Source organism: Pararge aegeria, chromosome 27 (genome assembly GCF_905163445.1).
Source record: "Pararge aegeria chromosome 27, ilParAegt1.1, whole genome shotgun sequence".
Lineage (NCBI taxonomy): Eukaryota > Metazoa > Arthropoda > Insecta > Lepidoptera > Nymphalidae > Pararge > Pararge aegeria.
Genome location: NC_053206.1, coordinates 4,290,293 through 4,505,571, shown reverse-complemented (window position 1 = coordinate 4,505,571; position 215,279 = coordinate 4,290,293). Strand labels below are relative to the sequence as shown.

Here is a 215,279-nt window from a genome sequence, read left to right as displayed (position 1 = left end):
GATTCCTAGCGGTAAAAAAGATCAATTCTTGTACATTTTCTAGGGCCAGAAAAGGCTTTTTAAAACATACTGACACTGAAACATACTACGCCAACACACTGCGCCAATCGCCAATTAACTTGTCCACATGCCAAAGCATGGCAACAGGGAATTGGAGAAGTTTACCCCCGTTTATTATTCATCTTATCAACCCATTACCCGTCCACTACAGGGCACGGGCCTCCTTCTACAATGAGAAGGGGTTAAGGCCGTAGTCCACCACGCTGGCTCAATGCGGATTGGTGGAATCAACACACCTTCGAGAACGTTTTGAGAACTCTTTAACTCGCAAGTTTCCTCACGATGTTTTCCTCCACCGTTGAAGCAAGTGGTATTTTTATTACTTAAAACGCACATAACTTAGAATAGTTAGAGGTGTCGGGGTGCGTGGGGCTCGAAATTGAAGTCGAGCTACTGAGATAGCACCGTTTCTTACTACACTTATATTATTTGGATAGTAATTCCAATGCTCGGCGAGTAGATAAAGCTGTGGAAATAGTAGCAGAGGTTTTTGTGACAGCTCGTCCGGGGAAGCACTACAGCCATGTTTATTTCTTCCGCAAACCAGCATTTTTGCAATGCTGTGTTGCAGTCTGAAGAGCGCGGTTACCTATGTTATTATAGGCGCATGTGGCTTAACACCTACTAAGGTTTTGTGGACCCAGGGTGGCATTTTTAAGGACGTGTATTACCGTTATAGGCGATAGTTGTTCCAGCTTGACTAGCACAGGTAGGAGATAAAAATTATATCCGCCAATTATATCTAAGGGGAGCTAATTAACGTGCCCACCCCCGTTTATTATTACACATACATTATTTTGAGATATTATTTCCACTTGTGCGCCAATGCTCTGAAAGAAGATAATTTTGAATCCTTTCCTGGGGATAAAGAATTATTTTCTTTCAGAGGATATGATTGTCTCCTGCCCATGTTAGCCGTGCAGCAGGGCTAGCTCGGACAGGAGACAAAAATTATATCCCCCGATCATTTCCCCTGACAAGAGATATAATAAACGTGCCCGCATTCTAAAGCACAGTAATATGGAATTCAGGAGAAGTTTACCCCCGTTTATTAAAACAAATATATATTATTATTTGGATATTATTTCCACTTGTGGGATGCTCTGGGAGTTAATAAAGCTGTGGGAGAAGATAAATTCTTACCCTTTCCCCGGGGATATAACTGTCCCCCTGTCGGAGGCGGCGCAGTCAGAACTGTGCAGCCTCCAACAGGGTATGTGAACTCGCTGGCCGATGAAGCATCAGCCAGAATACCCACTAAAACCCAGTGGAGCCGCCTGCGCCCAAGTTGGGGTGTCAAAGGATCGCAGTCGCATGCAACTTTGACGCTCCGGAGCACTCGCCGAAGGAACGCAATGGTGTCTAAATGCGTCTGCGGCTCCTGCCACCCGTTCTTCTTCTTCGGAGGGGAAGATCATCAGCAGCCTGCTCTCTCTCTCTCTCTCCCTATCCGAGGCCTTCTTCAAAGGCATTATGGCTTTGCACAAATGCCCGCTACTGGGGACTCAAGGTCTTGTCTCCATCTTTGGACCAGAAGCTCCCTCCCGAGGGTACGGAGTCTCCCAATCTCCTCAATTTCTGGTCTTTCCCCTTGAGTCCTCATGCTTGATTGGTAGCGATGCACCTGTGCGAGCAGCCTGCAGGTCCCACGGCGGGTCACCAGCGAGGAGTATGGATGCAGTCTAAGACACCGTACGGTAGGCCCGGATCGCACACACTGCGATTACGCGTTGTGGTCTCCGCAGAAGTGTAATAATCTGCGGAGAAAATGCGTGCACCCATATTGGAGCCCCGTACAGCACCATACTCCTGACTATACTGTCCCTATGTTTTGTGTACCTACCAACAATGTAATACCAATCTGCAAATAAACGATTTGATTTGATTTGATTTGATTTGATTTTATACCCGCATATAGACGTCTGCAGGCTAAGTCCGGCCCCCCACGTTGAGCAAGAGCCTTCCCAGAGCGGCTGCGGCTCCGACGAGTCTGGGCGCAAGCAGCTCAAAGTACCTTCTAAAATTCCACCGGCCGTCCAAGGCCCAGGTACTTCATCTCGGCCTTTATTTCCATCTGAACACCCTGGACGGTGATCTATGCACTTCGTGGAGGACCTCTGCGTGGGCCATGGAAAAGGAGGGCCTCAGATTTGGGAACCAAAACCCTTAGTCCCAACGCCTGGATTCTCCTTACGACGAGCACACCGTGGCTAGACGGGACGCCTCCGAGAAGGAGCCCCCGCGGGCTGTGACCAGGGTGTCATCTGCATAGCATAACACCCTATTCCCAGGCGGCACAGGGGCCCGCAGGCGCCAGTCGAAGCTAATGTTCCACTACACCGGCCCCAGAACCGAACCCTGCGGGACCCCGTTGAGCACCTTCCGTCGATCTCGTAGCCCATCACCTATCCTGGAGGTACGACTCAAACAGCCTCCTGAGGCCTCCAGCCTCCATACCTGCTACCTAGATGGTACCGGAGGGCGTAAAGAAGAGTCACAAAGGAGAGATTGTTGAAGGCGTTCGTGACATCCAAGAAGACGCATCCTGCAGCAACTACCTCATCCGTTGTAACGGTTCTAGTTAGTGTATATTAAAAGATGGAACACGTAATCACAAATTTATTTAGGGTAACAAGGTCAGCGGTCGTGGGTGAAAGGGCCCGTCAATTAGTTCGCTTCCAAATTCTGCAGTGGGCGAGTACTGCCCTTGTAGCCGTTGATTGCGTGGCCCAGAAGGAACAGGCGAAGGCGAGGTGGTCTTCAGCTGCACCAGGAGACGGCACGTTGACGGTGACGTCGACAACCACAGGGAGTCGAACCCGAAGCGAGGCAGGCGAAGACGAGTTGGTCTTCAGCTGCACCCGGAGATCGGCGTCGGAGGTGACGTCGACTACAACAGGGAGTCGAACCCGGAACTTGAAACTTGAAACTTGAAACTTGAGACTTGAGACTTGAGGCGAGGCAGGCGAAGACGAGGTGGTCTTCAGCTGCACCCGGAGATCGGCGTCGGAGGTGACGTCGACAACAGTAGAGAGTCGAACCCGGAACTTGGGTTTGAACTCGAACTTGAAGCGAGGAACTCGAAACTCGAACCCTGGAATTTTCGTCCAGCGTGTGAAAAATAATTCCGCTTCAACTCGTCTGATTGCAAACACGTGGCTCAGCTAAGCGGCAAGCACTGCGCAAGATGGCGGATGCGTTGTTCACAATCAGACGGAGTTTACATTATGAGAGCGTGAGAAGCATTAAAATAAAACAAAAGACATTAAGACTAATATTAATTAAAAGATAGCAAATAGCAAAAGGTACGTGAGGTTATTAGCAAAATACAGAGAACTACTATAGTATGAGAATCTGGGAATTTATCGAAATAGGGACTTAATTATAAAAAAAATAGGAATTAAAACATTTAGATGAAATTTTAACAAAGAATATGCAAGGATTAAGCCAAATATGATCGATTGCATGGGTCAATGTGCGAGAACAAAGAACAAAGACAACGAGCGTAATGGCCGACCCGCATGCGTGTAATTTACCTAATTAAAAGATATTCTAACGTCTAAACTTTAAGGAATCGTTCAACACTTACCCGATACACGGGGTTAAGATAGCTCGAGGGTAAGTATCCTTAAGGTCTAAGGCAAAAGCAGCAATCAGGTGAGAGTCGTAAAAAAAAAAATGCGGCGGCGGCCGCACGGCGTCCAGCCTCTAGCAGAGACCTGGGCGACTGACGAGCCGTGCGAAGTTAGAAAGCCGCGAGCGCGGTTGGTCCCCGCGCACCGCTCCCCTCGCGCCGGGATACCAGTTTCGCGACATTTCGGAAGATTGCCCGCGCGCAAATTCCAACAATATTATTTTATAAAATTTATGTAACGTAATTAAATAGACATTTATTACGTTACACCGTAAGGGCCTTCAACGACTCCAGGGCGTCAATGGTGGAGCGTCCCGCCCTGAAGCCGTAATGCTCCACCGAGAGCCCTGGACCGACAGTTTCCAGGCGCCCAACGAGCCGGTCAGCGAGGATTTTCTCGAAGACCTTCCCGACCTCGCTGAGCAAAACTATGGGTACGCCGTCAGAGCGTCCAGCGTCCAGACTTCCCTCGAGGAAATCCCGGGTCACATATATGACCCGAACCGGGATGCCGTCTGATCCAGGTGCCGTCCGTGGACCGGAGGCGGCTCAGGGCCACGTCCATATCCCCCCCTGTAACCAGCGGGACAGAACCGCTATCGACTTGTGGGGCGGAATCCCTTTCGACCTCAGGCATCGCTGGGAGGACGTGTCCCTGGGAGTCCGGGATGAGTCCCTCAACGATGCGCCGCAAGAACTCCGGCTGTAGGGTCTGCGTTGCCGGAGGCCCCTGGTTACGGAGCTTCCTTCTCGCAACGCAAAAAGGGCGTCCCTAGGAGTCTCTACTCAGGCCCTCCAGCAGTTCCTCCCGGACCCGCTCCTTGGCACCGCTTATCGGCAGCTGAAGTACCACCTTGGCCTGGTGACAAGCCTCCCGCAGCTGCTCCTCCAGACCTGTGTCCAGACCATCCCTGCGGGCTCTGTGACAGGAGTTGCGGAGGACCGCGATTTCCACCAGTACACCCGTTTGCGACGGCGCCATCCTCGAGCCCTCGGCATTGTGGAGTCGCAGACCTCTGGGAGGTCCTTACGTAACCGCTTCGCCTGTTCTTCAACACTGGTGTCTGTTTCAGTTCTGGTAGAGGCCCACCGCTGAACAATTGAGGCCTCTCTGACCAACTCCCGGTCCATTTGTCCATTTGACCCTGGGGAGGCACCATCGCGATGACCGAGGAAGTCGAGACCTGAAATCAGACATACTTATAATCCGACAGGGTCTCGACCCCATCCTCCACCCTCCAGTTGGCAACTCCATCGGCAAGCGACGGGGAGGCAAAAGACAGTTGTCGGCGACTAGCTTTTATCCTAGAGTAAATAATTAATAAAAATAGTTGCATAATTATTATAAGATATTAGCATTTAAGATATTTAGGTAAGATAGATATTATTTAAATGTTATATAGACAATTATTTAGTAATAAGATTAGATTGTTTAGTAGTAAGAATTATTATTAAATAAAAAGACCCCGAAAGGTTTTATTGGCGGTCGGACACATTGATGCTCGATAGCTCACGATGAGTTCTCGACCAAGAAACGGATACAAATAGGCCACTCTGGCCGACCGCCAATCAGTCGTCCCGGAGCATTGAAACAAGAAACATCTCGTCTTTTATTGCGAAGAATACCCTGCAACCTCAAAAACGGTGTCGCTACCCCCACCCCGGGCTACGACTACCTGAACACGGTGGAACTCACGACCGGAGTGCGCAGCAGACGGGCGCCGACCAGCGCACGAGACAGAGCTCCAACTCTGTCTCAGAACATAAGGCAGGGTTCTTATACCTGCCTTATTTCGCGCCTCGTCACCCAGTGGGACACGTTCCCTTGGCGTTTGGTTCGGCATAAAACGCCGACGCGCCGCAACAACAGTTCTACGATAGAACCTCCTTGCGCGCGGACACAGGTGTGGAGTGTCCCTCTATTGAGAAGGGAGAGTCCTAAGTGCATAGCTCACACCTACATGGCCCTGCCACTACAGTCCGAGGTGGGACTCCCCCATGCCTGGTTCTTGGCATTGAAGTCTCCAAGAACCAGGGTGCACCCTGAGTTGTGTCGGCGAACGGCTTCGCTGACTGAATTGAGAAAGTCCTCTAATTCTGCCAGCGTGTGGTTAGGAGAGAAATACACGCCGACGATGGTGTACGGTGTGTGTAGAGGGGGGGTTCCGGGATTGTGGTTGCGGGACCTCCTCTCGAGGGTAGGAAGGTGCGAGCCGGCGCTGCTCGTCGAGACAACTACTACCGAGCCACGCATGTCTCCAACCCAGCCTGCGGCGGATTACAGTAGCAGGTCTTGAGCAGTGGTTCAAATTCGCCTGGAGTACACTGATATAAAGAAAAATTTTTCCCTGCCCATACTAGCCGTGCGGGGAGATTGCCAGGGGAAAACATTTCTATGGAGAATTCCACCTGTATTATGCTCTTAATAAACACGCAAGTAAGTCCTTCGACCACGTCAATACAGGTAAACAAGTATTCAGTAGACGCAATAAAAGTGTTAATAAAAATTAAACAATGGCATTATTTGAACAGATGAAATAACATATATTATTGCCTTTATTAGTTGAATTTATTTAAGTGATATTTATTATATTTGCACTTAGTTTTGATGGTATAAAAGTGCTGGGATCGGTTTACCTTCATAGTTGATTCATTGGCCTAAACGGATATTTATCCTCAGGTCTTAAAGATGAATCTTTACCTGTTTTTTTTGGTGTCCGTACTCGGTGTAAGTGTTTTTCTCTATTATTATTATCTATCATTTATTTATATTTTTTTCCAGGGAAAAATAAAAAACACTATTAAAAATTTATAAAAAAAAACCACACCTCCGCTTGCGGGGCTTTTGAGTACCCAAGCAACCGGCGGTTGTGGGAATCGAACCCACGGCCTTAGATTCAGAGAGCAGGGTCGTTGCCCACTGCGCCGTCAAAAATTATTAATAAATATAATAAATAGAAGAACAAACGGTTCCCACTGGATTGGTGATAAACGCGGACGAAGAAGTTTATTTATTTATACATTAAAAGTAAAAAAAAAAAGAAGAATAAAAAAAATCATAGACAGAAGCAATATACGAAAGGCAGCTTTATCGCTTAGTAGCGATCTAACGAATAGTTGAACTAGATGACACAAATAAAATATATAATAATATTATCTTTATATATATATATATTTCTTGTGTGCGTGAGTATGTCACGGAACTCCTCCTAGACAGCAGGACCGATTTGAATGAATTTTTTGGTGTGCGTTTGGGTGGCACTCTGGATGGATAAGATCCACAAATTAGCCCGACAGTTGGCCCTGGGGTCCGCTAGTAAGTATTTAATTAGCAAATTTGGATATTGCACTATCCCGTTTTATGTAATATGTTTCTTAAACCAAAGGTTGTCTGGAGGAGATCGTTTCAAGCGATAAGGCCGCCTTTGTGCAAATGTTTTGTTTTATCGTTTATTTTGTTGACCTGGCTTTATGCTATTTGTAAGTGCAATGAAGACTTCTTCTTCTTCTAAAATAATGCATAATATAATAAATATTAAATAAAAAAAAAACGAATATAGAATTTAACAACTCATAAATACATAAATAACAGTAAATACTATTACGTCGTCTTTAATGTAATATCAAGCGATTTAGAGATTTAAGTTTGTTTTGTTGGTTATACTGTTAAAAACAGCTAATAAATTTATCTTTCATTGCAAAAGTGGTAAAATCAGCTATTATCAGTTTTGTAGTGGATTTTGTATTAATTCTAAAAATATCCTTGATATCTGATGTTTGTACCGGTATTAGTACTACCAATGTTCAAGGTAATTTCAGTTAAAGCCACCTGAGATTCCATCGGTTTCTGAGGAATATTTCTTATTTCCTCACTTGTAATGCGGGTGTTCCGTTCAAGAGCCTCTATTTTATTTTCCAAGCTACTTATATTTTTTCTATTAACTTTTCTTTCCGCTGTTAAAAATGAAAGTCTTTAAGCGATATAAATTCGACTGACTGTTTAATTTGTAAGTTTTGTTCCATGAGTTCATGTAAAGACTCTAGTAATGCCGAGAATTTTGTGTCTTGTTAGACTTGCCACCTTGTGATGAGAGCTTTAAACCGAATACTGAGTTCTAACCTTTCAGAGTTATGAGCGATTTAAGCAATAAGATATCACTTACTTTACCGGTGAGGGAAAAGATCTCTTTTTTTGACGTGACAACGTCTTATAATTCGATGGAGCCGGCCACACGCACGAAAAAACATGACGTATGCGGCGTTACCTCGCTCTGAGGCGTTCCATTCAAGGCTTGAAGTGCAAGCGAGAGCGCGGAACGAGCGACAAAGAGGCCCAGTCGGCCTCCGCGTTCGACATCTGTATCTCTCCTACTTGAGTGAGCGATGCGTCCGCGTGGACAGCTTCTATACAATAATACATTTACATGTTTTCGGCAAGGATGAACTGCAGTGAAAAGTGAATGTGGTGTCAATTGCAGCAACGATAATATCTATCAAAGAAATAAAATTAAAATGTTGCTTTTGAAAAATGCAACCATTCCATCAGTATTTTCGTACGACGTTGTCACGTTCAACTATCGTCAGTAAGCCGACTTTACAGACAACCAATTTTTTTGTGCTCCTACAAATGAGCCCTTGACTGCACCCTCACACACCCTTACACCACCAGGGAAAGTTATGATGCAGTCTAAGATGGTTACGGGCTAACCTGTTAGGATTATGGCATACCTCTAATAGGTTTCTATGCGACATCGTACCAAAACGCTAATCCGCTTTGCACGTCTTTATCGGAGAGCTGGTAACTAGCCATGGCAGAAGCCCACCAGGCAAAAACCAAAAAACAAAAACCTTTGTTTATTATGTCTCGAAAGTCTCTTAGAATGTGAAGGTTTTTTTTTAATTTTTTTTTTTTGTTATTTTTCAGGTACTGAGTACGCACGCAGTTCCACGCGAAGGTAAGTCGAAGTCCTGGATAGAAGCAGGCGTTACTTTTCGGAAATTCATAATACATTATGAAAATTAAGCTTAATAATCTGTATGGTGTTATTTTTAATTTCTTCAATCCATATACTCTGTGTCTGGTTGTGTATATGTATTTTATAAGTATTTTTGTATGTTATTCATATAAATATTCATCAGTCATCTTAGTACTCATAACACAAGCTACGCTTACTTTGGGGCTGGATGGCGATGTGTGCATTGTCGTAGTATATTTATTTATTTATCTCCTGAAGATGATCCGGTTTCGGAGCGAAACGTGCGTAGAGGGTACATTGCCGAAGATCTGTCTGGTGTGGAGTATAAGGATTGAAGAAATTATAAATAACACATAAGTTCTGATACATTTGCTCTACATAAGTTCTGATAACTTTTATGCGTGCGAGATTGGCAATAATTTTGGTCGTTTTATTATTAGATGATTAATTTATTTTTAAACTTTTATACCTGTCAGATATTCATGCTTTGGTTTTTTATTGGTCGAAGTTACATACCTCCTTAGCGGGCCTTCGCTGTCGGACTGGGACTGTATATACGAGGTTCGATAGAAGTTCTTGAACTTCGTGATCGGATCGGAGGTCGAACTTTCGCTGGATGTAAACGAGATCTCGTTATTCATATCGTCCCTTGGGCGATTGTCAGTGAGTTGGATGCGTTTTGTTTCTATATGTTTTACCGTCGCCATTTTTATTGGTACTGTAACAAAACATAAATTGCATTCCATTTCGAAATTCTCCTCTAATGTGAAACATATTTTAATTACATTTTAGTTTATAGTATGTTTGATATTTAAAAAAAAAAACATAAAACAAACAAAAGTGGTTTTCTTTATGTAAGTTTTTTATTATTTACATTCTTAATAATTTGAAAATTAACCCTATTCTAAAACGCAACAAAGAACTGGATGCTGGAAGGATTGAAGAAATTATAAAGTACTACTAAAGCTACTATCGCCAAAGGTTGTCTGGGAGAGATCGCTTTAGCGATAAGACCGCCTTTGCACACCTAAACTAGTTTTTTATTATTTTTTATTTGTAAATGTGTTTCTTTGTATTTTGTTTTTGTGTGTGCAATAAAGAATTTAATAATAATAATAAATAACACCGTACAGATTCTCCTGCTATTCGCGGAGTATAGCAAATTAAGCTTAATTTTGCATACGTTGAAGTCCTACCCGCCAGGCTATCACCGTTTCTTTATTATGAACTAGCTACTAAGTGTAAAGCAGTGGCGTGCACTTGGTTTCTTACCAGGGTATGCATACAGCAGGTAAAATGAACAAAATGGCAAAAAGCTTCCTCTAAAGTGGCAAAATGTTAGGATAGGCAGTGCTTTAGTGCATTTATGAAGTGCACGCCACTGGTGTAAAGTGTGTGATTACGAAAATATCCTGTGGGATGACGAAACAAATTTTAACATTCAAATACATTTTAACTGAGCACCCACAGAATTAGGTAAATACAGACACCGTGTACACGACTAATATTGAAGCATCAAAAACCACTCCACTTTAGAATGGCTGCTCGAAGAGGCGGTTAGACACTTCATACCATTTAGCAGTTGACAGTAATTATTTTACCTCTAATGTACTAAACTTTCTGTAAGACGGGGAAAATGGAAAAATTTTGTGAGCCAGCAACATTCCGCGCGTGTGCAGTGAGACGCGCGCGGGGCGTTTTCACTATTTTTTGGACACAATACACTGCATGCAATAATGGCTGAATGAGGGTTCTGTATGTTCTGAACTCTGCGCGAGCAATTTCATTAATGGGTGCCCTGGTTTTACAAATGGGTGCAAAGGCGCCCTTATCACTAAACGTGACCTTTTTAAATATAATTGTAAAAATAAAATTAAATATGTATTTATTTTACAGCCACACTTGGTCTCCTCCAAAATGTAGTAGGTAAGTTAACAAGTACTATAAATCATCATAACCTCCGAATCCCACAATGAGAAGGGGTTAAGGCTGTAGTCCACCACGCTGGCTCAGTACGGGTTGGTGGGCTCCACACACCTTTGAGAACATTATGTAGAACTCTCAGTTTCCTCGCGATGTCTTCCTTCTACGTTAATCATCATCATAGTCATCAATATTCCCAATTAATTGCCCATTCCCAGTTTAATTGGTGTGCACATTTCGCGCCGAGAATCGAACCCGGGTCGTGTTTTTGAGAATTCATAATTTCTGAATTTTCTCTGGTCTGGTCTGGTGGTAGGCTTTGGTCGTGGCTAGTTACCACCCTACCGATAAAGACGTGCCGCTAAGCGATTTAGTGTTCTGGAATCCGGTGCGATGTCGCGTAGAAACCGATTAGGGGTACGACTACCATACTCCCTAACAATCCACACGAGTAATTTATACATCGTTTTGAATAACAGACACAGTAACAGTTTTATAAATCTCAATAATAAGACACTAGAAACGCCCTTTACCACTTACAAGTATAGAATACACATAAGTGTGTGTGTATGTCTATAGCATCGTATTTCCCGAACAGGGGAACTGATTTTGATTTTCTCGTTTGAAAGGTGAATTAGCTAGGAGTAGCTATGTTTCATGAAAATCGGTCCAAGATGGCGGATCACATATGTTTTACAACTCCCTCAATATGTGTATCAAATGAAAGGGCTAGAGGCTAGAATACTATACACTCTGACAAATTACAAATCCAAGATGGCCGCCACCACAGCATGGCGAATTAATTAATGCGTGTAATTCTTATGTACGCATCAAAAGTGCTACCTATACCTACTTGAATAAAGATATTTTTGACTTTGACTTTTGACTTTACAATAACAATTGGTGTGCTCGGAGTCACGTTCGCGGCGACAAATTGACGCGTAGGTAGGTACACATTATTTCAAGTATGCGCCCGAGCTCAACTTTTTATTAGTAATACACAATATGTAATGCAATTATTTTATTGTTTTCAGGCAAAAAAGGTCTCCTCAATAATGTAGTAGGTAAGTTGAATTTTTTTCCAATTATTAATTTATTGATAGATCGATTTATCACCCCCGAAATCTCGTGCATACTAAATATCATGATTATATACATCGTGTAAATGAAAACCGAAATAATACTTCACTTTACTTCACTGTAAATGCTTTAGAGGTACATTATTTACTGACTCTGAGACTTGTCTGTGAAATCGAATACCTAATAGTTTTTGAGTAAACCACTGCCATGGTTTTTCTGAAATCAATCAGATACAGCCCGAACATCACATGCAAAATTAAAACCATGTGCCTCCTGTCACTTTAATAGTCACTCGCTCCAGTACTCGCTCAAGTTACTGGACAAGTCAGTTACTCGCTCCAGTACTCGCTCAAGTTACGCGCTCCAGTACTCGCTCAAGTTACTGGCATAAGTTACTCGCTCCAGTTACTTACCTAGTTACTCGCTCCAGTACTCGCTCAAGTTACAAGCTCCAGTACTCGCTCAAGTTACTAGCGCCAGTACTCGCTCCAGTTAATCGCTTAAGCTACTCGCTCAAGTTACTAGCGCCAGTTACTCGCTCCAGTTACTCGCTTAAGTTACTTGCACAGTTACTCGCTTAAGTTACTCGCTCCAGTACTCGCTTAAGTTACTCGCTTCAGTTACTTGCAGTTACTCGCTCAAGTTACTCGCACCAGTTACTCGCTCCAGTACTCACGCCACTGGAGTGAGTCCAGTCACTTGCACCAGTAACTCGCTCAAGTTACTCGCTCCAGTGACTCGCTCCAGTTACTCACTCAAGTTACTGGCATAAGTGACTCTCTCCAGTTACTTGCCCAGTTACTCGCGCCAGTACTCGTTCTAGTCACTCGCTCCAGTTACTTGCACAGTTACTCGCTCAAGTTACTCACTCCAGTCACTTGCACCAGTAACTCACTCCAGCAACTCGCTCCAGTACTCGCGCCAGTTACTCGCTCCAGTTACTCGCTTCAGTAACTCGCGCCAGTAACTCGCTCCAGTTCCCGCTCCAGTGTCTCGCTCTAGTTACTCGCTCCAGATACTCGCTCAAGTTACTGGCATAAGTTACTCACTCCAGTTACTTGCCCAGTTACTCGCTTCAGTTACTCGCTCAAGTTACTGGCATAAGTTATTCGCTCCAGTTACTTGCCCAGTTACTCGCTCAAGTTACTCGCTTCTTACTTGCTCAAGTCACTCGCTCCAGTACTTGCTAGTTACTTGCTTAGTGACACTAAGCAAGTAACTAGCAAGTACTGGAGCGAGCTAGTAACTCGAGCGAGTAACTTGTGCCAGCAGCTAGCTCTAGTAGCTCATGCAAGTAACTTACTAAGTAACTTGCTCGAGTTACTTGCTCATGTTACTTGCTCGAGTTACTTGCTCGAGTTACTAGCTCAAGTTACTTTCTCGAGTTACTAGCTCAAGTTACTTGCTTAGTTAGTTAGATACTTGCTTATTTTAGTAATTTGAGCAAGTAACTCACGCCAGTGACTTGAACAAGTAACTTGAGCAAGTATTTCGAGCGAGTTACTGAGCAAATAACTTGAGCTAGTAACTCACGAGCGAGTAACTTGAGCCAGTAGCTCTCGCTCAAGTCACTTGCCCTTGTCAAGGCGGAAACTCGAGCGAGTAACTCGAGCAAGTAACTTGAGCAAGTAACTAAGGCCAGTGACTCGGACAAGCAACTGGAGCGAGTAACTGGAGCGAGTAACTTGAGCCAAGTCAAGTGACTTGGCTCAAGTTACTCGCTCGACTTTTCTTCCCTTTTTCCGCCCTAGTCACAGGCGCAAGCTACTAGTGAGTAGTTATTCGGGCAAGTAACTCGAGCAAGTAACTTGAGCAAGTAACACAAGCGAGTAACTTGAGCAAGTGACTCAGGCAAGTAGTTAATGCAAGTAACCTGCACCAGTGAATCGTGCAATTATCTAGGCCCAGTAGCTTGCACCAGTTAATTCAGCAAGTTACTTGCATGACCTACTTTTGGGACCCCAACATCCGTCCTTTCTCCGAGCTTTGTGACTGCCCATTGCCACTTCAGCATCGCGACTCGTTGAGTTGTCTCGTTTAAGTTTTATTATTATAATTATAATTCAAGATTTACTCTCACGCCCGTGTACAAAATAAATACATAAAATGAGCCAAAACAACATTAATATACTTACTTAGATATATACAGGTTAATAAACTTAAATATACATTACGCAAATACATATTTGCACCGGGCGGAGGATTACACCCCGGCAGGGGATCAGACCAGACGGCCGGGGGTCAGGGCGACAGGCTTAGGAATCGGCAGACTATCGTAGCCGAGACCAGCAACACCTCTTTCTGCATCTTAGCTGCCAGTGAATTGCCTCGGAACCCCAGTCGCCTAATTATTATTATTATTAAATTATTTATTGCACACACAAAAACAAAATACAAAGAGAAGCACATTTACAAATAAAAAACTAGTTTAGGTGTGCAAAGGCGGTCTTATCGCTAAAGCGATCTCGCCCAGACAACCTTTGGCAAAAGTAGTTCTTATAAGGAACTGGTTGGTGCGGCAATAAAAATTTCTACCTGCATCGAAATATTGCAAACTAAACTACATGATATTCTAATACTACACATATAGTTATTATATATAATACTAGTTGTACGCTGCCCATAAAAGACATCCTAATGAATCTGTAGAACTCTGTTTGATTATATTCTAATAAATTTTTTGTTGGTGTTGCATATTCTTTTTCTAATGAAAAGAATGGTTAGAACGCGGCTGGTTATGACATAAATTACCAGGCATCATAAAAAATAAAGAGAGCAGAACTCACAGAAACACTTGGAGTTCTATGATTACTTTTTTAATTTTGGCAAACAGCGCATTGAAACTACTTGATCCAACCGATCATCAATCGAAATTTCCAATCATAATTCGCGTGCTGACCTTAATCGTACTTAGTGTTTTTCAAAGATTTGTTGATATTGTTTGTCATTAAGCATAACAAAAATAGTGACTTAGAGATCATGAAGAGTTATATTTGTCCTATAGGTAACTGGGCTTGCTCAAATTCAAAACCCTAGGAACGCCACTGGTTGTACCCAGCCATGCTTTGCTGTGGCACATTTTTATGGAATGTTTGAGAAATGAGAAACAAAACAAAGAATAATAATTCTAATAATTTAAAATGACATTGTGAGATGGTGATAACAAAAAAAAACACCCGGCTTAGTTTGTTGTGGGCTTCTTCTTAGACCAGGACGCGTTTGGAACCCTCGTAGCTTTAGTTTTAAGTTTACGAATGTGGTTATCGCCATCATCTCACTACCGTGTAATTCTTATGTACGCATCAAAAGCACCACCTATGGGCCTAATTGAATAAAGATATTATTGACTTTGACTTTACATATGTCAGCGAGTGTTTTTCTCGCTTTCGGCAGATGGCGCGGTCACTGGTACATCGATCGTTAAAAAAACTGTATTATAACTGTTCGCAGTCGCGGATTTGCACTGATGCAAAAAATAGATAAAAACAAAATTCTTGATGCGGATTATATGTACATCATGCGTAAATTTCAGCTCGGTCGGTGCAGAACTTTTTGAGTTTTTGAAGCGAACACAAACCAACATAACATTTATATATATATAGATATATTGTTCATACATAAAATGATAATAAAATACATACTATAACGCTACATACATAAAAAAAATAGTTTTTCAAACGACTTTTAAAAAGAGGCAAGGATTTTGCCTGACGTATGTCATCAGGTAGGGAATTCCAGAGTCTGACACAATTAACTGTAAAAGAATTATTAATGTATTAAAATAAAATATTTTGTTCCCAGGCAAGCAGGGTCTCGTCAACGATGTAGTGGGTAAGACAACTTTTACTACTGACTTATAATAACCGAAAATTATAGCTTAACTTGTCAATCAATCAAGTCAATATCCGACTCGAATCGAAGCGACGGCAAGCATAGCCAGGATATAAAAAAATATTTCCCCCGATCCCTTGTCAGGGGACAGAATTAACGTGCCCACGAGGGAATAAGAGAAGTTTAACCCAGTTTTTATTTTCTATAATTTAAAATATTTTTTTAAATTCTTAACAATGTTGAATAAAATTTTAATAAAAACAAGACTATTGAAAATTAAAAAAAAAAAAAAAACATTGAAATGCCTAAGCAACCGGCGGTCAGGGCTCCAGGGTGAGGAACCTCCTCACAATACGCGCCGTTTCAAGGACTACTGCCTTCTCTATCCGACCCTTGATCCAACAAGTAACGAAGGAGGTCGAACCTGTATAACCAAGTTGTGGAATTTTCATTGGTTTATGTGATACAAAAATACGGCATTAATTTTATGTGTAATAATACTGTTTGTTTTCCTTGAAAATCTAATAAATAAATAAATAAATAAAACCTTTTCGCGAGATGACCTTTGACTGAAACGACTATCGGAACAACAACGGTCGACTAAACATTCCACATGGCGGTAATCTCGGCAAGCTCCCAAGTATACTTTTTCCTTTTTAGCTCTCAAAATTCAAAATTCATTTATTTCATGTAGGCCTAGTTTATAAGCACTTTTGACACGTCAAGTTAGTCCTTTTGTAGTAACTCTACTCTAACTTCTGTGAGAGATGAGAGCGAAGTGGCCTGCTTACAAGCAGCCCTCTCGTTAAGGAATTCATCAATCGGGTTAAAATGTATATTATATAAACAATATCCAAATAATATAAAATTTATATAATACTAGCGGACCCTCGCGACTTCGTCCACGTATGAGTTAGTCGAAAAGCAACATATCTGATGCTAACATCATAATATACTTACTATTATTTTACGTGGTATACTGAGTTAGTAAATTGTCATTATTTTTGTTGATACATACATACATCCATCCTCACAAACTTTCGCATTTATAATATTAGTAGGATGGTACGCATGCATTCGATCGTTGTCCCATATGCCTTGCGACTGGCTTGTATTTGTAAAGAGTTATGTCCTTTATCTCCGTAAATATTTATCTGATCCTTATTAAAATAAGACAATACATGCTTGGTAGTCTTCTTAGTCGTGCACTCTTGGCAGAGTGGTCGTGGCTGCTGAGATGAATTTCATGGCGCTAGGCGTCATTGAATTGCACGGCTTCCCGCGCGAGTCTTCTCCTCTTTTGGCGGTTGGCAGCGTGTCGAAAGCATTCCACCACAGTTGTCTGGGTCAGCGATTTCACCGTATCTGTCCAACTGAAAAAAATTGTCATCCCATTTCCCGGAGGAAACTTATTGCTTATAGGGATAAAAAGTATCCTATATGTTGACTCGGAATATCAGCTACCAATATACCAAGTTTCATTTAAATCCGCCGAAAGACAGACAAAAATTAAATAAAACTCTGTTTTAGACTCAGTATCGATTATAAAGCACACCCCAGTAAAAAATTTCAAAATATATGAGATGTTCCAGTTACAGTTTTATTATAATTTATATATTATTTCTACTCGTACTACGTACCCAGGTCCTCGTGATCGGTATGTCCAGCTAACCACTAAACAACGAGGCGGTTAATTTAAATTAAAATATAATATTATGTTCCCAGGAAAGCAGGGTGTCCTCAACGATGTAGTTGGTAAGTCAAATTTCGAAAAAAAATAAAAAAAAATAGCAAATACTCGTAAAAGGGAAAAATATCATATGGACTTGAACCGGGGTCTTCTCGTTTCTTGAAAAAAGAATGGGGGGGCAAACAATTCAAAAAAAAATCCAAATTCAAAATTCATTTATTTCAAGTAGGCCTAATATAAGCACTTTTGAAACGTCAAGTCTGTCTGTGTGTAGTGACTCTACTACCGGTTCGAAAGGCAGATTCTACCGAGAAGCCAGCAAGAAACTCAGCAGTTGCTCTTTTCCAACATTAACAATTTACATTTTACAATTCAAAATTCATTTATCTATCTTGTGAGAGATGAAAGCGGTCTTACAAATACTATATTGTTATAAATATATTGTGAGGCTACCGTAAGGATACTTATTTCTTTAAATTTTTCACGGAGGGATTCACGTTATTTAAGTTTATATATTGACCGTACAGCTCTTTTCTGCAATATGCATATAGTTTCAATATCAGCAGCTTTGCCCCATAATAAGATCCCGTAAGACATCACACTATGAAAGTACGCAAAGTAAACAAGTCTTGCTGTTTCTACGTCAGTAATCTGTCTAATTTTCCTGACGGCGTAGGCAGCCGAGCTTAGTTTACCTGCTAGTTTATCTATATGGGTACCCCACTGAAGCTTGCAATCTAAGGTCATGCCCAAGAAAACTGTGGAATCTTCCATTTTTAGTGATTCTTCATTTATCATTAATTAAATAATAAATAAAATAAATAAATGTACTACGACAATACACACATCGCCATCTAGCCCCAAAGTAAGCGTAGCTTGTGTACTAAGATGCGTGATTAATATTTTTATGAATTATATACATACATACATAGAATATACATATAAACACCCAGACACTGAAAAACATTCATGCTCATCACACAAACATTTTCCAGTAGTGGGAATCGAACCCACGGCCTTGGGCTCGGAAAGCAGGGTCGCTGCAAACTGCGCCAATCGGCCGTCAAACCTCAACCCCGGGGGGTTTTTGTCATTGTCATTTTTTCTTGTGCAAGAAAGTTTACAAAACAAAAACAAATATAAACTACAAAATAAAATGTATCTATCTATATAAGTATATAATAGAGAAAGTGTGGGAATGAAACTTTCAGCGAATCTCCGGATTGATCTTGCGAGTAATCCTGTAAAGTTTGGTGACGGATCGGAGCACTCCTATTTTTGAACTGTCAAACTGTCAAATACAGCTTTTATTTACTATGATGATATTCTATTGTTGGGTGTACATGGGGTCTGGATAATGATCTTTACCCGCTCGAGAAGAGAATTAATACGGAGAGAAATAAATGATTTAATATATTATGAGTCTTAAATAAAAAATTTAATGATGTAAGTTTATTGTTTAAAAAAAATAAAATAAAAAAATCTAGCCCGGCGAAGCGGGCTGGGTACGCTAGTACCTAATTAAATTAACAAGTTCATTCAAATAGGCAAATTATTTGGTCGCGCTCCCTGGCGCAGCGGTTAGCTATGCGGTTTTAAGTTGGAGGTGCAGGGTTCGATTCCCGGCACGGGAGATTTGGGAATTTATTATTTCCGAATTTCCTAAAAACCGTTTAAATAGAGCTGCCATACGCCTTAAAAGGTTAGCCCGCTACCATCTTAGACTGCATCATCACTTACCACCAGGTGAGATTGCAGTCGAGAGTAAACTGGTAGTGTAATAAAACAAAAACAAATGTTTTGTTCTCAGGCACGCAGGTTGTCCTCAACAATGTAGTAGGTGAGTCAACTATCAGAGCTTTTTAGTCATAATTATCCCACTGAAAACCTTCCTGGCGCAGAGAGCGCTGCGGTTTTATGCCGAAGGTCCCGGGTTCCTTCTCCGGCAGGGGCAATTTGGGAGTTAAAAACATCAAAAATTTCTCAGGTCTGATCTGGTGGGAGGCTGCGACCGTTGCTTGTTACCATACCGCAAAGACGTGCCACTAAGCGATAAAGCGTTCCGGTACGATGTTGCGTAGAAACCTATCGGGGGTTTGGGTTTAAAATAACTAACACACCATAACAAGTCAGCCCGCTACCATCTTAGAATCAGGACATCACAGTATGAAATAATGCAAAATTAAAAAGCGTAGCTGTTTCGCTAGTGGTCGGTCAAAATTTAACGACAGCACAGTCAGCCGAGCACAGAATTAAGAAAATGCAGAAACCGTGTAGACGTAGCCGTAGTAGTATCAATGGCCGCTCTTCATTCTTCAGCCACTTCATTCTATTTCATCATCATCATCATCAACAGGCCTCAAGCGTCCACTGCTGAACATAGCGCCTTTCCAAGGGCGCGCCACCACACACGGACCTCCGCCTTTCTCATCCAGTCGCTTCCAGACACCTTTTTAAGGTCATCTGTCCTGCGGGCTGGATGTCGTACCACACTGCACTTACCGATTCGCAGTCTCCACTCCAGAACACGTCTGCCCCAACGGCCATCTGTCCTACGACGGACATGACCCGCCCACCACCACTTCAACTTGCTTATCCTTTGAGCTATGTCGGTGACCTTTGTTCCTCTAAGGATTTTCGTCGCTTTTCACGAATCCTATCCCGAAGAGAGACTCCCAACATAGCTCGCTCCATTGCGCGTTGCGCGACTTTAAATTTGTGGATCAGGTCGACTGTCAACTAAAAAGACATTCGTCATCGAAGACTTGACGCAGTTTACCTTACTTCCAACTGTTTACTTTAAAATGGGGAAAATGACAAAAAATTTTTGGGCTAAAAAATTCCACGTGTGTGAAATGAGACGCGCGGGACGTTTTCACTGTTTTTGGACACAATGCACTGCATGCAATATTGGCTAAATGAGGGTTCGGTATGTTCCTTACTCTGTACAGCCGCGCTTAGTAGACCCTCTAGTGTATCTTAATGGTCACCAAGATACTAACTTAGTGGGGTGCCCATTGAGATTATCTAAAGTCATGCCAAAAAAATCTCTATGATCTCTTTACCTAGACTAACCTGTTTCCTAACTCAAATGTAAGGAAGATGACCGGACCAGACCTTAAATTTTAATTTTAATAACTCTAAATGCTTACTCTTATTAGGTGCTACCAAAAAACCATGCGCTAAGTCGCAAGGTGCACAACCACATCCAGTACCTTCGATCCAGCCATGTGATAAATCAAAAGGTGGATGCAAAAGCAAACCACAAAAACAACAACAAAAAAAAGAGGATGAACCAAAAAATAAGCAAGTTGAAATACCAAATAATCCAAAACCGTGCGCCAAATCGGGTGGGAAAGTTACCAAACTTGATGGTCAATCACCCAAAGTACATCCAGCACCAGCAATAAAGCCGAAACCATGCGAAAAGTCCAAAAGAGGATGTCCGAATCCACCACAAAATAAACAACCAAAGAAAGACGAAGGACCTAAGAAAGAGAGGAAACCAAAAAGTAAGTCACCAGTGGAAAAACCTTTTTCTAAATCTAGTGATAAATCGCCCAAGGTTGGTGGTCAACAACCTAAAGTAGCAACATCAAATAAACCAAAAATCTGTAACAAATCAAAAGGAGAATGTCCAAATAAACAACCGAAACAATCACCAAAGAAAGACGATGGCCCTAAGAAAGAAATTCAACCAAAAGCTACAAAAACAGGTGAAAAATTAAAGAATCCTAAAGAATGGTCCAACGCTAATGAAAAAGTCCCCAAAATTGGTGGTCAAAAACTTAAACCACATCCAATACCATCCAAAAAAGCAAAAGCATGCGATAAATTAAAAGGAGGATGCCCAAATAAACCTAATAAACAACGACCAAATAGAGACGATGGACCTAAGGGAGACAATGAACCAAATACCACACAACAAGGTGAAAAACGAAAGAATTCAAAACCTGGGCCAAAATTTGGAGAAAAAAAACCCAAGCTTGATGGTCAATCACAAATGGCAAAGAAGCAAAAATTATGCGACAAAACAAAAGGTGGGTGTCCGAATAAACCACAACCAACGAAAGACGAGAAACTAAAAAATAAGCTACCAGCCAAACATTCTGACAAACAGCCAACGTCAAGTGGAAAAAAACTCAAACTTGGTGGTCAACCACCCAAAGTGCAACCAACACCAGCAAAGAAACAAAAACTATGCGACAAATCAAAAGGCTTATTTCCGAATAAACCTCAAAATGAGCAACCAAAGAAAGATGAGGAACAAAAAAATAAGCTATCAGCCAAAGATTCTAAGAATACAAAACCTTGGCCAACGTCAGGTGGAAAAAAACCCAAACGTGATGGTCAACCACGCAAAGTGCATCAAACATCAGCAAAGAAGCAAAAACTATGCGAAAAATCAAAAGGAGGATGTTCAAGTAAATCAGGCAAACAACCACCTAGTAAAAAAGACGTAACTAACAAAGACAAGGAACCAAAAAATAGGCCACAAGTTGATAAAACAAAGAATTTAATACCTAACTCCCAATCAGTTAGAAGAGTACCCGAAAACAATGGTAGACAGACACCCAAGGATGCCTCACAAGGAAAATTGTCACGTAAGGGCAGTGAAGTGAAAGAAACACCAAGCACTACAGCAAAAGAAAATCTAAGTGATACCAAAGAGAGCTCATCGGACTCTCCCTCAATTAACAAAGGCCAACAAGAAAGTGCTGAAACTAACCAACAGCGTAGAAAAAAATCTTCTTCCTCCAAAACTGGCCGCAAAGAAGATACTACCGAAAGTAATAAGAAGATCACTGGCACAATATCCCAGGGTCGAAACACCTACGACGAGACAAATCAGAGCTCATCAGATTCTAGCTCAAGCACCTCAATGAACGAAAGCCAACAAGAAAGTGCTGAAACTAACCAACAGCGTAGAAAAAAATCTTCTTCCTCCAAAACTGGCCGCAAAGAAGATACTACCGAAAGTAATAAGAAGATCACTGGCACAATATCCCAGGGTCGAAAAACCTACGACGAGACAAATCAGAGCTCATCAGAATCTAGCTCAAGCACCTCAATGAACGAAAGCCAACAAGAAAGTGGCAAAGCTATCCAACAGAATACAAACGAATCTACCTCCTCCGAAACTGGCCGTAAAGAGGACACTACTGAGACAAATGAGAGCTCATCAGATTCTAGCTCAAGCACCTCAATGAACGAAAGCCAACAAGAAAGTGCTGAAACTAACCAACAGCGTACAGAAAAATCTTCTTCTTCCAAAACTGGCCGCAAAGAAGATACTACCGAAAGTAATAAGAAGATCACTGGCACAATATCCCAGGGTCGAAAAACCTACGACGAGACAAATCAGAGCTCATCAGATTCTAGCTCAAGCACCTCAATGAACGAAAGCCAACAAGAAAGTGGCAAAGCTATCCAACAGAATACAAACGAATCTACCTCCTCCGAAACTGGCCGTAAAGAGGACACTACTGAGACAAATGAGAGCTCATCAGATTCTAGCTCAAGCACCTCAATGAACGAAAGCCAACAAGAAAGTGCTGAAACTAACCAACAGCGTACAGAAAAATCTTCTTCTTCCAAAACTGGCCGCAAAGAAGATACTACCGAAAGTAATAAGAAGATCACTGGCACAATATCCCAGGGTCGAAACACCTACGACGAGACAAATGAGAGCTCATCAGATTCTAGCTCAAGCACCTCAATGAACGAAAGCCAACAAGAAAGTGCTGAAACTAACCAACAGCGTAGAAAAAAATCTTCTTCCTCCAAAACTGGCCGCAAAGAAGATACTACCGAAAGTATTAAGAAGATCACTGGCACAATATCCCAGGGTCGAAACACCTACGACGAGACAAATCAGAGCTCATCAGATTCTAGCTCAAGCACCTCAATGAACGAAAGCCAACAAGAAAGTGCTGAAACTAACCAACAGCGTAGAAAAAAATCTTCTTCCTCCAAAACTGGCCGCAAAGAAGATACTACCGAAAGTAATAAGAAGATCACTGGCACAATATCCCAGGGTCGAAAAACCTACGACGAGACAAATCAGAGCTCATCAGATTCTAGCTCAAGCACCTCAATGAACGAAAGCCAACAAGAAAGTGGCAAAGCTATCCAACAGAATACAAACGAATCTACCTCCTCCGAAACTGGCCGTAAAGAGGACACTACTGAGACAAATGAGAGCTCATCAGATTCTAGCTCAAGCACCTCAATGAACGAAAGCCAACAAGAAAGTGCTGAAACTAACCAACAGCGTACAGAAAAATCTTCTTCTTCCAAAACTGGCCGCAAAGAAGATACTACCGAAAGTAATAAGAAGATCACTGGCACAATATCCCAGGGTCGAAAAACCTACGACGAGACAAATCAGAGCTCATCAGATTCTAGCTCAAGCACCTCAATGAACGAAAGCCAACAAGAAAGTGGCAAAGCTATCCAACAGAATACAAACGAATCTACCTCCTCCGAAACTGGCCGTAAAGAGGACACTACTGAGACAAATGAGAGCTCATCAGATTCTAGCTCAAGCACCTCAATGAACGAAAGCCAACAAGAAAGTGCTGAAACTAACCAACAGCGTACAGAAAAATCTTCTTCTTCCAAAACTGGCCGCAAAGAAGATACTACCGAAAGTAATAAGAAGATCACTGGCACAATATCCCAGGGTCGAAACACCTACGACGAGACAAATGAGAGCTCATCAGATTCTAGCTCAAGCACCTCAATGAACGAAAGCCAACAAGAAAGTGCTGAAACTAACCAACAGCGTAGAAAAAAATCTTCTTCCTCCAAAACTGGCCGCAAAGAAGATACTACCGAAAGTATTAAGAAGATCACTGGCACAATATCCCAGGGTCGAAACACCTACGACGAGACAAATCAGAGCTCATCAGATTCTAGCTCAAGCACCTCAATGAACGAAAGCCAACAAGAAAGTGGCAAAGCTATCCAACAGAATACAAACGAATCTACCTCCTCCGAAACTGGCCGTAAAGAGGACACTACTGAGAGTAATAAAAAGGTCAGGGGCACAGTGTCCCAGGGTCAAACCACCGAAAATGCTGAACACAGCTCATCAGCAAGCTCAAGCAAGTCAATAAACGAAAGCCCGCAACCTTACGAAAGAAGAGTCAATAGAAAACGAAGCCCAAAAGGCAGACCTGTTTCTACTGACAGGCTTCCATTTTCAGGTATAAAACGATTCCAACCTAACTTCTATAGCAACGCGCCGGATAAAAGCAGAATTTGTATCTGTTTCCCGAGTTACGAAGACATGCCGAAAGAACTACAAAAACAGTTCAAACAACATTAAAAAAAAAAACAAATTCTGTTTAGTATCGTCAGAATATATTTTTATTATATGGTAAATTAAAGATTTTAACTAATATTTTCGTGGTTAATAAACATTTCTTAAATATAGTTCAACGGGTACAAACCACGACAATATTTTTGCTCCCGGATCTCGGTCCCGTCGTACCTATACAAGCAACTGGGTTTAAATATCGACAATCTATGAAAATCACGTTGAACTATAATTAAGAAATATTATATGGTCTGCAGTTTTTTTATTAAATTCTAGAATATTATTTTTGTTATTAATATATTATTATTAAATGAAATTAGCCCTCAGTCGCCCAGCGTTATATGACCGCTGGATTTATGTACGATATACGTTAAAATATACGAATTTGATGAAGATAATCCAATATATCTGCTTATTTCATGAGTAAACATTATTATTTAGTACTTCAACTTTTTTATTTCACACAGATCCTACATATATTGTGTTTAAAAATATTGATTAAAACTTTTAATATAAAATATGTTTTAGGCACTGAAATATTCCATCACTTTTATTACTCCTCCAGACTTAGACGTTTAATACTGTGGCGAGGAGAGAATACAAGTAATCTTATATAATATTAGACACAAGGTAATTTCTAACGATTTAATAAATATTTTTGTAACTAGTATGTAAAACGAGCATTAAAAAAACCTCAATTTTAATTAATTGAACAAAAAAATAAACGATTTCGTAATGAAAAATAAATGGTTTTATTGAATGAATGAATGAATGAATGAATGAATGAATGAATGAATGAATGAATGAATGAATAAAACTTTTATTGTACACCACATAAACATATAGAAAAATTTAACAAGTATACAGTTAGGCGGCCTTATCGCTACATAGCGATCTCTTCCAGGCAACCAAAGGCGTTAGTTAAACACAGCTCAAGGGAGGTAGGTGGTGCATATAAATAATCATATATAAATGCACATATACATATATAATATATACATATAATATATAGATACTGAAATAGTATATTGTGCAACTAGTGCGACAAGTTGTCGATTGCCCACGAAATCGAAGTTAAACGCACGAGAGAAGCGAGTGCGGTCACTCGCTTGAGTGGGTAATCGATGTCGCACTTGTTGCACATACTATTTTGTATTACTCATGCGGGGAAAGTAGTACGCTCGCTGTTGTGGTTGAAAAAGAACCGCTTGCCCATTTTAAAATTTAATTTGAGTGCGACAAGTAAACTTGTCGCACTCAAATTATTCTTGTTGCACTCAAATTTTAAAATAAGCAAACGGTTCTTTTTCAACCGCAACAGCGAGCGTCAAGATACTACTTTCCCCGCATGAGTGATACAAATTAATATATACCTATAGAATTACATTAAATGTAGACGTTCCTACATTTCCTACAGTTGCCAGGGAGGACGCCTGGCGCAGTGGTGAGCGTTGCGATCTTATAAGTGAAGGGCCCGGGTTCGATTCCCAGCAGAATAGGGAACTTTTAGTTTCTTAATTATTTCTAGAGTTGCTAGTCACCACCCTACCAAAAAAGGCGTCCCGCCAAACGATGTAACGTTCCGTTACAATGCTGCGTAGTATGCACGGATATATATTTAATCGTATGTTATGTTTGGGCAGCAGTGTCCCCTGTCCTACTACCATCTACTGCGATACTGGCAACATCCGTATGCCAAGAGTAGTGATTATAGACCTTACGTATAGGTCATTGATGATAGTATGTTCTGGTAATAGCATTCCGTACATGTGATAATACTCTTAGCGAAATAGTATTAAAACACAAGCTAAAGAAATTCTACTTTAGCTTACAAATTGAAGCTTGAGCTAGATTTATCTATTCCAGATGAGTTCTATTTGAAATAAATGGATAAATAATAAGTCATTTAATCAGATATATATACTTACTAGCTGTTGCCCGCGACTTCGTCTGCGTTTGATTTTGTTTTTTGATGTGGCATTCAATTTAGTTATAGTTCTTAAAAAAAATTAAAATATTCAGTATCGCTAAGCCTTAAATGCTTCAATGTTTGCTGCTGTCTGCTGAGGAGTTCTGTCCTCTATCTCCAACCACATTCATCAGATCTACACAATGTTTGGGCAAAATTAAATAGATACAAATTATAACCTCTATAGTACAAAAATAATTACATATTTAAATCGGTTATAATTTTTCGGAGTTATGGTGTACAATCGTCAACCATTTTCATCACCTCTCCGAAAGGAACCTAGCTTAATGTCGGGATAAAAAGTATCCTATATTACTTCTAACACTTCCAAGAATATGTGTACAAAGTTTCATGAGGATCGGTTAAGTTGTTTTTGCGTGAAAGCGTAACAAACAAACTTACATTGACATTTATAATATTAAGTAAGTAGGGATATGTTTTGTTTATTTTTAAACTTTGTTTTTCGTTTTATTTTTTCTACAATTTCACTTGTTTGCTTTATACTGTAAATATGTACCTACTGTTTGTGTTAGTTTTATTTGTTTTTATTTTTACAATTTATATCAATTCTTTTTATTTCCATTTTTTATTAAAAAATAACTCTTGTTATAGTAATTACGCAAAGGGCGACGCGGTTTTTGCTCACTCTGATACTGGAGCAGACTGAAAATCAGCGCTAAGCATTGTTGCTAAAGCAAAGCATAAGGCTGACTTTGCGGCCATTCATCCAAAACTTGTATTAACAATAGTGTATGGCAATAAAGGATTATTATTATTAAATAAGGGATTCAAGACAGTGGCGCAGCAATAAATGAATAAATATGTACCACGACAATACACACATCGCCATCTAGCCCCAAAGTAAGCAGAGCTTGTGTTATGGGTACTAAGATTACTGATGAATATCTCTATGAACAATATACACAAATACTCATAATAAGTTAAGGTGACATTGTTTAGAACATTCTGTTTATGTTTCTATACATAAAGGTCCACCGCGCGCCCAGACGCGCTGTCAGAAAACAGCTTGTTAAATTCAGAAAATCTCCAGTATGAGCTATAAATATTTAAGGGTAGGCTTTTTGTAACTCTTACAATGCCTATCCTTCAGTTTTTTATAGCTTGTTCTGGAGATTTTCTTCATTTTATATCATCTGCATACCCTCTGTGCACGCCACTGGCTGTCAACTATATCAGGGTGCAATACAATTATGCTTATCGTATCTTGATGAAGTTGCCAAGGTAGTACAGCGCGTCTGACATGTTCGCTAGGGCCAGAGTACCGCAGAGAGATTACGTATCTCGCGACAGGCGTAAATCTTGCAATCACTGCTGTCATACGTCACTTTTCCATTCAATAAATAGACAAAAGTGACGTTTGACAGCAGTGATTGCAAGATTTTCGCCTGTCGCATTGCTGTCGCGAGATACGTAATCATCACCCTGCCGGATTTCTTTGCGATCATGAGATCGCGAATCGCAACATTTTGGAGTCGTTTGCGAGCCCCCGATGATGAAATCCTAAGCACATTGGCAGAGGGTCTGGACTGCTCGATTTTCAAGCACTGGCTTTCTGTGCACCATGAGGCGAATAGAAAATAAACTGTAGCGATTTTGTAAAGGTTAGGTATAAGATAACCCATAAACTATGACGCTTGCTATTAGAAAGAGTAATTATTATTACGGACGTGCGTTTACAATATTTTTATTGTTACTTATTAATATTTAATTTATCTTTTTATATTTTAATAACTGGGTTTATACCTTTCAATATTCAAAAAATTCAAAATTCATTTATTTCAAGTAGGCCTAATATAAGCACTTTTGAAACGTCAAGTCTGTCTGTGTGTAGTGACTCTACCACTGGTTCGGAAGGCAGATTCTACCGAGAAGAAGCCGGCAAGAAACTCAGCAGTTGCTCTTTTCCAATATCAACATTTTACATTTTTGAAATTCATTTTTCTATCTTGTGAGAGATGAAAGCGGAGCCGGATGCTTCCAAGCAACCTTGTAAGAAATTCATCAATTGTATAATAACCTCGCTGTAATAAATGTATTTTAACACATTCTTTAAACTTATGCATTGGTAGGTCAGATTATAAAAGCGTATACTTAATCCCACAAATGACTTCTGTACCTTTCGCAGACGATATGCAGATGACTAATTTATGACCATTTCTTGTAAGTCGACTGTTTATATCTATTTTTTGTATATAAAGACTAATATGTTGTCTTGAAAATACTATATTGTTATCAATATTATCGTGAGGCTACCGTAAGTATACCTATTTCTTAAAATTTTTCACGAAGGGATTCACGTGATTTAAGTTTATATAATGACCGTACAGCTCTTTTCTGCAATATAAATATAGTTTCAATATCAGCAGCTTTGCCCCATAATAAGATCCCGTAAGACATCACACTATGAAAGTACGCAAAGTAAACAGTCTTGCTGTTTCTACGTCAATAATCTAATGAAAATAAATATTATTATTATTATAACAAACAGTTAAACACCCAAACACTGAAAAACATTCAGTTCATCACACATTCTTCAGTTGTGGGAATCGAACCCCTGGCCATGGACTCCGCAGGGGTCGCTGCCCACTGCGCCAGTCAGCCGTCAAATATACTGCTTAGCTGCGAAAATAAAAATGGCGGTAACTCTTACTCGGATAAGCTCTGTCACAGAAAACTCTGCTGCTACCTACAGAACAAAAAAGGTTATATGCTCGGCCGTGGCCTAAACTGCAGAGACTATTGGTAGCCTGAGAAAAACGATATCCGAATTACAAGGCGGTAGAGGTAACGAAAATAGTAAGCAAATTTTTTTTTATTCTCAAAAGATTCACAAGATTCGGGGTGGTTGGGCTATAAAAAAAAAATATCATTCATATTAAACATTAGTCACTGACTTTGTGGTTTTAAAAAAGGTTTTAATAAAAGTAAATAAATGGCAGGTACATACAAAGTACTACCTGTCTTTAGTTATAAAAAGTTTTCATTAATAACTAGCCTACCCAGCCCGCTTCGCCGGGCTAGATTTTGCTTTATTTTATTTAAACAATAAACTTACATCATTAAATTTTTAATTTAAGTCTCATAATATATTAAATCATTTATTTCTCTCCGTATTCATTCACTTCTATTCTCTTCTCGAGCCGGTGAAGATCATTATCTACACCCATGTACACCCAACAATAGAATATCATCATAGTAAATAAAAGCTGTATTTGACAGTTTGACAGTTCAAAAATTGGAGTGCTCCGATCGTCACCAAACTTTACAGGATTATTCGCCAGGTGAATCCGGAGATTCCCTGAAAGTTCCATTGAAATCAGTCATGCAGTTTCGGAGCCTATACGGAACATAACCACACACTTTCTCTTTTATATATACAGATAGTTAAGCGTTAAATGAAGAAACAATGGAGTTATTTTCATTACATCTATGTAGCTTGTATTGTACCTAGATCTTATGTGTACCTATTTATAAATAGAATAAGCAAATAAGCCCATATTGGATCGAGAGTCACCCGAGATAATTGTTGATCGCAACATTTATTTCAATTTGTAGATCTAACACTTTAAGCCTTGGGTAGGTTGGGGCAAGCTCGGTCAATACCTATGATTATACAAAAAAATCACGTTTTTTATCGTCGACGGAAAGTAGATGATGTCGCAGGCAACAGCTAGTGAAATATAATTATCTTTACTCTTAACGTACGGGGCAACTCACGCACGGCTATTGATTTTTCATAGGTTTAAAAAGGCATTAAGAAAGATAAAATAAGAAGTAGATGGGAGATAGCTAAAAAAAAATGTACATTTTGAAATATAAAGTTAAGTTTTCAACGTTAAAATTAAAAAATAAAATAAAATAAAATATCGTTTATATGGCCAACATAAAAAACTAAAACTAAGCGATAAGATTTTGAATACTGCTTCTGTCTTTGTTTCTTTTTAATTCTTCTTCTGTATTTTTTTTTTGTGTGCAAGCCAAGAGCATAAATAAATAAAATACTTTAAAACTTGCTATCCGATCTACAGTAACTCTAAGCAATATTAAAATAATTGATTTCTGAACACTACTAAAATATAAACATTAATTTCTGCATTTACAAATTTGGAAGCAGTTGATCCAATTAAGTACCTATTCGCATATATTTTTTTAACTCTGCATGAAACGACCTCAATTTATTGAATGGATACCATGCCATACCGCGTTGCTAACACTCTACATAGGATGTTTCTTGTAAACCAAACTATACATTTCGTTGAATTATTGATGTTATAGTTCTTTTTTAGTTCATTTGCAAAGTAACTATTCATATCGTAATTAATAAGTCAATCTATCATGCAGCGCTACAACCCTTTTTGACGTGACAACGTCTTATAATTCGATGGAGCCGGCTGCACGCACGAAAAAACATGACGTATGCGGCGTTACCTCGCTCTGAGGCGTTCCATTCAAGGCTTGAAGTGCAAGCGAGAGCGCGGAACGAGCGACAAAGAGGCACAGTCGGCCTAGGCGTCCGACATCTGTCTCTCTCCTAATTGAGTGAACGATGCGTCCGCGTGGACAGCTTCTATGAAATACATTTACATGTTTTCGGCAAGGATGAAGTGCAGTGAAAAGTGAATGTGGTGTGAATTGTTTATAGCATCGATAATATCTATCAAACATACAATAATAAAATTTAAATTTTCTTTTGAAAAATGCAACCATTCCATCAGTATTTTCTTGCGACGTTGTCACGTTCAACTATCGCCAGTAAGCCGACTTTACAGACAACCAATTTTTTGGTCCGGACCTCAGTTTTTTTTGTTCCATTTATTACGAGTTCTCCAAACGGTTTTTTTACTCATCTTCCATACACACATTCCACTTATGTCTTTTTGGCCCGCCTTTAAGTAATGCTAACCCATATTGACTGTAATTTATGCAGCCCTTGTAGTTTGCATTCCTTGCAGGTGATCCACCCATCTTAGTAGCTGTGACTTGCATTATCTGGCAATGATTCTCGACCACGGAAATCTTAATAACACGATACTAAAAAGACATGTAGTAATTTAAGTATAGAAAACACTTGTCGATGGATCCCAGCGCGTAAGAGGCAATGTAGTTTAATAATTAAATGTTTTTAAAGTATCAAATAACAATGGTGGTGCTCTGAGACAAGATCATGTTGACAAATTGTCGCGTATACAACATTTCTTGTTTATTAAAATTTCTATGTTATTTACCAATCAGGGCATCGTCTAGCATCATATATATATATATATATATTTTTTTTATAAATATACTACGACAATACACACATCGCCATCTAGCCCCAAAGTAAGCGTAGCTTGTGTTATGGTTACTAATATAGTACTATAGCTGATGTTTTTTTTTTTTATAAATATAATACACATAAATACTTATAATATACAGATAAACACCCAGACACTGAAAAACATTCATGTTCATCACACAAACATTTTCCAGTTGTGGGAATCGAACCCACGGCCTTGGACTCAGAAAGCAGGGTCGCTGCCCACTGCGCCACTCGTCGTATTATAAGGTAGTCGTATAAAAATACTTACACCTACACATATTTGTCCAGCTTATCCATCTCACCCCGGCCTCCTCTTTCTATTACCATAGATTTCCAATCACAGCACCTATAAAAACATCCCCTAAGCTTTTCCAACATCAGTGCACGACGGAACTTCACGTGGAAATCTTGGGAAATCAATGAAATTACAACTCAGTCGATATTAATGCAAAATGTATAATTTTCATCAATTAATTGCGGTTATTTTCTTCGCTGTCTTCATCAATGTTTTAGCTGCGACAGATATAGTCAAGGTAAGTAAAAATATTAATTTTATATTTATTTTTTATTTAGTAATAAGTACTTAATATCGAAGTGGTGATAGCGCATTGGGTAGGAGCTCGACTTAACTTTCGGAGGCCCCAGTTCGAATCCCAGCACCTCCAACTTTTCTAAGTTATGTGCATTTTAGGTAATTAAAATATCACTTGCTTCAACTGCGAAGGAAAACATCGTGAGGAAACCTGCATGCCTGAGAGTTCAACATAACGTTCTCAAAGGTGTGTGGAGTCCACCAATCCGCACTGGGCCAGCGTGGTGGACTACGTCCCTAACCCCTCCTCATTGTGGGAGGAGACCAGTGCTCCGTAGTGGGCCGGTAATGGGTCGATATGATGACGATGATGACTTAATATCTTGAAGTATTGATAAATGTTTGAGCTGTCTTTTTATTTATCTTATAATTAAAATAAATAAATAAATATACTACGACAATACACATATCGCCACCTAGCCCCAAAGTAAGCGTAGCTTGTGTTATGGGTACTAAGATGACTGATGAATATTTTTATGAATAATATACATAAATACTTTAAAATATATATATAAACACCCAGACACTGAAAAACATTCATGCTCATCACACAAACATTTTCCAGTTGTGGGAATCGAACCCACGGCCTTGGACTCAGAAAGCAGGGTCGCTGCAAACTGCGCCAATCGGCCGTCGGAATTATTTCTTAATATCAGATCCTGACATATGAAATTTGCGTTTTTTAAGGGAGAAACATAAAGTCGTTTCTTTTTTTAAATATAATATTCAAAGTCAAAGTCAAATGTTTCCTTATTCAAATAGGCGCATAGCAATGTTGATGCGTTGATTACATACAAAATGTGGGAAGCAAAAACGCAATGTGGTTCCTTTTGCGACAACGCCGCCATACAAATTATGTCATACAGCACTGGTGCCATGATGGAACTCCTACTCGTAAATAGCGCGATATATCAAGTCTTCCATTTTGTAACTGAGTGACGCAAAGAAAAAAACCAAAGGACGAAAAACAAAAGAATTCGGGTTTTCAAAACACAAAAGCGTGAGTAAGCAGCTGTACAAATTTGAAATTGGAATTCTTTACCAAAGAGGAGATATCTGAGATCAAAGTGGCTGAAACGCCAATTTCATATTATTAATGGCCATTTGGTGCTTAAAGCTAAAAATGCTTTTAAAAAAAAATTGGAAAATCATTCAACCGCACGTCACGCCGTAGAAATAAATCCCACCCTCATCATCTGGATGCCTGGTATTCTTTCGAAATACCAGATCATTTCTACCGCGCACTTGCAAATTATGGAACAATCTCCCATCTGATGTGTTTCCTCAAAAATACAATCTAGGGTTATTCAAGGGGCGGATAAACAAATTCCTTAAAAGCCGGCAACGCATGGGCGGCGGTGATCACTTACAATCAGGTGACCCACTTGCTGGTTTGCCCGCTATTAATATTAAAAAAAATGTCTTAATTTTCTCTAGTCTGGTCTGGCTTTGGCTGTGGCTAGTTACCATCCTACCGACAAAGACGTGCCGCTAAGCGATTTAGTGTTCCGGTGCGATGTCGCGTAGAAACCGATTAGGGGTATGCCTACCAGTGGCGTGCACTTCATACATGCGCAAAAGGTCTGCCTACCCTAAAATTTTAATATAACTCATAAATACGAAGTATTTTTCCATTTTATGGTATCTTCCGTATGTTTAAAACATAATATAAAACCATACCTAAAAAATAATGCGATGTTTTAGAATTAAAATAACGGTTAGATAAATTCTTTAAAATAATTGTTTTGCAAATACATATAACCTAAAATAAACTATTAAAAATTTATTTTTTATTTTTTGGTTATTCAAGAGGCGGATAAACAAATTCCTTAACAGCCGGCAACGCATCGTTGGCCCCTCTGGTGCTGCAGATGCTTATGGGCGGCGGTGATCACCTATCATCAGGTGACCCAATCGCTCGTTTGCCCGCCATTAATATTTAAAAAAAAAAAAAAAAAGTCAATCAATAGTAATATAATGACTAAGTTGATACGTAATCTAATAAAAAATATATAATAAAGATCATAATATATTCATCATCATCATCTTCATCGTCATATCAGCCCATCACCCGCCCACTACAGGGCACGGGTCGCCTCCCTCCCCCGAAGGCCATAAGGCCCAGTGCGGATTGGTGGACTCCACACCACCATTGAGAACATTATGTGGAACTCGCAGGCATGCAGGTTTCCTCACGACGTTTTCCTTCACTGTTGAAGCAAGTGATATTTTATTTGTTTAAAACACGCACGTAACTTAGATCAGTGCCGGATTAACCTCGTAGCAAGAGTAGTTATTGATACGGGCCCCGCGCGAAAGTAGGCCCCGAATATTTAATACCGCTCATCTCTGCCCGACTCACAGAAGACACGGACACAGACTATCGTCTATAGTAATTTACTACACTATTAATTTACCCACAAAATTGTAACCTATAGATAGCTTTAAATAACGTAAATAATACAATTATTATTATTATTTGTACAACAATATACTTCATAATCCCTACTAATATTATAAATGTGAAAGTAAGTTTGTTTGTTACACTTTCACGCAAAAACTACTTAACCGATCCTCATGAAACTTTGTACACATATTCTTGGAAGTGTTAGAAGTAATATAGGATACTTTTCATCCTGACATTAAGCTCGGTTCCTTTGGGAGAGGCGCTGAGTGTTTCCACGATTTTACACCACAACTCCGACTAATTATAACCGATTTAAGTAATTATTTTTGTACTATAGAGGTTATAATATGTGTTTAATTTTGCCCAAACTGTGGTTGGAGATAGAGGACTCCTCAGTGGACAGCAGCAAACCCCTCATTGAAGGCTTAGCGATAATGAATACTTTAATTTTTTTTAGATATAAAACTAAATTTAACGCCACATCTAAAAACAAAATCAAACGCAGACGAAGTCGCGGGCAACAGCTAGTAGATAATAAATAAATAAATATACTACAACAATACACACATCACCATCTAGCCCCAAAGTAAGCGAAGCTTGTGTTATGGGTACTAAGATGACTGATGACTACGTTTATCCATAATATACATAAATACTTAGAATATATATATAGACACCCAGACACTGAAAAACATTCATGCTCATCACAAAAACAATTTCCAGCAGTGGGAATCGAACCCACGGCCTTGGACTCAGAAAGCAGGGTCGCTGCAAACTGCGATAATCGGCCGTCAAATAAATATACTACGTCAATACCCGCATCACCATCTAGCCCCAAAGTAAGCGAAGCTTGTGTTATGGGTACTAAGATGACTGATGAATAAGTTTATGCATAATATACATAAATACTTATAATATACAGATAAACACGGAGACACTGAAAAACAAACACACACATGTTACAGTTGTGGGAATCGAACCCACGGCCATGGACTCAGAAAGCAGGGTCGCTGCCCACTGCGCCAGTCGGCCGTCAAAGCGTAAAAGCGTCAAAGTTAATAACGTTTATACATACTTATTTAAGATGCGTATTGAGTATTGAATCGTATTTTTACCACATTATACTTAAAAACCCCTAGCAGATCAAGGGCTCTTTTAAAGAATTTGCTACGGGCCCCGCGCTTGGCCCTGTAACTTATCTTAATCAGGCACTGACTAAGATAAGTTACAGGTGCGTGCGTGCTGGGAGTCGAACTCTGCCCCATCAAAGTGAAGTCGAAGTCCTACCCACTCTCATTTTAATAAATATAATAAAAAATAAGTATACTACGCAAATACGCACATCGCCATCTAGCCCCAAAGTATGCTAAGCTTGTGTTATGGGTACTAAGGTAGCTGTTGAATATTTTTATGAATATAATACACATAAATACTTTTAATATAAATACTTATGAAATATGTATTTTATGGGTATATGTATATATGCACCACCTAACAATTTCTGTAACTTTGGTTTGGTTGCCTGGAAGAAGCTTTCTCCAATTAAGCTACGGCTCTCCTACCGTCGGTGCCGAAATTAGTATATGCCTTTCACATCAGTCTTATAGCGACTGTAGCGTCATCTAGTAGGAAACGTTGCAGTTTTCGATCTAATTTTTCAAAGGTCCATATTACAATGAGACATGTTTGAAACAAGGGATTTTTACCTACACTTGGAGGAATTATCAAATTTATAAATTTAAAATGCATATAAAAAATTTCGGAACCGACAGGATTTGAACCTGCGACTCTTGGGCAATCGCGGCCTGAGCGCTTTCACCAATTAAGCTACGGCTCTCCTACCGTTTTTATTTGCATTTTATATTTATAAAATTGTTATTTCCTCCAAGTGAAGGTAAAAACACTAATAAAAATTATAAAAATATAAAAAAGCGATGTGTCATCTCTTGTTTCAAAAGTGTCTCATTGTAATATGAACCTTTGAAAAAGTAGATCGAAAACTGCAACGTTTCCTACTAGATGACGCTACAGTCGCTATAAGACTCATGTGAAACTTGAAAGGCATATACAAATTTCGGCACCGACGCGACGGTAGGAGAGCCGTAGCTTAATTGTTGAAAGCGCTCAGGCTGCGATTGCCCGAGAGTCGCAGGATCAAACCCTGTCGGTTCCGAAAATTTTTATATGCATTTTTAATTTATAATATTGATAATTCTTCCAAGTGTAGGTAAAACACTAATAAAAATTATGAAAAACGTTAAGTTCATCACGTGACTACTTCAATATTTTATTGTTCCACGAAGAAAGGAAAAAAAATGGTTGAACTTAGCAAGAAGAAATAGCGAAGGAATGTCTGCAATTTATACGATTTACTTTTGTAAGATTTACTTTTTGTTTCAAACATTCAGTATAAATACATTTTAGATTTTTTTTTTAATACTCTCTGGTCTGTCCGATTGCCTATTGGTGTACTCTGAGTCACGTACGCGGCGACAAGGTGACGCCTACACAACGTTTCTCAGAGTACACCAATAATTGTTAATGAGTGTGACCGTTTAAAAAATTGTTTCGTGCTCTGCGTACAGGAAGATAACCTGGATAGAGGTGCGCACAGCGATCGCGGGGGACTGTGGTTCGGTCCACGACTGGGCAAGAGGTCTCTACACTACTTGAATGAAGATAAAAGGTAAGTAGATACCAAGTAGTAAGTAAGATACACGCAATCACGAAACCCATTGCAAATTTCAATTGTATCATCATATAAACCCATTGCCAGCCCACAGTGGCGTGCATAGAGGGTATGCAAAGGGTATGCAGATAGGGTTGCCAGATGGTCGGGAATTGGCGGGATTCTCCCGAATTTTTGTATGTCACACAAAAAAAAATTACAAATACTTATGGCAAGAACAAAAACAATACGCATGTGTATTGTTTTTGGTTTGCATTCGGTTCTTATCTTATGTGTCACAAATACCTACAATGTTTTATTTTTCATATATCTACAGTGCTATGCAAAAATATGTTTGTTTACTTAATATATTATGTATAATTAATATTATTAACTATTTTTTTAATTCTCCTGACCAAAGCCCTAAAATCCCGAAAAACCCTATATGCAGATGATATAAACTGAAGAAAATCTTCAGTGCGAGTTATAAATACTTAAGAGTAGGCTTTCTATACTCTCACAATGCATATCCTTAAGTTTTTTATAACTCGTGCCGGAGATCTTCTTCATTTTATATCATCTGCATACCCTGTGAGGCTGTGCATACCCTGTATGCACGCCACTGCCGGCCCACTACAGATCACGGGTCTCCTCCTACAAAGAGAAGGGTTCAGACCGTAGTCAACCACGCTAAGTGCGGAGTGGCGGACTCATCACATCTTTGACATCGTTATGGAGAATTCTTAGGCATGCAGTTATCCCCACGCTGTTTTCCTTCACACCGTTGAAGCAAGTGATATTTTAATTGCTTAAAACGCACATAACTCAGAAAATTTAGAGTTGTGTGCTGGCATTCGCAACTTTGTTTACAACAAGGCTCCCTCTGTGATACCAAATAAATCTTAATATATATAAATCTCCTGTCACGATGTTTGTCCGCGATGGACTCCTAAACTACTTAACCGATTTTAAATTAAATTGGCACACCGTCAGCAGTCTGGTCCGACTTAGGAGATAGGATAGCTTAGATCTTTAATTATAGTCGCAATTTTATTTAATTGCAAATTATTTGTCTTTAATTAATTGACAGTCACATGTTATATGTATATATATATCTATATACTACTATACGATAGGCTTAGCGATACTATACGAACGGCTTAGCGATACTGAATACTTTAAAAAAAACGCAGACGAAGTCGCGGGCAAAATATAAATAACGTCTGCCCAGTGCCCAGGGTGGTGATTATTTATTTATTTATTTTTCAATTCGCTATGAAATCGCTATGTAGCGATAAGGCCACCAAATTGTACTCTCTTGATATGTATTTATATCTCTGTAACTACTTCTTTTCTTTGGTGTACAATAAAAGTGTATTCATTCATTCATTCATTCAATTAATGACTAGAATTTTCCTAATGCACTAGTGTAGATTCTGATGTACCTATCAACAAACTAACATTGATATTTATTTACAGACATTATAATATTAGTAGGGACTAATATTATAAATGTAATTAATTGTATTATCCCTATCCCTACTAATATTATAAATGTCAATGTAAGTTTGTTTGTTACGCTTTCACGCAAAAACTACTTAACCGATCCACATGAAACTGTGTACACATATTCTTGGAAGTGTTAGAAGTAATATAGGATACTTTTTATCCCGACATTAAGCTCGGTTCCTTTAGGAGAGGGGATGAAAGTGTTTGGCGATTTTAAAACATAACTCCGGCAAATTATAACCGATTTAAATATTTATTTTTGTACTATAGAGGTTATAATATGTGTTTAATTTTGCCCAAACTTTGTGTTGATCTGACGAATGTGGTTGGAGATAGAGGACAGAACTCCTCAGCGGACAACAGCAAACCCCTCATTTAAGGCCGAGCGATACCGAATTGAATGCCACATAAAAAAAACAAAATCAAACGCAGACGAAGTCACGGGCAACAGCTAGTACATTATAACTATATTTTACTAACCTACATACTAAACTTTATCAATGTAACAAATGTACCACAGAGCAACCTTTGTTTGTTAAGTCTGAGTTCAACAAAACAGATTATGTGCGAACTCTCCAGATGGAAGAGGTCCTTGGTCCAACAGTGGGATGTTATATGTGATTGATGAATATAGGTAATTATATTGTATCACTGATTACGTTTACTTTCAGCCAAGCCTTCTTGAGACTACTTGAAGCGGCAGACGCAATGAAATTCTACTACAACCAAATGCCCTATGAAATGCAGGCGGACGCACCACAAACTAAAAGTGAGTAGAAAATGAAAGTCTTACTATCCTCTGTGACAGATTGTCCTAGCACCACAGACCAGTAAATAAATACCTAGCACAGAGTGTGGGGAACCATATTATTAGTTCTTTTTTTTATGACTTATTATTGTATGTAATAATAACGAAAAGTGGACATAAACCATCGAATTACAAGAAATGTTCATAAATTAGTGTTATTTGCATATTGTCTGCGAAGGTACATAAGTCATTTGTGGGATTGAGTATACGCTTTTATAATATGATTCCTAAGGTGATTTTGGACCTACCAATGCATAAGAAAGAATATGTTAAAACACATTTATAACAGCGAGGTTACTATACAATTGATGAAATTCTTAATGACAAGGTTGCTTGGAAGCAGCCGGCTCCGCTTTCATCTCTCACAAGATGAGGAAAATGAATGTTAAAATGTAAAATGTAAATTCTTGATGATGGAAAAGAGCAACTGCTGAGTTTCTTGCCGGCTCCTTCTCGGTAGAATCTACCTTCCGGTGGTAGAGTTACTACAAATAGACAGACTTGACGTTGCAAAAGGGCTTATATTAGACCTACTTGAAATAAATGAATTTTGAATTTGAATATTTGTAACGGATTAAAGTTCTAACACTGAAAGTAAGAATGCACGTATGCAACTCACCGGTCGATGCAGGATTCTCCAATCCGGGGTACACCGCTCCTGGCTCCATAGGTCTAATCAGCGGTTTCAAGTAAGTCCCAAACTAACAAGGACGTGCGCGCCGTGCCGCGTTGTACATTAGCGAGAATCGTCTGAAAACGAATAACGTTGCTACTTGATAGGTAGGTGGCGCTAGCGAACGTTCGGAATAGTGACATTTACATTCCTTTTCAGTGTTAGATAGTAAGATAGAAAATAAGAAATAAAAATAAATTAAAATAAAAACAAAGTATTGCTTACACTTTAGAATCATTATATTATGGAGGGTAGAGGTAAGGAGAGTCATCTGTGTATATGAAAAAGTGTCGTCAAAATGTATTAAATTAGGATGGCGCCACATTTGCATCAGGGTAACTCTTAAAAGAAGCGCCAAATATAAATATTGTTAGAGTAGGCTTGAAAAACAAACAAGGAAGTATGGAGATACAAGGAAGTAAGGTTATATTTACCACAATATTTTGTACAACGTAAGTTGTTGAAATTCTCAATAATTAACTACTTTAGTCGATAATGACATTAAATTTTTTTACTCGGCATACTTCAATTCATCTACGATTGCTACATTCATACCATACCCTGTGCATCCACCAGCGCCATTGTGGAGGATTTTTGAACTGTTATTTAGCGCATACACTGGACACTTTTTCAACTTTTCTCCCATATAAGATGACTCTCCTTACCTCTACTCTCCATACACTATATACGGAACAACACTTTTTTTTTCTTTATTCTTTCCCATAGGAAAAGGCAAATCACCATACAGCCAGAATAAATTATTTTGTCACTACAGCTTTTGGTTTCCAAGTAAAGTAAAAATGAATAAAATAAAATATGAAAATTGTGTATTTTGCAGTATCAAAGAAAGTTATATTCACGCCCAAGCTCGGCAGAGCAACCGATAATCAGGAGAAGAGGTATGACAACGTGGAATTCACCCCACGGCTGGGCAGGAAACTCCCGGAGAGGATTCTTTCTACACCCGCAGATGAAGAAACGTAAGCCCTACTTAATCCTTAAAAAGTACTTACCGTTGCCCGCGGCTTTGTCTTCGTTTATTTGGTTTTCCATAAATCCCACGAAAGGCGTATATTTTTCCAGGCTAAGAATTAGCCTATGTGTCTATCCAGGGTAAAATCTATTTTCATTTCCTATTTCAGTCAAATAGCTTTAGCAATATTTGCTTGCATGAGTAAAAAACATCCACCCACCTATACAAAAATCCATCCACCAACACAAACATCCATCCACCATACAAACATCCGTCCACCCATACAAACCTTGGAATTTATAATGTTAGTAGGAATACTTACTTTCTGTGCCCTGCGGTGCTACCATCTGTGAAAGTATCTGAACAACAAATAATAAAATATTCAAAAATTCAAATTAAATTTCTTCGTCTTTTTCTTTTGATTTATGGCTTTTTAAAACAGCACAATGTACTTTGCCAGTGTCAAGTAGCTTGGAAAAAGCACGAACTAGAGTGGTCAGTAAAAAAAAAAAATGTCTATTTCATAACTTCGTCCTGCAATAGTTGTAAGTATGAATTTAACAATCATTTGAAAATTAAATAAAATTAAAAATTGAATTCCAAAATATAAAAATCATACTTTAAATATTTTTTTTTTATTCTTTCTCTATTTTGACATAATATTTGACATAGAAGACAAAAAGAATAGAAAGACAAAAAGCGATTCCATCGATTAATCCTTTAACACTGACTTTAAAGGAGATTTATTTGTTTTCGAGAAATACTAGAAAGAGTTCATCTTACTCAATAACAATTTCAATATTTAAAATTACTTATATACGTGAACGAGAATAATTCTAGGTGAAAATACTATTTTCTGTTTTAGAAAACTTCCTCAACATTGGAATACCACATACTTACCTATTATTTATAGTTAATTTTAGTTATCAGTTTTATTGAACCATCATATTAATATATGTAATGCCTAAAAAATATATCTTTACTACGAAATCCAACCCAGCCATTCTGATCCTTGCCCCACACAAACTTAAATGATTATGCTTACTTTGGGGTAACATTCAAATTTCAGTTTCAGGCCCGACCCAATGATGGTAAATCCGAGGACCAACTATTTTTCGCCCCGACTTGGCAGAACATACAACTTTCAACCTAGACTTGGCAGAGAGCTTGTTTATGGTAAGAACTTTATTTTCGTATACATCGATGTAAAATCGAATATAAAATAGGTAGATCTGTGGGTATGGAGACAGTAAATAGATTGAATCTTAGGCAATTCAATCTATTTACTGTAAAAAAGTAGTACATTTACAAAACTACTTTTTTACGCTAAGCTATGCTAAGATTTGTGATAGAAAATGAACGTCAAGAAATTAATAACAATTCTGTTTTCCAGATTACTACCAGGAACCCCAATTAAGAGTCGCCAGAAGCGTTAAGAAGGTCGAAGAAGCATAATCACAAAGCATTAAAATTAACTTACCGCTGTAAAAATGTTTTGGACAAAGTTGTTTATTTATAAGGACTTATTGTTAAGGTGCTAAGTAAATATATTAAAAAGATCTCATCAAATGTGGAATTTATTGTATACACCTATTAAATATTTTACATAAGATAGAAATTAGAACAAGTTTTAAAAATAACACGAACGTCGGTGTTTAGATAATATATTTTTATTACATAAATAAATAAAAAAATATACTACGACAATACACACATCGCCATCTAGTCCCAAAGTAAGCGTAGCTTGTGTTAAGAGTACTAAGATAACTGATTGTATGGAATATTTGTAACGTTTTAAGTTCTAACACTGAAAGTATGCACGTATGCCACTTACCGGTCGATGCAGGATTCTCCTATTTGGGGTACCCCGCTCCTGGCTCCATAGGTCTCATCGGCGGTTTCAAGTATATATGCTGGCAGCGATAGTCGAAGATAGTGGATGATAAGAAACTGAAGTCCCGAATTAACAAGGACGTGCGCAGCGCCGCGTTGTACGTTAGCGAGAATAGTCCGAAAGCGAATGACATTTGAATGTCGATAGGTAGGTGGCGCTAGCGCACGTTTGGAATCGTGACATTTACATTGTTCAGTGTTAGATAATAAGATAGAAGAAGAATAAATTAATATAAATAAAATAAAAATAAAGTATTTATGCTGCACTTTTGAAACGTTTGATATACGGAACATGCCGCCGACCTTAAAATAACCAGCTTATTTTGAAAGGAAAGAAACATTACACTAAACACTATCCTAATTTGAAAGAAAGTAAGAGATAAGAAATTGATTGTTAATCTATGGGCAAGGGACAGACCTTGACCACAGCTCGTTTGGTATAAGTGTTACCTATGCGGACAATGACGACGCGGGTAACCCCATCAGCGCCTGAGTGCAGTTGATGCACGCGTGCCAGACGCCACTGAAGCGGCGGTAGTGTGTTGTCTATCAACTCTACTACAGAACCCTCGCAGAGGGATGTGTTACTGTTATCGTGAAGCCATTTACCTCGAGGCTGCAAATGGTGCAGGTACTTGGACAGCTTGTTGGATAACTTGCCATCGAACAAGGCGAATTGGATTATCATCAGTAAAATCTTATTCTGGTAAGGCAGTTAATGGTTCCCCGATGAGGAAGTGTCCAGGTGTGAGTGGTAATGGATCTGCAGGATCATTACTTAATGTACAGAGCGGCCTTGAATTAAGAACCGCCTCTATTTGACATAGAAGTTTGTTGAATTCATCGTGTGATAAAGTAAGTTGACCTATAACACGATGGAGACGAGATTTCATACTTTTCACCGCTGCATCGAATATACCTCCGAAATGAGAAGCATATGGAGGGTTAAAATGCCAATTGAAAGATCAGTTTATTTACGCTTAATAACATTGTATTCTGCCGCCGACCCTGACAAGTCCAGCGGTATCAAGAAATGGTTTTAATTTTTGCAAACGACTAGAACACTTTTCATTATTTTTTAAGTGTAATATATCTTCTGAAAACTCATCATTTTGTACAAGAGAAATAAGTCGGTGAAGAGCAAATTTAGTTTCGTGGACTGTAATTTGATTAGATGAATAAGATTTCGTTTTACGACATTTACTCCACTCATGCTGTGGAAGTTTTAACCATGACGGGCCTGTGAACCTTTGTTCTTAATTCAACTGTGAAGGCAGAATGCCCCGAGATGCTACATCTGCAGGATCACAGTCTTCAGAGCGGACATGACGCCATTGAGAAGCTGGTATGCGACTTGTGATTTCTGTAACACGATTGGCTACGTACGTACCGTTAGTGGGAAGGAGATCGAAGCCATGCAAGAGTAATAGAAGAATCACTCCAGGCAAAAACATTTTCAAAAGGCGAAATTTTGTCGTAAGTTAGAAGTACCTTTTCAATAAGTTTTGAAACTAGTACTGCACCACATAATTCCAAACGTGGAAGAGAAATTCGTTTTAGAGAAGATACTTTAGTTTTAGCTATGACAAGAAAGGTATGAATATTATCTGATTGGTCAGTAACACGCAAATAAACACAACCAGCATATGCCTTTTCTGATGAATCGGAAAAGCCATAAATTTGGATTTCTCTGTACGACGGAAGAACGTGTCGAGGTAAAGAAATATTTTCAAAAAGAGAAAATTCTGAAAGAATATTAGCCCATAACTCGCAAATGGGTTTAGGAGGTTGTTCATCCCATCCTACTCCAGAAATCCAAAGTATTTGGATCAAATGTTTTACGAGCAATGTTATTGGGCTAAGAAATCCCAAAGGGTCATAAATTTTAGAAATTTCGGAAAGCATAATGCGCTTGGTGCATCTAAGAGAAGGCACGGTTACATGGTAAGAAAAAGTATCTGTTTTAGGATTCCATTGGAGATCTTAACTGAGTGAGACTAACTTATCATCATCAAGACCAGATAGAATAAGCATGATCATGATTATTATTTGATATCCATTTCCGTAGTTCAAATGTTCCTGCTTTACAAAGAGCAATAAGCTCACGCTGCAGTTTCAGAGCATCTTCCAATGTATCTGCTCCGGTAACAATATCATCTACGAAGACGTCATCAAGTAACACTTGCGATACAAGAGGAAACGAAGACGCTTCATCAAGTGCTAATTGGCGTAGTGTTCTCAATGCTAGAAAAGGTGCTGATGCGACACCGAATGTGACTGTGCATAAGCGATATTCTTGAATAGGATCATCAGTGGACTTTCGCCAAAGAATACGTTGGAAATCTCGATCTTCGTCACGAATTTTGACATAACGATACATCATTTTGATGTCTGCTGTGAATGCAATATTATGAAGGCGGTATTTCAATTGAACTTGGATAATATCTGGTTGGAGTTTCTGCCCAATTAACAGATTATCGTTCAAAGAACGACCGGAAGTAGATTTACAAGAGGCATCAAACACAATTCTGACTTTGGTTATAGCAGAAGATTTCTTCACTATCGCGAAATGCAGAATATAGTAAGACTTGGTACTTGTAGGATACTGAACAAGTTCCATGTGTCCTTTTTTTTTTTTTTTTTTTTTGTCGCTGGGAAATGCGTTTAGGCATCCCTCCTGGAGGCTGCGCAGCCAGAACTGTGCAGCCTCCATCAGGGTATGTGGGACTCGCTGGCCGATGATGTATCAGCCAGAATACCCACTAAAACCCAGCGGAGCCGCCCGCGCCCAAGTTGGAGCGTCAAAGGATCGCGGTCGCATACAACTTTGACGCCCCGGCGCACTCGCCGGAGGCACGCAATGGTGTCTACGGAGGTGGCATAAGGTGCGCATATCTGCGCCTCCTGCCACCATTTCTCCTTCTTCGGAGGGGAAGAGCATCAGCCGCCTGCTCTCTCTCCCTCTCCGAGGCCTCCTTCAAGCCCATTACGGCTTCGCAGAAGGAGGCGACAGTAGACCATCCCTCCTCGCTGCCGAGCATCAGATTGATAACACTCGGCAGCGAGAGGTCACCGTCCAGAAGTGACACCATTGCGTGTCTTTGCGGCGCCCATGACGCGCATAATGCCAAGGTGTGGAGCGCCGTGTCTTCAGGCGCGCCACACTCATGGCAGATCGGCGAGGCCTCCCTCCTCGCGATCCCGTGCAAGTATTTACCGAAGCAGCCGTGTCCGGTAAGCACCTGCACGAGGCGATATGTCAGCGCGCCATGGCGCCGCTTCAGCCACCGCTCTAGGTGGGGCCGGATGCCCTCCACCGTCCAGATGCCCGCCACCGGGGACTCGAGGTCTTCTCTCCATCTCTGGACCAGGACCTCCCTTCCGAGGGTACGGAGTCTCCCAATCTCCTCGAGTCCTGGTCTTTCCCCTCGAGTCCTCACACTTGACCGGTAGCGGTGCACCTGTGCAAGCACCTCAGCCTGCAGGTCCCACGGCGGGTCGCCAGCGAGGAGTGTGGATGCCGTCCAAGACACCGTACGGTAGCCCCGTATTGCACGCACCGCGATTACGCGTTGTGGTCGCCGCAGAAGCGTAATGTTCTGCGGAGACAGTGCGTGCACCCATATTGGAGCCCCGTACAGCGCCATACTCCTGACGATACCCGCATACAGGCGTCTGCAGGCCGAGTCCGGCCCCCCGATGTTGGGCAAAAGCCTTCCCAGAGCGGCTGCCGCTCCGACGAGTCTGGGCGCAAGCAGCTCGAAGTGCCCTTTAAAATTCCACCGTCCGTCCAGGGTGAGACCCAGATACTTCATCTGGGCCTTTATTTCCACCTGAACACCCTGGACGGTGATGTGGGCACCTCGAGGTGGACCTCTGCGTGGGCCATGGAAGAGGAGGGCCTCGGTCTTAGGGACCGAAACCCTCAGACCCAAGGCCTGGACCCTCCTTACCACGAGGGACGTGCTGACCGTGGCCAGGCGGGACGCCTCCGCGAAGGTGCTCCCGCGTGCCGTGACCAGGGTGTCATCCGCATAACATATCACCCTAGTCCCAGGCAGCATGGGGGCCCGCAGTAGCCAATCGAAGCCGATGTTCCACAGCACCGGCCCGAGAACCGATCCCTGCGGGACCCCGTTGAGCACCCTCCGCCGGTCTCGATGCCCGTCACTCCCCGTCCAGGATACCCACCTATCCTGGAGGTATGACTCCAACAGCCTCCTGAGATACGGAGGCACTTTTTGGTACCGAAGTGCCTCTAGAAGAGTCTCAAATGGGAGGCTGTTGAAGGCATTCGTGACGTCCAAGGAGACGGCGAGAATGACGTCCCCTCCGGCAACTGCCTCATCCGTCAGGGCCTTCAACGACTCTAGGGCGTCAATGGTCGAGCGACCCGCCCTAAAGCCGTACTGCCCCTCCGAGAGCCCTGGACCGACAGTTTCCAGATGCCCAACGAGTCGGTCTGCAAGGATCTTCTCAAAGACCTTCCCGACCTCGTTGAGCAAGACTATCGGTCTGTACGCCGACGGAGCGTCCAGCGGTCGCCCTGCTTTGCGGATGAGGCACAGCAGTCCCTCCTTCCAAGACTTGGGGAACTGTCCAGCCAGTAGACACTGGTTGAACAGCTCCCGGAGTCTTGCCTCAAAATACTCCCTGGTCATAAAAATGACCCGACCCGGGATACCGTCCGGTCCAGGTGCCGTCTTCTTGGACCGGAGGCGACCAAGGGCTACGTCCAACTCCTCCCCGGTGATCAGCGGAACAGAACTGCTATCAGCCAGAGGGGTGGAGCCCCTTCCAGCCTGGGATACCGGGGAGGACATCGTTGGAGGGACATGTCCCTGGGAGTCCGGGAAGAGTCCCTCGACGACGCTCCCTCCGCAAGAGCTCCGGCTGGAGGGTCTGGGTTACTGGGGGTCCCTGATTACGGAGCTTCTTTCTCGCCACGCGATAAGGGCGTCCCCAGGGGTCCCTACTCAGGCCCTCCAGCAGTCCCTCCCGGGCACGCTCCTTGGCACTACTTATGGCCAGCTGAAGAGCCCTCTTGGCCTGGCCGTAAACCTCCCGCAGTTGCTCCTCCAGAACTACGTCCAGTCCGTTCCGCCTACGACACCGGACATAGTCCCTGCGGGCTCGGTGACTGGCGATCTCGTCCGACCACCAGTACACCCGTTTACGGCGGCGCCATCCACGCGCCCTCGGCATTGCAGAGTCGCAGACCTCAGTGAGGTCCACGCGCATTTGCTCCGCCCGTTCCCCCACACTGGTGTCCCTCTCCTCTCTGTAGGAGGCCCACCGTCCAATAATGGAGGCCTCTTTGACCAGCTTCCGGTCCATTTGGGTGAGACACCAACGTGGAAGGCGATTTGGACCCTGGGGAGGTGCCATCGCGACCACCGGGGATGTGGAGACCTCAAATCGGACATAGTTGTGGTCCGATAGAGTCTCCACCCCGTCCTCTACCCTCCAGTTGGCGACTCTGTCGGCAACCGAGGGGGAGGCAAACGACAGGTCCACGATGGAACCACCCTGTGCGCGGACGCAGGTGTTGACTGTCCCCCTGTTGAGTAGGGAGAGCCCGAGGTGCACAGCCCACACCAGCACAGCCCTGCCTCTGCCGTCCGAGGTGGGACTCCCCCACGCCTGGCTCTTGGCATTGAAGTCTCCAAGAACCAGGGTACGCCCTCCGTTGTGCCGGCGGACGGCTTCGCTGACAGAGTCGAGGAAATCCTCAAATTCTGCCAGCGTGCGGTTAGGGGAAAAGTACAGGCCGACAATGGTGTACTGTCCCCATCCCGCAACCACAAACCCGGGACCCCTCTCGAGAGGTGAGAGGGGAGGGCCCGCGCCGCCCGCCGATACAACGACTACCGAGTCACACATGTCCCCAACCCAGCGTTCCTGGGTGGGGACATGATATGGCTCGCAAGCCACAACTATGTCGATAGACCACTCTGCGGCGGACTGCAGTAGGAGGTCCTGAGCCCCCGCAGAGTGGTTTAAGTTCGCCTGGAGTACACTGATATGCCGTCTATTCATTTGCCGGCATATCAGTGTCTTCGGTCTGCGCTGGGCCACTTCGGTCGCTCTGAGAGGGGACAACTCGGGCTTTCCCTTGAGGGGGGTGGCAGCTCTTCCCGCCCATGATGTGCCCTGACGGCTGAGATGCATCCGCGCAGACGGCACAGCGCAGGGGCCTCTCGCATCCTACGTGCCTGTGGCCCTCCTCTCCACACCGGTAGCACATCTTGCTCCGGTCGGTTTTGGAGGGGCACAAAGACGTCGTGTGTCCCATACCCATGCACCTGAAGCAGCGGAGAGGGCGGTGCTGCAGCGGAGAGGGCGGTGCTCCAGCGCCTGGACTCCTGCTGAGCTCCAGCCCACCAGCAGGCGTCCGGCGTCGCAGACCTTTTTGGCCGCGTTCACTGGGCAGTAGACAGTGGACCAGCCAGTTCCCAAGGAGCCCGTCTGCACCTGAGTTGCCTTAACCGTGGTGAGCGAGCAGCCCCCTGCCCGAGCCACCGCCTCCGCAACCTTAACGGCCGTGGCAGAATCGTCCAACCCGGTAACACGGAGTGTCACCGTTTTCGTAGGGCGGACGACCTCCGCCACTCCCTCCAATGCTATTCGGAGACGTTCCGCGAGCACCTCAGCCTGGTCCTGAGTTTGTTCTTTAGGCAACTCCAGTAGCCTGCCCCCGGTGGCAGAGCGGCGAATCCGCATCCCCGCGCCAATGCCAAGCTCCTCCAGATTTACCCTTCTCTCCGCCTGCTCCAAGACCTGAGCGTAGGTCACGCCTTTCCTGGCCGCCTCTGGAGCCAGGGTAATTACTACGGCTGCAGTCTTGGGCGGGGCCAGGTTGGGCTTTGGCTTGGGCTTAGCGGCCGCCGCGGAAGGGTTCTTCGGTGTTGCCGTCGGGAGATTGCTGGTGGGAGTCTTTTTGGCCCTGTTTTTTCGGGTCACCACCTCCGACCAGGTTTCTTCCTGCGGCGCTGCTCGGCTGGGGCCCGCCGTCGCCGGGGGTGCCCCAGGCGACGCTGAGGCCGGGCTCGCTCCGAGGCCGCCCGAGAGGCCCCGACCTGCCTGTGGAGCTCCAGCCGTACGGGGAGGAGCCGGGCCCCTTATGTCTGAGGACAACGGTGGGCGGACGACCCTTTCAGGAAGAAGGCGCTCCTCAATCCCTGCAAAACGGGCGTCCAACATCCTCCCAACTGCGGCCACTATGGAGGCTTTTAACTCCTCCAGGACATCCGCCTGCAAGGCCGAAGCAGGTGGCGCACCCGTTGCCGCTTTCTTCGCCGAAGCTCCCTCAGCTGCCATCTTCGAGGCCTCCCTCGCTGCCTCCTTGGCCATCGCGGTCTTCATTTCAGTGAAGTCCCGCCGATACGCCTTCTGCTCCGCCCTGATTATCTCCAATTCAGAGCGGAGGCGGTTGTTATCCGCCTGCAGACGGCGGGTTTCCTCGGCCTCGTTCCGCGTGGTGAGGGCTTCCACTATGGCCTGGAGTTCCGAGGCCGCCTCCTTGAACTTCTTCACGTACGTCCCTTTTAGATGGCTGGACTTGGTAGCCAACTGTATGATGGACGCCGTGCTCCTTCCCGCCCAAGCCCGCAGCTCCTGTGTGCCGAGCTTGGTGGGGTCCTCTCGGCAAGACTCCTCACTCGCCATCCCCTCCTCTGGGTCAAAGACCGTAGTATGGGCCGCCCGCCCCACCACGCGGTCCCGGAGGAACCGACTCAATCCGCTCTCCCTCGTCTCCTCCTCTGCCGCCCTAAGCTCAGCCGTCGCGCTCCCTAACCCATAGTTCCCCCTAGGAATCGGGGTCGTACTCCTTGAGACAGATGAGTTGCGAGAGCTTGGCGAGGCCGAATCCTCACGGCGCGAGTACCTCGCCACAATAGGGGTACGGGCAGAAGACCGCCCTGCGACGCGGGCGCGTTTCAGGACCAGGGGCACCATCCATTCCGGATGAGCCCAAGTCATCCGTCATCTCCAATGGTCCACCCGTCTGGAAAGCCAGGCGGGCCAACGATCAGGGACCGCACAGTAAAGTGCCAGCCGACAACCTCTGTTAACACTTAAAAATAGGTAACAATAACAAATGAAAAACAACGCAAAGAAAGGAAAAAACAACGAGAAACGAAAAACCAACAATTAGCAAGTGGCCCTTAAAAGGGCCCTTAGACGATCCCCCCCAAGGGGTGGAACCCAGCACGGCACCGGCAACGAACCAGAGCCGTTTGGATGCACGACCGTTTAAAAACAAGCAATAACAACCATAAATAACAATAACACCAACAACAACAACAATAACAACAACGAAAATAACAACAACCACTACTACTACTACTAGCCCTGAGAAGGGCTTTTGGAAAAAACAACGAAAACAACAACAAATCACCAAATCAAACCTCCAAGTTCCATGTGTCCTAGGTCAAGGTACTCTTGGAGACATTGAACATATTCTGATTGTAAAGCAGGATTACCTGAGAGTTTCGACTCATGTCTGTGAAGACGTGAAAGAGCGATTCCACGGGAATCACCAAGTGGAGAAGTATTCTCTTTGAATGGAAGGGCCACGGTGTATTTGCCGTTTGAATCTCTGGAATGAGTTTTAATGAAAATGGATTCACAAAGAACTTCCTCTTTAGTAAGAGGCTTAGTTTCAGGTGCTGATTCAAGCTCCCAAAACCTTTGAATTTGCATATCAAGTTGATAAGTGTTAACATTTACACAAATTTTCGAAGGCAACGAACGAGGATTTTACCGTTGAGAAAATATCCAAAAATACTATCTATGGCCACAGGCGTGCCTGATGGTCCTTTAATAATATTATGAAGAAGGATTCGGTCGGTGTAGTCCGACCCTAATAAATAATTCAACAGGTCGAGAAGAACGTAAATCTGGATCTGCTAGAGGCAGATTTTGTAAATGAGAAATATTTTCGAATGAACTAGGAATCGTAGGGACATAACTAGTTATTCTTGGTAGAACAAGCGCTTCGATAAAAAGTTTAGGTTCCGATTTATTGTACGGAGTTATCTCGCACATAACATAACCACGGGGTTGATTATCTTTATCACCTATGCCCGTAACAGTTGCACTTGGAGAAGTACGGAATCGTTGAAGACCAAGTCGCTGAACACAAGACTCTGTAATAAGGGTCCCCTGAGATCCTTGGTCAACTAAAGCGCGTATGATGTTAGAATGAAAGCTTGAATTTATTGGTTTCAGTGGCGCAGTAGTAAGAAGAACAGTTGAAAAATTTAAATTATTTTCCATATATTGAGGCACTTCAGCAACTAAATTATGCGTTGGTTTTTCACTAGGTTCATGAAATGAAGTATGGTGGCGCTGTGAGCAAATGCGGCAGCTGTAACGCGAGACGCAAGATGCAGTGTCATGGCCCTTGAATAAACAATTTTCACAAACCTTATTTTGTTTAATACGCTACGAGTAACAGAAGTAGGCTGGCGCGAGGTACCGTACATGGTTTCTTGACGTGCACTGTACTTTGCAGCGGACATCCCCTCTAAGGCTGCTAACTCCTTCCCAAGTCCAAAAACTCACTAACAAGCGGAATCTCACTTGAAGATTATAAAGATAATTCGAAACGTCTGCGAATACTAGGAGTTATTTTACGAAGTAAAATATTTAAAAGTGGAAAACTCCACTGTTGAACTGGTAAATCTAGCCATTTTAAAGCAGTTAAATTCTCGTGGCATATTTTGATCATGTCTCTTAGACTATGTTCTAAATTTTTATCGTTAACTGGACTGGCATCGAATATTCTATCGAAGTGTTTCGTTGCAATAATCCTCTTATTGTCGTAACAATTTATTAACATTTGTAAGGCATTTTGATAATTCTTTTTTTTTTTTTTGTATTTGACAATACACACATCGCCATCTAGCCCCAAAGTAAGAGTAGCTTGTGTTATGGGTACTGAGAAAGCTGATGAATATTTTTTTATAAATATATTACACATAAATACTTATAATATACAGATAAACACCCAGACACTGAAAAACATTCATGTTCATCACACAAACACTTTCCAGTTGTGGGAATCGAACCCACGGCCTTGGACTCAGAAAGCAGGGTCGCTGCCCACTGCGCCACTCGGCCGTCCGGTTTCGAATTCGAATCGGTTACGGGCAAAAGATTTTATAAGTTTTAACGGTTCATCACGTAATGACAACAACAAATAACGAAAACGTTGCACATCGGATAATTCTTCATAATCGTGAACTAAAGACTTGAACAAGTCGTAGAATGCATTCCATTCAGTAACATTGCCGCTAAAAGTAGGCAGTGAAAAAGTAGGTAGGTTCGTTGGATGACGATGAAATAAAGGAGGTACATGAACCGAACTATTTTTTCTGATATTAATTTTTAAATTGTCTAATGCAATTTGAACAACATAATATAAGTTATCAAATATATCGCGAATGGCTAATTGGTCTTCATGGTTAATAAATGTTTCTCTATTTTACTTTGAACTGCTTCATTGTTAATGCAATCAGCCATGCGTTGAATACTATTAAGAGAAAGATCTCTTTCGAAGATTAATTGAATTAACTCCATATTAAATAACTAGCTGTTGCCCGCGAGTTCGTCTGCGTTAGATTTTGTTTTTAAAGTATTCAGTATCGCTAAGCCTTAAATGAGTCTAGTAGTATATATATATAACATGTGACTGTCAATTAATTATAGACAAATAATTTGCAATAAAATAAAATTGCGACTATAATTAAAGATCTAAGCTATCCTATCTCTTAAGTTGGACCAGACTGCTCATGGTGTGCCAATTTAATTTCAAATCGGTTAAGTAGTTTAGCCCATCGCGGACAAACATCGTGACAGGAGATTTATATATATTAAGATATATGTAACTCGCTAATACAGCTATAATTCTATTTATTATATCAGTATTGTATATTTAGCACGAAGGTGCTTAAATGTTATAAATATTTGTACGAAAACAAAAATATAATTTTATGATAGGTATGAAAAGTATGAAATCGGCATGTAGTGCTTGGGTATGATAGTAGTATTGTGAATGTGAAAAAAAGGTAAATTATGTGTACAGTACAAAGATACTGCTTGCTTTGTTCGAAGAAACAAAAACAAAACGTAAGTAATGGTGTAGTATGGAAATGTAATGAAATTTATTGTCCTGTTCGAAAAAACAAAGACAAAGTAGGGTCATTTCGCCTGTTTGCGTCCACTTAGTGGAGTTGTTAGGTTTGAACGTGAAAAAAAAAATGTCCACGCAGTAGTTTTTAATCAAATATGGTTGTAATGTAGTCCCTATATAGTCTTGTCAAGTTTAATGCACAGTTTTGGACAACGCATCTGATGTTTTATTCTACACAGGTACAAATAGCTGAAACAGGCGACTTTCCCATTTTGCGTCCACAAAATCCAGATTGCGTCCGCCTGTGGACCAATTGGCGTCCACATGTTTAGAAATAATTAGGAAGGGAAATAGGAAATAAAAAGGGAAGCTTGTGATTTTAATCAAAACATTTATTTAATACCTAATTGCTGATATCATAAAAGTTCACATAAATTGCACTTCAGGATATTTTTTTTTCTCCTCCAACTAACTCCATTAATAGATTCACTATTATTTCGAATATCATGTCGATGGTTTTATACGATTCTATTTTACCATTTCGGTACAAAGCCTTTAAAATTGGCCAAGTGCGAATCGGACTCGCGCGTTCCGTGTTTTATTTTAGCAATAGAAATACATCATCCATGAAAATTTCAACTGTCTTACTATCACGATTAATCAGCTACAGCCTGGTGACAGACGAACAGCGAAGTCTTAGTACTGGGTTCCTGTTTTTACCCTTTGGGTAAGGAACCCTAAAAATGGAACAAAATTCAAATATTGGCAAATACATAAAATAATTTTCGTATAATAATTGTATATTTTTAGGTTAGGTAGGTTATAAAGAGTATATTTAAATAAAATTATATAAATTTTACTCTATTATTTTCGTGTGATAAAAAGATGGACGCAAAATGTTATAGGGTTTCTTATGTAGGAAAACTGTGCGTCTGATTTTTGACATTCATTATCTTTTTTTATATTTCTAATAATATGGACGCAAATCGGCCATCATATTATGCATGTTAATGTTGTTAAAATTGATAGGAAGTTTATATTGTTTTTCCCATGTTATCGTATTTAATTAAACATCTTACTGAGAAATAGAAATAGTAATCTGCGTCCACAGCGGACGCAAAGTGGTTTTTTTATAAATTTTATGTACCAGTTCGCGTCCACCTTATATAAAACTGTCAGTAGAAAAATATAAGCACAAACATCGGTATTCCTATAGTGTGGTTCACAATTAAGGTCTAGGGATAACAAAGTATTCTAAATTTCACATAAACACCTTAAATACTTACCGTGAAAAGTACAGCTGCTCACTATTTTTTTTACAACAGATTCGCGCGTCAGCACTTGTTGGTTGCACACGCAAGATTAGTTTATTTTTCATTAAATTTGGGTTGCACGCACAGATCTTTTGTTTGTGTGTGAGTACCTGTCATAGGTCCGAACATCAATAGAAGCGCTCTTGTTTAGATTGGTGTGTCGGTATTGTTATTTTTCACTGTTGTAAAACAGTGTACCGTCGTTTGGACGCGAATTGGGCGTCGGACGCGAAAAGGCGAAAAGACCCTATGGAATACGGGTTATAGCACGAAAATGCTACTTGTCTTGTTCGAAAAAACAAAGACAATCCGTAAATGTGTAAAAATTGATTGTTATTTGAATTATGTTTGCTAGGTCTATGTGAATGTACCTTTATAATGGCCGTGGCGGAAGGAACGCGTTGCGTTCAACCTGTTAAAAAAATAATGAAAATTGCAAAATACGTAATAATATGTTGAAATATCAATTGGATTAGTTAGATTATGATAAAATAACACGCATAAGTATTATCGAAAAATAATACGTAGTTTTTGAGAAATAACGATGTAATGCGGTCGGTATGTGGGTAGTTTTGTTACTTGTGAACAAAGGAATATTACAAAATAAAATAAATAGTGCCAGCACAAATACTTAAAAGCCTTGGTAATAAAAGATTCGGCTCGTAGGAAAAGTATGTATGGAATATTTGTAAAGTTCTAAGTTCTAACACTGAAAGTATAAGTAACGTAAGTACGTATGCCACTTACCGGTCGATGCAGGATTCTCCTATTTGGGGTACCCCGCTCCTGGCTCCATAGGTCTCATCGGCGGTTTCGAGTATATATGCTGGCAGCGAAAGTCGAAGATAGTGGATGATAAGGAAGTGTTGAAGTCCCGAATTAACAAGGACGTGCGCGCTGCGCCGCGTTGTACGTTAGCGAGAAAGTCCGAAAGCGAATGACATTTGAAAGTTGATAGGTAGGTGGCGCTAGCGAACGTTTCGAATCGTGACATTTACATTCCTTTTCAGTGTTAGATAATAAGATAGAAAATAATAAATTAATATAAATAAAATAAAAATAAAGTATTTATGCTGCACTTTGGAAACGTTTGATATACGGAACACTGACAAATATTATAATATGTAATATATATGTAAATGGATAATATATATAAATACTTATAGAATACATAGAAACACCCAAAAACTGAAAAACATGTATGTTAATCACCAACATTTTCCAGTTGTGAGAATCGAACCCACGGCCTTTGTATTAAAAACCAGGGTCACTGCCCACTGCGCTAGTCGGCCGTCATGATCTAACGTTTTAACTATATACTAGGGAAATAAATACATGTCAACCAACGGGCATTGAGGTTACGAGTTAAAATTTAGATTTTTTTCACGCAGACTCTAGAAGCCAAAGAAGATATAAATATTAAAATGCGGATAGTTAGAATGCTGTACTAGCCGTGAAACACTGATCTCTATACTACAAGATCTGAGATAGGGTAATTCTAAGGTGTTTAGCAATGACGATACAATGGTTTTTTAATTTATACCATGTACTCATTAACTTGTTTGAATTGTACCGGTTTTGTAAATCGAGAATGTGCGTTCCGCAACAATATATTTTGTTCTAGCAACATATAATTAGTAAGGTTTGTATACATATACTCTGTGGATGAATAATGAATTCTGTCATCGTAATCTGTGGCGGTTGATTGAATTTTCAAACAATAACGGACGACTTATTTATTTCAAGATTTTTGACCGAAAGTAAAGGTTTTATAATAGGTAATTTTGTTTTTGATAGCTAATGAACTTACGTGTTACAGTTTACATAATTAATATTAATTGTGATATCCGGATAAAAAATCCAATATTGGAGCTGCTAAGGTGTAAGTATATGACAGACATATAAAGCTCCCGCAATCCAAGTTAAAATGTTGGGAATGTCATACGGATATAAACAACGAGATTATTGAAAATACATTGTCAAACTAGCTGTTGCCTGCAACTTCTTGTTCTAGTTAGTTTAATGCGGGATTTCCATCATGGTTTTTATTTGGGGATATCTACGATTTTTATAAGAACTATAATATAGTATCGCTAGTTCTTTTACTTATTCATTCACAAACATTGCATAAGCTATAATATGCGTTTGCTTAATATAAAAAAAGGACGTCTCCAAATAAACAATTTCAAACGCACGATATAAATCCCACCCGAAATATTATCCTATGTTTATTTCCAGATTCCAAGCTCTTACAGGTCTTATGAACTTCTCAACTTGAGCAGGTGCCAAATATGAACGCGAATTTTTGTTTTTAACAACAATGCATTAATATCACCGAGCCTTGTAATATACATATGAAAAGTTGATACCAAGTCATAGTTTAAAAATTGCTGAAGACTCGAAAACAAGTCTACAAAATGCTGTCGACATCCATAAGCAGTAAGTAACCAGTTTATAAATCTACTGATACGAAAAATTTGAGGCTGGCCTAACTAGCTGCCACTTATGCTGACACTGGTAATCTCAAGAACCATCCAACCATAGCCCTATGTTCTCTTAGCCAAAAGTTATAAACTTCAGTAATTTTATTTCATCCTATAATAACTTCCTTATTTTATTGAGCCATAATTGCTTAATTTTATGACCATCATCATCATATCAACAGTAGATGTCCACTGCGGGACATAGGCCTTTTGTAGGGAGTTCCAAATTCCACGGTTCTGTGCTGCTTGGATCCAGCGGCACAGAACCGTGGAATTTGGCAAATCTACTATCAGACATAATTTTTTTTTATTATACTTCTTAAGATTCTAACAACAGTTTGCTTGTATTACTGGCATACGTTAGTAAAAGATAAAGCTAGCATATTATTGTTTGTATAATAATGTTGTCTAGTTTTTATCAGTAGGTATCATTATAGTCTTGTACGAGACTGAAGTGTATCAAAATACACTTGTATTTAGCTGTCAATAAAATATCATCGTATCAAACCATTAGCAGCCCATTACAAGGCACAGTTCCCCTTCCAAAATGAGAAGCGGTCAAGACCAAAGTCTTCCATTAGACCGTACACCAACTAGTCCAGTGCGGGTTGGTGGACTCCACACACCTCTGAGAGCATTATCGAGAACTCTCAGGCATGTTTCCCTCTCAATGTCTTCCTTTCACTGTTAAAGCGAGTTATATTTTTGTTGCTTCTTCTTCTGTTCCTGGGCCTTTTCCGCACTTGGTTGGTCTGGGGCCGTGTTGCTTTAAACATGTATAACTTAGAAAAGTTAGTCATGCATGCTAGGATTTAAACTCGCTCCCCCCTGTGAAGTCAAACTTCTACCTACTGGGCTATTTATCATCATCAGAAGACTCAAATAAAACCATTACCGCCCGCCCACTGCAGAGCACGGGTCTCCTCCCACAATGAGAAGGGGTTGCTGAAGTCCACCACGCTGGCCCAGCGCGGATTGGTGGACACCTTTGAGAACATTATGGAGAACTCTCAGGCATGCAGGTTTCCTCACAATGTTTTCCTTCACCATTGTAGCAAGCAATATTCAATCATTGGACTATTACAGCATAAAAACAAATATAATATGAAATATTTATTGTAAAATGTTCATTAATTACAATAAGTAAGAACTATTAGCATATATAGAAATATTAGAACTATTAATGTGTTTGACGGCCGACTGGCGCAGTGGCCAGCAACCCTGCTTTCTGAGTCCAAGGCTATGGGTTCGATTCCCATAACTGGTAAATATATATGTGATGAACATTAATATTTTTCAGTGTCTGGGTGTTTATCTGTATATTATAAGTATTTATGTATATTATTCATAGAAATATACATCTGTCATCTTAGTAACCATAGCAAAAGCTTCGCTTACTTTGGGGCTAGATGGCGATGTTTGTATTGTCGTAGTATATTTATTTATTTATTATTTACTAGCTGTTGCCCGCGACTTCGTCTGCGTTTGATTTTATTTTTAAAAGTATTCAGTATCGCTAAGCCTTAAATGAGTATAGTAGTATATATATATATATATATAACTTGTGACTGTCAATTAATTAAAGACAAATAATTTGCAATATTTATTATTTTTATTATTTTAATTTGCAATAAAATAAAATTGCGACTATAATTAAAGATCTAAGCTATCCTATCTCTTAAGTTGGACTAGACTGCTCACGGTGTGCCAATTTAATTTAAAATCGATTCAGTAGTTTAGGAGTCCATCGCGGACAAACATCGTGACAGGAGATTTATATATATTAAGATAGTGTACTATAGTAATACTCAGCGATTAATGAAGTAAAAGTCATATAATTATTTTTATATGTTTGTTACTCACATTTAGCTGTAAATTTTTGTTAAGTACTTATTATTTATCGCCACTTGTCATACGTTAACAATCATTAATTAGTTTAGTTTAGCACAAATGTTATTTTAGAATTAAGTGTTAAGCGAGTTATTCACGACCAATGATTGTCGAGAGCGCAGGGTGTTACGGTGAAAACTCTTGAGAGCTTATGTTTTACACCTTTTAAATGTAAATTTTGTTTTTTTTTTCGTATTTTTCGATTAAATAATTAAAATAAATAAAAAATGAAGTTAGTAAAGATTATACTCTTAATTTTCAGAAGTCCATTTGAGAGAGCTACAAATGCTAATAAGTAAGATGCCCCTCCAAGACTGCTGTATGCTAATTACGTCGGAGTTCGGTTTGTGTTGGAGTGACATATCACGTGCGGTACGAAACGCCAGACTGCCGATGACCCCAGCAAGCGTCGCTTGTGTATTGAAGAAGTATACTGTGAAGTCGCTCACTGGGGATGAAATAGCTGATATTGTTACACGGCTAAGACTGAAATGTATGTAGTTTTGTAACTTTTTTATTTTTTTAACCCTATTTAGGTTCCAGGTAGCTCTGGCTGTCAAATATAATTGTAGCACTGTAGTTATATACGTGAATTTTAATAAAACAAAAAATATATATACTAAGACAATACAAACATCGCCATCTAGCCCCTAAGTAAGCGTAGCTCGTGTTATGGGTACTAAGGTGACTGATGAATATTTTTATGAATAGTATACATAAATACTTATAATATACATATAAACACCCAGACACTGAAAAACATTCATGATCATCACACAAACATTTTCCAGCTGTGGGAATCGAACCCACGGCCTTGGACCCAGAAAGCAGGGTCGCTGCCGACTGCGCCAATCGGCCGTCAACAAGATGGTAACAGGCTAACCAGTTAGGTATAAGACCAGTTAAGTATAAGGAAGATATAAGAGTTATATTAAACGATTGCTACGCGATATCTTAACGAAACGCTAAATCGCTTCGCAGCGGTAGAAACAGGCGTTACTTTGCGGATATCCGTGATATTTTATGAAAATTAAGCTTAATCTGCTATAGTCCGCGAACAGCAGGAGAATCTGTATGGTGTAATTTATAATTTCTTCAATCCTTATACTCCACACCGAACAGATCATCGGCAATGTACCCTCTACGCACGTTTCGCTCCGAAACTGGAGTAACCCAACCGTCTCATAGTTGCGGCTTCTTTTTACTGACCCAACCTTAGCGCCACTCTAAATTTCAAATTCAAATTTTCTTTATTCATGTATGCCTATCACAGGCACTTATGAAGCGTTCATACATAAATGTTTACATAATTGTAAGGGGATAGTGATAACTTCGTTCGCCAACTTAAACCTACCTAACGAGGGTTCCAAACGCGCCCTGGTCTAAGAAGAGCCCACAACAAACTGATTGCAAATTTTTTTTTTTTGTTATCACCATCTCACAGTAAATTTATATTCACTTATGAAGCTAGAGCAATTCACACCCAAGCTTTTTTATCGTTTAAGTTATCATTAATATTATAATAGGATTTTTCTGTGAGCTTACGTTTTATATAAACTTTGAACTTATTGAGAGACATCTCAAATTCAAATCTTTATTTGCGTGATTGCAGCTTTACAAATTTGGTCTTATAATAAAAAATAACAAGTTACGTGCTAAAATCTGCCATTCTATGGCATGCAAATTATAATAACACCTTAATTATAAAATTATTTTTCCAATTTATACAAAATGTCATAAAATTAAGGTATCAAAAATTGGGAAATTAAATTACAATGTCAACTTGAAATTAAATAATGTAACGTAAAAAAAAATATAAACCTAGAGATACAATATTTAAAATATTGTATCTCTAGGTTTATATTTCGATTTTAGATATCGTCTACTGAATAAAATTTATGAAGCATGAGCCATTCAATAATTTTAATCTTAAATCTTAAATATCAAAGGATCATCTCTAAACAAGAGGATGCCTAAACATATCCTTCACGACCCTGACGATCAGATTACTACTGACAATGCTCCCTATAATAACTGCAAAGCTTCTTCGCCGGCGACGACGAGGTCCCCGACTTCCGACGTCATCCGGACGTGGGCTCGCACCACGTTCTCGGAAGCGTGCGGACTAATCACCGTCCGTAACCCTTTCACTCCAATCGTCGCCCGAGCCGAGGATCGGCCTCACATGATGCGCCAGAGGCGACGATCCCTTCGCTTCTTCGAGCCCTAGGGTTCAAACTCTTCCTGGCGGAGCGCCATTCCGAGGCTCGCCAACAAGCCCGCGTTACGCTGTTAAAATCATCAGGGTAAATCAGCTACACACAATCCGAAAAACAGCACTAAGGACTGACAAACAAACCAAAACATTTTATTTATTTGTTAAGGACACTAACAATATACATATTTACCATATACAGTAATAAACTTGTACAATATTTTACATATTCCCTTATATGTACATCGATAACCAGTGACCATGACATTCACAATAATTATTAACGAGTGGACCCCCGCGCGACTTCGTCAGCGAATGAGTAGAGTTAAAAAAATAGTCGTATGTCCAATATAGATAGAAATTAGATCGATTTATCGCCCCGGAAACTCCCTGTCTACTAAATTTCATGAAAATCGTTGGAGCCGATTCCGAGATTACAAGATAATAAGATTGACATGTAAACAGCAAAAATAATCATAAAGCTAAGAAGAAATAGGTGTTCTGTATGTAATATCTATCTTAAGGGAGGGATCACCGATAGGTAAGCGATTTTCAGGACTACTGTCCCTATAGTGTGTTAAAAAAAATAGATTTATAGTATCTCATTTATTTATCTATTAATTTATCTATTTATTTATTTATTCATAAGACACATTGCCATCACTTCTACCGATTGACGTCCACTGCTGGACATAGGTCTTTTGTAGAGAGTTCCACAATCCACGTTCCTGGGCCGCTTGTTTCCAGCGGCTCCCAGCGACTCGCTTGATGTCGTCTGTCCACCTTGTTGGGGGCCGACCAACACTGCACTTACCTGTGCGGGGTCGCCATTCCAACACCTTGGAACCCAACGTCCATCGGTTCTCCGAGCTATGTGCCACGCCCATTTCCACTTCAGCTTTGCAACTCGCTGGGCTATGTCGGTAACTCTGGTTCTTCTACGGATCTCCTCATTTCTCATTTCTGATTTGATCACGTAGAGATACTCCCAACATTGCTCTTTCCATCGCCCGCTGAGTGATTCTGAGCCTTCTTATGAGGCCCATAGTAAGTGACCACGTTTCGGATCCGTAAGTCATCACTGGCAACACGCACTGTTCGAAGACTTTGGTCTTCAGGCACTGAGGGATTTTGGACGAAAAGATGTCTCGAAGTTTCCCGAACGCTGCCCATCCGAGTTGTATTCGGCGGTTTACCTCTTTCTCAAAATAGACACACCAGCAATTAATTGTAACTACATTCATAAAATAAAAAAGTTATGTCTTAGAATTACAAATTCTGTCCAGTGCCATGTAATCAATTATAGGTGTATACCGTCATTATCGGTCACAATTTAAAAAAAATTAAAAACTTAAATAAGTATTTAACATCACATGTTTGCGTTACGTTTCAGCTATAGCGATCCGTCCGAGAACTTGGCACGTGATAAAATTGACTGAGCAAATAAAAGATGAACCGATCAATACCTTTATAAGACTACTGCCTTCGCGAATTGTGGAAGCCTTGAAGAATAGCCAAAGTGCTGTCAATGGAAATAAGAGGCCTCAGGTATGTGTATTACTTGTCTAAGGCAGTCAAGGGCAGGTGGTAAGGAAAAATATATCACCATCATAAATAATGTATCATCATGATATAAACCGTTAGAAGTCCACTGTTGGACCTAGGTCTTTTATGAAAATTAAGCTTAATTTGCTATACTCCGCGAACAGCAGGACAATATGTATGGTGTAATTTATAATTTCTTCAATCTGTATACTCCACACCAAACATATCTTCGGCAATGTACCCTCTACGCAAGTTTCGCTCCAAAACCGGAGCATCCTCAGGAGACGTTGACTTTACAATGAATAATTGTTAAGTACAACTTAAAAATGAATAATTGTTAAGTACAACTTAAAAATGAATAATTGTTAAGTACAACTTAAAAATGAATAATTGTTAAGTACAACTTAAAAATGAATAATTGTTAAGTACAACTTAAAAATGAATAATTGTTAGTGGAGTATACGGATTGAAGAAATTATAAATTACACCATACAGATTCTCCTGCTGTTCGCGGAGTATAGCAAATTAAGCTTAATTTTCATAATATATTATGGATTTCCGCAAAGTAACGCCTGCTTCTATCCAATAAGTAGGTCTTTTGTAGGGAGTTCCAAATTCCACGGTTTTATGTCCAACGGCTCCCCGCGACGCGCTTGCTATAATCTGTCCACATCATTGGGGGTCGACCAACGCTGAGCTTACCAGTGCGGGACTGCCATTTGAGCTTGGGACCCCAACGTCCATCCTTTCTCCGAACTATGTCTGGCCATTGCCACTTCAGCTTTGTGACTTCTTGAGCTAAGTCGGTAACTCTGGTTCTTCTACGGATCTCCTCATTTCTGATTTGATCGAGCAGAGATACTCCGAGCATGGCTCTCTCCATCGCCCGCTGAGTGACTCTCAGCCTTCTTATGATTGATTATTTATTGGTAACATTGGCGGCTCCTTCTATACAATTAGAACTAGAATTAGACGGCCGAGTGGCGCAGTGGGCAGCGACCCTGCTTTCTGAGTCCAAGGTGGTGGGTTCGATTCCCACAACTGGAAAATGTTTGTGTGATGAACTTAATTGTTTTTCAAAGTCTGGGTGTTTATCTGTATATTATAAGTGTTTATGTGTATTATATTCATTAAAAAAAAATATTTATCAGCTATCTTAGTACCCATAACACAAGCTACGCTTACTTTGGGGCTAGATGGCGATGTATGTAAAAAAAGAAAACAAAAAAAAATTTATGGTTGCTCGAAAGAGTTTTCCCTTACCAAATGCGGCCACGTTGGTATATATCCAGAGACATTTCCCAACTATGCAATTTATATTACAAGCGCAGATACAGTTCTCATATTATGCAGAGACAGCTGAATCATACGCAGATAGACACTCTATTTCTTTAAAAAAAAAATTAAAAGAATGGCCGTAGGATCCTCTCATCCCATATTATAACCCAAAATAAACTTGACACATTCAGTAGTAAAAAATAAATAAAGAAAACTTTTTAAATTCCAGGTGCAAACTATAAAACTGGGTGATCTCATCTTCATAAGTATCCAAATGGTGTCGAACTTGAAGCAAGGTGGTGTTCTCTACGTGGCGAGCCCCCCGGGACAGGCTGTAGCGTTGGTCAGCACGTTGCATTCCAATTTATTGAGGGCCTGCGTTCAAGGTATGATATCAGTGGCGTGCACTTCATACGTACACAAAAGCACTCATCGTCATCATCATATAAACCGATAGACGTCCACTGCTGGACATAGGTCTTTTGTAGGGAGTTCCAAATTCCACGGTTCTGTGCCGCTTGAATCCAGCGGCTACCTGCGAAGCGCCTAATGTCCTAATGTCGGTTGTCCAACTCGTCGGGGGTCGACCAACGTTGCGTTTACAAAAGCACTGCCTACCTCTAAATTGATATATAATGCTTATTATATATATACTAGCGGACCCCAGCGCCATCTGTCGGGCTGATTTGTGAATCTAAACTATCCAGGATGCCACCCAAACGCATGCAAAAAAATTCATTCAAATCGGTCCGTTTAGGAGGAGTTCAGTGACATACACACGCACAGAAGAATTATATATATAAAGATTATATACAATATATATATATTGCTGTTTATGCAATAAGCCTGCTGACTGAAACCCTGGTAAGGAACCCGGTGCATGCCTGTCTCTGTATGATTTGTATACTAATTAAGAGCTTTAGAGTATGTTTGTATGTTGGAACAAAAGTGAAGTGATGTAGTTTCGGAGATGCCTATTCACGATTGATTTGAAGGAACCCATATTATAAATATAAAAATAAAAAAGAAAAAACTACGTCAATACACATATCGCCATCTAGCCCCAAAGTAAGCATAGCTTGTGTTATGGGTACTTAGATGACTGGTGCATATTTTTATGAATAATATACATAAACATTTATAATATACAGATAAACACCCAGGCACAACATTCATGTTCATTTTCCAGTTGTGGGAATCGAACTAACAGCCTTGGACTCAGAAAGCAGGGTCGCTGCCCACGCCAATCGGCCGGCGTATACGAATTTTAAATTATCCTTTTTTTTAGGTCTTGGATACAAAAAGTTCGAAGACGCATGCCTGAATGGTAAAGACATACCATCCTTGTTGCGTATATTTGATAATGGTAACAACACCGCAACAGTCACCGACATGCCGGAGTTTGTCGCAACACCCTGTATAGCCCGCGGCGGCATCGACTTCACCAATTCTCAAGCAACAAAGAATTATTTGTCACAAATGTTTGGACCAGCGCCGCCAATATTGGACACGTTGACTGTCAAATCTGAGACAGATTTTTTTGACTCTGCGATGTACGTATTTTGAAACACCCTGTATACTACTCTTCTTATTAAGTCTTTCCTCTTAACCTGTTGTTCAGTGGTAAGCATGTTCCACATCCGATTGCGGGGATCTAGGTTTGATTCCAGGACGGGGCTAATGCGGCAACGCTAAGAATAACCAAAATCTTTGTTGCGTATATGCAGTGGCGTGCATTGCATATATGCAAATAAGCAGTGCATACCCTACCCTCAGGGTCTTAAAGAACCTTCAGATAGGACCATTAAAGTTTTGTAATTAAAAAAACACTAAGTAAAAAATATATGAAAGCGCCATCTAGTAATGAGCGGCCAAACTTCTAGGTCAATTGTCGCTAGACAGGCGACAGCGCAACCAGAGCGCGCGAGGCGTAGGTATAGCTTATAAAATAAAATTTTCTACTTCGTATTTTAATTTTTAACCGTAAATGCTAAACATTTACCTTTTAAAACACGTAGAAATACCTATATTATCATTTAAATCTCATGTTATCGATTGCAGGGTAAATCAATTATTATGAATCACTCGACATATGACGCCATCTACTGTTGCATAGAAATATCAAATAAAATAAGCACGCCCAAAGAATTAATCGTTCTGCTAGATGTGTGCGTGCAAGTTAGTAGTGTGTGTCGTGTAATGTTATAATCGTGCGCTTGTACTTACAAGATTAGCATCGGTCTTGTGTGAACAGTTTCATTCATAAATTCTCTATGTATGGGTGTCTATAAAGCACTGCTTACGGAAGTGGATAATCAATTACGTGTTTGATTTTTTTATGAAAAGTATTCCAGGAATTATTGGAAAGTGAGAAAGTTAACAATAAATATTGTTTCTATTTATTGTTGACATATCAAAATAAAATAGCGTTCGTACCCATACTTACAAAAAATTAAAGACATATTTTGACTAATTTCGATTGCAATATTATCATTAGCATATTCAATCGCCATTATTGTTTACCTTCGAACAATGCTCTATGGCGTTGGTGATAAATAAACGGTTAAAGTGCATAAATTCAGCAACTTATAAAAGTTTGAGTAGTGATAGTTTAATGTGTTAACGTTATTTTATAGTTTATTCATTTATTTTATAATGAAAGCATATTCGTGCGGTCTTTGTTTGGTTTCAGTGTGCCTGGAAAAAGTACTTAGAGACAACTTTAATTTCTATCCCTTTATCGTAAAATTAGAAATCATTCGCAAAGGAAGGTGTGTACCAATGTTACAAATATCCACAAAAAAAGGTGATAAAGTAAAACGTATGTTTAATAATAAATATTACGAAAACTATTCTTGACTAAGCGGCTTTGTACACACCAATCGATTATTTTGCTTTCCTTTTGTTTTATTGTCCAATATACGTAAAGTGTGGAATGATAAAGGATATTGTGATATTAATAATTTTCATCAAGACGCTAAAAACATGTTGGAAAAAAACATTATCATCTTCAGTGTGCTTAGAAAATGCTGCCGAATGGTGTGTCATAATTTTGTGACGTAAATCAAAGTATGTACTTTTATTCAATTAGCAGTAGATAGACGATAGTGTTAAATCAATCAAAAATATAACTTTCGTAAAGTAATTTGATTATAAACCGACATATCTAAAATATAAATTTTACTTTATGTTTGTGCTGAACACCTTGTGCATACCCTGGGTCCAAGGGCTATGCACGCCACTGCGTATATGTGATAATGGTAACAACACAGCCACAGTCACCGACATGCCGGAGTTTGTCGCAACACCCTGTATAGCCCGTGGCGGCATCGACTTCACCAATTCTCAAGCAACAAAGAATAATGCTGCGTTCCGGTAAAATTGAAACTTGTTTTTTTAATTTAGTTTTGTCTTTTTCAGATTGAACAAGAGAATGAAGGTGATACTACAAATCAAAAGCGAGAACACGTTTAGTACACTGCAGAAATGGGCAGAAATTGCTGCCATATCGCCTACTTCCGAACTGTTTCAAGTTTTCCATACGATAAAATCCAACCAAATACAAATTTCCAACGACGAGGATGACGAATAAGGGAATTTTAAATCCAGTCGAAGTCAAATTATAAAAATATAAATTATAAAAATATTTGCGAGATGAGAAAAAGGCTGGATAGAAGTAGGCGTTTCATTGCGGAATTCCAGAATATGTTATGGAAACTAAGCTTAATTTCTCCGCGAAAAGCAGGAGAATCTGTAGGGTGTGATTTCTTTTCTTTTTCTTCTTTGGATGGAAACTTGCCGATAACCACCTGAGGGGTTGCTACGGCGTCACCGAGGGAGTGGGGCGAGCGCGAGAGCTCGCCATGAGAAGAGCCCCAGGGCTCGACGACGGGAGGAAGGTGGGAGACATCGACCCGAGGGTGCCTCCTGCGAGGTCTCTGACCTCGGCTCGGTTCGACGTTAATCGGTTTTATAATTTCTTCAATTTTTATACGCACGTTCCGCTCCGAAACCGGAGCATCCTCAGATGTTGACTTTACAATGAATAATTGTTAACGTTGTGTTACACCTAATTAACAAATTACACCATACAGATTCTCCTGCTTTTAGCGGAAAAAAAACGTTATTGTTGAGTATTTATAAAAGATATAAAATATAATTTTGGATATATTTTAAGACAGGTAAGAAACTATGATTAAAATTTTCCAATCTTAATATGATACGAAAACGGCTAAACCGGCGGTGGTTTAGCCGTTTTTGTTTTCGTCAGTAAGGTTAGGTAAGGTAAGGTCTTCCTCGAGTAGGGATGTGGAAGGTAGGCAGTAACTAGGAGAGCACGTGAAGCAGTCCCGGTTATCACGACCAACATGTGATGATAATCGTTAGAGCCCGCCATCCCGCTCCAGAGCAGCCTGGTGTGCCAAAGCTCATATCTTGTCCCGAATGAGATTTAGTGTATATATATAATGTTAGAAGTTGAAACATAAACTAGGGTTTAAGAAAGTGTTAAATATAACAAATAATTCCTACTTATTTTTAAATTATGGCTGACAAATAAATTATAACCGAATTGCATTCAGCATTAACATAATAAAGGACTTATTTGATAAATTTAATTATACCAACGGACTGTTTTAATTATGTAAATACTTTGCTAATTTTATTTGTGTGATTATATTTAAAACCTTTGTGTACCTCAAACAAATTGTACGTTTTAACATATAATAAATATTGATTTTATCATTGATTTATTGCTTTATTAAGTTTCGTATGGTTTATAATTTTTACCACCTGTAATTAAATTAAAATAAAATAATGACGTTAAAGAATGAGCACGCAAAAGTGGTAAACGGCGCTTATGTATTCCGTAAAACTGATGGTCGTTGGAACGAATGTGTTCAGAAAAATTCGTACCTAGCACAATACGAGTTTTTCAGCCTACGTTAACTTATTCGATTTCGTGATAGCTGACTACGATTTATTTATTTATTTTTACTCTTTATTTGCACGCTACATGAAAAAAAAAGCATAAGCAGTATACAAAAGGCCGCCTTATCGCTTAGTAGCTATCTTAGGGGCTTTATTTTATTTGGGTAATTAGTCAGAAAGCGAGACGAATACAAACGCACCCTTAACTGTCATAGTGAGGAGTCGATAACAGATATTTCAATAAATACTTTTATTAGAAAAAAAAAAAAGAGTGTATATTCAATCTTTTTTAAATTGTGTTAGCTGGCAAAGACAAAAAATAATGGGTTTATGTTAAACGAACTTTTTTATTAATGCTCGCTGGCGGATTCCCTAAATATTTCAGAGTTTCACGTTCACGGTCCGCTTCGGGTATCGGTTCGTTAAAATTGTACTTTTCTACCACCACTGGTAGGTTTGCAACAAAATTTGGAGTTGCCTTATAAGTGTGCCTCGCAGGAAATCTTGTTCCAAATTTTGGTTTTTCCAAGGCGCCTGATAAAATAATGGTATCCACATTTGATTTATCTTCGTTGTCATACCAAAGGTTTTCTGTTTTGGCTTTTATTTCATCTGATTCTTTAACTTTTTCTGCATATTCGTATTTATTTGGTGGTTTTATTGATTTTTCTAATTGCGTATCTCCATGAATGTTAGGGTTTTTATTATTGTAACTTTTATTTATTATCTTATATCTATTATGGATCGGGCTATTTTCTTCTACATTATATCGTTGTTTAACTTCTGAACTTGCGTAAACATTAACTTCTCTTGCCGGCGTAACATAATCTTCATAGCTCTCTTTTTGTGTCATATCCAATTTCTTGTACAGACTATAGTTATCAGTAGTCGATTTAATTTTCCTTACCTTTCTATTTATTGGTTTTAAATTTTTATCACCGTTTGTACATAGTTCCTTTAATGCGTCTTCAGAATCAAACCATTCTACTTCTGTTTGAATTTCTTGTTTCGCAGCAGGCTTATTAAAAATATCTTCTTTATAAAGTGGTTCGTCAGCGAATGGTGACATTTCTTCAATATTATACTGCTTTGTTACAATTTTTTTATTTTGATTAGCGACATTTCGCTCTTCGTTGATAGCTTTGTCAAGAAAAGTTGAACTTTTTTCATTATTAAATTTGTTGTTAGTATTTTTAGTAGGTTTCTCCACAATTTGTTCTTCATAAGACGCTTCGTCGGCAGAAGGTGGCATTTCTTGAATATTATATTGGTCTTCAGTATTTTTTGCGTTCTGTTTTTGCGCAGAGACCTTTTCTTTTTTATTAGTCGATTCGTCATCTAAAGCTGACATTTCTGCTTTATCAAATTTCGCCTTCACATTTTTTTTATTTAGCTTTGTAATCCGTGAAGCAACTTTTTTAATAAACTTGTTATAATCATGGATTTTTAATTTATTAACGCTTTTTTGTTTGTTTTTATCATTTCTACTTGGAATAACTTCCTTATGTATATTGTCTGGATATATCTGCTTTAGATCTAAAAATAATCTTTTTTTCACTCTTTCCACTAATTCATCGAAATCTACTTTCGTGCCTTGATTGAGATGGAATATTTCTTTTGTTTTACCGTTTTCTTTGCCTGTTGAAGTATATTAAAATGTGCGTAATGAAAAAAAAAGAATTTTATCTTTAACAGTGGCGATCTTTTAACAGTGGAGTGTCTAAAATAGACTTTATGCTCGATACTGTTTTATCAGTCAGTCAGTAACATCTGAATTTGAATTTGGCGTATACAGATGTGGATAAATCCGTTATTGGTCATTATCATCACATCCAACCAATCACAAATCCAATCCACTACAGGGCAAGGTTCTCCACCTATAATGAGGTTTTAAGGCCGTAATCCACCACACTGGCTCAGTGCGGATTGGATAGAAGGCTTGTTAGAAAGCCGATTGGTTATGGAAATACTTGAACGCCGGAGTAAAATATTCTTAGTAAAGATCTTATTTGCATTGTCATAAAGCACAAATTTGCCCACAACTCCTTAGCTCGCTTTTGACAGAACATTTTACTTTAACTATACAGAGGTTAGTGCTCGAAAACGACTGCTTCGTTGCGAGCTAAAGCACTAACTACTTTAGTAGGTCGGTAATAGGGTAATAATGATCAGTGGCGTGCACTTCATACATGCACAAAAGCACTGCATACCCTAAAAATTGATATATAACTCGGATAGGATGAGGATTTTTTCCCATTTGATGCAGTCTTCCTGCTGTACGCATACCCTGGTAAATAAATCAGTGCACGCCACTGATAATGATGAGTACCTTTTAAGGGAGATTCATTCCTTACACCTTTTATAGGTGGTAAACTGACATCCTCAGTTGATTCTTCACTTTTGTCGAGATCGGTGCTTTCTTCGCTATCTCTTATCGACGGCTTTGAGGCTATCTGAGTTAGGCGATCGGCCATAGTGTTTGAAACTAACTTCTTTGCTATGGTGTGAAAGTCGTCCAAATTCGCAGCGAATAGCAAGTAACCGTTATTCAGTCTTATTAACACTGAGAAATAGCCTGAAAATTTTATCGAACGATTGTATGGAAGTTACCAGGCTCGGCGTATTGTTACAAACAATTAACTTAGTATCAAAAACCATACTAAAAGGTTGTATTTTAGTTTATTTATAAAAGCGTGATATTTAGTTTTTCTTAATACTATTTTCATTAAGTATAGCCAAAATTATTTACCATCAAATTTGTTAATATTAGAGAAATCGGCTAAAGATAATGGTTGGAAATTAAAATAAACATAATTCCTGCCTTATCGTCTAAAAATGAAAATTATATAAATTAACAAAAATTTTATTTTGCAAATTGAAAAATGGAATAATCTTATCAAATTAACGTATTGTTATCAGTTCTCAATATATCTACAGAGTTTGAACGAACACAGACTGTTTGAAGAGGGTCAAAATCAAGTCCAAAAGAGTCTGTAACAAACATACATACATATGAAGCTATTATAAAGCGTGTAAAAATAAATACGTTTGGTAACCGCCTAGCTTTAGTTGTAAGTTTACGAATTAAGTCCCCACAATGGTAACCTTTTTTCGAACGCTGCATAGGTGCGTTTGATATGAACAAATATTTTTTTAAATATGAATACCGCAATACTTACATACTACATGTATTGTGTGCGATAAATAATACATTTTGGTAGAAATGAAACTATTTATATTGCTTTTTTTTATGTGCAATAATATACAGCCATTCAGTGATATTTTATTACCTCCAGAAAGTATACAACCTGTATCTACTTTCTCAGACAATTGGGCACTACTGCGCGCAGTACTGACGAGTGAGCGCTGTGAATTTGAGTAGGAGGTCCCGAGTTCGATTCCCGGCAGGGCCAATTTGGGAATTTATTATTTCTGAATTTCCTCTGGTCTAATCTGGTGGGAGGTTTTGCCGGGGCTAGTTACCACCCTACATACAGAAAGTGAAGCGATTTAGCGTTCCGGTGCGATTTCGTGTTGAAATCGATTAGGGGTATGACTACCATACTCAATAACAGCTAATCCCGCTTCCATCTTAGACTGCAACATCACTTACCACCAGGTGAGATTGCAGTCAAGGGCTAACCTGTAATGGAATAAGAAAAAAAAACGTGTATGTACTTATGTACACGAGTTAGAACTTATACTTCTTTGGCGTAACAAGATTAAAATCTTTTCAAAAATTTTATCTTTCGCTAATAGAGAAAAGGTATTGTTTGAATAATTGAAAGTCAAATGTCAAACCTTTTTTAGAAAAACTAAAATGTTGACTATAGCTAACTTCATGGTGTCAGTTTTTTGTGACGGCGTGCGCGCGCATCGTAAAAATTTACTCTCATCATTTACCCTAACGCGCCAAAAGAAGTATAACTTCAATAACTAAATTTTAGTTACGTGAGTACGTGTTTGACACGTTTTTTTAGGACGATTTAAAATGACATAAAGAGCTAGTACAAAAATTAAAGTTGCTTCTGCAAGCGTTTAAAAGTGAGCAAATTCGAAAAACAGGAGTACTTTGACTTGCCCCGGTTCAATGACCTACATAGGTATTACTAAAATCGCTATAAATGAAATGAAATACAGACATACAAAGCGAAATCTTTATTTGATCACTAAAAATATATTACAAATACAAAAATTACGTTTACCAGTCGAATAATACATTTTTTTACAAACATTATTATTACTAATTGATTTTAATTACACGTTGACAAAAAAATTAATGGAAGATACATAATTTCATACAATTAATTCAACAATAATAACAACAACAAATTCAATTGAATAGAATAGCATTTTTTGACTGGAATATGTACCGTGTGTATATTTTGTACTCATATTCCAGAAAAAATATAAATATACTACGACAATACACACATCGCCATCTAGCCCCAAAGTAAGCGAAGCTTCTGTTATGGGTACTAAGACGACTGATGAATATTTTGATGACTAATATACATAAATACTTATAATATACAGATGAACACCCAGACACTGAAAGCATTCATGTTCATCACACAAAAAATTTCCAGTTGTGGGAATCGAACCCACATTAAGTTGTTGGTTGTCACCGCGTAAAACTTTATACAGTTTACAGACAATATATATATATATATATAAAGTTCACAGACAATATATGTACACAAAATAGAATTTTGTGTTTGAAAAAAATCTTTTATAATTAACAATTTTTTTTTAATCTTAATACTAACCTCATCTAAAACAAAGCAAAATAACAAACGCAAACTTACTTCCAAAGGTGAGAACTTTTATTCCATTCCTATTGTTTTTTTTTTAATTGAAAATGATCATAAATGTCTACGATCGCTATAAAGTTTCTAATGATCCTGTATGAAATAAAATTATTGTGAAAAGTATCACTCATTTAAATTATTGCCATAAATATATCCTAGTTTTACATCCCATCACTAATATTAGATAACAAGTTTTTACAACCTACCTACTCAGTGTTATTGTTTTTTATTTATCTGCGGTTCCTTTACCTCTCTGTATGATATCAAAAAAAAGTTGGCATAGACTCAATAGAGTTCTTCTCGCCATTATATATAAAGTTAAATAAAGAACATACAGAATCCTCATTCAGCCATTATTGTATGCAGGGCATTGTGCCCAAAATCAGTGACAACGCCCCGAGCAAGCCACACGTCCACCGGAATGTTGCTAGGTCACGAACTTTTTCTCACTTTTCCATTTTATGGTAAACATTAGAGGTAAAATAATTACTTTCATCTGTTAAATCGTATGTAATGACTAGCTGTTTGTTCGAGAAACGTTTTTTGACGCTTCAATATAAGTCGCGTACACGGTTTCTGTCAAGTACCCGGTGTCAAGCAATCTGCTGAGTTTCCTGGCTCTTCTCGGTAGAATCTGCCTTCCGAACCGGTGGTAGAGTCACTACAAACAGACTGACTTGACTTATCAAAAGTGCTTATAAACTGGGCCTCCTTGAAATAAATGAATTTTGTATGTTCTTGATTCTGTGAAAATTAGCTAAAATTTGTTGTTAAACTCGACGATTGCAATAAAATTGCTATTGAATAAATGAATAAATTGCGTTGCGTTAAATGTGAAGATTTTATTTCAATAATCGCCTAGTCTCATTGCTCACACACAAAAAAAAACTAAAATATTTCTATAACTTACATAACATTATAAATGATTTATTTAATTAATACATTTCAAATGAAATAATGACGATGGTGGGTGATCATATTACACTATTCCAGTATCACTGTGCACTGACATATTGTCTTATAATCTATATATATAAAAGAGAAAGTGTGTGGGTATGTTCCGTATAGGCTCCGAAACGGCTGGACCGATTTCAATGAAACTTTCAGGGAATCTCCGGATTGACCTGGCGAGTAATCCAGTATAAAGTTTGGTGACGATCGGAGCACTCCTATTTTTGAACTGTCAAACTGTCAAATAAAGCTTTTATTTACTATGATGATATTCTATTGTTGGGTGTACATGGGTGTAGATAATGATCTTCCCCCGCTCGAGAAGAGAATAGAAGAGAATGAATACGGAGAGAAATAAATGATTTAATATATTATGAGACTTCAATTAAAAATTTAATGATGTAAGTTTATTGTAAAATAAAGCAAAATCTAGCCCGGCGAAGCGGGCTGGGTACGCTAGTGTAAAAATAGTTTTCATTAATCTTTAGTATAAAGTATGTTATAAAAAAAAAAGTACGCGATAAATTATATAAAAACAAACACAATAGAATGAGATTTTCTTTACGTAGGTGTATTTCTAATTATTTTCTTAACATTTTTTTTATTTAAACTTTATTTTTGTCTGGGGGGAGGCTTCAGTCGGTCGTGGCTCCCGACAAAGACGTGCCGCTAAGCGATTTAGTGTTCCGGTACGATGACGCGTGGAAACCGATCAGGGGGGGTTATGACTACCATACTTCTTAACAGGTTAGCCCGCTAACGTCTTAGACTGCATCATCACTTACCACCGGGTGAGATTGCAGTCAAAGACTAACTTTTAGTTGAATAAAATTGCAAATATTCTTTACACTAAAAGTATCAAAATAATTAAATAATAAATAAATATAAATATACTACGACAATACATCACCATCACATACACATCGCCATCTAGCCCCAAAGTAAGCGTAGCTTATGTTATGGGTACTAAGATGACTGATGATTGTTTACATTAAAAGACAAGTAAAAAAATTTGACTTTAGTTTATCTATATATATTCAGAATTGGATTGGATACAGTTCTACTTCTATAATTAAAAGTTATATTGACATTAATCTGTAGAGAAGAAAGAAAATAATGAATAATAAAAACCAATTAAATATACACCTTCTTGCTTTACGTTTAGGTTTAAAATATAATAAGAGATTCATATTATATAGATTACCTAACATATATTCGCATCTGTGGTAGTATAATAAACAGTGTGCTGGACAAAGTGGGCAGTCCAGTCCAGTAACTGGAATGACAGTCAATTTTAAATCCTTTACGAATGGAATCTATAGTATTTTTTCTTATTACCTGTCTTAAAATATAACCAATAATTTTATATTTTATATAAAAACTAGGCTGTTGCCCGCGACTTCGTCTGCGTTTGATTTTGTTTTTTGATGTGGCATTAAATTTAGTAGTAGATCTAAAAAAAAAAGGTATTCAGTTTCAGTATCGCTAAGCCTTTATTGAGGGGTTTGCTGCTGTCCGCTGAGGAGTTCTGTCCTCTATGTCCAACCACAGTTTGGGCAAAATTAAACACATATTAATCTCTACAGTATATACATATAACCTCTATAGTACAAAAATAATTATTTAAATCAGTTATCATTTGTCTGAGTTATGGTGTAAAATCGTCAAACACTCATCCCCTCTCCCAAAGGAACCGAGCTTAATGTCGGGATAAAAAGTATTCTATATTACTTCTAACACTTCCAAGAATATGTGTACAAAGTTTCATGAGGATCGGTTAAGTAGTTTTTGCGTGAAAGCGTAACAAACAAACTTACATTGACATTTATAATATTAATAGGGATTGCTAATTCATTCAAGGAAAATTTTATACTATTTTATAACAAATTAGCGATTGTAATCTTTGAGATGTCTCTCAATAAGTTCAAAGTTTATGTAAAGCGTAAGCTAACACAAAAAACCTATTATAATATTATTAAGGATTACTTAAACGATTCAAAAGCTTGGTAATGAATTGATCTAACATCATCTGAATATCAATGGACTGTGAGATGGAGATAACAAAAAAAATCACCCGGCTAAGTTTGATGTAGGCTCTTCTTACACCAGGGCGCGTTTGGAACCCTCGTAGCTTTAGGTCTAAGTTGATGAACTTACCACCCTTTACAATTATATAAACATATATGTATGAACGCTTCAAAAGTGCCTGTGATAGGCCTACATGAACAAAGAATTTGAATACAATTATGTATATTATTATAACAAAATTGTTTTATTAGTATTTATAAAACAAATTGAACAAAAAAAAAAGAACTAAAGATACCCAATCCAAACTACAGTATATATTATAGTGTGTGCCAAATGCTTAATGTTACTGGAATAATGTGTACAAAGTCAAACATTCCAGTGAATCACTGAAAACAACTCACCACGATCAGCTGGAATAATGTAAATCGGTCATAATTTAACAAGTGAAGTATTTACAGATGGCCCATCAAAATACAAAATGCCCGTATGTGTTTACTTAAAACTTCAAAATCAATATATTACAGTCATCTGCTCGCTCTTTGACCTCATAATCAAAATCAACTTTAGGTTTATCAAAACTGGTTGTTGATGAGACACTATAGTTCCTGGTCACTGTTTTCGCTTTTGGTGTATAGACTTTTTTGATCTGCTTAGTTTTTGGCGTCTCATTATCTGAATCTGTTTGTTGTCTCTCTATTATCTGTATCTGAGTTTTGTTGTCTTTTTTATTAATAACTTTGGATGTGTTGTTTTTGTCTTCCAAATTTTTAGCCCGTCCGGCCACCAATTTAGGGCTATCTACCACTATTCCAGTGGTTTTGAGTATTAATTTAGAGGTATCATCCATTGTTTTTGCTGTTTCAGTAACTAATATATCTTCAACTGTTTTCTTAGGTACCAATTTCGGGCTATCTTGCACTATTTTAGCCATTCTAGGTCCCAATCCAACGTTTTCTTCTACCGCTTTAGACATTCTTTGTATCAATTTTGGTGTATTATCAACTATTTTAGTCAGTCTGGGTACTAATTTCGTTTTTTCCTCTACATTTCTTGTCGGAGTTGTAAGCAATTTAGGTGTATCATCCATTTTGGTTACATTCGGTTTGAATTGACCGATACGAGTTTTGACTACCGGCTTACTTCGAGTTCTAGATGCAACAGATTCCATAATGGGAAAGTTTTTAACGACAAAATCCTTGTAGGAATCGTTAAAAGAAGAAGGTACGTCTACGCCATTTGCTTTTGACTTATTTTCTTCTACAACTTCAATTTCTGATTCCTGGGTACTTTTTTCTGCTATAGTTCTTATAGGTCTGCTATTAATGTGTGTTTCAGCTAGCGAAAAGGAGTTCAGTATTTTCGGTGAGGATGATTCGGCGACTTCATTTGTATCAATTGTTATATGTCTTTCATTTGGTATACTAACAATATTTGTTGGAACTTCAATTTTTTTTCGTTTCGCTAAACTAGCATCCGTTGCATGACCGCTTTTAGTTGCTTCGGTCACTTTCCTTTTAGTGTTAGGTTCTTCTAATAACTTAGATATTTCGACGTCTGACATGCGTGGCTTTGGTTTCGAAGCTACCGTTGAGATGTCATCCAACTCTTCGTCATAGTTAGTTAATATCGCCGTAATTTCTAATGCTTTACCTAAAACAAGAATGTAAGATTTACAATCTAGTCTCTGGCTCTCGTGACTAGTTTAATGTAAAAAGTGCTAGTGTAAAACAAGCGTGGGGTGCATGATGTCAATAGTTATAAATATTTTATTGACAGATATGAGAAGAGTGATTATTATTTTGATATCTTAAAAAGCACCCCACGCTTTTTTTAAAATAAAATATTTATTTTTTTATTCACACTATTATTAATTTATATTTATTGAAATTTTCAACAATGTTCTTAATTTAAATTTATTAAAATTTATTTTCTATTTTTTTGTTCGGTTTTCTATAAATAGCGTGTTTTTTAGTTCTTTTTAAACTATTATTAATTTTCTACTTTTTAGTTTCTGAGTTTATTTTAAACTGTTTCTGATTTGATCTAATCTACTATCAATTCCGTGATTAACTGTAATAATTTTCCAAATTATTCATGTGTACGGTAAGAGCCCCATTACCCGCTCAGGAATCTATTTTAAGACGTAACTACCATAACAGTAACTACGCGGGTTAGCAGCACCCAGCTGAGTGCCCGATCAGAGTGTCTCTCTAAATGCAAGTTCTAATTATTATTTAAAACAGCCCATTAAAAAGTAACGCCCTCTACCATCTAGTAGCTTAATGTTTTCTGTGGAATTAGTTAGGTACGCGAACGCCATCTGTTGGTAACGCCATAGGTTTTTTTACATTTGGGTCTAGATGGCGCTGTAGTAATTGTAATTAATAGTTCGAAAAAACTAAAAAATCTTATTTTTTATATTGAAAATTGGAATAATCTTCTCAGATTAGTGTATTGTCATCGGTCCTCGATATGTTTACAAAGTTTGAAAGAAATGTGACCGTTCAAAGTGGGACAAAATCGAGCTCAAAGGGGTCGTTTACATACATACATACATATAGGTGAAGCTAATATAAAGAAAAAAGAACGTGTGTGTACTTATGTATACGCGAGCCACTTATTTGGCGTAACAAGATCAAAATCTTATCAAAATTTTCATCTTTCGCCTCATTCTACGTTTGTTGAAAAAACGATACTAACAATACAAAAAAGTATTGTTTGAATTATTGAGAACTGTCGAACCTTTTTTAGAAAAACCAAAATGTTGACTATAGCTAGCTACACGGTGTCGGTTTTTTGTAACGGTGCGCGCGGGCATCGTAAAAATTAGCCATCACCGTTTTTCCCTAACGCGCCAAATAAATAAAATAAATAAATAAATAAATATACTACGACAATACACACATCGCCATCTAGCCCCAAAGTAAGCGTAGCTTGTGTTATGGGTACTAAGATGACTGATGAATATTTCTATAAATACACGAATACTTATAATATACAGATAAACACCCAGACACTGAAAAACATTCATGTTCATCACATAAATATTTTCCAGTTGTGGGAAATATTAACGAACCCACGGCCTTGGAGTCAGAAAGCAGGGTCGCTGCCCACTGCGCCAGTCGGCCGTCGTTATCATATATCGATATGATATGATATCGACTGAGTGAATGCTTTGTACGTAACTGTTGCATAGTTCCGAGTGCTACCCTCGTTTAATTTACAAATATCTTTAACAGTTTAATGCATTTAATTTTTATATAAACGTACGTCTGTACTAAGTTCTACGTAAAACAAGTTATTATCATCTGTTATGTGGCTCAATAAGTTGTTAAAAATGTTTAGTTTATATGCTGTAAAGTTTTAAAAAGGTGTTGTAACCTGCTAAACTGTAAGTAGTATATTATTGATTTGTTCCACCTAGGCTAGTCACCAGGATATGAACTGTATTACAATTATTTAATTAATAAAGATATTTTAAAAACAAACAAACCAACTTATAATATACAGATAAACACCCAGACACTGAAAAACATAAATATTTTCCAGTTGTGGGAAATATTAACGAACCCACGGCCTTGGAGTCCGAAAGCAGGGTCGCTGCCCACTGCGCCAGTCGGCCGTCAAAAGGAGTATAACTTCAAAGCATACTCACCCACTAACACTTTGAGCGTTGCAATGTTAATTTTCGCAGCGTCGACAATTATGCCCTCCATTAACGCTTTGAATTGCATATACAAGTCTGCGTCGTCCTGTTTCAATTGCGCAAGGTTTTTGTAATCCGCTGCACGTTTCATGAATGACGAAATGGAGTATTTCTTGTATTTCTCTGACAGTTTGTAACCCGGTGTGGAATGGTTGTAGTGCTGATGATAAAAATGGACCTGAAAACCTGTAAATAAAGAATTCAAAATTCATTTATTTCAATTAGGCCTAATATAAGCACTTTTGAAACGGCAAGTCTGTTAACTACGATTTGTGTGGTTCTGAAATGGCGCCATCTAGTGACAGTACGGTTTCCCAGTAATGTCTCAAGATGTCGCTTCAAATTCAAATTCAAAATTCATTTATTTCAAGTAGACCTAATATAAGCATTTTTGAAACGGCAAGTCTGTATGTGTGTAGTGACGACTCTACCACCGGTTCGGTTAACTACGATTTGTATGGTACTGAAAGAGCGCCATCTAGTGACAGTACGGTTTCCCAGTAATGTCTCAAGATGTCGCTTCAAATTCAAATTCAAAATTCATTTATTTCAAGTAGACCTAATATAAGCATTTTTGAAACGGCAAGTCTGTATGTGTGTAGTGACGACTCTACCACCGGTTCGGTTAACTACGATTTGTATGGTACTGAAAGAGCGCCATCTAGTGACAGTACGGTTTCCCAGTAATGTCTCAAGATGTCGCGTCAAATTCAAATTTCATTTATTTCAAGTAGACCTAATATAAGCATCAAGTCTGTCTGTCTGTAGTGACTCTACCACCGGTTCGGAAGGCAGATTCTACCGAGAAGAAGCCGGCAAGAAACTCAGCAGTTGCTCTTTTCCAACATCAACAATTTACATTTATTTTCTACCTTGTGAGAGATGAAAGCTTCCAAGCAATCTTTTCATTAAAAAATTCATTGGTCGTATATTAACCTCGCTGTAATAAATGTGTTTTAACACATTCTTTAAACTTATGCATTGGTAGGTCCAAAATTACTTTAGGAATCATGTTATAAAAGCGTATACTCAATCCCACAAATGACTTTTGCACCTTTCGCAGACAATACGCAGATGTCTGAGATAGATAGATAGATAGATAAATTCTTTATTGCACACAATTAAGGCATAAAGATAATATGTATTGAAAACAGTAATACAAGGAAAATAAAAATGCGCAAAGGCGGTCTTATCGCTTTAAGCTATCTCCTCCAGACAGCCCTTAATGAAAGAAGAAAATGATTATGGAAACGGGATAGTGCAATTTTTAAAAATATGTCATAACATAAACTTCATAAATTGTATAGTAACCTGGCTGTAATAAATGTGTTTTAACATATTCTTGATTTCTTGATTCAATAATTGCTGGTGTGCCTTATGAATAAATAAATACCTTTGGTAAACTCCTGGACAACTATAGTAGACGGACAGGTGTACTGAGTGTCGACTTTGTCTCGAACATCGTTCAAAAAGTTGCAGTGGTAATACGACTTAGAATCATATTGCTCTATGGAGCTGTAGCCAATGTTCATTTGCTGTTCAACCTCCGCTTTCCATTTGGTGAACTCTGAAATCGTATAATAAAAAAGAAATAATCCCTAATGAATGTAAGTTTGTTTGTTACGCACGCGAAAACTACTAAACCGATCATCATGAAACTTTGTACACATATTCCTGAAGGTATTAGAAGTAATATAGGATGCTTTTTATCCCGAAATTAAGCTCAGTTCTCTTGGGAGAGGGAACGAAAGTGTATGACGATTTTACACCATAACGCCGTCAAATGATAACCGATTTAAATAATTACTTTTGTACTTTAGAGGTAGATCTGATGAAAGTGTTTGGAGATAGAGGACAAAACTCCTCAGCCGACGGCAGCCAACCCGTCATTTAAGGCTTAGCTATACTAAATACATAGAGTGCGTAGAACACCTATATCGAATGCCACGTCTTTCGAAAAACAAAAACAAACGCAGACGAAGTCGCGGGCAACAGCTTGTAATAAATAAATATACTACACCAATACACTATGGGTAATAAGATGACTGATTAATATTTTTCATGTATAATAAACATAAATACTTATAATATACAGGTATAAGGGTACATACAGGTATAATATACCCATGCACTGAAAAAGATTCATGTTCATTCACAGAAACATTTTTGACCTTGGACTCAGAAAGCAGGGTCGCTGCCCACTGCGCCACTCGGCCGTCAATATGTCTGTATATTCTTAGAGAATAACTTATAGAGCGCACCTCTATAAGTTATTCATATGTGAGCCAATTCCTCATAATGGTTGCCCGGAAGAAATCACTATAAGTGATAAGGCCTTTGTTACAGAAATTTAATTGACTTGTACCTCTTGTTCTCATTTATTAATTTTTTCTTGTGTGCAATAAAGTATTTTTGATTTGATTAGATTTGAAAATCTGCAGTCTTACTGACCAACCGATAAAAAGAAAAAAACAAAAAACTGTACTTACCTAAGTGAGTGGGAAAGAACATACTTTCAACATGGTCGCCATGACTACTCACAATATGACTATTCAAAGCCTTCATATTTGGAAACCACTCCTCACATGCAGCGCACACAAAAAGCTTCAGAGTGTCGGTCGTATTGTTTGGAGGAACTTTGCAAACGTGCTTGCACATCTGGTTAACTTTGCCCTTACATTTGAGGCACAATTCTACACGCGTCGGCTGAATAAGGTTTGCATGATGCGGTTGCCTGGAAAAGTGAACCTGTTATATAAAATCAATATTATAATGGTCAGTAGCTTCAATATAAATCTGTTAAGCCATTCTGGCTGATTAACGGTAAAAGTAAACACATCTGTTATTTGCATACAGGGACGGGAGTGGGGGCGTTGTTGGGGGGTAAGGTAGGGTAAGCCCCCACCTTTCTCCTTTGTTGGAAAAGTAGTTTTTGGGTAATGATTTTTTTTGAAATAGTAACCTCACTTACCATACATAGTCAAAAACAATTTTAGAGGTAATTACCATGAATTATTCTCGTACTGTATAATCATGCCAATACACGATAAAATTAAATATACCTTATTAATGGAGAACTTTTTCAAGAAAAATCTCCAAAAGCAGATTAAACTACCAATAATAACGCGCAGTATGTAAAACGCCCAACTCATTATTCCCCAAAGTAACAATCTGTACGGAAGGCAGACCCTGGATTGTCTAGTGCCGACTTTGCTGAACAGCTTGGCTTATAAACTAAAGCAGGAAATAAACGCTAAAAACATAAAGGAGAAACTTAAACATTTTTCTTTCAAACTAATAAATGTCATAATAAATAGCTGGAACATCCTGTGTAAAGTTTACTCAAACGATAAAGTGCGATATGTGGAAGTGGTTGAAACGCGATCATTATTTTTTATATTTTTTTTGGAACTACCCGTCATATTTTGTATGTAGCTTTAAAAAACTTTACCTACTTATAATTCCGAGCGCTTAACGATGAATACCGGTGTACGGATAAACACGACTGGGTTTTTGTTACGCCGTAACAGATATTGTTATGTTAACATAAAAAATGTATATTTTTCATTAAATAAATAATTTTTTTTTTTTTTTACTTGTTTTACAGGAATAGTAATTTAAAAAAAATATCATTTATTAAATACTTATTTAATAATTATCCTGTGTTAAGTATAAGTAGTATAAGTAGGGGATGCCTTGCTATGCTTCGCTTGGCTCACAATGGTTATATTATGTTCTAACATAGCTTCTTAAAATCGATTTTGACCTATAATGGCAGTTGATACATTCTGTGACACACTTTTTTCGTTAACTATAAGAAACACTTACCTAGTTGCATTTCATTGTACACAATTTTAAGTGATTTTTACCGTAATTAATTCAAAATGCATTTCCGAAATCCAAAAACTGTTAATAGCGTTCAAGTTTAACCCTTACAGCATAAGTAAAATCCAGTACCGGATGTCTATCCCTATCCCTGATTTAGTAACGAATGTGCATACTTCTGTGCAAACTTTCACATTTATAATCCCTACTACTCCTCAGCAGACAGCAGCAAACCCCTCATTTAAGGCTTAGCGATATTTTTCTTCTTCTGTTCCTGGGCCTTTTTTGCACTTGGTTGGCCTGGGACCGTCCGTTGTACGTATGGCCACTGATGCGGCCCCCGCTGAATCACTCCAGCCAGTTGCGCTCGCTCCAGAAGCTTAGCAGGCCGCCCAGACCGCCGAGTTAGAGCTAAGCTAGCTAGTTAGTAGTAGCAAGGCTTAGTGATACGGAATGCTTTAAATTTTTTTTGAACTACAACTAAATTTAATGCCACATCAAAAACAAAATCAACTGCAGACAAACTTGCGGGCAACAGCTAGTATTAATATAAATTAGTTTAAATGGACTTTATTAGGTTAATAGTCATCAAACCTCCTTAAGCTACATAATGTATGGTACTGAAAAGTCATTCAACAATGGACCAGATGTTTTATTATATAAGAGGAGTATGTTTGTTATTTATCTCACTGTAGTCATGAAAAAAAATTAAAGAAAAAAAAAATGAAATGTAAGCAAACATGATTGGCAAATCCAAATTCGGTTTCAAAAGTTTTGTTATCTGCTTGGTTTTCACTTATAACATGGGGTGGACCAATTATTATTTTTTTTATGTTTAGCTTTCGACTGATAGAGATACAGTATGAGATGGTAGCGGTCTTACTTAGACGTATCGTTATATTAAACCCATACACCTTCGGTTCGCTTCCGTTTTAAGACACCGTACAAGAATCGTACTGAAACTCGCTTGTCACTTTAGTTGATCCATGCGAATGATGAATACTCACACTGTAATATCTTTCCCGCTAACACAATGGTACTTCTGAATGTGTTTAAGAGTGGTAAAGTACGTCGGAAAGGCTTTAAAGCACTTGGGACATTCGAATTCCACTTTGGTCACAGATTCCTTCAAAGGCTCCGCATGTACCGACGGCGCTGCAGTTTCCTTTTCCATTACTTTTACTTGTGCTTTAGCTGGTGCAATAGGCTTAGAGGCATGTTGAGGCCTCCCTCGACGTTTTGTATTAACATTATGGGCTGTCCTTTGATGTGCCACTAAGGCATCTGGAGTCATAAGTTTGCGACCGCACAAATCGCATTTGAAAGCGATACCTCTTTTCCTCAATTTAATCGCGGATTTAGCGCCCATCTCTCCTTTGTTTTAAATACATTCATCAACGTTGTGGAATTCTTTTCTGGGCGTAAAAAAGGAAAATATACGAAACGAGAACAAAATATATGAACATCACAGAATGACGCGCAGTTGACGTTTAGTTTTGACTCATGTTTTTTTTAATTACTTTGGATGTGTATGCTCTGGGTGCTGGTTTTGTGGCATCTAGACTGTTTTCAAGTATTGTGTACCGTGTGATACTTTTCTTTGTTGACTTGTTTTCTCATTAATTCATCATAATATCAACCCATTACCAGGCAACTACAGGGCACGGGTCTCCACCTAGTCTACTCATCTAGTCCACCACGCTGGCCCAGTGCGGACTGGTGTATTCCAAACGCCTTCGAAGTATGAGAATATCATAAAGAACTCTCATGCTTGCAGGTTTACTCACGATGTTTTCCTTCACCACTGAAGCAAGTTTTAAAAATAGTACGCATTGATTTAGTATGACGTAATTATCGTAAGCTCACTGATTATACGTGTTTTAATATATGTATGTACCTAATTTTATAAAATTGTTTAAGGAATGGATTACATTTTGTATCCTCTTTGCTAGCAACGCAGAGTAATAATTGTGCAAATAGCAGTTGTTTTATGTATACGTCATGTTGGCATCAAATATGAATAAAACTGTCTAACTACTTTTTCGAAACAAATGAGTATTCGTAATTATCATTTTTGTTTGAACCAATTTTGAGAAACCAATAACTTCTCTCTAGATACCAAATAAGAATCTCTTTAGATACCAAGGCTCTTATAAAGTACCTAATGAATACATTTTCTTTGATATGTGAGACGGAAGTATGGAGGGTAGACGGAAGACAACCGAATTTAATGGAATATTAAATATTTAGTGAGGTAAAAGTAGGACACAGTTCTCTATTCTGGGAATCTCCTTAGAGTAACAACCAACATTGGTATTTACACCAACTGATACTGTGAACTGTGAACAGGTTCTTCATTAAAAAAAAAAGTATTTTTGTTTTTTATAAACAGCCTAGACTATTATTTAGAGTTAATAATATATTACCATCTCAACTGAGGACTCCATTGCTGGTTAAATTATCTGTTACCTTTGAAAAAAATTTAACATTGCTGAGTGTCTGCTATCAGAGGCTTCCAAAATTCCTTAACTGATTATTTATATAAAGTAAACCAGCTAGCAAGTTAGATACTATCAAGGGCTAACTTGTAAAGGAATAAAAAAAACAGCAAGTGTGTTGCAAGTTGTGCCCCACCCATAACACCTTCAGAATTACACCATGTTATGCTAATGTAGGTTGCCCCGGCTCTACTACAAAATTCTTTATTCTGATAACCCAATAACTGACTTTGAAGCAGGCCCACAATGATGCTCCAATTTTATCACGACTATGGATTTAAGGCAGTATGAAATAAATATTGTAAAAAAATTATTAAATTTATTTATTCTTCCATTTTGGGAGCACCCCAAAGTTTGACTTCGTCTTCACTGGCTGTTAACAGATAATTATCCGTTGGATGATGGCTTAAGGATACAATAGGCTTATTCTTATTATGGACTAATTTCTGTGTACAAGTACTTGAAACTAAGTCCCAATAAAACACTTCTCCTGATGCTGAACCAGATATTATATGACTATCCTTTTCATTCACTGCATTTTCTAACAAATAATCTTTACTTTCGTGACCAGTGAAAGTATTTAATAGCTCTCCAGAATCCTTATCAAACAATTTAATTGTACTATCGGCACAACTTAAAATATAACACTGTCCATCATGAGTTAGGCTTGCAAATGTAACTACATGTCCGATATAGTCAGAAAACATCTTCCCTACCCTCAAATCGTATAAACGTGTATGGCAGTCTACAGATGAAGTCAAAACTTCATGATCTGTTACCTGCAAAGAGGTTATAGTGTCTTTAGCATCTTTTAAAATCTGAACGGGCTCTTGCCTTCTGCTCATAACATCCCAGAAACAAACTGTGTTGTCTATGGATCCAGAAATAGCCATTGTGGACTCTTCATTGTATTTAATGCATGTTACAGAACTCGCATGACCTCGATATCTCCTCAGGGGCTGCCCTGTAGTCACATCCCATAATATAACAGATTTATCTGCGCTACCTGATATAATATGGCTACTGTCGCATGAACCGACCGCGTCTAATACCTCATTTGCATGTCCGCCATAGGTTTTCAGTAATAAATTGTTGTAAGGATTCCATAGTTTAATTTTTTTATCAGCACCACAAGTTAGGCAATAAGCTCCGTCGACGTTGAACCGAACAGCCCGCACAACTTGTTGTTTGCATGCCAAAGTTTCAACGGTTGACAATAGAAGTTTTTCATTCATAATTAATTTCGCGTTTTTTGTAAATATAATTGGAGTAAAGATATTATTGCTTTTTGTTTTAACTTTTTCTGTTTACTTTCGCCGGCGACAGAGTAGGGAAGTATTTTGGTTAGTATAGATATTAGACATAGTATAAAGTTGTACATTTATAATCTGTGGTATAGACAGAAACTGTTTATTATAGTAACGTAAATCAATGAGTATCATATCATGCTTCATAGTCTACACCTATTGTCATATAAATGAGATTTTTTCATAAACATTTTTTATCTTACATAATTTTTTTTTTTCAATGTAAAGTATACTATATTATTTCTAATACCTCCAAGAATATGTATAAAAAGTTTCATGAAGATCGGTTCAGTAGTTTTCGCGTGAAAGCGTAACAAACACACTTAGATTCACATTTACAATATTAGTAGGGATAGTTTAAACGACAGCTAATAGTATGTAAAATGTTCTATGTTCAACAGCTGAGCAAAGACTATCATCTGAAGAAAAGTATTTTAAAGCCTTATATATTATGGAGGACATTTACTAGTTTTTGCGAATTCAAATATTCTTTATTCATGTATGCCTACCAGAGGCACTTATGAAGCGTTCATACATAATTATGTGTTTAAACAATTGTGTAATGGTGATAACTTCGTCAGCTTTTTAATTCAAGAGACCAAAATTCAAGTGAGTATTATTACTATCTATGGATACACGTTTTCCGTTGCAAGTCACATCACTACTTCAGTGATCAGTCTTCAATGTCATATTAGTTTTTGTGTTACTCTGTAGTGTTTACTTTATCGTCATTTTAATCAAATTAAAACAATATTGTGTAGGAAATACAGTTTGAAAGTTGCTCTAAACTAAAAAGTGAAAAACGTCTCAAAATTCTTGTAATGCATCGCAGGATACTTTGAATACTTAGCAGCGGAATAAAGAAAATAGTATGGAACATTAATTCTTTATTCAAATTCTACACAGAACAAAGTTATTCCATGTAAGCGAACTGTCCTAGTAAGTACGTAATTAAGGTTCTTTTGATATGTAAATTAAATCTATTGTATCATTGTTTAGTAATGTCTAGTTGTTACAAAGAAAAAAACATTTTAAATTGTTTTGGGACAGAACTTTTGATGTGTCATGTTTTAGCAGAACCTACATCTTTCTTCTCATAGACCTTCGTTATTCTGTGTGTGACCAACATTATTCTTATTTGTCTGTCTACTTTTGGGTAGTAGAGCCACCCACCTACATTTCGAGAGCTAAGTGCCCTGCCTATGGTATTGTGTGCGAAGATCATTGATGTGTTAGTAAACTCTTTTTTACTTGAGTAGAGTACCAGGGTTACAGTAAACACAAAGAGTCATCAACCTCATTACCAAACAATTACTGGCCCACTGCAGGGCAACGGTCTCCTCCCAGAATAAGAATTATTTAGACTGTAGTTGCTCAAACATGTAGGACTCGTCACAATGTTTTCCTTCACAATTAAATTAACTATATTTGATTAAACAATAAGTTCAAGGTATGTGCTTGGGTTCAAACTTCAAACGTCCGCTGCTGGACATAGGTCTTTTTTAGCTCCAAATACCACAGTTTTGTGCCGCTTGTTCCCACAGGTTCTCTGTGACCCATTGTCTATCAAAGCTGTGTTGACTAGTGCAAGGTTGCCATTCCGGCATCTTGAGACTCCAAATTCCAACATCTATCGGTTCTCTGAGCAATGTGCCCCACCCATTGCCACTTCAGGTTTGCCACTCATTGAGCTATGTTGGTAACTCTGGTTGTATCTCCTCATAGAGATACTTCGAGGATAGAAGAAGAAGAAGAAAAAGTCTTTATTGCACATACAATTATAAAGCCAGGTTAACAAAAAAAAACGATAATATTCATATGCACAAAGGCGGCCTTATGAAGCGATCTCCAGACAACCTTTGGTTGAAGAAACATATTAGAGAAAATGGGATAGTTTAATACCCAAATTGTGCTAATTATAAACATTACATATACAATGCATACTAATACTACATATATATAGTTAAAACATATTATAGCTCACTACATCGCCCGCTGTGTGGTTCTGAGCCTACTATTCTTCCTTCTGAGCCATTTATCGAGGAAGCTACAGGCTATATATCATCATCTAGAGTCTAGAGCATAGCAATGAAGCAATGAAGAATGTTTCATAATCGTTTTTTTTCCTTTTGGGTGCTTCCGCTGTGTGCGCTGCGTACATGGTTAGAGTTTCGATAAAAACGTGTATGATAAAGTTATTCCCTTTTAAGAGTTCCAAAACAAAGTCCGCGACATCATATTCGGGAGGGACCGCTCGCTAGTGTTACAATAAACGCGGACGAAGGAAGCGGGCAAAAGTTAGTTGCTGTATTAAATAAACACATTGCTTAAAACTTTAATCTCATTTGTTATGTAAACTTTACATAACCTCAGTTAGTGCGGCTTAATTAAACAATTAGTAAACAGAGTTAGTAGTCACGACTTAAGAAATGACACGGTTCTTTAATTACCATTTATTTGTTACATTTTCACAATAGAAGATGGACACACCATATTTTAGCATATCTCTTTTGTATTTTGTTGAGTTTAAAATGTCTGGTTTCGCGTATTTTTTATTTTATTTACTCATCATCGTCATCATACATAAACCCATAACCGGCCAACTACAGAGCACGGGTCTCCTTCAATTAGAAGGGGTTAAGGCATTAGTAGTAGTAGTAGCGTGTCCACCACGCTGGCCCGGTACGGATTGGTGGACTCCACACACCTTTGAGAACATTATGTACAACTCTCAGGCATGCAGGTTTCCTCACAATGTTTTCCTTCACCGTTGCAACAAGTGATACATGAATTACTTATAACGCACATAACTTAGAAAAGTTAGAGTTGCGAGCTGGGATTCGAACTCAGCCTTCCGCGGACGAGCTCCTACCCAATGCGCTATCACCGATTCGCTTTATTTACTAGCCCGCGTTTATTATGGGTTTTTTTACAAATCCCATGGTAACAATTATATCCCCGGGGAAAGGTTTAAAAATTATCTTCTCCCACAGCGTTATCAACTCTCAGAGCACTGGCGCACAGGTGGAAATAATATCCAAATAATATTTGTGTAATAATAAACGGGGGTAAATCTCTTATTCCATGTTCCCGTACTTTAACAGGTGGACACGTTAATAATATCCCCCCGATACATTGAACTGAATACGTCCGCGTTACCCCTTCGAGTGTAAAGGCGCGATTGTATGTTGAGCGATTGTGTAAACAATGCTTTTATGCGATATCAAAAATTACAGCAAATCGCTGTAGATTTGCTGTAATTTTTTAAGAGTTCCGTTGTCTGTCTGTGAATTTTTTGATCAGCCCATTTCGGAGCGAACCCCAAAAAAAAGGAAAGAATTTTGCAAATAAAATATAAATTCGATTCGGTTATCGATTCGGTGGTTACCGAATTTATAACCTTCGCCTTTTCGAAGGAAGTCTTTTAAAAATAATAAAGCTAACTTTTTTTTATTTTTTTTTATTAAAGGGTTTTTAATAGGTTTACACTTTGTTGTATCTACAGTTACTTCTAACTACTCTCTACGCCGCAAAATCATTCTGTATAGCATTCTAGCTTCTCTTGAAAGCGGCGAGAATGCTATTAAAAATACCAACATTCATACGTTAGCCTTTGCGAAGGAAGTCTTTTAAAAAAAGATAAAGCAAAGTTGTAGAAACTTTATTGGTATATGTGATATAAAAATACGGCGTTACTCTATGTATAAAAGTACCTACTGTTTGTTTAACTTGAAAAGCTAATAAATAAATAAATAAAATCTATCCGTTGCTTCGTTGCTCCGTGAAATATGGATGACTCGACATGAACAATGTGAATGTCACATTTATAAAAATTAAGTAGGTACGTTTCCAAAACAAATTGCATTCTGATGCGGTTTAATATCAACTCATTAACCGAACTGGTTTTCGAAATGAACACGACATCCTAATGTCATATTAACATAAACGATTAAGATTTCTGTTTGACGGCCGATTGGCGCAGTGGGCAGAACCCTGCCTTCTGAGTCAAGGCCGTGGGTTTGATTCCCACAACTAAATTTTTTTTGTGTGATGAACATGAATGTTTTTCAGTGTCTGGATGTTTATGTTCACAAGCTACGGTTACTTTGGGGCTAGATGGCGATGTGTGTATTATTTATTTATTATTTATTCATAAGAAACACCAGCAATTAATTGTAAATACATTCATAAAAAAAAAATTATGTGTTAGAATTACAAATTCTGTCTAGTGCACCTACAATAATCAATTATAGGTGTATACAGCATTATCGTTTTAATCTCCGATAATGCTGTATTATCGTAGAATATATATTCATTTATTTATTTATTATTTATTTAGGTGTACGTACACCAGGACACACAAACCAGTTAGGTAGGTCCAATTTTGAGAAGAGGTGAACAACCGAATCCAACTCGGTTAGATCTCGGATGGACAGCGTTCGGGAAACTCCGTGACACCTCAAATTAACACAATGCCTATAGACCAAAGTCTTCGAACAGTTAGTTTTTTTAGTTAGACTTATGGCTCTGAAACGTAATCGCTAACTACGGGTCTCATAAGAATGTCAGGGCCACTCAGCGCCCGATGGAGAGAGCTATGCTTGGAGCATCTTTACGTGAACAAATCAGGAATGAGGTAATTCGTAGAAGCACCTGAGTTACCGAAATAGCGCAAAGAGTCGCGATGCTGAAGTGGCAGTTGGCCAAATTTCGGAAAAACTTTAAAAACGATTGACGTTGGGGTCCCAAGGTGCTGGAATGGCTACCTCAAATCAAGTGGCGAAAATTTGAATGGCGAGTCAAATTGCCAAAAATCCAAATCCAAGATGGCATCCACCACAAAATAGCGGTTACATATTTTGAGGACGGGATAGGGGATCCGACCAAAATGGCGAATAATATACACATATTATTAAAAGTGCTTTTTTTTTTTTTTCATTAGTACCTTCTGTCTGTTTTTGTCAATGACTCTGTTCACACAGTTCATGTACCTTAGTCTTATTTTTGTTACTTGTCTTATAATGTACTAAGCAATCTTTTTGTTGATTTTTAGAATAAAGTTAATTTTCAAATTGTTAAGAAAATAATTAAAACACTTACATAAAGAAAATCCCTTTTAATTTTGTTTGTTTTATGTTTTTTATTTTTAAATATTGAAACATATTAAAACTAATAAAAATATGTTTTTACATTATAAGACAATTTCGAAATGGAATGCAATTACAGACTAAAATATTATTAACGTCCGCATAGCATTTATGTTTTGTTACAGTATCAATAAAAATGGCGACGGTTAAACATATAGAAACAAAACGCATCCAACTCACTGATAATCGTCCAAGGGACGATATGAATAACGAGATCTCGTCTACATCCAGCGAAAGTTCGACCTCCGATCCGATCACGAAGTTCAACAACTTCTATCGATCCTCGTATATACAGTCCCAGTCCGACAGCGAAGGCCCGCCAAGGAGGTATGTAACTTCGACCAATAAAAAACCAAAGCATGAATATCTGACAGGTATAAAAAATTAAAAATAAAATCATCATCTAACAATAATCCGACCAAAATTATTACCAATCTCTTATGACTCGCACTGTCTAAAAGTTATCAGAACTGATGTAGAGCAAAGCTTCTAACTCTACGCCCTAATTCTATAAGGCCCGATTTCACAAACTTTACACCTTAGTCAAAATATAAGGCTTTGTCATTTCGCTGCATTCACATGGGCGTAAAATTACTTTGCGGAAATCCATAATATATTATGAAAATTAAGCTTAATTTGCTATACTCCGCGAACAGCAGGAGAATCTGTATGGTGTAATTTATAATTTCTACAATCCTTATACTCCACACCAAACAGATCTTTCGCACTGTACCCTCTACGCACGTTTCGCTCCGAAACCGGAGCATCTTCACGAGATGTTGACTTTATAATGAATAATTGTTAACAATTCATTAATTTTCATAATGAAAAATCCGCTGTTAATTACTTTATGGCGGCCAAGATACAGACAGACATTAGTTATTGCTTGACTAAAATAAGTATGGTTTCATTTCCATATAATATATACCCCCGTATGCCGTCACGGATAACGGCATGACGGTACTTATGCCGTCACGTCGCCTTGTGTCTTGTGTGTGCGTGTACACCAGAACTTTATTTTTTATCAGGTCCGTCCAGTTATCAAGAAACCACTATAAATCCATGGGCAACATAAACGATATGTACACAGAGGTGACGTCAGTACAAAATAGCATTTCCAACATAGATCTGAACTTGCACAGTACAGAAATAAAGAAATTCGAAGCCCTCCGCATACCCATAGTGGGTTACGAGGTTATGGAAGAACGCGCGCGGTTCACGATATACAAACTGAAAGTTGAGGACGATAAGAGAGACCAATCCTGGCTGGTGTTCCGGAGGTACACGGACTTCGTGCGTTTATACAACAGGGTCAAAAACCAACAGCCTAATCTAATGCTACCTTTGCCGGGAAAAAGGTGGTTCAGAGACAACTTCGAGCCCGCTTTTCTCGAAGAAAGGGTACGGGGCTTACAGATTTTCGTTAACGCGGTTCTGAGCAAGCTGCCCAACCATCCTGTGGTGAGAGAGTTCTTCTGCTTGGATGAGCCACCTCAGGTTTTCAGCTACCAGCCCGAAGTTCAAGCGGTGTACGGTGCGCTGGAAGATTCTATAAGTACGATGAAGGTGCAGCTTAAACAAAAGGACGCTACCATCATGCATTTACAAAAGCGCGTCGGCCAATTGGAAGATCAGGTTAAGAATTGTCCAACGTGTAGTACAAATAAGTCGGCGTGTATGTAGTCTTTATTTTACTTTTAAGGAAGGTGTGGGAAATGTTTGGACGTTCGGTCGTATCTATTTTGCTGGATAGGATAGGATGATGTGGGATCCTAGATCATCCGATCGTATCGAGTTTGTTGGATAAGACATTTGATCTAGTTCGTTTATCTAGTTTGTTGCATAGGATCCTAGGACAACCGCTTGTATTTCATTCGTTAGAAACAATCGGATGGTGTAGGATCCTTGATCATACGATCAAATCTAGTTTGTTGGTAGGATCCTAGATCATCCGATCTTATCGAGTTCGTTGGATACAATCGGATGGTGTAGGAGCTTAGATCATCTGATAGTATCTAGTTTGTTGGATAGTATCCTACGACATCCGATCATATTTGGTTCATTACATACGATCGGATGGTGTAGGATCCTACATCATCCTATCCTATCCAGCAAAATAGATACGACCGAAGGTCCAAATATTATCCGATCGTATCTTGTTTTTTTGATAGGGTCCTAGGACAACCGCTCGTATCTCGTTCGTTAGATACGATCGGATGGTGTAGGATCCTAGATCATCCAATCGTGTCTAGTTTATGGGACAGTTATCCTAATTGATAGTCCAATTTTTCGCTTACGATCGAAAGATGTAGCAAGTCTTAAAATTCCATCCTATCAAAGTTAGATAGTATAGAAAGTAGGGGGAACCCTGTGTGTTCGGACTAGTTTATTATACACGAATATTTTCTAAAAGCAATAGATTTAATGAAATGTGAAATGTACAATAAATATGAGGGTATAACTCCTAAAAGTATTAGCGTACCTGGTATATAGTACAGTACACGGTATCTGGAAAGGAATCCAGGTACCCAAAAGTTTAAGGGCCTCGAAAATAAACATAGGTTATGTCGTAATGTTTTGTCTAGCATTTGAAAGTTTTGACTGTTGCGACGTTATGCCACGTTAAATTGTAAGATACTTTGGGTGTTCTACCACCTTTCCATGTTATTGCATGCGAACGTACAAACTTAAAGTGATATTAAAATTGAAAGTATTATTTATTTGTTGATGTCAATAGAATAACTAATTCGAAGTCCCAACGGTTTCTGTATCGAGAGTTTTCGTGGGAATATGATATTAGGTATGCTGTAGGAGCTCCGTTTAATTATTTGTAGGAACCAATTTTAACTAACGCAAACGTATGTTGAAATAATTGCGTGGGAGATGTGAAAAGGCCGAAATACACGCTAAATACGGTTTTTTTTTTTGTGACAGCTCTGTATTTCTATGTTTATCACCATCGTCATATCAACGCATTACCGACCCACTACAAGGGTTTAGGCCGTAGTCCACCACGCGGTGGTGCGTGCTGGGATTCGAACTGGGCCCCCCGAAAGTGAAACTACCTAACCTAACCACTGGGCTATCAACTCTACTCTGCTGCGCTCTGTTTAAAGGCGATGTTTTTATATTTGGGCAGTCTGTACCGTCCAAAAATTATTACTGAAATTAAAAAAAAGTATTTATTTAAAAATTCCTCGATAAAGAAAAAGCTCGATTTTGCGCCCACTACGCGTCGCACCGCTCGCATCCGGTTGCTCAACTTCTCTTTCGGGGGGCCGAATTCGAATCCCAGGACGCACCTCTAACCTTTCTAAGTTATGTGCGTTTTAAGTATGTAATTAAAATATCACTTGCTTCAACGGTGAAGGAAGACATCGTGAGGAAACCTTCATGCCTCAGAGTTCTACAAAATGCACCAATTCGCCAGCGTGGTTGACTACGGCCTTAATATCTTCTCATTGTGGGAGAAGACCATGTGCTCTGTAGTGGATTACATTTTAATGCATTAAGTCGAGTCGGCGTTGAGTCATAATCGTGATGGTTATTATGTGAAAGCCATCTACTTCTAGTTAGTGAGCAGATTTATTTTATGAGCGTTGACTGGGTTCATTGACCGATCGTGTTCCGTCTCGCATTTAGCAGCGTGCCGGCGTGCTGGTGGAACGCTGGTGTACGCTTTTCTCTTTCGACCCCGGTTACAGAGTGGTTGGTTATATAGCATCCAAATCATTTTGGTAGCACGAAACCGGTTTAAGCTAAATAAATATCAGTTGTTTCTCAACTCGTCTCGTGCTTTGTTCAAAACAGGTTTAGTAATATGTTTAAAGGTGCCTTGAAATTTATACTGTAATGAAGTTAGAAGTCGTTGTACGTTGTATTAGATGATAAAGCAATAAGGTCCGTTTTAAATAAATTACGTGACTGCAGCACTGTGGTCTTATAACTGGGGCTTTCGGGGGTGAGTCGTTATAACCGTCATAAATTAAAATTTTGTACTCATATAATTTGTAAGAGATTATCAAAAATGAATTTGTTATACATTTAGTATACACACATTAATTATAAACGTGCCATAATGTCGGAATAGTATAGCTGTGTTTTGTTACACTTCAACTGATAGCGCCTATCCAATGTCAAAGCGAGAAAACACTGCATTATTATTTCGACTTTCTGCCACGTTTATTAATATTTCCCAAAATGTAACATTATTAAGTGTATTGTTAGAGAAAAAATCTCACTTTCTTAGGTATGCCCTTCGCTAAAGTTTAATATTAAGGTTAAATTTTTATAATAATTCATAACAGTTTACAAAGTTATCTATGGTACAAATACAAGTGATATGGTCTTTAAAATATATATCGAATATTATTGGAATATGAAATAATTGTGATGATTTGGGCATAATTTCGATGAAAACCATGGATTGGATTCTTAATAATTCTTTTAATATCAACGATTAAGTTAGAGAATCGTTCATCCGAAAATACATTCTAATATTATAAAAGCGATTGAGTCTCTTTCTTTGTTTATTACCTATTAAATTTGGCACATACATAGTTATCATCCTGTGGATATGATTTCATATCCCGTATAAGTACCGATAACATTCCGGCTGAATATTAAAATGGGCTTTGTCATTATAATATTAGTCGGTGCATTGGTAACACACTGATTAAACTTGGTTGGTTTGCTTTAACATGTGCCACTTGATCGTTGATTTGATCGTCCTTTCCAGTAACTGGATTTGCATGTTAAAGGAGATATTTTTCAAATGAAAATCTGATGTTTAGTTTTTATATGCCCAAGTCGACACCTTAAAATAGTATATTAAGTATTTTTAATACATTTTAATTATTGCTTATTTCTTATAATACTTATTAATGTTTATGAACTAAGTTAAGTTCAAATTGGCAGTTATTAGTGAATTAATACGTAGAATGTTAAATAGATTAAAGAAAGGACCATTTTTTTTTACTTTAATATAATAAATAAATGGTAAGGTGCTATCACTTTGTGAATACAAAATATAAGCATTTAATGTGATGATATATTAATTAATAAATTTTAATACATACATAATGTTAAAGAAAAATATTGGTTTTATTTAAAGCCTATCATTAAAATCTTGATTATGAAATCCAAAAAGAGTCAATAACGGATATATTTTATTAAAATTATCTTATCCACCGAAGAACACAATATTGGATAGTTTTCGTAGCGATTTTCTTTACTTGACGACCTCGCTGGCGCGGAACTGTGCAGTGGTCTTATACGTTGAGGGTGAGGATGATAACGTATCAAACTCAAATATTCCTTATTCAAATAGGCACATATATGGCATTTTGATGCGTACATTACATGTAAAATATGACATAGAAGTGAGTTGATGGCGATAACTAAATTAGTCAACTAAAACTAAAGCTACGAGGGTTCCAAACGCGCCGTGGTCTAAGAAGCCCGCAACAAACTTAGCAGGTTGTTATTTTTTTATTGTTATCACCATCTCACATTCTCATTAAAAACTATTAAAGAAGCAACCTGGTTAGAGCAATAATTTACACCCAAGCATTTTTATCGTTGACGTAGTCCTTAATACTACAATAGGACTTTTCTATAAGCGTACATTTAATACAAACTTTGAACTTTTTCAGAGACATCTCCAAGATATCAACTGGTAGTTTATTGTGAAATTTTATACAATTTCCTTTAAATCGATCGAGCGACTTATTGAAATTAGCCTCACCATCGAGCGTAAATTTGGAATAAGTCACGATCGAGCTACTCTTTGAAACTACATGATAGATAAACTTATTGTCGCACGTTCGAGCGACTTATTAAAATTATCTTAACTACACTATCCAGCGATTATTCGAAACAAGTCGCACAATCTAGCGCCTTTTGAATACTATAAGATCGAGAACGTATCCTTATTACTAACAAGATTGAGTGGAAAATTGAAATAAGACACACTCGAGTGACTTTTGCAAACTACAATCGGATGACCTAATGAAACTAGTCGCACGGTCGAGCTACTTTTGGAAACTATACGATCGGGCATCTTATTAAAACTAGTCACACGATCCAGCGATAAATAAATCATTCATTACAATAAAATTGAGATTATTTGTAAATTTGTAAAAGTATTTATTAAATAATAATGAAACTATATTTATCATACGGTGAAAATCAATAGACTTCTATTCCTCAAAAAACGGAAGCCAAAAAAAAATGCAGTTATGGGAATCGAACCCAAACCGGTCTTGGTTGCAAAAAGCAGGGTCGCTGCCCACTGTGCCAACCGGCTGTTAAAGTATAGTATGTACTGGTTGCGTTTGCTAGGTATATGAAAATAAAAAACTGGGTGCAGTAAAAACTTATCGTAATTTATTAGTTAAAATATAAATATATATTCATTAATATCTATAATAATAATAATTAATACTTTTTACAATGATTTATATATTTGTAGATATAATGCACCAAGCATAGTCGAAACGAAACATTTGTCTATAAGATTTTTTTTCACGTCAGCCTTGCGATCGCGCGACTTGTAAATTAGTCGCGCAAACACTTTAAAGAAACGTGTCGCTTCGCCGAGGTCAATAGCTTTTTTTTTTTTTTTTTTTAATATAAAAAAAAAAGAAACAAAAAAACAGCTCGCTTGTAAAATTGTTGACTTATTGATACTTTCTAGACTGTCGTAATAGCGCAATTTGAAATGTCGCGCGATTCGTAAATTATTTATTGGTACGATTCATGAGACATTTTGCTTAAAACAGTATATGTGTGATGTAGCAATTATTAAATCATACGATAACGCGACTTTTAAAAATTTGCTTCGTGTTCAACAGTTTTTTTTGTATATTTTTTTATATTAGTATCGCTACAACATTGTAATCTAGTCGCGCGATCAAGCGACTACAATTAGCAGACTCTAAAAATCGGCCTTTGTCTGCATGAAGTCTACAATAAGATAAGGAAGCTTTTTTAAGATATATCGAGCGACTTATTAAAATCGGTCGCGCGATCAAGCGACTACAGTTCGGCCCTGGTATCCATAAACTCGAAGATTTGATAAGGCAACCTTGATAAGACAGCCGCGCGATCAAGCGACTTATTGAAATCAGTCGCGCGATCAAGCGACTTCAACCAGCGGCGACTACTGTCGGCTTTAGTCTCCATTAATTCAAAGATGTGATAAGGCAACTTTAATAAGGTAGCCGCGCGATCGAGCGACTCATTAAAAGTCGCGCGATCACGGGACTTCAGCGCCGCGGCTACACGTCGGCCTTGGTCTCCATGAACTCAACGCTCCGTTTGGCGGGGAACACTTTGTGCACGCGCTTGCGGTGCGTGTACAAAGACGCTTTCTGCTTGAAGGTCTGCTGACAGATGTCACAGCACAATGGCCGCTCGCCAGAATGTATCACGCAGTGCTGTGTCAGAGCTTTCTTATCCTGAAATGAAAGTTTCCGTGAGTACAAGTCGCGGCTAGTATGTCTAGCGCTCAATGAAACGTGGAGGGGATAGCAGCGCATGGGTACTGTCGCGCAGGCAAAACAATCATTACTTTAATTAATAAAGGAATGATTATTATTTTATTAATTAATGGCTAAGTACTATTTATCCAATGAAAATGATATTATTTAATTGTAATGTGTGTGTTTGTGTGTAGTGTAAATGCATGTTTGAGTGAGATGATATGTGTTTGTAATTATTATAGTTTAGAGTTTCAAGTTCCAAAGATTTCTTGTTATCTAGGCTATAATTTTTAACAAGTATATGGGGAATAGAAAAATAAAAATATTCATGAAAACAACAACAAAAATTAACAGTAATAACAATACAATTCAGAACGCGACTGTACACTGGAAGTGCGCGGGGTGTTGTTTCGGTACGGGAGACGGAATACGACTGGAGAGCCAATAAGCGCCTGCGAACGATGCATACCCCCCTCATACCCTCCCCGCGACCCTCTTACTCCCCCATGCAGTGGCGTGCACTTCAGACATGCACAAAAGCACTGCATACCCTAAAATTTATATATAACTCGTATAGGAAGAGGAATGTTTTTTTTTGCAATTTTCCTACTGTATGCGTACCCTGGTAAGAAACCCACTGCACGCCACTGCCCCCATAATACCTTATTTTCGACTTCTGCGCAATAACGGTCACCGCTAGACTTTCGTGCCGCTACTTATACCGATGATACCAAAAATGATCCCCAATGAAATCTTTGAGATGTCTCTCAATAAGTTCAAAGTTTGTATAAAACGTAAGCTTACAGAAAAATCCTAAAATAATGTTAAGGCTTATATGGCTTAGTATTAATTAAGTGTGAGATGGTGATAACAAAAAAAAAATACCAAGCTAAGTTTGTTGTGGGCTTTTCTTAGACCAGGGCTCGTTTGGAACTCTCGTAGCTTCGCATTCTCTAAGTTTATTTTTATTTTTATTCCCCTACAAGTTAGCCCTTGACTGCAATCTCACATGGTGGTAAGTGATGATGCAGTCTAAGATGGTAGCGGGCTAACCTGTTAGGGAGTATGGTAGTCATACCCCTAATCGGTTGCTACGCGACATCGCACCGGAACACTAAATCGCTTAGCGGCACGTCTTTGTCGGTAGGATGGTAACTAGCCACGGCCAAAGCGTCTCACCAGCCAGAGAGTTTTTTTTTAGATTCATCGGTGATGAATGTTCTAAACGTTTACAATAAAAGGGGAAAATGAGAAAAGTACTGTGAGCTAGCAACATTCTGCGGGTGTAAACTGCGCGGGGCGTTTTCACTGCTTTCAGAAACACTGTACTGCATACAATAATGGCTGAGTGGGGATTCTATCTTCTTAATACTGTTTATATGACAACTTTACAGTCTCCGAGCTTGTAGTGGAATTGCAACAAGAAGCGGTGCTAGCTCAGTGGACCGGACTTCGACTTCACTTAATTATAAATTATTGCTCTTGTAATAATTTAAAATGACGTTGTGAGATGGTGATAACAAAAAAAAACACCCGGCTAAGTTTTTTGTGGGCTTCTTCTTAGACCAGGACGCGTTTGGAACCCTCGTAGCTTTAGTTTTAAGTTTACGAATGTGGTTATCGCCATCATCTCACTACCGTGTAATTCTTATGTACGCATCAAAAGTGCCACCTATGGGCCTACTAGAATAAAGATATTTTTGACTTCGACTTTGAAGAGTTCGAATCCCAGGCGAAGGGAATATCGTGCATGACTGAGTGTTCATAAATAAATAAATATACTACGACAATAAACACATCGCCATCTAGCCCCAAAGTAAGCGTAGCTTGTGTTATGGGTACTAAGATGGCTGATGAATATATTTTTTATTAATATAATACACACAAATACTTAAAATATACAGATAAACATCCAGACACTAAAAAAAATTTATTTTCATCACACAAACATTTTCTAGTTGTGGGAATCGAACCCACGAAAGCAGAAAGCAGGGTCGCTGCCCACTGCGCCACTCGGCCGACAGAAATATACATACTATTTTATCTGTTTTTTTTCCTATTTAAGTTACCAAAGAAACCGAATAATCTATATATATAAAAGAGAAAGTGTGTGGGTATGTTCCGTATAGGTTCCGAAACGGCTGGACCGATTTCAATGAAACTTTCAGGGAATCTCCGGATCGACCTGGCGACCAGGAGTAATCCTGTAAAGTTTGGTGACGATCGGAGCACTCCTATTTTTGAACTGTCAAACTGTCAAATACAGCTTTTATTTACTATGATGATATTCTATTGTTGGGTGTACATGGGTGTAGATAATGATCTTCACCCGCTCGAGAAGAGAATAGAAGAGAATGAATACGGAGAGAAATAAATGATTTAATATATTATGAGACTTAAATTAAAAATTGTATGATGCAAGTTTATTGTTTAAATAAAATAAAGCAAAATCTAGCCCGGCGAAGCGGGCTGAAGTACGCTAGTATCTAGATAAATTTATTTATTTGTCTCATTCTTTGCCGGAATCCTACACATTTTCGTACTCGTGTCTCTTACCTGTCGTCTTTTCCGTTGCATCCGGTTTGAAATCACAAAGACTCTAAAGAAGTATCACTTAAAACAAAAAAAAAAGTGTGTGTCAGTTCCGGCGCACGACTGGAGTTCACTCCTTAAGTACGATTGTCGAAACATACACAAAAAGAGTTTATTTAGCTGAATAAAGTTTAATACCATATGAAAGGGTAAATTAAAAATCCTGTGCAATTTATTCACACACGGCGGAAGTGTAACTTCTTGAAAGTAGCCTAGGGGAGATTGAAGTGGATATAGAGTATCAGAACTATTAGGATAAATGTAATGTTTATTATTTAGTTTCCATGGTAACAAGAATAGGAAAAAAACTGTACAACGTTTTCTATCTCACTCTGTCCCATATATTAATGTGTTCGTTTCCTTTACCTATAAAATATTCGGTTTCCTTGATAACTTAAATAGGACAAAAATAAGTTAATTAAACGTTGGTCGATTAACGAGGTCATCCATCAGTAGATTTTACTCCTCACATTTTTCTCGCCTTATATATGAAAATCGATTCTTAAAGAGTAAAGTCCAGAAAAAAAAAAATGGCGCAACTCACCGTGAAAGCCTTCCCGCACTGCTGGCACACGTGGTTCCTCGGTTTAGCCTTTTTCTCTCCGTGCACCCTCATCATGTGTTTCTCCACGTTGGCACGCGACGCGATTGGCTTGCTACATACGGGGCACTTGTGTGTCGTCTTACCCAAGTGCTGGTAGTTAAAATGGTCCTGCATGGCCTCTTTGGTAGGGTAGCCCTTATTGCACATTGGGCAGGGGAACCTGGAAATTAACAGTTCATCATATATAGGTATGGAAACGTGGGAAATAAATAAATAAATATACTACGGCAATACACACATCGCACCTAGCCCCAATTTGAGCGTAGCTTGTGTAACGGGCACTAAGATGACCGATGAATATTTTTTATGAATAATATACATAAATACTTAGAATATACATATAAACACCCAGACACTGAAAAACATTCATGCTCATAACACAAACATTTTCCAGTTGTGGGAGTCGAACCCACGGCCTTGGACTCAGAAAGCAGGGTCGCTGCAAACTGCGCCAATCGGCCGTCGGTTGGGAATGGTGACGTAGCACTGGTAAACGCAGCGTTGTGAGCCACATGTGAACCTTCATCTTGAATCAATCTATGTACTGCTGAAAACAGCATAAAAAACCGTTACACAGTTTAGAAGATCTAAGCGTACAAACGGTGGGAGAGACTTTGTTTTATACTATGTAAAGATTATCAAAATTAAGCTGAATTTGCTATACTCCGCGAAAAGCAGGAGAATCATCATCATCGTCATCATCTCCTGATGATGCTCCTGCTGGTTTCGGAGCGAAATGTGCGTAGAGGGTGTATTGCCGAGGATCTGTGTGGTGTGGAGTATAAGGATTGAAGAAATTATAAATTACACCACACAGATTCTCCTGCTTTTCGCGCTTAAATTCAAGCTTAATTTTGATAATATATCATGGATTTCCGCAAAGTAACGCCTGCTTCTATACAATACTATGTAAAGATAAATCCATAGTTTTGTTTGTTTGCTTAGCTTTATTCGGCTAAATCGTTGATTTCATCAAATACGGCACTCATGTTATCCCCCCCCCCACAAAGTTGAAGGATGACATCAAGTGAGTAGCGGCAAGAGATCCTGACCTACCTATATTCAGCCGTGCACGTCCATTCACGTGATGATGACAACAGTATATGACGTCATATCATGTTATACGAGAGACATAACTGTTCTCTTAATCGACTCAAAATATATAAATCTGGCGCTATTACGACACATTGTAAGACACCTGCCTCAATTGTAACTCATCTGGCCCTATCATGAAATATTGTCAAACACGTTTTGCCTCTAGTGTGACTGAACTGGCCCTTTCATAAAACATCGTTTAACACTCGCCTCTATTGTAACTTGTTGGGCCCTAACATGATAAATTGTCAAACACTTGCCTCTGTTGTGACACAACTGGCTCAATCGGGAACCATTGGCAGACACTGTCTCCAGTGTAACTGGTCTGACCCTCTTGTGACAATTGCCTCTGTTGTGACACAACTGGCTCCATCGGGAACCATTGGCAGACACTGTCTCCAGTGTAACTGGTCTGACCCTCTTGTGACAATTGCCTCTGTTGTGACACAACTGGCTCCATCGGGAACCATTGGCAGACACTGTCTCCAGTGTAACTGGTCTGACCCTCTTGTGACAATTATCTCTGTGGAAACTCATCTGGCCTTATAGTGAAATATTGTCAGACGATTGCCTCGGTTTAAACTAATCTGGCCCTATCGTGAAATATTGTCAGGATACTTGCTTCCCTATCGTGTGGTAAGTTGTGGAACACTGGCCTTTGTTGTAACTCATCTGGCCCTATCGTGGAATATTGTCAGGACACCTGCTTGTGACGTAATACATCTACCCCTTTCATGGTAAGTTGTCGAACACTTGCCCCTGTTGTAACTAATCTGGCCCTATCGTGAAATATTGTCAGGATACCTGCTTCCCTATCGTGGTAAGTTGTGGAACACTTGCCTCTGTTGTAACTCATCTGGCCCTATCATGAAATATTGTCAGACATTTGTCTCTGTTGTAACTCATCTGGCCCTATCAGGAAATATTGTCAGACAATTGTCTCTGTTGGCTGGCCCTATCGTTAAATATAGTCAGGATAGCTGCTTCTGATGAAATACATCTGGCCCTGTCGTGATAAGTTGTCGAACACTTGCCTCTGTTGTAACTCACCTGGCCCTATCATAAAATATTGTCAGACACTTGCCTCTGTTGTAACTCACCTGGCCCTATCGTTAAATATAGTCAGGATAGCTGCTTCTGATGAAATACATCTGGCTCTGTCGTGATAAGTTGTCGAACACTTGCCTCTGTTGTAGCTAAACTGGCCCTGTCGTGATACCTGTTATATTAACGTACTTGGTGCAGAATACTCACTTGAATACCTGATCGGAGGCGTGAGGGCGCGAATACTTGAGATGTGCTTGATAGGTCGCGAGGTGAGAGAACACCTTGTCGCACTCTTTACACTCATAGCGACTCGTATTCTCGTGGCGCTGTATGTGGTACTTTATCTGTATAGTCCGGACCATTTTGTGGCATATTGGGCACTCTTCTCTTGGTAGGGGGCCTTCGTGTAGCCTTGAAAAAAGAATCAAGAGTAAATAAAAATTAAGAGAGGCGGAGGGGAAGAGTCGTGACATTTAAACCAATCATATATACCACAACAGACTATAGCCGCATAGTTACCAAACACCCCCCCTCTCCCAAATTGCCCGGACCGCTATTTCTATATACATATAAATCCATTATTTATTTTAGTGGGTATATACAAGCGGTGATAGCCTATTGTTTGCCCCCCCTTATCACCCATATCTTAGCTACTTGGGGGGGGGGGGGGAGAGAATCCGAATTCCGAATTCGATCCCCGGCACGCACCACTAACTTTTCCGACTTAGATGCGTTTTTAGTTTAGGCAATTAAAAAATCACTTGCTTTAGAAGAACATCGTGAGAAAACCTGCATGCCTGAAAGTTCTCAAAGGCGTGTTAAGTCCACCAATCCGCATTTGGCCAGCGTGGTGGACTGCACCCTAAGCCCTCCTAATTTTGGGGGCGATCCGTGCTGCAGTGGGCCGGTAATGGGTAGACGATGACGATGTATAGACAGTTCGCAATTGGTTGCTGAAAGAAATCGCTATGTAGCGATAAGGCAGCCAAATTTTCAAAAAATTCAAAATTCATTTATATCAAGTAGGCCTATAACAATACTAATAAATTAACAACGACAATACACACATCGCTACCTAGCCCCAAAGTAAGCGTTAGCTTGTGTTATGGGTACCAAGATGACTGATGAATATTTTTATGAATTATATATATACATAAATACTTATAAAATACATATAAACACTTATGCTCATCACACAAACATTTTCCCGTTGTGGGAATCGAACCCACGGCCTTGGACTCAGAAAGCAGGGTCGCTGCGCCGTCAGCCGTCGCCTATATAAGCACTTTTGAAACGTCAAGTCTGTCTGTGTGTAGTGACTCTACCACCGTTTCGGAATGCAGATTCTACCGAGAAGAAGCCGGCAAGAAACTCAGCAGTTGCTCTTTTCCAATATCAACAATTTACATTTTACATTTTAAAATTCATTTTTTCTATCTCGTGAGAGATGAAAGTGGAGGCGGATGCTTCCAAGCAATTCATTCAAGTCATTAAGAAATTCATCAATCGTATAGTAACCTCGCTGTAATAAATGTGTTTTAACACATTCTTTAAACTTATGCATTGGTAGGTCCAAAATTACCTTAGGAATCATATTATAAAAGCGTATACTCAATCCCACAAATGACTTCTGCACCTTTCGCAGACGATATGCAGATGTCACTAATTTATGACCATTTCTTGTAATATATAATATATAATGTGAATGTAAGTTTGTTTGTTACGCTTTCACGCAAAAACTACTGAACCGATCATCATGAAACTTTGGAAACATATTCTTGGAGGTAATAGAAGTAAAAAAGTACCCTAACTTTTTATCCCAAAACTAAGCTCAGTTCCTTTGGGAGAGGTGATGAAACAGTTTGACGATTTTACACAAGGACTGTATAAAAATTATAGAAATGATACAACTACACCTAAATTTAATATCAATGTATCTCAAAAAACAAAAAAAAAAGCAGACGAAGTCGCGGGCAAAAGCTAGTATATTATACATTAAAAGAGAAATATATACATAAATTGTTTACGTTGTTTTGTTGTACTTTTCTTTTTTAATGTACTTTTTGTGGTGTGCAATAAAGTCAAAGTCAAAGTCAAAGTCAAAAATATCTTTATTCAAGTAGGCCCACAGGTGGCACTTTTGATGCGTACATAAGAACCACACGGCAGTGAGATGATGGCGATAACCACATTCGTAAACTTAAAACTAAAGCTACGAGGGTTCCAAACGCGTCCTGGTCTAAGAAGAAGCCCACAAAAAACTTAGCCGGGTGTTTTTTTTTGTTATCACCATCTCACAACGTCATTTTAAATTATTAGGTGTAGTTGTATCATTTTAAATTATTAAAAGTATATTCATTCATTCATAGTTCGACTCACCTAAGATGGGTAGCTAAAGTGGTTCTATTAACGAATCTCTTCTTGCAATGATCGCATTGCAAACCTTCTCGATGCACACGGGCCACGTGGTTCTTACGCGCGCGGGACGTTCTGAAAAGTAAACCTTACGTATTAATATCTACTTTTATAAATTATGTATATTATATCCCCACTAATATTATAAATGTCAATGTAAGTTTGTTTGTTACGCTTTCGCGCAAAAACTTCTTAGCCGATCCTCATGAAACTTTGTACACATATTCTTGGAAGTGTTAGAAGTAATATAGGGAACTTTTTATCCCGACATTAAGCTCGGTTCCTTTGGGAGAGGGGCTTGACGATTTTACACCATAACTCCGACAAATTATAACCGATTTAAATAATTATTTTTGTACTATAGAGGTTATAATATGTGTTTAATTTTGCCCAAACTGTGATTGGAGATAGAGGACAGAACTCCTCAGCGGACAGCAGCAAATCCATCATTTAAGGCTTAGCGATACTGAATACATTAATTTTTTTTGATCTACAACTAAATTTACTGCCACGTCAAAACACAAAATCAAACGCAGACGAAGTCGCGGGCAACAGCTAGTAATTATATATATTATGTATATTTTATACTTTTATATTACGTATGTTTAATTAAATTATCTATGTATTAGTATCTATAAGACGACGGCCGACTGGCGCAGTGGGCAGCGACCCTGCTTTCTGAGTCCAAGGCCGTGGGTTCGATTCCCACAACTGGAAAATGTTTGTGTGATGAAAATGAATGTTTTTCAGTGGGTGGGTGTTTATCTGAATATTATAAGTATTTATATTATACATTCATAAAAATATTCATCAGTCATTTTAGTATCCATAACACAAGCTACGCTTACTTTAGGGCTGGATGGCGATGTGTGTATTGTATTGTCATAGTAAATATATAAATATATATATATACATTTTGGTATTTATGTATATATTACAACACTCTTGGCACTGTCCCGTTCTCTTGCTCTAAGTCCTTTCTACAAAGGTTGCCTGTAAGAGATTGCTTGCAGCAATAAGGCCGCCTTTGCATGTCTACATTGTTTACTGTTCATTAATGTTTCTTTACCTATATGTATGTTATACGTGCAATAAAGTATTTCTTCTTTTTCTTCTTCGTCTTCTTTACTTTTAGTTACTGACTTCACATAACAATTATTCATTGTAAAGTCAACATCTCCTGAGGATGCTCCGGTTTCGGAGCGAAACGTGCGTAGAGGGTACATTGCCGAAGATTGAACACATTGTTCGGTGTGGAGTATAAGGATTGAAGAAATTATATATTACACCCTACAGATTCTCCTGCTTTTCGCGGAGTATAGCAAATAAAGATTTGTTTTCATAATATATCATGGAGTTCCTGTCATCCCGGAGATGGACATGGTAAAAGTTATCGGTGGGACAGAAAAAGAAAACATTTTTCACCTACGCATGACCCGAGCAGTTAATTAAAGAAAATAGTTAAAAAAATATTATAAGGCAATACACACATCGCCATCTAGCCCCAAAGTAAGCGTAGCTTGTGTTATGGGTACTAAGATGACTGATGAATATTTTTATAAATAATATACATTAATACTTATAATATACATATAAACACCCAGTCACTGAAACACATTCATATCAATCACACAAACATTTTCGAGTTGTGGGAATCGAACCCACGGCCTTTGACTCAGAAAGCAGGATCGCTTCCTGCGCCAATCGGCCGTCATCTAAGTAAAAGTAAACTAAAATTAAGTTATAATATATTGGTGTCATTTTACATTGTGAAAGCAAACACGCTGTATACTTACTTGAAAAACATGTCACATTCTAAACATTTGTAACCTACTATAGTAGTTTTTGAGAGTAACTTCCGAAGATCGCCCGGTTTCGGTGGTGCTTTCGTCTCCTCCTTAATTTTGCCGATTTTTTTCTTACGCATCTGTGGACAAATCAAATAATTCAAAAAATTGGTTGTCTGCAAAGTCGGCTTACTGACGATAGTTGAACGTGACAACGTCGTAAGAAAATACTGATGGAATGGTTGCATTTTTCAAAAGAAATTTTTAATTTTATTCGCTTGATAAAATTAAAAAAATCAAAATTCAAAATGCATTTATTTCAAGTAGGCCTAATATAAGCACTTTTGAAACGTCAAGTCTGTCTGTTTGTAGTGACTCTACCACCGGTTCGGAAGGCAGATTCTACCGAGAAGAAGCCGGCAAGAAACTCAGCAGTTGCTCTTTTCCAACATCAACAATTTACATTTTGCATTTTAACATCCATTTTTCTATCTTGTGAGAGATGAAAGCGGGGCCGGATGCTTCCAAGCAACCTTGTCATTAAAAAATTCATCAATCGTATAGTAACCTCGCTGTAATAAGATAGATAGATATTTTGTATGGATATATAGAAGGAGTTAAAGTTTTTTAGTAAACGAGTTACATTTATTTCTACGCATAAATACAATTATGTCATTTTTTTTTGCTATAAACAATTGACACCACATTCACTTTTCGCTGCACTTTATATTTGACGAAAATATGTAAATGTATTATTGTATAGCAGCTGTCCACGCGGACGCATCGCTCACTCAAGTAGGAGAGGGTAAGATGTCGAACGCTGCCGAACGTTGAGGCCGATTGTGCCTCTTTGTCGCTCGTTCCGCGCTCTCGCTTGCACTTCAAGCCTTAAATGGAACGCCTCAGAGCGAGGTAACGCCGCATGAGTCATGTTTTTTTGTGCGTGCAGCCGGCTCCATCGAATTATAAGACGTTGTCACGTCAAAAATTTAAAATGCATATAAAAATTTTCGTAACCGACAGGATTTGAACCTGCGACTCTCTGGCAATCGCGGCCTGAGTGCTTTCTTCAATTAAGCTACGGCTCTCCTACCGTCGATTCCGAAATTAGTATATGCCTTTCACATATTGTAAATTAATGCCAGTGCAGAGCAAAGTAACATTAGCTGTACTTAAGGAAGAATTTGGTAATATACAACATCTTAGAAGTAAAGAGCGAGATGGAAATTTTCGGAAACTGCCTAGTTATAAAAAGTTTATTCTACCAAAAACACATAATGTGTGCGGAAGAAGGAATTATAAATACATATTACCCGAAATATTTCAAGATCTCCCTCCCACCCGCTTTGCAATGTATAAATGAAAAAAAAAAACATATATTTTTAAGGAAATTTAAAAGACATTTTTTAGCTAATAGTTAAAAAAAAAATGCCACTGTTCGATTAAGATTGTCTAAATGATTTTTGAACATTAAGATTAAGTTGAATTTACATTTTGATTAATATTGAATATTTTTGAAGATATATACTTGCGAACCCGCCATCCCCACCATAAACGCATAGTTTCTAAGGAGATGGATAATTAAGTTGGAAAATATTTGTTACTTTTATTTTGAACAATTAATTTAAAAAAAAAGAAAGAAAAATCAGTCTTATAGCGACTGTAGCGTCATCTAGTGGGAAACGTTGCAGTTTCGATCTACTACTTCAAAGGTCCGTATTACAATGAGACACGTTTGAAACAAGAGATGACACATTGCTTTTTAATAATTTTTATAATGTTTATTAGTGTTTTTACCTACACTTGGAAAAATAATCGATTTTATAAATTTAAAAAATACTCTACGCACACATTAACCTTTTACCAGACAACTACAAAGCACGTCTCGTCATGGTCTCTTCGCACAATGAGAAGGGTTTAAGCTGTACTACACCACGCTGGGCCTGCACGTATTGGTTGATTAGTTTAACACTGTACTAAACTTTGGAGGCCACTTTATGCACAAGTATTACTGTTTAGTTAACCAATTTACCGTTTCACTTTCCGGTTTGGATTTACTTAAATGCGCCCGCACGTGATGGTTGATCAATTTCACACTGTACTCAACTTTGTTGACCATTATATGCACAAGTATTACTGTTTAGTTAACTAATTTACCGTTTCACTTTCCGGTTGGGTTTACTTAAATGCGCCCGCACGTGATGGTTGATCAGTTTCACACTGTACTCAACTTTGTTGACCATTATATGCAAAAGTTTTACTGTTTAGTTAACCAATTTACCGTTTCACTTTCCGGTCGATCTCCGATCTGTATAAGAGCCCTGGGACCGGTTTACACCAGTGCACCCCCGCACGAGTAAGTTGATAAGTTTCACGCTGTAAACTTAGTTGACCATTTTAGTCGCTACAATAACTATTTAGTTAATCAACTAATCTTTCACTCTCCGTGCCATACCCTATTTCTATGAATGCGCTGGGTTTGGGTTTACTCAAACGTATTGGTTGATCACTTTCACACTGTACTCAACTTAGTTGACCATTTTAACCACAAGTATGAGTAATTGGGTGACCAACTTACCTTTTCACTCTCGGGTCGATCCCCGATTTGTATGAGAGCGCTCGGTTTGGGTTTGCTCAAATGCGCCCGCACGTGTTGGTTGATCAGTTTAACACTGTACTCAACTTTGTTACACATTTTACACACGTGTCTGATATAGTGAGTGTCTGTGTGCTCGCTAAGTTTATCCTCCGCGGTGTACACGTAGCATATCCTGCATGGTAGGTAGCCCGGTTTCTAGAAGTAACAGAAAAAAAGACATCAATTTTACATTGATTTTTAATTGACGCTACAGTCGCCATAAGATTGATGTAAAAGGCATATACTAATGAATGTGGTTGGAGATAGAGGACAGAACTCCTCAGCGGACAGCAGCAAACCCCTCATTTAAGGCTTAGCGATTAGAGAATACTTTAATTTTTTTAGAACTAAAACGAAATTGAATGCCTCATCAAAAAACAAAATAAAACGCAGACGAAGTCGCGGGCAACGGCTAGTATTTTAATAAATCTTTCTATAGTAATAATTCTACCCCCAATTTGATTTTGATAGTTATAACTGTTAGATTATTAGACACAAAATAATTATTTAAATCGGTTTTAATTTGTCGGAGTTATGGTGTAAAATCGACAAACACTTTCATCCCCTCTCCCAAAGGAACCGAGCTTAATGTCAGGATAAAAAGTTCCCTATATTACTTCTAACACTTCCAAGAATATGTGTACAAAGTTTCATGAGGATCGGTTAAGTAGTTTTTGCGTGAAAGCGTAACAAACAAACTTACATTCACATTTATAATATTAGTAGGGAAGTAGGGAAGTAGGGATATAGATAGTTTTGTATCACCTCACGATGCATCGCGAGGAAGTGATCCTCGACTTGCTGTTGAGTATAGAAGCCTATGATGCACAGCTCACACTTATACACGAGACTCACGTAGTGTACCTTTTTCTTTTCTTCTTCTCTGCGGAGAGGGAATGGCACATTTCGTTAGATTGTCAAGAAGTTGCCCGCACACAGGCTTTATTTATTTATTAAGCAACGCACACCGTGAAGACATTACAGTTGCCCAATTCGTCTACCCGGGTCTATTAAAATAATTTAACAGCAACGAGTAATAATTACAAAAAATTAAATTAAATTGAAACATAAAAATAAGCATTATAAAATTAAGAATTAAAAAAAACAGTAATTCTTTATATATATATTATATATATTATTTTGAGAGATGAGAGCGGAGTGGCCTGCTTTCAAGCAGCCTTGTCGTTAAGGAATAACAATAACCAAAAATTCAATAATAATAAAAACAAAACATTCAAACATGTAATTATTATCTTAGATCACCAACTCCCTAATAACATTTTAATTTGTTTTTGGAGCTGAAGCGGCGGGTTGTGAAATACGTCCAATACCGAATTACTATGAGTGAGGTCATTGAGCGTTTTGCCCAGGACTAGATTGATCACATAATGGAGCAACGCTACAGTACGCCTCAGTTCTAACCGGTCGTATCATACCAGGAAGAAACATACTTGGATATATTGTGGGATATCCAACAGAATACCTAAACTGTTCCCTATAAAGCTATTTTATCAAGTCGTTTTAACCAATAATTCAACTGTATTTTTAATCAATACTTCAACAGTATTTTTTACCAATACTTTAACAGTATTTTTAACCTTTAACCAATGCTTCAACAGTATTTTTAACCAATACTTCTACAGTATTATTAACCAATAAATACTTCTACAGTATTATTAACCAATAAATACTTCAACAGTATTTTTAACCTTTAACCAATGCTTCAACAGTATTTTTAACCAATACTTCAACAGTATTATTAACCAATAAATACTTCAACAGTGTTCTCAACCAATACTTCAACTGTATTTTTAATCAATACTTTAACAGTATTTTTAACCAATGCTTCAACTGTATTTTTAATCTTTAACCAATACTTCAACAGTATTTTTAACCTTTAACCAATACTTCAACAGTATTTTTTACCTTTAACCAATGCTTCAACAGTATTTTTAACCAATACTTCAACAGTATTATTAACCAATAAATACTTCAACAGTGTTCTCAACCAATACTTCAACTGTATTTTTAATCAATACTTTAACAGTATTTTTAACCAATGCTTCAACTGTATTTTTAATCTTTAACCAATACTTCAACAGTATTTTTAACCTTTAACCAATACTTCAACAGTATTTTTTACCTTTAACCAATGCTTCAACAGTATTTTTAACCAATACTGCTACAGTATTCTCAACCAATACTTCAACAGTATTTTTTACCTATACTTTAACTCTATTTTAACCAATACTTTAAAGTATTTTTTACCAATACCTCAACAGTATTTTTAACCAATAAGTATTGGTTAAAACTACAGTGTTCTCAACCAATACTTCAAAAGTATTTTTAACCAATACTTCAACAGTAATGGTGGACATGATGACTTCAACTTCTTAATATCCGCACACAGTCAATATTACGGTCAACATTTTTAACCAAAATTATATTTCTTTTATAAAATATATAGTAAATCAAAAGAAGCATATTTATTTTTTCATACAAACATATTCAAAACATTCTAACGTTGAGGGTGAAGGAAAACATCGTGAGGAAACCTTTATACCCGAGAGTTCTCCGTAATGTTCCCAAAGGTGTGCGGAGCCCAACCCTTCTCATCGTGGGAGGAAACCTATGCCCTGTAGTGGGTTGGCAATGGGTTAAGATGATGATGATGATGATTTTAAGGGCCCTAGTGTCTCACCTCACAGCCAGCATGTCTGTTTCGGTCATATACTCCGTGGTGTACCCAGACTTCATATCCGTTTTACTATGCTTTTGTCTGAAGGCTTCAGCTTTGGACTTCTGAGCTATTATAACCGTTTCACCGACCGCCGTTGAGCTGGAAAAGACAAAGAATGATCACAAAAGTAATATAACTACTTGGGACCATGGAAACTGGAACTTGGTGTCTGGAAACAGAAATGAAGGCCATAGGTGATATATATCTTGGATCACGTTAAGACTGCAGCTCGGGATGATCCTGGATGGAAAAGTAGTCTCGACTTTATGCACCACCAGGTGTTGACTCGAAGAAGATGTGGTAGAAATGGTCACTTCCGCGGGGCAATACCAGTGCATTCCCTTCGCACACACTGGTGGGGGAAGGCAGTCTTCATTTCAAAGCGGAATTCATATTAATTCAGTTAGGCTAGGAATTAAATTAAAAATATTTACCCACAGGTGGGTGGCATGGCTAGCTACACACTTCCGCATACTTTTAATTTATGCAATGTAATACTTTTTTTTTTTCACTACAAGTTAGCACTTGACTGCAATCTCACCTGGTGGTAAGTGATGATGCAGTGTAAGATGGTAGCGGGCTAATCTGTTAGGAAGTATCGTATTTATACCAGATATCGCACCGGAACACTAAATCACTTAGCGGCACGTCTTTGTCGGTAAGGTAGTAACTAGCCAAGCCCAAAGCCTCCCGTCAGACCCGACCAGAGAAATTTCAGGAATTATAAATCCATCAATCTTCTGTAGCGGTGGGCAACTACATTGTGAGAAAACCTGCATGCCTTAGAGTTCTCCATGATGTTCTCGTAAAGACATGTGATGTCCACCTATCCGCACTTGGCCAGCGTGGTGGACTACTGTCTAAACCCTTCTTATTCTGATGAATTCAAAATTCAAATTCAAAATTTCTTTATTCATGTAGGCCTATCACAGGCACTTATGAAGCGTTCCAAACGCGCCCTGGTCTAAGAAGAGCCCACAACAAACTTAGCCGGGTAAATTTATTTTTTTGTTATCACCATCTTCCAGTAAATTTAAATTAAGCTATGAAGCTAGAGCAATTCACACCCAAGCTTTTTTATCTTTTAAATAATCCTTAATGTTATAATAGGATTTTTCTGTGAGCTTACGTTTTATATAAACTTTGAACTTATTGAGAGACGTCTCAAAGATTTCATTTGGTAATTTGTTATAAAATAATATACGATAGGAGAGTTGTAACTTGAAGAGGGTGGGTAATTAGACAATGAATAAAACTCACTCGATTGTTAACTCTGGCATTTCCCCTTTGACCTGCTGCACTGTGTAAGGTTCCGAGGTCACTAAAGCATTAGGATCCAACACTATGTGAGACATGACTCCGGACACTGGATTCTCTAACACTATTTCTGGCACTGAAACAAACAACATTAGCATCAACGGATAAAAAATTAAATTGATAACATTTACATGTTCCTCTTACAGCTGGAGTTCTGTCGCCATCTCCAAACACATTGAGATCTACACAAAGTTTGGACAAAATTAAACACATATTATAACCTCTATAGTACAAAAATAATTATTTAAATTGGTTATAATTTGTTGTGTAAAATCGTCAAACATTTTCATCCCCTCTCCCAAAGGAACCGAGCTTTATGTCAGGATAAAAAGTATCCTATATTACTTCTAACACTTCTATATTACTTATATTACTTCTAACTATGTGTGCACAAAGTTTAACAAGGATCGGTTAAGTAGTTTTTGCATGAAAGCGTAACAAACAAACTTACATTGACATTTATAATATTAGCAGGGATTATTAGCTTTAATATTATTATTATTATTAACATTTAAATGGTGGACTACAGCCTTAATCCCATCTTATTATGGGAGGAGACCTGTGTAGTAACTAGTAGTGATAGTTCAGTGTCCCTATTCCCAAACTTCTGCGAGCATGCATGGTCAAGGTTGCCAATGTTGCAGATACCTTGAGTTAAAAAAAAGCAAAACAAAAGTTTTTAGTTTTAATGTAAACTACTCCTAGCCGTGTGCTATCTGGTATTTCTAACCATGTATACAACCTGAATTTACATAATATTTGTAAACTAATCAAATATCACGACGGCCGATTGGCGCAGTTTGCAGCGACCCTACTTTCCGAGTCCAAGGCCGTGGGTTCGATTCCCACTACTGGAAAATGTTTGTGTGATTTTCATGAATGTTTTTCAGTGTCTGGGTGTTTATATGAATATTGCTATTTATTTATGTATATCTAAAAGAAAGTCGTGTTAGTTACACTACTTATAACTTAAGAACGGCTGTACCGATATGGCTGAAAATTGGTAGGTGGGTAGTTTAGAGCCAGGAGACGGACATAGGATACTGTTTATCCCGTTCGACAGTCCTTATATATATATCTATATTCTACATTTATAAAACAAAGTCGTGTTAGTTACACCATTTATAGAGAACGGCTGGACCGATTTTCATTATTTTTGATTTCTTTGATTCCTGTTAATCCGGAATAGGAGAATAAGTATTAAAATACAATATTTTTTTTTAATTTAAAATCAAAACAATTATCTAGCCGTTCATTAGTAACAAAACACAATTGACAGCGCACGTCAAGTTGTCTATACCTAATCGTAAAACTGTTGATGTGACCTATAGAGGTTCCGGAGTAAGATGAGTTTTATGTATTGTACTTTAAAAAGACATTGAGATGTAAAATATACTAAGGCGAAATGAAATTCGCGGGGATAGCTAGTTATTCATAAAAATATTCATCAGTCATCTTAGTACCCCTTAGTAACACAAGCTACGCTTACTTTGGGGCTAGGTGGCGATGTGTGTATCATAGTCGTAGTATATTTATTTATTTATTTATCATTATGCGTATGAATAAAGTCAATAAAATTCCTAACCCTACTTGAATGTGTACTTACCTCCCATCACATGGTCCTCGATCCCCAAGCTAATATGATCTCTCAGGGCTTGACCAACGTCATAGCTCTCGTTCTTCACATTCTGTGTTGTGCTTATTGTTATATAATGCTGGGGCCATTCTGTAGTCTTGATGTCATTGGTGCAATCCACTACGACTTTGTCATAGTTCGTTTTTGTTGTGCATTCAAGTGAGGATAGCGATTGCGATATGTATGTGTGATCCATTGTCTGTAAAAAAAAAAAAAAGGAAAGTATTAAAAACATTCTTCTTCTTTCCCTGGGCTCTCTGTACTTGGTCGGACGGAACCTTCCATTGTAGGTAGAGCCACTGGTAACGGCTCCCCACTGGGTCACTCCAGCCAGCCGAGCTCACTCCAGAAGCTTAGCAGGCCACCCAGGTTGCCAGTGTAAGTGGGTCAATAAACTTCTTTATGGTTTACATTTTTTATACTTTTACAGTAAGACTCCTTCAATCATAAAAACTATCGTAATCAATAGTTTATAACTTTCCACTGCTGGACTAAATTCATAGCCCAAGGCGAGCGTTTTCCCATAGTCACCATAATGTGCAGACATTCAATTGAATTAGCCTCATAAAGCACCTAAAGAGAAAGGGGAAAATCTACTAGCTGTTATAACTATATTGTGCCAAATTTCATAAAAATTAGTACAGCCGTTGTGCCAAAGATAGCTCGCCAAGCCACAACACTGAAGGTAGTAGGGCCAGAACCAATCGTACCGATTCCGTTCAGTGAGTACAAAACATGGCTACATGAACAAACACAAAGGGAGCATTCCCAACTTTGGGCCAATGCAAAAGACTGTAAACAAACCAAAATAGCTTTCCCTAACCTAAACCAACATCTAACTAACAAACTACTCCGCCTGGATAGAAGCAAACTTAGGAAGGTGGTGGGACTCAGCTCCTTAAACAGACATCTTTCCATTATAGGTGTCACCGACAGCCCTCTTTGCAGAGCATGCATGGAGAAGAATGAAATACCTACGCACGTGATGCTGGAGTGCACGGGTGTGACAGAGCAACATGAGATCTACCTGGGATCACCAGCCACTATCCCAGAAGTCCTCAGCAACCTGGGCGGCATGCTGGGATTCTGGAACGAGCTTGGATGGCTGGAGTAGCGAGCAACTGCCCAGAAGAAGAAGAAGAAGAAGAAGTGCCAAAGATAGGTAGCGTTAATTCAGAGCATAGAAATGCAAGAGCGTTCACTAATTCATCTAACATCAATCAAAAGGCTGCCAGCACACTCAGTTATTGACAATATTTTTTACTAAAGATTGTAAACTAAGATTTTTGTGGTTCGTCAACATTTCTTAATGTCATTTGTTCATGTCCCGTCTTGACCACAATCCATGCAACTGGGTCAAAATATCAACAAATTCAAAATATTATCGTTGTATGTACCAGTTGATCTGTGCTTAAGAAATATTTTTTACTAATACATTAAATAAAAAACAGACAATCTTTCATGCTTCTATTATTAGTATGGATAATATTTGACTAAGTTTACTTGAGACAGGAATTTTTCCTTAATTAAACTTAGTGAAGAATAATAATACCTCTTGAGACTGACTCATGGCTAACACCCTCAGATGTTCCTGCGCATTATGCACTTGCCGTTTAAACTTGCTGAATTTCTTCATGATGGCCAAGCACTCCCAGCAGATCAACTGATCCAATTCTATTATAGAGTCACCATACTGAAAAATATTAAAAATTGGAATGCATTGGTAATAAGGTGTATGTTACTTATTACATTTGATTGCATTTTATTTTAAGAGGTATCTTTAGTTTCTTGAAACCTTTGATGACTTAATTTGGACTGTAGTCCAGCAATGTTACAATTTGTAAAGAGAAATAAATATGCAGTCTAGTAATTTGGTATTAAATGCTCATTTAATATTCATTCAGCATTAGTGGGGCAAAAATATATGAGAAAACTTAACTTCCATTTGTCTAGTGGTCAATCTCCATACAGGTACCAAAATCCCCGGCCTTGGTTGGGCCAGAAATTTTGAGCAGAAATAGGAATTAGACATAGTTTTATCCGTTTTGAGTCATTATTTGTTACTTATTTTAAACAAACTAAAACGACAAACATTCACACAAGTCTATGTAAGTTAATGAAATCTTTTCCGTAACTATTTCAAAAATAAAAATGTTTATATTATAGTTCGCTGACCCTGAAGTACTAGGTACTTAATAATAAGCGATTTACGTAACATTAAAAACGGATTAAAACTTAGCGAAAAAGTTGTGTAAACATTAAAAACTTACCCGATCGCCCGTATAATCGTACATAATAAGTCTAAAAACTTGATAAATGTTGGTTATTCCATTAATAGAGATTACATTTCGATCGGTACTTAAACATGTACAACACAGCGTCCTGTAAGTTGTGTCCACGTCCTGCTCCATTATAAATATAAATTAAATTAAGTTCATGAAAACGATAAACTTGAAAAGTTGGAAAATCTATCAATCACAACAAAAAGTAATACTCCCATGTAAAATAGACAAAATTGGATGGGGATTATTTTAATACACCACGACACCACAAAATGGCTGCTTTACCCGGATTTGCAACTGTCAAAATTTTCTCTTTTTGTTCGCTGGCAACATATCTAGTTGTCAAAAACCAAAGTTTGCTTTGGGAGCTTTAGAAAAGCCTGAACAATATTTGGTAAGGATTCGACAAAAGTTGCGAAATATGAATTGGAGAATTCGACTTCATATTATGCAACTGTTTATTTTGTTATAATTTAAAAAAAATGATAATCGATAGATGACGTCAAACAGGTAAAAAAGCTTTCTTAGTCAAAGCCATTGTGTTTGTATTATCATTGCTTTGACTTTTAACATAATATGTATTATATCATAGGTATTAGTATTCATATTACATAGTACTGACTACTGAGCACATGACATCCGTAGGTAGGTACAGATTACTTTATAATTTATATAATAGTCAGAGTCAGAGCCAGTTGATGCGACTGAAGACCAATAATGGTAGTCTTGTCTCTTCCAAACCTGAGATCTTGGGTGAGGTTGAGAACTTTTATGGACAGTTGTACACCACAGTACAGACGCCTGTTGAAGATTTGGCTAAGGATCCTAGAGCCAAATTAACTCGACACTATACCGAAGATATCCCAGACGTCAGCCTATACGAGATTAGTGTGGCTCTCAAGCAGCTTAAAAATGGCAAGGCGCCGGGTGATGACGGAATAACGGCAGAACTCCTGAAGGCAGGTGGAAAACCGATACTGAAAGTCCTTCAGCGATTGTTTGATTCCGTTATTCACCAAGGCACAACGCCAGAGGCATGGCACAGGAGTGTGGTGGTTCTGTTCTTCAAAAAAGGTGATAATACCTTGTTGAAGAATTACAGACCCATCTCGCTGCTGAGTCATATCTACAAGCTGTTTTCGAGAGTCATTACGAATCGTCTCGCTCGTAGGTTTGATGACTTCCAGCCTCCCGAACAAGCCGGTTTCCGTAAGGGCTTTAGTACCATAGACCACATTCATACGCTGCGGCAGGTTATACAGAAGACTGAAGAGTATAACCGGCCACTTTGCTTAGCGTTTGTGGACTATGAAAAAGCCTTTGATTCGGTGGAAACTTGGGCTGTGTTTAGGTCACTGCAGAGATGCCGAATTGACTACCGGTATATCCAAGTGTTGCAGTGTTTGTACAAAAACGCCACTATGTCAGTTCGTATACAGGATCAGACTACGAGACCAATCCAATTGCAGCGAGGCGTGCGACAGGGAGATGTTATCTCCCCGAAACTATTTACCGCTGCGTTGGAGGACGTCTTTAAGCTTCTGGAATGGAACGGACTTGGCATCAACATTAACGGCGAGTACATCACTCAACTTCGGTTTGCCGACGATGTAGTCATAATGGCAGAGACTCTGGGAGACCTAAATACGATGCTCGATGGCCTCAGCAGAGCTTCTCAACAGGTTGGCCTACGAATGAAAATGAGCAAGACGAAGATTATGTCTAATGCTCATGTTCCGCTTCAACCAGTAATCGTTGAGAACACTGCACTCGAAATTGTTGACGAATACGTATACCTAGGACACACGATCCAGTTAGGTAGGTCCAATTTCGAGAAGGAGGTGAACCGCCGAATCCAACTCGGATGGGCAGCGTTCGGGAAACTCCGTGCCATCTTTTCGTCAGAAATCCCTCAGTGCCTGAAGACGAAAGTCTTCGAACAGTGCGTGTTGCCAGTGATGACCTATGGCTCTGAAACATGGTCGTTAACTATGGGCCTCATAAGAAGGCTTAGAGTCACTCAGCGGGCGATGGAGAGAGCTATGCTCGGAGTATCTCTACGCGATCGAATCAGAAATGTGGAGATTCGTAGAAGAACCAAAGTTACCGACATAGCTCAACGAGTCGCGAAGCTTAAGTGGCAATGGGCCGGGCACATAGTTCGGAGAAAGGATGGACGTTGGGGTCCCAAGGTGCTGGAATGGCAGCCCCGTACTGGTAAGCGCAGCGTTGGTCGACCCCCAACGAGGTGGACAGACGACATTAAGCGCGTCGCAGGTAGCCGTTGGATCCAAGCGGCTCAGAATCGTGGAACTTGGAACTCCCTACAAAAGACCTATGTCCAGCAGTGGACGTCTATCGGTTGATGTGATGATGATGAATAGTCCGTAGGCTACAAATTGGCTACAGTCTCTAATCTGCACACGATGTGGTAGTTATTTCGGAGCAATGAATTTACGTCTCTGGATACTATTTAACATGTGTCCAAGGAACATACCTATTATTTGTGATGTTCATGGCTAAGTTCCGGCCCGCATTAGTTTTTGATATGGAGGGTAGAGGTAAGGAGAGTCATCGGTGTATATGAAAAAGTGTCGTCAAAATGTATTAAATTAGGATGGCGCCACATTTGCATCAGGGTAACTCTTAAAAGAAGCGCCAAATATAAATATTGTTAGAGTAGGCTTGAAAAATAAACAAGGAAGTATAGAGATACAAGGAAGTAAGGTTATATTTACCACAATATTTTGTACAACGTAAGTTGTTGAAATACTCAATAATTAACTACTTTAGTCGATAATGACATTTAATTTTTTAACTCGGCATACTTCAATTCATCTACGATTGCTACATTCATACCACACCCTGTGCATCCACCAGCGCCATTGTGGAGGATTTTTGAACTGTTATTTAGCGCATACACTGGACACTTTTTCAACTTTTCTCCCATATAAGATGACTCTCTTTACCTCTACCCTCTATAGTTTTTGATGAACACCCCGGTGCGGTGAGCACAGAATCTTTTAAGTGAAGGTTGCGGGTTTGGCGGAGGTTATTTGGGAATTTATAATTTACGACTATTCTCTTTCGCACCGGAAGTTAATATTCAATCTAATCCTTCATTAGGTTTAAAGTTTATATCGTGATTGTTGACGCATTATTTCTGTTTTTATATAATCTATTGTAAATCTGACTTTCATCGAGATAAATTATTTTCTGTCTGGATTTTTTATATCTTATGACATTTCTCTGAAAAGTGACTTAAATTTAAAAAAAATACAAAAAAGAAGGCTTTTGTGACAACTGACATATTTTTTTTTAATCATTAATGGGTAAACATGACCAATAGATTTTAGTAGTGCTGTTCCGATTTCCTTTTCTGGAGAGAAGAGTAGGAAAATATATTATTATAATCACCATTATTTAGCTTTAGCGGTCCATGAAGTATGGTGGACGGCCCCCTCTCAGAATGAGAAAGGTCTAGACCGTAGTCCACGTCCGAGGCTAACTGCGGATTATTATACTTCACACGCCTTTGAGAACTCACAAGCTTGTATGTTTCCTCACAGTGTTTTACTTCACCGTTATGCAAAGTGATATTTTGAATGCTTACATTAAATGATGACCTTAAGGATGATGCAGACATAGAACGAGAGCGTAGGGCTTTGGCGTTGCGCTGTAATTTGTTGGTCCACAGGTTTGCCTGTTGTAGCCATGAAGCAAAAGTTATTTTGTTCAAAGCCTTTTGTCAAACCTTTGATGAAGTAATTTATACTACTCCATCCAAGTGTTGTTCAAATGGGGGATGAATTTTTGTATGAAAAAATAATTAGAACGAATATGTAATATATATATATATATATATATATATTACAAATATATATATTACAAACGAACGATTTCGCAAGCATCGGAAGTTTATTATCATAGAGAAACTTTAACTGTTTTAAAATAATTTATTCTTAATGTACACAAAAAAAAAAAACGTTAAAATACAAAACCATAAAAAAACTTCTTTGTTTTAAACTTAAAATAAAACTACTTATTCAACAATTTAATGCCTAATTATTGTTAATTTTAACATAGTCATCGTTTTAACATATCGTTTAGATACAGTAATTAAATCAACGCTTATTTTATAGAATTATGACTATTCTATACCTACTTAAACATACTATATACATGAGTTTCCTGTTATCTTATTAATGTAATTAAGTGAAGTTTTTTTCTGTATGTTGGTTAACTTGAAAATCTTTATACTTACTTTCTATCTTACTTACTTACTTAATATATTTACTGTTCTCATTGTGGGAGGAGACCCGTGCTCTGTAGTGGGCAGGTAATGGGATGGGAGAAGATATGATGATGATGTCAATGATATATTTAGAGCATATATGCGTAAAAATAAAATATAATTTCATTTACTTTCAAAAACTCGCAAATCTTTTCTGTCAGTCTATTTTTTCTAACTTGTCTCTCAATGTAAATAATCTTTTTTTTACTTTGTAGACTAAAAAAGAACTCTTTATATTGCGATAGTTTTTTTTTAAATTTTTAGAACATAATGTACACTAAAAAGTAATGAAAAGATTGTTTAAGTACGTTGTATAAGTAAGATAAAATTGACCTTGGGCAATAATGGTTCTAAAATCGATTCATCCATTCATCCATCCATAAATTTGGACCTATCAATGAATTGCAAAGGATTCAACACTATGTTAAAACACATCTATTACAGCGATGTTAATATACAATCAATGAATTTATTAATGTAAAGATGGATTGGAAGCTTTCATCTCTCACAAGGTAGAAAATGAATGTTAAAATGTAAATTGTTGATGTTGGAAAAGAGCAACTGCTGAGTTTCTTGCCGGCTTCTTCTCGGTAGAATCTGCCTTCTGAATCGGTGGTAGTCACTACAAGCATTCTGATTTGACGTTTAGAAAGTGCTTATAAACTAGGTCTACTTGAAATAAATGAATATTGAATATTTTAATTTTTTTTTGCATCAATGACAGACATTTTTTAACCCGGTCCGTTCTATATTAAGTTCATATTGGGTCACGACAAAATCCTTTTGGAGGAGAAGAAATAAAAGGAAAAATAATAACAAACCAGATTTTTCATGGATTTTGGAATCCATTTTATCTGTCTTGTCTTCTCTTGGTAACTTTCACAGTATGGGATAAAACTCTATGTTCTAGACCCTTCTGTTCAACTGTTATATTAAAGCTTTCGTTTGTTCATTACAAGTCAGTACTTCTTCAACATTAAAATTATTCGTCTTAAAGTAAACCTCGACCTCTTGCAACGTTTTACCTTTCGTCTCGGGCAGCCTCCACCAAATATAAACAAGACTAACTGACATGATTGCTGTGTTCATTAAGAATAATCCGTGATAACCGACACAACTAACAATAAATGGCAATAGAATAATTGATAAAGTTAAAGCAGTGATGAGTACTACAGCGGAAAGCGTGAAAATGTACACCTTCAATTCTAAAGGAAACATTTCGCTGTATATCGCCTCTAATAAAGGATACGGTCCGGCGTTGATTGTGATAAAATACAACGCCAGTAAACCTACATTGATCCAGTTGGAATAGCTTTGTCCGTTCCGGAAATAGAAGCATAAAGTGAAGAGTATTAAAATGGCGTTCGCAGTGAATCCAGTGGAAAACAACAGTGTACGCATAGACGTCTTCCTAATCAATAAACACGACATAAAAGAGCCTATGACGATAAAGCCATCAACGAATAACGTGTAAAGTAAAACGTCTGGAGTACCAGTTATCTCTTCCAGGATGACTGTAGCTAGAATACTGAATACCAATTTTCCAGCCGCCGCCAAATATGCGTGTATAAAAATACTCAGTACGAAAACATCCCAGAAGTATTTCCTCTTGAGAACGCGAGAGAGACGCTTCAAAGTCGATACGCTGTTGGACTTGCTCAGCAAGTCCAACTTGCTTTTCTCCATTTCGACCAGCAGTTTCAATTCCCGATCCGAATTCGGTGTTCTTGTGTGCAATCTCCCGAAGGATTCGCGGCATTCTTCGAACCTACCTTTCGAAGCCAACCAATGCGGGCTCTCCTCCCAAAAGTAAGGAAGTAATATTCCCAAAGCGCACGGAAATATTCCGATAATCGCCGAAGTTCTCCAGTGCAGGAATATTCCGATTCCGTGGCCCAAACTGGTGCCCAAAGCCGGTGCGAGGGTAGTCACCATGTTGAGGTAAAATGCTCTCGTTTTAGGCGAAGTGTACTCTGATGTGACGAATATATTCAAAGTAACCAATGCACCAACGGATATGCCGCCTATGATCCTTGATAGCACAAAATGGTGCAATTCCGTTGCGTAGTAAAGGAGGATCCAGTTCATCATCAGTGGAATGGAAAAGAGGATAAAGGGCCATCGCCTGCCAAGTTTGTCCGTGATGATCGCGCTTAAAGCTGTGCCAAAGAGGTTCATAATGGTCATTGTGGAGGCTGGAAAAGATTAAATTATTGTCAATTTACTATATAAATTTCTCTCTTTTCCAAAATAATGAACCTAACAAATATTATCGTTAGTTTTCTATCGCCATTTTTGTCGTGCATTCCAAAACAATGTAATTAGATCTTATAAGTGCGACACGACAGAGATAAACTAAAAAATACTTGATATATGCAGTGATTTTAGAACTACAAGCGCGAGCGGTACTAAATAATGTTTATACAACGTATAAATGAAAACCGAAATAATACTTCAGAGGCTTTAGAGGTACCTTATGAATCAGAGATAAACTTATCTTAGAAAAATCATTCGGAGTATAACACTGCCATAGTTTTTACTGAAAGAAATCAGATACAACCCTAACTTCACATGTAAAATTAAAATCATGCGACTCCTGCCTCTTTATTAGGTACGGTACGCGTCTCGTAGCGTAGGTACTATGCGAGTGTCGGTCTATTATCTTCAATAGGGTTGTCATAAGTACCAAGTAACACTTGCAATGTTTTAAATTAATTTGTATGGAAAAATTAAATAAAAATGTTTCTTTTGTGTTATTATTTTTGCAGGATGATTCCTTATAAAATATACTTATGCATCCTTCAATATTATTTCGTAATTCCGTTACACGTTGTATAGACGTGACTACATACAGCGTTTCACCTCTCATGGCGGATCGCTGGTTTATGCAGTTTTATTTGTTGAAATATAAAAAAATAAATATATTACGACAATACACACATCGCCATCTAGCCCCAAAGTAAGCGTAGCTTCTGTTATGGGTACTAAGATGACTGTTGAATATTTTTATAAATAATATACATAAATACTTAGAATATACATATAAACACCCAGACACTGAAAAACATTCATGCTCATCACACGAACATTTTCCAGTTGTGGGAATCGAACCCACGGCCTTGGTTAAATTTTAAATTGCAAATAAATAAATATAATTACCAATTTAAATTCAATTACAATTAAAGTAACTGGAATTTACAACATTATAAAGTTAAATGTGTACATAAATTAAGATAAGTAAATAAATAAATAATTAAAAATAAATAAATAATCTCACTAAGAATAAATTAATCATATATCATTAGATTATTACAATATTACTACTACTATACTATAATACTTTAATACTCTTTGTTAAGGTGGGGTCTATGGAGGGTAGAGGTAAGGAGAGTCATCTTATATGGGAGAAAAGTTGAAAAAGTGTCCAGTGTATGCGCTAAATAACAGTTCAAAAATCCTCCACAATGGCGCTGGTGGATGCACACGGTATGGTATGAATGTAGCAATCGTAGATGAATTGAAGTATGCCGAGTTAAAAAATTTAATGTCATTATCGACTAAAGTAGTTAATTATTGAGTATTTCAACAACTTACGTTGTACAAAATATTGTGGTAAATATAACCTTACTTCCTTGTTTATTTTTCAAGCCTACTCTAACAATATTTATATTTGGCGCTTCTTTTAAGAGTTACCTTGATGCAAATGTGGCGCCATCCTAATTTAATACATTTTGACGACACTTTTTCATATACACAGATGATCCTCCTTACCTCTACCCTCCATAGTGGGGTCCCACGGCCCGTTTTATGACAGGCCAGATCGTACCAGGCCAGACCGACAGGCCATGAGAACATCCGCGCCCGATGAAGCCTGTAGCCGCCCGTCCGATCCGTCGGGAGTCGGTAAGTTCAAAGGCGAGGTGCGGCGCGGCGCGACAGTGCCTGCCGTGGCCTGTGCGTGCGCATCTGCGTCGGTTCTAACTCATTCATTTTACCTGCGACGGCGCGTGCGCGTACACGCACATGATGGACTGGACGAACGATTTAATATTCGTCCAGTCCATCATGTATTAGTTCTTAACTCTCTACGAAAACGAACCAGCGCTTCGGAATAGCTCGTCTCCACAGCATAAAAACAAGAACGATGTCCATGATGCGTGATAACGGATAAAAACTAATTTAAAAGAAGGAACTATGGGTGTCACGGAGTTAAAAAAGAAAAATGACTGGCAGTAACGACAGGCCGGTACACCGTACAGGTTGACACACACCTTGGGCACGGCGTGAAACGTAATCAGCCGCACAAGCATCGACAGGCGTCTTACGGTCCGGCCTGGCCTGTGATAAACACGGGCCGTGGGACCCCACCTTTATTGTCAATTGTCATAATAGTCATACCTATCAATGATATTTGCCCCTCGCTGAGGTGTATCCCGCCCTCCTGCTTCTGGAGGGAGTTGATGAGTCCGGCGACCTGCCCGTACACGAAGCCATTTGAGAACGATATCCAGTTGAGGCTGCCGATGACATACACCTGGTATCGACAATAGAGTTTTTAGTCGTTTTTTTTTAATTTTTTTATTACACTTTTTTTTTCACATCACTCGCTTGACTATGACGGCCGATTGGCGCAGTGGCCAGCGACCCTGCTTTCTGAGTCCAAGGCGGTGGGTTCGATTCTCACAACTGGACAATATTTGTGTGATGAACATTAATGTTTTTCAGTGTGTAGAATAACCCTAGACTGCAATCTCACCTGGTGGTAAGTAATGATAGCGACTAACTTGTTACGGAGTATGGCAGTTATACCCCTAATCAGTTCCCACGTGACATCGCACCGGACCATTAAATCGCTTAGCGGCACGTCCAGGCGCCAGGGTGGAAACTAGCCACGGCCAAAGCCTCAAAATTTACAGCGCTCACCGTTGCGCCAGGGAGGTCGTTTCGTAACATGACCAAATTTGATCTCAAATAAATAAATATACTATGACAATACACACATCGCCACCTAGCCCCAAAGTAAGCGTAGCCTGTGTTATGGGTACTAAGACGACTGAGAATATACATATAAACACCCAGACACTGAAAAACATTAATGCTTTTTAAATAAAAACTATACCAAATAAGAAGTTGAAAATAAATATTTTCCACTATATTTTGAAGTCGTTGCCAAGTAGAACACAAATACGTGTGAGCCGTCACAGGACGCCTCGCAGATGTGTAACATCGAAATTGTTTTCTGTAAATTACTGCAGATATTGCATAATGAAAAGATAAGCATTACAAATTTGTCGCACAAATAAAAAAAGAATACAATTAAATGGATAGCCACTCCTTTTTGTAAGACGGTTAATAATGATTTCTGTTTTATTACAAAATTAAAATTCGTTTTTATTGTTACATACGAAATACAAAAATTCAATCAAATAGCGGGGCGAAGCGTCGCCCCGGCCTGTGTCGCCACGCCGAAAATCAGGTTTACCCTCCGCCTATAGATGTTTCACATCAAAAATAGTTACCTTCCTTCGTAGCTACTCTAGGCAAACGGTTTCCAAATTAAGTATTTAGACGGTGGTGAAAATACGTACGCGAAATCATAATTTACATATCCATTTGATATGAATAAAAAACTTTTTTGTCGAAAAAAAAATTAAAATTATAATGACGTGATTCTCATTTTTTAATTTTAAGGCATAAAATATTAATCCCTACAAAAAAAGAGTCATTAATTATCATGAGTTATTTGCTTTATTTTAACTAAAGTAATTAAATTTTAAACAATAATGTAGCAAAAAAATTGGTTGTCTGTAAAGTCGGCTTACTGACGATAGTTGAACGTGACAAGGTCGTAAGAAAATACTGATGGAATGGTTGCATTTTTCAAAAGAAAATTTTAATTTTATTTGTTTAATAGATATTATCGTTGCTATAAACAATTGACACCACATCACTTCATCCTTGCCGAAAACATGTAAATGTATTATTGTATAGAAGCTGTCCACGCGGACGCATCGCTCACTCAAGTAGGAGAGAGACAGATGTCGAACGCGGAGGCCGACTGTGCCTCTTTGTCGCTCGTTCCGCGCTCTCGCTTGCACTTCAAGCCTTGGATGGAACGCCTCAGAGCGAGGTAACGCCGCATACGTCATGTTTTTTCGTGCGTGCAGCCGGCTCCATCGAATTATAAGACGTTGTCACGTCAAAAATATGACTTGCTTTAACGGCGAAGAAAAACATTATGATACCTGAGAGCTGTACCGTGAGCAGGAGTTCTGTCTTCATCTGGCTCATCTTTGTCGGTAGGATGGTAACAAGCTACGGCAAAAGCTTCACATCAGACCAGAGAAAATTCAGAAATAATAAATTCCCAAATTTCAGGAATTCGAACCCGGGACCTCCTACTCAAATTCACAGCGCTACCGTTACGCCAGTGAGGTCCAAGCTATCTCCAATCATATTCATCAGATCAACATTTTATTTGTGTAATCTAGTTTAAGTATTAGTATGTATTTTTTTTTAATATGCACAACCTGCAGTATGTTATCCTTTTGTTTTCCTTATCCTAAGGTTGCCTGGAAGAGATTGCTACAAAGCGATAAGGCCGCCTTTTGTATAGTTCTTCTGTCTGTGTTTTCTTTTATTCTTTTTTTGTATTTTTATTTGTGTGCAAATAAAGAGTATAAATAAATCAACACGTAATTTGGGCAAAACTATCGAGTACAAAAATAATTTTATAATTTTTATTAGTGTTATTACCTACACTTGGAGGAATTATCGATTTCATAAATTTAAAACGCATATAAAAATATTTGGAACCGACAGTATTTGAACCTGCGACTCTTTAGCAATCGCGGCCTGCCTCAGGAGATGATGACTTTACAAATAATAATTGTTAAGTCATTGTAAAGTCAACATCTCCTGAGGATGCTCCGGTTTAGGAGCGAAGCGTGCGTTGAGGGTACATTGCCGAAGATCTGTTTCGTGTGGAATATAAGAATTATTCAAATAAGTAGGTTAACAATTGACGGAGTTACCTTTTGTAAAATCGTCAAACACTTTCCTACCCTGTCCCAAAGAAACTGGGCTGAATTTCGGGATAAAAAGTATCCTATGTCTAATAACTCCTACCTCGTTGCAAATTTTCATTTGTATTCAGTAAGTTTTAGCGTAATGCGAGGCCATGTTACAGACAGATAGAAAGACAGACAGAACAGTTTTGGGCTCAGTATCGGTCATAAAAGCGGTGATAGCCTAGTGGGCAGGAATTCGACTTCACTTTCGGAGGGCGAGTTCGAATCCCACCTCTAACTTTTCTAAGTCACTTGCGTTTTAAGGAATTAAAATATCACTTGCTTGAACGGTGAAGGAAAACATCGTGATTCCTCACGAGATCACCTGCATGCCTGAGAGTTCCCCATAATGTTCTCAAAGATGTGTGAAGTCCACCAATCCGCACTTAGCCAGCCTTTTCCCCTTCTCATTGTGGGAGGCGACCCGTTAACGCGTGTGAAACAACTAGTATATGTGAAACCGAAAACCTAATAGTTTTTGAGTAAACCCTGCCATAGTTTTTATTAAAAGATATCAGATACAGCCCTAACATCACATGCGAAATTAAAATCATGTGGCTCCTGTAACTTTATTAAGTACGCGTCGCGTAGCGCAGGTACTACAGCGTTGTCGTAAGAAAACACTTTGAATGTTTTGAATTCGTTTGTATAAAAAATGAAGCCTCTGTTGATTGCCTATGAAATATACATATGCGCCGTTCAATATTATTTCGTTACTAAAATATCGGCATGTTCAATTCAAAATCAATACGAAGTTAAAATTTCATTAAATAAATAAAATGACAAAAAAAAAAACAAAACAAACAACAAAAAAAAACAAAAAAAAAAAAAAAAAAAGCTAACACCCGGCTAAGTTTGTTGTGGGCTTCTTCTTAGACCAGGACGCGTTTGGAACCCTCGTAGCTTTAGTTTTAAGTTTACGAATGTGGTTATCGCCATCATCTCACTACCGTGTGGTTCTTATGTACGCATCAAAAGTGCCACCTGTGGGCCTACTTGAATAAAGATATTTTTGACTTTTGACTTTTTAAATAACAGAACTAAAACTTAACGTAATTAAAACATAATCAATAATCATCATTTTCAACCCACGTTACGTCTAAAAGTTATAGAGAGCTCTCAGCTTTGTTGTCTCACGATGTTTTTCTTCACCCTTAAATGTAATATTTCAATTGCTTCAATATAAAACATACTAGCTGTTGCCCGCGACTTCGTCTGTGTTCGATTTTGTTTTTTTATGTGGCATTAAATTTAGTTGTAGTTCTAGAAAAGTTTAAAGTATTCAGTATCGCTAAGCCTTAAATGAGGGGTTTGCTGCTGTCCCCTGAGGAGTTCTGTTCTCTATCTCCAACCAAAATTTGGACAAAATTAAACACATGTCATAACCTCTATATTACAAAAATAATTATTCAAATGGGTTATAATTTGTTGGAGTTCATCCCTTCTCCCAAAGGAACCGAAATTAATGTCGGGATAAAAAGTATCCTATATTACTTCTAACACTTCCAAGAATATGTGTACAAAGTTTCATGAGGATCGGTTAAGTAGTTTTTGCGTGAAAGCGTAACAAACAAACTTACATTGACATTTATAATATTAGTAGGGATAGGGATACTACAAATAACCTCGAAAGATGAGAGGTGCGTTCCGGGGATAGAACTTGGTCCCCCGAAAGGGCCGAAGCCCTAATATAAATCTATCACGTTATAATAAAGAAGTAATATAAATACCTTTTTTAACTTCATTATATAAGTTTCTCGACCTATCCACCTCGCATATCCACTCAGCGCAAACCACCGTAACCGACGCTACATAATTCAATACTGCTAGCTTTATCCATTAAAAAGTCTATTTATTTCAAGATATAACTACACATATGTGTCGCTGGATAAAGGTCTTTGATTACTGAACGACTTGACACTGTTTCATTCGATTCAGCTTTAGGCTCCCCGTGGACGTAGTTGACGGCCGACTGGCGCAGTGGGCAGCGACCCTGCTTTCTGAGTCCAACGCCGTGGGTTCGATTCCCACAACTGGAAAATGTTTGTGTGATGAACATGAATGTTTTTCAATGTCTGGTTGTTTATCTGTATATTTGAGTATTTATGTATATTATTCATAAAAATATTCATCAGTCATCTTAGTACCCATAACACAAGCTACGCTTACTTTGGGGCTTGATGGCATTGGCGTGCATAGAGGGTATGCACAGGGTATGCAGATGATACAAAATGAAGAAAATCTTATACAAAATGAAGAAAAGAATTATAAATACTTAAGGCTAGGCTTTTTATAACTCTTACAATGCCTATCCTTAAGTTTTTTATAACTCGTACTGGAGATTTCCTTCATTTTATATCATCTGCATACCCTGTGCATACCCTCTATGCACGTCACTGCGTTGATGGCGATGTGTGTCGTAATCGTAGTTAACTTCCACGCGAGTAAGTTAACGTAGTTTGATAATCCACTTGGAATTCTGATACCCGTGATAGTTCACTACTCACTCGTTCACACTCTTCTCTGTTTTTACTTAACGTGATAGACTGGAGGTTAGGGCTTCGGCCCTTTCGGCCTTTGAAGAGTGCATTTGTCGGAATGTTCTTAGCTATATTCGATGAAAATCAGTCCAAGATGGCCGCCGCTACAAAATGACATGATTTATTTTTTCATAACTACCTCAATAGTCAATATAGGTATAAAATGAAAGGGCGTGTTTAATAGAATTATGTACGCTATATTGGAGCTTTTTTAAAGCCGATCCTTTTTTTCATTTTAATTAATATTTTTAACATTCATTCATTCTTCACAACTCATGTTTGGATATTACAAGAACTATAAAAACAAAGTGGCGCTTAAAACGACCTCGACGCTTATCTATCCGACAATAAAATATCACTAAAAAAACTATTCGCTATACACTTCGTTTTGTGAAAAAGACAAAAAACGTTAAAAAAACCTCCTATGTATCTTCTGTATATATAAAAGGCAAAGGTGACTGACTGACTGACTGATCTATCAACGTGTAGCCCAAACTAATTGAAGGATCGGGCTGAAATTTTCCACAGATCTCGTTGATGTCTGAAAATAGGTACCTATAGATTTTAGGGTATGTCCTATTTTATTCAAACTTAAAAATGTAGAATAATAATAATAATCATTTATTTGCAAGAACGTTTGTACAATATCAAGATGTTGGTAAACAATATAGTTAGTTTAGAGAGCATAACATTCTACTAAATTAATAGTGTGCAAATTTGTTTCAAGGATATTAAAAAGATCAACGTTAATTAAATGTCAAATTAAATTAAAATAAACACTACAATCACATGATAAAATTAAAAATGACATGAAGAGAGTTTAAGGGCAAGGGTAAGAAAGGGTTATACTCAAATCCCGAACAGGTCTCAGTTAAACCCTTTTCCTACACTTTTTTTGTTTATAAAGGGGAGGTGAAGATTGAATCGTGGAGATTATATGGAGGTGGAAATTGTATGAAGCATTGATTCATCAACCCATGACCGGCCCACTACGGGTCTCAGGTCTCCTCGCAGAATAAGAAGGGCTTTGGCCGTAGTCCACCACACTGGCCAAGTGCAGTTTGGTGGACAGCAGACTCCACACGCCTTTGAGAACATTATGGAGGACTCTCAGGCATGTAGCTTTCCCCACGATGTTTACCTTCACCGTCAAAGCATATCATATTTAATTTTAAATTTTTAATGCGTAAATAAAAAACGAAAATTTAGAAGTGCGTTCTGCACGACCAGCATGGACTGGAGACCTTTTTTCAGGGAAAAAGGACAAAAATTTACCATCTCCCACAGCTGCTTTATCAACTCTCCAATCCAAATTATAAACGTGTAATCACAGAATTGCTTCTCGAACAGGCGATTAGTCATTTCATTCCATTTAGCAGTTGTCAGTTATAATAATAATACTGGCCGTGTGGCACCGGCGGGGTAGAATGTTGCCACCCCTTTCTGTCCCAAGGGTGTCGTAAGAGGCGACTAAGGGAAGTTGGAGAACCAATTACCACCTTTGGATTCTCCCAACGTGAGCCAGCTGGCTTAGAACGGCCTCCTTGGGAACCTGAGTGGTTCCCGAGTGATGTATCTACAACTCCCCCCCCCCCTCCTCTTAATGATGATGGACAAAATACAGAGTGAACGTATAGGGGCGCGACTTGGGGGTCGCCAGAGCGCGTCTGGGGCTGGGGCTGGACGTGGCAGCATGCGAACCGCCAGACACACTAGTCGACTGCCACTACCATCTGGCCGGCCGACCAATCCATCATCCCCACCAGAGGGCTTGGCGCCGACAGGGCCCACTGGGGTCCAATCTTCGGAGCCCGCCGCTGGTGGTGTGCGTCGCATGAGATGGACGTCTCTCATGAACGAGAATGTCATGCGTGCGTACTTCAGGGCTACAGGACGGGAAACCGGAAGGACTGGCTACCGAGCTGTAATGTATCCCGAGTTCTTGTTGGTTGATCCGAATTTAACTTTTACGGAACAGAACCTGGCAGATCGAGCTCGGTATATTCAGCGTTCGAACATCTTTAACGCCACCGAGCTCGAACGGTTACGACTTTAGGTGATTCCCGAGGTGACAGCCTCACCTTCAGAGCAAATTGTATCAGTGGCGGCACCTGGCCCAGAAGAAACTGAGATCAGTTCTGAAGACTTGCCTATGGGGGAGGACACTGAGGGAACAGTCACCCTTGATATAGAGCGAATGGGAAGGATTTTAGAAGAGGCGATTTATGAGATCCGGAACGCGCCTATGGAGAACCCTCCGCGGCTTTTCCGACTTACACTTAATGTAGCTACGCAGGATGTCATTGAGGCAATAAATAGAATGCTGCCTCAATATTTGCAGAGCAGCGCTGGCTTGGATGATACGGCTTTCGTCCTCTTTGGTGCGGCCTTGGCCGTCCACCGTTTCATTTGTGTCAAGACCAAGGAACCTGGACGTCCTGGTCGCTTTGCTGAAAATAGCAGTGCAAAAACAGCCTGGAAGAAAAAGATAGAACACCGTATCAGCTTGGCTAGAGTTCTCATTGGCAGACTGCAAAGCTTTAAGTCTGGCAACTCAAGGCCAAGGATTGTGCGCTCCGTTAGAATAGACTTCAATGGGCTGGGAGTTAGGTTAAATCAGCTTGACATAGCCCAAAAACTGCCGGAGCGCATCAACTACTTAGAGCAGATGATCGCTGCCTGGGGGAACCGCATAAAACGATACTCTGCAAGAGTCGAGCGTTTTCAGCGTAATCGCCTCTTCTCAAGTGATCAAAAAAGGTTCTACAAAAAATTAGAGTACCCAGCAGCCTGCCCCGCCTCTCAGAGTCTGAGTTAGGCTGACCTTACTGCCTTCTCGGGAAGCGTGTGGTCAAGCGAGGTGGAGCACGAGGAGGGTCCCTGGATTGCGGCGATCGAAGAATCATGTGCCAGAATAGAACCGATGAGCCCAGTTGCGATCTCTGCCTAGGATGCACCAGTAGGTGCAGTTAAGCGAGCCCCGAACTGGAAAAGCCCGGGACCCGACGGACTGCATCATTACTGGCTGAAGGGCTTCACGGTTTGCCATGCTACCTTGGCTCAACAATTTCAAGAGGCTCTTGAGCAGAGGACACTTCCGAACCTTTTTACTATTGCAATCACTCAACTAGTTCCTTAGACCTATAATACGGCTGACTACTACTACGTACTATAAAAAGGCTTTCAACTCGGTGCCCCATTCTTGGCTTTTGAGGGTCCTTGAGCTGTACAAAGTCGATGGTACAGTTCAAGACTTCCTCAGAGAATGTATGGGGAAATGGAGTACGATCCTTTGTATCCAAGGTGAGCGGGTGGCGGTTGTCGATGACCGGATCAACAATTTTACGTCGGGGTATCTTCCAGGGCGAGTGTCTGAGTCCGCTTTGGTTCTGCCTGGCTTTGAACCCACTCAGCTCCTTACTGGAGAGTTCAGAGACAGGGTTTCAGTTTCGGAGAGAAGACCTCAAACTTTTGGCACCCAATGCTACACTTCTGCAGGAGTTATTGAATATCACCACTGAGTTCAGTAATTCCATCGGGAGCTTGGAGTTGATAAGTGTGCGGTTTTGCATGTGGAGAGAGGGCAAGTCACCCAAACTGGGTTTAGTCTCGAGCCAACAAACATAAGCCTATACCCTATCTGAAGCTGAATCATACCGGTATCTGGGTATGTCTCAATCAATAGGGGTGAAGGAGAAGGACTTGAATCGGTTCATCATCATCATCATCATCACATCAACCGATAGACGTCCACTGCTGGACATAGGTCTTTTGTAGGGAGTTCCAAGTTCCACGATTCTGAGCCGCTTGGATCCAACGGCTACCTGCGACGCGCTTAATGTCGTCTGTCCACCTCGTTGGGGGTCGACCAACGCTGCGCTTACCAGTACGGGGCTGCCATTCCAGCACCTTGGGACCCCAACGTCCATCCTTTCTCCGAACTATGTGCCCGGCCCATTGCCACTTAAGCTTCGCGACTCGTTGAGCTATGTCGGTAACTTTGGTTCTTCTACGAATCTCCACATTTCTGATTCGATCGCGTAGAGATACTCCGAGCATAGCTCTCTCCATCGCCCGCTGAGTGACTCTAAGCCTTCTTATGAGGCCCATAGTTAACGACCATGTTTCAGAGCCATAGGTCATCACTGGCAACACGCACTGTTCGAAGACTTTCGTCTTCAGGCACTGAGGGATTTCTGACGAAAAGATGGCACGGAGTTTCCCGAACGCTGCCCATCCGAGTTGGATTCGGCGGTTCACCTCCTTCTCGAAATTGGACCTATCTAACTGGATCGTGTGTCCTAGGTATACGTATTCGTCAACAATTTCGAGTGCAGTGTTCTCAACGATTACTGGTTGAAGCGGAACATGAGCATTAGACATAATCTTCGTCTTGCTCATGTTCATTCGTAGGCCAACCTGTTGAGAAGCTCTGCTGAGGCCATCGAGCATCGTATTTAGGTCTCCCAGAGTCTCTGCCATTATGACTACATCGTCGGCAAACCGAAGTTGAGTGATGTACTCGCCGTTAATGTTGATGCCAAGTCCGTTCCATTCCAAAAGCTTAAAGACGTCCTCCAACGCAGCGGTAAATAGTTTCGGGGAGATAACATCTCCCTGTCGCACGCCTCGCTGCAATTGGATTGGTCTCGTAGTCTGATCCTGTATACGAACTGACATAGTGGCGTTTTTGTACAAACACTGCAACACTTGGATATACCGGTAGTCAATTCGGCATCTCTGCAGTGACCTAAACACAGCCCAAGTTTCCACCGAATCAAAGGCTTTTTCATAGTCCACAAACGCTAAGCAAAGTGGCCGGTTATACTCTTCAGTCTTCTGTATAACCTGCCGCAGCGTATGAATGTGGTCTATGGTACTAAAGCCCTTACGGAAACCGGCTTGTTCGGGAGGCTGGAAGTCATCAAACCTACGAGCGAGACGATTCGTAATGACTCTCGAAAACAGCTTGTAGATATGACTCAGCAGCGAGATGGGTCTGTAATTCTTCAACAAGGTATTATCACCTTTTTTGAAGAACAGAACCACCACACTCCTGTGCCATGCCTCTGGCGTTGTGCCTTGGTGAATAACGGAATCAAACAATCGCTGAAGGACTTTCAGTATCGGTTTTCCACCTGCCTTCAGGAGTTCTGCCGTTATTCCGTCATCACCCGGCGCCTTGCCATTTTTAAGCTGCTTGAGAGCCACACTAATCTCGTATAGGCTGACGTCTGGGATATCTTCGGTATAGTGTCGAGTTAATTTGGCTCTAGGATCCTTAGCCAAATCTTCAACAGGCGTCTGTACTGTGGTGTACAACTGTCCATAAAAGTTCTCAACCTCACCCAAGATCTCAGGTTTGGAAGAGACAAGACTACCATTATTGGTCTTCAGTCGCATCAACTGGCTCTGACCGATAGACAGATCTCTAGCGAACACTTTAGAGCCTCTGTTTTGCTCGATGGCATTTTTAATACGCTCTGTATTGAAGTGCCGCATATCACGAGTCTGTGATTTAGAGATCTGCCTATTAATCCGCCGGTAAGCGGACGCGTCTGCTATAGACTGTAGTCTCATCTCTTGCCTCTCCGTCATAAGCTTGAGTGTATTGGTTGAGAACCTATTGGCCTTGTTTCTACGGTGGGCCTTGTAGAATTTGGACCCGACTGTTTGGACAGTTTCCACCAGCCTGTTGTTCAAATCGTCCACAGTGTCGCAATCTGCTAGGCAACCGAACCGGTTCTGTAGTTCTAGTTGAAAGCTCTCGGGGTTTTGAATATGGGCACGAGTAGGCCGGAGTGTAGACTTCACCAGTCTGACTCTTTCAAGTTGAACGTTTATACTCAATGTGCCTCTTACCATACGGTGATCACTTCCGGTTTTAACCCTGTTGATCACAGAGACATCATTGAATACATGCCGTTTGGTCGACATGATGAAGTCGATCTCGTTTCTCGTGGAACCATCGGGGCTTATCCAGGTCCATTTCCTGTGTGGCCGCTTCTTGAAGAAGGAGTTCATCATATAAAGGCCCTCCTTCTCCATGAAGTCAGCCAACATTTGACCCCTGTGGTTCCGTTGCCCATACCCAAATTGCCCCACCCTCAACTCTGAACCAGTTCGCTCGCCAAGCTTCGCGTTGAAATCCCCCATCACAATATTGTAGTAGGTGTTCGAGGCATGTATGGCTTTTGAAATGTCCTCATACAAAACCTCTACATCCTCGTCTGGGTGTGCCGAAGTCGGCGCGTATACCTGTATGACCTTCAACGAATACCGTTTGGTAATTCTGAGTATAAGGTATGCTACCCTGCTCGACACACTTTCGACTTTTACAACATTGTTGACGAGAGACTTGTGGACGATAAACCCGACACCACCCTGTGACTGTTGGTCACCCTCCCGGTAGTAAAACAAGTTGCCGGATTCCAAGATTATCGAGTCCTCCCCCTCTCGCCGGACTTCAGACAATCCTATAATATCCCAGCGCAACTTGCTCACCACTTCTTCCAGCTCAATCACCTTTCCATCGGTCCTCAACGTGCGTGCGTTGTATGTTGCCAGGTCAAGTCGTCGGGGTTGGCAGCGGAATCTCTGCCGGAGATTCTTAACACCCCTTGCCCCGCCGTTACCATAACCGCTGCCAGAGCCAGGAATAGCGGGGCTGCCGGGGACTAGGGGCTGTGGCTTTCTTTTCTCCATTCATACAAAGATATGCCCGATAATGACCACGCTGGGCAGGCGGGTTGGTCATCGCAGGGCTAGACTGATCGCCCCGGCGTCGCTGCTGCCCGACACCGGTCTGTGCCATTTGTTCAGCCTAGCCAATTCGAAGTGGTTATACCGCCACTTGTCGGTCGCCAGAGCCTCGTCGGTTAAACGGCAGGGTGCACCACGTGCAGGTGAGGTTGGCAATTTGGGAGGCTGACTGGTACTAGCCACACCCACTTACACCCCTTTCGTGGGTCCTTTCGTGGTTCGTCCGCTGAATCGGTTAGTTTGCGAGATCTTTTTTCGGCGTCTGACGAAAATCAGTCAAAGTTTTCTGTCGGGTGCCAATAAATTTCGAGCCTATAACGGTTGGGTTATGCCCGTCCTCATGTACACCTTTGTCGTACTCAGATGGACTCAGACTGAACTTGACGCCCTGGACAGAAAAGTCCGCACAACAATGACTCTCCATCGCATGCATCACCCGAAGTCGTCTGTCATGAGGTTGTATATCCCCCGAAAGTGTGGTGGTCGGGGCCTCTTAAGCGTCATGACTATACAAAATCAGGAGTTGTCCAATCTCAGGACCTACTTCGAGACGAAAAGGCAGTCTCCGATGCATATGGAAGTCATAGAATGTGACAAAGGACTTACTCCCTTGTCTTTGGCTAGCACTGAGTGGCAGAAACCGTTTGTACTTAGCACCTCTGACCGGGCGACCGTATGGAAGGCGTAGGAGTTGCACGGACGCTTTTTTAAAGCTCTTCATGAAGCACATGTGGATAAAAAAACGTCCCTGCAATGGCTGCGTTTCGGTGATCTCTTTGGGGAAACCGATGGGTTTGTCTGTGCAATACAGGATTAGGTGGTTAAGACGCGGATTTACCGAAAGTACATTCTGAAGGATGGTACTTACGACATTTGTCGAGCCTGTCGCCATCCCGGCGAGTCACTCAGCATGTGCTTTCAGGATGTCCTGCGCTTGCTAACACTGATTACTTGCACAGGCACAACCAAGCAGCCAGAATCCTTCACCAAGAGCTTGCTCTAAAGTATGGTCTCCTGGATCATGAGGCTGCTGCTACAAGTACACACCGGTGCCGGTACTCGAGCGCGACAATGTCTGGCTCTATTGGGACCGGTCTATTATTATCGACAGGACGATCATATCTAATTAGCCAGATATTGTAATAATGGACCGGGCGCAGTCTAGGGTGTTTTTGGTGGACATCACGATTCCGTATGACGAGAATCTCGTGAGATCTGAAACCGAGAAAAAACGTTAATATCTTGATCTAGCTCACAAGGTTACCGCCATGTGGCACGTGGAGTCCGCTGAAATCATCCCTATAGTTATATCTGCAAATGGTTTAATCCCAGTTAGCTTAGCACTCCATCTAAGGCGACTGGGATTCATTGGCAATTGACTGGCAGCCAAGATGCAGAAAGTGGTGTTGCTGGACTCGGCTAGGATAGTCCGGCGATTCCTAAGCCTGTCGCCCTGACCTCCGGCCGGTCTGGTCTCCCCTGCCGGGGTGTAATCCTCCGCCCGGTGCAAATATATATTTATCTAATGTATATTTAAGTGTATCTTTTATGTGTAAGTATTCTCTATGTATCTAAGTAAGTGTATTAATGTTATTTTGGCTCATTTTATGTATTTATTTGGTACACGGGTGTGAGAGTAAATCTCGAATAATAATATCTTTATTGCCAGATTGTAAGTATACAAGGTGTAGGATAGTCAATTGATTTACAAGCAGCCACACAATGGCATGCAATGGTTTACATTAAATTCCACCACAACAAACAATATTTGTTGTCAAATGTATTACATGCATGTATGTATAGTCTAGGAATATACATAATCATGTTATTTTCAATTTTAATTACGTTTTAGATTTTATTTAGTTTTTAAATAGTTTATTTTAGGTTATAGTTATGTATTAATAAAAATTATAAATAAATTTTAAATATAAAAAAAAAAAAAAAAAATTTTAATGTCATTATTACCAAATTATCCGTCATTATTACATTTTAATTCAAAAAATTATTTCATGTCAAAAATTGTACACATTAAGCACACAATTGTACACAGTAATTATTTACTTCTAAATATATGTACACGTTTATCATAAAATGGGGAGAATGGGAAATGTTGTGTGCTATCAACATTCCGTGGGTGTGAAGTGAGATGTTCAACGGCCGTTTTGACCTTTTTTAGACACAATGCACTGCATGCAATAATGGCTGAATGAGGATTCTGTATGTTCTTAATTCTGTGAGTGTAATAAAAAACACGGGTCGACTTCTCTTATTACGTTGCCGTGCTTTGACGGGGATGTAGTCAAGGGATATAACTTTTGTTTCCCTGCTTATGTACCTGCAGCACGGCTAGTGCTGGAATATAACTCACTCCCCCAGAGGCTGTAGTGTAAACCAACTAGACTGTCAACGCAAATAAAAATATCATATCATCGCCATCTAGTCCCAAAGTAAGCGTAGCTTGTGTTATGGGTACTAAGACAACTGATGAATATTTATATGAATAACATACATAAATACTTAAAATATACATATAAACACCCAGACCCAGACAAGCTACGCTTACTTTGGGGCTAGATGGCGATGTGTGTACTGTCCTAGTATATTTATTATTTATTTATTTACTTCAACTGATTGAAGTCCACTGCTGGACATAGGTCTTTTGTAGGGAGTTCTAAAATCCACGGTCCTGGGCCGCTTGTTTCCAGCGGCTCCCAGCTACTCGTTTGATGTCGTCTGTCCGCCTCGTTGGGGGCCGACCAACGCTGCGTTTACCTGTGCGGTAAACGCCATTCCAGCACCTTGGAACACCAACATCTATCGGTTCTCCGAGCTATGTGCCCCGCCCATTTCCACTTCAGCTTTGCGACTCGCTGAGCTATGTTGCTAACTCTGGTTCTTCTACGGATCTCCTCATTCCTGATTTGATTACGTAAAAATACTCCAAACATTGCTTACAAATAAACTGTGAGATGGTGATAACAAAAAAAAAATTACCCGGCTAAGTTTGTTCTGGGCTCTTCTTAGACCAGGGCGCGTTTGGAACCCTCGTAGCTTAAGGTTGGCGAACGAAGTTATCACCACCCCCTTACAATTATGTAAACATTTATGTATGAACGCTTCAAAAGTGCCTGTGATGGGCCTACATAAATAAAGAAATTTTGAATTTGAATTTGCTCTCTTCATCGCCCGCTGAGTGATTCTGAGCCTTCTTATGAGGCCCATAGTAAGCGACCACATATCCGATCCGTAAGGCATCTCTGGCAACACGATATAAATAACTCGGTATGGGTCTTTAAATATGGTGAGTCTGGTTTCACGTCCGCCATTTTTATTTTTTCCAAAAAAGACGCGATTCCGTTAAGACCGGTTACACACTTTCTTAATATTACCTTGTTATTATTTATTTTAAATCTAGGTTGTTTGTCGTTATCTTTTCCTCTTATCATACGTATTCCAAGGCAGTTTAAGGTGTGTCAGGGGAATTAATGTTGGTCAACAGGGTATATTTGTTTTAATTAATTTATTAATGTAAAACTTCTTTACGCAGGCTTGACTTGAGCAGTAAGCTGTGTGACGAGAGCGTTACGAAAAATGTGATCGGGCGTGGCGAACAGAAGTTTATAGGAAGATATAAGTTAGTGAAAATGGAAAGAGAGAGGTACGTTGTGTATATTACAGTAGTGGCAAGTTAGAAAGGTGCGAGAACACATTTTGTGTCTCGCTTTTTCATAGCCCCAAACTAAAAACAAAACATAGTCTCGGTATTTCAATCAACCAATAATTACTGATGTATCCGTTACTGAAAACAATGCATAAAAATTATTTTTTTGAATACATTTTATATCTATTAATTTTAATATTATAAGAAAAGTTTTAATTCAGTCAGATATTGGTGATAGACCACAGAGAATATTTTTATTCTGTGTGGTGTATAAATAAAAGTTTTCTTCGAACATTCAATTACTCAACTAACATTCATAGACCAGAATCGATAATTTTTGAAACCAAAAAAAATAATAGTAGGATGAAACTCATAAAAAAGGACGAGAATAAATGAAAGGAAAAATAATTTACGGGCGATCTGAGGTCGGGAAGTGGAAGGGGGTGAGTTGAGGGTGAGAAATCTCAATTTCCGGCATATGAAAAATTCAAATAATCAAGTTTTTGGTTTTTTATTTCTATCTTATGCAAAAAAAAAAAAATTTTACGATTTTTTGTGAAAAGTTACCTTTTTATGTTCTAAAGACACTGTAATTTTTTGGATTTGAAATATTTATTTTTTCACCTTATTTTGACTTAATATCGAAAAAACACCCTAATTTTCAATCGAAAATTCTCGCGTCAAAATATCAGCTTTTTAAAAAAAGTTGGGGCTTTTTGTTCGTTGAAATCTCTTCTTTCTGATAATGTAAATAAAATATATACATTACTGTGGTAAATGTTTTTAAGGATTCATATTCGATCTTCTCTTTGCATTTTCTGGGAATATCTGAAGTGTATTTCAATTAAAAATTAAAAAAAAAAACTACACCAAAAAGTAACGAAAAGATTTGTTAAATTATAAGACAGGTAAGATAAAATAGAATTTACGTTACGACCTTTAGTTTAAGTGGGTGTAGTGATAAAGATCAAATTAAGATAAGATGCTATAAATGTTTTAAAGAGGAGGTAAGTGAATATAGTAAAGCAACCGGTTCGCCAATGTTGTAGATATAATCATTTGATGTCAGGGTCGTAAACACCTGCAAATCAGCATTGGGCAGGGTGTTCACCATTAGGCAGGGGACAAAATTATATTCCCTGTCAAGGGATAAAATAAACGTGTCACCTGCCAAGCACGGCAATGGGGAATCGGAGTTTACACTAGTTTATTATTACACGTTTGTTATTTGGATATTATTCCTATTGAGCCTTGAACACCAGCGCAAGGTTGCCTGTCTGGCTGTATTATACAAGATACATTTCGGGGAGTGTGCTCAGGAGCTATTCGATTTGGTTAAACCATCGCCTTTCTACCATCGAACTGCGAGGTACCGAAATAATCTGCACCGTTACGTTGTTGAAATACCATCAACACGTACGAAGCTTGCTTCTTCCTTTCTGATCCGCACCGCAAAGGCCTGGAATGCCCTCCCATCTTCCGTCTTCCCCGATACCTATAACCTGGGTACCTTCAAATCAAGAGTGAATAGGCATCTCCTAGGCAAGCGCGCTTCATCTTAGGCTGCATCATCTCTTACTATCATGTGTGATTGCAGTCAAGCACTTTTCTATATATTTAAAGAAAAAAAAAAAAACTCAGCACGGCTAGCACATTTAGCAGACATTTTTCTCCCCGGGAGAAAGGATAAAACTTCATCCACTCCCATAGTTTTATAAACTCTCCGAGAAATGGCGCACGTGGGCCTGTGGATATAATATCTGAATAATATAAGTGTATACAGTGGCGTGCACAAGTTTTTAGACCAGGGTACGCATAAAGTCTGCTTTAGATGGCATAAAATCTCCACTACGAGTTATATAAAATAATATGGGTATGCAGTGCTTTTGTGCATGTATGAAGTGCACGCCATTGAGTGTATAATATAAATAATAATAGTTCAAGGCATCAGGATGCTCCGGCCTGGGGCATTAAGATGCTGCGGCTCAAGACATTGGAAACACCGATTCTTAGTTTAGTGTACATTGCAGTGTATTTCCGTCAGGCGTCGACTTACTTATTGTAAGGTTCACTTGGAGCCGACAGTTCGCAAAATGCCATTCTACCAATCAACACTATTAAAGCAAGTAATGTGATAAGTTAGTCTTTTATTTGCCCCAATGTATGCCTAAACATACAATCTATATATATAAAAGATAAAGTGTGTGGGTATGTTCTGTATAGGCTCCGAAACGGCTGGACCGATTTCAACCGGCAAAACCTGCGTTGAGTCTCGATCTCATATTCGGGAATATGAGATCGAGACTCAACGCTCTGGCATCCCGGATCTCAGAGGCCCTCGAAGCAGCAGCCGTCGAATCCTGGTGCTCTGTCATCGAACGGGCGAAGACAACTCAAATGTGCACCGTCTATGCCGCCGACTCTCCGGAAAATCCACTCCGATTAGGCCCCTCAAGGCCGGTGACGGAACCCCCCACTACCGAGCCGAGGACCGAGCGGAGATCTTCGCGGATTATCTGGAGACTCAATTTTCACCGAACCCAACACAGGATGTGCAGCATGCAGAAGCTATCGAGAAAGAACTGGAGGAATACTTCAAGTCGCCAATAGCATCAACACCCCAGAACCCCATTGTGTTCTCCCCGGGATAAGTCCAGAGGATGATCCGGCACACCAAATTACGAAAAGCCCCTGGTCCAGATAGAGTCACAAACGAAGCCCTGCGTCACTTACCACCGCGAGCCATCGCGACAATGGCGCGGCTTTTCACTGGAATCCTCCGCACCGGCCACTTCCCAAACCCGTGGAAACTCGGACGAGTCATCCTCATCCCCAAGCCGGGGAAGAACATAATGCTACCAAGTAGTTATCGCCCAATAACTCTACTATCAACGACCTCGAAGCTATTCGAGAAACTCCTGCTGCTGCAACTCTTGCCTCACGTTCAACCACGCGACGAGCGAGTCGGATTCCGTGCCGAACACTCCACTACGCTGCAAGTGACGAGAGTACTGCATCACCTCGCCTCTGCCCGTAACAAGCGAGAGCATTCAATCGCAGTATTTCTCGACATGGAGAAAGCATTTGATCGCGTCTGGCACGCTGGTCTCATTTATAAACTGTCCACGTCTACTACTCCACGCCGAGTAGTCAACACAGTGGCCACCTTCCTCAAAGACAGACGTTTCCAAGTGGCGGTGGAGGACGTGCTGTACACGGAACGACCCATCCGAGCCGGAGTGCCTCAAGGAAGCTGCCTATCGCCTGTCTGCTATAGCAGATTTACAGATGACATCCCAGCTGCGGACGGTGCCATGCTAGCACTTTACGCAGATTACGCTGCCATCATAACAACATCACTCACGGCACCGCACGCAGCGATCAAAATACAGCGAGCACTAGATCTGCTTCCCCCATGGCTGAAGAAATGGAAACTGAAGGTCAACGTGGCGAAGACTCAGGCGATATCCATCGGGCGGTCCGCCTGGGTCCCCCCCTCCTCCGGTTACGCTTCTGGGAGAAACCGTTGAATGGTGCCCCACGGCCAAATACCTGGGGGTAACCATCGACAGGAGTCTCTCGATGCGTACACACGTGAGGAATGTGGTAGCGCAGTCACGCACCGCACGATACCTCCTCCGTCCTCCACTGGCATCCCACCTGCCACTCCGTGCGAAACTGTGCATTTACAAACTATATGTATCCGCACGCGACTCACATACGCGGCCCCTGCGTGGTACGCGCTGACCAATGAAGCAGGCAAGTCGCTGCAAGCACAGCAGTCGCTTACGCTACGCACGATAACAGGAACACCACGTTTCGTACTGAACCAGGTCATCGCCAGTGACCTACACATGGAAAGCATAGAGGAATTTATCCGCCGCCGGCCTGCCACGAGACCTACTAGACCCCTAAACGCTGCGTCGCCGCTGGCTGACGGGCGCTTGCCAACTCACATTGGCAAGCTCGACCTCGCTGAGCGGCGGGCGCAAGCCCCACCAAGGACATGCCAAGACGCCGCAGCACCGCTGATCGCCGCGTCATAACGCAGGCTTGATCGCGCTGCCGCGACTTTTCCCCCGAATTTGACTCCACGGACCCAACGGTCCCACCAAGTGACCCGTCTGTAGTTGCAGACGGCGGTGATCACCACCGAAAAGGGCCATCGCCCTGAGCGGTTACCCCCGAGCCCCAAACCTGGGACTCCGAGGAAGATTTCAGAGTGCTTTTATGCATGTATGAAGTGCACGCCACTGAGTGTATAATATAAATAATAATAGTTCAAGGAATTAGGATGCTCCGGCCTGGGGCATTAAGATGCTGCGGCTCAAGACATTGGAAACACCGATTCTTAGTTTAGTGTACATTGCAGTGTATTTCCGTCAGGCGTCGACTTACTTATTGTAAGGTTCACTTGGAGCCGACAGTTCGCAAAATGCCATTCTACCAATCAACACTACTAAAGCAAGTAATGTGATAAGTTAGTCTTTTTTTTTTCAAATTCAAATTCAAATTCATTTATTTCAAGTAGGCCTACTTTATAAGCACTTTTGAAACGTCAAGTATGCATGTTTGTGTGACTCTACCACCGGTTCGGAAAGCAGATTCTACCGAGAAGAGCCGGCAAGAAACTCAGTAGTTGCTCTTTTCCAACATCAACATTTACAATCATTTTGCTATCTTGCGGGAGATGAGAGCGAGGCTGGCTGCTTCCATTCTACCTTGTCATTGAGGAATTCATCAAATGTATAGTAACCTCGCTGTACTAGATGCGTTTTTACACATTTTTTAAATGTATGCATTGGTAGGTCAAGAATTTCCTTAGGAATCATGTTGTAAAAGCGTATACTCAACCCAAGAAAGGAGTTCTGCACCTTTCGCAGACGATATGCAGATATCACCAATTTATGACCGTTTCTGGTAAGTCGATTGTTAATTTCAGCTTTTGATTTATAAAGAGTAATATTTTGCCTCACAAAGACTATATTACTATAAATGTATTGCGAAGCTACTGTAAGAATACCTATTTGTTTAAATTTTTCACGAAGCGATTCGCGTGATCCAAGTTTATATATTGATCGTACGGCTCTTTTCTGTAGTATAAATATACTTTCAATATCTGCAGCTTTTCCCCACAGCAAGATCCCATAGGACATAATACTGTGAAAGTATGCGAAATAAACAAGCCTAGCTGTTTCAACATCGGTAAGCTGTCTAATTTTCCTGATTGCATATGCAGCCGAGCTGAGTTTACTCGCTAGGCTTTCTATATGGGTACCCCACTGTAGCTTACAATCTAAGGTCACTCCTAGAAAAACAGTGGAGTTTTCTATTTCAAGTGTTTCTCCATTTATTATGATGTTTTTATCAATTTTTTTTACGTTAGGCAAAACAAATTCCAAACACTTAGTTTTTTTTGCATTTAAAAGTAAGTTATTAACAGTAAACCAGTCTGACACATGTGACAAAGCACGGTTTACGTCGTCAAAATTATCTTTGTTTCTATCAGTCTTAAAAATGAGAGATGTATCATCTGCAAACAGTACAATCTCACAAGTGCCCCTGACATGGTGTGGCAGATCATTTATATACACCAGAAACAATAAGGGACCCAAAATTGAGCCTTGTGGGACACCCATTAAGGCAGACGATCCCTTAGACTTTATGTCTTTTACGCATACCCTTTGAACTCTATCACTTAGATAAGAGGCAATTAAATTGAGTGCAACGTTTTTGATGCCATAGTGGCTTAGTTTTAATAACAACGTTTTGTGTTCAACGCAATCGAATGCTTTGGACAGATCACAGAAAACACCAATGGCATTCTGCGAACGTTCCCAGGCATCGTAAATATGCTTTATGAGTCTTGCGCCTGCATCCGATGTACTACGACCTTTAGTGAAGCCGTACTGCTCCGGATGAAGTAAGTTATTTACATTAAAATGATTTAAAAGTTGATAAAGTATAATTTTTTCAAAGACCTTACTAAGAGTTGGCAAGATTGAAATAGGCCTGTAATTGTTAAGGTCATTTTTATGACCGGATTTAAAAAGGGGTATTAATTTACTACATTTCATTAGGTTCGGAAAAATACCCATATCAACACATTCATTAAAAATTACAGCTAGATAAGGGGCAATAACGTCAATAATGTTAGAAATGACCATCACCGACATACCCCACAGATCACCGGTTTTTTTCAACTTTAATAACCTGAAATTCTTTACAATATCTATTGCAGATATATGTTTAAAATTAAATAAAACATTGCACTCTTTAACATTATCTCTCAATATACGCTGAGCTGCTATTGGTGAAGAGCTTAGAGAATCTGTTAACAAAATGGGAACATTCTGAAAGAAGTTTTCGAAAGTATTAGCAACCTCCCTGTCAGACGTCACTTTATTGTTATCAACAATAAGTTCAAAATCCACACACGAGATTTAGTTTTTCCTGACTCGTAATTAACTATTTTCCAGGTTGTTTGTATTTTGTTATCAGATTTCATTATACTATATTTAATGTGTAGCGATTTCGCATTAGTGCAAACATTCTTAAATATTTTAGAGTATTTTTTTACGTGTTCTACGAAAGTTGGAGTATGATTAAATTGTTTTTCATCATACAGCTCATACAACTTCTCCCTACTTTTATATATACCTACAGTAGCCCAGTCACTAAATTTTAATTTATTACTGACATTGATGTGCTTAAAGTTGAATACTCTATTAAATTCGTTGTTTATAGTATTAAATAGTGCACTATAAAGACTGTCCGGATGAAAATGTTCGCACGCAATACCAGGGATTTTCGCAGTAATTTCACGTTTAAATCGCATTAATTTAGTCTTAGTTATTGGCCTACACTTTATAATTTGTCTGCTTTTATTGATAGTATTTAAAACAGTAATAAGTTGACCACAATGATCTGACCTTAAATTATTAATTATTCTTTTATCTAAAATGTCACAATTGAAAAAAATATTATCTAAGCAGGATGCTGAAGTTGCAGTTACTCTAGTAGGTTCACTAAAAGTGTGACACAAATTAAAACATTTAAATAAGTTAAGCAATCTAGCAGTTGTTGCATTTTCTAGTAAAATGTCGACATTGAAATCGCCACATACAATTACTTTTTTAGTAGAAAGACACAAACGCTTTAGTACATCCTCCATGACATTCTCGAAATCGCTAAAATCACCTGAAGGGGGTCGGTATACACTCACTATTATAAATCGCTCCAGCTCCACACAAGACAGTTCTGCAATGCGTTCAACAGAAAGACCAACTATGTCTTTTCGTTCTTTACAAATTATATTATTACGTACAAAAATTAAAGATCCACCGTGAATTGCAGTCCTTCTGAAGAACGCACTTGACAATATAAAGTTATCGATGTTTACTGCTACTTGTGTACCAGTGAGCCAGTGCTCAGTTATACACAAAATATGTACATTGAGTTTCTCCACAAACAGCTCTATTTCTAATTCTTTGCCGGTGAAGCTCTGTATATTTTGGTGTACAATGTTCATATGGCAGAGCTCCTCCGTTGTCTTATTAACTAGTTTAAATCATTATTAAATTTCTTAATAGTACTAGCGCAAGTACTAGGGTCAGTAATAGAAATAGAAGTACTTGAAGTACAATTTGTAAAAGTGTCAATAGACTTTGTTACAACAGTTGTAACAGTATCATTTAAATTATAAGCTAGTAAAAACGCTATCTGCTGCTTACACTTTTTAGGCAGATACAATTTATCTCTTGTCATTACAAATGATGACGTGAATTTATTAATGTCAAAATAAAAAATTGCGTCGCTATGACGGTATGTCAAATTATAGATTAATAAGTTTAATTTATAAATATGTTCATTTTGTTTTGAGTTTAGAGTGCCACAATAAGGAAAGGCACACATTACAAACTTACATTTAGTTTGCCCCAATGTATGCCTAAACATACAATCTATATATATAAAAGAGAAAGTATGTGGGTATGTTCTGTATAGGCTGCGAAACGGCTGGACCGATTTCAATGAAACTTTCAGGGAATCTCCGAATTGACATGGCGAGTAATCCTGTAAAGTTTGGTGACGATCAGAGCACTCCTATTTTTGAACTGTCAAACTGTCAAATACAGCTTTTATTTACTATGATTATATTCTATTGTTGGGTGTACATGGGTGTAAATAATGATCTTCACCCGCTCGAGACGAGAATAGATGAGAATGAATACGGGGTAATGAATGATTTAATATATTATGAGACTTAAATTAAAAATTGTATGATGTAAGTTTATTGTTTAAATTAAATAAAGCAAAATCTAGCCCGGCGAAACGGGCTGGGTACGCTAGTAGTTTATAATATCTAACTGTATGCGTGTGTTTCTAGTTAGGCTAATTCTTAAATTAGGCGTTACGCTTCTATGGCTTTGGATGCAACGCTTCGATTTGCGCGCAATCGATCGCTGATGCGGATTTTCTGTGAATGGGGACCTTTAAAAAGCAAATCTGTCTGCGTACATAGGTACGTCATTACTAACAACCTACTATGTAAATTATAACGCTAAAAACACAAGTTAAAACCAAAACTACTTAATTTATTGTAAGTAATTAGGTATTTTTATTTTTTTTATTAACGTCTTGAAGATTATTTGCGAAACAAGGACTTTTAATTTAAATTCAAAAATCTTTTATTTCGAGTAGGCTTACTCTATAAGAACTTGTTTTTTTGCGACAGTTTACAATTTTCACAGTTAACTCAACAACATGTTTTAGTGCGTCTTGTGTAATTGAGGCTACGGCATGCATGTGCTTTGTTTCTAAGAATTAGAAAAGACCCCAAACTGATTACTTTTACGATAATAGCCATTGACCATTATACTGTGCCAGATGTGGATACTGTTACCTATTCAAATTGTTTACAATACAGCTGAAACGGTCGTTCTACAGATACAATTTTCCGAAAACATTAACCAAATGTGGTCGCTTAATGCGGTGTGTCGTAGTAAACAATGTCGTAAAAACCATTGTTTTCCGATAAGGCGGTCAAATAGCATTCAGCCAGGACCTTTGATTTTGGTCAGTTTAACCGGTAGGCTGTTCTAAACGATGTCGCCATAAACGGTTTTACCTGTAGTTATAACTGGCAGACCAAGAAGATGGCTCACCTGCACCGCTAGCGTGGGCAGGGGACAATTATCTCTCCAGGGAAAGGATAAAAGTTTATCTCCTCCCACAGCCTTATCAACTCTCAGAGAACTAATAAATAAATAAATAAATATACTACGACAATACACACATCGCCACCTAGCCCCAAAGTAAGCGTAGCTTGTGTACTAAGATGACACAAAAGGAAATTTTGCACACAGACAGTTATTACAATGTAGGCATCCGCTAAGAAAAGTTCTTCGAAAATTCCAACCCTAAGAGGTTTAAACAGGGAATGAAAGTTTGTACAAAACCCTTCAAATGTCAAGAAGAAGAAGAAGAAGAAGAAACACTTTATTGCACGTATAACATACAGGAAAAGAAACAGTAAGGAGTATACAGTACACAATGTAGACATGCAAAGGCGGCCTTATTGCTGCAAGCAATCTCTTACAGGCAACCTTTGTAGAAAGGACTTAGAGCAAGAGAACGGGATAGTGCCAAGAGTGTTGATAGATATACATAAATACCAAAATGTAAAGATACAAATACATATATAATTTAAATAAATATACGTAATATATGAATATAAAATATACATGATATATAAATAGAAAATATACATAATATATATAAATATATAACAAACATAATATATATAAGTAGATTTTAACACACAGTTAAAAAAAAAAAAAAAAAATTTTCAAGTTATATCTTCCGATCTTCCGTTTGAATTCAAACGATTACAGTTTCCCCTTAAAGTATTATTTGCAATGTATAAGTATAAACAAGTCTAAAGGACAGACTTTCGTAATTGCGGGAATAGACTTGAGAGAAAACTGCTTCTCACATAGGCAGTTCTGCTTAGCTAGCTCACGCGTAAGCTCAACCAGTAGCTTGGTACTTTTTGCGCCTACTTCTTCTTCTTTGTCGTTACACTCTTGACATATTGATCGTGGTCATCATGAGGGCAGATTTCACACGCCCCACGAGCATCCGCCACTTTTCTCGGCTTGCCGAAAGCCTGGTGCACTCGTGCAAAGGATATTTTTTTCTATTAGCAGCAAGAATTTTTTTTAAACTTTGTAGTTAAAATTTACCAAATCAAAAATTGAACTTAACGTGAGCGAAGCCGCGGGCAAAAGCTAGTAATATATATAATCATTTGATAGCCGATTGGTGCAGCGGGCAGCTTTCTGAGTCCAAGGCTGTGGGTTCGATTCCCGCGGGACGGCTTTACACTTGTAAAGCCGTCACTTAAAACTAGAGCAACACATCGCACGGTATGCAAGGATCGCATGCTCCAAAGTTAAATTCAAATTCATATTCAAATTCTAGTAGCAATGCTGCACGTAAAGCCGCGGGGTGCAGCTAGTTTATAAAACATATAATCATTTTTGAATAATTAAATATTTAATTAGAATATTTTACATTGTGTTTACGTAAAATATAAAGCGGAATGGACATTATAAAAAAACATTGTTATTAAGTGTTATTTTTTGCACTTGCCATTGATATGTACTTTATAGAGTTCCGTTGGATTAATGGTTAGCATCATGAAATCCCAATTATCCCTCATTCACAGGCAATCCATCAAGATAAATGGCTGTTTATTTATTTATTTAAAACACTTACAACCACTGACGTAAAGATACAATTATTAAAAAAAAATGTAAGTGTACCTACCTATATACAACGTGTAAATGAAAACTGAAATAGTACTTCAGAGGCCTTAGAAGTACATTATTTACTGTCTCAGAGACAATGTACATTATTTACTGTATCTGTGATACCGAAACGCTAATGGTTTTTGAGTAGCCCATTGCCATAGTTTTTACTGAAACAAATCAGATCCAAAACTACTTAGTAGAATTGGTTTTGTCTGTCCAAAAAATATTAAATCTAGGCGTAAATCCCCTCCATTTTATTTGCCCTTAGTCAGATCAAAATACGCTCTTAATAGTTATATTTATAGAGCTACTCAAAGCTATAATAATAATTTCTCTGATTTAGATTTATTTAATCTTACTCTTGCTCAGTTAAAAAAACATCTTTATTCTAAATTCTAACTTCTAATTGATCTACGTAAAAGTACTACTAATGTTTTCACATATCCATTTTGATGGTTAATAAGGGTCTTCCCTTATTTACATTATCTGTCAATAATATGTGTTTTTTTTCTCTCAAGCCCATATTCTAAAGTGTCATAATTAAGTTATAAGTTTGCTGTCAATTTTAATGTATTCGTTAGATTTATTAGCGGCTACTTAATTGGTGTATTTGTTATTTTCTTTGTACTAATTTTAAGTATTAAGTATACTGTTTGGGCCTTAATAAATAAAATAAAATACAGCCCTAACATCACAAGTGAAATCTCTAAATCAAGTGACTCCTGTCATAATAGTGTCGGTATTTTATCTTCAACAGGGTTGTCATAAGTAAACACTTAGAATGTTTTGAATTCGTCTGTATGGAAAAATAACTATGCTTCTTTTCAAAGTCAAAGTCATATGTTTCTATACTCAAATAGGCACATAAATGGCACTTTTGAGGAGTTGATTATATGCAAAATGTGTACATAGCAGTGAGTAGTGATGGCGATAACTACATTCGCAAACTTAAAACTAACGCTAGGGTTCCACCGCGCCCTGGTCTAAGACGAAGCCCACGACAAACTTAGCCGGGTGTTCTTTTTGTTATCACCATTTCACATTGTGATTTGAAAATATTTAAGAAGAACTTGAACTTTGAACTTTTTTAGAGACATCAACACATTACCGGGTGATATTTTGATTTCTTTTTTGATATTTTTACAGGGTGATGGTACTTAAAAAATTCAAAATTCATTTATTTCAAGTAGGCCTAATATAAGCACTTTTGAAACGTAAATTCTGTCTGTTTGTAGTGATTCTACCACCGGTTCGGAAGGCAGATTCTACCGAGAAGAAGCCGGCAAGAAACTCAGCAGTTGCTCTTTTCCAACATCAACAATTTACATTTTGCATTTTAACATTCATTTTTCTATCTTGTGAGAGCTGAAAGCGGAGCCGGATGCTTCCAAGCAACCTTGTCATTAAAAAATTCATCAATTGTATAGTAACCTCGCTGTAATAAATGTGTTTTAACAAATTCTTTAAACTTGTGCATTGGCAGGTCCAAAATCACCTTAGGAATCATATTATAAAAGCGTAGCTTATGAAATATACTTATGCAACCTTCCACAGTATTCGTATATGTATATGGATATGTATATGTATAGTATTCAAAATATTCAACAGTTATCTCAGTAGTCCCATAACGTACGCTTAATTTGGGGCTATTTATACAAATTTTTATTCAGTAGTGATATCCATGTACTCTAGAGTTCAAAGCGTCGTCGTTTCCCGGGATTTTCCCGAGAAATTGTATAACTTGCAAAACTGCAAATAAACAAACAAGCAAACGGACGCCCTTTACAGTTGTAATATTATTAGATTTTTGACGGTGCCCCAGGGTTAGTGAAGACAGCGCCACTCGCGCATAATTTGACGGCCGATTGGCGCAGTGGGCAGCGACCCTGCTTTCTGAGTCCAAAGCCGTGGGTTCGATTCCCACAACTGGAATTTTTTTGTGTGAAGAACATGAATGTTTTTCAGTGTCTGGGTGTTTATATGTATATTATAAGTATTTATGTATATTATTCATAAAAATTTTCATCAGTTATTTTAGTACCCATAACACAAGCTATGCTTACTTTGGGACTAGATGGCGGTGTGTGTATTCTCGTAGTATATTTATTTATTATTTATTTATTATAATAAAAGGTGAAGTTAAAGGCGGTAACAAGATAAAAAAATAGCGTAACCATATCACGACAGTCGTGAACTGGCACTTATTCAGAACAAAATTCGCATATGAAGGTCTCCGACACCAAGTCAGAGGATAAGTGCGAAACAAAAAAAAAAAATGTTGATTATGTATAAATAGATAGATGGGTACTGGACCCTATAAAACAACTCTTAGCATATTAGACTTGCTAATTAAATAACATTAAATGAGGAATTAACTTTTGGCAAAAAAAAGCATAAAAGTATATCCGCTTTAAAACGAACGATATACTCTGGTTTCTTAGAAATGGCCAATTAACTATCATGTGCCAATTTCGGGTCATCTTTAGAAATTTAGTAATTGTTTTGACAACCTCGATGGCTATGGCGCAGTGTTAAGCGTTCTAAAAAGTTTAAATTTTGTTTTAAGCTAAAGCTTATAGTCGAAAATTAGTATCTATATATATAGTCTATCTGGGTCTAAGAAGAAGCCCACAACAAACTTAGCCGGGTGTTATTTTTGTCATCACCGTCTAACAATGTCATTTGAAAATATTTTTAGAAGTAACCTGCAGGGTGATTTCGTATCTCGCGACAGGTTTGCAGCAAGCGTAAATCTTGCGATCACTGCTGTAAAACGTTACTTTTCCACACAATAAATAATCAAAAATGACGTTTGATAGCAGTCATCGAAAGATGCAAACCTGTCGCTAGATACGTAATCGCCCTGCCGGTTAGAGCAATAATTATTAATAATAATTAATAAAAAAGCTTGGGTGTTAATTAATAATTAGCTTAATATAGCTTTTTTATCGTTTACGGTAATCCTTAACATTATAAAAGGAAGCTTTCATACCATCTTAATAACATCCATTTAACACTGATGTTCAAGTAGTTCGAAACTCGAAAACGACTCCTCGGTTGCAAGGGAGTAAATCTGGTTAAAAACTAAGATCACTTGGATAAAAAGTAGCCTTTGTTACTCCGCGTCCTTTCCACTAACTGTATGCCAAAAATCTTGTTGATCGGTGGCTTAGTACAGGCGTGATTGAATGACAAACCAACACACTTTAAAACAAAGTAAATCCTTATTTAACGATTTGCTAATAAAATGGTTGTAACAGAGGTCAGTGACTCCAGAGCGCTCACTAAGCAGGTTGCCAAAATATTATGCATAATCTATACAATCAGATCGTATTTCCTTGAATATTTTCATGTTTTTGTTTGATACATTGAATATGGATATTTTAGCAGTTCTCAACAGGATATCAAGAGCAGCAGATGTTGCTTTAAAGCCTACGTTTAAACACACTACATTAAGTACTAGTTAAAAAAATGTTTCAAAAGGTATGTCACATAGATTTTTCTCCTTAGATTGCTCTCGCAATTAATGTTAAAATCATGCGAAAGTGCGTTTCGAAAGTGCGTTGGGGCGTTTTTGTTCAACATCTATGGGGAACCTTGGCACTGGCAGTGAAATCGTCCCGTGTGGCGTCACGGCAAACGGCGTGACGCTCTTTTATCAAGTCATGCGACCGCTCTCAATTCACTTGTGCGTGTCTGAGGGTATACAAAGGTTTTATTTTCTTTTAAAATTAAGAAAAAAATTTAAGCTGTATTTATTTCTGTTATTTAAATTTCTCAAATCTAACTTTATAGCCTAAAGCGATTAAGCTAACAATATAATTAAATAAGTAATACTAAAAAACGTATTCCCGCCCGCCTTGCTTACTCCCTACCACGCTGCGCCGCTAAGTGTAAGATAGAACCCGAGCGGTCATTCAACCCAATCAAAACCGATTAATAGACTTTTTTTCTAATATCGTGTCCCAGTATAAGCCGGTTGGTTGGTAGCGTTGGTAGACCCCCGACGGGGTGAACAGATGACATCAAACGAGTCGCAGGGAGCCTCTAGACCCAAGAACTTGGTATTTGGAACTCCCTACAAAATGCCTATGTACGGTCCAGAAGTGGACCTCAATCGGTTGATATGATGAAGATGATCACGCAAAATCTGTTAAGCAGAACTTTATATACATTAGCACAAAAGAATATATGTAAATCATCGTCATCGTATCTACCCATTGCCGGCCCACTACACGGGTCTCCTTTGACGAGGGGTTAAGGTCGTAGTCCACCACGCTGGCCCAATGTGGTTTGGTGTTCTCACAAGTTTGAGAACATTATGTAGAACTCTCAGGCATGCAGGTTTCCACACGACGTTTTCCTTCAGTGTTGAATCAAGTGCTATTTTAATTACTAAAAACGCACAAACTTAGAAAAGTTAGAGGTGCGTAGTGCGTACTGGGATTCGAACTCAGCCCCCCGAAAGTGAAGTCCAGCTCCTACCAAATGCGCTACCACTGCTATATATGTAACTAAACCAGGTATAATATTTAACTTTTCAGGCCGTTATCATCGCGAGTCTCAACTGGATAGCAATCACCACTGGATTGTTGTTTGGCCAAGTAGCTGGTGTCGTCAACTCACTCCAGAAGCGGGAAGAGGATATACACCTCAGCGAAAGCCAAATCTCTGTGATCGGTAAGATTTTTCATTTTTTCATCGTAATAATTTACAGATGTAAACCGATCGCCTTTAAACAGAGCAAGGCAATTACGCAGGGCATGCAAGGAACACGTCCTGCTTCGAACCGTACACGATGGATACCATCAACCTGAGACGTAGCGCGTAGGTAGCCGCAGTATAGCCTTAATCTAATGCGACAAATAAGTTAACATTATAATTAAATAAGTATTACTAAAAAAAACGTATTCCCGCCCGCCTAGCTTACTCCCTACCACGCTGCGTGCTTGGACGTGTAAGATAAAAACAGAGCAGTCATTCAACCCAATCAACACTCACATATTAACCGATTACTTGATTTTGTTTCTGTGTGCCTGTCTAATGTGCCTGTAATTACAACGGCACCCTTAAAACCGGAACACTGCTGTGTTTCGGTTTGGTTCCGGCATTGCAACAATGGTGTGTGTGCTCAGGAACTTCCCAATCTGGTTCCATCCCCGTTCTACCACAGAACAGCGAGACACCGTGAGCGGTGGCATCCTTATGTGGTTGATATTCCATCAACACGCACGAAACGTTTTTTATCCACGTTTCTGATACGTGCCGCTAAGATGTGGAACGCCCTCCCTGCAACTGTTTTTCCTGCCACGTATAATTTGAGTACCGTCAAGGCTAGAGTGAATAGGCTTTTTCTAGGCAAGCGTGCTCCGACCTAGACCTCATCATTGCTTTCTAACGGGCATGATCGTCGTCAAGCGCTATAATAATAATATCTTTATTGCCCGATTGTAAGTATACAAGGTGTAGTATAGTCAATTTGAATTGTGCAATTTACAATCAGCCACACAATGGCATGCAATGGTTTACATTAAATTCCACCACAGTAAACAATATTTTTGTCAAATTTATTACGTAGTCTAGGAATATACATAATCATAATATTTTCAATTTTAATGTCATATGCTTATGCTGGCCTATACTTATTGAAAAAAAAAATGCAACCGAAACGCATGACGGTAGTACTTCCCTGGACGAGCTGTGACCGAAAGCTCTACTACTACTTAAATAAATAAATAAATAAATAAATTATTAAATATACTACGCCAATAAACACATCGCCATCTAGCCCATAAGTAAGCGTAGCTTGTTTTATGTGTACTAAGATGACGATTATTTATAATTACTGATGAATATTTTTATGAATAATAAACATAAATACTTAGAATATACATATAAACACCCAGACATTGAAAAACATTCATGCTCATCACACAAATATATTCCAGTAGTGGTAATCGAACCCACGGCCTTGGACTCAGAGGGCAGGGTCGCTGCAAACTGCACTAATCGGCCGTCAATAAAGATAACTAAGTATAACATATCCTCATATTACATATCCTCATAACTCACCCTGCCGTTCTTGCAACAGCAGGGGTATCACGTATCTCGCGACAGGCTTGCGACAGGCGTAAATCTTGCAATCACTGCTGTCAAACGTCACTTTTGTTTCTTCTTCTTCTTTGAGTTAATAGCTTTTTGTCATGCCTGCACGGCACAGTTTACTTCGCCAATGACGGGTGGGTAGCTTGAAGAAAACACAAAGGAGGATGATGGAATTGTCTTGAGACTATTTTAGTTCGCAATAATTTATATATATACAGAAAAAATATATATCTCTTGTTATGCATAAAATGTACTGTATGTAATAGACTAGTGTGTTTACAGTTTAATGTTGTTACGTTTAATGTATCTGCATAAGAATTTAACATACGGACTAAACACAAGGATAAATAGACATTGAACACTTATAGGACGAGGGATCTCGGGGGGGGGTTGAACCTTCATCCAGACCGCATTCACACATTGAGTGATCTCTAACTCTTAATTTGGCTAAGTGTACTGGAGTGCAAGCGTGTCACTTTTGTTTATTTATTGTATAGAAAAGTGACGTTTGACAGCAGTGATTGCAAGATTTACGCCTGTCGCAAGCCTGTCGCGAGATACGTAATGCCGGTCGGGTTTGGGTGGCGGTGTAATTACAAGCACACGGAGCTAATCTCCTCAGGTTAATGGACACAGGACGGTGCACAAACACATTCAAACATTTTAATTTAAAAGTTTCTTTTCTACTTAACATAATTATACCATAATACTCTTTTATAATTAAATATATTTTTAATATTTTTTTTCATTTTAGTATTGCGGGAAAACCAACTGCCCTAAGTAATATATACCATAAATATATAATTACTAGATGTGCCCTGCGGCTTCCCCCGCGTAGTTTTGGGAGGCGGCGTACTGCTACATAGTCACACACCCATAGTCATATACGAGATTTTGAGATTTCTTCATAAACATTTTTTTATCTTACGAATTTTTTTTTGCATTGAAAAGTATACTATATTATTTCTAATACCTCCAACAATATGTATAAAAAGATATAATATTTCATGAAGATCGGATCAGTAGTTTTCGCGTGATAGCGTAACAAACAAACAAACTTACATTCACATTTATAATATTAATAGGGAAGTAGGGATGGTATGTGGATGAGTAAGTGTGAATGTGCACGTAGTGTGATGTATGTGATGCGAATACTTATAATAACTATTAAATATGTTACTATAGCGTATTGTGATATATATGTGTTGCCTACATCTACCAATCCGCATTAGGCCGGCGTCTACGGCCAGTGGACAACGGCCTAAACCCTTCTAATTTTGAGAGAAGACCCGTGCCAGAGAAGACAGTGGGGTAAATTAAATAAAGATATTGTTTTTTTCCCTTTCAGCATCCTCGATGACTTTAGTATGTTCCATTGGATTCATGGCAGCGGCGACAGCCTCTGACAAGATCGGGAGGAGGTGGCCCTACATCTTCTTCTCTTCCACAATGACCATAAACTGGATCATATTATACTACGCAAGAGAAATGTATCAATTCATGCTATCCAGATTTTTCGGAGGAGTTTCTGTTGGTGCATTACTAACTTTGAACTTGTTCGTGATATCAGAGTTCACCTCTCCTGATACCAGGCCGTTCTTCCTTAACATTGTGGCTATAATATCCCCCGCAATCGGCACTGGCATGGGTCACATTCTAGGTATTCTGATGCATTGGAGAAATGTTGCTTTGGTGGGTTTAGGTACGGCTGTTTTGGGCGCGATCCTCCCGTTTTTCTGGGTGGAAAGCCCTCATTGGCTAGCGTCCAAGGGTAGGTTCGAGGAATGCCAAACAGCGTTTCGGATATTACACGGAGAAACTCAAAACTCTGAAAGAGAGTTACAACTGCTGATCAAAATGGAGAAGAGCAAATTGGAAGTGGCGAAACAAACGAATTGCAAGCCAACTTTAAAAAGATTAGCCGTTGTATTAAAGAAGAAGTATTTCTGGGATAGTATTCTTTTGAGTTTATTTATGGATATATATTTAGTCGCCTCAGGAAAAGTGCCGTTTAGTTTGTTGGGTTCTGTTATAATCGAAGATATAACGGGCTCGTCTGATGTTTTTGCTTTCACCACATTGGTTGATGGGTTATTGCTTCTCGGGCCGTGTTTATCATGTTTCTTTATTAAGAGAACTTCCATACGTACAATGTTGTTTACGACTGGCTTCACAGCGAACGCTATATTGATAGTCTTCAGTGCATGCTTATATTTCAGTAATGACCAAAGTTACTTTAACTGGATCAACATCGGTTTGCTGGGGTTGTATTTCATTATTATGAATGCCGGACCATTTCCACTATTGGAGGCCATCTACAGCGAAATGTTTCCTTTGGAACTTAAATTATACATCTTTACTATATCCGGTGGTATATTAATGTTCGGTTTCAGTTTGTCAGTATTTCTGTTGCCATATATGGTAAGGGGTATAGGCTATCATGGGATGTTTATCGTAAACGCGCTACTCATGACCATAAGCCTCGGGTATATATGGTGGAAGTTGCCAGAAACAAAGGGGAAATCTCTGCAAGAGATCGAGATGTATTTCAAGACGAAGAATTTTGATGTCGAGGAAGTATTAGGTAATGAGCAATTGAAAGCTTTAATATAGGAAGCTATTGTTGAACAGGCATGCTGCGTGTGTGCATTTAAATTCTATTCTTGTTTATGGCTTTTATCTGGGCACAAGTTAGTTCGCCAATGCCTTGTAGATGGAGAAGGCACGGCAGAATTTTGAATATGTACCTGGGAAAAAACGTGTGTGAATTTATTATTTCCATGATTGTTTTTGATAGCTCACTGTCAAGTATCAAAAACTTTCATGACAGATAAGGTGACAGTTCATCTCCTTAGCAATAAATTATTCAAGGAAGGTTCTCAATAGAGGACATAGCTGGTCCGCCAATGGGTAGACCATTTTCTTTTCTTCCGAACAAACCACAATTCCGAGCAAGACTGGTTTTTATTTTCTTCATTCTTTCTCATATTGAAAAGCAAAAGCAAAATACTTGTATTATTGTCGAACGTTCTGTTATTTTTATAGTAATAATTGATCGAGCAGATATGTCAGTAGAACAACAAGTCATGTTCCTTGCATGCCATATAGCAAGGAACATGACTTACAAATGCCTATTTGTGTTTAATCTGAGGCGAAGGTGCTAAGTAAGCCTTATGTGCCTGTAAATACACCGAACTACCGACAACGTGTCCCAACAGCACACAAACACACAACAAACACAGCGTCTTCACCGGCGAAGACGAGGGCCCCGATTTCTGACGTCATCCGGACGTGGATCCTTACCACGGTCACGGGGGCGTTCGGACGAAACAATGATTAGTCCAAAAGTCTACCAACACTCAGATTAACGTCGAACCGAGCCGAGGTCCGAGCCCTCGCAGGAGGCACCCTCGGTTCGACGTCTCCCACTCTCCCCCCGATCTCGTCGAGCGCTGGGGCTCTTGGCGAGCTTTCGCACTCGCCCCACTCCCCCGGTGACGCCGCAGCAACCCCTCAGGTGGGTAGCGGCAAGTGTCCATCCGAAAATCAAATAATTACACCGGCTACCACGCCCTTCAGACCGGAACTCAACAATACTGCTTGGCGGCGGAAATAAGCATTATGGTAGTACCCTGACAAGATCTGTTACAAAAAGTTCTACTACTACTCTTGTGAGGACAGCACTCAAACATAGTGATTGTATTCTCTTTGGAAACCTTATAAATGTCATCGTTTTTTTGTGGTTCAAAACCTTTTTAGTGCAAACACAACAGTGTGCTGTGTTTGTGCGCGTGTGCTTAAAATAAATGCATGATGTGGATAGGCTAATTCTTCATCGTACGAGTAATATCATGTAAAGACTGATTTAAATGCGGTTTTATTTAAATGAAGGAGTTGATTAACAGTCCTTGTCATTGTTTATAGTTGTTTGATGAGTTTTACTTTAAGTATTCCTAAGGCGATAAAAAATGTAGGTTTATAAATATTATATACCATAGTTAAATTATTTAAGCACATTAATGAATTAATTCATCTAGTTTTGTAAGCAGCTGTTGTAAATTCTTTAATAAATTATACGAAATGTAGTTTTTTATTATTTCTTTTTTTTTATTTACAACCGGCTAACAAATTTTTGTAAGGGGCCTTAAACTTTTGGCTTCCACTCCTCATGATCCATCATCATTAAACATTCTAATTACTTTACGAGGTAGTTTTAAGTATCTAGTTACAATAAAAGAAGGTATAGACATAAATATTCTGTCGTTTTCTTATCCAAGAAAACTGACGACTCCCGCAGGGTTACAAAATTACGAAAGATAAGGAACAGGGGACATAGGTAGTCCCCGGAAATAGGTTTTTAACCTATATAATACAGTCCCGGTACGTACGTTGGAATAAGCGAACAGTGAATCGTGTAGAACAAACTAGGTGTACAAAATTTTTTTTGTCTATTTGGATAGTACTGAGTAGACTAAGTTACAATAAGACAATATAGTAATTTTTTATTTCAAAATTTAGAAATAAAACCAGTTTTTTTTTTAATATAATATTTTATAAAAAAAAAGAGATATAAATAAAATTTAAAATAATAAAAGAAAAAATACACTTAGAATTTTATAAATTAATAAAAGAACAATCAAAAAGTAAAAAACAAAATAACCTATCATTATAATCATCTGATGAATCCTTCACAGTGTAATTGTTATCTTCTTGTGACAGTAGGTCACTATATTGAGTTGTTTCTTGTCGTGACTATACTAGGAGCAAGGAGCTATAATCAGTTTTAACACCTCGGCACTAATTTTTTTCATGGGAATCACCTGAGGCTACTATAGGCAAAGGATCGGACGTGACAATCAACATAGACAATGTGTTATGCTTCCGAAACCTGCGCCTCTTTGTTTCGTGCAGCATCTTCCGAAAGCTTCCCAATGGGAAGCAGTGTAGCTTTGAATAAGAATTTTGTGAACAGTAGCAGGCACATAGTAGGTACCACGAATAGAGACTAAGGTAATGTCTTCTGGTTTCAAGACTAAATTAACTAAATTTAACTTGTACCCAGAAGACAAGGTCCTCAAAATTGAATTAAATTGCTTGATAAGTAATATCTAATTCAGCTTTCCCAAAAAAAGCCTTAAAATACGAGTTCTTAAAGTATTATCTAGGAGTACCACTCCTTGGACGCTGAAGAATTAGTCTATGTTTTAATAAAACATACTCTAAATTGTTTGTCCTCACCGTCCAGCCAGCTCTTATTCTTCGTTAAAACTCTTCTTTGATTTTCCTGAGACCACACATTACCAAATATCTATAAACCATGCAAGTAAGTATCATGAATCTTGCACGAATATAACATGAATATTGTCCACCTAACTACAAGATACACTGTGCAACGGCGAGACGGGTCACAGGACACAGAGATATGTTGTTAGTGTTTATATCTTCTTCGGCGTTAGGTAGACAGTTATCGAGACATCAAAGAGGATAATAAAGATATAGTCTATGACATTATTACATAGGTTAAAAATAGAACTGCAGGTCACAGGTAATCTGTGGCTTCTGTGCGTTTATTTGTTTATGTCCCTGTCTGCTGTTTGTGTTTATTTGTTTAATTTTCAGCTAAGATTTCATTATAAGTGTTTTTTTGTGAATGAAAATGATAAGTCGCTTACACGTAGTGTTAGGATCCTCTCTTAAGATTTTTAATGAAGAGCCGTAGAAGAAGAACCTGTTGTTCCAAGGTTCTGTTGAGACAATACTGAAAAACCGTAAAAAATGGAAAACAAGGAGGGCATTATGAACAATTTACTGTGTATGGCTTGTTTAAGTGTCGGTAGAAATATACGGGAGATTGCCGATGAGCAGCACAAAAAATTCTACTTGGACGCCCTGGAAGAAATACCTGTAAGCTAACATTTTTTTTTTTAAATAGCAATAATTGACCCAGATGGCCCATCTTTTTTTTTTTTTTTTAAATATACTACGACAATACACACATCGCCATTTAGCCCCAAAGTAAGCGTAGCTTGTGTTATGGGTACTAAGATAGCTGATGAATATTTTTTTATGAATACAATACACATAAATACTTATAATATACAGATAAACACCCAGACACTGAAAAACATTCATGTTCATCACACAAACATTTTTCAGTCGTGGGAATCGAACTCACGACCTTGGACTCAGAAAGCAGGGTCGCTGCCCACTGCGCCACTCGGCCGTCAAACCACCGCCACCTATAAACATAGCAGCACTTTGCAGGGTTTTCAAGGAACAAGTTGAAACATGCTGCCATCTGGCTGGCTGGGTCCATCAACCTGTGTAGGGATTAAGCCTCATCATCATATTCATATTATCGGCCCACCACAAGGCACAGGTCTCCTTCCACTTTGAGATGGGGTTCAAATTCAAATTCAAATTTCAATAGTTGTAGTCCACCATGCTCGCCCAGTGCGGATTGGTGGACTCCGTACACCTTAGAGAACATTATGGAGAACTCTCAGTTCTCGTTTCCTCATGATGTTTTCCTTCACCTTTTTCAAACTTCAACGGTGAAGGAAAACATTGTGAGGCAAGTAATATATTTATTGCTAAAAACTCACATAATTTAGAAAAATTAGAGGTGCATACTGGGATATCAACTCAATCCCTCGTAAGTGAAGTTTAAGTTCTACCCACTGGGCTATCACTGCTTCTATTTACAGTGATTTTCAAATTTATTGAAAGTAAGAGTTTGCTGCCTAGAACCTAGAAGCGAACCCCCTACTGTAGTTATGTCTTAGTTGAAAATTCCAACCACTAATCTAATGAACTAATATTGGAACTGTTACAGCTAAGCAACATGAATATTGGACCCAGAGTTTGCTGGGAATGCGACGCCATGCTTCGTAAAGTGCTGTCTTTCAAAGAACAAGTCAAAGACTGCTATAGGATCCTGCTGACTTATGCTGAGGTAGGTTGAAAACTTATGTAAGCTCAACTTTGGTAAAGTTTTTTGTGGGTTTCTCCTTAGAACAGGTTGTGTTTGTGTATGATTAAACAAAATCCAAGGCTAAAACTCCTGGCAAAAAAACTTAGCATCCTCAACAAAGTCAAGTGCTACTTAACACTGGAACAGCTTCTGACCCTGTCCTAACCTAGCCCAAGTTTGGTTTTGTGTGAAGTACTGTATGTACTGTGCCATTTATTAACCATATAAACCAGCTTGTGTTTTTTTTATATGATGTTAAGTGGAAAACTATCACCTATGAACATAACAAAACATCCCAGGTTATGCAAGGAACACATCCTGCATGTACTATGTGTAAATCTACGAGTCATCACTGGCAATATGACTTGAGGGATTTTGGACAAAATTGATGTTGAATGGCTAGTTATATACCGATGTATTGTTTCAGAGCATACACGATAACTCCTTACTGGCAATATCCAGGCCGCCGCGGTTGAAAGTACATAATAACGATGTAGTTATCATCACACCATGTGAAGATGGTCTCAATGTCAAACTTGAGGGTAAATCTATTGAGTTTTTATATGAATATGTCTTCAAATTTGCTTCCATAGTTGGAGGTCTTACCATCTTATGCAAATATTGAGTGATTACCCTCAAACTATTACCGGCTTTCTCCAGGGCGTGTCTCCTCAGAATAAGGATGGTTTAAGCATTTGTTTACTGCGCTGGCTAAGTATGGTTACCTAGAGTTCACTCTTCATATAGAACGTTATGAAGAACCCTCAGGCATGAAGGTTTCTTCACAATGTTTTTCCTTTACAGTTAAAGCAAGTGATATTTTATATTTATTATTTTATAATTGCTAAAGTTAAAAACCACATAACTTAGACGTGTGTGCCGAGATTCTAACTCAGCTCCCTGAAAGTGAAGCCGAAGTCCTAACCATTAGGCTATCAGCGCATACGCCTCTACAAGAATTTATTTATTTCAGATCAGGAGAAGCAAATAATAAGTTATCAAACTGATTGCTTGGGCAAAGGTCCAGTTGAAGACATACAAACCGTGATGTGTGATGTTAAAAGAGACCGGAGGAAAAAGAAGGTAAGACCTACTTTAGCGTGAGGGCCGAAGGAAATTGCCTGTCAATATAACTCCAAACTAAAAAAAAGAATCATTGATTTCTCAATTATTTGATTTTGTTAGTTAGTTTTATTGTTTGTTTGTAAAAATGTACACTGCACAGTAAAAATGCACTGAGCTAATTCGTTATTATCCTTACAAAGAACACACAGGTTTTTTTACTGCAGTTCTCTCTGCAGTATAGTCTAGGGCATTCAAATCACTGTAACCATCAATTCTCTTGCTTGAATAAATGATTATTATTATTAATTATCATCGTAGTTTCATCAGAAAACGTTATAATTTAAGATGTTTGCTTATGATACTTTCACGGCCATTTACTCTGATATCTGGTAAGTCATTGGTGTAGATTAGAAAAAATTAAAGGCCTAGTAGGCTACCTTGCGATACTCCATATACAGTAAAAGCAACGCGACCTAATCCGATATTTGTTTTTATTATTTTAGATCCTCAGCAATCATTAATTTCTCAGAGATTAAAACTATCCCATCTATTCATTCTAAGCCATAAAAAGGCTACAACCTTTATTATTTTAAATCCCACGGGAAAGGTTCCTTGGTGATAAAAAGTATCCTATGTCTTTCTTCTGGCTAATGATTGAAAGTATCCCATCTTCTCCATCATTGATGCAAACTATATAATTGAATAACAACATTCGTGCAATGGTCGAGGCCATAATACAAATGACAAAATAAAAAAAACAAAAAGATGCACCCAAGTAGTATGATATTTTGCAGAACACCTTAAAAACTCGTAGAAAATCTTCCCGCTCAAAACGTATATTAAAAAAAAACGTCGAATCCACGGCCGGGAATGAGAACAGTCAAACAGACTTCATCAAAGTGGAGGTCGACCTTGAGACTCGTGTCAAAATTGGCGTTGACGTCAAAGCGGAGGTTGACAATGACGGTGAGTGTATTCATTTATTTTTACATCTTATTAGTAACGCAGGGTTTTTTACACAAACTAGATGGAACTACACTATTTATTGATAACTAAAACACAAATAAATGAAAGATGAATTAAACATTATACAAGACATGATATTATTACGTGTAAATGAAAACCTAAAAAATACTTCACACAGGCTTTAGAGTTAAGAGAATTATCTTTGAAACTGATATGGCAGTATTTGAGTAAACCACTGCCATAATTTTTACTGAAAGAAATTCAGATACAGCCATACCTTCTAATGCAAAATTAAAATAATGTGACTCCTGTCACTTTATTAGGTCACGCGTCGCGTAGCGTAGGTACTATGCGCGTGTCGGTCTTTTATCATAAATAGGGTTGTCATAAGTAAACCCTTAGAATGTTTTTATTCGTTTGTATGGAAAAATAAATATGCAAATTTATATTTTTATAGGATGATTCCTTATGAAATATTCTTTTGCATCCTTCAATAGTATTTCGTAATTCTGTAACACGATGTATATTATATTTTGATACCCGGTCTGATATTTAACATAGGTTCCTATTAGAAGTTAAGTATGAAAAGTATTTATTGGTAAAATAAAAGATTAAAAGTTGAAACACGATGACTGAGATATTAAATCAAAATCTATAACTACACAAAAGCTTAAAACAAGTGGGTACATATAAAACTTTTGAAATCTTAATTTAATATCAAAGTTATTATATAAATAAAGGCGTAGTCGGTGGCCACCATAGTGGCAATTGTGACTGCCTAAAACCATCTACTTTGTTTGAGTTTAATGGACTATTTGGCCACCGACTACACACTATTTGTTAAAAACGTAGCGTGTACTTCATATATGCACAAGTATGTCGTGCATGCATTTACTTTACGTCTTCAAATATTAGTATTATAAAAGCTTTTGCTTACTTCCCCCGGCAAGCATCGCTTGTTGACGGCCGATTGGCGCAGTGGGTAGCGACCCTGCTTTCTGGGTCCAAGGCCGTGGGTTCGGTTCCCACATGTGGAAAATGTTTTGTGATGTTAATTGCCAGAGAGTCGCAGGTTCAAGTCCTTTCGGTTCCGAAAATATTTATATGCATTTTAAATGTATAAAATTGATGATTCCTTCGAGTGTAGGTAAAAACAATAATAAATAATGAAATTGTACTACCCAGTTGTATATAAAGCAATTTTTCTGTTGGTTTTTTGTTTCAGAAGATAGTTTTTCAAATGGAGGCAGTATAAAATCATTTGACTCCGACAAAGATACTCTTGGCGACATAGACAGTAAAATACAAACTTTTTTGGAGGACATAAAAAATAATAAAGACAAAACAACGAGAGTGAAGAAAAAAAAAAAAGACACAGACAAAGGTGCCAACGGCGATATAGATAATGAAATTCAAACGTTTTTGGACGATATAAAAAATGGCAAAGATAATTCTATGAAAGTAAAGAAGAGAAAGAGTTCAGAGAAAAAGGTGATTTTATATGTAAACCTTTGTAAAGCATTATTACGAATTAACTTGGGGGATTTTTTATTGTTCTGGTCTAGTCTATTATTTACTATATGACTGGACTGGACTGGACTCGACTCGACTGGACTAAACTAGACTCGACTTGACTTAACTCGATTCGACTCGACTGGACTGGGCTCGGCTGGACTAAACTCGACTCGACTGGACTGGACTGGACTCGACTCGACTGGACTAAATTCGACTTAACTGGACTCGACTCGACTGGTCTCGACTGGACTCGACTCGACTGGACTAAACTCGACTCGACAGGACTAGCATCGACTCGACTGGACGGGACTCGACTTGACTGGACTGGGCTGGACTGGACTGGACTTGACTCCACTCGACTGGACTGGACTGGACTAGACTCGACTGGACTTGACTCCACTCGACTGGACTGTACTGGACTCGACTCGACTGGACTAAACTTGACAAGACTGGACTCGACTGGACTCGGCTGGACTCGACTGGACTAAACTCGACTTGACTGGACTGGACTTGACTTGACTTAACTGGACTCGACTCGACTGGATTGGGCTGGACTAAACTCGACTTGACTGGACTGGACTGGACTGGGACTTGGGGACTATTGTTTTTATAATAACTTTGATATTAAAGTGTGGTCAATTCCCGGAATGACTGGGTCAAACCATCATCACCTAACCTTTACTGTCATTTAAGTCTTTTAGAGTCATTTTAATCAAGATATTTTTAAATATTTGGAATGTTTCATAATAAGCTAAAATAATTAAACGCAATCCAATCCAAAAACGTCTTGAAGGGTAACCTAAAGATATTTAAATTATGTACATACACGCCGTTACTAGAAAAAATACTACACTAAAAAGCTAAAACTCTCCTACTTTAATTATTAAGTATTTATTCTAGAAACTTCCAAATATAGTTATTCGAAAGTGCTCTGTTATATCTACATTCTCATATTAGCTACTTTTTCGATTGTAACTTGATTTTTGTAGTTAACGACACTTTAGCTTTAGGACGGCAGTACAGGTTAAACCCTCATTGTTGGAGGAGACTCGTGCCCTGTAGTTGGTCGATTCCAAATTATATCAATTTTGACGATGATGTGATGAAAGCAGCCTTAACACTGTCCGCCATTTTCCAGATGTCAAAACATGAAAACATACTCACCGTAGATCTCTCCTATGATGAGATGCAGACAGAGAGGTCCGCGCTCGCGCGGAGAGAGAGCTATTTGCAGGCGCAGTACAAGTGTGCGTCATGTTTGCTTGTCTTCAACTGCGCAACGTCTCTGCAAACGCACCAATTAAAGAAGCATAAGGTAGGTTTAAATTGCTTAGACTTAGCGCGGTCAAAGATCATGAAGTTTTTAGCCCTACGCCACAGTTTTCAGTTCAAAAGTAAATAGATTTTCTGAATAAAAAAAATAGGTGTATTAAGAAACACCCTGTAGCAAGTGTGAGAGCTGCGGTGCGGTAGCAGTGTTTTTTTTGCATTCCACAATAAGCTAGCCCTTGTCTGCAATCTCACTTGATGTTAATTGCTGTGCAGTCGAAAATGCTAGCGGAGTCATCTTATACAGGTATGACTGTTATATTAAAAAATACCTCTAAGGTTTCTACACGGAGTCGTTATGGAACGCGAAATCGCTTGGCGACACGACTCGGACCAGAGAAAATTATAAATATCTAAAACCGGGAATCGAATCCACGACCTAAGTCCACAGCACTCTCCATTGCGCAGGACAGTTCTCGTGTCCATAACAGTTCCAGTCATTAACTTCAGCGAAACAAAAGTGTTCAAACACTCTTTCTACAGAACTTATAGTTCAGAGGGAAATGAACCTTGTCACATATGTTTCAAGGCTCAAAATCCACAGCCAGCGCTATTGGTGATCGTTTGAAAAGATCAATAGTCTTCATAGGTACGTAATTATGGCCACGTGAGGCCTAACACCATAGAATTAGGAACGTACAGAAGCCGTGTACACGACTAATATTGAAGCATCAAAAACCACTCCACTTTAGTTGTGTTTCTCGAACAAACGGTTAGTCAATTCATACCATTTAGCATGTGACAGTAATTATTTTACCTCTAATGTTTAAAAGTTCACCATAAAATGGAGAAATTGGGAAAAGTTTGTGAGCTACCAACATTACGCGTTTCACTGTTTTTGGACACAATACACTGCATACAATAATTGCTGAATGAGCTCTCAGGTTGATGGACATAGAGCGCCTTTTTGTGGGACGTGTTATTAGGGTAGGCAGTGCATTTGTGCTTATATGAAGTGCACGTCACTGACCATCAGCTGGGCGATTTGCTTGATCCGTCAATTAGGTATTACTGTAAAACTCTTGAGCTATTTTTTTTTTATTCCCATCAGGTGACTGGTGATTACATATGCTCGATATGTCAGACCGTAGTGACGTCTGTGGACGCGTTCACTGCACACTACAAGAGACATATGAAAAGGTCAGCTTTTAATCTTAAGGTTTATATATATACCACGGTGCGGTGATAGCGCATTGGGTAGGCTCGACTTCACTTTCGGAGGGCCGAGTTCGTATCCTGTTTAATGTTTAAATAGTTATAAATTACTACATGTGCCCTGCGGCCTCGCCCGCGTAATTTTGGGAGGCAGCGTACTGCTACATAGTCACACCTATAGTCATATTTGAGATATTGAGATTTTTTCATAAACATTTTTTTATCTTCCGTAATTTTTTTTTCATTGAAAAGTATACTATATTATTTTTAATACCTCCAACAATATGTATCAAAAGTTTCGTGAAGATCGGTTCAGTAGTTTTCGCGTGAAAGCGTAACAAACAAACTTACAATCACATTTATAATGTTAGTAGGGATACCTGATACCTTCAGTGATACCTTCTATCAAGAAGAGTTTTTGGTTCAACCTTTTATTACGGCTCTCCTACCGTCGATGCCGAAATTAGTATATGCCTTTCACATCAGTCTTATAGCGACTGTAGCGTCATCTAGTAGGAAACGTTGCAGTTTCGATCTACTTTTTTTTTTGAAACAAGAGACGACACATTGCTTTTTTATATTTTTTATAATTTTTATTAGTGTTTTTACCTACACTTGGAGGAATTATCAATTTTAGAAATTTAAAATGCATAAATTTTTTTTTTTTTATCGTGAAGTCGGGTTTCAGTCATCAAAGTTCTGAAATCTTAGAAGACCAATATGCGCATAGTAGGATAGTACCACGCGACGGGTACGTTTACAATAGATTGAATAAGTGACATGAGTGATTTTAATTTTTCACGTGATGTTAGGTCTGTATCTCATGATTTCTTTCAGTAAAAACTATGGCAGTGGTTTACCTACTCAAAAACTAATATGTTTTCGGTTTCACAGATAAGTCCAGAGACAGTACGTAATGTACCTCTAAAGCCTGTGCAGTATTATTTCGGTTTCATTAACACGTTGTATTTATTTATTATCAGCTTTTCAAGGTAAACAAACAGTACTATCTATCAATCTATATATATAAAAGAGAAAGTGTGGGTATGTTCCCTATAGGCTCCGAAACGGCTGGACCGATTTCAATGAAACTTTCAGGGAATCTCCGGATTGACCTGGCGAGTAATCCTGTAAGGTTTGGTGACGATCGGAGCACTCCTATTTTTGAACTGTCAAATACAGCTTTTATTTACTATGACAATATTCTACTGTTGGGTGTACATGGGTGTAGATAATGATCGTAACCGCTCGAGAAGAGAATAGAAGATAATGAATACGGAGAGAAATAAATGATTTAATATATTAAGAGAAATTAAATTAAAAATTTAATGATGTAAGTTCATTGTTTAAATAAAATAAAGCAAAATCTAGCCCGGCGAAGCGGGCTGGGTACGCTAGTTACACAATAAAGTAACGCCGTATTTTTATATCAAATAAACCAATGATGTTTCCACAACTTAGTTATACATATACGATAACATTAACCGCAATTGCTTAGGAATAAGTACATACCGAGCGAAAATTATACGAAAAAAAAAAAAAAAAAACATAAGCTCATAATACTTAAAAACTTCCAATTTTGACACGCAAAAATATCCTCACGATAAAATATTTAAAAAAAAAACGTTCGCCTCCGCCACAGATACGAATGTGCGATCTGTCACAAACGGTCGACCGACATCAAATCCATACAGCAGCATCTTCACACACGACACCAGATAACGCTCAAGAAGTACAAATGCAAATCGTGCGGGAAAGTTTCCAAGTAAGTGCATTATGTAATTCAAAATTCTAAAATTCTTCATTCATGTAGGCACATCGGCCGATTGGCGCAGTGGGCAGCGACCCCGCTTTCTGAGTCCAAGGCTGTGGGTTCGATTCCCACAACTGGAAAATGTTTGTGTGATGAACATGAATGTTTTTCAGTATCTGGGTGTTTGTCTATATATTATAAATATTTATGTGTATTACATTCATAAAAATATTCTTCAGTTATCTTAGTATTCATAACACAAGCTTCGCTTACTTCGGGACTAGATGGCGATGTGTGTATCGTCGTAGTATATTTATTTATTTATTATATTTATTTAAGTGCAATATATAATACAAAATTCTAAAATTCTTCATTCATGTAGGCACATCGGCCGATTGGCGCAGTGGGCAGCGACCCCGCTTTCTGAGTCCAAGGCCGTGGGTTCGATTCCCACAACTGGACAATATTTGTGTGATGAACATCAATGTTTTTCAGTATCTGGGTCTTTATCTATATATTGTAAGTATTTATGTGTATTGCATTCATAAAAATATTCATCAGTTATCTTAGTACCCATAACACAAGCTACGCTTACTTTGGGACTAGATGGCGATGTGTGTATTGTCGTAGTTTAATTATTATTTATTTATTTATTATTATATGTTTAGGCGCGAGGAGTTTTATTTTAAAACACAATTCATGATACAAATGGTACCTTTTTTTCATTAATGAGTAATAATAAAGACGATTTTTCTTTCTTTCTCTCTCTTTATAATGAATAGCTGGCATCCTCTGTGCTATTACCATTTTGCCACGCACGTGCTAAAAAAATATAAATATGGGAGGCCAAGGTATTCACTTATTCACTATAATAGCCACAATGTGCAGGATGGCACTTAGATCTTTCATTAATTAACAGTATTATTGAAGCTAAATACCTAGTTTCTTAGCAGTAATCATTTATTCTCATGACTATTATTCTTCCTTCCTATTAAAGTATTCATTTAATAAAAGACATCTTTAAAGCCCACCAACCTGCTTTAGAGCAGTGTGAGTCTGTACTCTATAAACCTGACTTCCCAAAGAGTGAAATAAAACAACTGGACCAACTCTAATACTGTATATTAAGCTTCTCTATAATTCATATTACTTGTTACCTTTAAATGACTCTACTACCAGTTCGGAATGCTGTCTTCGGCAGAGAAGACCACTGGCAAGAAACTCTACCGTTGCTCTTTTATTCAATCAATTAAAACAACTTATAAACACAATTACAACATTGTCATATGTTATAACGCTAAGCCCTTTGATACAAGACATATAAGAAAGGTCAAACATAACTACTATGATCACTTATAACATCAGGACTTTTGGAACAAGTTGTTTGTATAGAGCAACCTCTGCTACATACGCTATCTGTATAAAATAATGCTAGGGCTCCATATATTATACCTGAATAACCCAAAGAATATAAGAGATATACTTATCTGATGCCACATCAGGTACCAACATAGTACCAACAACTTATCTCAACACCATCACCAATACATACGACTCTTGTTTCGTCACAACAATATTTCCTTAAGTATATCGTTTCCATTATAAATTATCTATTCCCAATTTGTAACGTTCTATCCACAATACTTTACTTAATCTCCTTTTCTCAATTAATTAATTAAAATCCGTGCTAACTTTTCCTCTCCCGCCAATCGATCTTGTCTAACTCGCGTCTCCCGCTATAGATCCTATATTTTTCTTTGACAGTCTACTAAAGGCCATTATTCTAATTTCAATACACTATCAATGAGTATACAAACTATGATTTGTTGATATATTTATTATAATCATCGGGTTTATCATAGATAAAGTGCTATAATTCCCTATTTCCTAACACACGCATAAAACCAATAATGTGTGACACCTTTGTTATATTGAATGTACGTTCATAAAAACATTTCTAAATTTAAGAAAAAATGTGACTGCAATAATTTAAACATTAGAAGTAAGAATAGACTTACAGTGCAATATACTAGGTTAAATAAAATTCATAATTCGTTTAAAAGAAATTGCATACAATTCTACAATAAACTACCAATTGACATCTTGGGAAGGATCTTAAAAAGTTCAACGTTTGTATTAAACGTAATCGATAAAAAAAGCTTGGGTGTGAATTATTGCTCTAACCAGGTTGCTCTTCTAATAATTTTAAATGACATTGTGAGAGAGGTGATAACAAAAAAACACACCCGGCGAAGTTTGTTGTGGGCTTCTTCTGTGGACCAGGACGCATTTGGAACCCTCGTTGCTTTAGTTTTAAGTTATAAGTATCTCACTACAGTGTAATTCTATTGTACGCATCAAAAGTGCCACCTATGGGCCTACTTGAATAAAGATATTTTTGACTTTTACCTTTTGCAGGTCTCTAGACACACACCGCTATCACTGCGACATGCACAAGTCGCGCGTACAATGCCCGCAGTGTGATAAGACCTTTAGCCACCGCGCGGGTCTTATGAACCACAGGCTGGCAGTCCACGAGTCCCAAAACCAGTTCCCGTGTACGCTCTGCGATAAAGTGTTCAGATGGAAGACCAGTCTGAAGAGACACTTAGAAAAGCACAACTCTGAGGTGAGTAGGTACATCAATGCTAAAACAGTAATTTCCAGACTTTGTTCATTTAAGCTCCCATAGATCTTTTTGACGACCGACTGCTGTTGCCCGCGACTTCTGTTGATTTTGTTTTTAAAGTATTCAGTATCGCTAAGCCTTAAATGAGTATAGTTGTATATACATATAACATGTGACTGTAAATTAATTATAGACAAATAATTTGCAATAAAATAAAATTGTGACTTTACTTAAAGATCTAAGCTATCCTATCTCTTAAGTTGGACCAGACTGCTCACGGTGTGCCAATTTAATTTAAAATCGGTTAAGTAGTTTAGGAGTCCATCGCGGACAAACATCGTGACAGGAGATTTATATATATTAAGATGTGTGTGTGCAATAAAGACTTAAAACAAAACAAACAATTTTCTTTGTTCATTTAAACACCGATAGCTCTTTTTGACGACCTCCCAGCGCAGGGTTTCAAGTAGGTGGGCCCGGGTTCGGTTCCCAGCACAGGCAATTTTTTAATTTCTGAATTTTTTCTGGTGTGGTAAAACTTTGTTCACTGCGATTTAGCGACCTAGCGCGTAAGTAGGATGTCGCGTAGAAAACGATTAGAGGCATGGAGTTAGCCCGCTTTCCATCTTACACTGCATTACTACTTAGCACCAGGTGAGATTGCAGTCAGTAATAAATAAATAATAAATAAATATACTACGACAATACACACATCGCCATCTAGCCCCAAAGTAAGCGTAGCTTGTGTTATGGGTACTAAGATGACTGATGAATATTTTTTTATGAATAATATACATAAATACTTATAATATATAGGTAAACACCCAGACGCTGAAACATTAATTATGTTCATCACACAAACATTTTCCAGCTGTGGGAATCGAACCCACGGCCCTTGACTCAGAAAGCAGGGTCGCTGCCCACTGCGCCAATCGGCAGTCAATGGCTTATTTGTTGTGAAATAAAAAGATTATAGTCGTAAAAATATAATAGGCCCGTTTTGACATTTGTGCAAGACCATAGAATGTAACTTGGAATGAAACTGAAAGAAACAATAAAATAAAAATCAATTACATACAGTGTTTTAAAAAATACGTAAATTTTTTTGCGACGTTAAATAATATGAAAGAATATATCGCGAGTATTCTTTTTGCGCTTACTTTATCGTAGCATGCAATTTATAATTGTTGCGAAACGTTCCGAAAACAGTTACGTTCTTAGTCTTTTTTTTTTTTTATACTAGAGCTGTAACCATTTTTTTACTGAATATCGAAATTAAATATTGTGTAGTTATCTTTACTGCAAAGAATGAGCTTGGTTCTCAAAATGGGTTCTAAATAATGAGTCTGAGATGATGTATCTGACCAAGCGGCACATGACTGAAGCGTCCCCGCGCGCACTGCGCAGTTTTTCGTTCCTCATCTTGTAAAGTTGACTGTGCGCTCGTTTAAGTTTGATATATATTGTTTACTATTACGTTAACTATGGCTCTTCTATTTTGGACATTAATTTAAACATAGTGATTTGACTCGATTTTTGTGTTTGTTGTTATATAGTACTAACTCTGTTTCAACATGTTGAAAAGTGGACGTATAATCAACAGCCAGTCACGCGTATTGGTTGTGAAGTTAAAGGAATACTTTGAACGAACGAACACTTTACAATACATAATAATATCAATCAAGTACTGATAAAAACTTGAATTGATTTATCGTGAGTATCGAGTCACTCCACTCTCAAAATCAGTTGAGTCATACACTCTTTGTTACAAACACACGTTTTCTAATAAGTTTAAACTATTTATAGAAAATTACCATTGTATTTTTTTTTCGTATCATTTATTTAATTATTGATTTTTTCAGGAAACTAACACGATATCAACGAACAAAGCGTACTGCGAAGCTTGCGATATCGGGTTTTCGTCTGTTTGTTCTTTACAGCGCCACCTCCGCAACAGTCTCAAGCACGTCACCTATGATCAACTCAAGTGAGTGTTCACGCATATTTGTTTATTTATTTCTATTGGCACAACTAAAAATAGAAACACATGTGTTTTAGTTATTGATAAAACTAGCCTTAGGTTACTACATTAGGTTATACATGATTTAATAATATTAATGATAATAGTTTTTATTTGATTGAAAGTAAATTTAAAAAATAAATACTGAGGACCCCGAAACTAGGTTATCCCGTGTATTAGGTACAGTACCTCACCATGTGTGTGTACCAACATTCATTTTATTATGTGTATAAGTGTGTGTGTGTGTGTGCGTGTGTGTACGTGCGTGTGTGTACGTGTACAAAACACAAGTTAGCCCGACAGATGGCGCTGGGGTCCGCTAGTATAAATATAAAATTGTGTGTTTGTAAAATTTTTGGATGGGGGAAATGTGTTGTGATATCGATCACATTTTTAATAATTGTCGGCCTATGACTGCCTGTTTTTTTTTAATTACTCTTTATTTTACGTTCAGATTTATCTGCGACCATTGTAACCAGCGTTACGTGGACAAAACCAAACTACGTGACCATATAGAGGAGAAACATTTATACCGGACTTTCCAGTGTCAGATCTGTCATAAGGTTAGTCTATCATTTATAGTTTTCGGTTCGGTTACTCTTTGGAATATGAAGATAAACCGAAATCACCAAAGCCAAACCAAACCAAATAGTTAAAGCAATTCTATAATAAAAAAAATATGACTTTTGGCTTTACAAACATTTTTAAAAAAACAGGGTTTTTTAAAAGTATTTTAAAAAGCAATATAGACATTGGCGGGAAAATTCTCTCCGTACAAAGAGAATATAAACACTACTTTTTTAAACATCCGATATTGAGGCAAAGATCGATACACCCAAAAATGCGTAGTTTTTCAATAGTCTAACAGTTATTTATTACATATTATAATATATGTAACTTTTGTTGTTACATTAAAATATAAGATTTTTCCTGTTTACGCTTTAGCCGTCCAAGAACCGAGTGGGGTTAGAACAGCACGTTCGCACAGTACACAAGGGGCGGCCCAACAACCGGATATGCCACCATTGCGGGAAAGGATTTCCGGTGAGAATAATATATATATATATAATCGTGTTAAGCCTCGGTAAGCTAGGTAACGTTTAAGTTTAAGTTAAGTTTAAATAATAAAGAGTTAAGTTAAACTACTTTTTTTTTCAGACTAAAGTACAGTTGGAGTCGCACATCCGCACTCACACAGGTGAAAGGCCGTTTATGTGCGAATATTGCCCCGCTACATTCTCGCAGCAATCAAACCTGTACAAACACCATAGACAAGTGAGTTTTTTTTCTTCCTTTGAAAACTTCCTTCAACTATTAATAACTGTAGTAAAATAAAAAAAAGGTTGCTGAGGCTACTATAATTGACATTAATCACTTTTTTCACCAAAGTATCAATTAGAGGCCGATATGGGCCTCATAAGAAGGCTCAGAGTCACTCAGCGGGCGATGGAGACAGCTATGCTCGGAGTATCTCTACGCGATCGAATCATAAATGTGGAGATTCGTAGAAGAACCAGAGTTACCGAAATAGCTCAACGAATCGCGAAGCTGAAGTGGCAATGGGCCGGGCACATAGTTCGGTGAAAGGATGGACGTTGGGGTACCAAGGTGCTGGAAAACCCGAACTGGTATGCGCAGCGTTGGTCGGCCCCCAACGAGGTGAACAGATGACATTAAGCACGTCGCAGGTAGCCGCTGGATCCAAGCGGCTCAGAACCGTGGAACTTGGAACGCCCTACAGAAGACCTATGTCCAGCAGTGGACGTCTATCGGTTGATGTGATGATGATGATGATGATCACTTAGATGTTACTTACTACGCTCTCAGAGCAGACTGACTCAGTAGCGTCGGGAGCCCAGTAATATTAAAAAGAAACCCGGCTAAGTTTGTTGTAGGCTTCATCTTAGACCAGGACGCGTTTGGAACCCTCGTAGCTTTAGTTTTAGACTTGACTTGACTTAACTCGACTCGACTGGACTGGACTCGGCTGGACTCGACTGGACTAAACTAGACTCGACTGGACTCGACTCGACTGGACTGGACTCGACTGGACTAAACTCGACTCGACTGGACTGGACTCGACTGGAAAAACTCGACTCGACTGGACTGGACTAAACTAGACTCGACTGGACTAAACTAGACTCGACTGGACTGGACTAAACTAGACTCGACTGGACTAAACTAGACTCGACTGGACTGGACTAGACTCGTCTTGACTGGACTGGACTCGACTGGATTGGACCGGACTCGACTGGACTAAACTAGACTCGACTGGATAGGACTCGACTCGACTGGTCTTGACTTGACTTAAATCGACTCGACTGGACTTATCTTGACTTAACTCGACTCGACTGGACTGGACTCGACTCGACTGGATTCGACTCGACTGGACGAGACTCGACTTGACTGGACTCGAATCAACTGGACTTGACTGGACTGGACGAGACTCGACTTGACTGGACTCGAATCAACTGGACTTGACTGGACTGGACTGGACTCGACTGGACTAGACTGGACTCGACTGCTACTCGAAAGCTACGAGGGTTCCAAACGAACCCTGGTCTAAGAAGAAGCCCACAACAAACTTAGGCGGGTGTTCTTTTTGTTATCAACCACTCACATTGTCATTAGAAAATATTTAAGAAGCACCCTGCATAGGGCAATTGTTCACAACCAAGCTTTTTTATCGTTTACGTAATCCTTTATTTTGTGTAGTCTAGTGTACTGCACTGCAAGTTTATTTTTGCTTCCAACGTTCAAATTATTGCAGTCACATTTTCTTTGAAATTTTGATATATTTTTGTGAATATACATTAAATTTTTAAATATGTTTTACTGGGATATTGCAATCAAAAGGAACGATCTAGAAACGATAGAATGATGCCTATACTCAGTTATTTCGTAGGTAATTATTCGGTACAAACACATTAAGTACCTACACTATGTTATTAAAATAGAAACTTTGTAACGTTAGAAAATATCCACACAATATTACGGTAAAAAGTTTTGCTTTGAAAGCTCCAGGATGTGCGAGTTCTATACATCAACAGAGGCGCCCTCTGCTTAGTAGGTAAAAACTTTGCGAAATCAAAAACGTTATCGGGTTTTCGACCTTAAAAGTTCGGAAATAAAACTTTTGCTCGAAAAATACTTGCAGCACGGTTGAACGCGGCAAGTCGTTTATAATGGGCTAATTAAGACGTATTTATGACGCCTGTACCATACGCTGTCACGCGCGATTTTGAACCTTGCGTGCCCAAGTTGTTGGTTGAATTTATATAGAACCTAAAATATTCTCATTTACAGGTTCATTTGAATATGAAGTCGAAGCGTTACCCCTTGTGTAAGAAGACCAAGATCGACGTGAACCAAGCCACCGACCCCCAGCCGACATTCCCTATAGCGATAATGCAATTTGTTCCTGAAAATGGATTTAGTTTTTAGCTTATTTATTATGAATATTATTTATGTAAAATGCAGTCGATTAATCAATATATACCTAATAATTTAAAACAAATTACTATTTCGTTGTTTTATTTAATACTGTTCAGTTATGCGTCCCTGGTAGCTTGAGCGTGGTCGTATTCATTATATTTTAATGATTTTATTAGGAAACTGGCGCATGCCCGCGACTTCGTTAGCAATCACTTCTATCAGTTTTAAGGAGTAAAACCATGTCAAAAATATAGCTAACTTCAGTAATTTCTAGAAATAATAATGGTATTTAGGTTATTCAAGGAATCAATTTAGGTGACGTCTCGTAATTTTGTTTTTGTAATATCATGGAAATGATATTTTATTGAGATTTTCTTGCAATAACGTAATTATAACAAGGATTTTAACTTTTGTTCTGAAAAATAACTCATTTTGGTTGGCTGCCGAATTTTCATTGAAAACATAACTTCTTAACATAGTTATCCATTTTAAAAGCACTAATACCTAAAAGACCAATACTTTTACTTAGAGATCCACCCATATACCTATGAGCTGTATGGTCTTCGAACTATGTTAGACACTAAGAGATGAGTATTTTTTTTTCACTGCAGGCCTCGCCTCTCATAGGAGAAACTGGTTTTGAGCAAAGGCTCACCATGATGCTCCAATGCAAGTTGGTGGCTACAGTATTATAAGTATAGAGGCTATAATTCAATGGTTAGGACATAAGCTGAGTTTTTGGTTCACTCGTTCAAATTGCGTGGCTAGCAATATATACTAATAAAAATAAAAAAGTATCTATTTTTTATCTATGTTGGGGTTAAATGTTGAATCCCGAATAGGTTTATCCCATCTTCTCCATCATCGATGCAAACTATACAACTTGCTAAATTTCATCAACATTGGTGCAACGGTTGAGGCCATAATACAAGTGACAAAATAAAACAAAACAAAAAGATGCACTTCGATGAGGTTAACAATGACGGTGAGTGTATTCATGTATTAACTAGATGGAACTACACTATTTATTGATAACTAAACCACAAATAAATGAAAGATGAATTAAAAATTTTACAAGACATGATGTTATTACGTGTAAATGAAAACCTAAAAAAATACTTTTTTGTTGGTTTTTTGTTTCAGAAGATAGTTTTTCAATTGGAGGCAGTATAAAATCATTTGACTCCGACAAAGATACTCTTGGCGACATAGACACTAAAATACAAACTTTTTGAAGGACATAAAAAATAATAAAATCAAAACAACGAGAGTGAAGAATAAAAAACGGACAAAGACAAAGTTGCTAACGGCGATATAGATAATGAAATTCAAACGTTTTTGGACGATATAAAAAATGGCAAAGATAATTCTATGAAAGTAAAGAAGAGAAAGAGTTTAAAGAAAAACGTGATTTTATATGTAAATCTTTGTAAAGCATTATGACGAACTAACTTAGGGGATTTTTTATTCTGTTCTGGTCTAGTCTATTATGTACTATATGACTGGACTGGACTCGACTGGATGGGACTCAACTCGACTGGACTAAACTCGACTCGACTGGACTTGACTTGACTTAACTTGACTAAACTCGACTCGACTGGACTTGATTGGACTCGATTGGACTGGACTCGACTGGACTACACTCGTCTCGACTGGACTTGACCTGACTTAACTCGACTCGATTGGACTGAACTAAACTCGACTCGACTGGACTACACTCGACTCGACTGGACTTGACTCGACTCGACTCGACTGGTCTAAACTGGACTCGACTGGACTGGACTTGACTGGAATTGACTCGACTGGACTGTGCGGGACTCGACTCGACTTGACTGTGCGGGACTCGACTCGACTGGACTGGACGGGACTCGACTGGACGGGACTCAACTCCACTCGACTCAACTGGACTGGACTCGACTCGACTGGACTGGACTTGACTGGAATCGACTCGACTGGACTGGACGGGACTCGACTGGACGGGACTCGACTCGACTGGACTGGACGGGACTCGACTGGACTGGACTCGACTGGACTAAACTCGAATCGACTTGACTTAACTCGATTCGACTGGACTAAACTCGACTCGACTGGACTGGTCTAAACTCGACTGGACTGGACTGGCCTCGACTCGACTCGACTGGACTGGACGTGACTGGACTCGACTGGACTCGACTGGACTGGACTGTGCGGGACTCGACTCGACTGGACGGGTCACGGGACTCAACTCGACTCTACTCAACTGGACTGGACTCGATTCGACTGGACTGGACTTGACTGGAATCGACTCGACTGGACTGGACGGGACTTGACTCAACTCACCTGGACTGGACTCGACTGGACGGGACTCGACTCGACTCGACTCAACTGGACTGGACTCGACTCGACTCGACTGGACTGGAAGGGACTGGACTCGACTGGACTAAACTCGAATCGACTTGACTTGACCTAACTCGATTCGACTGGACTGGACTCGACTTGACTGGACGGGACTCGACTTGACTTGACTTAACTCGACTCGACTTGACTTAACTCGATTCGACTGGACTGGACTCGACTCGACTTGACTTAACTTAACTCGACTCGACTGGACTGGACTCGACTGCTACTCGAAAGCTACGAGGGTTCCAAACGTACCCTGGTCTAAGAAGAAGCCCACAACAAACTTAGGCGGGTGTTCTTTTTGTTATCACCCTCTCACATTGTCATTAGAAAATATTTAAGAAGCAACCTGCTTAGAGCAATTGTTCACACCCAAGCTTTTTTATAGTTTACGTAATCCTTTATTTTGTGTAGTCTAGTGTACTGCACTGCAAGTTTATTTCTGCTTCTAACGTTCAAATTATTGCAGTCACATTTTCTGTGAAATTTTGATATATTTTTGTGAACATACATAAAATTTTCAAATATGTTTTACTGGGATATTGCAATCAAAAGGATCGATCTAGAAACGATTGATTGATGCCTATACTCAGTTATTTCATAGGTACTTATTCGGTACAAACACAATAAGTACCTACACTATATTATTAATATAGAAACTTTGTAACGTTAGAAAATATCACACAATATTACGGTAAAAAGTTTTGATACTTTGATAGCTCGAGGATGTGCGTGTTCTATACATCAACAGAGGCGCCCTCTGCTTTAGTAGGTAGAAACTGTGCAAAATCAAAATCGGTATCGAGTTTTCGCTCGGAAATTTTAAACTTTTGCTCGAAAAATATTTGCAGCACGTTTGAACGCGGCAAGTCGTTTATAATGGGCTAAATTTTTATTTTAAATTTATTTTACGGCCATTGAATCAAGTCCTTTATGGCCTTCCAAAAAAAATAACATTTTAGCTTAAACAAAGTAACATATATACCACAGACCAGTAAGATTTATATTTAGTCTATGGTCTAAGGAAGTCGTCAAAACAAATGTCAGTTGAGCAAATAATGAGGTTATTATCGTAGCAGCGATAGCGAAGAGAAAGTAAATCAAAACAATACAAGTATTTTTAAAAAGGACAGTTATTCCTACATCATCCACCGTAGAAGTGATTACAGTGTTTGTGATAATAACCTTTCTATATTAATGTTAGGTAGCTTTTTAGCCCTTATGTTGTATGGATGATATGCTTAAAATTATTTAAGCTTCTTCAATTGTATCATAACATAGAGTCTACGTTATGAAGCTGAAAGACATCTGCTGTGCCTGTTTAAGTATAGAAAGGAGGTTAACGCCGCTGAATTGCATTGATGATGGCGCAAATAAACTGTTTTGTTTACTTTCAAACGACTCCGACGCCTACCAGGTATGTTTATGTTAAATAACCACAACTGCCCATGGAATTTAGCTTTTGGCGCTGTACTCAAATAATTTACTTGAAAATACAAGCATTTTCCCAACTTTGTCACGAATTTATTAATTTATAAGAAATGTAACGCCAAAAAAACAAGATGCTTAAAAGAGCAGTTAAGGCCCATTATATTGTCAACGACTATTAATAGCATGTATATACTTACTCATTTATTGTATGTTATAGTATTTAAATATGTAAGTGTTGTTATTATATATATTAGTTTATTTTTATGTGTATTTATTAATTATATTATTTACTTTTGATCTATTTGTGTACACTAGTTTATGTATTAGCATGTAGTTATTCACATGTATGTATTTTAATATTTGGACCACCAGCAGTCTATTCTCCTCTTCTTTTTTTTCCAAATTCAAAGGTTGCCCGGCAGAGATCGCTATTAAGGGATAAGGCTGCCATTTGTATTACTACTTCTTCCGATATGTTTCTGTTTTTATTATATTTTATATATGTTAATGTTGTGGTATACAAATAAAGAGTTTAATAATAATAATGCTTGGTTACTCAGTCAAAAGCTGAATGGATATGAAATTTGACATAAATAGTTGTCATAGAACACACTTGTGTCCTAAAGCAAACTCAAAGAATCCATAAATCAAAAGAAGAAGAAAAATAATAGAACTATTTATGTCAAATGTCATCCCCTATTACAGGGGTTCTCAAACTTATTTCGATAGTGGTGTACTTACAAGTTAAGAAATTTGTGGCTACACCTTAACCTAGCTATTTAAAATAGATAAGTACTTGTTAAATAAGCAGATGGGTGCTAAAAGCAAAACATCCTTATTATTTGATATAAAATAAAATAAAATGGCCAATAGCCTTTATTCTCTCACTAAATAAATTTTTGCTTATACACTACTAGTTACTAAATTGATTATTTAATTATGTGATACTTATTCCGAAAAATATCATAAAACTTTGTAACTTGAGCATGCTTAGTCAGGCTGTCCTTGGACATAGGCCTCCTCTAGAATTCTCCAGTGTGCTCTGTCACTGGCTGCACCGTCCTTTTGGCAAGTCATCTTCCCACCTTTTTTGTGTCCATCGGTTTTTCCTCTTGCCATCACTAATGTACCAAGATATAATATCTATTGTCCATTTTTCTTTTGTGGATCTAACCACATGGCCAGTCCGACACCATTTTAGCCTCTTACTCTTTCTGGGGACATCTGTTACTCCTGTAGCCTTCCTAATTTTCCTTAGATTCCACTTGTCTTTCGGCTTAATATTCAACATGCTCCTTTCCATTCCATGTTGGCCTACTTTGAGCTTCTGTTGGTGAGCTTTTGTCACTCTCCTTAAGAGAGGATTGAGAGAATGCACATGTTACACACCTTGGATTTGGTTGGCATTGGAATTATTATGTAATAACCCCATGATAAATAATAAATTTTAACAAAGAGAAAAATAAAACTACGTATATAGTTACTCATAACTTCAAAAAGATAAAATCTTCAAGCTTCAGTTACACTCCCTTCCCCCTAGGATGCAATAAAAAATAGGTTATACTATTTCTTGTATTAACCCCACATTTCTATCATCAGTTCCAGTATCTGTAGCCAGAAAACTGGACAATAACATTTATAATAAAAGTCAACCTTGCTTTTCAAACTTCTGCAGTATAAAAATTTATAATATATGCATATTTTATATGTTTTCATTTAACTATAAACAGACAGACAATTAAATATTAGGTAATTTTTGTAGAAATAAACACTGTTACAAAGCTGACTTGTCACATCAGGTCGATTCGCCAGTTTGCTATACTTGCAGCCTTCCTTCACCTCTCTTTGGTGCCAGCCACCAAATATAACTCACCTCTAGTTTAGCCTAGATATAATAATCTACAGTCAAAGCTCTTTATTTATGGGGGAAATGTTCTATACCATACAGATCAATGGGATATATAAACCATCAACCCGTATTGAAGCAGCATGGTAGGTTATGCTTAAGCCCAGTATTGTCTCCAGGCCTATACCCAAATAGGTGTTAATTGACTGGTGATGATGATGATAATGGAAAACTAAAATACTTGGAATTATTTATTTCCTTTTAATATTAAAAAAAAAGTTAAGTTTAGTTTATTAACAGTTTTTACTGAATGAGGTACCTAAATAGTATATCTTGGGTATATTTCTTCAATCTTTCGATTGCTAAAAAACATATTTACTGTTTTAGCATTATAACTTCATTTCCATATAACTCAATTTAACAGAGATTTTTTTTTTAAATCACATTTTTTGTCAGAGAACAATCACTTTAACCAGAGAGTTAAATTTATCAATGAATATAAGTTAGTAACTAATTTGCCCTTTAAAAAACTTAGTTCTGTTTTATTACATTTTTATAAAGAAATCAAACTCAGTTGTTTTAATTCAGCTTTTTTAAAGTTTAATTTCACCTTTTCAGTGCTGGTTGGGGCTTTGAATGAGTGAATATGGAGCTTTGACTGTATAAAATTGTTGTCAATGAGTCTATCTTATGCTAAGCACAGTCTCCAACGTCAGATGATAATCTAAAGCTAATACTTTTGGGTAGACAGGCTAAACAAACTTTTGCTGTATACAAGCAAGTTGTTTATTTGAAAACTAGGAAATAATATAACAGTTTATTTTAATAAACTACTAAATACAAATAAAATTTACACAAAAAAATAATGGAAGTAGAAAATCAATCACAGTCCAGCAGTGCTGAAGATTTTGACACAGAAGAATCTACTTACATTATTGTGAAAAAAGGGGGATCAAGGCAATGTGACAATGATGAAAATATCATACACCAAGATTTTGAAGAAGAAGAATGTACAAAAACATTTGTGGATGTAGGAAAACTTATACCAATAACTACTCATAGTGTGGGCATAAGAAACCAAGATTTTCATAAAGAAGAATCTACTTATTGTCTCATAAAAGATAAAGAATTCCCAACACAACCATCTAGCAATGAGGACCACAATTATACAGAATTGCAATCTAGTGATGGCATGATAAACCAAAATTTTGATGCAGAAGAATCTCCCATAAGAGAAGAATTAGTACCACTGCAGCCACCTGCTTGTAGCTTGGACTTTAAAGCCAAACCAAATGAACAGAAACTAAGAAGAAGAATTAAAGTAACAAATAAGCAAGTTAAGAACCTAGGTGTGATCATAAAACGTACAGATGGACTTAGAGTTACCAAAGAACTAGCTTCAATTATACGTGAGAGGTTACGCAATCACATTCTGAATGCGATCAGAAATGAAGTTGATAGTGATAAACTAAATTTTCATAAATCTGGTTTGGTAGATAAAGGATATTTTCTGGTTACATCTATGAATGTGCAGTCAAGAGACTGGCTATTGTCTTGCGATTTAGGTTATTACGATAATGTTGCTATAAAACTATATAGGTGGAATAGAGTTAAATCTAATAGAAGACTAAAAGTATTCTACTACAATACTCACATCAAAATCTAGTCCAAAAAAGTAAGCGTAGCTTGTGTTATGGGTACTAAGATGACTGATGAATTATTTTATGAAGTCAAAGTCAAAGTCAAAAATATCATTATTCAAGTAGGCCCATAGGTGGCACTTTTGATGCGTACATAAGAATTACACGGTAGTGAGATGATGGCGATAACCACATTCGTAAACTTAAAACTAAAGCTACGAGGGTGTCAAACGCGTCCCGGTCTAAGAAGAAGCCCACAACAAACATAGCCGGGTGTTTTTTTTTTTTGTTATCACCATCTCACAATGTCATTTTAAATTACTAGAAGAGCAACCTGGTTAGAGCAATAATTTACACCCAAGCTTTTTTATCGTTTACGTAGTCCTTTATACTATAATAGGACTTTTCTATAAGCTTACTTTTAATACAAACTTTGAACTTTTTGAGAGACATCTCCAAGATGACTATTGGTAGTTTATTGAATAATATACATTAATACTTATAATGATTTTAAACTAAGATTTTGGTGGTTAATAAACATTTCTTAAATATAGTTCAACGGGTACATGCCATAATATTTTTGCATGTTGCATGGATCGTGGTCACGACGGGACTGCGTAGGTACGAGATGTCAAGTCCAAAAATACTATCGTGGTTTGTATTAGTTGAACTATATTCAAGAAATACTTATAATATACAGATATACACCCAGACACTGAAAAACATTCATGATCATCTCACAAACATTTTCCAGTTGTGGGAATCGAACACACGGCCTTGGAAAGCAGAAAAAGCAGAAGGACTCAGAAAGCAGGGTCGCGGCCCAATGCGCCAATCGGCCGTCTAACAGTAATCCCCAATTTAAAGTCGAAATTATAAGCTTTATAAAATTTACTTACGCCCTAAATTAATAATTAATCTACAGGTACATACCACGACAATATTTTTGGCCTTGACATCTCGTACCTACGCAGTCCCGTCGTGAAACAAAACTGGAAAATGTTTTGTGTGATGAACATGAATGTTTTTCAGTGTCTGGGTGTTTATCTATCTTAATATATATAAATCTCCTGTCACGATGTTTGTCCGCGATGGACTCCTAAACTACTTAACCGATTTTAAATTAAATTGGCACACCGTGAGCAGTCTGGTCCAACTTAAGAGATAGGATAGCTTAGATCTTTAAGTAAAGTCACAATTTTATTTTATTGCAAATTATTTGTCTATAATTAATTTACAGTCACATGTTATATGTATATACAACTATACTCATTTAAGGCTTAGCGATACTGAATACTTTAAAAAAAAAATCAAACGCAGACGAAGTCGCGGGCAACAGCTAGTATATTATAAGTATTTATGTATGTTATTCATGAAAAATATTCATCAGCTATCTCAGTACCCATAACACAAGCTACGCTTACTTTGGGGCTAGAAGACGATGTCTGTGTTGTCGTAGTATATTTATTTATGTATAAGTAGGTACACATAAATAAATAGAATGATTAAAAAACAAAAACCCATCTGTTATTTACCCACCTCATAATATTTTACTTATCACTAGCAGTTCTCTGCGATTTTGCTGCGTACAACTTATGTTAGTAATTATATGAATTAAAATTCATCCAGGTTAGTAAATTAAAATATTTACAAACACAAATAAGAAAATAAGATACTAGGAAACTTCTGTTACGGGAATATGGCCGAAAAAAACGACCCAACGCGTCACATTGCCCGCCCGTTGATCAATTCCTAAAAGTGCTACAGTGATGTTAAATAGACCATAGCGTTTCTCACAAATCGTTTATCCTTATCATTTATTTTTTTGTCTTTGTCGATAAGACTATCGTAGAAAAGGAAGGGCAGATTTTGACAGGAGTTTTAACAATGATCCGCCATCTAAATTAAAAAGCCACAGCACCGGCCCAAACATAAAAATTTACAAAAACATCCCGGAACATATAAAAGAAAAAGAAAGTATATTTACAAAATCCTTAAAACATAACTTTCCAGCAAGTTATGTTTTAAGCTTATTATAAAATGAACGACTTCCTAAATGAGAATGAGTTCGTGTCTGAACCTGGTTACAGCGCCCTCACAGGGTTCCATTTCAAATGTAAACATAAAATATTAGATTGTCATTCTTTTTTGTATATGACGGCGCGTCAAAGTTTAGAGTAAATACGGCCTGTCAAAGCACTAGCGGAGCGTCGCGTTTATGGTAGCGGGGAAAAGGATCGCCATCTTGGTTTTCTCGAGAGGCGGGAAGAACCGGCGCGCCGTTTTGCGACGAATCGCTGTTTGTTAACTTAAACAAATTACTTTATGATAGTCTTTATTGAAATACTGATAATTAGTAATATAGAATAATTATTACTGTGATATAACACATACTAGAGGAATATAATAATTTTGTGCTTGTACTGACTTGTGTTGTTATTTTAAAAGAAGAGTTGTTAATTTACAATGAGTTCAGTAATGAGTTTAAAAGAAGGCCCTTCTGCGCTTTTATATATATAATAATTATGTAATTTATATGTCATTGTAATGGACTTGTAATTGAATAAATAACTGAATATATATATATATTTTTATTTGTGTATATTTTGTTTATGTATTCGTATATAGTTATTCGAATGTAGGTTTATAATAATTTTACACCACCTATTTGTTCTCGCTCTTGTTGTCCTAATCCTAAGGTTGCCTGGCAGAGATCGCTTTTAAGCGATAAGGCCGCCTTTTTATTCTACTCCAGTTTTTGTGTTTCTCTCTATCCGTCCTTTATTTTCCTTACTGTGTAGTGGTGTTATCTTCTCCCACAGCTTAACAAACTCTCAGAGCAATGTCAAAGTCAATATCAAATATTTCTTAATTCAAATAGATGGCACTTATAAATTAACATAAAACTAATTACAGGCGATGTTTAACAAGGAGTCAACGCACCAGTACATTTGCTGGGAGTGCGGCGCTTTGCTCAGGCGGCTGTACAGCTTCCGCCAACAGGTGTTGGTTGCGCAGACGCAGCTGGTGGATATACTCGACGACACACACGATGTGAGTTCATCATCGGGGTGCCTATTGACTATTGTGAGATTTTCTACCTGCGTAACGGTAACTTTAAGTTAACTGCGATTTGTGCTTAATCAAAGAAGCGCCATCTAGTTAAAATACAGAGAAACATGGTTGTAAATAGCGCCATCTAGGTAAAGTACTAGTAGACAGTGTTGGCAACAGCGTCATTTAGTTAAAATACTGGGAAACAGTGTTGTAAATAGCGCCATCTAGTTAGAATACTTGGAAACCGTTTTGTAAATAGCGTATTCCAGTTTAAGTACTAGGAAACAGTGTTGTCAACAGCGTCATTCAGACAAAGTACTAGGACACTGTGTTTTCAACAGCGTCATCTAGTTAAAATACTTTGAAACGTTGTTGTAAATAGCGTATTCTATTTCAAATACTGGGAAACGGCGTTGTCACTAGACGACGCTCTTTCTTTTACCAATCCTACTTACTAATATTATAAATGCGGAAGTTTGTAAGGATGGATGGATTTATGTTTGTTACTCTTGCACGCAAAAACTACTAAACCAATTTGACTGAAATTTGGAATGGTGTGGGGTGTAGTCCACTTTGTGGATCGATGATAAATAATCATGCTAGAGATTGATAAGTGGACTGTATTTCCTATGATAATAATTGGTAATGATATGTAAATTATATAATAATGACCAAAGCATTTAAAGCTTTAGGTTTCATTATACGTGTTAGTAAACCATTCAAAAAAATGAAAACCATCAAAATCCTCTACTGTTCACTGGTCCGTAGTCAACTAGAGTATGCTTGCCAAATATGGAATCCTGCGTATCACATTTATATCAATAAATTAGAAAGTATTCAAAAGAAATTTATTAGATTCCTTAAGCACAAATTTCACCTTCCTAAAACTTCCTACGAAATATCATGTTCGGATTTACACCTTGTACCCCTTCATACACGTAGAAACATTGCCGACGTTTGTCTCTTACTTAACATTATTAGAGGGTCAATAGATAGTCCGGAATTACTTACTAAGTTAGATTTATTCGTACCCTCGCGATTACCTAGGCATAAAAAGATTCTGCACGTACCCTTAACTAAAACTAAGAATAGATTTAATTACTTTATAATCCGTGTCTCTCGCCTTCTTAATTCTGTTTACAATGACCCCGAAATTGACTTATTTTATGGTAATATGAATAGTGTACGTCGCAACTTAGTAGATAAACTGTTGCATGCTAGGTAAACTTAACACTTTGTTTTAGTTTGCTGCGTTTTTGCTGGGTTCTATCAGGTACCCTTGTTTATATAAGACTTATCTGTGGAAACCTGTTATTAGTTTTAAGTCAATCAATCTGTGAACTAGTTAGTATCTACAACTGTTGGTTTTCCAATTAAAGAAAAAATAAAAATAAAATAAAAATATATAATGATATTGTTAATGAGTACGCGTCGAGTGGAAGCCCGAAGTGCACTGTCATAGTTATGGCCACGCGGCTCGACGATTGCGTAAACTGCTGACGGCGCAGTGTTCGGTACACGCAGTGGCCCGAACATGCTCCCGACCGCGAGATGAGAGGTGCAATGATAACAATAAAATTGGAATGACAATGATAATGATTAAGCAATTAACAAAACACATGTACTGATGATTAATATTTTTTTATGATTCTTAACTAAACCATAGGATGTTCTTCATAGACACAAAACCGAACGCGGCGACGTGGCCAGATAGAATTTACGCTGGATTAACACATAGGCTGCTCTATAAACAACGCAATTAATCATTTTAGCACTCGCTGTTATATTTAGATACGCGGCAAGACTCGTATAAAAGTGACGGCTCAGTTGAAAGAATTAACTTACGCATTGTTTTTTTCTTCTTCCTATAAACAGAGTTACAATTCGCAGCAACTTGTTGTCCTGTGCCCATCAACCTGAGACGTAGGTTTTAAGCCTCTTGCACCGGCAACCAAGCCTTTCATACAGAAACACAGCGAGGCTACTTGGCGGTTATACTTTTCCGGGCGAGCTCTGTCACAAAAAGTTCTACTGCTACTAAAATTGAAATAGATTACGTAACACTTGCATAAATAGCTATTTTTTTACAGATAGACTCAAATAAGGAATGCTTATCAAAACTGTCGTACAACTATAAGAGATCATTAGATAAGGAATTAGTTTATAATGAAGTTAACAAAGAAAGCGACGATGAAGATGATATGAAAAACGATGAAATACCTGAAGTAGATGTGAAAACCGAAGGCGATGCGTTTTCAGACTTACCCTGTGCAGAGAATGAAAATATTATCAAAGAGGAAAGCAAAAATAATGAAAACGACATGAAACAAGAATTCAAGATCAAAGATGGCGGAGAAAATGGTTGTTACACAGTAGCGATCGCGAAAGATGAGACAACAGAATGCATACCTAGGAGAAGGATGTTAAAGAGAAACGTTAATGTGACAGCTAAACGGAAAACTTCAGCAAAAGCTACTAAAAATAATTTAAAAAGAGTCAAACAATTAGAGGAAAATAATAAAGTAACCAAACAGGTGAGTTTTTACGAATATGATATATATCTGTAAAAAAAGACAGACGCTATCGGTGCATTGTCTCTTTTTGCCTGAGAGTAAAAAGGACGGATAGATTTTATCCAATTTTTTATTTAAGGTAAAATAACATTTTAGTTTATGTAAACTAACTTAAGTTACTTGCCAAAAAAATGGCGCTTTGAAAGCGGCAACCAACGCATGCAGAAAAGCAAGCGTCGGCTACTTCAAAGACTCGGTTCTTATTGTAATCTCGGAGCGTCTCGCGCTACAAATATTTTACTGAATCGTGTAAAGTTAATAATCGTGTCCACTAATTTTTTTTCTTAAACTTGTATTATAATGGTAACATCTTTTCAATAATTTTTAGTGTAAAGTTTGTTTTAAAAATTGAAAAAACCAGATACGATAAAATAAATAAAAACTATGATTTTTATGAATACATTAAAGTTATTTTAATATCATTTAGTTTTTTTTTTCTTTATAGTAATAAAAGATGGACAGATAGAGTCTGTTTAATAAATAGCTTCTGCAACAGCCAGGCGATCGACGAATTTATATAGGTTTTACAGATCTATTAAATTATTATTCAGGTCACAAAATCACCAGCTGCCCCGAAACCAAGATGTCCGCGAAAAGTCCAAAGCAGACAGAAAGCAGAGCCAACCTATCCATGCACAGAGTGTGGCCAGATTTTCGCGTGAGTATAAAGTGTAAGTTTGCCCGGTGGGAGAATTCGGCCGTGTCTAGGTACCATCTTAACCACAAAGACGTTCCAGTGCGATCTCGCGTAGAAACCGATTAGAATGCGTTTAATATTCATCAGTCAGTTAAATACTTATTTAAGTTTTCCATTTTTTTCTTTTTAAATTGTCACCGGAGATAGCAACGATAATGCTGTATACACCTATACCTATTTTCTACTAATAATTTCAAATCACATTGTGAGATGGTGATAACAAAAAAAAAAAAACACCCGGCTAAGTTTGTTGTGGGCTTCTTTTTAGACCAGGACGCGTTTGGTACCCTCGTAGCTTTAGTTTTAAGTTTACGAATGTGGTTATCGCCATCATCTTACCGTGTTATTCTTATGTACGCATCAAAAGTGCCACCTATGGGCCTACTGGAATAAATATATTTTTGACTTTGACTTTGACTTTTGACTTTATAATTGATTATTGTAATGGCACTGGACAGAATTGGTAATTCTAACATATATATATATTTTTTTTAATGAATGTAGTTACAATTAGTTGCTGGTGTGTCTTATGAATAAATAAATAAATCAGTCATCTTTGTGCACATAACACAAGTTACGCTTACTTTAGGGCTAGATGGCGATGTGTGTATTGTCGTAATGTCTCCGAGAGGAAAGCGTTTACTAAAGTACTGTAGGGAAGATCCGCTAGGCGTAAACAATATTAGATTTTTTGATTTTCGGCTGTACACTTGCCACCTGCACGGCTAGCTAGGCAGGAGAGAATTATCTCCCTGGTGATAGTATAAAAATGTATCTTCTCCCACAGCTTTATCACCTTATCTTCGTAACTTTATCCCTTTTCAGGTGATATAATCGGGTGATATAATTTTTGTCTCTTCACCGTGCTGGCACTGCAGGGCTAGAACAGGCATGACGGATATAATTAACATGTCCACTTGCTATAGCACTGGAGCAAGGAATATGAGAAGTTCACCCCCGTTTAATGTTACACATATATTATTTGGATGTTATTTCCACTTGTGCGTAGGGATGTGAAAAAATAATCGATTATGGAAATAATAGATTAAAAATCGATTTTAATACGTGATTTTACTTTTATGAATAATTGTTTTTTTTATAATCATTCAATCAATTATTACGGATTTTTCATATTTAACCCCCCAACATTAAGTTTGCTTTTTGTGGCCCAAAACCCAGAACCCAGAACGCGAACTGACAATCAATACTATGGAGGGTAGAGGTAAGGAGGATCATCTGTGTATATGAAAAAGTGTCGTCAAAATGTATTAAATTAGGATGGCGCCACATTTGCATCAAGGTAACTCTTAAAAGAAGCGCCAAACCAAATATCGTTAGAGTAGGCTTGAAAAATAAACAAGGAAGTAAGGTTGGTTATATTTACCACAATATTTTGTACAACGTAAGTTGTTGAAATTCTCAATAATTAACTACTTTAGTCGATAATGACATTAATTTTTTTAACTCGGCATACTTCAATTCATCTACGATTGCTACATTCATACCATACCCTGTGCATCCACCAGCGCCATTGTGGAGGATTTTTGAACTGTTATTTAGCGCATACAACTGGACACTTTTTCAACTTTTCTCCCATATAAGATGACTCTCCTCACCTCTACCCTCCATAATCAATACCCTCCATAATATTACATTAACGCCATCTATGCATCTATGATGGCATTCCTTCTGTGCTTTTCAAACAGTTCAGTTTGATCAAACCGTAGATCGAGTCAACGAACTGCACCAACATTTGGTTGATATGCCAACCAAATGTTGGTGAAACTTCATTTTTCAAACGAGCTGTTATTTCTGAACTCGTTGCCTACGGATTTTTAGTTTTTGAATATTATCAAAATTAAGCTTAATTTGCTATACTCCGCGAAAAGCAGGAGAATCTGTGTGAGAATCTGTGTGAGTGTGAGAACTTTACAATGAATAATTGTTTAACAATTATTCATTGTAAAGTCAACATCTCCTGATGATGCTCCGGTTTCGGAGCGAAACGTGCGTAGAGGGTATATTGCCGAAGATCTGTTTGGTGTGGGGTATAAGGATTGAAGAAATTATAAATTACACCACACAGATTCTCCTGCTTTTCGCGGAGTATAGCAAATTAAGCTTAATTTTGATAATATATCATGGATTTCCGCAAAGTAACGCCTGCTTCTATCCAATAGTTTTTGAATAATTTAATTTACTTTTATTTATTAGAATAATTTAATTGTGTTGATTTATGTGAAAAAGATTTTAATTTCAACTTTTTAGCATTTGATTGTTTTTAAAACTTTAATTTGTGTCGATTATATAAGAACTTACTATTTATGTTGTTCAAAACGAGTAATGTAACAAAATCGATTATTTATAAATTGATTTTTCTCGGTATGTAGAATGTCCGATTAATTAAAAATCGATTTTTTTATGTACAATGCCCTACTTGTGCGTCAGTGATCTGGGAGTTGATGAAGCTGTTGGTTGGGAGAAGTTAGCTTTTTATCCTTTCCCCGGGAAGATAAGTGTCTCCTGCCCATGCTATCCGTGCTGCGAGGGCCCGGACCTATGTTTGGTTCGACGTGATTGGCCGTGGCGCCCTCTTATACAACTGGGAAAAAATCTCTTTAGCGCGATTTACAGTTCACTTAAGTACCACTAACGCCATCTAGTGCTATCGCGGGTCAACATTGCGTTTGCTTTATTGTTGTAATGTTAAAAATTAATATTAAAATGTTAATTGTTGATTTTGGAAAAGAGCAACTGCGAGTTTCTTGCCGGCTTCTTCTCGGTAGTATCTGCGTTCCGAACCGGTGGTGGAGTCACTACAAACAGACAGACTTGACGTTTCAAAAGTGCTTTTATTAGGCCTCCTTGAAATAAATGTATTTTGAATTTTTACGGTAATTTTTTTTTTCTATTTATTTGTATGGAGTGCTACAGGTGTTACGATGTCCGTTTGTTCACAGTACTTACACCAGGCGGTATGAACACGTCATGAAACATCACAAGGAGGGATACCAGTGCTCGACTTGCGGGAAGAAGTTCCACATAAAGAAGTCATTTCTGAGGCACGAACGGTCAGTATAAGGGCACCCATTCACAGGCTGGTCGCATATTTTATTAATTAATATGTTACGCACTTTTCAAACGCACTCACACACACACACACAATGTAATAAAAAAAAACAATCAAATCATTGTAATTAATTTAATATATATATTTGTTTTTTATCTTTTACTACCTGTTGCCCGCGACTTCGTCTGCGTTTGATTTTGTTTTAGATGTGGCATTAAATTTAGTTATAGTTCTAAAAAAAATTTAAAGTATTCATTATCGCTAAGCTTTGAATGAGAATGCCGCTGTCCGCTGAGGAGTTCTGTCCTCTATCTCCAACCACATTCATCAGATCGACACAAAGTTTGGGCAAAATTAAACACATATTATAACCTCTATAGTAGAAAAATAATTAATTAAATCGGTTATAATTTGTCGGAGCTATGGTGTTAAATCGTCAAACACTTCCATCCCCTCTCCCAGAGGAATCCAGCTTAATGTCGGAATAAAAAGTATCCTATATTACTTCTTACACTTCCAAGAATATGTGTACAAAGTTTCATGAGGATCGGTTGAGTAGTTTTTGCGTGAAAGCGTAACAAACAAACTTACATTGACATTTATAATATTAAAGTAGGGATGTATTGCGATGATTGTATTTGCCTAATTTCACGTTGTTGTAATGGGTCCGAAGGAAGGTGGCGACACTCGTAACACAAGTTACCTTAGTGCGAGTGTTTAAGTACACCTTTGTGCACAAATCAATAGAGTATCACTGTGTCCATTAGGAGATTCCTGCTGTATACATTTTTATATCTATCTCTATATATATAAAAGAGAAAGTGTGTGGGTATGTTCCGTATAAGCTCGGCTGGACCGATTTCAATGAAACTTTCAGGGAATCTCCGGATTGACCTTGCGAGTAATCCTGTAAAGTTTGGTGACGATTTGAGCACTCCTATTTTTGAACTGTCAAACTGTCAAATACAGCTTTTATTTACTATGATGATATTCTATTGTTGGGTGTACATGGGTGTAGATAATGATCTTCAACCGCTCGAGAAGAGAATAGAAGAGAATGATTTAATATATTATGAGACTTAAATTAAAAATTTAATGATTTAAGTTTATTGTTTAAATAAAATAAAGCAAAATCCAGCCCGGCGAAGCGGGCTGGGTGCGCTAGTATGAAATAAATAAATTATTATTATTATATATATCGAATGCAGATTGGGGAGCTGGCGTAATAGTCTTGTTGAGGGTCCGGGTTCAATTCCCGCTTGAGGTAATGGGGTTATTTTCAATAGTAATAATAGATTTTTTTTTTGCCACTTCCCTGGCGCAACGGTGAGTGCTGTGAATTTAAGTACGAGATCCCGGGTTCGATTCCCGTCAGGGGGCGGTTTGGTAATTTATAATTACTGAATTTTCTCTGGTCTGGTCTGGTGGGAGGCTTAGGCCGTGGCTAGTTACCACCCTACCGACAAAGACGTGCGGCTAAGCAATTTAGTGCTCCGGTGCGATGTCGCGTAGAAACCGATTAGGGGTTTTCCCACTTTCCTCATTTTACGGTAAACGTTTTTTTTTGTGTATAGACAAGACCTTGAATGCAATCTCACCTGATGGCCAGTGATGATGCAGCCTAAGGTGGAGAGCGCTTGCCTAGAAGATGCCTATTCACTCTTAATTTGTAGGTACTCATATTGTAGGTACTGGAAGGGCATTCCAGATCTTTGCGGAGCGAATCACAAACGAACGTCCGTGGTGTATCAACCACGTAGGGATGCAGATCCTTACAGTGCCTCACGGTTCGATGGTAAAAAGGTGGGGAGGGGGGGGGGGGAGTAGATCAAACAGCTATTGAGCACCCTCTCCGAAATATATGTTCTAGAATACCGAAAGGCAGGCAACCTTGCGCCGATGCTCCAAACTCTAAAGCTTTTTTTATTGGCTAGGCCACCGATGAGTTTAGCACATTAGAGGTAAAATACACGACTAATATTGAAGTTTTTCATGCTTCAATATCAGTCGTGTACACGGATTCTGTATTTTCTTAATTCTGTGCTGTCAGTCACATGTCCCCATTTGTTGCAGTGTACACATCGCAAAAACTCTACCCCGCGAGAAGTGTGCGGTGTGCGACGCGATGGTGCGCTGCGACCTGGTCCAAGACCACGCGCTCAGGCACGCGAGCAAAGACAGGGGCACGTACGAGTGCGTCCCGTGCGAGAAGAAGTTTGCCAACAAAAATTCGTACCGGAAACACATGACCGAGGCAAAGGCCCATCTCGCACCGGACACAGAGTGAGTATTTTAGCTTTTTAAATAAAGAAAGGGGCAAGATGACTAATTTTGAAAAACTGCCCTATTATGTCCGGAAGTATACAAACGTATAAATAAAGACCGATATAATACTTCAGAGGCTATAGAGGTACATTAAAATAAACATAGCATATGTTTTCATAGTCACAGAATTAAGAAAATGCAGATTCCCCATTCAGCCATTCTTGCATTATTTAAACACAATGTTCAAAACAAAGAAGACGCCCCGAGTACGTCCCTTCACATACGTGGAATGTTGCTAGCTCACAAACTTTCCCATTTTCCTCGTTTTACGTTAAACGTTTAGATCATTAGACTTTATGCTAATCGTTTTTGAGTAAACCGTTGCCAAAGTTTTTACTGAAAGAAATCGGATACAGCCCTAACATCACATGCAAAAGTAAAATCAAGCGACTCCCGTCACGTTACGCACGTGTCGGTCTTTTATCTTCAATAGGGTTGTCACAAGTAAACACTTAGATTGTTCTGAATTCGTTTGTATGGAAAAAATTAAAATGCTTCTTTGGATTCAGTATTTAGTATTAGATTTTCACAGGGTTATATTCCTTATGAAATATACTTATGCGTTCCTCAATATTATTTCGTAATTCTGTTACACGTTGTATATTTTTGAAGTGTTTAACTAAAATGTACAAAAATGTATTTATATAGACGTTTTATCTACGTGTAAGTTACCTCATTGGTTGCAATGCTTCAGAGGAAAAGATCGTTCTATTTACACGCTTTATATTAGCTTCACTTGTATGTTTGTTAGTAACCGACTTCTTTGGGCGCGATTTTGACCCACTTTAAACGGCTGATTTCTTTCAAACTTTGTAGACATATCGAGGACCGATGACAATACACTAATCTCAAAAGATTATTCAAATTTTCACTATAAAAAAATAAGATTTTTTACTAATTACTACAGCGCCATCTAGACCCAAATGTAAAAAACCTATGGCGTTCGCGTACCTAACAAATTCCACAGAAAACATTAAGCTACTAGTTGGTAGAGGGCGTTAGCTGTTACTTTATAATGGCCTGTTTTAAATAATAATTAGAACTTGCATTTCGAGAGACGGGCACACTGAATAAAAAAAAAAATATTTTATCTCTTTAATGGTGGATGGGTTACCGATTAATTTTGCTCTAATAAAAATAATAGATCAAGAAAAACTACAAATATCGCTATTATGAATAAACTAAAAGAAAGAAATTAGTTTAGTTTTTTATACCAAGCGTGTTTTTTTAGTTTGTTTGAACTATTTAATTATTTAAACTACTCGACAAATATTAGTTAACTATGTAATAGTTAACCACTAAACCACTGTGTTGTGGATTTTCATACAAATTTTGCCGGCCGCTACTCGCATATATTTGGCAGTACAGAAATTTCTATTTGTCTCGCAAAATGTTGTAAAAGTATTGCTCCAAGCATGTTTGAAAACAAAAGATGACATTCCGAGTCCAAGGCCGTGGGTTCGATTCCCACAACTGGAAAATGTTACATGAATATTTTTCAGTGCCTGGGTGTTTATATGCATATTATGAGTGTTTATGTATATTATTCTTAAAAATATTCATCAGTCATCTTAGTACCCCTAACACAAGCTACGCTTACTTTGGCACTAGATGGCGATGTGTGTATTGTCTTAGTAAATTTATTTATTCATTATAATTTTTGCTATTTATGCAACATTTCCAGAAATCTCGAAAAATCGCTTCTTTTCTCTTTACGAAGCATACCGATTCGAAGATGTACATACCAGGTAGCGTTAATGATTTTTTATGATTCGACCCTGATAATTTCATAGGGTGCTCGTTGGGTTGTTGCGTAACAGTTGCATAAATAGCTATTAATCAATTCCTACAATAATGGTGTGCTTTTTTCGACAGGAAAAAGTACGAGTGCGAGACGTGTCACAAATCGTTTCCGACACTTATGCTGTACAACTGTCACATGAGATATACGAAGAGGCACGCCGTGCGAGCAGCAGTGTGAGTATAAATGAATCTTTTTTTTCATCATCATCATCGTATCAACTCACTACCGGCGCACTCCAGTTCTCCTCTCACAATGTGAAGCCTTAGTCCACCACATTGACCCAGTGCGGATTGGTGGACTTCACACCCACATAACCACCTAACCTTTTTTTTTTATCGCATGGAAATAGAATACTTAGAATAGAATACTTTATTGGGCACAAAGAAACAAGTACAATTATAATGGTATACAAAAAGACCCATTAGTTATTTTAGTTAGTTTGTTAGTTAGAAATGCATCCCTGATGGAGTCGGTGCGGTCAGAACTGTGCAGCCTCCAGCAGGGTATGTGGGAATCACTGGCTGGTAAAACATCAGCCAGAATACCCACTAAAACCCAGCGGAGCCCAAGTTGTGGCGTCAAAGGATCGCGGTCGCATGCAACTTTGACGCACCGGCGCGCTCGCCGAAGGAACGCAATTCCGGACCCGGGATGCCGTCTGGTCCAGGTACCGTCTTCTTAGACCGGAGGCGGCCAAGAATACGTCCATCTCGTCTCCAGCGGGACAGAACCGCTATCGACCAGTGGGGTGGATCCCCTTTTGGCCTCAGGCTCCGGGGAGGACATCGTTGAGGGGGACGTGTCCTTGGGAGTCCGGGAAGAGTCCCTCGACGACACGCCGCGATCACCCCGGCTGGAGGGGTTGCCGGAGGCCCCTGGTTACGGAGCTTATTAATAAATAATAATAAATAAATAAATAAATAAATATACTACGACAATACACACACCGCCATCTAGTCTCAAAGTAAGCGTAGCTTGTGTTATGGGTACTATTAGATAACTGATGAATATATATATATTATTTATGAATAATATAAATAAATACTTATAATATACATATAAACACCCAGACACTGAAAAACATTCATGTTCATCGCAGAAACATTTTCCAGTTGTGGGAATCGAACCCACGGCCTTGGACTCAGTAAGCAGGGTCGCTGCCCACTGCGCCAGGCAGCATACATATTTTTTGCAATGCGAAAAGGGCGTCCCCAGGGGTCTCTACTACTCAGGCCCTCCAGGTACCTCCCGGAGGTCCAACCAACCTAACCTAACCATCCAAACAACCTATACACTTAAAATTCGTCATAGAGTTAGAAGAAACGTCGGAGAGTAATTTAGCTTCAAAATCACATGCAAATTAAAATGGTGTGTATCTTTTTACGTTTTCAGCTACCGATACAAGTGCTCTATGTGCGACAAGAGTTATAGGAATCCCGCGGCGTTGCGCGACCACGTCAACTACGTTCACATGGGCAAGACGCAACACAAATGCACTGAGTGCGATAAGGTGAGACTTTTACAATACGTAAGTTTATAGAAAAGTCCTATTATAGTATGAGGGACTACGTAATCGTTAAAAAAGCTTGGGTGAGAATTATTGCTCTAACCGGGTTGCTCTTCTAATAATTTTAAATGACAATGTGAGATGGTGATAACAAAAAAAAACACCCGGCTAAGTTTGTTGTGGTTTTCTTCTTAGACCAGGACGCGTTTGGAACCCTCGTAGCTTTACTTTTAAGTTGACGAATTTATTTATCGCCATCATCTCACTACCGTGTACTTCTCATGTGATGTACGCATCAAAAGTGCCACCTATGGGCCTACTTGAATAAAGATATTTTTGACTTTGACTTTGACTTTGTCATCATCATCATATCAACCCATTGCCGGCCCACAACTAGGGGGGGGGCTGTGTGGACCACCACGCTGGCCCAGTGCGGATTGGTGGACTCCACAGTCCACACACCTTTAAGAACATTCTAGAGAACTCAGGCATGAAGGTTTCCTGAAGATGTTTTCCTTCGCCGTTGAAGAAGGTGATATTTTAATTACTTAAAACGCACATAGCTTAGAAAAGTTAGAAAAGCGTGTTGGGATTCGAACTCTGCCCCGGAAAGTTAGTCGAGATCCTACTCACTGGAAATAAAATTTACATTAAAAAGTTACAGAAATATTGTTTACTTTATAAGAAAAGTAAGAAAAATTTACTTTTTTTTGTTATTCCTTGACTGCAATCTCAGCTGGTGTTAACACCGCATTTTAGGGCAGTGCTTTTGTGCATGTATGAAGTGCACGCCACTGCCTGATATAGGTATATTTTCAGGGATGTGCACGTATAAGTGTTGATGCAGTCTAAAATGGTATCGGGCTAACCTGTTAGGGAGTGTGGTAGTCATATCCCTAATCGGTTTCTGGGAGGTTGTCAAAAACTGGTGATGCTTGAAGTAGAAATCTTACACATTGCCCACGGACTGTGACGTGCACTGGGTTTCTCACCAGGGTATGCATACAGCGGGAAAATTGCATAAACGGCAATAATCCTCCCCTACAGTTGTATATAAATTTTAGGGTAGGCAGTGCTTTTGTGCATGTATGAAGTGCACGCCACTGCCCTCGTATATAGGTATATTTTCAGGGCCTAGAGAGTCCGCAATGCGTCGCACGCCACACTTTAGGGTAGGCAATGCTTTTGTGCATGTATGAAGTGCACGCCACTGCCCTCGTATATAGGTATATTTTCAGGGCCTAGAGAGACCGCAATGCGTCGCACGCCACACTTTAGGGTAGGCAGTGCTTTTGTACATGTATGAAGTGCACGCCACTGCCCTCGTATATAGGTATATATTCAGGGCCTAGAGAGTCCGCAATGCGTCGCACGCCACACTTTAGGGTAGGCAATGCTTTTGTGCATGTATGAAGTGCACGCCACTGCCCTCGTATATAGGTATATTTTCAGGGCCTAGAGAGACCGCAATGCGTCGCACGCCACACTTTAGGGTAGGCAGTGCTTTTGTACATGTATGAAGTGCACGCCACTGCCCTCGTATATAGGTATATATTCAGGGCCTAGAGAGTCCGCAATGCGTCGCACGCCACACTTTAGGGTAGGCAATGCTTTTGTGCATGTATGAAGTGCACGCCACTGCCCTCGTATATAGGTATATTTTCAGGGCCTAGAGAGTCCGCAATGCGTCGCACGCCACACTTTAGGGTAGGCAATGCTTTTGTGCATGTATGAAGTGCACGCCACTGCCCTCGTATATAGGTATATTTTCAGGGCCTAGAGAGACCGCAATGCGTCGCACGCCACACTTTAGGGTAGGCAGTGCTTTTGTGCATGTATGAAGTGCACGCCACTGCCCTCGTATATAGGTATATTTTCAGGGCCTAGAGAGTCCGCAATGCGTCGCACGCCACACTTTAGGGTAGGCAATGCTTTTGTGCATGTATGAAGTGCACGCCACTGCCCTCGTATATAGGTATATTTTCAGGGCCTAGAGAGACCGCAATGCGTCGCACGCCACACTTTAGGGTAGGCAGTGCTTTTGTGCATGTATGAAGTGCACGCCACTGCCCTCGTATATAGGTATATTTTCAGGGATTGTTATATTTTCAGGCCCTAGCGAGTCCGCAATGCGTCGCACGCCACATGAAGCTATTCCACGGCGGGTACAAATATCCAAAGAACAAACTTTGCGATACGTGCGGAAAGGCCTTCTCGGTAAGAGTTTGTACTGTTAACTATATTAAAAACGAACATAATGTACGTGCGTGCGTGCTAATATGTGTGTTTGTGTGTGCGTGTGAATATGCCTGCGTATGGCATCGTGTTTCCCGAACGTATGATTTGGATTTCGATTTTTTCGGGAGTGTTAGAGTATGTCTGATGAAATCCAAGATGGCAGCTGATAGCCGATTACGTGTTGTTTCACAACTCGAACGAACGCTTATCAAATTAGAAGGCTCGACTAGTGGAATACTATACACTATGATACATTTCCAATCCAAGATGGCCACCAATACAAAATGGCGAATGACTTGTTTTTTCACAATGTTGTCGATATATGGGTATCAAAACTTTACTAGTAGAATGTAGGTACACTATATGGCAAGTTTTTTAAATTTCATAAACTTAAATATTGCATTACCTTATTTTTTACTAGCTGTTGCCCGCGACTTCGTCTGCGTTTGATTTTGTTTTTTGATGTGGCATTCAATTTAGTTTTAGTTCTAAAAAAATTTGAGCTGCGCTGAGCCTTAAATGAGGGGTTTGCTGCTGTCCGCTGAGGAGTTCTGTCCTCTATCTCCAACCACACACATCATATCTATACAAAGTTTGGGCAAAATTAAATACATATTATAACCTCTTTTTTTTTATGTTGATTTTTTAATTTCAGTCAAAGAAAGAACTACGGGAGCACGAGTCAGTTCACACTGGCGAACGTCCGTTGAAGTGCGACGTGTGTGGAGACACCTTTAGGCAGAGCGGCGCTTTGTACACACACAAGCGTAGAGTCCATAAAGTTCCGGTGAAGCCTTCTGTTGAACTGGTGACCGAACCGGACGAGACCGTTGAACGACTGATAAAGAACTGTGAACTGAACGAAGCTGATCTTGTTATTAATAGGGTAATAAAGGATATAAAAGATTGAATCTACGCGTTTTATTTTACTACTTCCCGTTACAATTATGTAAACAAATATGTATGAACGCTTTATAAGTGCCTGTGATAGGCCTACATGAATAAAGAAATTTTTAATTTTGAATTTACTGGATCCAAGTGTTACGGCGAATGAGTAGTTGCTTTGTTAGGATGTTGTTATCTGTGGAATCTGCCTTCCGAACTGGTGATTGAGTCACTACAAACGTACAGATTTGACGTTTCAATTGTATATAAAGGTTATTTGAAATAAATGTTGTGTTTTGAAAAACGATATTTGGTGTCAAAATACGAAAATACCGGACTTTGTGGGATCTGCTGACCGAACCGGACGAGACTGTCGAACGGTTGATATTGAACTGTAACTATAATAAGGTCGTCAAAAATATGAATGTTCGTGTGAACCACCATTTTGAACTTCTTTTTCCAGGACAAAAACAGCCTATGTTACACTCCGTCTAACTAACTCTATGCCAAATATCAAGTCAATCGGTTGCTAAATTAGAGCGGAGACTTCTTTGGGCCTGGTGACCGAACCGGACGACACTGTAAAACGACTGATATTCGACGGCCGATTGGCGCATTGGGCAGCGACCCGGCTTTGTGAGTCCAAGGCATCACAACTGGACAATGTTTGTGTGATGAACATGAATGGTTTTCAGTGTCTGGGTTGCTGCATATTAAAAGTATTTATATGTATGATCAGCTGTCTCAGTACCCATAACACAAGCTACGCTTACTTTGGGGCTAGATGGCGATGTGTGTATTGATATAGTGTGTATTATTATTTACTAGCTGACCCGTGCAACTTTGTTGCACCAAATCGGTTATTACCAGAAAACACAAATAAAATTACATTTTCTAAAAATGAATCCTAGCTAGATCGATTTATCGCTCCCGAAACCGTATGTATGCTAAATTTCATAAACATCGTTGGAGGCGATTCCGAGACTTCAATTATATATATACAAGAATTGCTCGTTTAAAGATATAAGATTATTTTTGCTATAAACAACATTTCCAAAAATCTCGAATAAAATGCTTCTTTAAATAAAAATAATATTTATTATTGCAGAAATATTAGGTATAGGTACATTTTTAACACCAATTGCTCGTCAGTCGTCAATGCATGATTACATGACCACCAGGCCTATTATGTATCTCGGTTGACAACAAATTTAGAAAGACACTGTGGAATGTTGCCACCAAATAACCCTTCGAATCGAACCCACGGCCTTGGTCAAGCTGGATCACTGCTCGATCCAGAAGTCAAATACCAAGTTCTTATGATTTATTTAAACACGTGTTCTTAGCATCTACCTATGTAGCTTTTATACCATTGTTGCTTAGCGACTAGAAACAAGCGGTAAATATTTAATTTCCCTACACAATTACTATGAAATCGATCGCTTTAGGCCTTTAGGGTAGAACTGCACTGACTTTTAAATATTTAAACGCTAGAGACGAAATGTTTTACCCTTAGCTAAGCATTTGTTGAGCAGGTCGTTATTGCATTCGAGATAAATTAAAAGCAGCTAAAATTATGACGCTGCATAATCAATATATATTTGAAAATTTAATTTATGTACGTAAAAATATAACAAATTTTAAAAAGAAAGTGGACTGTAACAATATTAATATTAGAAGTAAAAATAAACTTGTAGTGCAGTTTACTAGGTTGCATAAAATTAGAAATTCATTTAAGGGTAATTGTATATCTTTTTATAACAAATTACCAGATGAAATCCTTGAGATGTCTCTCAATAAGTTCAAAGTTTATATAAAACGTAAGCTTATAGAGAAATCCTATTATAGTATTAAGGATTACATGTATGATAAAAAAGCTTTGGTATGAATTGCTGTAACTTCATAGCTCAAGATTAACAAGACTGTGAGATGGTGATAACAAAAACAAAAAACCTGGCTAAGTTTGTTGTGGGCTCTTCTTAGACCAGGGCGCGTTTGGAACCCTCCTAGCTTTAGTTTTAAGTTAACGAATGCAGTTATCACCATCACTAACATAAGTGTAACATGTTAAATGTATGAACGCTTCATAAGTGCCTGTAATAAGGTCTACATGAATAAAATATATTTGAATTCGATGTTGAACGTCGTTGATTCAAAGGGGGCCGTAAGTCTTGCTTTTCGCCTCAAGATCATCCGGAGTAAGACGAAAGCTATGATTGTCGATCGCATAATCAACAACTTGCCAGAATTTTCCAAAATAGCAAACTGTGAAGCCATCCAATCATACGTCTATTTGGGCGCGTTGGTCTCGAACAATGGAGGTTGCGTAAATGAAATTAAGCGACGCATGGCTATATCAAGGTCCGCTATAGATAAGTTGCAGAAAATGTGGAGGACCAAATATAACCAAAGCCACGAAAATCCGGCTAGTTAGAGCGCTTGCGTTCCCCATATTCCTCTATGCTTCAGAAACGTGGACCATGCAAGAGAGTGAGAAGAAGAAAATAGACGTTCTTGAGATGAGTTGCTGGAGAAGAATGTTAAGAATACCTTGGAATGCATTCCGGACCAACATGTCCGTTCTTGAAGAACTCGGCATCACACAACGTCTATCCTCCATCGTACAGGCTCGTATTCTCGCTTTCTTTGGTCACGTATCAAGAAGAGACAATGACTCCATTAAACATCTGGTTGTCCAAGGAAGAATCGAGGGCACCAGATCACGCGAAAGATCGCCCATGAGATGGGCCGACCAAATAAAGGCTGTAGAAGCTGGCCCAAGAGCTGCTGTGAGTGTGAAAGAAAGCCAGAGAAGAGTGGCGACGGATGGTCAAGCGTGCCACAACATTTAAGTGACGACCACGATCGCTCTGACAATAGCGAACCGACTGAAAAGAAGAGGCATTTGTTGGGTTAGATTTTAAGTGGCCAACGGCACTGGTGACGGCTGGTCAAATACAGCTGTCAAAGAGTAAACAATAAATAAATATACTGCGCCAATACACACAACGCCATTTAGCCCCAAAGTAAGCGTAACTTGTGTTATGGGTACTAGGACAGCTGATGAATATTTTTATAAATATAATACACATAAATACTTATAGTATGCAGCCACTAAGCACTGAAAAACAACCATGTTCATCACTCACACACTTTCCAGTAGCGAGAATTGAACCCACGTCCTTGGACAAGCTAGGTCACTGCGCTATCCGGCTGTGAAATACCAAGTTCTTATGATTTATTTAAACACGTGTTCATATACTTAGCAACTATCTATGTAGCTTTTATACCTTCGTTGCTTAGCGACTAGAAACAAGCGGTAAATATTTAATTTCCCTACACAATTGCTATGAAATCGATCGCTTTAGGCCTTAAGGGTAGAAGTGCACTGACTTTTTAATATTTAACCGCTAGAGACGAAATGTTTTACCCTTAGGTAGTCTTAGGCGAAATCACAATTGCAATCGGAATCGTATTCAATATCGTAGTCGCAATCAGAATTGCAATCGGAATCGTTATCAATATCGTAGTCACAATCGCAATCGTAATTGATGTAATATTCGATATTAAAATCGATATCGTAGTCGCAATCGCAGTTGCAATCGGAATTGTAATCGATTTAATAATCTATATTGAAATCGATACCTAGAATCGATATTAAAATCGATATCGTAGTCGCAATCACAATTGCAATCGGAATCGATATTA

At 38.5% G+C, this 215,279-nt stretch overlaps 12 protein-coding genes across 18 annotated transcripts; 6 read left to right on the top strand and 6 right to left on the bottom strand.

Moving 5' to 3' along the window:
* Positions 1–3,533: 3,533 nt before the first annotated feature.
* Positions 3,534–56,697, bottom strand: LOC120635821. The gene is made up of 4 exons (XM_039906986.1): positions 56,531–56,697; positions 56,155–56,195; positions 9,187–9,388; positions 3,534–4,878 (listed from the first exon to the last, which is right to left on the bottom strand). Exons 3-4 carry the CDS (start codon positions 9,375–9,377, stop codon positions 4,764–4,766), a joined length of 306 nt encoding a protein of 101 aa, XP_039762920.1. The 5' UTR covers positions 9,378–9,388; positions 56,155–56,195; positions 56,531–56,697; the 3' UTR covers positions 3,534–4,763.
* LOC120635820 (PBAN-type neuropeptides-like) lies at positions 32,184–42,906 on the top strand. The gene is made up of 6 exons (XM_039906985.1): positions 32,184–32,340; positions 37,392–37,492; positions 39,655–39,752; positions 41,303–41,444; positions 42,507–42,613; positions 42,831–42,906. The coding sequence occupies exons 1-6, from the start codon at positions 32,260–32,262 to the stop codon at positions 42,890–42,892; spliced, it is 591 nt and encodes a 196-aa protein (XP_039762919.1). The 5' UTR covers positions 32,184–32,259; the 3' UTR covers positions 42,893–42,906.
* A 781-nt stretch (positions 56,698–57,478) lies between the features above and the next one.
* On the top strand, positions 57,479–69,856 carry LOC120635824. 2 transcript variants are annotated; one of them, XM_039906991.1, is made up of 7 exons: positions 57,479–57,561; positions 58,022–58,222; positions 60,419–60,649; positions 63,765–63,919; positions 65,424–65,580; positions 66,483–66,747; positions 68,615–69,856. In XM_039906991.1, the coding sequence occupies exons 2-7, from the start codon at positions 58,201–58,203 to the stop codon at positions 68,784–68,786; spliced, it is 1,002 nt and encodes a 333-aa protein (XP_039762925.1). In that variant the 5' UTR covers positions 57,479–57,561; positions 58,022–58,200; the 3' UTR covers positions 68,787–69,856. The 2 variants fall into 2 exon arrangements, with proteins under 2 accessions (XP_039762925.1, XP_039762924.1); XM_039906990.1 differs by having other exon boundaries at positions 57,479–57,665.
* A 469-nt stretch (positions 69,857–70,325) lies between these two features.
* LOC120635554 lies at positions 70,326–73,346 on the bottom strand. The gene is made up of 3 exons (XM_039906569.1): positions 73,303–73,346; positions 72,453–72,698; positions 70,326–71,476 (listed from the first exon to the last, which is right to left on the bottom strand). The coding sequence occupies exons 1-3, from the start codon at positions 73,334–73,336 to the stop codon at positions 70,452–70,454; spliced, it is 1,305 nt and encodes a 434-aa protein (XP_039762503.1). The 5' UTR covers positions 73,337–73,346; the 3' UTR covers positions 70,326–70,451.
* Positions 73,347–78,170: 4,824 nt separating this feature from the next.
* Positions 78,171–86,927, bottom strand: LOC120635781. Its single transcript, XM_039906937.1, has 5 exons — positions 86,452–86,927; positions 84,109–84,353; positions 83,013–83,186; positions 81,569–81,805; positions 78,171–79,563 (listed from the first exon to the last, which is right to left on the bottom strand). The coding sequence occupies exons 1-5, from the start codon at positions 86,811–86,813 to the stop codon at positions 78,410–78,412; spliced, it is 2,172 nt and encodes a 723-aa protein (XP_039762871.1). The 5' UTR covers positions 86,814–86,927; the 3' UTR covers positions 78,171–78,409.
* Positions 86,928–88,241: 1,314 nt separating this feature from the next.
* Positions 88,242–89,298, bottom strand: LOC120635693 (WD repeat domain-containing protein 83). Its single transcript, XM_039906801.1, has one exon. The coding sequence runs from the start codon at positions 89,175–89,177 to the stop codon at positions 88,266–88,268; it is 912 nt and encodes a 303-aa protein (XP_039762735.1). The 5' UTR covers positions 89,178–89,298; the 3' UTR covers positions 88,242–88,265.
* A 648-nt stretch (positions 89,299–89,946) lies between these two features.
* Positions 89,947–97,743, top strand: LOC120635703 (sorting nexin-16). 4 transcript variants are annotated; one of them, XM_039906821.1, is made up of 3 exons: positions 89,947–90,171; positions 94,522–94,723; positions 95,425–97,743. In XM_039906821.1, the coding sequence occupies exons 2-3, from the start codon at positions 94,533–94,535 to the stop codon at positions 96,077–96,079; spliced, it is 846 nt and encodes a 281-aa protein (XP_039762755.1). In that variant the 5' UTR covers positions 89,947–90,171; positions 94,522–94,532; the 3' UTR covers positions 96,080–97,743. The 4 variants fall into 4 exon arrangements, with proteins under 4 accessions (XP_039762755.1, XP_039762753.1, XP_039762754.1 ...); XM_039906819.1 differs by having other exon boundaries at positions 89,947–90,188; XM_039906820.1 differs by having other exon boundaries at positions 89,947–90,192.
* Positions 97,744–101,006: 3,263 nt separating this feature from the next.
* LOC120635756 (zinc finger protein 354A-like) lies at positions 101,007–122,303 on the bottom strand. The gene is made up of 12 exons (XM_039906898.1): positions 122,022–122,303; positions 121,304–121,444; positions 119,722–119,950; positions 118,059–118,191; positions 116,760–116,897; positions 114,824–114,941; positions 113,999–114,214; positions 111,430–111,560; positions 109,598–109,708; positions 107,426–107,629; positions 105,017–105,236; positions 101,007–101,856 (listed from the first exon to the last, which is right to left on the bottom strand). Exons 1-12 carry the CDS (start codon positions 122,160–122,162, stop codon positions 101,677–101,679), a joined length of 1,962 nt encoding a protein of 653 aa, XP_039762832.1. The 5' UTR covers positions 122,163–122,303; the 3' UTR covers positions 101,007–101,676.
* Positions 122,304–127,254: 4,951 nt separating this feature from the next.
* LOC120635553 (probable metabolite transport protein CsbC) lies at positions 127,255–132,618 on the bottom strand. Its single transcript, XM_039906568.1, has 4 exons — positions 132,586–132,618; positions 131,447–131,566; positions 130,726–130,861; positions 127,255–128,522 (listed from the first exon to the last, which is right to left on the bottom strand). The coding sequence occupies exons 1-4, from the start codon at positions 132,616–132,618 to the stop codon at positions 127,255–127,257; spliced, it is 1,557 nt and encodes a 518-aa protein (XP_039762502.1).
* A 27,803-nt stretch (positions 132,619–160,421) lies between these two features.
* Positions 160,422–165,892, top strand: LOC120635552 (sugar transporter ERD6-like 6). Its single transcript, XM_039906567.1, has 3 exons — positions 160,422–160,436; positions 161,719–161,854; positions 164,628–165,892. Exons 1-3 carry the CDS (start codon positions 160,422–160,424, stop codon positions 165,890–165,892), a joined length of 1,416 nt encoding a protein of 471 aa, XP_039762501.1.
* A 2,975-nt stretch (positions 165,893–168,867) lies between these two features.
* Positions 168,868–186,178, top strand: LOC120635842 (zinc finger protein 572-like). Of its 3 annotated transcripts, none has more exons than XM_039907028.1 (15): positions 168,868–169,183; positions 170,115–170,234; positions 170,680–170,794; positions 171,226–171,335; positions 172,112–172,283; positions 173,512–173,774; positions 174,937–175,113; positions 176,179–176,267; positions 177,925–178,047; positions 180,454–180,664; positions 182,527–182,651; positions 183,139–183,247; positions 183,630–183,728; positions 183,843–183,959; positions 185,991–186,178. In XM_039907028.1, exons 1-15 carry the CDS (start codon positions 169,055–169,057, stop codon positions 186,126–186,128), a joined length of 2,097 nt encoding a protein of 698 aa, XP_039762962.1. In that variant the 5' UTR covers positions 168,868–169,054; the 3' UTR covers positions 186,129–186,178. The 3 variants fall into 3 exon arrangements, with proteins under 3 accessions (XP_039762962.1, XP_039762961.1, XP_039762963.1); XM_039907027.1 differs by having other exon boundaries at positions 173,509–173,774; XM_039907029.1 differs by lacking the exon at positions 183,630–183,728 and having other exon boundaries at positions 173,509–173,774.
* Positions 186,179–189,568: 3,390 nt separating this feature from the next.
* On the top strand, positions 189,569–211,597 carry LOC120635804 (zinc finger protein interacting with ribonucleoprotein K-like). Its single transcript, XM_039906965.1, has 10 exons — positions 189,569–189,915; positions 196,332–196,469; positions 198,563–199,006; positions 199,597–199,703; positions 202,703–202,813; positions 204,886–205,095; positions 207,013–207,114; positions 208,334–208,451; positions 210,561–210,665; positions 211,342–211,597. Exons 1-10 carry the CDS (start codon positions 189,790–189,792, stop codon positions 211,594–211,596), a joined length of 1,716 nt encoding a protein of 571 aa, XP_039762899.1. The 5' UTR covers positions 189,569–189,789; the 3' UTR covers position 211,597.
* The last annotated feature ends 3,682 nt before the right edge of the window (positions 211,598–215,279 follow it).

Bases quoted from the DNA above. Each gene is read 5' to 3' on its own strand.
- LOC120635552 (XM_039906567.1), top strand. The intron at 161,855-164,627 runs GTAAGATTTTTC...TTTCCCTTTCAG, and splicing joins AAGCCAAATCTCTGTGATCG to CATCCTCGATGACTTTAGTA.
- LOC120635821 (XM_039906986.1), bottom strand. From the start codon at position 9,377: ATGGCGACGGTAAAACATATAGAAACAAAACGCATCCAACTCACTGAC. The intron at 4,879-9,186 runs GTATGTAACTTC...GTCTGATTTCAG, and splicing joins AGCGAAGGCCCGCTAAGGAG to GTCTCGACTTCCTCGGTCAT.
- LOC120635781 (XM_039906937.1), bottom strand. From the start codon at position 86,813: ATGGGCGCTAAATCCGCGATTAAATTGAGGAAAAGAGGTATCGCTTTC. The intron at 84,354-86,451 runs GTGAGTATTCAT...TCACTTTTCCAG, and splicing joins AGCGGGAAAGATATTACAGT to GCAACCGCATCATGCAAACC. The intron at 83,187-84,108 runs GTAAGTACAGTT...ATACGATTTCAG, and splicing joins GTTCTTTCCCACTCACTTAG to AGTTCACCAAATGGAAAGCG.
- LOC120635703 (XM_039906821.1), top strand. From the start codon at position 94,533: ATGGCGACGGTTAAACATATAGAAACAAAACGCATCCAACTCACTGAT. The intron at 94,724-95,424 runs GTATGTAACTTC...ATTTTTTATCAG, and splicing joins AGCGAAGGCCCGCCAAGGAG to GTCCGTCCAGTTATCAAGAA.
- LOC120635554 (XM_039906569.1), bottom strand. From the start codon at position 73,336: ATGTATTATTTATCGCACACAATACATGTAGTAT. The intron at 72,699-73,302 runs GTAAGTATTGCG...TAAAATTTTCAG, and splicing joins GCACACAATACATGTAGTAT to GCTATTTCTCAGTGTTAATA. The intron at 71,477-72,452 runs GTACTCATCATT...TTGATAAAGCAG, and splicing joins GAATGAATCTCCCTTAAAAG to AAATGTCAGCTTTAGATGAC.
- LOC120635553 (XM_039906568.1), bottom strand. From the start codon at position 132,618: ATGAGCCAGATGAAGACAGAACTCCTGCTCACG. The intron at 131,567-132,585 runs GTACAGCTCTCA...AGTAATTTACAG, and splicing joins AGACAGAACTCCTGCTCACG to AAAACAATTTCGATGTTACA. The intron at 128,523-130,725 runs GTATGACTATTA...AATCTTTTCCAG, and splicing joins GGGGCAAATATCATTGATAG to CCTCCACAATGACCATTATG.
- LOC120635820 (XM_039906985.1), top strand. From the start codon at position 32,260: ATGTATAATTTTCATCAATTAATTGCGGTTATTTTCTTCGCTGTCTTC. The intron at 41,445-42,506 runs GTAAGCCCTACT...TTCAAATTTCAG, and splicing joins ACACCCGCAGATGAAGAAAC to TTTCAGGCCCGACCCAATGA. The intron at 42,614-42,830 runs GTAAGAACTTTA...TCTGTTTTCCAG, and splicing joins TGGCAGAGAGCTTGTTTATG to ATTACTACCAGGAACCCCAA.
- LOC120635693 (XM_039906801.1), bottom strand. From the start codon at position 89,177: ATGAATGAAAAACTTCTATTGTCAACCGTTGAAACTTTGGCATGCAAA.
- LOC120635804 (XM_039906965.1), top strand. From the start codon at position 189,790: ATGAAGCTGAAAGACATCTGCTGTGCCTGTTTAAGTATAGAAAGGAGG. The intron at 199,007-199,596 runs GTGAGTTTTTAC...ATTATTATTCAG, and splicing joins ATAATAAAGTAACCAAACAG to GTCACAAAATCACCAGCTGC. The intron at 210,666-211,341 runs GTAAGAGTTTGT...TTTTAATTTCAG, and splicing joins CGTGCGGAAAGGCCTTCTCG to TCAAAGAAAGAACTACGGGA.
- LOC120635756 (XM_039906898.1), bottom strand. From the start codon at position 122,162: ATGGAGCAGGACGTGGACACAACTTACAGGACGCTGTGTTGTACATGT. The intron at 121,445-122,021 runs GTAAGTTTTTAA...AATATTTTTCAG, and splicing joins ACGATTATACGGGCGATCGG to TATGGTGACTCTATAATAGA. The intron at 105,237-107,425 runs GTGAGTATTCTG...GTTAATTTCCAG, and splicing joins GCCTCCGATCAGGTATTCAA to GTTCCCCTGCCCAATGTGCA.
- LOC120635824 (XM_039906991.1), top strand. From the start codon at position 58,201: ATGCTGTCGACATCCATAAGCA. The intron at 60,650-63,764 runs GTATGTAGTTTT...GTTACGTTTCAG, and splicing joins TACACGGCTAAGACTGAAAT to CTATAGCGATCCGTCCGAGA. The intron at 63,920-65,423 runs GTATGTGTATTA...TTTAAATTCCAG, and splicing joins ATGGAAATAAGAGGCCTCAG to GTGCAAACTATAAAACTGGG.
- LOC120635842 (XM_039907027.1), top strand. From the start codon at position 169,055: ATGGAAAACAAGGAGGGCATTATGAACAATTTACTGTGTATGGCTTGT. The intron at 175,114-176,178 runs GTAGGTTTAAAT...TATTCCCATCAG, and splicing joins ACCAATTAAAGAAGCATAAG to GTGACTGGTGATTACATATG. The intron at 183,960-185,990 runs GTGAGTTTTTTT...TCTCATTTACAG, and splicing joins TGTACAAACACCATAGACAA to GTTCATTTGAATATGAAGTC.